The sequence below is a fragment of the Achroia grisella genome, unplaced genomic scaffold, assembly GCF_030625045.1.
Source record: "Achroia grisella isolate CSIRO2021 unplaced genomic scaffold, CSIRO_AGI_Agris_v1 utg976, whole genome shotgun sequence".
Taxonomy (NCBI): Eukaryota; Metazoa; Arthropoda; class Insecta; order Lepidoptera; family Pyralidae; genus Achroia; species Achroia grisella.
Genome location: NW_026713078.1, coordinates 19,718 through 308,075, shown reverse-complemented (window position 1 = coordinate 308,075; position 288,358 = coordinate 19,718). Strand labels below are relative to the sequence as shown.

Here is a 288,358-nt window from a genome sequence, read left to right as displayed (position 1 = left end):
ATGTATTCATAATACTTCTTTCTTAGGTATATTGTATACCTCAATATCGTGCTACATGTCATGTCATTACTCTCGCAAGTTATCGTACATACTAAATCTATTTAATATGTAGAAAGCAATTCATCCAAAAGTTCAATAAAACAAGTGAGATACTGCGTTTAATGGTATGCGTGTTATTAACGTAAATTCACTTACCACAACTTCTAGTCAGAATTACCTTACAGTCGAATTTGTAGGCGGGATTGGTACCGCTTCTGAACTTTTAAAATCACTAGTATCCTGACGACTTAGGCGTAATGCCGGTTAGTCAGAGAGAAACACCTCAATGCCTACAATATTCACAATTATCTATCTCTTATTTGTTTTTATAATAATATCAACACTTTCGCTCCAAAACTCCCGCTGCCTCCGTTCAATCGTCCGTCCTCCACTTGTCAATGTCACATAGATTACTTTGGCTCTGGCCTCTGACGTTCCGTTTCAGGTTACATGATTATTGACTTTACCATTTTTAATTAATGGTGCGTCACACGATAGTTAACATAAATGATGAAAACTTTTTCCGAATAAGTCACTGGTGTAATAATTTTATGTAAATGAAGGTCATTGACATTCTATATTTGAATTTCGCGCGTATTTTAAGTTGGTTCAAACGTTAGAAATAACGTACGTCATTTATTGAGGAAATTTCTAGGCGTAATATTTGTATCAAAAAAAAATACATTGGAAATTATTTTTAATTTGTATAATATGTTGGTCTTCTATTCAGATGAGTCTTTTAAATTTGATAGAGCATAGTAATAATTATAATGCCCCTAGACAATTCATACGAAACCATCTAATTCAAATTCGAATCCAAAATATCTTTATTAATGTAGATCTAGTACTTTTAGTCTTATGATATGTCAAATCTACCGTGAGTTCGAAATGATTTCGAGATGAGAAGAACTGACTAGAAACTCAGCTGGTATTCTTTCCATCTACTTCCAAGCTAAGCAAAGCTTGTGGTATGCGTACTACACAACAGATAAAATACATTAATATAGGGTTATATACATTTTTAATACCGGATAAAAAAAATTATGGAATAAAAAAAAACTGGGGTGGACCACCCTTTCCACTTAGGGTTATGAAAAATAAATATTAACCGATTCCTAGTCCTACTGAATACGAAATTAAATTTCATTAAAATCGGTCAAGCATGGTATTAAGTATAGTATCTACAATTGGGACACGAGAATTTTATATCATTGCATAGTATCAAACAAAGTCACTCTCACTGTCTGTCCGTCCCTATATATGCTTAAATCTTTAAAACTATGCAACAGATTTTGATGCGGTTTTTTAATAGATAGAGTGACTCAAGAGGAAGGTTTATATGTATAATGGGTGTACACGTGGTACACCCGGGCGAAGCCGGGGCGAGTAGCTAGTATTGGATAAACAATAAATTGACAATTATTATTAAGAACGAATTATATAATTATACATTGCAAAGGATTATGTAAATGAATTATGCAAAACATAATTAACACCCCCACAATACGGTGCCAAGTGACAGAGGAACGGCCTTTACTTAAAAAATTAACTGAACCAAGATTAAATCCCTAATTGTCTTAATCACTTTAGGGAAACGGCTGGCCCTTGTACCTATTGAATATGTAATTTGATTCTTAAGGCTTTTTCACACTCTCTCATACAATATACATATTTTATTGTTTATATCTCTCTCTTTGCGCGGCATGCTTTTTATATAATTTTTTGCGATTAAATTTATATAGATAAATATTATGTACTAACTTTAATTGTTCTTTGTAGGCGGTTCTCTATTCTATTATAGTATTGTATTACAATAGTAGTATATTGTAATACAGTCCCTATTTGTATTAGTCGCAATGCATCTTCTTGTGCATTATCCCAATGGGATGGGAGGTTGGGATACATATCTATTTATGATTTGACTCAGTCCTTACCTATGACCCTATGATACTATTTATGTTCACGTCATATTCCATTCATGACACTTTCGCAATATTTGTATTCGTGATCGTACCTCAAAATAATTACAAGTATATATTTGAAAATTATATATATAAGTGTCATCCCACTAGACAAGTCAACTTTAATTCTCAAAGTGCTAATATCATTGAGATTAAACATAAAGCACCCAAAAATAACGAGCAGCTATTTATCTTTAAGAGCATGTGTGAAGGTTCCTTAAATCTCTAAGCCGAGGTTGAAGGTTCGCCTAAATCTTGACCAAGTAGCCGCCAGCTCGAATGCTTGATCAATTAATAATTACACCAAAGGAGAGACGCGTTAATTAATCTTGGATAAGGCGGGACTAACTGACTGGCCGGCCGACCCTGCGTTTGTTGCAGAATATTAAATTTCTTTATAAAACCTAAAACTAAATACAAAACAAAATATACCCTTACGACGATCTCAGATGGTGGTTTGTATTGGTTTGTTAATTTGTCAATGCTGTGAATGCAACATTTGAATTGCCTATATTTCGCTTGTATATTTTGAAACCAGAGGCAGAGGGCTATTTTTTATTAAAGGGTTATAGCATTACTCGGTGCTAAATACCTGTAGCACTGCAACCAGCATCACGTGCACGCCCTTTTTTAAAGTTTGCTGCCTAGACCTGTAAATGACAAGAATTAAGGGATATTCTTAGGAGCGATGGTTTTTATCACCTCAGAATGAGTTTGTACTCACCCAACTTCGTTTTTGCATTAGTGGGCTACAACCACATAGGATGTGTCGTTGCGATGTCTCTTCTATTTGGCAAAATCTTCAAATCTTTGTTAAGCGCAGACCTATTATTATTAGTATTTATTTAATTTGCAGTCACTAGTGAGGGTCCTAGTTATATATAATAGCAGTAGTGTATATCATTTTGATTCTAATAGCCCGTAATTAAGTGAATTACTTTTTAAAATACTAATATTTTCTGCCAGTGATTTAGTTTGTAATCCACTGTTTTCCATCTTTATTACATAAAAAGTTACGATAAAATACGTGTAAGTCCAAGCATCCGAGATATCACTGGTATAAACCCAAGAATTTCATAGCTTACGCATTTGTTTGTCGGCGTGTCTACAATAAAGATACCGATGTGAATGTTTTGTTTAATAGTGTATATCTTGTATACATTCTACATTTTATTTAAATACATAAATTCGATACTTTTTTTTACGAATATAAAAGATAATAAAATTATTGATAATTAGTAGTTTATCCAAAATGTCCATTATTCCAAGTTGCTCTATACTGTTTTTTTTAATCTCATTATTCAGCCATTATAACTGTTAAAGCAATCGTACTAATATAGCAAAAATCAAAAATTTATATGGATATTTATTACTGTTTCACGAAGAAACTATGAGATATTTTCCAATGAAATTTGATACATACCAAGGTATCGTAGATTCATATATAAAATACTTTTTATCTAATTTCAAGCGCTGCAGGATACGTGTCCTAAATAAACTACCTGCTTCATTCACACAGACCATAAAGTTAATAAACATTATACACGTTCCATTTTATTACAGACTGGGCAATAATAGAATTTTCCGCAAAGGAAAGGGACAAAAAATGGGAACACTTCAAGTAATTAGACGATACGTTCGCCTCGAATGGTATTAAGCTCAGTGCGATTGTTTTTGTGTCGTGCGAGTAGCGTTTGAAAAACTTTGTCTCTGGTACACAATGCTCTTAAATTTATCTCATTGGTTGTCCTGTTTTATTTAGATATGTGTAATAAAGAAGCACTATGATTCCAATCTTTATCTGTATATAAATTAATAGCTGCAGGTATGAAAATATACTGGAAAAGGCTCAACAGATTTTTATAAATTGGTATTATATACTCGTATTACATCAATAATATATCTTCACAGCTGTTGTCCCAGATGGGACAGTCAGAGGCATTGGCAGATGTGGCCATCATAGTGAACGTAACATGACGTGCTCACATTTCGGTAGGTATAATTGAAGTACCATGTCAAGTTGACCTCCACGCGGTTCCCCCTGTAAACCATCGTCATAAACTCTTGGTGAATTTGTCACGATGGGCTAACTGAACTGACCTCATGTTCATCTTATCGTCCTCGACTGGTGCCCCGCCAGCGTAAACTGTTAGCACAGGCGGCTGCACCATTCCATTATCATCCATAAAAAAAAAATTGAATCTAACAAGGGAGAAGGAGATTGTTAGTAACGTGGACTACTGACCCCATTGCCAGCAATGGACCATGTTAGGTTGAACTCCACGCGGTTCACCCTGTGGAAACCATCGTCATAAAGTCCTGGTGAATTTACAACGATTGGGTTCACTGACCTTACCCTCATCCTATCATTCTGCCAGCCTAAACAGTTAGCACAGGTGAGTTAACCATATCATTATGATCAATAAAAAAAACGTGATGATTGCTAGCAATGTGATACTCCTAGCACGTGATTCCCGATTAATCAAACCATCGTGATAAATTCCTGGTAAAGTCACGATGGGCTAACTGACCTGACCTTATGCTCATCTTATCATCCTCCACTGTTGCCCCGCCAGCAAAAGCTGAGATGAGTCGATAGTATGTAGAGTAGAAATAACTAAGTTTGAATTCAAAACTTAGCTTTTCCTTTTTACTATGAAATATGTTATTGGCAGGATTATATGCATGGCAGGTTAAGCAAAGAGAATTGAAAAAGCTTTAACATAATTTTTGTTTGTACTGCTATATGCAGAATACAAAGCAATTTCATAGCATTATTTCGTTTGTTGTACGTTTAGATAATCTCCGTGATTTTGCGGTGTGGCACAATGCTTTATTTTCCAATGGTCACGACTTCTTCTACCTTCTTCTAAAACAAACAAACCGACTTAAACATTCATTTTCAAGAATATAAATGTTTGTATTGTGCAAGGAATCGAGCCCGCAAGCATCGAAGTAAGGTGGTATGCTAAACCACTAAACCACGGAGGTCGTTATTAATAAATCTATTTTATTCTTAACGGAAATGACGACCCAATGTTAATAATGTATCATATAAGATTTATCTAAAGATACCCCCTTAGAAAGGTAGTCTAATTGACATATTCATTCACTTTTATCCTTTAAGGAAGACCTGCCAGCATATATTCACTCACTATTTCATTATTAACCTCAAAAAATCTACATAAAGCAAAACGGTTATAAATTAATATAAATGTTACCTTACAAAATGCTTACGCATTTTTAACAATTAAAACGAGATTGTTATCATTTTATTGCTCGTTTTAAGGCACAATTTAAATTTAATTACAACGAGTGAAGGAAGAAATGGTATAAAAGTCATTTCAAAGTTATATACAGCATATAAAGCAATTATTATAATGCGTTATATCGCGTGCGTCAGCAACCAGACATTAGTATTAACTATCCAACATGCTTTCAACTTTGTAGGCATAAAAATAGAGAAGCAAAATTATTTTTCTTCTCTTCTTCAGTTGTACACGCTTGATAGAATAAACGTGGGTTTTATAATGGTATGAGTGGAATATCAATGTTGTTGAATTTGTAAAAATTGTTCACCGTGCGGAAGCCGGATCTAGCGTGTGGTATAGAAGGAACTGTTGTTGTTACTGGGGTGTAGGTTTAAAGGGAAACACGAGTGATGAAGGTAAGTATTGACGTAACGGGCCCTCTTGCTGACGTACATCAATACTCACCTTCACCGCTCGTCTTTCTCTCCCTGCCCTGCCCAGTTGAATCTAGTAGGACTCTGTTAATGCAGCCTTAGACACACGTTCTATTATAGAACTTACTGCAGTTCTAGACAGGCCGAGATCTTTTAGAATATTGAGTCTTAGAGAAATTTCGCAAGTATACAAGTTCGATCGCCCATTTCGATCATAAATTATTTAATAAATTAACCTCATAGCCAGCTCAACCAGTTTACAAGTTTAGTATTCAATTGAATGTATAGACCAAACTAGAAGGTAGGTATTCTTTTTATTACTAATTACTTGATTTACGTAAATATCTAATAATGTAAATCCTATATGGCAAATAAATTATTTCTGAATTTTGACTATTTTTTATTTTCTATAATGTAACGAATACGATGAAAAATAATATCAAAATACTTAGCAATGATTGTGCCGTAACAAACGTATAGGTATATAAAATTTATATTGTGTACAAACTCCCATCTTTTCCGTTCGGCTCGGTTAAACGTATTTTCCGGATGGAGAAGTAGAATGAAATTACTTATCTTTCTGCTTCAATTACAGTTGATAAATTATTAGACTAATGCTTGATTTAACTTAAAATCTAACAAAATCAACAAATTTAATTATGCACAAATGAAATAAATTCTATATCTAATCTAACCAAAGATTCCTGAGGACTATCTAATTCTTCATCTTTGGTTTGTCATGCCTCTTATCTTGTAATTCCACTGCTATGCATGGTCCATCGGCTTTAATTCAATTTTCGAGTCCAAAAACGAATTTATTTCAATAAGGTGTCATAAACTTAGTGCTGTTCGGTATCTTGATCAAAATTATTTATATATTCTTTATTGCACTTTTAAGTACAGTAGTATACTTAAATATATACAGAGTGTGTAAAGGTGGACTTATCTCTAAAAGAGATCTCTACTAGTCTACCCAACAGTAAGACATAACTATTAGTGAGTGGGTAAGACATGTGCCAATAATAATACTATGTTGAAATGTCCAAAACTTGAGAAAAAAAAAACATTAAAATTTCAACAATCTAAATAATGTTCTAATTAATTATATATTATAATTAATTAATATTATTGCTGCCAGTATCTTCGGAACTTTGCCTAAAGGGACCCCTTTTAATAATATATTTTAGTTATTGTATTATATTTTTCCAATGATTTTGTAATTTTAGTGTTCAGAAACAGGAAATTGTATAATTTCTGTTATTAATAATGTGTAATTAGTTTAGTATTGTTGTCTTTAAAATTAAATAATTACATATTAATAAATTATGTTATATTTAGTACATAATATGACACGATTAATTATTGTCGAGTTTTTGTTAGTTTATATACAAAATTGAAATTAATAAAAAAGTTTAAAGACAAATAAACCAGAGTAATAAGAATGAGACATTCTGTATATCGTCATCTTCATCTATTTCGATAACCAAATTTTATATAAAAATGTGTATATTCATAACTTGATGTTGTTTTTTTTTTGGAACGATAGATACATCATCATCATTACAGGGAAGACGTCCACATTTTGGACATTCCCCAAAATAACTCCACGACGATCGGTCCTGCGCTGCTCGCATCCAATGATGATGTAATGTCTGTGTTCAGAAACAGGAAATTCGTTTCTATTTCTGTTATTAATAAGCCCACCGTCAGAGAAAATAAAACCTCAAACCCTTGCAATTAAGTCTGTAATGAAAAATACACGTGTATTTAATTAATTTTAATTAACTCCGCGTAATGGTGTTCGCCCATGACACTGTATGTTATATTTAGTACAAGTTGTTTTATGACGGCCTAATTATTTCGTGTTATGTTTTTTTTTGGAGAAAAGATATATCGAGTTTTTTAACTACAAAATCGAGTTGATGAAACAATCCTCGAATAAAAACCCTTTTATTTCAGTATACGTAGTGATCGACAATTTTTTACATGTGTAATAATATAGAATGAGACATTCTGTGTTATATTATGTGTGATATTATTTCGATAACGGTTCTGAAATTTTATATAAAAATGTGTATATTCATAACTTAATGGTTGTATTCGTTTTTTTAAACGATACGTCATTTTAAAATGCAAGACGCATTACAAGGATGGCGTGTTTAAATAAACCCTAACTTGAATAATTTCATTAATATTTATATCTTACTAAAGGCTAACTTTGTACAAAGTCGTTACTAATTTTGCTCTTGTATATATTAGATATTTTTGTGAAAATATGAGGTACTAGCTGACCCGCGCAACATCGTCTGAATCACACTTACTTGACATTTGACTTTATATTTCGCCCATTTATATTTCGAAGTCTGTTCAATAGTATTTGTGGGAAAGAGTAACAAATATTCATTCAGCCATCCATATTTACAAACTTTCGCGTTTATGATATTAGTAAGATCATTATGTGGAGGAATATGTATTATAATTACAAATAAATTGACAAATTATTTGCCTACTTGATGTCTTTATTGATGAGGCCATAAAATAGATGAGATGAATGTTATATACATTCCTTTATACATCAATTAATTTTATAAAAAGAAACAAAACAATATCGCCCCTTGACGTTCCATTTACAAAATGATAAATTTTATATTTAAGAAATTTTTATTAGCTATTATCGTCCGTGGATAGGTACTACTACTATTAACCTTACTAATGAAATCACTAAGAATAATGCAACGACATGTATTTGCCATGTCAATTCTAAAATAATTACGAAGTTAAATTATTACACAGCTTAAGTCTTATTATAGAATCCCGTTGTACTAACTATTTACATTTGCCTACTCGATCCCGTCATTTCCAGTTGTTAGGATTCCATACAATGTATACGGGAACAGGAAATTCCCGTTGAAAATTGCACGAAGTCCTATCTCAATACATGCGTGCATAATAATGGAAACAATATCCAATGAAATAGTATTACGAATAATAATCACTATAGAGTAGTCATAGTCGGAGTGCAGATTTAGCTAAACTGAATGAGCAAGTAACTCGCTTTTGGACGGCTTTTTTATCGCATTTAGCTTTTGGCACCGCGTTCATAGATCACCACACAGTCATGTGACTAAGATATCATGCTATTATTTCACCCTGCAACCGAAATATAAATGACAAACCAAGATGCTTGGCGGCTAAAGTAGGTGGGACTGAGATATCCAAGCAAACGACTTTTTTACAGTCTATCTCTGATAAACAATTACAGTATTTGATTAATTTTGCAAATGTCATTATATTACTGCATGAGAGTATCGTATTTCAGATTTAATATTACAGGTAATTGAATGTACAGATAATCAACAATAATGGCATGATATGACAGGATAATTAAACTGATTTTAATACGATGGAAATTTTCCTGTAAGTACATTATAAAATCATGTTTACGCGTAGGTAATTAGTATTTATAGGCATAAAGTCTGTTTTTATTAATTATTTTTTTACATTATTAATAGCTCCGTTAATGTTTTTATTTTACATCAAAACCTGTACCGGAGAATTCTTTAGTCTCATAAACATTCCTATCTTTAATTATTTAAGCACAAAATGGAAATCTGATTCGTAACAGAATATTAATAAAAAGTTGATTTCAATTTTTTCATATAATTATTTTTTCATTTTATTACACTCAACTGAATTCCATGTCAACCCAAAAATATAATACAATTTTATTTGCATTATTCAATTATTGAAATAACTGAACATGGTCACTCGTTCATTTCGTTTCATGTGTGATACATTAAATGCATGTATATAATTCTATTTTCGTTATATATTTTTATACTATGCAATAATAATTATTACATATATGATAGTGATTTTTGTTGTTATTATGATAATTTAAAAAAAATTTGTATTCTTGCTCTTAATAAAAAAGGGTACATAATTTTGTTCATTACATTATTATTTTGTATTCGTTATTACATTCTATGGAATTAATATAACTATGTTGTTAATAATAATGGAATGGAAACTTCATTGTTAGTATCAGATACATCCGTGGCTGGAATATGCAAATGCTTTCGAGGAATACTCAAATCATCAAATGTATTTCAGTCAGAAAGCAACAATGTCTCATATGACCGTACACCAACCTGGAAGGTATGAGGTGCAGTTTAATTACTGTGTACAGTCACATCGCAATGGCGCTTGTATCTTGATAATTCTAGCGGAAAACCAAATGTGCATTGCAAGTTACAGCAATATTAAGATAAGCAACATTTATATTGAAATAATAAAATAATTTTTATATAAAATGAGTTATAGAAATTCGATAGTTGGAACTGTAATATTTGAGTAGGTACTGAGTTATATATCTAAATGTAAATACGTAAACCTAAATTACGAGAGTTATTGAAAAAGTAAATTGATTACAGTTTTATAGTGAATTTACTGGATATTTACCCTTTACTTAATGGATTTCCATTCAGCCATTTTTATAATATAACTAGTGGTCGGCCAATGGTCGAAATTCGAGTATAATTAATTTAACAGTAATATTACATACAAATAATATTACAGACAAACAATATTAATCTATTTCCAATTTGACCACAGACTTTAAAAATAAATAAATGATTGTATAGGTATATGCGTGTGTTTCAAATACTTGGCAGTATGCAATGTTTGTTTTTTATTGATTTAATGTATTATTTATGCATATTTTAACAAAAATATTAGCATTCTGTCCCCCTTTTCTCTGTGTAAACTATCGAAATGTTATATTCTTCCGTTCATGCAATTTTCATAAAAATCGAGTACCTACAAAGTTTTAGCTTCACCTAAATAATATAATGATAATAGGAAATGTTGTGTAAATACACAGTTGTTGAGGTTTGTAAATTTACAATATCGTCAAAAATGTTTCAATTAATGTTGTTTTAAAGCTTTGTGTCTATTTCTATTTTCGTCCACATATTGTATATTCCGATACAAATTAAACTAGCAACTTGGATTACCAGGGTAAATGGCCCAATTAGTGTTTCAGTGGGTCCTCGCAGCAGTTCGGAGTCAAGACAAACGAGATTGCCCGCTTCGGGCACCTGCTTCGCTGTTTACGAAATGGGATTTTGTACTCGCTCTTGATTGTGGCCGGTCTATTTAAGCGTATGGCTGACAATTGGAGGTTTTACCCCGTCAAATTAAGGTGTACGTTTGTTCAACATGTGATTTCCTTTTATTATTCCGTGGTAATTGCAGCGGTGTGTTCGAGAACGGAAATCGTTCGTTTTGTTATTTTTCGTTCACTATTGTTGTTTCTAAAATCAGAATTGCTTTACTTATTTCGAACTAGCTCTTATCCACGGTATCGTATGCTTTTTTTAGATAAAAGGGAACCTGTATCAGTCTCTGTGATATATTCTATCTTCATCATGGATTTAAATGCAATTTTGATTTGTGAAAAGATACATACATAGAAAAAGAGATATATTCTTTATTCACCAATTACAGATACATAGCATAGGTACATGAGGTAGAGAAAAATACATAAAGATAAGAAATAGATAGATAGCCAGATACACATCCGGATTTATAATATTATGTTAATCTTTAAAGTAGTATATATATTAATACCTGAAACATAAACTTTGTACCACTTTTTACGAAAATTTCGCATACTTGTAGTTTATATAGAGAAGGAGCAAAATTATATAAATTAAATAAACATTAAACACATTACCATGAATTTGATATACATGCATTGAAGTGTAGTCTTTAAGAATAGAAGCTTAATAATGTTTAAAATTATTATAGTAGAATTGTGACCACTGGGCTACCACTAGTATTTCCCTACATCATGATTTCTTAGTTTTTTTCTTTTCTCTTATTTGCATATTACCTGTTCGATATTTAAATCTGTTTCCCTAAGGTTGCCTTGTAAATATTGGTTTCAGAAATAAAGTCGCCCTGTTGCAATTATAAATGTTTTTTTTTACATATTATTATTATCTTTTCTTACAAAAGAATCTTCTGAATTTTACAAAAAAAAAGTATGTTCTATCTATCTATCTATTTCATCTATGTGGACTTATTTAATAATATTCTTATAAAATAATCTTCTGAATTTTACAAAAAAAGTATGTTCTATCTATCTATTTACTTCATCCACGTGGACTTATTTAATAATACTGACTGCATGTTGTATTGTTTAATTACACTTTCCGTTAAATAGTACATCACAATTAGCCTATGTTTAATATAATTAGCAATTTACGTTCATAATTAGGGATTATGTGGCAACGCGATATAATCCAATCCGCTTTATTAAAATAGCTTCGAATCGATTTCATATATTCCAAAAATGCTCGTAGCAATCCCAGCAACGTATCATTGGTGAAACGATTTGACTTAATTGGAATGCCTTAAGCCTGACATTGACGATGAATCTAAACTATCCCAAACGTAAACCGATGGAAAAGTTTTTACTGACTGATACGGATTTGCTGTTTCTTATTTAATACGATAGACGACCTCTGTGGTCCAGTAGTTTAGCACAGCGCTTTACTTCCGATGATCGCGGGTTCGATTCTGTGAAAACAAAAAAACATTCGTAGTCGTAAGTATGATTTTAATAGCGGTCTTTGTAGATATATCACTTGTTGAGTATCTATAAAACAAGCTCTAGTTCAAGCTCTGGCTTGGAACTAGATAGCGCAGTGTGAATTAACATCAGAATCTGTCGATAATGTCGGAAGATAGGCACTATTCTAATGTCCATATACGCCATTCAATTGCAGATACTTTTTAATTGATTTAAAAACCAAACTTACTTTCAATCAATTTTGACCATAATTATATAACAACAATAAGAAATGATGACTTTTAAATAAAAGTTGAATTTTCCAGAGTTATGAGTAAACAGTCATTAAAATAAAAACGTACTATACCATAGCATGGTGCGGGTAACAGTTTCATTAACGTTTCGTTTCACTCTTAAAAGTTGCCGCGATTTACAAATTATGACTTAGTATTTCAGCTGTACCACATTCGTAATAAATTAAACTAATACACTAATAACTGTATTAACTTAAATGTAACAATTGTTAAATGTAAAATTAGTAACTGACACCCGCAGTAAAAAAAGAGGATAGAGATCCTCTCTCTTTTTTTAATGCGGATCTCTATCCTAATTTTTTAATTAAAAATTTCAAAGTCCGTTAATATGAATCAAGTACATTTCGCTCAAATAACAGTGAATATCAGTCCACAAGCCAATCCACGAAAACTAATACATAGCTAACTAAATAGCCGACAAATGGCCAGTAGGGGTAGTTCAAGATAAGCCCAGTTGGCATGGTGCCACTCACTATTAAACCTCCATATACTGATATTGGGTACAGGTTTTGACCCGCATCACCATTCTCCATACATTTATAGCTAAAGTTGTATTAACTTATCATATTTACTTTGTGGTGTTGGCAATATTGATGTGCTCGGTGGTGTAGCGATTTAGCATACATGCGATGGTCAGGAGTTCGTTTTTCATTTAATATAAAAATTTGTTAATTCATGAGTAGGTATAAATTTTATATTAGTTTGTGTGTTAGTATTTATATGGTTAGTATTAATTAGTTAGTACATGTATATTATAGAGTTTCTAATATTTTGACAGTGTTAATAAATGTTATATAATTTAACATTCTCGTCACAATGTTAGTTACATTTGTACATACTACTCCGGAACGGCTTCACCGATTTTTATTAAATTTTATATAGTACACAGTATATATATAGTTTTATACAGTAGGTTTGAGAACATTATGTTGCATTAAAAATACATACAATCGCAAATTTTCACCCTTCCAGCCGCAATCGCCCAATTTTTTAATAGCGATTTTAATTTATATGGCATAACAACGTTTGCACTGTCAAAATAGTGGTCTCTTGATTTATTAAATAATGATTATGTAAAATTTTAAAATGTGATCTCATTAGCTTATATAGCATCATCACTTCAAGTCAGACTTTAAGCGATAATGCTGTCTAAGCTTAAGTTACACAGGCTCAAATAGTGCTCATTGACACTTGATTTGAATGACCGAATGTTGTAAGAGGCAGGAAGCACTGTAGTCTAAATATATCCTACTAATAGTCAAAACCCAGTGTTGTTAGAAATAGAAAGCATTGTAGTCTTGAAATATTTTGCTAATAATCTCGAAAATATGAGATTATAATGATTATTAACTTTTTCTAAACCAATTGCATACGCTAAGCTACTTTAGGGATTAACTGGGACCGACAGAATTATGCATTTGGACGGTCACAAGTCAAATGCAACGCCCGTTATGCGTTATTAATGTAGGGATTTGGCGATAATTGGCTGCACTCTAACCATCAAGGGGATAGTTTGGTTACCACTATTACCAATTTTAATGTGAATTGTTCGAACATTCCGCACTACAACATAGTATGTCTAAACCGTAAATTTTTAAATACTATTAAACAATTTTAAGTTCTATAGGAGTAAATATATAAGGTATATTTTACAACTGCTATCCCGGCTGAAATAGAGAATAGTGACGTCATAGTGGACGTGTGGTTTGATTGGGGTGTTGATGATAGAAGGAGAGATCACAGAGAGACTATGTAGATCGACGACATATCCTGCATTGGTATAATTGGAAAGCCCTAAACAAACTGCGTATCTAGGCGGGATGCTGCAGACATTGAAATAGGCTAACGCTGCTCGCAACTGCGGGGCTTCATCCCAAATCATGAGCCGTCTCCTGACATGCCTTTTATGACCAGAGTCTTGCACGAAGAAGACCTAAACAAGGCGACCGATTGTGCCATTGAAATTGCTAAGTTCTGGTCTAAATATTAGTAAGTCTTAATTGTTAGTGGTCTTAATATTATTTAGGTTTACCATTAATACGACTGAATTATATAGCGGTGATGTACATATATTAATAAAATAAAAATAACGAATTAAAATAAGGTGTTATAATTTTCAAAGTAATTTCAACCTTTCAATTTTAGTTATGTCAAATGTTTTTTGAAATAATAAAGAGATTGTTAGCCTACAACCACAATACTTAACATGTCCATATTTACGGTATATTTAATTCTAACTTTGCAGCTAACAAACCTTCCATCCTCTGGACTGATTTAGTTATGTAAGAAATGACTTTTCTTGCATAAAATGTGGTACATTGCATAAGATGTGGTATTTTTAATCATTCATTTTTGTTCAGCACATTTAATTATTTCTGAAATGCAACAGACAACTGACAATGAACAATTGCACTAATCAAAACACAATGTTTTTGGTGACTTTTGTCTAATTCGGAGTACTAAACTTGACCAAAATCTCTCTTAAATTGATGTTTACGAATGGATACTTAATAAGAAATATGAAACATATTATTTTTTTTATTTTAAAATTATTTTTGAGAGAAAAATATATTTATATAATGCTTTTCTAATAGGGGACAAAAGGGGTAGTGGCACATACCCATTATTGGGCTCCTGTAAGGGCTGAATTAGTAACCAAGCTTAAAATATTAATAATAGGACCCGCCATTAGTATATGTTCCCATCTACCAAAGCCTCAAAAGCGTAATCCAGCTCATTGAGGGTACATTTCCTTTATAAATTGTATGTTATCAAAACCATACATACCTACTTCTTAGTAACGGGTTACATAATACAAAATTATATTACAATTTATTTCAATTTCTTTAGTAAAATTTTTGATAATTTATTACAATTACGTTTATTTTTATAACCACCAAGAAAATCTTTCTTGCTTTCGCTGTTTATACGCTTAGATCTTTTAAACTACGCAACGGATTTTAATGGAGTTTTCATCAATAGATAGAGTGATTTAAGAGGAAGGTTTATATGTATAATACATATAAACCTCACACTACACACTACACTCACACTCATGCGAAGTCGGCGGGTGGTTACTATGTAATATAGAGTGAACTAACTATAACTATTTGGGTATATGAAAGTTTACACTAAACTGCTTTTATATAAACACAACACTCATTGAAAATCTCTATATACATAATGATGTAAGGTATTTATATAAAATAAATAAATAAATTTAAATAAACAAAGAAGAATAAGAATTGTAAACTTCTGAATGTTTTTAAACATCGACACGAACCCAATCGAAACCCATAAATATGTCATCGACCGACAGCGCATCGAATAACGTACGATATCCTATTTCCATTGCGTGATTTAGTTCTAAGAGTAACCACAGAACATTGAGAAATGTAAAGAAACCGTTTTGTTGCATTTTGAATTGATTGAAATATTAAAATAAAATTCATATTTGCATGTAATTTTTGTAGACGAGAGAGAAGTTTATTGGGAATTTGTAGGCGATTGTCTAGCTCTGTCTATGAAGACGTAGCACAAATTGGATATCGGGTGATTGAGACATTGATACTGTTAGTACACGAATGGTAAACAAGCTAACGATCTATTTGCAATTGAATTGCAATTCAAAATATCTTTATTCATGTAGGTCTATTACAGACTCTTATGATATGTCAAATCTACCGTCAGTTCGGAATGATTCCGAGATGAGACGAACTGACAAGAAACTCAGCTAGTATTCTTTTCAAATAAATGTTGTACATGTATACAATAATACATATTCATCTTTAAATTCAAATTTGGGAGAATAGAGTGTCCACCAGCATATGCTATTGCACAAGGAAATAGTCTAATCAGTGTTCGTAACCCAAACAGACCAGTCCCCACATGCAGCACCCATACCCCCAGAGCAAGCAGTTCACGAGTATGACTTCTGCTTGCTACTTGATGAAACCCAATCGACGTGACTTAAATATCTGGTATCTATAGTACTTGCATGCATCGCTAACGCTATATTACGTATTGATAGACAATAATAACTATGTCAAATCTAATTTTTCAAAAACTTAATTGTGCAATTACAACCTAAAATTAAAAAGCTTAAAATATATAATACAATAACTAAAATATATTATTAAAGGGACCCCTTTTAAGCAAAGTTCCGAAGATACTGGCAGCGTTCCCTCTTTGAATAGCTTGACTAATTCTTTGTTAAGTTATGTACATGATATAATTAGTTAATAATTAAATAAATAAAAGTAATACAAATATACCTAGCAAAATGTGGAAATGACATTCTTCAAAAACAAATAAGGTATTACAAAAGAAGGTATTCATGCAATTCTTGCTATCTGCTATCAAACCTAAGTATTTTGAGTAGCTAGATTTAACATAGAAACGATTATATCCTAAATCCGAGCAGCCAAGAATCGAACGACCTCATTAATAGAACCAACGTGAATTACCACTGCGCAGCGGTGCACTGTAGTTGCCAAACTCATTTTAATAAACGTTAAAACTGAGAGAAATAAACCGACATCTATATACATTACACCACAAGTCAGCGCGATGCCAAGAGGCGGCAATATAAAAACAATTGCGACGATGTATCATTAACTTGGACGTGTTAATTGTTCGCAGTGATCACCTGTTATATCCGGATATTACTGGCTCCGGTTAACTGTTATTGCCTTGAATGTTTTATGTTCCATTTTATTTTATGCTGATGCTTGTAATTGTTTGTACTTGGTGGAATTTGGAATTCATCTTTATGTAGGAACTATCTGTGCCCACCGTTTCGCCCTCGTTAATTTTTAATAGATAGATTTCAATAAAAAATATACCCAAAATGTATTTCTGATCCATAACCTATATTACTGTAAAGTTTCATCAAAATCCGTTCAGTAGTTTTTGCGTGAATGAGTAACAAAATTTTATTATTAAAATTAAGATATTTTGTTGTAACTTAGGCCAAAATTGTTCAGTTGGACTTTCTATTAATAACGACCATTACGTGATACATTAAAATGTATAAATAAAAATAAAATAAAACCATTAATCTAAATACCTATTCACAGTAAAAATAGCTTTTAAACCCATCAACTGAGTGAATGGCATAAAAACCGTATTCATAAATATAACTTGAGATCTGTGTGTACCTTGAGTTGGGAAAGGGAGAATGAGGAAATTGGCACAGTCACGATACAATTACGAGTACGTACTTACGAGGTGATGGAAAAAGGGTGTTTTTGACATTTCTAATAGCATTAATGCTCTATGGAAAACTCATTTCCCTGCGCCTTATAAAAAATTGCCTCTATTTGATAAAATGTCAATGCCTCAGAAAATTGAAAACGTTTGAACTTACCGCGTCAATTGCGCAGCGCTATATGATGAGTTCGATTCATTTCGAACACTATTTGTTGCACAACCTCTCAGAATACTTACATTTCGGCGTCCACACAATACAGAATGGAGCAGAAATGTAAATGTGATAGCTCGAGAATCGTTTGTAGTTGAGAATAATATTTTGCTCTAGCGATCAGTAGGTACATTTCGATGTTACAAAGAAGTGTTGTGAATAGAATGGCGAATGCTGAATTTATGGACGCGATGAACCGTGAACGCAGTGTAGACGGGGACGAGGCATGGGTGGCGACATGCATATTTGATTCCGTCATAAACTCAATTTACAGCTAATCTCATCTCAGATTGTCGAAGAAATAAAATTTCACACGCCGTTGGTTCACTCGTGAATGTAAATAGGGTAGGCGCGGAGGACGAGACGTGAGCCAGCCAGGGAAACGTCACGGGCCGAGGGGTGAGGGGAGGGTGCTAATAAAATATACGCGGCACCGTTCACGGCTCATTTGGCATCAGGCGCCCGCGCGGGCTAGAAGCTGCTCGACAATTTAATATTTTGCCTTTAATTCCGAGCACTAAATTAAGGCGCGCTACGTAATCTCGAGTTCGCCGTTAAATTTTTGTCCTCTCCGTGATCAGTATCGGGGAGTGATCGATTTAACGGGCCTACCGGTACCATTTCGTACGGTTGTAACTTTTTAGTGCTCCTTTTATTACGACAAACGATTTTAATCAAGCGAGTTTTTGTTCAGAGCGGACGCCATTAGCGCCCTGAGTTCGAATAAAATTTGAAGTTAAGTCTCATTCGAAACTCGAGAATTTGCTTTTAAGTTCATTTGATAGGTCGCTTCTGGCGCGTTTACTGACCTTTACGTTTGAACATAAAATAAATCTATATGAATTGCTATTTAAATTTTCAATAAAGTTTTCATGACCCTTCCCACAAAAGGCTGTTTTATTCAACTTACCTAATTCCCTTGTAGACATATCAGTTTAAATGTTTGAAAACATCTAGCTAGATTATATACTAACCTACTAGAATTATTAATTTAAAAGTAATTACTGTCATGAGGGAATATTAAATAATCTTTTTTAATTAATTACGAACTTACTTAAATAAACAACTTAACTTTAATTAACACATTTATACATTATGACCATCAGACCAAAACAGAACTAGGGACCCATTTCTATAGTGTTACCAAGAAACAATGGAGAAAATTTTCAGTGGAAAAAAGTAACTTATGATAGTTTCATAAACATTATCACTACGACTGATTTAATCTTATTGTATGTTTATATTTGACCCAAAAAAAATTATGCTGGTTGGTAGTTTGTATTCACACGTTTCGACTTGTAAATGTAAACTTACAAGGATTATTTAAAAGAGCAACACACATGTTTCTTGCTCGTTCTTCTTGTGATGAGACAGCTTTCCGAACGAGCGGTAGATAAAAAAATTGTTATGACTATATAAAGTGTTTAAATTAAGTTTATTAAAATAAATGATTTTCTATTCTATTCTATTCGACATACTAGGAACTCTACTAATTATTGGATCTCTGACTACGTCATTTCTTTGGCAAAGTAGAAAACTTTACTGTAACTTTGGCATATACGTTTTACAATATACAATTGTTCACTGATTTGTATTTAAAATCCTATTTTTTATTATATTGGAATGGCGCATCTGCCTGCGCTAACGGTTTACGCTGGCGGGTCACCTGTGGAGGATGATAAGATGAGCATGAGGTTAGGTCAGTTTGCCTCATAGGCAAACTGAAAAAGGAATTAACCATGATGGTTTCCAGGGAAACCGCGTGGAGGTTGATCTAACATGGTACATTGCTAGCATTGGGGACACTAGTCCCTATTACTAGTAATCCGCTTCCTCTCTTTGGTTCAATAAACATTAAAATTTAACAGAAATAGGTATAGAAATAATTCGGACCATTAATAAAGTTTTACTTGTAAAACGTTTACTTATTGTTATTAAATATAACAAAATGAAAATAGAATTGAGAATATTAATGATTTTCAAAGCGACATTAATATCTTTACAATTCTGTTCAGTTGTTTATTTATGTCTAGACATAAATAAACTAGAACTTAAATATGAGTAAAAGTAGCTAATTATGAATATTTTGGTGTTGTTAATTAGACGAAAATAATAAGCAATTATTTTGTACACATTATATAAAAGGTTGTTTAATGTGATAATATAATTTTAGAACTCCCTATATTTCGCCGCTGTAGCAAACGTACTCGAATGTATTGATCCGTGACAAGGACATGTTAAATATCTCATTAATATATTGTTTTATTTCATTCATATATTATCTAGAAGTGTAAAACAATGAATCAAGTTTTCAGCGGTTATTTTAGCAACAGCCATTATCTCTCTTTAAATACTTCTTAATATAGGCTTGTAACGAGTCATATATTCTACAGAAAGACGTTTAGAGCGATTACTTCAGTAATCGCTAGCATGTTCTCTTCTTAAAGCGGACACTGCACTAATAAAAACTAATAAACTAACTCTTTAAATCTACAGTCTAAATAAAATGTTTACATAAATAGTTTGATTATTACGAATTTATTATTCATACCAACTGCCAATGTTCTCTTATAAAACGGGCACGAAAAATCATTGTCATTATTCTTAGGTAAGAGAAATTATGAATGGCATCATATCTCTTATTATAGTACCATTGATATGATCCTATATCTTATGTACAACCCAATTCAAAAATCTCTGTTATCTATATTACAATGAAAGTACGTCTACGTTGTAAAATCACGAAAAATCATTATTATTATACTTAGGTAGGCGAAATTATTAATAGCATTGTATCTCTTACTACGTCTCTCTTACTCTTAGGAAAATTCTTCTCTCTTAGGAAAATACAATTGCGTAGTATCGCAATTCAAGAATTTTTGGTAGTAATTTTATTTTCCTATACAACCTACAAAATTTTATTTTATGAACCACTATTCAGATCTATAATTATATTAACCTAAATCCAAGATTTCTTTTCAATGACACTGCGATGTAAAACCACGTGAAACCGTTATCATTATTCTTGGGTAGGAGAAATTATTTATTATTTATATTAATCCGATGCTATTCATAATGTTCACAATGTTAACAACCCAATTCAACACTTTCTTTTAATAATTTTGTTTTCCTATACAACCTACAATATTATATTTCAAGAACCACTCTTCAGTTCTATAATTATATTAACCTAAACCCAAGATTCCTTTTCAATGAAAGCGCGGCTACAATGTTGCAGTCACTTAAATAAGTCCTTGTAATATCACGAGGCGTGCCATATTGCAAGTCAGGTACAAGTGGTGGACTTATACTGAGCACTTAAGCCTGGTATTCTAACAATCTGGCATCCAGTTCCACTAAGGATGTTGAAAGCTTAACAGCAATATCTTTTGACGATCGTATTTTAAATGTACTTTATCTTACAAACTAAAGGATGTTTGTGTCAAATTAATTTGCACTTTTATAGCTTACTTTATTTTATACTACAATGGTAGCAAACAAGTATATGACCCGTCTGATGGTAAACGGTTACCGTAGCCAATGGACGCCTGACATACCAGACGTGTCACGAAGTGTTAAGAAACCTTAATATACCCCTTTTGGAAATCCCATGCTGTAGTCTCTTAAGAGAATCTCGACAGGGAGTTCATTCCACAATCTAAGTGAACGCGGGAGGAAGCTTCTCCTTTTTCTCCTACTGTCCGAGACCACTTAGGTTCCAGCGTTTGGGGATGAATTACCTCTTGATGGTGAGCAGTACGTTGGTAAAATATAGTCGTAGGCTTATTACTACTTTATATTATCTTATCAATGATACTACGTTATTTTGTAGCAAAGCACAATATCGTCTTCATTCAAATAAAACAAAATCTATTCAGTTCAGTTTTTATGGAGATATTAATAATAACTCAATAAATATATATTACACAAATAAGGAATAAAGAACAAAAACAGCAATACGAATACTTTTGTTTCCGAGAACAATAAACATAATAACATGTAGGACTATTAACGTACGATTGATATTCATGATAATATAATTTACCAAACTATTTTAAGTTCTTTTTTCTTACTGCAATATAGGAATAAAAATAACTTTAATTCGAATAAACATACTACGTGAAAATACTTTGAAATTGTTACTTATTTTTCATTTGTCATCGTTTGAAGCGAAAAACTTACCTGTTGCTGTAAACTTACCTTGCTAAACAAAAGTTGTTGAAATTTACATTTTCAAGATTCAATGTGAATATAAATTAGATAGATATTTACTTTATTTATATCAACAGATATAAACATATATAGATATATATAAACATTTTACAACATGATATAATAAAAAAAAAGTAGAGGAGGAAGAAGCAAATACAATATTTATATATATAAATAAAATTGGAGTGTTTGTTTGTAATATTGAAATAATCGTTTTTTACTACATACGTATTTATATTCATATATATAAATACGGTACATACACCAAATTACATTTTTTATAATTTTGGACTGTCTGTCTGTCGGTCTGTTTGTTCCGGCTAATCTCTGAAATGGTTCGACCGATTTTGACGGGATTTTTTGGCAGGTAGCTGATGTAATAAGGAGTAACTTATGCTAATTTTATTTTAGAAAAATAATGTTCAATTCCATGGACGAAGTCGTGGGAACATATATATAGCTGTAAATATGACTAGCTGTCCCGGCATACGGTGTTTTGCCATATAAATTAATAACACTATGAAAAAATAGGGGTTGGCGATGGAACGGTGAAAATTTGGGGTTGTATGTATTTTTTAAAGACACATAATAAAAAATAAAAATAAAAAAATTGCCCAAAAAATAAAAATATAATTTTAGGGGTGTATAACCCGTATCACTATACCTATAAGGGTATGAAAAATAGATAGTAGCCGATTCTTAGACCTACTGAATAAGCTAACTACTATAATATGTATGGTAACTAACATTGTGACACGAGAATTTTATATATAAGATATATAAATTGAAATACTAAATTCAAATAATCAAATTAAAAAGAGTCTAAAGCACATTACTCTAAGAGACATTTCAATAAAGCAAACGACGTATATTACACGCTCTATACCGTCGTAGCAATGAAGTCTGGGTAGTCGCGATGTGATTGCAGTACGAAATCGGTGCCCTAACCCCCAGACGCACGATTTAACACCCCTGCGTGCGTTATACGCTCATTCCTGAACCCGATTGCCCATTACAAGTCGAGCTTATATGAAATTTCAATAAAACTCGATAGAGGGTGTACCGAGATACCATTGAGATAAAGCGACTGGATTTGGTATTGCAAGGTTTAACAGAAGGGGTGAAATATTTCGAAATTTAGTGATTGTATTGTCTTTGTCAACTAGTTTGGAGAATAAGATATGGCAGTGAAATCTGTCGGCAGCCTCGGTGGTTTAGCGATTTACCTTTACTACTGATAGTCTCCAGTTCGTTTCCTCGCTAACAATTGTATTCATGTGTACGATTGTCTGTATCGGTCTGGATATTTTCTGTGTATATTATGTATATATTTACGAAAAAAACACAAGCTTGGTTATAGATGGCGATGTATTGAATTGTCCTGGATTATTATTTAATTTTTTTGTATCTGGAGACTGTATTTCTCTAGAATGTTAATGCGTATGGAAACTTATTGCAACAACTTACGGGTTCCATATTGTATTATATAGGGTATTTATATACATTGTCCCTATTTTTATATTTTAAAGTAACAGCTTTTTACCAATCTAGTAGTACAAAAACGACATATACTTACGTAGTATATTTTACTGCTTTACATTAGAAACCTAAGAAAATGAAAAATGCTTAAGTGAACTTCATTACTGGGACTTCATTTCAATCTAATATTTATATCATCGATTCTATTTTAGGTATTATTTTGGTTTATATATAGATGAACGCAGTAATTGTAGTAATTGGAAAAAATATTACTCAGCAGACTATGTAAGAAAATATTAATACTATACACTTAGTTTTAACGTAGATAATGTCTACTTAGTCTGTACTCTATGTATTCTAAAAACTGTCCTCATAATTCAATAATAGCTTTAATTAATAATAATCATATGATAATACCATTACCCTTATTTCTCCATAATTCATATGGAGAAATAAGGGTATTCTCCATGATTCATATCCATTTTTTAATATGCATCTAGTACGAAATGTAATCAAGTCTTGCCTATTTAATGTTAAGGGTATAATCCCTTGCTCAATGTTAGTCAAAGGATCTCAAAGAGTATTAGTTAAAGGGTTTCAGGCATTTCTTTTAAATCTATACGTAGCAGATTCCTAATCTTCAGATTACGTTACTAACGCCCTCTGTGCCCTTAAGTTATTTTTAAGGAGGGTGACTTGGAGTTATTGCAAATAAGCCAGCGACTCTGTCCAATCAGGATTTAGTCTAGCGTTGAATTGAACGTACGATTTCATCTATTTCCCTCGGGAATTAACTTACCGAATCATATTTCTAAGCCGCAGTAAAGAAAAAGTTGTTTACGGTTCATCGATTTTATTTATTTATTTATAAAAAGCATGCCCTTTGAAACGGTGCAACTTATAAAAAATCAGTTACTAATCAACTAACATTAATAGAATGTAAAAAATAGTCAGAACTTATTAGGAATACTGTAATAATAAGTCACTTCTCTATAATGGCGTCAAGCAGTATTTCGATTAGAGGATGTTATATCGTATAACATAGCATCACGTTTTACCATTCTCAAGAACTACTTTCTTCAGAACGACAAAATATGATGACATGATGACAGTGATGCTGTTTTTGTATATGACCGCTACTTATCATCAGGTGGACCGTAACCTTGGACTATCCACACAGGGATATTCAACCTTAAGCTAAGTAGATCTTGTGTTATATATCTTCTTGTGATGATACTAGACGACTGATATACATACTGAAATATATTTTTTTTGTAAAAACATAGTTAATATACATAAAAAACAGCCAGAACAATACTAACAATCATACTCATGAATACAAACGTTTACACTGTGCAAGAAATCGAACCCACGATCATTAGAAAGCGGTATCCTAAACAACTAGATCACCAAGGCCATAAAATACGAAAATCGTAATAATCGACTGAAGCAACAAACAATAAATATACCAATGGAAACGTCGTGTACATACTTGAAACAAAAATAGATCTAGTGAATAACTTAATTACTAAGTAATACTTTCATTATACTGACAACATACATACCATTACGACAGTCATCCCAAATGGGGTATTCAGAGGCATTATCAACTGTCAATATTGTGGTAAGCATTATACTTGTCATGCCAAAATACGTTTAGTATATTTGAATTCACCGTGGTGAGAGGGAGCCTAACACCGTCTCTCGAATTATATTTTGGTTTGTTGATGGTGTTTCCTTTACCGGAGGGCACACAGACATAGGACAGAAATATAAATTAAGATGAAAAGTTTTTTTTTGTATCGACGCGATTTGCTTGCACGACCTCTTGGCCGTAATTCATGGCAGTAAAGTAATGGGTCCCAATGCTCCCTGACATAGAGTAGACAATTATACAATTTCCTTCCAGAAGATATTCGTCGGAAAATATATAAACACTACATCGAATCCATCAAAAGTGACAAAAAAGAGACGATTTGTTATTTCCGAACAAAATTTCATCTGAAGATACAAGCTCTAGTTAATTTCCCCACAGACGTATTACTAACAAGCCAGGACACAGAATAAATAATATACTCATGAGTTTTGGAAACATACAATTTCAGTTTGGAGGACTGACTTAACTGTTAGTAATTTATTTATTCTATCGCGACCGCTTTTTTAAGGTTATCTATGGAAGTACAAATAAATCCTGTTAAACGGAGGGTTTCGTGAATATAAATCATAGACATTGCGTCTTTCGATCGCAGGTCGCTACAATGAAATATGTACGGTTCAACGATTTATTTATAGCCCGCCGATCGCCAAAGAATATTGTCTTTTTGTAACAATAAAATGCACGATTATTATATTACTTAGTATTGTAGCCGTGACATCTTCTATTTGAAGTAAAATGCAAAATAGCTTTGGTAATATTTTTTTAATAGTAATAATAACAAAGTTTTAGTTCCAAACTAAACTAAGACTGTATTGTAGATACTAAACAAATAATAGAAATACTTAAATACTTTTTTCTTTAAATATATACGACATAAATAATATATATGTAGAAAATGCCCATGCTAATACCAACAGTCACACTCATGGATACAAATATTAGTATCGTGCGAAGAATAGAACCCGCGACCATCGGAAGTATAGTGCTTAACTGGGTGTAGATCCCAGTGGGGAAGGCCGTAACGTTTCCGATAGCGGTGATTAGGTTTCCGCTCTGAATGTTTGTGGTCACACACATGCTAATAGTAGCGGAATTAAACAAAATAAAACAGACAAAACGTTGGCAATTGTTGTTTTGCCATATAAAATAAAATCGCTATAAAAATAAGAGTTGATGGTAGATGGTTGAAATTTTAGGGTTGCATGAATTTTTAATGCACATTTAATATAAAAAAAATAAAAGAATAGTCCAGGAAATAAAAAAAATCTTAGGTTTGATTGTCCAAACCTAACATTTTTTTATCTTTACACTTATCACTAAGGGTTATGAAAAATAGATAGTAGATTCGATCCGATTCTCTGACCTACTGAATATGCATATAAAACTTCATAAAAATCGGTCAAGCCGTTTCGGAGGAGTATAGAAAATAACATTTTGACACGAGAATTTTATATATAAGATAAACACTTTTTGTACATGTACTTTATATTATTGCTACATAGTACATTGTATACCATCTATATTGTGAGCTGGCAATAAAATCGACTGAAAGTACTACGAGATATATTAGTTCCGCAAACGGCGACAAAAACTTCCCGTCATATAACATAGTCATCAATGACAAGAGACGAAGTTGTCAATAAATTCCTGCCCTCTCACATCGTTTGTTCTGAGTTGACTTGGATCAGCCAGGCGTTAATTTAGTCGATCATGACTTGCCAAATAGCTGACCGTAGATTGACAGTCTATTAAGTTTGAGAACAATTAATTCACTTAAAATGTATATATGTAAGATATACATAAAGTGAACATAGATGTACCTTCTTTATCGGCCTTAAAAATGAGATCTCAATTGACATTTTTTTTTATTTATATGTGATACTGTAATATGACGTTTTTCTAAACTTTTCTGATGTTCCTGCGTAGAAATTTGATTCACATGGGTTTATTAATTTTTGATAAAATAGGGCAAGCAGTATGACGGCACACAAGTGTATATCGTTGTTCCCAAATTACATGTAAATAATAAAAATTTATTATTTCATTTATATTTTTTTACAATTTTTATTAATTTACAGTACGCATATACATATAAATTTATGATATTTAGGTCAACAACAAACAATTATTAAATAAGACCTGGGATATACATACAAATGTATTACAATATTTAATGCTCATAATATAATAATATTATATACGAGTATATGCCTATAGTCACCCATGAGATGTAGTTTTAAAATCGGACAAAGCAAATTATATTCCAATATTCATATGTAAACCGTTGTTACCTGCCACTCTCCGACTCTACTAGGAATGGGAGTCTAAAATCGTTGCTTTATACGAGTCATAATAGGATTTGCTTTGAATAACCCGCCGAGCTTAATAGGCCTCTCTAGCTGAGAGCATAATATTAACTGACTAGTACGAATATCTCATTGGCAGATTATACAAAGCACATCCTATTACGATTCGTGTAAAGAGAGAATTTTAGATCCCCTAGTACGAAAATAAATAGGCGAATAGTGTTGTTATCTGAAATATACTTCATTATAATAAATCGCTCATTTGCCTAATCGATCGAAAAATACATGGCAAATCGTCACAGTCAAAACGAAATTACGCTCGAACCTCCCAATTTGTTGTGGTTATCTTCCTTCCAATTGACGTTAGGGTTGTGAAAAAGTATCGATTATTTATCAATAAGATATCGAATTTACAAATCAATTTTATGTTTTAAAAATAGATTTATACTGAATTGAAGATATTTCCTCCCAAACTACTACTAAAAAACACGCATGTTATCTAAGAATAAAAGACTAAGTAAAGGTCTAAAAAAATTACAAGAACACCCACAGCCTAGAAAGTCAAAATTATACTGTCTTTCTTTAAAAATTGAATATTAATTATGCCACGATAATAACCCACTAATTAATAATCAATTTTTTACACATAATGTCACATCCCTACTAGACGTGTCCCATAAACTAGTCGCTTTATATTTCCGACGGATCTCTAAAGACTTGGCATTGTTATGCAAATGTTCGACTTTTTTCATCGATGGCTGCCGTGATACTGCACAGTTTACCAGCTATTTTATTATGTACTATTGTTGGATTGTATGGCGTGACACGTGCATTCAAATGTAATGGACTTACCTAACTTTGCCTAGGAATACATAAGCTGTGCAGTCACGAATCGCAAGTCAACAACTTCTGTATTTTTTTATTTTCTTGACTATTATTTCGTTATGGAATGTTTAACTTCTGTTTCGACTTTGATAACAAACTTATTTTAGTTATCGATTCTCTATATGTATAAAATTCTTGTATCACAATGTCAGTTGCTATATATACTTCTTCGAAACTACTTATTGGAAATTTAAAAACACCTATTTTGATGAAAATTTATACATATAATCGGTAGGTTTGAGACTATTTTGTTATCTATTTTTATACCCCTAAGTAATAAGGGTGGCCTATCCTAACATTTTAAATTATTTATTTGTTTATGATAGGGCATGAATTTTCCTCTCCTTCCTCCTAAATTACCACCCTTTTACCACCCTATTTTATACTATCCCCTATTTTTTAATAACGATAACAATTTTCATGGCAAAAACGTTTGCCGGATCAGCTAGTATTATTAATTTCGTTCATCTCTTACAGCTAAGCAATAAGTATATACGTTATTATATACTTATTACTATATAAGTTATATACTATATGTCAAATATAACTTATATACTATATAAGTTATACTTGACATACTTAAGCATTTAGTATGTCAAGTTTCTGCAAAAATATTATTAGGTTTAATTTATATACTATATTTCTTTTGTACGTGTGTTTTTTAAGTACTCCTGTATATTTACATCAACCTTTTTTCTATCTTAGTGACTAATTAGGTATAATCGCTGTTGTTACCAATTAACGATAGTTAATTAGCACTCCAGTTGCTTGTCCGAGCTATTTAAAGGTTAAACCCATGTTTTCTAACGCGTCCTAAGAGACTAATTAGACGTTGAGTAGTCGCCCAAGGCTCTACTAGATATAGCTAGCTTTATTTACTTACTGATAATGTTTTTTTTTGATAGATCAAATATTTCTATCTATTTTTTCTGCAATTGGGATGGCAAATAAATTGTTAGTTTATGTGATAATGTGATAACCGATGCCTATATACATGGATGGTACTACTGAATCACGTTATAACGTGGCGCCCCTTGGCACCACACGATTGATATTCTATGAGTTGTCATTCTACTATTACTATTCTATAACAGATACTACGGAAACCTACGATGATCATGCAGTGTAGCACGTAATCTTATTTTCCGTTAGTCCTGAGTTCGATTCCAGTTCAATTTAAACACTTGTAACTACACAAAGTGGCAGTTTAGAATTTCAAGTTAATAGCATTTTACTAAATCCATATGACAGAATATATGGTACTTACGTCGTACAATTATCTTCTGTCTTTTTATTCTTATTTCTAATCTCTGATATGGCTGAACCGATTTTGACGGGACTTTCACTCGCAGATAGGTAATATTATTAGGAACAACTTAGGCTACTTATGGCTTAACCGATTTTGACGGGACTTTACACAACTATTATTACAGGCACTCGTTAACATAACATATAACATACAATGTTGTTTTTGTGAATTCAGATAGGTAATATTATTAGGAACAACTTAGGCTACTTATATAATTATTATTTGTTTCAATAAATAATAGTCAATATCCATGCAGACGAAGTCGCAGGTATCAGCTAGTTTATAAATATAAGTATGGAGTATAGAGGAAATATTTGTTTTTCTATGTTTTATGTTATATTTGTTTATTGTGGATAAAATTGACACGCATCCATGCGAAGTTGGATCGCGCGGTCGGGTCTCTAATATAATAATAATAATAATAATCTCAGGACAATTCACGCAGCACCATCTAGACCCAAATGAAGCTAGGTAAAGCTTGTGTTATGGGTACTAGATCACTGATACATATACAATTATACATAGATATTTTTTTTGTAAATAAATACATATTATACATAGAAAACACCCAGACCGATACAAACAATCACATAAATATAAATGTTTGTGCCGTGCGAGGAATCGAACCCGCGACCATCGGTCGTAAAGCGGTGTGCTAGACCGCTAGACCACAGAAGTCGTCAAAAGAATAATAATAATAAAATAATAGTATTAATAGAAAGAAGTTGAAGATTCTGTGTTTTAGATACACTGTAATCGACGCAGGCAGTTCTGCAGGTTACAGCAAATTAACATATATATTTGTATTGGTCTGGGTGCATTTACCACACAGCCTAACGTGAAAGTTAGATTTAGTGGAATTAATTCCTATATTATTTCATTTACTAACTTCGAAAACACTGCTTGAAACTAGTTCCGAATTCGGTAAATACACATAGATTTAAAGGAATAGTTTCCGAGTAAAACACCGAAATCTGTATTCAAATCGATCTGTGCTACCTGTGCACGTTCTGTAGAAAATGGGAAACCATATAATTTCCACAGAGTGTACTCGTATGTACACACTGGGAGCGAGGTGTACTTGTGAGAACTAATAAAACATTTTAACTGTTTATTAAATACTATGGTGGAGATCTTTGGGAGAGGCCTATGTCCAGCAGTGGACGTCTTCCGGGATGCGATGATGATGATGATGATGATGATTAAATACTAACTATGTCCGCGGTTTCGCCCGTATGATATTTATAATGTGTTATTCTGATGTATAAGCTATATTACTGTAAAGTATCATAAAAAAACATTCAGTTTTGCGTGAATGAATAACAAACATCCATTCACACGCACTAACTTTGGCGTTTTTAATATTAATAATAAGATATTAAAAAAGAAATTATAGTTACAATACTATAATCGTTAGACTGTAAAATTTTCACCCAAATATAGTATTATTAAAAAATATGTATAAACATATCATTTTTGTATAAAATGAAGTCACTTCCGCTGTCTTAAATAAATAAATAATAACCTTGGACAATTAATACTGCGCCATCTAGTCCCATAGTAAGCAGAGTTTGGGGCATGAGTACCTACTAGACAACTAAAATAATTTCTTAATTATTTTTATTGTAAATGCATACATAATATACATAGAAAATACCCAGACAGATACAAATAATACGATTATTTGAATACTCATGAATACAAATGTTTGCATCGTGTGAGAACTCGAACCCGCGACCATCGGAAGTAATATAACTGGCGTACAAAGTATTGTTTATGTGTCATCCTGATTTGAACTGACGACCGGCTGTAATTCAAGGTATCCACTAGGCCACAACGGTTTTAAATTTACCGTATTATTTTTACTAATAATTCTGTAAATATCGTCCACTCATTGTGAATACAACCGTAGGCATAAGTAGCTTATACATAAAACATGTCGGTATTGAAGTGCGGGTCGCGGGTTCGATAGCCATAGTGTTTGCATTAACATTTGCCGAGAGTTGGAAACTTGGGTTAGAGGTTACTTGTAAACTAAAAAGGTCGGCGAAAGTTGTGGCCTTCTTATTAATATGTTTGCATTTCGGCTCGCTTGTTCCTGTGAAACTTAGTAAATACGTGTATTTTATTAAAAACTAACTGCTACTTGTGGCGTTGTCTACTATTTGTAATATAATATATCATAGTCTAGTGACAAACACACAGACAGACACACTTGTATATTAATATTTTTTGGGTAGATAGAAATCTAGTAAAGTTTTTAGAATAGGCTACTATTTTTAGGCTTACTAGCTTTAGACAGGTAAGCATAATAAACGACACAGAAATTTAAACTAAAATTGTACATACATATATAATTAACAATCAAATAACTTCAAAATTGGTGAAAATATCGTGTAATACACACAAAAAAAGTACTATGAATGACCTACTTCCTTTCAAAGTCGGTTGAAAAATAACGAGACCTTTTGAATTTTCATTAACATTGAACCTTCAATTATGGCGGAGGAATGAAACTAAATTGGTGAACAAATAAAAGGCCTTAATTACAGAGTCAAGGGTGTACCCTACACAAAGATTACATGAAATCTTCCTTTAATTACAAATGTAATGTTGAACATTACATGAAAGTGGTAGATACCTTTATTCACCCAAAGTTATAAAGTGTAATATAGCTTGATATAGCTAAATGTATAATGTTTAAGTTTGTTATCTATTGCTGAAATAGAAATGAGTTTTGTATTTAAAAACGTAATATGTAGTATTCGATGGCCTCGGTGGTATAGCACACCGTTTGACTTCCGATGGTCGCGGGTTCAGTTCCTCATAAGGTACAAACATTTGTGAGTGTGATTGTTTATATCGATCTGGGTGTTTGCTGTGTATATTATGTGTGTCATTACAAAAACATTTGTATTCATGAGCATGATGATTTGTATTTGTATATGGGTGTTTTCTATGTATTTAACATAAGCTATGCTTGAATTAGAACTAGATGGCGCGGCATTGCCTAGAATTGCCCAGGGTTGCTATTTAGATTTTTTTTTAATATATGCGTAATCTACATAGAAAAACACCCAAATCTACCTGTATTTAACGAAAATTGAAATTAATTGAAACAATGAAGGTAGGTATAATATTTCACTCAACCTACTGAATAACAAGCAGTGGCCATTGTTTTGGAAATACTGAGAAACGGTTGTTTATTATATTCGAAGATATTTCAAGGGAAACGAAAACTTACGAGTAAGCATTATTCCGGTGATTTATTAAATAATTCACCAAATGTACTGATATAATTAATAGAATATAATTAATTTTAATATGAGATATGTACCGATACTAATTTATCCATACTAATAATAATGTACGTACTAATAGAAATAAACCAAAAAAAAAAAAAATACCCCAATCCAAAGCTCTATCTAGTAGAAAACTTCACGTAGTTTATAGCATGGCCTTTTTTTAAGACACATATATAATGTAGAGAGAATGAGAGAGGGAACAAAACAAACAGAGAATCATCCATGCAAATGTTTGTGTATAGCTATTATGAATGTAAAAAAAATATTTTTATGAAGTTTCACTGTAGCGTTTTATCTATTGTCAATATATTAAATTACAATTTATCATTGTTTAGAGTTGTTAATATTATCATTATGACAAAGTAATAGAATGTTTACATATTGTATATTACTAGAAATTACACGAAATTGTTAAAAATATCCTCTATGTAGCATCGTAGAACTATTTACGTAGAAGTAGATGATCTGCTACGACGTAGCTGGCATAGCTACGAAAGCGTAGTACAAATTCTACACAATTATTGTGACTGTTGACACTACATTGATTTTGTATACAAGCTACTCTAACGTAATACAAGTTCTTCTCAAAAATATAGAAGTTCTATAACATAGTACTTTGACGTAGTAAGAGCTACGCGTGCGTAGAGTATATGCTACGTTACCGTACGACACTGGTAAGTTATTTCAAGTTATTACTGCGACTTCATTCAGTAGATATATAAGAATCGATTGCCACTTTCTTTCAGATCATCCGTTGATTATTTGTTACTCCAGTTGTATAAAATAATCTTTATTCAATACTACATAGTATTCACTATCTATACATACACCTACTTATTTAAAAAGTCATTGAAATATAGATGTAATATGTATATAGATAAAGTTATAAATCAAGACGTATAAGCTTTGTATTTCAACTCTATATGAAATAGGCAATTAACGTATTCTCTCATGTCTCTATATGCTTAATATAGTTGGTATAGTATACAGTTATACAATGAACAGCAATTATCACGGATTTGATATAATTATTAGTAGATCCGATCTTGATACAAAGTCCTCACATAAACAAAGGAAATATGTTTCTCAGAATAATCTTTTCCTATCATGTTTCCAATAATATTATATTATGTTAACAATACCATACAGAGATATATAAAGGAATGTAAACATAACATCGCTCAGTAATAAACTGCATTAACTCAAAAATTACAAATATTGGGTAATCGACTTACAGTAATAAATTATAAGGTCGATTTAACAAAATTTGAGTTAATGGTATTCGCGATATATCGGAGAGAAAAAATACCAACACAAAAGGGAAATAAGTAGAAGTGGTAAAGGGCTGGGTACATAGCTGAAAGAATCTTCAACCAATAGGGAAAAAGGGTTACGAGTGGCGAACTTGAACAGCCAACCGAGTAATGAATATCCAAACATTTTTTCATATAACAGGTATATATGTTGATACAGTTTTGAGCAATAGATAGAGTGATTCCAGAGAAAGGTTTACATGTATGTATTATGCGTGTTATAGTATACTATAACACGCATAATACATAAATATAAGCATGCATATTCTTTCTATAGAAAGAGTGACAGGTCATAGATTATTATATAAAACACGATTTTTTGTTTAAATTATAATCTTACTATAGTAGGATTCAGCTTTCTGTCATGTGCTATATGTAAATAAATTATATACATCATATTATTTACATAATGTTCCCATTTATAAATAAACAAGACGTGATGATGTTATCAGTTATTTTTCTGCAAACTACTCATCTATAGGCAAGCTTACTCCATAAACTTTGCTTATAAACGCCAAACGTCAATAGCGATTAGAGCTATTCCCACATAAAAATAATCCGTGAAACCTTGTTAATAAAGTAGATAATCGCCCGTGAGACCGGAGAGAAACTTTCTACGGAGAGGTCCGATGAGTCAACTCCGTTGTTGTTAACTTATGAATATTAATGGCGGAATTTTTCCATTATCTCGGTGGCGCTATGAGGGACGGCTGCGGTGAATATATTATAAAAAAGTTTTCGCCATCCACTAAGTGATTTAGTACTTATTAGCATTCGAGTTGCCACAGTGTCAGGGGCATTCGTTCGTCTTCGTCTCACGGGAACTTTCCTGGTGATAGCAGTCGTTTGTTTCTTCTTTGTCACAATATTACAATAATTCAAAACAAAGTTGTACCATAATGAGATGAATATAACACTGTTTTGTACGTGTGAAAATCTTTTTATATATTTCTGCTAATTGTTTATGGTAATGACTAAGTACCCGTCACCACAAAAACATTCCCCAGAAATTACATTGTTGCTGGATGAAAATTGATGAAAATATGTTTAATATTTTTGAAATTATAGCGAATATGTAAATACAGAGACGGCGGTGTCTTTATTTCTATTATATATATAACAGAAGTCTAAGTAACTAATTATAGATAGAATGAAAATAAGTCATAAATTGAGGTATGTAGTATATTCATTTTCATCTGAAATACTTAGTATCGATTCAGTGGCTGTTTCTGATCAAAAAAGGATTGCGCTAATTCTATAACTGTTGTACATATAATGTATAACCAATATATATGATGAGATTAGGTAGTGAAATTACAACATAATAGACATGAACTTGTACTATTTCTCCGGAATGGTAAGTCTCATAATATCCTCATGAGTGGTATCATGTATGTTACATATAACGTGTTATTTCGTGCTGCTGTTCATGTATATAGGGGACGGTTACCACTTACCATCTTGCATAAAAAAGCTAGTAAAACAAAGTATTATTACCCATAAGTGACTTAAAAATGTCCTACATAAATATGTACTGTTATTAATTAATTTTAAATAAGAAGTTTATAGCGTTTGATAATCTCTGTCTACCCATAAAGTATCTAAAGTCAAGTCAGATAGATAGAATCCATTATTCTGGTTGCCTCGCCCGCGTTTGAGATTCACCTAAAACAAGAAAGAAAGCAACAATAGCACCTATTTTGCTCGTCTTTTTACTGCCTTTGAGTGGTAGAGATCGCTCTATTGGACAAGCCATTGTGCTAACTTTTACGCTTTATTCTGACTATATTCTTTGATGGCGTGAATGTACAATAAATATTTTTATACAAACAACTGTCAATTTTATTGCTATTTACTGTTGTTTCAATGTTGAGAAAATTAACTATTCATACCTAATAATGGCTTTATGCGTTTTCTTCTTTTAGGAGTAGACAGGGATCGAGTAGAACTTATTTTTTAACTTATTTCTCATGGTTTAATAGACTTAATATATTACAATTAATTACAAGGCACGCTAGATAGTTTACTATATACACGTGTCCTGCTTCAACTTTGCCTGACGTTAGTCAGTGATTTCTCCCGGGTGTTTATACCACTACCAAATCTGCTTGTATTATATATCATAATATCTATCATAATATAATATATAATAATCTAAAATATATATAATATATATCATATATAATATATAATAATCTTAGGACAATTCACACAGCTCTAGACCCAAGGTAGTAAAGCTTGTGTTATGGGTCCTATATATACATAGATAATTTTTTTTTTCGTAAATACATACATATTATACATAGAAAATACCCAGACCGATACAAACAATCATACTCATGAATACAAATGTTTGTGCCGTGCGAGGAATCGAACCCGCGACCACCCGTCGTAAAGCGGTAGACTAGACCGCTTCGTCAATGTATTGTCACAATATATACTTTGTGAGTTTTGTATATGTTAAGATACTTGTAAAAGGAAACAAACACACAAAATTTCGTATCCGTATAACATTTTTGTCTGCATAATGATTAGAATAACTCTAACCACGGTCATTTTAATAATGATTAAAATCTGCACTAAAACACTATCCGTTTCTGAAATTAACTCTCATCAACGTACAGACAGGCAGACATAAATTCTAAAAATAGTTGCTTTCAACGCTTATGTTTAGAAAGTTTCCCAAAAATTGTAACCCTTTTTTTTCTATCAATACTATTAATTGCAACTCTGATTATGAATATAAACATGTAAATTGCTTTTATAATATCTGTTCTGTACGTCAATCGAACTCATGAGCAAGTAATACAATTAACTACTGGACCACCAAGGTCATCCTGTCAATATATACTCTACTATCTTCACTAGGAAATATTTGCCTAACAACACACTAAACACTTATATTCAAAATGAGTAATATTCATCCATGAAATAAACATAGGAGAGAAGTCGCTGTCGTTATCTGCCCATTAATTAATCACAAATCAGGGATGCCACAAATTCGTCCATAATTCGACGAGTCGGAATCAAGTTAACGACATAACTTTACAAGAGATATTAGGGATGATCAAAGCGATCCCGTGAAGGGAATTGCTGTCTTTTCAGATTGCAAAGAATGGAATTTGAAAAAATTCTTTTCAACAAAATTATGTTAAATCGGCATTCGCAAAGTCGCAACGTCTTTAATCCGGGGCACTGATTTTATTCGATTACGACCGGAGACGTCTCGATGACATAAGCGTTTTGTCTCGTAGCTGTTCAGACAAATGGTTTGCAAATCAAATTTAAAGCTTTCTGTCTTAAACTTCATTATATTTTATCTGTGACTTCATCTGTAGAACAAACATAAGAATATATCCTATCTCAAATGAAGCGTGTATGTCAAAACAACTTCCTCTCTTAAACTCTACTAAAGGCTAGTCAAGTTGACATGAGTGACTATGTCACAATAAAGTGGAATGTTGCTGGCAGCTTGTCCACCATTCTTTTTATATTTATTTGTATTATTTTATTCCTCTATTTTTAAATGTTTTTTCTTTTTTACTTTTTTCAAATTTACATACACGTAGAATCATTATCGTTTTTTATTAAATAGTTGCAGTGATTCCATCTAATCCTATATTGCTTCCACCTGATGTCGTCGACTTTATCTGTATGATAATTATTGTCTTAGATAAAAGGTAGCTTCAGACTTCAGACGTCTTGAATGCTACTACCTACTAATCAAATTTCACTGTAATTAGTTAAGTCAAAACGTTATTTTTAATACTAGGCACTATCGTTATTTGATTAGGTACGAAAGGCCACGTCTCGATGACTCAGCGGTCTCTTGTTTTATGGCTTTTGTCTCGTAGTTATTAAGACAAATGGTTTATTTTAATTTAAAGCTTTATGTCTTAAACTCTACTAATGTTTTCAACTTCATTTGCATGATACTGATTGTTCGAAGTAAAAAGAATCCATCCCATGACCGACATTTGTAATACTACGTGTATGACAAATACCACGCTAATTGGCCAAGTATAAGTAATAAGATCAGCGCCCTAGATGGCGCTGATCTTATTCAATCACAACTTAGAGTCATATCGATAAAATAAGCAATTTGTCTCGTAGCTATTTAGATAAATTATTTCCAAATCTAAAGCTTTCAGTCTTAAATTCCATTATATTCTGTCAGAGACTTCTCTGATCTGAGTGTCAAAGATTTTCCGGAATAAAAAGTAACCCATCACATTCTTCATACAAACTATTACGTAGGTATATACCAAATTTCATAATTAGTATACCACAACAAACAAATTCACTTTAGCTTTTTAATATTTCTTTACAATAATAATAAATTACAGCTATAAATTGTTTTGTTCCAATTATGGGTGGCGTTATACATTTTTTTTTTACGTAATATAATATTCTTTTATAACTTTACCCGGGATTAACGTTTTTAAAATAACAAAAGTTTCATAAATTTAAATCCCCATAAACATGCATAAGGGGATTAAAAGTTATAGAAACTTTTAATAAGCATTTATTATATTTATAAACAATGCTGTAGCTGTTTTATAGCGTAGGTAGAATATTCTGCATTAACATTTAAAGACTTTTGCACCTTGTTATTTTACAATAAGACTGTTATTGTTATGTCTAAATTATAAAAAAATTGTATATTGAATCAATCACAAAAAAATTATATTCTTCCCTGATGAACCTGATACTACTATCAGTATCAGGTTCAATATAATATATTTGTATATAATGTCAAAAGTAATTGATGATGAACTAGACTATGGTTGAAAGAATATACTGTTTGACATACAAGCCTGTGATCGATCGCTAAAAACATAGTCTAATATTTGTAAACGTTTCTTTTCAAACAATGGATTATTATGTGACATGTTTTTAAAAATATGCATAATAATCCCCTGTTTCCCATTGTATTAAGGTACAAGTAATTTATAAGATTATTTATAAGATATATGAATTTACGATTTGTTTCTATCAGTTATTTAGACAAATACAAGGTCTTTCTAATCTACAAAGAGTTATTTAGTACTCGTAACTCTTTTGTTTAAGACAAGATGGCACTGTGTCACATATATGTGTATTTTTTATTAATAGTTATTATTATTTAATTATTATTGTTTTAAAAAATTCACCTTTCAGACGAACTTTGGAAAAATTCGTCTGCTTGGTATCTTCAATCTATTTCAGATACCAAGCAGCTCTCATTGTAAGTTTGTTTCGGTTGCAGTGTTAGATAAAGCAATACAATTACATAACAAATGCGAGCTGCTAGCTGCTTGATGCTAGCACCTCCACAAAGCAGCTTGTATGTTGTGTTTCAGTTGCAGTGTTAGATAAAGCAGTACAACTACCTGATGAGGTACATACCATCTTACATCATCATCATCATCATCATCGTACATCCTCCATAATGGCACCGAATGAGCGGTATCACGGGCATCACATGATAACGTGATAGTAGTTAGTGTTTAAGCGGTTTCACAGGCCTCATAACGTGATGGTAGTAGTGCTGTTTTTGTGTATAGCCGATGATATTCACTTACCATCAGGTGGACTGTTTGCTTGTTTGCTATTGCATTTACCTTTTTAATTATTATATTAATCATTACAAAAAAAAGACCATTAATATAAATCTTTTGAAAGAATTAATCTTCTAAATTATCATCATCATCATCATTGCCTTGCCTTTATCCCATTATTTGGGGTCGGCGCAGTATGTCATTCTCTTCCACTGCTCTCTATCGGTCGTCATATCTGAACATACTCTTATTTTATTCATATCATCTTTCACACAATCCATCCATCTTTTCTTAGGGCGTCCTCTCCCTTTACATCCATCCACATTCATATCTTAATAATTTTTTTATTAATAAATTCAGATTTATTCAAATTCTAAATTACATAAATCAGAATTTATTAATAAAAAAACGATCATTGAAATAAAATCTTTTGAAAGAAGATTCTAAAAATCTGATATCATCCCTTTACATAACAGTACGAGGTAATGAGTTTCCCGATTGCATCTGCAGAAAACTATCTTGTTACATGGAAATAAAATAGCAGTCATTTCAATAAGCCACGTGAATTATAGCTTCTGGCGTAAATACAAAGTTGGCTGAAAGCGACCTTATGTAATGGACTATTACAATTTAAAACGTATGTAACAAAGTGAAGACTATTAGAGGAAATAGATTCACTCCATTAGACCGACATCGATAAACGACCATTTCCCTCGCATGGGTGTGTGAATAGAGCTGATGTCAACATATTTATTTTCAACTAACTTGGAAAAAAACTACACTTTTTTATAAATACGCACAACATGCAATATTTTTGCTAATTCTTCTTTCTTTTCTTCTTTCTTTTACTGAAACTGCGTTTCTGATGAGTGGTAGAGTCAAAAATTAGGATTACTAAATAGCTGGTATGGACATGTTATGTCCAAAGATCATCTCTTCAAGAAATTGTATAATATGAACGTGGATTGGACGGAAAGAGAGAGGACGCCTTAAAAAAAGAAGGATGTATTGTATGAAAGATGATATGAACAAAAGTAGAGTATGCTCAGATATGACGGCCGGTAGAGATTAGTGGAAGAGGATGACATACTGTGCCGACCACAAATAATGGTATAAAGGCGAGCCAATGATGATTATGTCATATTAAAAGTTGCGTGTACCACAACTCTTTAAGTTTGTCTATGCTTCTAATTACCCCAAACTGATACTAATATCACAGATAACATAATATTACATACAGATACCCCATCCCATACAAGAAAATGGTTCCTTCCTAACTCGGGCTATTCTTCGGGCTATTTTATTTCGCCACCGTAGCCGCTAGATGTCGCTAGATCTGAAGCAGTTCGGATTACTAGTGGGTGCTTAGTAACAAAGCATGAAAATAGATGGCAGTCAATTCAGCTACATGACATCTGTTTTGCAAAGATATGTATATAATAGATATGTAGGTTACTGTATCGTGTACCTCATTAGGGACGATTCAAGATTCAATGTAAATGTGTAGGTATAATATCGTTAGCCGACACTCTGCAGATATGGCTTATGTGCCAATGTATATACCTATTATGTTATGGTTTATTTTACATTCCATGCCTATTTTTTTGATATGTTGTAACGCGTCTGCGCTATACGTATAGCCTGATTTTGATACGTTTATACTCGTACGTATCAAAATCGGGCTATACGTTTTTTTATTTCAATCGTTATATGTATGAGACTGATTTTAGCTACAATTAATTTACTGGTATATACCTCATGTATTCTACGATGTACCCCTCTTTTACCTAATGAGAATTCCGCTATATCTTATATTGTTGGATCGTCATAAAAATAAATAAAATAAGTTGTAAGACTATTGCGCTGCGTGCGGTATTCAACGACCAACTGCCGCCGGCCTCCCGTTGCCCAACCGCTACCGGGGTATCCGTTGCTTAGCAACGAGCCAACAGCGCGAGGCTATCGGCGGGTGCGCCGCTATATATATATCTACTTAGAGGTAGTGTATTACAATATATAAATTTTGTATCACAGTGTTAGTTGCCATATTTCTCCCATGATGAAAATTGATATGTATACTTGCCAGGTCTGAGGTAGGGTTGTTATCTATTTTTTATACCCCTAAGTCATAGGGGTGGCCTACCCCGAAAAAATATTTTTTTGTATTATGGACAATTTTTTTTTTATTTATAATGTTACATTGAAAATACATACACGCCTAAATTTTCAGCCGTCTTTCACCAACCCCTATTTTTAATAGCGATATTCTTAAAAATATTATAAATGCTAAAGTAACTCAGTCTGTCTATTTGTCTCGCTTTCACGCCAAACATTCTGAATTACTCGTATATCTTTCAATATCTTTAGCGGTATAAACCAGGTTATGTACTACTACTAGTATTGTTAGTGAGGGATAAAGTTGATGAACAAAAATAAAACAATATTCGTATTAAAAATATATTCATCTAATATTTTTGGCATTATTTTTAAGTTTCTTCCAAATACAAGGGGTCTGACATGGGGTGTTATGTACCTACATTAAAAGATACTTTTTGACATGTATGAAATGTATGAAAGAAATGTATGTACCTACATTAAAATATAATTTTTGAAATGTATGAAAGTAATGTATGTACCTACATTAAAAGACAATTTTTGACATGTATGAAATGTATGTACCTACATTAAAATATAATTTTTGAAATGTATGAAATGTATGAAAGAAATGTATGTATGTACCTACATTAGAAGATAATTTTTGACATTTATGAAATGTATGTACCTACATTAAAATATAATTTTTGAAATGTATGAGATGTATGAAAAAAATGTATGTACCTACATAAAAAGTTCATTTTTGAAATGTATGAAAGAAATGTATGTACCTACATTAAAAGATAATTTTTGACATGTATGAAATGTATGAAAGAAATGTATGTACCTACATTAAAATATAATTTTTGAAATGTATGAAAGTAATATATGTACCTACATTAAAATATAATTTTTGAAATGTATGCACCGTACAATAACAATACACGTTAAACATCATACCACAGAGTCATACGCAAGTTAAAAACAAACTGCTATGATATTAATGAGAAAGGAAAATCAACTTTACGGTATTCGAATTAGGATCGATTTCTCTCTTTTTTTAAATACTAATTTAATCTTACCAGTTGCCAGTATTCGAAGACAACTACGATTCGTACTCGATATTTTAAATTATTATGTAATCGATTTTTCAGTACAAATGCAAATAACCAACGACACTAATAATGTACTACTATATTCCGTTCTTTGAAACGGAACACTGCTATAATACAAAATAATGAAAATTTACTGTTCACAACGACTCATTAAAAGCATCATCGAATAATGCGTAATAAAATCCTGTTATCGATTATTGAAAAAAATCGATAATACATGTATTTATTTATAATATGACAACACTTCATACATAAGTATTATTGGAAATATTATTACTTGCTTGTTCGGCTATTTTTAATTTACTTAAAAAATTTTTATATGTTTAATTTACAATAATAATATATTAAGTGCTTATTATTGGAAAATATAAAAAAGACATTTAATTAGGCCGATACAAATGACGACAATGCCATCTATGAAAGCATTTTGAAAACATTGAGCCCCATATTAGCACTGATTAAAGTGTAATTAAGTACTGGAAAATAACAAAATGAGTAAATATATGAAAATTACTTTTCTAAACGCATTATTTCATTTTAACATGTATATATAACTTTTTAAAAATTGATTAAACATTTTTGAAAACACAGTTTTGTTTTTTAAAACGTTTGCAAAACTATGAAGAATTCCATCGATACCAATCACGCCATCTATATGCAACTTTTAGCAATAATAATGGCTACTTCCTCATTGAGTGCCACTGCTAATATATAGATATATTTTTTATATATTATATATAAAACATTCATAATATACATAGTAAAGACCAGACAATCATACTCATGGATACAGATATTTGCATTTAATAGATATCGAATCCGCGCCCATCGGATATAAAGTGGTAGTGTTTCACAGTTTAGCGAGAACAAACAGAGAGACAAACAATTTTCTTAAAATGTATATTCTGATGTGAGTACTAGTATACTAGTAGCACAGATAACATAATATTACATACAGATACCCCATCCCATACAAGAAAATGGTTCCTTCCTAACTCGGGCTATTCTTCGGGCTATTTTATTTCGCCACCGTAGCCGCTAGATGTCGCTAGATCTGAAGCAGTTCGGATTACTAGTGGGTGCTTAGTAACAAAGCATGAAAATAGATGGCAGTCAATTCAGCTACATGACATCTGTTTTGCAAAGATATGTATATAATAGATATGTAGGTTACTGTATCGTGTACCTCATTAGGGACGATTCAAGATTCAATGTAAATGTGTAGGTATAATATCGTTAGCCGACACTCTGCAGATATGGCTTATGTGCCAATGTATATACCTATTATGTTATGGTTTATTTTACATTCCATGCCTATTTTTTTGATATGTTGTAACGCGTCTGCGCTATACGTATAGCCTGATTTTGATACGTTTATACTCGTACGTATCAAAATCGGGCTATACGTTTTTTTATTTCAATCGTTATATGTATGAGACTGATTTTAGCTACAATTAATTTACTGGTATATACCTCATGTATTCTACGATGTACCCCTCTTTTACCTAATGAGAATTCCGCTATATCTTATATTGTTGGATCGTCATAAAAATAATTAAAATAAGTTGTAAGACTATTGCGCTGCGTGCGGTATTCAACGACCAACTGCCGCCGGCCTCCCGTTACCCAACCGCTACCGGGGTATCCGTTGCTTAGCAACGAGCCAACAGCGCGAGGCTACCGGCGGGTGCGCCGCTATATATATATATCTACTTAGAGGTAGTGTATTACAATATATAAATTTTGTATCACAGTGTTAGTTGCCATATTTCTCCCATGATGAAAATTGATATGTATACTTGCCAGGTCTGAGGTAGGGTTGTTATCTATTTTTTATACCCCTAAGTCATAGGGGTGGCCTACCCCGAAAAAATATTTTTTTGTATTATGGACAATTTTTTTTTTATTTATAATGTTACATTGAAAATACATACACGCCTAAATTTTCACCCGTCTTTCACCAACCCCTATTTTTAATAGCGATATTCTTAAAAATATTATAAATGCTAAAGTAACTCAGTCTGTCTATTTGTCTCGCTTTCACGCCAAACATTCTGAATTACTCGTATATCTTTCAATATCTTTAGCGGTATAAACCAGGTTATGTACTACTACTAGTATTGTTAGTGAGGATAAAGTTGATGAACAAAAATAAAACAATATTCGTATTAAAAATATGTTCATCTAATATTTTTTGGCATTATTTTTAAGTTTCTTCCAAATACAAGGGGTCTGACATGGGGTGTTATGTACCTACATTAAAAGATAATTTTTGACATGTATGAAATGTATGAAAGAAATGTATGTACCTACATTAAAATATAATTTTTGAAATGTATGAAAGTAATGTATGCACCTACATTAAAAGATAATTTTTGACATGTATGAAATGTATGTACCTACATTAAAATATAACTTTTGAAATGTATGAAATGTATGAAAGAAATGTATGTATGTACCTACATTAGAAGATAATTTTTGACATTTATGAAATGTATGTACCTACATTAAAATATAATTTTTGAAATGTATGAGATGTATGAAAAAAATGTAAGTACCTACATAAAAAGTTCATTTTTGAAATGTATGAAATGTATGAAAGAAATGTATGTACCTACATTAAAAGATAATTTTTGACATGTATGAAATGTATGAAAGAAATGTATGTACCTACATTAAAAGATAATTTTTGACATGTATGAAATGTATGAAAGAAATGTATGTACCTACATTAAAATATAATTTTTGAAATGTATGAAAGTAATGTATGTACCTACATTAAAATATAATTTTTGAAATATATGCACCGTACAATAACAATACACGTTAAACATCATACCACAGAGTCATACGCAAGTTAAAAACAAACTGCTATGATATTAATGAGAAAGGAAAATCAACTTTATGGTATTCGAATTAGGATCGATTTCTTTCTTTTTTTTAAATACTAATTTAATCTTACCAGTTGCCAGTATTCGAAGACAACTACGATTCGTACTCGATATTTTAAATTATTATGTAATCGATTTTTCAGTACAAATGCAAATAACCAACGACACTAATAATGTACTACTATATTCCGTTCTTTGAAACGGAACACTGCTATAATACAAAATAATGAAAATTTACTGTTCACAACGACTCATTAAAAGCATCATCGAATAATGCGTAATAAAATCCTGTTATCGATTATTAAAAAAAATCGATAATACATGTATTTATTTATAATATGACAACACTTCATACATAAGTATTATTGGAAATATTATTACTTGCTTGTTCGGCTATTTTTAATTTACTTAAAAAATTTTTATATGTTTAATTTACAATAATAATATATTAAGTGCTTATTATTGGAAAATATAAAAAAGACATTTAATTAGGCCGATACAAATGACGACAATGCCATCTATGAAAGCATTTTGAAAACATTGAGCCCCATATTAGCACTGATTAAAGTGTAATTAAGTACTGGAAAATAACAAAATGAGTAAATATATGAAAATTACTTTTCTAAACGCATTATTTCATTTTAACATGTATACTGGAAAATAACAAAATGAGTAAATATATGAAAATTACTTTTCTAAACGCATTATTTCATTTTAACATGTATATATAACTTTTTAAAAATTGATTAAACATTTTTGAAAACACAGTTTTGTTTTTTAAAACGTTTGCAAAACTATGAAGAATTCCATCGATACCAATCACGCCATCTATATGCAACTTTTAGCAATAATAATGGCTATTTCCTCATTGAGTGCCACTGCTAGTAGTATATACTTTATTATTTATAAACAGAGGCCTCAGTTTTATTTATTTGTATATGTACCTTTCCTTTTTTATTTACTTCCATCACGAGATATATAGTGAAATTACTGCATACGAAGACCTTACTCCTCAGAAATAGAGCGCACAGAGGATTACCAGACTATAATACAGATTTTAATGTCCATAATGTAGTCATTAGGCGTAAGAATTCTGGCCATTTTAAGATATAATAATAAAAAATAGAATTTTAAAATCTAAATTCAAAACAATATCGTAAATTGAAAATCGCATCTTTTTGAAGTCTGCTGTTAAATAAAACGTCTACTTCAACGGCCTTAACAGTGGGTTTGCGTGAGGCAAATAATACTGTTTCGACACGGCACGTTTATGCCAGTTGACATTTTATATTTGAAGTTTTAAGTGCAACTATATCGTGAACTTAAACGGCAAGTTTGTCTCTATTTTGTGCACACCGAACGATATAAAGCGGGTAAATGGAATTTACACTCAATTATATACCATGTAGAGTTTAGTATTATTTGTTGGTGTTCTGGCAGTGAGATAAAGTTTATGGTTTGAAATATATTCCATTTTCCAAGAGATAACAATGTTGTAATATAAAACGTTATATTTACGATTATTGCATAATATGTTACGGTAATAAAGTGTGCACTACTTAGTGATTTCATTATTATAACCAAGAGGATCTTGAACTATGTTAGACTGGAATTGTTACTTATTTTCTTCAAGTTACTCGTTACTATAATTTCTGCAAAATACTTAAAATATTTTTCTTCGTACTCGTATTTTTTTTTCCATCTAATGTAGCTCAACATTATTTAATGATTTTGAATATTATTATTAATATTTTAAATGCGAAAGTTTGTGCCTATGGATGGATGTTTGTTACTCTTTCACGCAAAAACTACTGAACGGATTTTGATGAAACTCTACAGTAATATACATGAGAATAACATATAAGCTATAAATTTCACGCGAGTCAAACCGCGGGCGCAGTTAGTATAGAATATAGGTTAGTTATGTATCTATTGTAAATACCATTGACGGTGGTTAATCAATTAACAGCCGCAATTTTTAAATTGCTGTTTAAGAGGTCATGATATATTTAAGAATCATTATCATCATTACATAGTATAAAACAAAGTCGCTATAGCTGTCTGTCCGTCCCTATATATGCTTAAAATCTCTAAATCTTTAAAACTACGCAACGCATTTTGAAGCGGTTTTTTTAATAGATAGTGTGATTCAAGAGGAAGGTTTATGTGTATAATACGTGTACATCCGGGCGAAGGTAGGGCGAGTAGCTAGTTTTAAATAAATCTAATTAAAATTTCTAGCTTTTATAGTTAAATCTTTATTGTTTAATAACAGTACAAGACGTTCATTAATATTACAGATGCTTTGTATATTTAATATGTTTTCACTGTAAACAATAGCTAATGTACTTATTTTGAAACTTTCGCTTTTAGTACACATTAATATAGTTAAACAGATATTAGTATAGTTTAACATGAATAATTTTAAGGCAAATAAAGATATTTACCTCTCTCGACGTTTCGACTCAACTTACAGTTACTCCAGTCAGCTCGTGACCATGGCTAGTATAACCTAGTCGAAACGTCGAGAGAGGTAAATACCTTTATTTGCCATGAAACTATTAGTATTTAAACACGTTTAACTATTAATAATATGTAATGTAGTGTTAAAGGTAATTAGAATAGTGGTATTATTACTTTATAATCAGCTTATTAATCACTTTTAATAAAAAGTAAATTGTTAACTCTCTGATCCATATCAGAAATGATTAAATGAGTGCAACAAGAAATAATGATTTAAAATACCACATCTAATGTACAATATTTTCTGCAATAAATTAAATTTAACTTAATTTCATATTGTCATGTATTATATTTAATAATAGCTATTTAATACTAGCCCCGGCTTTGCCCGGGTGTACATGTATTATACATATAAACCTTCCTCTTGAATCACTCTATCTATTAAAAAAAACCGCTTCAAAATCCGTTGTGGGTAGTTTTTAAGACTTAAACATACATAGTGACGGGCAGATAGCGACAGCGACGTTGTTTTATACTATGTAATGATTTACATAACTCCTATTTTTTATTATGTAATTATATAATTTATTAATATTTATTTATTGTAATAATTAATTATCGTGACTAATCTCTACTCTATACATTTTAACCTAAATGTTAACGGGTAGTACAGTATTACTCTACTATTAAGCATGCCTTTTAAAATTCAATATTTATTTATTTTTAATAAAGTTAAATAAATAAATGACTGTAAATTTGCTTTCTACTTTATTGATTACATCATATTAACTTCCACTTTACTCGCTTTTTAAGATTAACCCAAGGCTTTTAAACAATTATACCCTCGTCATAATAATTTTTCCCGTGGTCTAATGTGAAATGCGGTTAAACAGACAGATATTTAAAAATTGATTAAATTCGACTCGATGCTTGTTGTAGGTACATTAATTTAATGTTATATATATTGTAATGTACGTTTATTTTACAAAATAAAATTAATACTTTAAGTAATATAATTAGTTTATTGTATATATTAGCAATCGTGTATCAGATGCGCATTATCGTTGAGCACCGTCATTATTAAATAAATAGAAATAGAATTAATACTTATTCAAATTATCTCCATAACAGCACTTTTAAATAGTCATATACATTTTTTTAATTCGCATATTCGGATAACAACAAGTGTACTAAAAGACCGAGCAAATAACTTGCTTGTTGCTTTTTGAAATAAATATTGTTCACCTTACATTTTTAAGATTTTGTGTGAATACTAAATTTCAAATAGCATAATTTACATAAGTATACAATTAGTGCCGTAAATAACAAAATAAATGATTCAGATTCAAAGCAGACCAGTGCCTACAAGTAACACCCCATAAAAAGATACAAATTTTAACTGATTTATAGATCATACTATAATAAGTCAAAATTTGATATCAATAACTTATTAACTTACTAGCCTACTACCCCGGTCTCACCCGCGTGAATTTTTTGTGCCTATATGTTATTCTGATGTATGAGCTGTATTGGGAATGAAACTTACGTTCAGATGTTATAAATGTAATAAAAAAGTAATAAGTATATATAAAAAGGATAGTATCGGCTATGTTATTGTAAAATTTCATTAAAATTTGTTCAGTAGTTTTTGCGTGAAAAAGTAACAAACATCTATCCATACTCACAAACTTTCACGTTTATGAGAATAATCATCGAATAGTATGAATACATATTTAAAAATAAACATATAAATGATTATTCAAATAAACATATACATATATATATATATAAAAGTACAGCCAGCAACATTATTACCGGTTTATAATTACCGATTGATTTATGATAAATTGTGGAACACGCGCCTGTCGCCATTATTATCGGTTTGCGTGTCTGTCAACAATTTTCCTATAAATAATATTATTGGAATTTTAATTCTGTTTTGTGAAAGAACACAAAATATCATTAAATTAATTTCAAATTCATTCATTAACTCATCGAATTGTATTGTGGCATATTGACAATCGATTTATAAAGTTTCATTAATTTCGTATTACAATAGACTGATTAATCATCATCCAGATACTGTACAACCATCGTCTGTTTATAAATTTAATTAAATCATTAAATACCTACACTTTGCTCCCTTTGCTTTCTTGTATTGTACTTTTATGCTATAACTAGTAATACCATGGACAAAATATCCCTTACATAATTTATAGAATATATAATAAGTTTAGCAACTTCTCATAAACTATTTATGGTATAAAAAACATTTATACACTTTGAATATCGATTTATAACATCTAACTTAACTAATTTAATTTCGATTTGGTAAAAAATTGATATCACTAAAAAGTTGCAACAATAAATTGGGTAAATAATAGTCAAATTATAAAGACTGTCAGGCGTTACCAGTACATTCACTACTTCGGACTACCAAGTCCCACGCTGTGTTTTTATATAATTGATAGATACTGGCATCATCTATTACTATCTCTTTTTATATGATTAGAATTGCATGTAAACTGGTGATCCATCTGATGGCGATGCATCCACTACCGAAACACAGCTAAAATAGCAAGCTTATAGCTTCAGTAAGCAAACAAGATATTTGTGGTCATAACAAACGTCACAAAATATAAAATAACCAGTAGAATAATGTCCACATACAATAAAAGAGTATCCAGCAAACAAATCTGAACAAGCACAGATTTATGTTGCCAAATTATTATTCCTGAATAGAATCCCGTTGACACCGACCCATCAGTCAGGCTCAATGAAATAAACATTGCCAAGTGTTGGTGCGGTTTCCCTAATATTATGCTGCGGAATGCAATATAACCGTATCAAGGTTGGGTCGACGTGGATAGAACTGTTCATTAAACTGGTACCTTTATACAGTGCAACTCCTTTGTTCACGTAGAAATATTGGCTAGAAAATACTGAAGAGTTCTCACAGGCATTAAACGAAACCGAGTGTTTGCGGTCCGTAGTAGGTTTATATATATGTCTTTAAACAACAACTTATAATATGTAAGATACTTTCTAGACAGACAAGGATCTATTCTAATTTTGTGTTAATAAGTAAGAAACGCGATAGTTTGTGAAACTTTAAGTATTTATATTTCTGATTGAAGCAAAAACTACGGGGTGGTAATTAATGCAATTATTTAAACAAAGAGATTCAACGTCTTTTTAATGTTGTTATGTTATGAACTAGCTGGTACGGGCATTTTTTTTAGATAAATCATAGCCTATATCTTCGAGATACAATTTATCTTCACAATAAATTTCTTTAAGATCCGTTTAGTTCAGTAGTTTAAACATAAAAAAGCAAACATATAGCCAGACAAACACACTTTTACATTTATAATATGTATTAGTATGTAAGAACTATGGTTTTGGTTTTCACGCCTAAATATCTTAATCGATTGTCTTGGAAGTCATCCTTATTTAGTCAAGATTGAGCAGGACATTGGCTACTTTCTAAGGTACTTTCAATCATGAACTCGCAAACATTTAATACACACACTAATAAACCTCGTACAAATGATTCCTTTGCCGGCTTTGTACAAATAAAAAGTCACTGTTTACTCCAAAAACAACCCGAAAGGGCAATTGGTTCGCATTCACAAGTCGATTCCCAAACTCCGCTTGCTTAATGGAGGCGTTTTTGTCCGGTCGCCGATGTCCGGATAGTTTTTGCTACTGACATTCCGAATTCGTCATATGTTTCGGTTCAGATTCTTGTAGATATTTGAATTTGGAATACGTCGGGAATTTTCTAGAATGTTCCGATTCCCATATCGTTTTGCGAGTTGTGTTTTGTACGTAGATTATGTTTAGTAATAAGTTTTATGATATTCTGTAAGACGTCGACTGCGTGGAGATAGACAGTAAAAAGTCGTCTGCATGAGTATCTTTTTCTTCTTCTTATATCTCAGTCTCACCTATTTGAAGTACCAAGCAGACATTACAGAGCAGGTTGCTCTGTAATCTGTATTTCGGTTGTAAGGTGCGATTAGGCAGTGATATTATAAGAGACATAACATCTTAGTCCTCTAGACACATGAGTGGTATTACGAGTGCCATATGATATTGTGATGTCCAGTGCTGTTCATGTATATAAGCCATAGTTATCACTTACCATCAAATAGACCAATAGTTTGTTTATCATTCTATTCACATTAAAAAGTTTTAATACGTATTTCTTAATATTTCTTATATTATTAACGTGAAAGTTTTTAAGTATGGATGGATGGATTTTTGTTACTGTTTCACGCAAAAACTACTGAACCTATTTTGATGAAACTTGACAGTAATATACATATATATACGTATAGCTTATATATATAGTATACATATAGCTTATACATCAAAATTTCACGCGGGTGTAACCGCGAACACAGTTAGTTTTTTTTTATTAGTATTTTTTTTTTATAAATAATATAATGATTGACATAAATCATGAATGAATGATTGTCATGCAGCTGAAACCGCGGGTATAGCTAGTAAATACTATAACGATTGTCTGGATTATAACGATTAAGTTACCTGTGCCCTTTTCCAATCCAAATACTACGAATATTTGAAATTTTATGACGATTGGTTAAGCTACGGAGGCGTGAAATCGTAACAAAGCAACTCACTTTGCTTTTATAGTATAGGGTTAGGAAACCAATTTTACAGGATGTCTTTGTTCTTTAGAGAAATTCCTTCAATAAATAGTTATTATATTAATGAGTAATGTATTGTAATGTAGGCCGTATTTAAATAAATAAATTATTGTAGCTGGGACTAACTAAAAAAGGATTTTGATGAAACTACAGTAACGTAGCTATACATCAGAATAACACATTAAAATGATATTGTTTAAATTGGGTGATAAGTAATGATAAGTGTCATGCAGACGAAATCGCACTGGCCAGCTAGTATGATTCTAATTACAAAATTATATCTATCTATTTGCTTACCTTTTAACGATTAAAATATTATTATAAATATGGACATAGTATCATGAGGAGAAACTACAGTTTATAACGATAAAAGCAAACGAAGTCGCGGATAATAACTAATAGGATTATAGGTTTATTTATAACTAGCAGCCTCGGCCAACTCAGTCTGTGTCATATTTCCTCCGTTTTTGTTACATTTTTAATTATAGCTCCCACCCTATTGGTTATAGGACGATGTTATTTATTTTATAGCCTTTCTTGATAAATAGACTATATAACACTAAAAGAATTATCAGATTTGGTTTAGTAGATCTAAAGATGGGCTATATCACCAATGACATCACAAAGTCCAAACCTTTATCTCTACATTTTTAAATCTATTGCTATATTTTTCATTGTAGCTCCGCTCCTATTGATCATAGTATGATGTTAATAGCTTATAGCCTTTCTTGATAAAAGAGCTATCCAACTTTAAAAGAATTTTCAAAATCGGTTCAGTACATCCAGAGATAATACCCTACATCATCGCAAACTCAAACTTCATCTCTTCATAATATTAGTACAGATAAAACTTAATATAATATTGATAACTCGTTCGAAAATCTCCCTCACGAAAATGGAGCAGTGACGAAACAAATGCAAAGAAATAAAAAACGTTTCGGCGAAATCAAACGGCCGTACGTCGCACAAAGCTAGGAAAATATTGTACGCGAATCGTCGCTTTTGATCTCCGAGTGGATATGGGTAAAGTGGCATGGTAATATCAGGGGAATATGGAATATTCTTGTTCACAGTGGGTGCTATCGGTGAGCACGGGGCGAGTGGGTTATTTTATTAGTTACGTTATACGAATTCAATGATCGTCGAGTGAACGGGGGTTAGTTGGAAATGTTATTGTATATTTTTGTTCTGTTTTCACGCGACTGCCTTTACCAGATATTTCAATGCATTATTTTTTTATTTTAATACAATATATTGCTGAGTTTCTTTTAAGATCGCAACTTAATAGCTATTTCTTGTTCACAGTGGGTGCTATTGGTAAGTAGGGGGATTATGGATTTAGTATGTTCAGTTATTCAATTAATAATCATGCAGTAGGCAGTAATGAGTAAACGTCCATATTTTATTGACATATTAATAACCTTCGTAGTCGTGCTATTTCTGCCAAGACATTTTTCTATTTTAGTACTCACAGTATATAGTTAGTTTGGAACTAAATGGTATGTATTGTCTAGATTTGTTTATTAATTTGTCTTTGTGCTGCAAATTATTATTATATGGCATATTTTTGGGGAAATTGTCAATGACAAATAAAAATATTATATAGACTATATTCAAATTATACAGTGGATAAATAAAGAAACACAAGGCAATGGTAACCATATATACCTTTTTGTGAACAAAGAAACACAATATAGTGTTATTTCACTTTTGCTTCTAGTTACCGAAATAAAATCTAATAGGATTAACGTGGAACGGCGTATAACGCCAAAACATCTCTATAAGCGGCGTCCAAAGTACCCTATATTACCTTGTCGCTACCTTTTCAAGAGCCATTCGTGTTATTCTTCACTCGTAACCCTGGGAAATAGTTGAGGACTTACATCTATCAAGCCCCTACCATAAACATTCGGTTTTACTGTGAATAAACAGACCGTTGTTAAGGTATTTATAGCGATCGGGTGAACTCTTATCACATTAACTGCCAATGAACAGAGGTTCTTTATTTAAATGTTTTGATTCCGATGTGTTCTATTTTTTAAAACATTTCCTAAATACGTTTAAAAATAACTGTTCTGATTCTAAATTTGAATTTGAATAGTTCCAAAATTTAAATAAGGCTCGTGAAATTGGCGCGAAGTCATAAAAAGATAGGTTTAAATGTTAGCCCTGCTTATTATGTTAGTATTAAATATAACCTAGTATGATAATATGTGGCTGAATTTTTCATAATACTAAATAAATAACCTGTATTAGAAATGAAATATATATGAAAAGAATTTAACATATAAATATTTTATAATATTTTTTACAAATGTGATATTATAGCAAACACTAGTTTGAAATAGAAATTCCATTTCCGTTGCATTTTTATTCCGTAATATCTAAATTATGCATTTGTTGTTTTCCTGAGAAACTTCGCGCTATTTAGGTTATTGACCCTCATGTTGTGCTGTAGATATTGTATTACAAGCTCAGCCAGAAGAGAAGTTTATTCATTTGTTTATATAGAGAGTCATGTGCACTTCAATAGTATCAATCAACTAATTGGTCATTAAATTCGTCGATCAATATGCACTGTAAAATATTGCATTGACATCTAAAAATTTCATTTTAATGAAATGGAATATCTTTTTACAAAGGTAGACTTTGGAGAAAAACATCTGCGTAATACACCTTTCTCTCCTATTTAATTCGCCAAGCAAGTGCTTACACTTGCTTGGCGAATTAAATATAAGAGATTATATATAATCCAGTAAAATTATTGGAAATAATTATGATTTCTAGTGTATTATCACAGGCATCACATGATAACGTTATGTCTTGGTACGTATACACGAATACATGGGAAACTTAGGCCTATGCTTAACATAAATCTGCAGATTTTGCCAAGCTGAAGAGAAAATACCACTACACATCCTATGTGGTTGTAGTACTCATGCATAAACGAAAAGTCTCCTGTGAAAAGTATACATTTTATCCTGAGGGGATATAAATCATCGGTCTTAAGAATCTTCTTCAAGGGGCAAGCCCTGACGGGTCCAGGTAGGGTGCTCTGAAAAAGAGCGATCACAATAGATCTATGTAAGTCGCAGTGCTACAGGTCTAAGAACCTAGATATGGCCCAAACTCCTCAATGAAAAAAAAATCTATGGTACTGTTCATACACCTATATAGGTTATCAATTACCGTAAATAGGCTATCAGCTTGTTTACCTTTTCAGTTGCATAAAAAAATAAATATCATTCTGATACTTCGCAACACACGTCAAAATCTATAATACCCTCGCATATATTTTGCACCAGTTTGCCTGCGAAATTTCTCGACGTTTCCATAACGTTCTTTACTTGTGAAATCGCATCGTAAACAAATGGTAGCCGGCCTCCCCACCACATTGCCTCCGATGAGTTACGGCCCACTTACCAAGCGAATTCTGTAGAGAGCAAAGTTCCCTAAGTTACTCTATGGTAATATCATAGAGATTTATAATAATTTCGCCCCCTCGCGTTATGGCGGTCTCTTTTTTATGTACGCAACAATTTTGTCGGCTAATGTGCGTAAGATATGTATTCTCTTATGAATTTTCACTGATTTGTTGCTTATATTCACTTGTTTTTTTATATTTATGGCACTGTTTGTGTGTTAATTTTGTTGGAGCAACTGTGCTTCTATATTTTATTAATAGCTAATATTACCTCAATATTTCATACTAATTCAAATAATCTATTATCCTTAATTTTTTGTTCTATTAAAAAATCAATACATTCTATTTTTGAAAATGATCTTAGTCTTTTTTATATTTTTATTAATACTGGTATTAAGAATACTAGTATTTAAAAAGAATACTATTTCTTTCTAAAATATCCGGCCATTTAATTTGAAATTCGAATTTAGAACATGGGATTTTTAAAATGAATTCATAACGAATAGTTCTGTCTATTCCATTCATGTACATTGAATAAAAAAGGTTGGGCTTTGTATGTAGAGTATTTGAATTTAGACAAATAGTCTATCTAGATCAGACAGAGCATCGTATATGAAAAACGTCAGACTAAAAAGTCAACTAAAAATGTATGTCAATATCGCTAGCATATTTTTTTAACAGTTTTTAATAGTCGATATTCATTTTTTGATATGTATTTTAAAAAAAGGATGGAAGTAGGTAAAATGGCAACATAGTACGAACTATTTTCATCTTATAGTATGTTCATTTTATGTATGATCCTTCTATAGAATTCTAAATAATCTTATATTTCTGGTTATATGTGATGGATTACATGATTACCTATTGACAATAAAATATTATTATTTAAATATGTATAAAGTTGCAAGAATACATAACAACATTTTAAACTTTCTCTAGTCTAATTATAATTCAAATATAATAAAAACAGTAAAAAATGCTGTTATACATAGCTGATCTATTTTCAACCGACTTCGAAAGGAAGTTATCAATTCGACAGAACATTTTTTTGGTTTATGTGTGCAAACTACTGACCTTTTTTTGCTGAACCAATTATGATAATTCTTTTCTTATTTGAAAGCTGTTGAATTGCATAATGGTTTCATATTAATTTTATCAAGATTTTTGTATGTAGTTTTTGAGTTATCTTTAATAATGTGATTAAAGTATGCGTGTTCAGTTAAACTTGGTAAATTTATAGAAGAATCTTAAATAAATAAATACGCGTTTAAAGGTAAACTACATATATCTGTACTATAACATACATGTAATCAATATATGATTCCAGTAATAGTAATAATTTTACTTTACATAATATAGATAGTAACGAGAGGTGTTAGATATTACTGAGGGCTGTACATTTACTCTATTAGAGGTGTGCAAACATTTCATATGGTAACTTATTGACTTAGAAACAACGTCTGTTTAAATTAAACAAGTCATCATATGTCGTTGTCATAATTGTTAATTACTAACAGAAATATTGTTAAAATATAACAATCATCTATACAACGATTACATAGGGAGAGAGAGCGAATATTATTATATGGAAAAATATTATTTAATTCTGCAATAGAATATTCAGTGCGGAAACCTGACTATTGTTACTGGAAGCGTTACGCTTCTTCATTGGTGGTCATATTCAGACCGTTATTAAGTCTACACCCATTCTGAACGAGGCATCATCAGGAATTAATAGAGCTCGGATATAACTTGAAAGCCTACTGTTGACTGCTCGGACCACGACTTAGACAATGCCGTACAATCAACACTAGGCATCACAAGCTATATCACACCTAATATATACATATGTATATATAGAAAAAAAATACGAAACTATGGCACCGATTAAAGAAATTACTTCACTATTAAAATATAAATTATTCCAAAGGGGCATATGCTATATTATGTTAATATGTACATATGAGACTCACAAATACTCAGGTTAAGACGGAGCGTATCACTCGTGTTCTAATAATCTGGTAATAGTCAATAGCATCACGGCCTTCTCCAAATATACTGTGATAATCCAACGCGTTGTTATTCTGGAAAATTTAGATGTTTATGAAGTCTATTATTTCATCCTTTTATTCAGAAAACAGATTATAATATGACCTATACAAGACTAAAAAGGAACAACATCGGAGCAGTGGTGGAGCGCCCTGGATCACTGTCTAGATCGCCTCTTGCGTAAATCGGAGTCGATTTCTCATAGTATGTTGGTTAAGTCCCAGCATCAATGGACTGATATCCCCTCTGATTTTAGTGACGTGTATAGTCATATTTTAGTAATCGATGCGACGGAATAAAGTGAGATATAAATACTCGTTTAAATTATACGATTCTGTACAAATATACGCAAATATATATGTATATATACAAACCGTATTACATACTTATAAAATGTCCTTATCTGTACTGAATTTAGTACAATTTATTCTTACCCACTATGCATTTCAAAAGCGAGACAATCTCACCCGTAAATTAAGTGAACACCAAAAAGGCACTTAAATAAATGCGCCGCGCCAACAAAACCCTACATGGAACGGAGTTATCAAAAACCAAAAACACTGCATATCGCCTACCTGGCTATAATTAGCAATTCAAATTCTGAAGACCCGTATGTGTGGTCCAAAAGAAAATTTGAAAAGCTGAGCGTTTGTCTTACATAGCAACGAGTAGCGTATTAATAAATTATATTAGTGTTATTGTTGTATAACAATAATTGTGTGTGTCTTTTATTGTCACCCTCAATATAACTTTCTATAAGTATAAATATGTAGGATACTTAAATATAATCATTCTATGTAAGCCTCAATACAAGCATTCATATTAAAAAACATGATTCTAAAATATAAATGTGTTTTAATCCATAATAGTTATAATCATCATCTGCTTCTTCCTTATCCCATTAGTTTTATAGTGTTAGAATATACCCAAATATATCGAGCGAAATGTGGGCATATCAATTATGCAGCACCACCACAATAACATAGCTGACAATGCCTTTGACTACCTTTATCAGTGGTAACGGTAAGTTTTATGCTTTTTTGAACAAACTCAAATAACAAAGACAGTTTAAAGAGTAATCAAATTAAAATGATCATGACGTTTTTGTAGAGAAATTCTAACTTAAAATTCATAGTGCTGACAATATTATCTGATTGCACAAAGATTGAGTACGTAGCGGTTTCTATGTTGATTGTCGCATGCCTAATCTATATTAATGTGTATGTATGCTCGTAGAACAATATTTAATTAAAGCGCAAGTTTCTTGCTCGTTTTTTAATGAGCGGCAAAATAATAAAATGTGACTATTCAAAAGTGCTTATGTTATGTTTATTTGAATAAATATAATTTCTATTTTATTCTAAAATGCATACTTCGTTCTATCCAGTTAAATATCAAATAAGTTATATGTAATGTATGCATATGTGTAATGTCATAAGCTATTCTGGAACAAGTCGCTATTCAACGATAAGGCCGGCAATTGTTACCTCTAAATTGTAATTGTTATTTTTTTTTATATTTAGTGTACATATTAATTTCTTTCTGTGAGAGGAACAATAAAGAGTTTTTCATTCATTCATTAATTCAATTCTAAATAGTAATGTAATGTAAATGTAATGAAATAATTACATATGTACTTCATTCAATATTCATACTTTCCAGAATCCAATCAAAGGTTTTCAACAAGAAGTAATAATTAGTATCATAAGATAACTATCAAAACGACAACAGTAACGTAAAACACTGATTGATTTGTCTTATTTCAGTCAAATTTCAGGACTTTTCCTTCTTTTTTCTCATTCTAAAAAGTTTGTATGTAACCTTTTTTTTGTAATGATATGTTATTGAGCATTAGTGCAAAAGTAGGTAAAATCTCCATATATCCGACCTGTCGGTGAACTCATTGATTTCATAGCTCATAGTTGTAAACTATTATATTTCTAACGCCATTCTTGCTTTGTGATACCACTTCCCAGAAACATGTTATCCTTTATCTTTGTAACAGTGTTTGTACTAAACTTCCTTAGAAATCGAAACATAAGTTAGAAACTTATTAATGAATTTGAATGGCAAATGATTTACATATTTGAGATTAAGCGTTAGATTTAGTAAAAAGTTTCATCTATTTCAGCCGCCAAGTAGCTTATTATGTGCATAAGCTGTTTTTTTGGTTGAAGGGTAATTGGACAGTGAAATTAAAAGATAAGAGGGATAACGTCGTAGTCTTCCTGAATGGCAAACATGAATTGTATCACATGCCTTATATGATAATGTGATGTCCGTAGTGCTGTTCGTATATCCAAATAGGCGACGATGCCATTTGTCAGTTTGTTTGTCATTTCATTACTGATAACATATAGTAAGCTTATATATAAATGATGTTTTACTTAAAAATGAGTTAAACCTGTTTATGTATTAGTATAGACTGTAAATCGCTTTATTCATAGCAGTAAGACAAACGCCTATATCCATATTACATATTCAAATATCTGGGAGGATTCAAAAGATAGCAAGTTGTAGGTATTAATCAGTACGCTCAACGAATATGGTTTGGAACGCGTGGGTCTTATGGATATGTTTCAGGACATGTCATTTCAGATAAAATACGTTTTACAACCACTTTATAGAAAAGGTGTATAATTTAATGGGCTGATTTTCCATTTCGCAGTATAGACGTGTGTATAAAAGTGGATAACAGTACGCAGTCAAACCACTATCTAAAGATATATTCTATGAGACTATACGAATATTTATTATAGTTTAATTTTATACAATATATAAATCTCACCCGTCATACTCGTGAACGACCCGTTCACGAGTATGACGGGTGCTTATGCGGATTGGTCTGTTCGGGTTACGAACACTGATTACACTATTTGCTTTTGACAAAATTATAATAGCGTATGAAAATGAATCTGTATTATTGTAAACAATATTTGACAAGAATATGAGCTGAGTTTCTTGTCACTTCTTCACATCTCGAAAGCATTTCTCACTGACGATAGATTTGACATAAGAGTCTGGAGAGGTATTTTAATCTGAAATATATATATATATATGTTATTTTTCTGTTTGTTTACCCTAATATCTATTATTAAATTGCACCGCCTTGTTATCTCTGTTCAACTTGTTGCATTTGACTGGTAGAGAACGCCATCAGGCATTGATTCCGCCATGTTTTGTGTAATTTTGTGTAAATACAAATAAATAACCATTGCGGGCGATTTGTTTTTATTTCTCTCATCCCACATATTACGTGATATGACATGACACGTCATTATCAGATTTCAAAATTTAAATAGCTCATTATAGAAGGGAATATGATTTTGTATTTCATTTTGTGATGGTGAATGATTCCCCACATTTTGCGAACTCAATATTATTTTGTTATTGGAATATCTTGGCTCATATTAATATTGATAAAGAGGATATTGAAATGGTATCGATTTGTGTAACCACATAATAATAAAGGCAATTCTGATGTACAGTCATGCGTAAATATATGTAAATACTTGTCAGTGAATAATATCTCTGTGACAGTGTATCTACTGTAGCATTTATTTTGTTCCACGTAAGTGAACCGGTCCTTGGTTTTTTGTCCAAAAGGAGTTCTCTCGTAGAATTTTCATCGGATTGAACCTTTGTTTATAAGAATATCAACTGATCAAGTTTTTAAATTATATTCAAAAGTTGCGACTTTCATCCAGTTTTTATTTCAAACTATTTAAAAGGATTTTCATCTGGAGTTACTTTTATACGAGAAAGTCCCAATGATAAGCTCGCTTAAGCTCGTAAGCTAAAATCACTAATCAATTCTCCAATCCTGGAAAATATTGTTAACAAACCAAATTAATCCGAGTAAAGCGGTAGATAATAGTGTTATTTGCCTAACAAAATCCACTGTGTTTAAGTTTTTATTTGATAAAAAATAATACAGACCTATTCGTACAAAATAACATCTTATTTAATGTAATTCCGATCGGGGTCAAACGCTACAGGGTAATTCACATTGGGATAAACCGCCACGGATCCACGTAAACCCTTTCCAAGAAGTGATTCTAACAATTACAATATCAATAGTGTTATTTTAAGACAAGCATAACTTGTATTTTGTATCGTTTTACATATATTATAATAATTTTTTTCTTGTACTTTGGATATGTCGAACGTTGAACCTAGCTACCCAACTGTTATGTTGTTATATCTATTATAATACTTATCTATCAAGCACTCCATTTTTTATAATCAAAAGAATTGTATCCTTGAAGATAATTATGTGGCACTTTTTTAAGTAATTGATCTAGTTTCCAAAGATCGCAGGTTGAATTCCTCGCACGGTACAAACATTTGTATGTTTGTATGTATCAGTGAGGGTTTTTTCTATTATGTAAGTATTTACAAAATAAAATGTATGTAGACTCTGCTTATCTTGGCATTAGATGACTCTGTGTAAATTGTCAAGAGTAAAAAAAAATTACAGACAAGCTCACCTGATGGTAAATGGGAACCGTTGCCTATACATGTATACAAATTCAAATTCAAAATATCTTTATTTATGTAGATCTATTACAGACTCTTATGATATGACAAATCTACTGTCCTGACGCGTCAGTTCGGAATGATTTCGAGATGAGAAGAACTGACAAGAAACTCAGGTCGTATTTTTTTTTAATGTTGTACATATTTATAATAATACTATTTCATTTAAATTCAAATTTGGGAGAACAGAGTGACCACCAGCATATGCTATACAAAAAAAATAAAAAAGTCTAATCAGTGTTCGCAACCTGAACAGACCAGTCCCCACAAGCAGCACCCGTTCACGAGTATGAGGGATGAGCCAGCCATCATTGCAGTCAACCATATTAGAGGGAGCACATCGACTCGGCCCACCACGCCGCCACAAGTTTGAACTTTATAGCGAGCATGACTGTTTCAAGTTACTCCACTACGTCATTTACATTATTTACAGCATAAACTGTACCAATCACAGTTTTCACCCATTACAATATTTAATTTACATTATTTAAATTACAATATGTCATTACTAAATTTAGAATGAGTTTATTTAGTGTTTAAATAAAGAAGTGAATTTACAGAATAAGAGGAATGATATCTTAGTCTTCAAAATTGGCGACACGTAAGTGGTATTATAGCCGTCACATGACAATGCAATGTCCATGAATATAAGCGATGGTTACCACCTACCATCGAGTGGGCTGAGCATCGAGTGGCTTCGTAAGCTTGTTCGCCATACAAAATTAATAAAATAAAATTAATAGCATTTTCATATCTCGATTTCATATAAAATTAGGTGGAATTATGTCTAAAACCCAATAATGGGCTAATGAGCCCATTATTATAATTATTAATTAAGGATTATTATTATAGGTGCTCTTATACACCGGTAAAATCAGTCAATTTTGTTAAATTTATACGCCATATGAATACGCTGAGGTAGCAACAATGGTAAATGAAAGGGTGAAGATGATATCAGTTATCGGAACTAAGATTTCATCTTAGAGTATCGAATAGGAATTAACCACAATGGTTTCTAAAGGGAACTGCGTCGAAATTCGTCACGATTAATTCAGTGTTATTTTGCTTTCCCTTTTTATGACGATATGACAGCGTTCAAATTTAAATCACCTATCCAATGTACCTTTGCTACTGTTATCCTAGCGGAGGTAGTCAGAGACATTGTTGACTGTTTGTCATCGTGTTTTGTGGTGAAAAGCGCAACATTTGACATCTCTACTTACGCTTGGTATATTTGTATAAAATTTAATATAACATATCGTTACGACTGTTATCCTAGCAGAGGTAGTCAGGATCATTGTTGACTGTTTGCCGCCGTGTGTTGTGTGATGGTATAGAACGCAACATTTGACATCCCTACATTTTGCTTTAAAATTATGTGCATTAAAGTATAAATATATAAATATCTATCCATCTCGAGCATAAATTTAAAATCTAAAATGAATTATTAATAATAAGGAAATATTTCATAATACCAATATTGATGTTTCTTTATTATCCACATATACAAGGTCACGGTATGTTAATTAGTTTATTTATTGCTTTTATTTAACAGTATTCCGCATCTCGTGTTTTTGACACGTGATAAAAATAAAATTTGTGGTTCTTTCGGTTGATTAATATGGTTTTAATCAAATAGTATATATAATATACGTACATATTTGTAGAATTATATTATGTCAATTCTCAAAGTTGAGACCAAAAATACATATATATATAAAGGATAACCGGTACGGAGGTTGTTATAGTATACTTATAACAATCGTTATCCACATAAATTAGGGAATTGTCACCCATAAGCCTTTTGAATCAAAGCAGAGTTTCGCCTCCCGGCAGATGTCAATCAGTATCACAAAGAATCACCGACTTACCATCCGACAGCGATGTGTTGACGTACTGACAACCAGACGGATTACCCGCCACATTGACAAATGTTCGTCGCCATAATGCCATGCTGGCAAAAGTAAACTTTAGGCCAACACCCTAAAGCAGTCTTTCTAAACACAATTTGGACCAAGTTAATATTCCTGATACCTTTTTAATGTGACATGTGCTCGTCATTTTTGGGTGAACAGCTTTTTGGTAGTTGCCATGAATATAATGCGAGCGCAGTTGTATTTAGGTTTTTAGGTAAGAAACTTTACGCAACTCAGTAGTTACGAAAGTGGTTAGATAGATATATAGAACATATTTTATTTGCATTATACAGCGATTAATGATAGATAGGTTAAATATATACAACAAGGTATGGTACGAATTAAAAAGTATTAAGTAAAATATATTAGAACTGAGAATCACATTTTATGAACTGGATTTCCTGAATTTACTGGATAAGCAATCTTTACTAATAATATAAACATGTGTAAACATGAAAGTTTTTGTATGTCGGTAACAATTCTTTCACCAGGAGAATACTACATTAACCCTGAAAAAATAAGCTATATTATTAACAAAACAAATTAGTAAGACCTACTAAAACTTTAATAATACTATGTTGGGTAGAATGTATAGATAGTATCGTGGTTATATGTCGTATAGTGTCGTGTTATATGTGGTATACTACGTGTCGTGGATGAAAAGTAGAGGTTCCATTATTACACGTATATATTCTATACATTATAATTAAGCTATATTTTAAAATAGGTTATATTAAATTGATCTATACGATTTAATAAACTACTTCTAAATATAGAAATAATGCATTAAATGTATGGAAATTAACTGACTGATATATCAGTGTCCGAACCAGTGAATTTAGAGATTTGCCGTAGGTATCACCAATGACAATTTCGTGAAATCTCACGGGAATATAAAATAATAGCTTTCTGTTGGCGTCATCGAGAGAATTATATCTAAAATAAGCATTAAAACAGTTTACTACTGAATCCACTACGTGTGTATGTACATGTGGGTACAATGAGCAAGAGAAACTAGGCTTATTCTTCAAGCGTACATTCCGGACTGATACGATACATTATCAATATATTTTCAAAAGTACTTGCCAACTAATTTTATCTTATATAGTCTGTATTACGGCCATAGTGTCCGTATTATATGTCAATTACGAAAACAATTAATCCATTTTTAATATAGAGGATTAACTATATCTAAAAGAGGAAGTGAAAGATGAGATAGTAAGAAATGGACTTTATACAGAGATGACTGGGAACAAAGATAAAAAATAATACAAAAAATGTAAATTAATATATTTGACTGACTCTCTAATAATGGAAACACATATACCAATGAAATACATAGTCTGAGATATTCCAGTAGACTCGCCTCCTTTTATGTTAGATTCAAATATAACGAAGAAATCGTAAGCATGTTAAATTTTCCTTTCTCTACAACGTCGAAAGCAGACATATCTAACTACTCCTTCTGAGATAACAATCTTGAATGTACATTTGAGGATTAAACGACCTCGGTGGTTTAGTGATTTAGACACACACCTTATTTCTGATGGTCGCAGATTCGGTTGAAACATTTTTATTCATGAATATGGTCTATGTGTTATTAGGCATGTATTAATGAAAACAATATTTCTATGTCTTTATGTCAGTTGCATAATACCCATAACACATCTCCTTAGCTTGGGACTATATGACGCTGTGTGAATTGTCCTGAGATATTATATTTATTATTATTAGGTATATATTTAAAGGTATAGTTGACAAAATGTTTTTAAGATAATCAAATTTATCGCTATCTCTATATCCAGTAGTAAAGTATGAATAATTTAAAAACATCTTCTCACCATCGAGAAACGAAGTCAACTCGATAACAATGTAGCGCGTACTGAAAACGCTTACATCGTTGTATCCGAGCGAGGATTTATTTTATCACTGTATAAAAGCTGAACATAGAAAACTGGAAATTAAGGTGCAAGTAGAAAATTCATATCACGGCAAGTTGCAACGGGCCAATCGTCACGGATCGTCGGCGAAGGCGTAATAAAACTGCCGGTGATATCGATTATCGCGATCTCTCGAGCGAGTCGATCGGTGCAATCGCAGCGATAAATCATTCGGGTGAAATCGAATATGCGCTCGGATATCCGATGATGGAGCGCTCCAACGTCGCCTTTAAGTTGGATTAATTGAAACCACGCTTTCAATTAAGACTTGAATGCATATGATTATAGTGCCAAATACGATGCCTTTGAGGTATGGTGTTTGATTCCTGGTTAAGTCAATATTTGGATCGAACTTGTGAATAATATAGATTGTATTAGAGCAATGTTTAGTTATTGTCTAACGTCTTCTTTTTATTAAATTTGATTGTTTGTATATAATGATGAACCTCAATAAATACTTACCTAATTTTAAAAATGATTTCAGCTTTAGAAACTTACATAGTCAATTAATATTATGGAAATATAATTATTTATCCGTATTTCATTTAAAAAAAATCAAAATTTATATAATTATTGTAATCTGTAGATAAGCGACCAATTCTATAGCTACATAACTGCATATATATTATATATAAAATTCTCGTGTCACAGTTTTCGTTCCCATACTCCTCCGAAATGGCTTGACCGATTCACATGAAATTTTGTGAGCGTATTGAGTGGCTCTGAGAATCGGCCAACAGCTATTTTTCATCCCCCCAAATGTTAGGGGTAGTCCACCCCTAAATATTTTTTTTTATTTTAAGGCAAAACAACGTTTGCCGGAACAGCTAGTACATATATACATAGAAATAGGTATAATCTTAATTCAAATAAACTTAATATAAGCAAACACTTTTGAATAGCCATATTTTTTTATTCTACCACTGATTCGGAACGCAGACTCATTACAAGTAGAATTAGCAAAAAATAGTCATATTTATTGCCCAACTCTATGTAGTACCAGCGACCTAAATATGGTTTCGAATTCGTACGGATTCAATATTGAGTTTTTTTTTTAATTTAGTACACTTTGTTGTTGTTAATGTTTTTGTTATTTTATGGACGACCGGCGTTGAATTAATTTTATTATTGTTAGAGTATATCAAATTTATTTTGTGTATCATTATAGCAAATTGTCCACTCCAGAGGCACTGGACATCATTACACTGGTGCAGATCCAGTGCATCTGGACTTAGATATATATATATATATATATATATATATAAACACCTCTTTGGGCACTTTGTTGATCACGCCACAACCTAAACACTTGCCGATTCCACCTTTTGCACTGAATAACTTGACTCCTATCGCGTATATCTCAGGCGGTATGGCAACGTCGCATTCTATTTTGCGATGTGGCCATATATATTCGTCGATAGTACGATATACTCGACACATTTTTTACTAATAATTCGTGCATGACTGGCTCCGAACGGCTAAATTTTTGGTATACACAAAGACTTTTTGGCTCTGAATATATTTCAAAACTCAATTAATTATGTTGATCACTTTATATACTCGTCCTTACTGCGATACTTATTTTCATCCGAATATATATAGATACCGTAACGGTCTATCAATTATGAATTTATTAATTTACTAATGTAGATATTTTATATTCGCAATGCTCCATACATAGTAACTCCACCGTTGCAGGGGGGAGCACCGTACACCGCACCCCGCGCACACAAACAAATTAGATATTTTTTGAATACACAAAGACTTTTTGGCTCCGTATATATATTTCAAAATCAATTAATTGTATTGATCACTTTATATACTGGTCCTTACTGCGATACTTATTTTAATCCGAATATATATAGATACCGTAACGGTCTATCAATTATGAATTTATTAATTTACTAATCTAGATATTTTATATTCGCAATGCTCCATACATGCAAGCTCCAGCAACGGTGGAGGCAGGGAGCACCGTACACCGCACCCCGCGCACACAAACAAATTAGAATAAATTAAATTCATAAGATTATTTATGTATTTCGACTGCCTCGGTGGTCACACCGCTTTACATCCGATGGTCGCGGGTTCGATTTCTCGCACGGTGCAAACATATGTACTCATCGGTCATCGATTGATTTCATCGGTCTGGGTGTTTTATATGTATATTATATATGTATTTACAAGATAAAAATATCTATTTATATCAGTTCAGTATCAGTCTGTGTTAATTGTCTAGCGCTATTTATTATATTTTTATAAACGGTTATCTTTTTCCATCGCACCGCTCGCTATCGACAGTGAATTCATAGAAATGTCACTCTAAAAACAAAAATAGTTTTGTGTTTTGTATTTCAAATACTAAATGCAAAATAGGTATTTTCAAAATACTTTTTCAAAATAAAGTACCTTTTGAATTTTTGTCCAAACCTCAGATATTTTATTTATTTTACATAGGTATATCAATCATTACATAGTGTAGTATAAAACAAAGTCGATGTCGCATCTAACAGTACATAAATAAAGAAAGAAGACTTTTTGGCTCTGATACCGTAACGGTCTATCAATTATGAATTTATTATACCTAATCTAGATATTTTATATTCGCAATGCTACATACATTGTAATATCCGCCTCCATTCATTGTAACGGTGGAGGGACTAAATAGTTGAATAAAACTGAATAAGCAGTTGCTCCACTCTATAGGTATGCGTCGTCGTCGTATGCTGTTCATTTTTTCACTCGTTTTGGCGCCAAGAGAGGGTCACATAGTCGTGGTCAAGTTAAGAACTTATAATTTAATTTTGATGACAATGGATACAAGTAAAAAGTAGGTATTATATTAATGTACGTAAGTACTGTACTTAAAAATATTTATTCTTTATTGTACATTTGAAAAACTTAACACTTAAGGACTTGTACATATACACGTACATACTGCCATTTTCTCTTAAAGACATCCAGAGAAGCACTATTTATCAAATACGCGGGGTGCACCGACCTTTGACCTTATAACAGCTGATTCGCGCGTAACGAATTACATTGCTACTTACATTACTATTTTATAGTGGATATTTCACTATAAAATATTATTATTTCTTTAGATTATGACATAATAGCATAGTTTACATGATTTTAAGGGAAACATATGATAAAAAAAATTCCCGTAAAATGTAAAAGATAAAAAATGGTTATTGTTGGTTATCCTTGAGAGATAGACATATACCATCACGGACTTTTTTGTTGACCTTATTTTGATACATCTCAAAGCACTAGACAATACGCATTTTCATTAAACAGTATTGTATTTTTTTTATTTATTTAACTTTAATGCACAAAAAAATTTGTACATGTGGCGGACTTAATATCTTGCCGCGTTATTTACCAGGCAACCATGAGTGGTGCAGCGAAAGATTATTGGCGGTGCACTAATATAAATAAGAAATGTCAAAAAAAGATATATAAATACAAAGCAAAATATACATTCCTATAAAAAAAATAACAATATACATACATAAATATATAACCCATAAATGTATAAATAAATACATAATGACCCGATAATCAAATTATAAGTACAGTCTCAAATTGAAAGTAAGAAAAACAGAAAATATAGAGAGAACTATAGGGATATAACAGAAAGATGTTAAAAAAGGAGAAGGACAGTAAAAAAGTTACAAATTTAAATAATATTCCTGCAATTTCTGTTTAAATGAATTTATTACATTATTATATATATTAGGCATACGACTAGCCTTATGACTGTTACTTTTTTTTTAATCTATACATCTATACATGTAAATAAAATTGGAGTGTCTGTTTGTAATATTGAAATAACCGTTTTTTACTACTTGCATATGAATATAAATACGGTACATACACCAAAATAACATATTTTACAAGTTTTGTCTGTCTGTCTGTCTGTTTGTTCCGGCTAATCTCTGAAATAGCTGGACCGATTTTGACGGGACTTTTTTGGCAAGTAGCTGATGTAATAAGGAGTAACTTACGCTACTGTTATTTTAGAAAAATAAAATAAAATTTCACGCGGACGATGTCGCTGGGGCCAGATAGTCTATAGATATACCGAGATTTAATATTTAAGTTGCTATTATGTTGTTGACAAAATTTTACTGTAATGTTACTATTACGTTATCCTACACAATTTGTATTATTTTGGATGAATAAATAAATAAATAAATAATAATCTATACATCTATACATATAAATAAAATTGGAGTGTCTGTTTGTAATATTGAAATAACCGTTTTTTACTACATGCATATGAATATATATAAGGTACATATACCAAAATAACAATTTTTATAATTTTAGTCTGTCTGTCTGTCGGTCTGTTTGTTCCGGCTAATCTCTGAAATGGCTGGACCGATTTTGACGGTACTTCTTTTTGGCAGGTAGCTGATTTATAAGGAGTAACTTAGGTTACTTTTATTTTAGAAAAATAAAGTTTAATTCTGTCTGTTTGTTCCGGCTAATCTCTGAAATGGCTGGATATTTTGACGGACTTTTTTTGGCAGGTAGCTGATGTAATAAGGCTACTACCTAGTAACTTAGGCTACTTTTATTTTAGAAAAATAAAGTTAAAAACCACGTGGACGAAGTCGCGGGAACAGCTACTGTATAATATATTAGAGATACCTACGTGTTTTTTTATTGATGACTAGCTGTATACGGGATTTCGTCCGTGTGGAATTTAACTTTATTTTTCTAAAATATAAGAAGTTAAATTCCACGCGGACGAAGTCGCGTGTACAGCTAGTTGTCGGTAGTCTAGCGATTTAGCTAGCACACTGCTTTGATTCCTGCTTGGTGGTCGAGGGTTCGATTCCTCGCACGCTGCAAACATTTGTATTCGTGAGTAGGATTGTTTGTAACGGTCTGGGTGTTTTCTATGTATAGATAATATATATGTATTTACGAAAAAAATCTTTGTATTTATATCAGTTGTCTAGTACCCATAACATAATCTTCAGCTAGCTTAACTTGGGTCTAGATGAAGCTGTGTGAATTGTCCTGAGATTACTATTATTATTAATTGGTACACAGGTAAACTACTAACTAGGCCATATTGGTGTTGTTTGTTATGGTGAAAAAACTAGTATATATATAAGTTACACGTACAATTTCAAAGACTTATTTCTTCAAAACTACTGGCTATTCTGAAATAAAACTTTAGGGTTTGTATATGTAATGTTTGCATATAAAATATGATTAAAGGTTACCAGTGTATTTATACTTTTACTGAACAAACAGAGTTGTTTAATAGTGAAAATATTGTGTGGAAGACATCAATTACTTTCAGTACATGTATAGCTTTTCTCTTTTCCTAATTATTATTATTATTAAGTTTAAAGTGGTTGAATTTTACGTAAGGGGTATTTATACATTATTTCTAATTTACCATTTATTTTAAGTTTTTTAAACTCTATTCATCGAGACCTATCTAATGAGTCCAAACACGATATTTCTGCTGTACATAAGTTTTCGAAGAGTATTTTCATCATCTGATAATACTGGTGCCAGCATGAAGTCAAGGTTAACAGATAACTAATTACTTTTATTTCGTCAAAATCTTTAGATTACGTATAATAAATTCATAATATCGCTACCTATTCAAATCAAAACAAGTATTAGGTACTTCATGTACTAGTATATAAATTCATCAACACACAAGTAAATGATTTTTAAATATATTCAGAGCCAAAAAATCTTTGTGCATTTAAAAAAATTGCCGATACGGATTCACTATTGCAGGAAATTGTTGAAAAAATATATATCGCGTATAGGTATCTACTACTATCGACGAATACATTTGGCAACAACGCGCAACATATGCGATGTTGCCGTTCCGGCCGAGACCATGCCGGAACGGCAACATCGCATATTAGAATACAAAGATAGTGATAGAAAGAGAGAGACAGTGGAATCAGCAATATCTACGGATCGTGGCTGGATCAACTAAGTGTGCAAGTTTATATAAATGTATATATATATATATATACATTTGTCTTTAATTCAAAGGAAATATAAATAATGAACGCATCACATTTAAAACAGTATAAATAGTTAATAATTTAATAATAAGTTAATAGTTTAATAAGTACGTACGTAATATTATCACATGGTAACAGCACGTACTATGGCAAAAATAAACATCGGCTGATTTGAAAAGATTTATTATAGTAATAATAGTAATCTCAGGACAATTCACACAGCTTCATCTAGACCCAAGTTAAGCTAGCTGAAGATTATGTTATGGGTACTAGACAACTGATATAAATACAAAGATTTTTTTTCGTAAATACATATATATTATCTATACATAGAAAACACCCAGACCGTTACAAACAATCATACTCATGAATACAAATGTTTGCAGCGTGCGAGGAATCGAACCCTCGACCACCAAGCAGGAATCAAAGCAGTGTGCTAGCTAAATCGCTAGACTACCGACAACTAGCTGTACCGCGTGGAATTTAACTTCTTATATTTTAGAAAAATAAAGTTAAATTCCACACGGACGATATCCCGTGTACAGCTAGTCATCAATAAAAAAACACGTAGGTATCTCTAATATATTATACAGTAGCTGTTCCCGCGACTTCGTCCACGTGGTTTTTAACTTTATTTTTCTAAAATAAAAGTAGCCTAAGTTACTAGGTAGTAGCCTTATTACATCAGCTACCTGCCAAAAAAAGTCCCGTCAAAATCGGTCCAGCCATTTCAGAGATTAGCCGGAACAAACAGACAGACGGACAAAAATTGTAAAATATGTTATTTTGGTGTATGTACCGTATTTATATTCATATGCAAGTAGTAAAAAACGGTTATTTCAATATTACAAACAACAGGCTTCAACATTCTCAAGTACCACAAAAAAGATGTTTTTATTAAAAACAAGCTGTTCCCGCGACTTCGTCCGCGTGGAATTTAACTTTATTTTTCTAAAATAAAAGTAACCTAAGTTACTCCTTATAAATCAGCTACCTGCCAAAAAGAAGTACCGTCAAAATCGGTCCAGCCATTTCAGAGATTAGCCGGAACAAACAGACCGACAGACAGACAGACTAAAATTATAAAAATTGTTATTTTGGTATATGTACCTTATATATATTCATATGCATGTAGTAAAAAACGGTTATTTCAATATTACAAACAGACACTCCAATTTTATTTGTATGTATAGATGTATAGATTATTATTTATTTATTTATTTATTCATCCAAAATAATACAAATTGTGTAGGATAACGTAATAGTAACATTACAGTAAAATTTTGTCAACAACATAATAGCAACTTAAATATTAAATCTCGGTATATCTATAGACTAGCTGGCCCCAGCGACTTCGTCCGCGTGAAATTTTATTTTATTTTTCTAAAATAACAGTAGCGTAAGTTACTCCTTATTACATCAGCTACTTGCCAAAAAAAGTCCCGTCAAAATCGGTCCAGCTATTTCAGAGATTAGCCGGAACAAACAGACAGACAGACAGACAAAACTTGTAAAATATGTTATTTTGGTGTATGTACCGGATTTATATTCATATGCAAGTAGTAAAAACGGTTATTTCAATATTACAAACAGACACTCCAATTTTATTTACATGTATAGATGTATAGATTAAAAAAAAAGTAACAGTCATAAGGCTAGTCGTATGCCTAATATATATAATAATGTAATAAATTCATTTAAACAGAAATTGCGGCAACATTATTTAAATTTGTAACTTTTTTACTGTCCTTCTCCATTTTTCACATCTTTCTGTTATATCCCTATAGTTCTCTCTATATTTTCTGTTTTTCTTACTTTCAATTTGAGACTGTACTTATAATTTGATTATCAGATCATTATGTATTTATTAGATATTAACTATTATATTATGCATAAAAAATATTTGTAATAATAAAGAAAATACATTTAAAATGTTTTACTTGTTGTGTTAGTTATTTATAAGATCTTACTATAATTGTTAGCTGCTTTACAATTTAGAAAGTACAATAGGTAATGTAAATTAAAATTAATTGAATACTTAACAACGTTTTGTTCGATTAAATTCATTTAATTATTAAAATAGTTAATTTAAAATTAGAATAAAGACAAAAAAAAAAATAACAAAAAAAAATCGGTGGCGGGAATCGAACCTTGAGCGTCCGTTTGGTAAGTTGATTTGAAATTCAAAGGCTTATTTCTTCGAAATTACTGGTCATTTTGAAATAATACTTAGGGTTCGCATACCCTTATCGGATACTACTACTACACGGAGTTTCGTCAAAATAAAATATCTAGGTTAGGTATAATAAATTCATAATTAATAGACCGTTACGGTATCTGTATATATTCGGATCAAAACAAGTACTATGAAATAAGAACGAGTATATAAATTGATTAACACAAGTAATTGATTTTTGAAATATATTCAGAGCCAAAAAGTCTTGTTTCTTTATTTATGTACTTGTTAGATGCGACAGCGACTTTGTTTTATACTATACTATGTAATGATTGATATACCTAAAATAAATAAAATATCTGAGGTTTGGACAAAAACTCAAAGGGTAATTTATTTTGAAAAAGTATTTTGAAAATACCTATTTTGCTTTTAGTGTTATAGTACTTTAACTGTTATGTTTTAAGTAACAATGTTTAATTATAATTAATACTACTGCACCAACACTCCGATCGTGCAAAAAAATTTGCTGTTTCATTATTTTTTAGTTCAATTAGTGGTCTACCTAAGTCCTGGGCTAAGGGGGAGAGTCATGACGCCCCCATGACTCCCATGACCTCCATAACGCTCCCCCTGGATCCGCCGTTGCGTCTTCTCTTTATTCGCTCAGTAACTTTGTTACAAAAGAAAAGATTCCCGTCCAAAAAATAATAAGTATTGAGGTTTGATCTGGAGTCACGTTACTCCAGACTGATTTCTATAAATATTTAGATTAGATAGACTATTATTCTTGAAATACTAGCTAGACATTATTAAGTTACTGTAGCCATAATGTAGTAGCCCAAACGTGCCAATGAGGAAGCCCTTGGCAAATGCTGCACCCTGATTGGCCCGTTTGAATTGGATCAAGAACTGCTCGTATGCCAAAAAGGTGGATTTGTATAAAATCGTGTATAAATCGCTTAATTATTATTATTACTCGTCGTGACAGTTGTGGCTCAAAACGGATCAACATTTATATATGGTCAGCTGGCATTAGATCAACAAAAGGCCTCCGGATCAACAAGTGAAAAAGGATCAACAAAAAACTACCTATACGGCACGTCTGAGCCACAAAGTGCCCAAGGGGATATTTATATATATATATATATATATATATATATATGAACTGCGACACAAGGATGGACGTAATTTACTAACATAGTTTATAAGTAGTTTATTAACATAATATGGATGGTCATCCGAAATGAATGAATGAAAAAAAAAACAGGTCATTCCTCTTTATAATGTAAGGTCAAGCAGATATAAATTTATTTGATTGAAAATCTATAAAACACCTAATGAAAATGTTTTAATAACATTAATTTAGAAACCTACAACAGCCGTTCCATTTGTCATATAACAAAAACCCGCAGTTGTCAACAGCCGTTGTCGCCGCAATTTTTCAATAATCTTAATAAACCCGGCCGACCCTGGGCCCGGTACGGTTCTAACTTGCAAATTCAATTAATCCAGGGCCGGATTCAATAACGTCGCGCATTCGAACCATCAAACTCCGACCGTAAACCGTTCGACATTACATGGCCGGCTCTAGGGTTGTGACATTCTATGTAAAAAAAGGATTACTAATTAATCGATTACTTTGAAAGCATACAAATCTATTGCAAACATTCATGAGTATGATTGTTTGCATAGGTCCGGGTGTTTTCTATGTATATAATGTAAGTATTTATATCAATTGTCTAGTACCATAACACAAGGTCGGCTTACCGTGGGACTATACCCAAGTCTATTAGAATAAAATCGATTTTTAATTTAGTGGTTATCGATTATTTTCCTACAATTCCTTTTTTGCGCCCTTTAACATGCAGATCTACTTGTTTTTTTCTTTAATAATATAATAATTGCATATAGAAACAAAAACATAATTGTCACCAAGATTTGTTCCTGCTTTTATAGGCTACTTGTATGAATAAAATATTTATTATTAATCCTCGATTATTAATTAATCTAGTTTTTGGTATATAAAAATTAAAGAATGGATTTTTCATAGTATTATAATTGATTTTTTCGATAATCGATTATTTTTCACATCCCTAGCCGGTCCATTCAGGGGCGCACTTCGAAATGCGAAAGTTTCAACCACAAATGTGTTTTTCTTGTTACCTCTTAGTTTGATATTTCACCTATTTTACATTCAGCCGAGGTTCGGCTGTAAAACGCCGGATCGGAGCCAAGTAAGGCAATATTACAATATCACACGGACTTCGCGCGATGTTTTCGTTACGAAAATATTCAAACGTATATGTTATATCTCGCTAATAGGAAATTTATTTTTTTATTTTAAATTTGTATTTAAATTTATAGTTCTTTTACTTTTGAATTGTCCGTTTCGTTTTGAATTGAAGTATATATTTAAATTCTGTCTTGTCAATAGTTTTCCCAATGTATATCTCCGTATACCTTAAGTATTTTTCTATAGTTTTCCTTTTATACATATAATATAAAATTACAACAGTATTTATAGTAATCTAATAAGGACTCGACATTTTGTTTCATTATTATTTAATTAAATAATAAACAGTGTCGACGGTCTAGCGGTTTGACACACAGCTTTACTTTCGATGGTCGCGGGTTCGATTCATTGTACGGTACATGCAAGTATTCATGAGTATGATTGTTTGTATATCCATTATATCAGTCAAGTATTTTCTATGTATATTATGTCAATATCAAATCAAATCACGTAATTTGCATGCCTGTATGGTAAATATTGCTGATCAATGGATTTCATGTGGCATCGTATTAATTATAGTACTGTACCAATATTTCGCAAATAAATTATTTCATTTCATTTCAATATTTACAAAAAAACTATCTAAGTATTTATATCAGTTGTCTACTACCCATAACACAAATTCTGCTTAATTTAGGATTAGAAGGTGCTGTGGGAACTATCCTGAATATTATTATAAGTACCTATGTCTTTACTTGTTACTATTATCACACAACCAGACTCATTAAAATTTAGAAAAATCTATTAAATAAAAAAAATTAAAGGTATAAAAAATACAGTTTTAACTCTTATATCATCCGTCAAGCAGATTGCTTTGTAAGCTGTATTTCAGTTGTAGGATGCAGATGAAATTACTGGATGGCATGACGTCTTAGTTCTCTGGAAGGGCAACGCATTACTTCTTCACGGATATATAACGTGATGTGGGGAGTACTGTTCACGTGTAGTCAAGGGTTACTGATTTTTTAAAACTACGTTGTTGAATACTAGCTTCCTTTGATTGCCTTAATTTTTTTATACTACAATGGTGGCAAACAAGTATAAGGCCCGTCTGATGGTAAAAGGTTACCGTGATCTATGGGCACCTGAAGCACCATCAGATGGGACAATTACAAGAAATGCATTAGAAAATTATTACGGGCATTTCTATTATTAATTTTCATAGCGTTATACGAACAATCCAATACTCTTTGGGCTCCACCGCTTTACGTATTAAATGTAGATATATTTATACAAAAAGCACTTTGACTAAATATTTCCACATACGATCTCGAATCGCTTTTGATCTCTTAATATTCATACTGTGTTTTCGGAGTGATTCTCTGTAAATTTTTGACAATATATACGTATGCTTTAGCGAGATTAGATGGATTATATTTATGTATTACTAATGGTATTATATATAGTTATCTATTGATATTAATCCTTACTAATATTACAAATGCGAAAGTAACTGTCTGTCTGTCTGTCTCGCTTTCACGTCAAAACTACTGATCCGATATAAATGAAATTTGGTACACAAATAGTCTGGACCCTGAGAAAGGACATAGGCTACTTTTGTATGCGAAAAAAAGGTTGTAAGGGGTTGAAAGTGGGGATGAAAGATTGTATTGAAGAATCGTCATTTTTCAAGCTAAAAGCTTGAAACTTATTTTTGAGGCTGTTGATTAAATATGAATAAATATGACATTCAAAGTTTGTAAAAATTTTACCCTTATGGAGGTAAAATATTCTATATGCTATAATTTAAAAATATATTATATAAATTGGGGGATATAATGATAAGTGTGATGCAGACGAAGTCGCGCGGGGGAGCTAGTGTATATATAATTACGAATATTATTCTTCTAACTTATTTTCATTTCGTGACATTAAAATATTATTTTTAAATGACTGAAGCCTCTTAAATATGAAAACTGTGAAACACAAATATATAAAACACATGCACACTACAAGTAACTAATGGTCTGTTAAGTTTAAGTTAATACCTATTTTGATTCTCTTTTGTTATGTTTTCGGTCAATCGTAATTCCGATAATTGTAATTTGTAAATGGAGGGAACTGGTACTTAAAATATAGGTTTCTACTTAGTTTATACAATGTAAAATAGGAAAAATGTAAATATCGGAGGAAAAATTAAAATAATAATAATTATTATTACTTTTATTATATAATTATTTTTTTCTAAAATATAAGAATATTTCTAAAATAAGTGTAGCCTAAGTTACTCCTTATAACAACAGCTACCTGCCAATAAAAGTCCCGTTAAAATTGGCCCCGCCATTTCCGAGATTAGTTGGAACAACAACAACAGACAGACAGAGAAAAATTGAAAAAAAATGTTATTTTGGTGTATTTATATGCGCATGTAGTAAAAAAACGGTTATTTCAATATTATGAACAGACACTCCAATTCTATTTATCTGTATAGATAAATATTACCATTATTATTTATTAGTTTTTCGTACATCGTTTCAAAACAAATAAATGTGTACGACTAGACAACATCGATATGTAAATCATAGACAAAAATATAAAGGGATAGTAGATATTTGTACGTTATCTTTCCTGTCATAACTAAACAAAAAAGTCAGCACTGGCAGAATGTCTTTCAAACGAATTTAATAATCGTTTTAACAACACATAAGAAGCACAAGTCTAATGGCGAGAAAAAGACGTAAACAAAGTTTACGCGGTGAAAATTTCCTTTTTTCGACATGGAATATTAAGGTGCTATATTTTCCCCAATCTAATATTCCGCATTTAAATATCTCGGCATCGCCTTAACGTGCTCCCAGGGCCGGATTTGAATTACAAAGTCAACCCGCGCCTTTTCGTCTTGCCACGTGACGTCACACCGCTACTCTATTCAGTCGCGTGGAACGCGAAATATGAGGTTTACTACTAAAATGGTTGTTCCCTAATGCGCTTTATAAGTCCACCCCTGGATTTAATAACACACGCCTCTGTGATATTTAAATTTGGAAAAGAACTAAACTCGTTTTATTTTTCCAAATTTAAATTTCATACGTATTTTGTGGCGTAGATTTTACATTATTTTAACAGAATAATATAATATTATGATCTCATTTAGAATATTGTGATACGTGTATGTACAATAAAGTACACAAAAGAGACAAAGGCTGAGGGGTCAACGCACTTGTGCTTACCCGTGGGTATTTCTGGGTTATACACTTAACCTACTATACTATTGAAACGTGTACTTCGTTATAATCATTTACAGGTCAGGACTACGATTTACCTGTTTATCTAAGGGTCTTACTAGTATATTCTGCAGTTCGTAAAAAGGAATTTATGTTACAACTTCCATCTGATTGAATGTCTGTAGTATTTTTTAAATAAATTATTTCATTTATTTCATAAGTGATATTGTTATTCATGTTTTCATATCTATCTACCATCCTGATCATCTGGATGATTGGTGGTTCACCACCGTGTGTTTTTCCACGCACAAGCACATTGTGGAATTACCTTTCAGCTTTCAAATGGTATTTCTAAACGGATACGATATTGAGAACTTTAAAAAAAGTTACCCTGGTGTTGCAGGTGCTCTTGGGCGGCGGTAAACACTTACCATCATGTGAGCTGCAAGCTCGTTTGTGCTATCCTATTCTATATACATATATATACGTAGTTCACTGTTTGACTTGTGCAAACGTTAACTGAAACACTGTTTTGTTCGAAATTACTATTTGTATTTATAGATCATTTCGGAATATAACAATAAAAAATACCTAAGGAATGCTCTCAGAACGATGAGTAATTTTTATTTTTAGTATTAAATAATTTCTTCTTTTAGAATAAAGCGGATTTTCCGAGATTACGGTTCTTTAAATATTCCTATGAACATATTCCCATTTCATTTGCATTCATTATCCATATATCGGTTTCTCTTTGATTTATAAGCAATGCGAGATTATCCGAAGATGTTTAGGGTAAGGTTACATTATAATGGTGAACCCTATTAATACCGGCCCGACTTTCGTCCGTCCGGAATTGAACAAACTTACGAGCATATTTATTCGGAACGCACCCGTCAAATTACAGTTGCCCGGGACACGGGTTAAAGTGGGTACAGGGATGCCAACGGTACGAGAATTCGCGTGCAAATACGAGATTCTTGACCTCTAGTACGAGTACAGTTTCGTACAATTTTAAACAAGATTGACCGATGAAAATTGTTCACTGTACTATATGTGCGAGATCGGAGAGACAAATTGAGCTAATTTATGAGATTTATTTTTGACAACCCTAAGAGGTTTAGTGCAGCGCTCCGTAGACAGTTAGGTAACTTTATCAAACACGTATGTTGTGTTACTTGTAAGATAGAGACGGAATTATTGAGAAGGTTAGGAATTAATATAAACAAGTGCTATTTGTGATTAAAATGTTAAATATAATTTCTGAGTACATTAATGAAATAATAACAATAACCCATAACAAATAACAATTCTCACTAAACGCCATCTTGTGCCAAACTAAGCAGAGCTTGTGCTTTAGGTATTAGACAACTGATACCTATATTTTATTTTTAAATACATACATAGTATACGTAGAAAATATCCAGATCGATACAAACAACCATACTTATGAATATAAATATTTGCACCGTACGAGGAATCGAACCCGCGACCATCGAAAGTAAAGTGGTGTGCTAAATCTGTAGACCACTGAGGCCGTCAAAAAAGACATTTCTACAATATTTTTTAAGCTTTTGACATCTGTAAATAACGGTATCATAATTTTACCTCAATATGAACTATAGCGAAATGTGATTTCGATTTGAATTTTGTTCGATATCTTAGACAATTCTAGAGCTTTCTAGATTTTTATACAAATTAAAATGCTTTGAAAGTCAAGTAATAAATAATAGCCCACACAATTCATGTTGAAACATCTTACTTTTGCCCATAACTCTTATTTCCGAGACTACCAACTAAGATTCAAGAGAAAAGAACTATAATTCTAAATAAAGCGTCCGTTAATTCTCTGTCTAGCTATGAAAAATTACTGCTCACAGTTTTGCTAATAAAATGCGAACTTTTTCTCGTTTAAATGTGTTTTACTTGTTAACGTTAACTTAAGCGATAAAAGAAAGAAATTAGTAGAACCAAGAAAATTACGTAAAATATGACAGTTTCAACTAACTAGTTTCGTGTAATTAGGGCCAATAGTTATTAATTACCGAATATTAGGGAATAATTAAGAGCTAAAGAGTCGATAGTTTAAGAACTTACTGGAAAAAAATATATAATATCCTCAGGTTACTTAAAAACACATAGTTGTAACCTAAGTATTTTTTTTACATTATGACAAAAATTTTTACGAGTTATATAAAAACAATAGTATAACTTCTTAATTATTATTAACACATATCGCTGCCATATGCCCTGCGAATAATATTAAGATTTTTTACAAAATATATGATATATTATAATTATTTCTGTTTTTTTATATCTTATTCCGAGGAATCGCTTTTGATATATATATTTTAGAAGTAAATCGTATTTGTTTATATTACGTCTAATAATATTACGCTATACACATTATATAATTAATTATAGTAATATGGTAAAGTACTTCGCTCACCTCTTAGAATACACATGCTGAATATCAAAGCAAATAACTTAATGTACGTGGTCACTTCAACTGAACATTTTAATGTCGAGTAATTGAATCACTACATCTAATGTAAAATAAACTATTTTTGAAATATGTTCATGTTTGCTTACATTATCTCTAATTACATTATGTTATACATATAATTACTTATAATAATATGCTAAAGTACTTCACTCGTCACTTAGAATACACACGCTGAATATCAAAGCAAATAATTTTATGTACGTGGTCACTTCAACTGAATATTTTAATGTCGAGTAATTGAATCACTACCTCTAATGTAAAATAAACTATTTTTGAAATATGTTCATGTTTGCTTACATTATCTCTAATTACATTATGTTATACATATAATTACTTATAATAATATGCTAAAGTACTTCACTCGTCACTTAGAATACACACGCTGAATATCAAAGCAAATTACTTAATGTACGTGGTCACTTCAATTGAACATTTTAATGTCGAGTAATTGAATCACTACCTCTAATGTAAAATAAACTATTTTTGAAATATGCTCATGTTTGCTTACATTATCTCTAATTTTACTATGTTATACATATACTTAATTATAATAATATGCTAAAGCACTTCACTCACCACTTAGAATACACATGCTGAATGTCAAAGTAAATAACTTAACGTACATGGTCACTTCAACTGAACATTTTTATGTTGAGTCATTGGATTACTACATCTAATGCAAAGGAAACTCTTTTTGAAATATGTTCACATTCGCTTACATTATCTCTAATTTTACTACGTTATACATATTATAAGAATATGGTTATACAATTAATTATAAGAATATGGTAAGGTACTTCGCTCACCACTTAGAATACACATGCTGAATATCAAAGCAAATAGGGAACTTAATGTACGCGGTCACTTCAACCGAACATTTGAATTTCAAGCCAGTGATTTTGGCGCAATTCAACAGATAGTGACTGTTAACCCTCTTCACCTCGGCCTTTGTGTTATTGTGTGTTGAATTCTGACAATGCTGTAATTCATTTGGAAAACTGCTATAGTTATGCCATATTACTGCGAAAGCTATTGTTTTATACTGTTAGTTAACGAAACTATTCGGTCTCTAGAATATAAGCCAAAATTATTCCGTATATGTCGTATAACTCCTTAGTTGTCCCCGTTGCTATATTAGGAGAAAAGAAGAATGAAAGTATATAATAAACATAGTTGAAATCCCACGCAAAGCTAATACTAAATCATATTTTGATAAAATTTTGGATTAAGTAATAAAGAAAAAAAAATAATTAATAAAAACTAAACTTTTTTGCAATGATAAATAATTAAAGTATATTATGTTCTGCATATTTTTTTATAAATACTAAGTTCATATTTATTTCATGTATATATATATTCGTATTTAAATTTCGTATATATATATGTATTCATATTTATTATATGTAGGGATTTTAGCTATCCGTTTTTTAATAACAAACAGAATATATTTTATATAAATTAAACTACTTGAGGAAGAAATCAAAAGATTCAGAAAATGCAGAAGACGAGTTCAAAAATTATTTAAGCTATTACCTTTTTCGTATCTTAAATCCATCTTAAATTTAGCATGAAGATAGATAACTTCTTTTCTAAAGACAGGTAAATAACTTATAAAAATACCCAGTTAGAATATACTATAGTATAACAATACTAATATAAACACAAATTCTACTCGTATATTTACTAGCTGATCCGCGCTACTTCGTCTGTAACACACTTATCATTATACATCGCCTATTTTCATAATATCTTTTTAAATTATAGCCCATGTGTTATTCTGATTGCTATGTAAAAGTTACATCAAAATCCGTTGAGTAATTTTTGCGTGAAAGAGTAACAACATCCATCCACACTCACAAACTTTCGCATACATTATAGTATGATTTTATTCCTATAAAATGTATTAATTTCATTAACTCGTGTAAAACTCCAACGCTTGTAACTTGCACCGTATAAACTAGTAAGTACTTGTGTTCCACCAACAGCTAACCGGTTACAGATCTCCTACATAATACATTCACGGTAAGCCCCTCATCCTACTGAATTTGTTTCCGAAGGCCCGTCGCAGGAAAACCCCGAGGTTTTACATTCTTTGCTTAAGGTAGCCTCTAATACCCTCTTTATTTTGTATTGTTTCCTTTTACACGACTCTCCTTGTTGCTCGAATATGTCTGAGAAGGCTGCTTTGTGTCGACTTTAAAAGGGATAGAATTTAATTCTTTCTATATTTTTGTTAGTATAATTTATAACTTGTTTATTTAATGCTTCGTATTCTATTCTATATATACAGATATAAATAAAATTGAAATGTCTGATTTTAATTACAAATTACCAATTTCATATGAAAGTCTATACTGTATTTACGTATAAAAATTTAATTTAAAATATTTCAAATTAAATTTTTATTAATTTATTTCTGTCTGTCTGTTACTTCTAGCTAATTTCTGATATATCTGAAGTGATTTTGACGGGACTTTCACTGGCAAAATAGTTAATGGTAAAAAGAGTAACTTGTTCTTTTGTTATTTAAAAAATAAAGTTACATTCTACAATGAATTAATAGTAAACGTCGACGAAAAATTTGTTAGGATTTTTTAAAACATATTTAGACATTCGTCACTGAAATATAATTGAATATGTTATTTTAATATCCATATATAAGACATAATTTTATTTATAATCTACGTAGAGCTTGTATTATAGGTACCAGAAAACTGATATATATATATACTTCAATATTTTTTGTAAATACATTTAAGACACCTAAACCAATACAAGCAATCATATTCACGAATACAAAAGTTTGCACCGTGCGAGGAATCGAACCCGCAAACATCGGAAAAAAGGCGGGTGGCGCTAAACCGTTTTGTTTCTTAATTTCTCTTTCCATTTCCTACTGTTATTAGAATAAAAAAAGTAATTTAAATATTGGTTTTTTTAATTAATGGTTCTACTATGTCACCAAATAATTATAAGATCTCACTCTTATCTCACTCTTATTGATGAGTATCTTTAAAATTTACATATTAAACTCCAACGGGTCTAATGAAAAATACTCGGTTGGCCTAATCTATGGCTTCAGCATTATGGCGACGTGGCCCGTCCTTTCATAAGGTTACATTATTTATCGTGAGGTTTACAAAATTAACAATTTATTTTACAAGCAAGTTCGTAGCCTGTGCTTAAAAGATTACTTCGAATCCTAAATCCGTTATCCTCTAATAAATTTAACGTTATCTTCCCCGCTTAATGTTATGTAAAATGAATTTTACGTGTTATTTTTGGAATAAGTGGAAAATTACATAATTACAATCAACGAATTTTCTATTTCAATTGAAATCCCAGTTCTGAAGCAGTGAAGAAGTAAATATAATAAAAATACTTGAATAAAAACTATTTATTATATTTTTTTCTTATACCACAGCGGTGGTAATCAAGCATATTGTTCATTTAATAGTAAATAGTTACCTGATGGTAAGTGGTAACGATCGCCTATGTCCATAAACAGCACTACAAGCGTACAAGGTGTTAGTTCAGTCAGTAGTTTTGTCCACCATAGAGAGTTGAAATATATACCTCTCTCATACTATCTGTACATAGTGAAGTAAATAATAATAAGTAATAAAGTCGCTTCCGCTGTTTGTTCGCATAGATCTTTTAAATTACGCAACACATTATAATGCAGTTTTAGCAATAGATAGAGTGATTCAAGAGTAAGGTTTATATGTATAATATATGTACACCAGTGCGAAGCCTAATCTACATCTAATAAAATACTCGTAAATAGGATATACCTAAATATATGTTATAAATATTTAAACGTGATATATAGATACTAAAAAATATAATATATATATGTTGAAAGCAGCACTAATTTATAAATATTATATGACCTCACTTTAATATCACCCCTGACCTATAATAATACCTTCAGAATTGTTCACATATGGGTAAATATGTGAACAATTCTGAAGGTATTATTATTACATTTCTTCTCCGAAAGTAACGTGCCTACTAGCAATTTCACGATAAAAAATGCAGTACAACCGTATTAAAACCACTTATGAACGGCAAAATATGCTGCAGAAATGTCTTTACAAGCCCATACTCTACTGGGACCTACCCAGCGATATGATTGAATTGAACTTTGTGTGCGTACATAGCTGTTCACATTAATATGTCTTTATTATTAGAAACGAAATGTCTTTTTCTCTATCCTCAGGAGTATAGCTGAGTTGTGTAAAGCCTCGGTTTTATGTTGTCATTTATATATACAGAGTATAGATAGGATGTGAAGTTACTTTGTAGAATATGAATATACTACGTTTTACTATTAAATCTAAATATATATAAATCAAAGGTGACTGACGTAGTTATCTATCAACGCATAGCCCAAACCACTGGACGGATTTGGCATGCAGGTAGGCAGTTATGACGTAGGCATCCGCTAAGAAAGGATTTTGATTAATTCTACTCCCAAAGGGATAAAATAGGGGATGAAATTTATATGAAACTTTATCAATTTTAAACCGATCAGGCTGAGACTTTGCATGCATAAAGCTACAATGACGTAGGCATCCCTTAAGAAAGGATTTTGATAAATTCCACCCCTAAGGGAATAAATTAACGCGAGCAAAGCCGTGGGCAAAAGCTAGTTTATTTATAAAAATAAAAATTAATTATATAAAGTTGTCTTATATTTCAGTCTCACCTATGTTATCCGCTCAGCACCTTGCTTTGTAAGCTGCGTTTCCAATATTGTTATCAGCAGTAATGCGATATGCTAAAAGCCTAGAAAAAAGAGCTAAAACCACAGAAGCCGTTAATACACAAATATTACAAATAGTTGTGATACCAGCTACTTAGAATACCGATATTAGCCATACTTAAATACGCCGATATATATAAGGAATAAGGACCGGTATAAAATTCTAGTAAATTGATGTTACGGGGCGGTCCGATGCTATAGATTTGTGAAATCAAAGAGATACGGCGCAATGATGTAACTAATAGAATTTGGTACGGGCTGCGACCTTAATATTACGTTCAGTATATATAAATAACTAGCTATGCTCACGGTTTCACTCGCGTGAAACTTATAGGCTATGTGTTCTTCTGATTCTTCTTCTTCTTCTTCTTCTTCTTCTTCAGCTATATTATTGTAGTTTCATTAAAATACATTATGTAGTTTTTGCGTAACAGATTAACAAACATGTATCAATTTATCCACACTCTCAAACTACCGCGTTTATAATAGCATAGATATTAGTAAGATTAGTATATTTTTAGTTGATCGTTTTGGTGGTCTAGCGGATTAGCACACCGCTTTAGTTCGGAAGTTCGCGGGTTTGGTTTCTCGCATAGTAAAAACATTTATATTCATGAGTATTGTTTGTAACTGTGTTATTCTGATGATATAAAACTATAAAGTTTCATCAAATGCGTTCAATAGTTCTTGCATGAAAGAGTAAGAAACATCCACCCACCCATCTATTTCATCTATTTGTGGTGTAAGCATTTTAGAATCGTCGAAAAAGAAAATATTTTAGTCACTTGATTCTTTACAGCGCTGAATTTCCGACTGTAATTATACTAAAAATGTTACCAAATATGTAAACACAGGTTACGTCTGTATCGGCAGACGTTTTTCAATTTACGCTGCCTTCAGTTGAAATAATATTTGCCTTGAGACCCGCTCGGCTGACGGCTCGTTAAAGCTACCCAGTTGCTATTGACTTTACCAGTTCGTTGGAGACAAGATGGTGTCTTTTTAAGCCTTGTACATTTACTGTACTTTACTTTTATACCTATATACAAATAACTTGACGCAATCAAGGTATAAATGTATACAAAAACATGTCCTCACGACTGAACGCACAGCTTGTCTTTTGTCGAAATTGTTGATTACAATAATTGATATACCAAAATTTGATGTAGAATATATAAATGTGTAATTTTTTACGTAATTTCAACTACATATCTCTGTAAAATCGTTACTCACATCAAATAACAAAAAGCAATTCCTAATGAAAATATTATACAAAAACTCAGTTTGTCTTGCTCTTTTACCTTGACTTCCTCGGTGCTAAACTGCTAGAGTTTAACCCATCGCCTTACTTCCGGTGGTCGTGGGTTTGATTCCATGCACGGTACAAACATTTGAATTCATGATTTGTTTGACTATTTGTATCGGTTTTGGGTATTTTCTAGATATATTCTGTATGTATGTCCAAAAAAATGTATCTATTATGTATCAGTTATCTAGTATCCATAACACAAGCTCTGCTAGCTTGGATGGTGGTGTACGGTTTATTCTTAAATATATTATTATACTTACTGTGAATATCACGGTAGGAAGAAATGAGTATATTTGGAAGTGGTTGTTCAATTATTCTAACAAATAAATAATAAGTTAAAATAATAATGATGATATATCATCAAAGGAGCAGAGTATTAGTCTCTGAATGATTATCGATTTGTAATTAATTATACGTCCTTCCTTTTTAAATTTCAATTCAAGTTCGTAATACAGAAAAACAAATCTGAACTTTGATTGGAAAATTAAAACATTAGAATTGGTTTTAGGATTCGGTTTGCGGAAAACAAAGCAGTTGCCGCAGGCGAAAGAAATCGAATTTTAATTCGCTTCGGTGACATCAAAGGTAAAATCTTCTTTCCTACATACCTTCACGTTTTCCTCAACAATTCATCGGTACCCTGTACCTATGTTCAAATACGGTTAGGTACGTCATTTTACTTACCTTTGTTTTTCATAAACATCATACGATATTTTTTTCTCGTAGCGCCCTCCCGAGGCGCTGGATTGCCTCGTTATGTGCCATAAGCAATCACACACGGAGGGGACGTGACTCCAGTATGAGGTTTTATTTTGCACCTTTTCAAGATATTCACTCCTAGTAAACCATAATATTTAACTACAAATACGTGAAAATCAGTTGGAATCGAGTTCATTCGAATTCATTTCCAATGATAGTGTGATAACTTTTTCTACTTCCCTTAATAGTTTATATAGACATATCTTTATATTATATTTTTATTATCCAATGGATTCATACATAGGGTGCATCGTAGTTACGGAGAAAGGCAAAACAATCTAGTTAATTTTATTAACAAACTACCGATTTTCAGGTTAGTTATTCAAAATAATGATTTTATGTATTTTCATCAAATATATTCTTGCTTTTGCTTCATTTATTTTTAATCCAAAATACTAGTAAGTTTAATTACATATACATCACAGTAGTATTAATATAGAATTAAACAATAATTTAAAAGAAATTATTCGTCGATACAATAACATGAATTTAATACAAATTTTCAGCACAAAACATTAAATCGAGGAACTAACTCAGTATTCTTGCTTACCCCAATAAAGGTAAAGTTACAGTAAAATTAACAACTGAAACGCTTAGTAAGCAAGGGATTATTGTTAAACATATAAACTATTATACCTTTAAGTGAAGCATGTGTTAGTGAGATGATTGAGCAAAAGTTTGATGACGGACACGTTTTGGTAGAGCTGCTGAATTTCAACAACCATTTATGGTTTTAAGACGTTACATTCTGCTTATTGTAGATATTATAATCTCTATACCTGGCTTTAAAGAGGTGGACACAAATGTGGAGAGCATTAGAATTGTAGCTAACGCCACTGAATAATGCCTTCATAGTTGTTACATTAATCAACAAATACTCTAATCTAGGCTAAATATAATTATTAACAATTGCCATCGATCGGAGGAGGTAGAGCTATTTAGGATCATTGACCTGAAACATTGATGTTAATATGGATTTTCCAACTAATACTCCGGGATTTGATTATTATAATTATTTTTATCAATAAGTATAAATATGGAACTGTAGCGTACGAGAGACGTTGTATATTTTATATCAACAACATTGCCAAAGTTTTTGCTAAATAATAATAATATAATAATCTCAGGACAATTCGCACAGTGCCATTTAGAACCAAGTTAAGCTAGTTAAAGCTTGTGTTATGGATACATAACTGATACATATACATAGATATTTTTTTTGTAAATACATACATATTACACATAGAAAATACCCAGACCAATACAAACAATCATACTCATGAATACAAACGTTTGTGCCGTGCAAGGAATCGAACCCGCGACCATCGGTCATAAAGCGGTGCGCTAGACCGCTAGACCACCGAGGTCGTTGGCGAGATGGCGACGTTGTTGACACTCGTTGTGATATCACTGCATAATACCCTCTTGCTCACACATGCAGGTAGTGTGACGGGTGTTACTAGAGTGACGCACATGTTTTTGTCGCTTTCTGCAGCACTGCAATTCAATTGTCTCAATCTTGTCACAAGTATATTGTTTCAAGTGTTTTCACTCTCTGAAAAAATTATAAAAAGCTTTATATTATTAAAAAAAAAAACAACTTCAAAAAACAACTTTTATACGTAAAAAATAAATCCCGGATTTTGGGGAATATCCACATAATTCTATCATATGGCAAGTACATATAGCTCTACCTACTCCGATCACTGATTATTACTGAATAAAATACTATATTATGTATATCAGCTTTACCTTGGAATTTGAACCGCAGTCTAATTATACACAGAGTTATGATGTATACTGATAATTTAGGCAACATTTGAAATTTTAATATCTAATGAATTAATATTATTATGTATCATATTCTAAGTATTGTTTATTTATTTAATTAAACAAATTCAAAAGAGTGAACTGTATTTTGTTTAAATTCGTAATAAAATAAACGAATGAAACATTTCAAGTAACAGTGAAGTAATTATATTTTTAAAAATCTTGTTCAATATTAAAACTGTGTAGCGTTACGTTATCTGGGTGGATATATTAGAGCCTATATTATTTGCTTTCTAAAGGATTTATGTAATTGAAATATCGAAATTATGTAAATAAAACAACGAACAATTATCACATATCCTTTATCATATAATACTTTTTCTAGTTTCTCCAAATTCAAGTCAACCATTCAAGAACCCATATTGAAACAAAAGTCAAACCTGTTTCATTAACACAGACAGATAACATATAGACATATAAATAATAAAAGAAATATATTAATAAAAAAATATAAACATATATAAAGTAAAATAAAATAAAAAGATAAATATGTATACATATATAAACTTCTGTAAACATTTACGCATGCCGTGGCAACCAGTAATTAAGTTAACACTATATACCTGAACTTTTTGCAAGTGATAATAATTGTAACCTCATAGTGTATATCTTGTTGGTCGCTCAAATAAATAAATACTCTATATTATGAGTGTAAGTAGCATCATTTATAAAAAAATATTTCAGCATAATTTAACACATCGCTTTTTGAAGTCGGTTGGTAACTAATAGGAAAACTCACACGCAAGAAACAAAACCTGTCAGCGTCAGTGCAAAATATAGTTATATACATCATAGTATAAATATAATGGAAATAGATGCATTATTTAATATTACCTTTGCCCGTGATTTTGTCTACATCGATAGACGACGTGTGACGACTTTCCATACAAACTTTTATCCTCAAATTTTATTTTACACCCTAAGGGTAAAATTTGTACTTACTTTGAATGTCATATTTATTTATATTTAATCAACAGTCTAGAAAATAAGTTTCAAGCTTCTAGCTGGAAAAATAACGAGTCTTCCATATAATCTTTCCTCTCCCCTTTCAACCCCTTACAACCCTTTATTCGTAGTAAAATGTAGTGTATGTTCTTTCCGGGAATTTATACTATTTGTGTAATAAATTTGATTTAAATCGATATAGTAGTTTTGGCGTGAAAGTGTGACAGACAGTGAGACAGACAGAGTTACATTGGCGTTTATAATATTAGTACAGATAATATTAAATATGCGGTGTTGTTACCTAAATGGCAAAGGAATAAGCTCACCTGATGGTAAGTGATAACCTTCGCTATGTGTGCATATTCGTCTATTAAAAAAAATCTCTGCTCAAAATCCCCTTAACCCAGAAGACAATGGTTCACATTGCCTATCTTTTAAGAGATCTAGCGTGAATATTAATACATAGATAGATACATATTTCTAATTAAATAAGAAGGTCATAGACTTTGCAAATTTAATATCAAAGGTCAAGGTAGGATGACCAACTCTGATTATGAATTTTTCAGGATTTGAAGTATAAATTTGGTCCTGTTCATTTCGACCGTTTATTTAACACGCGTTGAGAGATATGTAGATATATGTTTTGATTTAATTAACAGGGTCATAGACTTTGCAAATTTAATATCAAAGGTCAAGGTAGGGTGACCAACTATGATTATGAATTTTTCGGGATTTATAGGACAAATTTTATTTTGCTCATTTCGGCTTATGTAACATGCATTAAAATATGATCATAGTTAGCAATAAATATGACGATAACGTAATTATGAACGTCGTATGTAATGTTGACAATCGAAATGATGGATTTCGAGACGATTTGGTTCGTCACGTGAGACAGAAGTCTACAATCGGGACTTCCTGATTACATTGGGAACTTTGGCTATCCTAATCGTAGGTCAAGGTCATTATCGGACCTTCCCAGGGGCCCGGCCGGTTTATTTGGCGAAATGACTACAAAGAGTTCACTTAGGAGTATTTGGGTAAGAACTTTGTGCAATGACTTCTTCAGAAGCATTAAACGTAATCTGCATTTTAACAACCCTAATATTAAGAATGAACACTTTGGCATTTTTCCTCAGATTTTGCGGGTAAAAATTAAAAAATTTCGACAAAATTTGTCTCTAAAAAGGGTTATATATACGTTGTCAAATTGTAATATCAAGTAAATTAATTCATCTATTTACTTGTTTTATTGTCGTTGTAGTTATGAAATAATGATAACATTTGCGAATACTTTGTACTGGCCATGAGTTTAGGTATTTAATTCAAAGTTGATTATTGTAATTTACTGTTTTCGCATTTTGTATTACCCGCGTGGGATTTAACTTTTATTAGAAAAAGTTTTCTAAAATAACTGTCAGTGAAAGTCTCGTCAAAATCGGAGCCGTTTCATAGATTAGCGAGAACAAACAGATAGACAAAATATTTAATTAACAAAATATTTAATTAACTATTTACTATTATATAGTGTTGACTTAATGCGTTATATACATGAATATGCTGTTAATTTCAAATTACCAACACACATTTACTATCATATAGTGTTGACTTAATTACGGTACAAGTTAAAAAATATATACATGCCGTAGTAATACGGCATGTATATATTTTTTAACTTGTGCCCCTGAATTTAAATTTCTAAAATCGGAAACACGTAATAGTAAATTCTCCCAATAAACACACCACCGGGATCGTCGCAATCAATGGTATTTCTTTCCGCTTCACGGTCTACAATTCCACTGTACCTACTCCGCCATTATCACCTTCCAAAGCTTCCCTTCCACTCACCTTAGATCCAAGATTAGTATTCCCAAAACGTGCTCGAGGTTTACACAACTGTGCCATGAAGGGAAATAACAGAATACTGACGGTACATTTGTTTTTATTGCTATCTACCATAGAGTGGGACGCCCGGAAATATTATTGATTTCCTTTGTTTCGTATTATTATTTTGAGTACGTACGTAATGATCTTGATTAGGTCAAGTGTGAACGTCGAAAGCATTTATTCGCTTGGAATAAATTCGTGTAGGTATCTTTTGTAAACATCACAAAATACCATTAGTATCTATGGTTTTTGTTCGGGCTCAGCTACTTCAAATTCAAATTAAAAAATCATTTATTTATGCTTTTGAATTAATATTTTTTCTCTACGAAATAAGTGTATTTCAATGAGCCTTCAGTCTCACATTCAATTGAGAAGTAAAACAAACTATCTAACTATTAAGAATATAAAATAAATCTTTTTTTAAAAGTATATTCTTAACATTATATACCTATATAGATGTCTAGTGAAAATCACGTGCGTAATCGCCTATTGCCATGCATGGTTTTTAGTTAAGTAAGTTGTTAGTGAATAAAATTTCAATATCATAATTTTTATGACTAGGTAATTAGAATTACATTGCTATAATATAATATATATATACAGTATAACTATATCAAGTGTTGTTATGCAGCAGCTTTGTGTTTTGCTAGACCTTGTTTTTTTACAAGACGGAAATCAATCATGGCGACCCGTTTGCCTCAGAGGCAAAACAAACGGGTACTACCTGACTCTTATAAAAACTACCATTGTGATGTTATACATTAATTCTGTCCGAGGAATTGACAAAACCAAATCCAAACACATCAAGCTATTCAAATATTTAAACATAAACTAATATGGATAAATGTCATTGTCCACAGAATTACCACCAGAGAAGCCTACGATAAAAGCTGAGAAGGGATGGTATGCATCAGGTGATTCCCTCAGAGCTATGTGCACATCACCGCCTGCGGATCCGCCTGCAAACCTCACATGGTTGCTCAACGGACGAGATGTAAGTACCTACTGTTTAATTGTACCTATTTATATTCATAGTAGTATTAACATCGCGCATACAGCTATGACGCGCTCGTCATCAGTGCAGTATTGTGCATCTGTGGGGCATTACGTTTGCGCGGGAAAACTAGAAAACTACAAAATGGCTTCTTCTGCAAACATACAGATTAATTATTGTGCTCCTAACTCTTAATTTTATTTAGAACAGTAGTGGTACATAACTTTATATGTCTGCAATTTAGTTTTATTGTAATAAAATATCTTTATACACAACAAACCTGAATATAAATACACCCCCTAGTAACATATCTAATAGTACCAAATGAAGAAAACCAAGAAAAGAGCCTATTCGTTCTTAAAAGGCCGGCAACGCTCTTGCAATTCCTCTAGTGTTGCGGATGCTCATGGGTGGCGGTAATCACTTACCATCAGGTCAGCCATAAGCTCGTTTACGCCCTATACTATAAAAAGTGCAGGCAAACCTTTTAATAGACGAATACTCGGTATCATAAAACTGAAATAGACTGTACTAAATGCCCTTAGTGGGTACCTCTGTCTCACCTATTTCATCTGATAATAGCTTGCTTTGTAAATAAGATAAGATAAGATAAGATAAGGCAGTGAAATTAAAGCATGGTAGCGTGATCATGCGTTGTGTGGTTATGGACAATGTGTGGTAGTGGTATTACCAGAGTTACATGAATACGTTATGTGTTGGTGATCCTGTAAATAGACGATTAGTGGTATCGTAGTAGTTTGCCTTTTAAGAACTTATAAACACAGTGGTGCGAACAAAAATATAATGTCATATATTTAAAAAAAATTACCAACAATATTCCAGATGTCCAGCATTATACTTTTACCATAATTGCTACATTCTTTTTCTTATTTCACAGTTGATAATTCTTTTGACTATCCCATTCAGAATAAGTTATGATAAATAATTATTATTAGTGACAGCTCAAGACAATTGAAATAGTGCCATCTAGTCCCAAGCTAAACAGAGCTTCTATTATTGATACTAGATAACTGATATAAATACATAGAAACATTTTTTATAAATACATGCATAGTATACATAGAAAACACCCAGACCAATAAAATCATCATACTTGTGAATACAAAATGTTTGTACCGTGCGAGGAATCTAACCCGTGACCATTAGAATAAAGACGGTGTGATAAACCAATAGACCACCGAGTTCGCAATATTAGGTATTTATTCATCTCAGATACATAAAAGAAATGACATCATTAGATATGACAAAGAGGTCATTGATTGATGACGTCACCTCGTCACTGCACAATGCAGTAGTAACGTATTAATCTCAGTATAAACTCCACGATTAACATGCCTGATACGATAATTAATGTCAAATTTCTAATTAAATCGTTGTCCAAGTAAATTGTTGGATTATCAAGCCTATATCCAAGTTATGAAAGACTGTTTTCGAACAGCTTTATAATAGATGTAATGAGAACAATTTGAATTTAATTATGAATATAATTTTTTGTAAACCTTCTTCTTTGACTAAATTATTGAATTATCATACCTATATCCAAGTTATGAAAGACTGTTTTCGAACAGCTTTATAATAAATGTAATAAGAACAATTTGAATTTAAATATGAATATATTTTTTTGTAAACCTTCTTCTTTGACTAAATTATTGAATTATCATACTTATATCTTCTTTGACTAAAAATTAATAAGAACAATTTGAATTTAAATATGAATATAATTTTTTGTAAACCTTCTTCTTTGACTAAATTATTGAATTATCATGCCTATATCCAAGTTATGAAAGACTGTTTTCGAACAGCTTTATAATAAATGTAAGAACAATTTGAATTTAAATATAATATAATTTTTTGTAACACTAAATTATTGAATTTCAATATCCAAGTTATGAAAGACTATTTTCGAACAGCTTTATAATAAATGAAATAAGAACAATTTGAATTTAAAAATGAATATGAATTTTTGTAAACATTCTTCTTTGACTAATTTATTGGATTATCATGCCCATATCCAAGTTATGAAATACTGTTTTGTAAAGCTTTCTAATAATTTGAATTTATAAATGAATAGGAATTTTTGTAAACATTCTTATTCTTCTTCAGTCATTCACTCTTGACAGAGTGGTTGTGGCTTTTATAATGATATCTCGTCGTTGTTCTCCTTGGCGATAGAGGCCTCGCAATTTGCCTCCATCTGGTACCGTTTTTGTGTTGTATAAATATGTAATAAAACTATTTATGGAAAGAATAATGGTAGATAGCTGTGTTATAATTTTTGTTTTATATTTTTGATTATAGAATAATAGAAAGAAAAACCTTTAAATATATTAATATCAAAAGAGTTTTCTCAACATATCCTCCCGTAATCAAAACATATATATATATATAACAAAATACAACGTAACAAAAGTAACAGTATCAAAATTACAAATCAGCAAGGTTATCCTATACCCATATTTGAGATACATCTTAGATGTTTAACGCTCCCTAAAGGTTTTGTCAAAACATCAGCTGGTAACAAGTCAGTGGGCATATACCTTAGTTCGATGGTGGTTTCCATGCTGTATAATCTTCACGACTCATCAATATTTTAATTCCATTAAAATTATTTCCAGCCATTATAAATGAGCTAAATCGTCTTTTAAATTGATTTATTCTCCGTGCTGATAACGAATGTTGTATAAATATGTACTAAAACTATTTATGACTGCAAAATTTATTTTAATGGTATGGTAGACAGAGAAGGTGACATGATATAATTTTTGTTTTATATTTTTGATTATAGAATAATAAATAGAATAATAAAAAGAAAAACCTTTAAATATATTAATATCAAAAGAGTTTTCTCAACATTTTGGCTTTAAAAAAAGAATATATTCAGATTTTCATTGGCAGTAGATTTGACATATCATAGGAATCTGTAATAGACCTACAAATAAAGATATATTGATTTTATTTGATTTATACATTCGAATATTCTATTAAAAAAAACTTATCTACCAAGTTCTTCGAGGGTGACTGTATAAAATCTTTAAGGACGTCTGTCCATTTTGCTTTTTGAAATGTAAGAGTTCTGTGTTGCCACTCCGGAGAACTAAAATGACATACTTACTCTTTAGTTCTACTGCATTATTTCTCTATTCAACTGTAATACACTTACTGAAGAAGTTACTTGGTGGTTGAAATAGGATAAGATTGAGATAGTAGTATCTATCACGATTTTTTATCTATCACTAATAAATACATAAGATACTTATTATATATATATATGTACATACATACATATATAGTATGGTTTAAATAGACATACATAACAATAACCAAACCCAAGCAATCACACTCATGTATAATATTTCTACTTTGTGGGAACCGATTCTAGTACCAACAAAGTAATGTTGGTTTTTAAATTAAGACACGATACTTTGTCTATTACTAATAAATAAATAAACTATTTACTTTATATACCTAATATTAATTAAAAAATAAGATGATATGAATAAAAGGAGAGTATGTTCAGATGTCATATCTGATAGGGATCAGTGGAAGAGGATGACATACTGCGCCGACCACAAACAATGATCACCTAATATTAACTTTAACAGAAATGCATACATAGCAACAACCAAACCAATACAACCAATCGTACTCATGTATACGAATTGCTGGATATATATATAACCTGCTACCATCGTAGTAAATTCCAAACCTGCTAGACCACCGACCATGTTTTTATTTCTTTCAAATTATCTTACAAGTGTTACGATACTATCAAATTAGTGGATCGCATCGCAGCCCGCCGGCCGACGTGGAGTGACGTCACGACGTCGCTTGATAAATGACCATCCACCACCTAATATTTTCCCAAGCGAATGTAATTATTTTCCCTTGCTTTCCGAAATGGCGGATGTAAGGAATGATATGATGAAATGTGATGTTTTCGTATAAAAATATTTCGACGAAGGCAATTATTATTTCAATTTGCTCTTTCTTGAAATTATTATGTGGGATGCTGTAGTCCATCAAATGGGATTCTACTTGTTTATTATATCTGTCTTGTAAGTCAAATCTCTCATATTGTAGGCAGAGAAAAACCAGTTCTCTTATTATCAAAGCAAAGCAATGCATTTAGTTGCAAAATATAATAATTACAGGTTTACAAAATTACGAAATTTACATAGAAGTGAATGTCTGTAATTTTAATGAAAATCAATTTTATTTTTTAACCGGCCTAAAAATTTTGCTACTCCGTTGGTTCTCAATTTTTTTTTCTGTCTATTATTATTTTTTATGATTCATTTTTTAATCGAAAACCTTTTGTATGCTTGTCCTGTTGTAACACTTAATACAGTGTAAGAATAAAGCTTAGATATAGTAAACACTAAATGTATATAGAATGTAAAGTTTTAGGTTAGAATGATGTTAGTTTTAGATTTTTCAGTTAGAACAGGTAAAATATCCAGATTATATAGAAAATCGGTCTGTTGTGTTATATTATATGTTTTATTTTCGTATATAATAACTTGGAATATTATAATTAAACGCCAAATGAATGTCACCAAATTTATTGTGTCGCCAAAAACAATAGCACAATGAAAACATTTCAGGAAACATTGGTTTTGAAATGGAAACAGCGGATTACGATGTCGTCTGCTTTTATAGGCGTTTTGCGTAATTGAAAAATAAAATTACGATTTGAGGGGATCGCGCAGCGAAAAAAAATAAAACGCGAATCAAGCAAACGTAAATAAACGAACGTCGTGTTTCAAACGACTTTGATTCCAGTTCATTTTGTTTATAAAATCCGTTTTTAATGCGACGACAGGGTAGAAATAGAAAAATAAATTGCCAGAAACAAATTTGAGCTGGAAACGATTTCTGTAGACGATATTGCTTCACTAATGTCGTGTGACGTAGCACTTTTTTCGAGTTTCCAAACTCAAAATCATTTAAACCTTTAATATTGTTCGGTTTCATTACTTAGCGAACTGGCCGCGAATTATTTTAAGTCGCCCCGAATGGGAGAGTGAGAGAGAGAGTACTAGGGATTACTCCGCCGTTACGACCCCAGTACTCTAGGAGATCCAGCTAGTCATTGCTATGGCGAAATACGCTCACAAAATTAAAAAAATTAACCGACTTTAAAAAATGGTGGGTGATTTATGAAATTGGAATGTCAAAAATACAGACGGCCTGCCTGATGGTAACTGTCTGTTATATACATGAAGAGTACTACAAACATGACTTTAATGACATCTGAAACCTGTAATGCCGCCCATTCCAGAGCACTAAGATATCATAACACTTAACCTGTAATATCATTTGACTTTAATTATATGTGTATTCATTTTAATTGATTTTGAGTTTTTTTTATGATTTGATAGCTACTGATTTTTTCATTGTCCCATATAAAGTTAAAGATCTAAATTATATTTTTAAATATCTGGTCTAGAGTTGACCTTAATAATCTGAATAAAGTCGGTTTTTCTGTGACCTATTCTATAAAATTAGTTAATATATAATCTTATATAATGGAAAATATAAAATTTATGAACACATTGTTATCTAGATAAATCATAACCTAAGCATTATATATGAGGACATCGATGCAGCGGTTTGACACACCGCTTTATTTCCGATGGTTGCGGTTTTATTATTAACTAGCTGTACTCGCGACTTCGTCTGCGTGGAATTTAACTTTATTTTTCTTAAATAAAAGTAGCTTAAGTTACTCCTTATTACATCAGCAACCTGCCAATAAAAGTCCCATCAAAATCGGCTCAGCCTTTTCAGAGATGAGCCGGAACAAACGGACAGACAGACAAAAATGGTAAAAAATGTTATTTCGGTGTATGTACCGTATTTATATTCTATACACTCCAATTCTATTTATATGTATATATAAAAATGCTTGTACTGTACTAGAAATAGTTCGGTACCAGAATTTTTATTAATAAGTATAATTGCTTGTATTATATATATATATTAACTGTAACTGTATATATATTAAATGTATTTACAAAACAATTATTAAGGGAACAGACAGCTGCGGTGACTTTGTTTTATACTATGAAATAAAATGAGTACATTTTGACGGATGTTGTCGCTAAGTGTCTCCATAAATCGACTATTAAATAAACCCAACCCTTCCTCGTCACGGGAATATAAAGGAAAACCCCACCCCTGCCCTTTTATGTGCATGTCGCTCTGTTTGACTCGCTGGAGAGCAATTCATTTATTAGGCACAAATTCCAGTCTAACGTGTTTTAAAAATTATGAAAATTTGTAAACAATTATAGTTTATATTTAGCTCAATATTAATTAGGCTTAGTTTAAATTAAGCTTAATTTTAATTAGGCTTAGTTTAAATTAAGCTTAATTTTATTTTATACTGTTTGGTACCCTCTAAATTGTATGCCTTTTCCATCTCCTTTCAGAAAGAATAATCTTTGACTTAAAAGATACACCCTCATGATACATGTCTTCATGTCTTTCATTAAGATCCATTTAGCAGTTCAGTCAGTAAAAAGGAGGATAAACATTCTGTTTGTTCTACACACATTATAGTAAGTTCATTAAAATACACTTAGCGTATCGTATATTCACTTGTAATTTACTACGATATTATTAAATTATATATAATTATAAAAGTAGACTTAACAATACAGAATAGGACGAATAGTTTGTGTTACAACCAGCAGTTGCGACAGGGTGGAAGGATTATTCGGCCGGAGCCGCGGTATAACACTGACGCGACCTCGCGACCGTACAACGTGTTTTGTACTGGGTAAGAGTTCCATCCCACACACAGCCACAACTCTCGGGACGATGGTATTTTGAAGATTTTTCCACACTATAAAAAAGGGGGATTATTGGTAATGCGACTACTAGTCCCATTATTAGCTAAGTATTATATCTGGTCGACATTCAAGTGAGCCCCTTGAAGACTATCGTAAATACTACTGTGTGAATTTATTCATTCATTCATAATTTAAAAGTCACGCTCGTGTCGGTGGAGCACTTGCCATTTTCCACGAGCGTCCATCAATCTATTTAGTTGTTGATACAACGCTACTCCAACTTTTTCCTTAATCTACTTGATATAGCTGAGACTTGGTCTTCCCCTCCCCTCTTTCCTTCTACTGTGTGCGACTTTATGCTCATCCTAATATTGTGGTACCAGGGGGTAAGGGGATTGTTAGTAATGTGGACTAATGATCCCTTTGCTAGCAATGTACCATGTCAGGTTGACCTCCACGCAGTTCCGGAAACCAACGTGATAAATTCTTGGTGAATTTGTTACGTTGCGCTAACTGATCTAACTTCAAGTTCATCCTACTGGTGCCTCGCCAGAGTAAACCGTTAGCGCAACGGGTACACCATTCCATTATCGTTCCCTTAAAAAATAAAAATAAAATTTGGTGGTACCACCAATACATACTGTTAGGTACCATTTCTTGTTCATAAAAAACATACTAATCTCCTTCCCCTCTTGTAAATGCAGGGTTAAATAACATAAGTCATGTTAAAAAATCCCCTGGTAGGCAATAAATGTGAGCAACATAATTAAATGTCACAATTCCCCGGATCAAAGATTTACCCTCTAAGCCCATTACGTTTGGGCAAAAAGTCCCATCTGTTTGCCATGTTCATTGGCAACATGATCCGAATATGTTGCCTGCAGCAGGATTACGTAACTTTGTTGCTAACAATTCTCATTCCAGTAAGACTAATATTCACCATCTTGTTTATAAAAATGTCAAACGTCTAATAATCCAGTTTTAACTATTGGATCGTATTCTTCCAGGCCGTTTTAAAAATTGAAAGAAAAAGACAAAACATATAATAAGGTAAATTGAGAAATTACATTTCATAATTTCTATTTTAGGTGTCGTATATTTTTAATTCTGCCAAAAAATATTTGCTAGGCTTGTGTAGTTCGCAAACAAACTTTTCTAGTTCAGAGGAGAGCTTCCAAAAACGACCTACAAGAACTAATTCGCAAATCTTTCGCTCTTTAGTTCATTAGACACCAAACTGAGCATAGCGTAGTGTAACTAAATTTAGCGTTCTATATCGCGAAATATTATGCGCAAGACTACTGCACATTTGTGTAATACCATTTAGTTTTCATCAATTAATTACTATTATTCACTACTGTTGTGATTATAAATTAAATAAAAACTACTGTAAGAACTTTATTAACGACCACTAGTTTTTAAATTCAAATAACTATTCTATAGAAGTGCCTTCTATATATCTATATGTATATAATAAATATTCTATAAAATAATTACTGCGAATTCTATAATTATTTAGCGCCATCTATCGCTAAATGTTCTAATTAATTCCGACAAGAACATTGTCAGTTTGAAGTACATGTTAGAATAAAAGTTTCTTATCAAACAAAAGCACCTTCAAAACAACTTTGTTTTACAAATAAAAGTTGTAAGTTTGAAACAACCTAAACTTTGTTCTGTTATTATATTCTATCAAAGAATTGGTATAAGGAGGCGTTATTTCCTTTCAGTGCCGTTCTCTGTCTATATTTATTTGTATTCACGTAATTTAGAAAAATATAGGCTGTGCTGACATAATCTATATATGGGTATAGCATAACTAACATAATATATATACATATACATGTGTATGGTATATCGATCGTATCGTAGTAACGATGTAATTGTTTGTTGTTTTTTTTTATACTACAATGGCAAACGTGCACACGGCTCATGTGTTGGGAAACAGATACCGTAGCTTATCAATGGAATATATACATTATACACATATATTTATAAGATTCATAAAAAAAACTATTATTCTGAGACTTTATCAACCAGACAAGACCATAAATAATTATTGTTAAATTTTTTGGCTGTTGTATTGCATTTGTGTGTTCTAATATCAGAAATGGCTTAATCTATGTAAATGCAATTATCACTTAAATATTGTAAGTCTCACTAAAAAAATATTTTTTGTTTTATTCCAATAGGTTTATAATACAAAATATAATATATTTGCATTGCATTCTTATATGTTACTAGCTGTTCTCGCGACTTCGTCAGCGTGGAACATAACTTTATTTTTTTTAAATAAAAGTAGTCTAAGTTACTTCTTATTACATCAGCAACCTGCCAAAAAAAGTCCCGTCAAAATCTGTGGGGCCATTTCAGAGATTAGCCGGAACAAACAGACAGACAGACAAAAATGGTAAAAAATGATATTTTGGTGTATGTACCGTATTTATATTCATATGCATATAGTAAAAAACGGTTATTTCAATATTACAAACAGACACTCCAATTTATATGTATAGATGAAGTGGACACACAATCACAGTACTGTTCAGAATATTTCTATATATGACCATAGATAAATTATTATAGACACGCGTGTCGTGCGAGTGTCGATATAATGTCATACCACCTTGTTTATACCCACGGTACAATAATTACACGAAAGGAAATTTACGCCACGTTCATACACTGTGAATACCAACGAAGAGCGTTCGATCTGAATAATAAATGTATTCATTCCCTTCTACATCTTGTTAGGGTTCTGCATCTCAAAATACAGTAGAGTCGATTTTCTAATTAAATTTTTTTATGATTTTTTTATGACGATACAACATATCGTCATAAAAAAAATCATCTTGTCTACATTCACAGCTACAAATAAATAAATACATATAATCTATACATAAATATGTAGACCGTAATTAAAATGTGTAATTATTTATTAAATATTATTTAACATATATGATTATGGACACGTTTAATATTCATTTATATTTAATCGGGTTCTTAGATTTTTTTAACATTTTTGTATTGTCCACAAAATCTCTGTTTACCCTATGGTTGACTAAGAGAAAGCCTTAAAATTCAAATTTTCTAATAAATAAATAATATTATAATAAAATATATTAGACAACCATATTTTTATACATTTTTGTTCTACGTATCTAGAAAACAGCAAAATTTGGTCATTATATAACTATACTAGAAACTCGCCCCGACTTCGCCCGGGTGTACATGCACTATACATATAAACCTTCCTCTTGAATCACTATATCTATGTATTAAAAGTTACCTCTTCAAAATCCGTTGCGTAGTTTTAAAGATTTAGGCATACATAGGGATGGACAGACAACGACAGCGACTTTGTTTTATACTATGTAATGATGATACGGAATCCTCTATACAAAAGATCGATACCCACTTGATTGATAAGTAATCAAACATGAGGATACAAATAAACAGAACCATATGAATACATACACATATGCTTACTAATATTATAAACATGAAAGCGTGTCTGTTTGTCATCTGTTTACGACTAAACCGCTGAACGGATCCTAATGAAATTCGACATGAAGGTACATGCTTCAGTACAAGATTAGAATTTCTCGATTGAAACTCTATGTTTTACTTGTTTAAATACTTAGTTTCAGCCTATAGTACAGAGCAACAAATCACTTATGAAAATGGCCGAGTTAGAAGAATTGACATTTTTTATTCTGCCACCCACAACAGTTCTACATTTTCGTAATCAATTAAGCGTGCGAACTATTACAAAAGAACGGACATTATCGATTATCTCAATAAGAAAACAGACGAAGTCGCAGGTAGAAGCTAGTGTAAATGAAGCGGAGATATCATGAAAGAGAGGTTTCTTAGGATTTTTTAAATATATATGATAAAAATAATTTAAATGTGAAATTTTACAATAGGAATGTTGAATGTAATTAACAGATATTTTGTTAAAAATATACAACTATAAAATTTTAACATTTTCTTGTGGAAACAAATACTACATATCTACTACATGTTTAATTTTATTGTAGCCTCAATTCAAAATAGTTGAAACGTACTATAAAATCTTATGAAAAACATTTGCATTGTTATTTACGCGTTGTCTATTTTCTTCTTATCAACTGAAAGAAAGAAAATAAACTATTTCAAATTCATGTTCTTTCAGTTCAGCGTTGCAGACGAACCGTATTATTCCTTTCTGGCTTTTCTGATTTTCTCAACAAAGCGAGATGAGCTCCTATAAATTCTTCAGCAATACAACAGGATGTACAAGATAAAAGAGGAGAATTACACGCCCCCATCTTTAGATTTAAGGACTACTTAAATGACAACTCGTATTTGATTTTATTGAATTGGTCATATACTTCAATATTTTGCCAGACGCGGTTAGATTTAAAACGTTTTTTTTTTGTTTAACTAAAATGAGAATAAAACCAACGCTCTACATGAGGCAAAGAGGCTATTATATAAATATTGTAAATACATTGTGAATAAATTGGCTTTAAAAAAAAAAGAAATTCAATTGAGTTTTTTGCTAGTTCTTCTCAATTGAATCTTTATACTGAACTGGACGGTAGGGAAAAAATTATAATATAAAAAATTTTACGTTCATAAGCGGCTACAATGTCCTGAAAATGAATAAATGATTTTTGAACTTGAATAATTATATATATCATACATGCATCATTATTTGCCATTCCGAATGACTAATGTATCATGTTTCCATACACTAAAATTTCATTGACATATCATGCCATTCATGCTAAAACACAGCTCACAAAAGAAAGCTACAGTTGAAACAGTCTAGTCTAATATAAAAAAATATATAATATCAAGAAGTTATGATGTACATATTTCTTATTGTGTATTTAATATATTGACTTTAATGGATTAGTGCTAGTTGATAGTTTATATTCCGCAATTTCAACTTAAACTGTAAACTTCATTCAAAAGAGCAACACGCAAGTATATTGCTCGTTCTTCTTGTGATGAGACAGCTTTTCAAATAAGCGGGAGATTAAAAAAAGTTAAAGTAAAATTTTTAGTTTATATGAATAAACAATTTATATTCTGTACTATATAATACTATTCTTGGACCTTCAAATTATTTGCCATTTCGATTACAAAAAAAAACAGTTTGACTATTGGAAATGTTTTATATTCATAGTCTGCGAAACATAAAGTTTCCTATTATGTCCAATGTGGAAGACGCCTGCGAGTAATTGAATTTCCCAGGGAGACTATTAATGTTAATTAACAATGTATCCACAAGGAAAAACGACAATTCCATTGTCACGAAACCTGTTATTTAACAGATTCTGTTACGCGACTCTAATTGTATATTTAATATTTTTCTTCATGTTTTATGTATAGGAATATTGTCACGAAATCTGGAATGTGTTAAAGATTGAACGTCTGTTTTGAAAAGTCGACTTTCTTGCCACCAGGGGAAAGGGGATTGTTATTAATTTGGTAAACAGATGAGTTTATTGCTAGCAATGTAGCATATCAGGTTGAATTACTGGAAACCATCGTGATAAATTCCTGGTAAATTTGCCATGTTGGGCTAACTGACCCTGCTGTTCATCTTATCATACTCCACTGGTGCCTCGCCAGCATATACCGTTAGCGCAGATGGATATACCATTCTATTATAATTCATTAAGAGAATGGAAGAGATGGGGGAATGGGATTGTTAGTAATGGGGAACAGTAGCCTCATTGCTAACAATTGACCATGTTAGGTCGACCTCCACACGGTCCTCTCTGGAACCATAGTGGTTAATTCCTAGTGAATTCATCACGATGGGTTAACGGACCTAATTTCATGCTGATCCTATCATCCTTCATTGATGCATTGACAGCGTAAACCGTTAGCGCAGGCGGGTGCAACATTTCATTATCATCCATAAAAAAAACATTAAGAGACTTACTAGCCACTCTTATCTATCTTTAATAGAAACTAAAAATAATCATTGATAATAAAGTATACTTAACTGGATTGCATAGTCTTCCTCGATTAATAATTCTATAGCTGTATAGGATGTATGTTTTATTACCTTTTTTTGTTTTGAAAATGTATTAGCTTTTTAAAAATAATGCCTGATTGGAAGGTATGTGACACGTGAGATGCAGTATAATTCTATACTAATTCAGGTGGCATAAGTATTCATATTATATGTTTGAACTAATTTTCACAATTATGTAGGTACCACTTAACTCTGTAACACAACTTAAGATTGCAATAAACATACATATATAACTTGGTGTGCCTGCGGTTTCACGCGGGTGAATTTTATAGCCTATGTATTATTCTAATGTATAGACTGTATTTTTGTAAGATTTTATTAAAATTCATTCATTTTTACGTGAAAGAGTAACAAACATCCATTAATTTCTCGATCCATACTGACAAACTTTTGCGTTTATAATATTAGTAAGACTACAAACTCTACTTATGTTCAGACTAAATAGCGCTGTATAGTCATAGCTATTTATTAAAAAACTTTGACGGTCACTTATGAAAGGACTCTACCCTGATATGATCACGAGTTCTACACAACTTGTCAGGTAAAACTTGTAAAACCAACGACATATTTGAAATAAAAAGACTTAAAATACGTACTTCTACAGTTGAATGAGTTTCATAAAAATACTCATAAGTATGTAGATAAGATATTATTCCTAATGAAATTCTGAATATCTTTGTGATGCTACTCTTTTATATCTTTAAAGGAAAGCGCTTGTTAAAAAATCGTAGCTATATTTTGAAGTTAATGATAGAGAAGAAAAGAATAAAATGGAATTAGCAACACAAAGGCGAGCTGGGGACGAGACTCGAATAAATTACCCATACATACACATGACTTTTGCTCGTACCTTTAGTTATTCCGCGGCGAAAATTTATTACGTGACCGCGTAATTCTAAAAGAATGCTATTCACTAACTGCAATAAAATAACATATATATCATTTTTATTGTTAACTTCAAATTAGACTGTTGTTAAATTGAAAAAAATTAGTTCAGGGCGCGTTGGAAATAGTTGATAGTATGTGTATCACAACGAACTGCTTGGATGTGATCGTTAAAACCATTAAAAAACCGCAAAATTGTAAATTAAATTATAATTATATATTCTCTTCTTATTATAATTACGATATAATCAGTGGTATAATGATATTGCGAGGAGAGAAACAAAAGAAAATCATAATATTTATGTTCTCAAGAACAATTGTCTTTTGTTTTTCTTTTTTTGAAATTTATGAAGAAAAGGTTTTAATAATTATTTTTGTTGGAGATTCCAGCAGGTAGTATTCGTGTACTTATTATTTAATTTGTATTTGATCCCGTTACTAAAAAACCTTGGCTCTTTAGAACGTTATTTAGTATTCTATAACTAGAAAATATGTTTATCTGGTAACATACATACCTACCTAAACATACATACATATTACAACAAACCGAAACAAGTAGTCATAATTTGGAGCTCTATGGTGATGTATAAAATAGGTCTATTATTAATAATCAGAAATGTTTTTTGTGTTGCGTCTCTACCAGCGCCATAATGAAACTTGCTTATAAAATATAATATAGAAGACGCAACGTCGATCGTGACCAGAAGCAATGTAGGTCATTGTATTTTGTAGATAGCAGAATTAATTGAAAAAAGGTTCTTTTTTTGTTTCTATAAATAGGATTTATTGTATTCACAGATTTCATAATCCGCTTAATCGAGCCGGAAATTGAACAGATATAAAATTATAAAATTAAATTTCATTTTTCTTCATCAATTGGACGGTGGAATGTAAAATATAAATTCTTTCAAAGAAACTTTATATTGTATGTATAAAGAGTTTTGTAAAATGATACATTTTGTACTTTCATATTATAGACGTAGATATTCTTCTTTAGTCGTACACTCTTGACAGAGTGGTCGTAGCTTTCAAGATGGTATCTATTTGTTATACTTATAAATGTATAAAAAAATATAATATATAAGGCCCGGCTTCACTTCGTTATACTCCTTATAATTGTAAAAAAAAATAGATATAAGGCCTGGCTTCATACAGTCGTTTTAAAGGATCTCTTCTTTATTATCATCATCATCGCAGCCCGGATCCAACATGTATAAAAAATATAATATATAACGGCCATCTGTCCTACGGCTTATGTCATACAGTTGTTTTAGAAGAATCTCTTCGTTATTATTGATGGGACCCATAGTTAGCGACCACGTCTCTGTTCCGTAAGTAATTGTAAAAATAATTAGATAAAAATTAGATATAAGGCCCGGCTTCATACAGTTGTTTTAAAGGATCTCTTCGTTATACTCCTTATAAATGTATAAAAAATTAGATATAAAGCCGGGCTTTATACAGTTTTTTATAGGATGAATATTGAGTGGTGCAACTGCTAATGTCAACTGTTATACGGTATACGCTGGCAGGGCACCAGTAGAAGATGCTTAGTAAAATGTGGATGAAGTCAGTCTAGATATCCCATTGTAATGAACTCAACAGGAATGTTTCCACTGGAGACCACGAGGATGTTGACCTGACATGATTTTTAAAGATGATAAAGCAATGGCATTCGCCTACGCTATCGGTATACGCTGGCGGGGCGCCAGTGGAGGATAATAAGGTAAGCATAAGGTCAGGTCAAGTAGCCCATTATAATAAAATCATCAGGAATTTACCATGATGGTTTCAATGGGGAACTGCATGGAGACGGACCTTTAACATTATTAACAATGGACATTACTAACAATCCCCTACATGGCATATTACTAGCAATGAGACCACTCGACTCAATTACCATCAATATTTTTTTTTCAAGTGGCTCCACTGAAAATCAGCGCTGTAGTGATACGCTGCGGCACCAGCTGAGTGGAAGCCTTTTCAGCATAGCGGAATATTAGTTTTTAAGTTTTCTTTTTTACTCTGTACTATGATGCTGAATAAATGATTATTATTATATCTTCTCGCGCCCATATAGTTGGTATTGTAGACTTCACACGAGTGAATTTCTTGCAGAGTTCATTATTAAAAAAAAAATTGCTGATGTTATCTGCTGACAATGTAATTATCTGAAGGAGCGGGCAATTCATAATTATATACATTTAAAATGTAGCTTATTAAATCTTTTATCGACGGCGATGGTCACGGGTTTGATATCTTGCACGGTGCAAACATGTATTCATGAGTATCATTTTTTATAACGGTCTGGGTGTTTTCTATGTATATTATATATGTATTTACAAAAATAACTAAGTATTTAGTTGTCTAGTACCCATAACACAAGCTCTGCTTACCTTGGGACTAGATGCTGTGTTAATTGTGCAGGGTTATTTATTATTTCATCTGATGACGCACTGAACCACCATTCCATTTTCAATCACCAAAATAGAAATTCTATTCGCTTGCCACAGTAGGCAGTGACGGTCTTAATCTATGTAGCATTCGAACCTACATTTGCAAACAGACACGTTATTTATAAACTTTTCCTGAGTAAGCTAAAAGGAATCCTATTACGTGTGAAGCCTGAGTGGCTGACATGACACTCGCGACGGCTCGACACGTCCGTACCCACCACTAGCGACATCTAGCGACATCTGTCATCAGAACGATGTAAGTACCCATCACGTGACGCGCGTACAAATTAAATGTTGCCATGTCAACACTTTTTTTTCATTGGCCCATTTTTTAACACACAGTGCAGTAACAGTTGAAGTTTGACACGAGAATGTGTTGCTTTATTGTAATTGTATCTACCCTTATTTACTATGTTTGATCCATCCTATTTTTATAAATTGCAAAGTGTCTGTCTGTCTTTTTATTTCATATCGTTTATGAACAAATGGCTGATTTTTTTTTTCTAAAAGGTGTGAATATGGATTGTATTACGAGCATATGATTAAAGAAACTTGCAAGATACAGCGTGACGATACATAAATACTTTCCAACTGATTTTTTTTTCTTAAAATGTAAGATACATTTTTTATTTAATTAAATCGCAGTGAAATTCTGTATCTCAATTATTTTTATACAATAGACAGACAGCCACAATAGGTCTATAAAAGTAGCTATTGAAAATTAATGGTATATTTATATTTATGAGTAAGTAAATAGGTTATTTAAAACATTCGGGTTTAATTATAGTATTAACTTTATCTTAAAACGAATAATTTTATGATAAATAAAGGCTAGTGACGAATCTAGAAACGCAAGTAGAACAAATTGGAACCTACCGACATTGACATTTGCTGTTCCAGTCACCTCGTAGCCACGGCTAGTTTAACCTAGTCGAAACATCTAGAGATGTATACCTTTATTTACCATAAAATTATTCGTGTTGAGACCCAATTAACAACATAAATTATGAGCATTTATTACTAAGACTAGACTCTCTGTTCCCCCCTAAAGGATATAGTTTATAAATATATACAATATTGTAGTAGTTATCAACATAATGGTGCCTTGATATCATTTGGTAATTATTATTGTCAGGAACAGAACAAACTTCGCCACAATTAACCTGCCTTCACAAGCGCCGACATTATAGCAAATGACTGACATTATGTGGTGTAATTAGCACAGAATTAAACTTGTAGAACTGAGAACATTTAGCTTGAGAATATCGCTCTTTACAAGTGCAACGGTGTTACCATAGTTGAAGTAATTAATATATAATAATAATATCCTAGGACAATTTGCGCAGCGCCATCTAGTCAAGCCAGCACCCAAATTAAGCAAAGCTTGTGTTATGGGTACTAGACAACTGATATAAATACATAGATAAATTTTTTTTGTAAATACATATACAATATCAACGGCCTCGATATTCTAGCAGTTTAGCACAACGTCTTACTTCCGATAATGATTCTTACTTCGAAAACGAGACAATATAAGAAAAAGTAAAGTAAAAAGCTACTCGAATAAGATGAAATTTTGCGTACACCAATTCCCGTATGACACAACTCTGAATTAGACACTAAATTTTAGAAATAGAACCAAGAACATATAAAGATATACTGGTTTGGACCCTCCTACTTTCTACTTATTTATATTATACTAACTACGCGCGTAGCTTCTTTTTCAGTTATTTTTTTGTACATAAGAAATAGTTTGTCCTGGTAACATAATCAATCTTTTCCTCAAATTTCTTTGCAACAAGAAAAGGTAATATAGGGACAGATTTTCGAATTTACAATATCGTGTATGCAATCAGCATGATACAAGCTTATTCCCGTAATGCAATGTCACATCACATATTCACTGACACGAGAATAATGGTTGTTTCTGTCATTGACAACATTACATACGAATGCACTCAGTGAATACATTATAATTAATGATCCATTTAATTTTTAAAACTACACGATAAATAGTGATGTATATTCAATCTGAAATACATAAATCATTTATCAATTTAGGACATTTTTTAACTGTTTTTGGTAATTAATTTTTTACCCCTATTTTCCAGTTAGTAGCTAGAGACTCAACTAAATTTCTTAAAGCCAGTTTGTTCACATTTTATGCTTCTATATCTAACATTAAATGAAAATCCCTGCATGAATAACTATTGCCATGTACTTTTGTTATTTAAGTATTCCTTTAGTGAGTAATAGGCTTTGCTCAATATATGTCATTTAACAGATGTTTTACATTTAATATAAAGTAATAATATTAACATTGTTTATAAAATTAAAACTATCGCCTTCCGGCGTCGTAAAATTATATTTTTATTATAGCTAAGTTTAAGATATATTGCTCTATAAAGATAGGATTCAACGCCTATAATTTACGAGGAATAGCACATAATAGGCATCCAGTGACGGTTCCGATCTTAATAAACCCGACAGTTCTCGCTTTATATTTAGAGATTGAATACGATGTATCGATAAATGGTTTATTACACATAAATTGATCATAAATAATCTTAAAAAAACATATATGACAATGTATATAGAAGAACGGGATGTACCTGATAAAGGCATAGGTATGTTTAGGTCATCACAACACTGTGTGATTGTAATTTAATTGTTATATAAAGAAATAAATTTTACTTTCATTTTCAAAACATTGTTTACAACTATATATATTTGTCAGAGTGTTAATATTTTTAATTTATGTCAATAGTTTTGTACATAGATTTTGATACAGTGTCGTGAGTTCAGCAGAGCTTGTGTTATGGATGCTAGACAACTGATATAAATACATAGATACATATTTGATCACATCACCGAGGCCGTCGAGATATAAAACTAATATGCTTATAATACATCAATATAATTTAATTACAAGTACTAATTATATCATTTTTGTATGAAGAAGTAACATTTACAATACATTACATAATATGAACAAATAAATCTATGTTATAACTTCATACCTACAAATAAACAAGCCTCTGAAATATATAACATCGACAATCGATAATATAAAACCGCATATTTCCCATCTCTGTAGTCCAGCTCTCTCGCTGCGGTGAGCGATGACAACACTCAATCATCGAGGCACATCCCTATCCCCGTACATCCACAAGACGAGAATTGAGTCCGGACAGTGTTTATCGTGAACCGATGACTGTCTGAACTCGAATGGGGTTATTAGAGAGGATATTTTATCGATATCAAGACCGTCATTTGGGATATTACTTTTATACTTGCCTAAAAGCCTTGAAACAGTTTCTCGGCTGTCAATGCGGAATTAATTATAAATGTAAGTAACTTTTCAATGGACTGGCATAACAGAATAACAGCTAGGTTCCTAATTATTAGATGTTATTTTGTTGTTTAAGTTATATTTTGACTAAAATCAATAGCAAAATCAAATCATTGTTTGTCATTTAAGTTAATAGTTGAGTGAGTAATAGGCTTTGTTCAATAAATATGATTTAACAGACGTTTTAAATTTATTTAATGGTAATTCCAGTATATGTACTTTGGTATCTTATTATAAATTTTTATACCCATTCCCTTAAAATAGTGATTGACTTTTTCTAATCGGTGGTTTGTATTCACACACTTAAACTTAAATTGTAAGTAAGAATATTATAAAAGAGCATGTTCCGAATTCAAAAGTGCTTCAATGTAAGTTTATTTGAATAAATGATTTTCTATTCTATTCTATTCTATTCTATTCTAAACAATACTTAAGTATATACAGTAAGGAAGGTTACTTTATTAAACTAATTGTCAGTTACTTTATACAAATACTACAAAGAGGAAAGATTTGTTTTTTGTCTATTTGCATTGAATAGGCTCTGGACCTAATAAAGTATAATACCGATTCGAATAAAAATTTAACCATTAGAATCTTACATTATACCTGATGAGCATAGGTGATAGAATAGTTTCAAAAACGTTAGGGATCCGTATGAAAAGTTCGATAACCTGTACAAAAAAAATCCAAAAAAATATATCTTTATATCGTGTGCGATATGGAAATTATTGAGTATAGAGTAAAGTGATGTATTACAATTTTACACAATAGAGCAAAGTATGTACTACAATTTTATAGAGGACATTAATATCAAAGAGTGCATGTGTTTGTGACGATGGCGAAATGAAGATGAAGTCACTCTGAATTCATCTCGCATTGACAACTATGGTCAACTTGACATGGCACATAATGAGCTATGTGTCTCCATTACCAGTCTCCACTCCGGATAATTCCCTACTCCACGCCAATACTTCTTAAATCATAATTTCACTAGATATCCATCTTAAATCGAACAAAAAATGTATAGTCCTATTTAATTATATATTTTTTAATTTTCTAAGGAAAGATAAAGATTAAACTGTAAAGAACAATGCTTGAAGAAAGAGAGGAATAATATAAAGCAGGTTCTATTCAAGTGCACACATTTCTTAATTGCATTAATCACGAGATTAAAGCAAGTATCCAATTAGTACTAGGGATGGACAGAAGTACTTAAATAATTAAAAGCAGTCAAGTGGAAATGTAGAGACGCACGCACCCTGTACGTAATTACTTTTTTTTACAAATACAAAATAGTAACTACTTACGGATCTTTGTTTTACTACCGAGTGGTAAAATAAATATATACATAATGACATTAAGCGGTATAGCATACTGCTTTTCTTCATTTTGTTGCCGATTCGATACCTCAAACCATGCAAACATTTGTTTATTTATGGATATGATTGTACAGGTCCGGGTGTTTTCTATCTGTATTAAAAAAGAAATTCTCTTCGTGGTCTAGTATACATAACACAAGCTCTGATTGCGACTAGATGGTGCTGTGTCAATTAAATTCTGAAAGTGAATTCCATATCCGACATTAGTTTTAGATGTTTGGTACTCTATCTATTTATATATACGGCTATACGCGTTTGAATGAAATTGAAGGTTATAAACAATAAAGTCATTTTAGATATAATGATTTTATATATATAATTATCATCATCTGATGGTACTTCATGGGACTTATTACTTTATACAATTTGATTTTTACTTTGAATTCATACTATTTTGTTTCATTCTGATACCATTAACACATGTGAGACCACAAATATTCAGTACTGACCACCTGACCACCCCTATAGGATCCATTACAACCTTCTCTATTAGTGATCAAATTCCGACCGATATTGAATCTACACTCATATTGCGACACGTGTTTCGACTCTAAACAATGTATCATCAGGCAATAAATAGAACTCGGATATAGCTTGGAAGCCGTACTGTTAACTGTTCGGCGATCAGACTACGACTACAGCGGTTTCATCTCCTACGTGCTAACGGAAATAAAAACAAAATAATATAAATTGATTTTGAGTAATGAAATGGACTTCCGTAAAATAACACCTAATTCAGTAAAATATACCGACGTTGCTGATGTATATATATTTTGCTCTTTTTGTTTCGTTTTTATTTTTATACCTTCATTGTCTTCTTTATTTTTTAAAAATCTTGCATTTAAATATTTTAGCATATTTAAATGTAATATTTTTTAAATTTTATTACACTAACTAACTAATATAAGTAACGTTATAGCATGTACCTATATGTTGGAATTATATATAGGTGGAGGTCGTTGATGTTCGCAACACACATTTACACTTCCTCTCTCATCGTTTCTTCAGTATTTTTTTATGTTTCTGTTTCAAATAAATAAATATTAAAAAAATATTTCGCTTGTGATACCGCTCATGTTGCCATTCCCGCAGACTGAGATATCACGCGCTTATGTGAAATTTGTGTATTTTTATTCAATTAATTTTTTTATCTTCGGAACTATATTAGCAACACTAGACAACAGAAATTTATGTGAGTTGGTACTGTGGCCGCCTCTCCTCACACAAGCAAATATTGTAAGCATTAAAGTAGTGCGCAAACCTTGTCCAATTATCTCTAAAACTTTAATAAACTTATTTGGAACTTTGCGTTAACTCTGCATTCATCCTTTGACTCACCCACAGCAATAAACATTCCACTCTCTCCACATAGAGCAATTTTCATAATTTAAAGGTATCCTAATAAATACTTATTTTATATTACATATTTCGTTACATGCACCACCTATTTTTTCTCTTATAGTTTAATATTCTACCAAAAGGTTGTCTCGAAGAGATTAATTGATGATATTATCACGTTTTATATGTTTTTTTTTTTAATTAATACTTTTCTTTACCTGGTAAAATGTATTTATAAATAAAAACTTTCATAGTCGAGGGGATTAGTTTACTTCCTTAAAATAAAAATTGCATTCGACACTGTATATTCCTCTAAATTTATAAGAACAGAGTTTTAATAACTACAATTTAATAATTACATTGTAAATTCTGAGGAATTTCGTTCCATGACTACTCAGATTTTGGGATCTAAATGAGTAGGTTTTCTGTATTAGAGGTGGAATTTTCAAAAAGTGCATATTAAGTTTCAGGGTTTCAGAGGTTATGGCAAACGTTTACTATCAAATGAGTTATGTGATTATTATTATTTTTATGTAATTGGAATAGCAAATATGTAAGCTGACGGTACATGTAATAGTAAGTGGCAACCGTCGCCTATATACATGAATAGTACACTACGGACATCATGACATTATAATGCTCGTGATAGAACCCGTGCGTTGCTATACTTAAGACTGAGCTATCATGTCTCATATCCTGTTATTTAATTGCTTAATCTGACCCTACAACTGAAAATTATTGAAGCTAACAAACAGTTAGGCGTCTGGAATAGGTGAGAATGAAGGACTCACGGAGATAACTTTTTACAGTACCTTTGGTAATTTCTGTCATTGTGGTATAAACAATTTTCAATGTCCTTTCACAGATACAAGGCAAGCCTATCATCCAACAACGGATCTTGCCAAGTCCTGCGGTGTCCATCGACGTGCCCCACAGTTTAGACCGCAGCACGCCGCCACCGGCAGACGAGAATAGCAACATCATATTCAGTCCGTGGAAGGCGTTTGGACCCTTTGTTGATACGATACAGGTAATATTTTTTCTAATTTTTTCATTTATCCTTAATAAAATCAAATCATCTTTATTCATGTAGATCTACAGACTCTTATGATATGACAAAAACTACCCTCAGTTCGAACTAAGAAGTACTGACAAGAAACCCATCTCTCATTATTCTCAAATATGCTTGTACATGTTTTAAAAAATACAGATTCATTTTTACAGTCAAAATTAAGGAGAAAAGAGCGAAAATATGATATTACAATTTTGTCAAAAGCAAATATTCTAATCAGTAGCCGTAACCAGATTAGACAGGCCGCATAAGCAGCACCATTTTACGAGTATGACGGATCATTGTTTTTATATACGAGCTGCTAGACCCGGCTTCACAGGAAGGGGGAAGATTTGGTTTGATTTTCTTTGAACGAGAGCTGGTAGCTAGTCATAACATACATACAGTAGTAGAAGATTTACAAAACCTAAAGCCAGGAATAATACTTATGAAACTAAAACACTTTCAATATGAAATTAAAATTGCGTCTTTGCAGTACAAATTCATCATGTAACCGCGCAGTTTCTTCGTACATTTTGAAACTTGTTTTCTGTTACACTTTGCTCTTTGATAAAGATGTTCAACTTATATCTAATTCTATACTCATACTTAAGATAAGAGAAAAAATATGTATACTAATACAATAAATATTATAAATATGCCTATCAGTAATCCTTTAACGATTAAACGACTGAATGGATTTTAATTATTTTTTACTTCAAATTAAACCTTCAACAAGTAGATCTAAAAAAATAGGTCTCAAAAGTTGTTAATCAAAGATTCAATAATTAAAAATAAATTTGCGTAATTATAAAGTATTCCTATAAATATTACTTCTGATTCTTGGCTATCAACGGATCCCTACCAATCAAGATTTCCTTAGAACAATGTTATTCTCTAATTGGTGCACGACGTTGATTAATGTTCCTCAGCTTACTGGAGAAGTTTCGTTCCCGAATCATTTCAGTGTCGTGAACATATTCATTATTTATTGGTTAGGTTTGTGGTTATGGCGCATTTTATAGCGTAGCGAAAGTTGTTATTGTCGTCCGCCATTCTACGCCATTCTTTTTATTGTTACACAACATGTTGCTGGATTTCTTTTGTTCGTACAATGCCTTGCTGATGCTGATACCATAGTTATGGTTTTTGAATCTTTATATAAATATACAAAAGTACAAATCATAGTTTTTGCCAAGTCTATTTCGCAATGCAATATATTTTGTCACTGATTTTTAAGATTTCTATAACTATATATAAAACATTATAAATAAATAACCCTCGAATGTTCACACAGCGCCATTAAATTCCAAACTAAGTAGAGCTTGCATCATGGATCGACACTAAACAACTGACAGAAATGCTATAAAACATTATTTAATATATGCTCACATCAATATATACTCGTGAACACAAATTATTATTGTATTATGTGAGGAGTAAACCCGCGGCCATCGAGGCTGTTAGAATAATGAGTAAAGAACATCTATAACCTACATATATAAAAAACATTGTTTATCTACAGGACGGTGAACTGTTACCAAGTCAGGACACCGTGTTACTGCCAACACCTAGAAATCTTGAGAGTTCCCTAGACGAAGACGCCACAGATCCTATTCCTACTGCGGAAACGTCTAATAAGGTAAATTATTTTTTATAAAGTACCGAAACAGCAACTAAAGCAATATGCCATCTGAAGGAATTGGTAACTCTGGCCTATAGATAGTAGATCTTAGGTATGGTGATAGAAAATTAACATGCATGAGCGGCCGAGAGTATCCTGTAAGATTAAATTATTATAGAATTTATTTAAACGAAGGGCATAACAGGGCCATCATAAAAAATATTGGGACTCCCGCAGTTACTAACACAAGTTGCTATTGATGAGGATTAAGCACTAATTCATATTAAAATAAATGTATTTCTTACAGGTGGCCTCAATAAGCCAGCTGTCATTCATGGTCAGGCCAGACAGTTTTGAGAGAGGTCAGCTGCGCCTGACCTGTATCTCCAGTGTGCACAGTGTATACAGCGAGCAAGCTGAGCTCGTCATCAACGAGGAGAGACCTCAGATAGCGTCGGTGCTTGGCACCAGAGACCGAGCTGGAGGTAAGATTATAAATGGGAATATTACTTAGAGTAGCACTTTGTTTAGAAGAACAGACGACTCACTCAGTATATAATCCACCTATTTTATTCCTACCACGCTATCACACACAAACACGACACCGTCCTCAGGGACCAAGACGATGACCACCATCATAGCATACAGCGCAATCAACCGTCCAATTCAAATGGGTATAGAAATTACGATGTCTTAAGCCTAGCTCTGAAACTGTAGCGGTACCCTCAGACTAAAGTTGTAATCGTCAGGCGTTGCTATCAGCCACTCTATAACACGTTCCGCGGGTTTAGAGAGCCATCTGCACTCGCCCCCGATCATCTGGTGAAATTGTAAAGGCTAGCTGCGGCTAAAAGTATTAGTGTGATCTGAAAAAAAACAATATATGATATAATAAACCACAGTATAGTATAAAACAAAAATATAAATTAAAAAAATTACCTAGTGACATTTAACCTCAAGCTAAGCAGTGGAGGATGATAGAAATTGGATGAAGTCAGATAAGTTAGCATATTTTGGAGAATTTCCACTTTAGTTTCTTAAGGGAACCTTATAGTGATCGAGTAGGCAGGCCATATTGCAAACTAATTGGTCTAATATTTACCATAACTGACCCTTCTAGATGGTTTTTATAACTTCCCATCTGGTCAGAGTTTTTACCGCTCCATGTAATATTAATACAAACACGACATACTGTATAATACTAATACAAAAACGTACTATAAACCCATTCTTTTAGTATATACAAACGATCCTACTCATGAATACAAATGTTTGTGAAGAAAACTCGAACCTGCTGTCGTAGTTAGTAGACGATGTGTACAAACATGTGTAAACATCTAGACCATCGAACCCGTCAAATATTAGTTGGAGTTAGAGAGTTCTAGCTGGTGTCTATGTTCTATTCTAGATTAACATCTAAGAGTTCTAATGTCTACGCTTAAAGGATCAACTCGTGTAACATGACGTATATCTTTAGTGCACTTCATACTTGTCAATAATATACACGTTTAGTTTCAGTCAGTACGTTAGATTAGTAAAGCGGATTTGGAACTGATGTTGCTAAGGGAAGGTTCCTATTTTACGTTAGCTACACGATATCTTCGACAAAGTACAGATTTTGTTACTACTTGTATAAAAAGTTGTTAGAAAATAGTTTCTATCTTCTATATATAAAAATGAATTGCTTTTCATTAGTCTCGCTAGAATTCGAGAACGGCTGAACCGATTTGGCTAGTCTTGAAATATTCGTAGAAGTCCAGGGAAAGTTTAAACGGTCATAAAATATGAAGAAATTGCATGTGAAATAGTGAAAACAACAATTTTATTTTCTCATACAAACTGATGATACCTGCCAAACAGGGTGCATTCAGAAAGTTATTGCGTAACTAAACTTCTACAATTTATGCGACTTGCGTATTTTAAAAATAAGCAAATTTGTATGTAAAAGTTCATGTTTAATCATTAATATATAACGACCTGCAATATGTTTAGAGTTTCCACTCCCATAAACCTTCTAGTAGGCCACCACATATTCCATAAACCATTAATCCGTTTTAACGATCGAGCCCACTTTGTGCATTAACGGCTTACTAGCAAGCCGGTTTGAATATTGTCTACGGCAGTTTTTGAATCAGTGCTGTGTTCTTGTTTTGCTTATAGTAATGGTACTTGGGACGGAAATTGACATCGTCTTAAGTTTCAAATAATATATCTTAATACTAATGTTATAAACGCGAAAGTTTGTGGTCATGGATGGATGTTTGTTTTTCACGCAAAAATTACTGAACGGATTTTGATGAAACTTCACAGTAATATAGCTTATACATCAGAATAACACATAGGATATATTTTTATAGAAGTTTATATATTGAAACCGCGGGCACAGCTAGTAATGTTATAAACGCGAAAGTTTGTGAGTATCGATGGATGTTTATTAATCTTTCACGCAAAAATTTTGATGAAGCTTTACAATAAATACTTATACATCAGAATAACATATAGGCTATAATTTAATAAGATATTATGTAAATCGCGCGAAATATAACGTTAAATGTAGTGTAATACACATGAAATTGCGCGGAGCAGCTAGTATATTAATAATTAGTTTAGTTTTATTAGTATTTTAATTTTCTACTATCGGCGGTCGATAACTGATTAATTTATATGACATTTTCCCGTCAAAGCACCTAGTATTAGTATAGATTATGTAAAAGGCGCATCTATTATTTCTATTGGACTTACTATATTAAAAGCACTTATTAGTATTTAAGTAATATCCAAACCGAACGGCTTGTGATGTTATTGTGTTTCTGTGCTATACCATCTGATAGTTTGAATATATCCATCGGATACGAAATAAATAATATAGAAATAGAAATAATCTCTATTGACATAAAATTAAGTTTTGAATAGTCATATTTTTTACTCTGCTACTCATAGGCAACTGCAAACGCTTGTTGCTACTTATCTATCTAACTGCTAACACAGCAATTTGGCGGCCTCGTTGGTCTGGCTATTTAGCACACCACTTTTATTCATGAGTATGATTGTTTGTATCGGTCTGGGTGTTATTTGTATTATTTATGTATATTATGTATGTATGTTTATAAAAAAAAGGATTTAAGAATATAGTTGCCTAGTATTATTAACAAAACTTCTGCTTAGCTTAGGGCTAAGTGACGCTGTGTGAAATGTACTGTTTTTTATATTATATCTTTTCTATCTGCCATCAGCCTTATGGGTAGAATCAGATTTATTATTATTTAATTAAATATTTTTGGGATATGTCATCTATCTGACGCTACTTAGTATTAAGTTGGTCTCTCTTTGCTTTAATGTGATTCCTTCACTTAACTTTCTGTCTAAATGCAACATGACTGTGGTTTGTTGTGGTAGTAAAGTTCAATACTTTATAATATTAGTTTAGATTATCTACGTTTTATCTAAAATGGTTGAAGAATATCTCAATTTGAACTTCATAACAAAGCAAGATTGTAATCCATCAAGCCTACATAAATAATGTAAGCTAGACACGGATACAAAAAATAACACGGCCAAAATTCACGGAGCAACACTGTATTCGAAATTCACTTACCTCGGAGGTGACTTCGCAAATGTCAGAGACGAGTCAGGGATGCCACCCGTACTTCTAGTTGGTACAAGATTTTTGGTACATCAGTACGAAGTAGGCATAGGTGTAGCCAGCCATGGACTCAGGGTGGGGAGCAGTCCAAAATGTTATGTAACTAGCAAACTACCCGCGGTCTTACCCCGACTAATTTCTTCGTACAAAATGGTTACATTCTATACCACTCTGTCAATCAGGAAATTCTGCCAAGAAGAGAAAACGCTACTACACATCCTATGTGGTTGTAGCTCACACATGCATAAGCGAAATCTTCTTTGGAAAGTATACACTATACCCTGAGGATATAAAAACCATCGCTTCTACAAATATTCTTAAATTTTTATCTCTGACGGACTTTGAAAAAAAGGGCGAGCACAATAAGATCTATGTAGTAGATAATAGACCAAAACCCTAAATAAAAAAAAAACCACTCTATCGAGTATATAATTATCTTACGAATATTAATATCGTAGTTAGTACTTAGTTAATTTATTTTTTTGAGGTTGGTTGGAGATCTGACTCTGTACTGTAAGGTTATCTACCTTACAGTACAGAGTTAGGTTGAGGCAAGCGTCCCACCCTGCCTCAACGTGGGTACGCCCATGGAAGTAAGATAATAACTCCATATTCGTACAATGTTATACAAGATTTTTGCGTAACGGAAATTTATTAAAAAAGGTATAATATTTGTTCAATTCTGTATTGTATTCTGTATTGCCAAATATTTTGGGAATATATTAAGGACATGTAAATTTTAATTATTTTATGTATGTATATACAACTGATAAATGGCACATCTTGTCTGTTATATGTCAGAAATGACTAACGTGTTAAACTAATATATGTTAATTATGTTAAACCATCACTGCAAAACCACATTTAAACAATAAATTTCATTTCATTTCAAAATTTAGGTTTTTCATGCTTTCACACTTCGCTATAAAAATGTAGAGCCGCATCTATCCTTACATGATTCTTAAATGACATTACATTATTTTGGAAAAGCAAATTGAGCATATATACGATATTTTCAACCGACTTTTAAAAGGAGCAGGTTCTCAATTTTATTTTAAGTATGCTACCTCGGAAATTTCTTATACGTGAACCGATTTTTCTATTATTTGAAAACTGATGTTACTCGTATAATCTCATATAAATTTGATCAAAGTCTGTAATGTAGTTTTTCAGTAATCCTTAATAATTCGATTGAAGTAGGTTTTTTCGAGGCCTAAAAACCTCCTTCGAACTAGAAAAAAGATCTTTGTTGGCAACCCTGTATATAAGTGTAGCTTACATAAATGTATGTCGGCAGCATAGTAGAATATACCTTTATACCTTCAAGTATCATAATCAATATATCACACGCGGAGATCGCATTACAGTATACTCCAAAGAGACGCGAGTAGCTATCTCCTCAAATTACCGTTACCGTTTTTAGACAAGGAAAGTATCATTTTTGGGGTCCCGAATAAAAAAAGGGAAAATGGAACCCTTGTGTTGCCACTTTATCCATTCGCCTGTCATATTACAGAAACTACTGGGGCTATCGATTTGAATCCATAACAATATAATGTAAAAGTATAACGCCATCTAGTCCTAAGCTAAGCCGAGCTTGTGTTATAAGTACTAGACAACTGATACAAATACATTTCTTTTTATAAATACATGTATAAATATGTATATTACATAAAAGTCCCAGACCAATACAAACAATCTTTACAACTAACTTTTTCTTTCAATGAAACAATTCTGTATTATATTCGGAAATAAGTTTTTTAAGCCGTAAAATATCTGCTAATATTTTGTGTTCAAAAATAAGTTTTAATACATTAAAACTTTTCAGTATTCTCGAATTGTGTTCTAAATTTGGTAACCAAACGAAAGTATTATAAAAAATTGGTAGATATTTTCTAAGAAATAATTGTAAGAAATGAGAAATTTAATTGGAATCGCCCCTGGCAAAAGTATTTTAGTATAAAAATGGATATCTTATGTTTCATTCAAGAACTGTTAAATGATTGCATTTTTAAATGTAATAATAATTAATTGTAATACTTTCATAAACAGATATTTATGTATTTATATAATTGAAATCGCAGATTCAGTGTATTTATGTTCAAAAACCTCGACAAGTAGCCGATTAAGTAGCTGTAATATATACATTTTAAAATTTCATACACATCGAAACATACATTGGTTTTTAAATATATTACTCCTACATAATAAAACAATTTATGTCATATCCTAAAAACTACCCAGCTAAGTAATGTGAACCCTAAAATATAGAGTTAATTTCTGTGAGCTATTTCTAAAGAACAAAATGGAATCCTTAACTCAGAGAGAACTATATCTCTTCCTCGGATTTCTTGAGGAAACTTTAGTTCTGTTCAATCAATACTATATCGGATTATTATACCTTTTCCATTACATCTTGTAGAACCAATTTATTTGTTTGTTTTTTATAACTATTCAAACCCAATCTCTTTGGGATCCTAAATAATTTTTATTCCGGAATGTAAACTATACTATATATAGGAAGCAAACCAATCCCACTCTACAATTCAAATATTTGATGCAACCAACTTGCACTGCAATTTGCCTCGAGTACTTACTTCCAGCATAAAATGCATCCGCTTCGCGGTAAGCAAATACTATTAGCAATAAAAAAAGTTTCCGTTTACCAACGCGGCTAATCTTAAAATGTTAATGTGATTAAGTTCTTCAATGAATCAATGAATATGGTAATAATCGATATTGAATCGTATCTGGTTTTGAGTTGCAGATATCGATATAAATTTTAATACTTATTAGCTGTGTTACTAGTAACTTCGTATGTTTTTTAGGAATGTTTGTGTGACTCCACAATATACCCAAATATCTCCAAAAGACATATCAAGTACATGCGAATGATAGTGGAATTAAACAAAATAATAACAAGAGATCGCTTTGAGCGATTAGGCCGCCTTTTGTTCGCATATTTTTCTTTTTTCATTTTTGTAATTATTTATTCTTTTTTATGCACAATAAAGAGTTATTATTATTATAAGTAATATAAATCGCTTATAGATATCGGCGGGAAGCATAAATAAAGAGCTTGTTTTGTTGTATAATGTCGTTTGGCGTATGTATCTCTAATAACTTTGACATTTCTATAACCATTTGAAGGGATATATCAGTTGATTTAAACAATAACAGTGATACTCCCTAGTCCTCAATAATATCAATGTTACTATTTATTATATATACACCTATTTTATATTGTAATATCAATAGTAGAATTCATGTTCGACGGACTCGATATCTAGTGGTTGAGCAATCCGCCTTACTTCCGATGGTCGTGGGTGATGTTGGGTATTTCTCGCATGGTACAAATATTTTCATTCGTAAATATTATTGTTTGTATAGATATATATATTTTCCATGTGTATTACGTATTAGAATAATGTAGAACTTAGAGAGTTTTAAAAAACTCAAAGACTGTACAAGTAGAAACTTACGCAATATAAATAAGCTGATTTTACCTAAACATAGAATGAATTACCTTACCATAGAATGAATTATTGATTTTGTGCCGTCTGCACAAAATCAATAATTCATTCTATGGTAGTTGCGTAAGATTTTATAATAAACTGCCAGAATCTGCATTAAATCTGAGAGAGAGGCAATTCAAATCTTATATTAAACAATTTTTATGTAAGAAAGCCTATTACAGGATAGACGAATTCATAGATGACAACATATCAAGTAAATAATTAGTTTATTAGCATACAACGTTATAATTTAATTTTCTCATTGCTTTCTTGATTTAATTGATTGATTTTAGAAATATGAAAGCGTAGCGGTTCTTGTATTGATTGCCGCATGCATTCTTATGTAAAATGTGAATACTATAACTATCAGATGGCAATTGTAAGTAGCTTTGACGTGGTCTAGTGTTTTGAGTAGTCATGCTCACTAAAATATCCAGACTTGTGGCGGCGAGGTGGGCCGGGTCATTGGGCTCCCTAAAATATGGTCGAGCCCAGTGATGGCTGGCTCATTCGTCATACTTGTCTGCTCTAATCACTATGACTGATTTCCTCTTATTAATTGTTTAACCAGTTGGTTATGTATTCAATATTTTTTCTTATTTGAGTATTTAATTGAATTAGTGCTAATTGGTGGTTTGTATTCACACACGTAAACTTAAAAATGTAAAGTAATAATAAAATTATTTAAAAGAGCAACACGCAAGTTTCTTGCTCGTTCTTCTTGTAATGAGATAGCTTTCCGAACGAGCGGTAGATTAAAAAAATGTAATGACTATTCAAAAGTGTAAGTTTATTTGAATAAACGATTTTCTATTCTATTCTATTTATTTTAAAAGAAAATTCCATATCGCATGCTAAGCAGAACTTGTAACGAGTAAGTAGTATCACAGGTGTATCACATCGTAACGTGATGTCCGGAGTGCTATTCATAGGTGGTTACCACTTACCATCAGAAGGACGGTCAGCTTTTCCTTCTTGCCAATGACATAAAAAATGCTGTAAAAACTGTAATTTCTAAGTTTTTAGGGTTGACACAAACTGTATCATTAATTTATTTTTAATCGAATTAGGTGTTACTACTTTGCGGAAATCCATTTCACTACTTAATGGACTTATATTATTATTATAATTTGATCGGCATTGGAGAAGGTCCTAACGGTAGTCAAGTAATTGTTGCGGAATTAAACAAAATAATATTTTATTTCAGTGTGCCATTAAGTAGTAAATCATTAATGTTGTTAATAATATTTTAATTAAACAATTAATCGGTACAATTCAGACATGCATAAATAGAAAGCAATTCAAATGTAGAAGTCCGCGTGAGCAGAACATAACTCACTCACTACATTTACGCTTAATATCGATACAGCGCAAACATCGATGCACCGAACATTACCTTTGGCTATTCGACCAGAATATTCGGAGTCAACAGTGGCCTGTAGCGGCAAATATTTGAGTGATTGCTTACACAGAAGGGTTGTACGAATGGCTAGTAGTGAGAAATCGATGTCAATATTTCGCGAACTGTCAATGTTATCACGGACGAATAAACACTAGCTGTAATGTTGACAACTGTTCTACTTTCTGAGATATTTTGTCCTATGCTTTGTGATTTCGAATACAATTTCAAAACAGCAGTTCGACTACCGTTTTTATAACATCTCAATAGTCTCCTACCTTATTTTTATTAAATTTAACAAGTTTTACCACTAACAAATTAAAAGTTTTTGTTATTTGTATCTGGATGTTTACTAGACTAAGGAGACGGAAAGAGAATTTAACTGCGCTTTTGGAAGACCAATCCTTTACTGTCTCTCAGCCGATCGCTTTATTTCTTCTTGTCGAGTAACATTTTAGGAACTTTTGGATTTGAAAATTTAGTTCAATTCGGATGGGTAAAGAATGCTAGTTAACACACGAATCCTATTGATTTGTGTGTTAACTTATCAAAAGAGATAGAAAGAGGTAGACTTTGTTCAAAGTCGTCTAATGTGGATATAAATAGATTAATAAAAAAGTAAAACTTTATTATATTACCTTTTCTTTATATTATACTAGCGACCCGTCCCGGCTTTACACGGATGTATTACAAATCTTTGAATTGCTTGGCTTCTTCTCTACTATAACACGCATCTATTATACAAATAAACCTTTCTCTGGAATTACTCTATCTACTGTTGAAAACTGCCTTAAAATCCCTTGCGTAGTAAAAGCTATAAGTGAACAGATAGCGGTGGCGACTTTGTTTATACTATGTAAAGATTTTACTGGGATCGATGAATATAAATGTTTTTACTTTAGAGTTTGTTTTCTTTCAAAGTCGTGATTTGATTATGAGCTGACTTTGTAAAAATACTTTCTTATAACAAACGAATGACAAGTTATAAGTACCTGATTCATTGTTATTCCTTGACAAGCTTATTCTTATTCAATACTTTCTATACTTAAATTCTGATTTATCAAACTTAGGTACTGTGTTTTAAAAAGAAAATCATTATGTTCCAAAAATAAATATACAATCTTATTATTAGGTGTATTAGTAAGGGCTGTATTTCCATTCAGGTTTGTTATATATAAAAAGTATTTTATAATAAAACTAAACATATAAAGGTATAATCAATAGAATAAAACAAATAAGAATTAGGAGCACAAGAAAATTAGTATGTCTACTAAAGAAGTATTTTATTTTCCCGCCCAAACGTAATGCGCCACAGATTCACAATATTGCACGGCGCGCAGCTGTAGTAAGTTGACCAGCGCATTATAGCTGTATGAGATATTAATACTATTATGAATATTAACCCTTATTTATATTTAAACAGAATAAATACTAAAGAATTATTAAAGTTAGACATACATGTAACAATGAAGAAAATATTGAGTTCTCCATTTAGTCAGTGTTACAACCGTCGTGATTACGGGTAAAGTGAAGAGCATTGGTAGGTGGCAAATTATGGGCAGACATATTTGATTACCAGCACACCTTTTCTTTTATTCTTAGTTGTTACTGTCGAAATTCATATAATAAATACAATATAATATAGTGAATTGTCTAGGGTTAATCCTAGACAATTCACACAGTGCCATCTAGTCCCAAGCTAAGCAGAACTTGTATTATAGGTACTAGACAACTGATATAAATACATGGATGCATTTTTTTTTTGTAAATAGTACATACAATTCATAAAAAACACCTAGACCGATACAAACAATCGTACTGATTAATACAAATGTTTGTACCGTGCGAGGAATCGAATCCACGACCATCGGATAGTAAAGCGGTGTGCTAAACAACTAGACCACCGAGGCTGTGAAATAAAAATACGGCGATTTGTTTTATACTATGCAATTATTAACTTATTATTACTACTTATATCAGTCTTTGGTGTCGATAAGTCGTCCAGTACTTAATCATTAAGCCATAATTAATACCCTTAAGTAATTATAGTCGGACTAAGAACATCGTATTAACTATAGTAAATACTGTAATACCAATTGTTTTATCACAAAATCTCGGCAACAAAATCTAACTTGAAATATTACAGTAGTCCGTTGTGTGATGTATTAAACGTCCAATAAGAATGGATTTTCCTACTTCAGCAAAACTTTAAGCCTTGCGGGTATACATGGAACAGGGTACAATTCTTTTTCACGATTAATCTCCTGTGAGTTCTATAATAATAGCTCAAATTATCTAATACAGGACTTTATAGCTGTATTATATTCTATTTTGAACTATGTAAACCATTTATTACGCATATTATTAACTTTCAGTACATATATACTATTATTCGACTATTATATATCATACATACTATGTAAAATTTAATTGAAGAAAATGTGTTCATAAAGAATCAGTAGACATACTGATAAAAATTATCATATATATATATATATATATATATAAGTGTGTGTGTGTGTGTGTGTGAAAAATATTATAAATATATATCTTTTCAGTTCAGCTAGGTACTTCAATTACCTTCGAAAACGGCAAGAAACCCAACTGCTACATTTTTTATGCTATTATATATATTTTTAATGAGTTTCCATTTGCAAAATAATACACCAACTTAATCTTCAGAAAGAACCTTTAAAGAAATTACAATAATATAATATATTATATTAGACGTTGAATTATCGTAATTTGTGTGAAAGTGTATTTGTCAGTTTGTGTGATACCTTTTAAAGAGTAACCCACTAAGCCGATTTTAAAAGAAAATCATGAAAATAGAACGTATCCTGAAGTCGGACATGGAATATCTTTTATCTCAAAAATACAGGCGAAGTTGTGAGTATTATTACATAAAGACAAACTCACTTTCCATAAGCTTGTTTAAATATACACCCCCAACGTGCGGGGACTAAAGATTTTATAAGTTTAAAGTAACAAGCTATTCACGGGGCAAGTTAACAAGTTTCAAATATGGAGTTTACCATCTAATTAAATTGTTTAACAATAGTTCAAGCTTACAATGTCGGCTCTCGCGTGGTTGGCTTGTTGATGCTTCATTTAAGTGAAATTATTGAACTTGTACTATAAGCCCGGACTAGTTAGATAGTCGTTTGTTTGTTTTTTAATTAAATCCAATATACCACACCAAATCCATACTCTAGTATGAATTTGGTGAATATTTATTTGCTAAACCCGCAAACTCCGTTCCGCATCAGAATGTAATAATATGTGGAAGGTTTTTTAAAATTTAGTTACGCAACAAATTTCTGAATGCACCCTGTTTGACAGGTACGAACAGTTTCTATGGAAAAATATAATTGTAGTTTTTACTATTTTCCATGCAAATTTTTCATATTTTCTCACCACTTAAACCTTCCTTGTATTTCTACAAATAAAACCAAAATTTAAATAAAGATTTAAAATAGAGACAAACCGGTCCAGCCGTTCTCGAGTTTTAGCGAGAGTAACAAACATTATTTAATTTTTATATATAAGAGATTATAGTAGTTACTTACTATAATGGAATGTGGATGGAAGACTTGCGATTAAAATGGGAGTTACAATTTGCAAGATTTAAATTGTAATTTTGTTTCGACTGATCTGAATGTGCTATGATAGTTCGACCTCCTTAAGTTCCTCCCTGGAAACCATCGTAGTTTATTTCTGGTAGATTTTTCACCACGTGTTAGCTGATCTAATCATCATCATCATCATCATCGCAGTCCGGAAGACGTCCACTGCTGGACATAGGCCTAATATCATACTCATTGTATTATTCTCCATTGTATCATTACAGGCATATTAAATTACTAATAAAAACACTACATGATTTATATTATTTCTAATGCATTATGATGGTTCATTCAGTGGCGAATCTGCTGTCGCAGTATGGGTGTAGCCTCAAAACGGTCGAAATTTGATCACCAATAGAAAACGTCGTAAGGATAATTTCCGCAGTGGGGAATTAAACAAAATACTATAAATCCATTAAGTAATGAAATGAACTTCCGTAAAATAACACCTAATTCGATAAAAAACAAATAAAAACACCGTTGACTATTAACGACCATTAATAACACAAGACTATTGTACAATGCCCTAACATAAACAAAATCCATAAAATCTACGTTGTTTCAAATAGAACATTAGAGAATGAGAAAACGCGTAATGAATTAAGTGAAATTTACGATAAAAAGTTACGAAAACAATAATTAGATATTCATTACGAGATATTATCGCGTTTTCTTTTTACCGACATGGAAAACTCTTGAAAGGCGGTAGTATATTTTTAATTGAGCTGAGCGACTATGTTATTAAATTATTATCGATATCGATTATAAAAGTATTTTTTACAACAAATTTTTCTATTTTACAAACGTGGTAAACTCTTGTTATAGTTAGATTTTGAAGAGTGTATAGGTTATAAAACCGAGATAAATGTTAACGCCTGCATGGGACCTCAGTCTCACCCATCAGCCTTCAAGCAGCTTACAGCTTCATTACAGGATACGAGGCTTGACTTCTTAGTCCTCTGAAATTGCAACGCATGTGTTAACATCGTGTACCATGATAATGTGATGACCGTTATTACCACCTACCATGAGGTGAGCCGTTAACTTGTCTGGAATTTTAATAACATAAAAAAAAGATACCAACTGTTTATAACAAAAAACATAAATAATAAGTAATTACAAAATAACTATCATTATCTTTGATAATTTTGTATTAAATTATATTAAATCTTAAAATTAATTAATATGAAGCGAAAAATATAATCCATATCAGTAATGAAAGAGAAGATATTGAAACGAGGAAAATAAACACCGGAGCTATTGAACTGATTTCATAAATTCATTCATTGTTTCCAAGCAAATTATTACTGAGAGATATAGAATACACGTTCCCCGAACATACGCACCGTAGGATACTGGCAAAAATAGTAAAAAAAATTGTTAATTGAGTTCTCAACTCTAGAAATAACTAAACTTTACAAATATACAACATTTCGCTTATTTTCTAAAAATAGAGCTACACGAATAGCCAAACTATTTTAGTGATATAGCCAAACAAGTTTAGTTGTCAGTATTTTAAACTTTATTTAGTATAATTATTATTATGACTAAATTAAAATACTAATTAACTATTAAAATACTAAGAATAATATTATCGACAATTTTTCAAAAGTGCTTGCATCCCATCACTAGAAGTACTAACCATTAACGCTATTACTCTAATGATTCAACAAAGCACAACGCCCTCCTAATTACAAAACAAAGCTTTTTAATAAAGATATTTCTTCTTTTAACCACTCCCCCAATTCTGCTTTCAGGAGCGCCATTCGGGCAGCGCTATTTTTTACCTTCATTTTCCTTTGAACCGCAACAGAGAATTGCTTCTCTTTAAATAACTTACAAAAATACACTATATCCTTTTGTATACTCTATATACAATAATAGTAGTAGTCATTTTTTTTTTAATAATAATAGCAATAATATAATATTTATCGAAAAAGTCATATTCACATTTATTATTTTATCTAACGTATAACGCACTCATGTTCATAATTAGGATAAGACACTGCTATAGTTATGATATAAATAATTTAATTATTCACTAATAATTTTTATTTTTGATGAATGAATTGAATTTTCATTCAATGATATATTTTTAGATTTTAATATAACAATATATATTAAACAAAGTAAATAAAATCATCTACAGAGTATTTTACTAATAATAGTCAATATTCTACTAAACACTTTAATAAACAAGCATGAATAGTTTGGAATTTATATTCGGATTTATCTTTGTTTTTTGGTGCGAGTACTTTAATTTTAAATGTATTTCAACTGACTTTTCGCTTGGTATGCCTTGTTATTCATGCCTAACCCTATATGATAAAAATAATTTCTGGCCCACAATCGAATACTGCGCTCCTCTACTGCGCTCCTCTACTCAGTAACTAAAGCACGATTCTTGAGGGAAGAAAAAATTAGACATCTCGGAATTTATTATTTTATATATCTCGCAATGTAAACGGTAGGCCTTTATTGCTGTTTTATATGAAAAACACGGTATAACGCATCCGGGCCTTTAGGTTATTGCTTCCGTTTTTGCGCGTCGGCATGCCCGCTGGCGTGGGAATAAAAATGTATAAAATTTTCGTCTGTATTGTTAATGTTGGTCGTATATTACTTGAAACTATTGTTCGGGATAAATTGGTCGGTCTACGCAATTGTTTTGTGAACGGTCCCGGTCGACCATTGTGTTGCAATTACATACAATATGTATATACGACAGTTTTTTCTTCGATCGATCCTCCGTCCAATTCAAACGAGGATCGAAATTACGACTGACTGAGCAGAGATTCGAACTCCTAGAGGTGCTCTCCGACTAAAGTCGTGTCCATCAGGCTGGAGTTGACCTTCAGCTGCTCTATAAGTCCTACAGCGGGTTTGGAGTGCCATCTGCACTCGCCCCTATCGTCTGGTAAAGCTGTAAAGACCGGCTGGGCCAACAGCATAGAGTAATCCGAAAAAAAGTATTTTTTAGATGTAGAAATGTGTAAATCGGAATTGCAGATATTGGCCGTATCTTCCATAGTCTTCAAGTTGTATATAAATTTTATATACAACTTACAACTATACGTACAGTCTAGTCAACCTACTCTATTAATTTGCTATTATGCCTGAAAATAATTTAAATTCCAATATCTTACACATTTTTCCAATTTTAATACTGACTCTGACTGTAAATACGAATTCACTCGAGATACATTCTCTTCTTGGTGAAAATCGAGTTTTTCACATGTAATTATAAGAGATACCAATTTAAAGAAAATCTGACCAGTGTGAAACGTTGATATTATTTGCCTTATCTTATGGGTAAAATTTCATCGAATTTCATTCGTTTTTTTTATATAGTACGATGATGACTAACAGGCATATGGTCCATCTTATGGTAAATTGTTACAGTAGCCAAGGGACGCCTAAGACACCAGGGGTGTCACATGCGTGTTGCCGACCCTTAAGAAATCTTAATATACCCTTCTTGAAAAACCCCATGCTGTAGTCTCGTGATAAAAACTCGACATGTACTTTATTCCGTAATCGAAGTGTACGCTCTAGTTGTACATGTAATAAACACGCATCCTTAAAACCTCGAAACAGTTTGCTTTATTTGTGTTGAAAGATGAGATATGCCAGTGAAAGAACAGGGTGCCGAAAAATTATATTCTATTTCTCTAGTGGGGTACAATAGGCGTCATATAATGAAGAGGAGATGCTGATTATTCTAATATATCTAGCGAAGTGTTTTCATGTCAAATACTATCTTCACCACGACGTTGATAGTTCATAATAGTCCTGAATACCTCATCTGTATCTGGAATGATAAGTATATATTTTGTATAATCCAACATTTAGCTAGCCAGCAATAATTACTTAACTTTGCATTGCGAAGTCAACAGGACTTAATTAAAACATTTCACCAGTCGTCCGCCGCCGTATTTTTATATTTTACTAACAAATTATTTCAAACTACAGCCAATGCACACACATGCTCGCTGCAGTACTTATACACTTTTTATAAGTATATTTTACAGTTCTGTCGTCTCCTGTTTTTGTACCATACTAAACACTTTTGTACTATATACTTTTTTCCAGTTATATGATTCCGGTTTAGTCATATTATATTATACTAGCTACCCGCCTTCGCACGGGTTATATATCTTCCTCTTAAATCACTCTATGTACTGCTGAAAATTGCATTAAAATCCTTTGTCTAGTTTAAAAGATCTAAGCGAACAGATAGCGCAAGCGACTTCATTTTATATTACGCAAAAATTAATAGCTGTTAAACACAACTTTAAAATAAATAAAATTTATAATATACTGTAGCCTAAGTTACTCCTTATAACATTCAAAAGTTTCGTCTAAATAGGTCCATCCATAGTAGTAAGAACAACATGTAGACATATAAAAAAATCTAATTAATTTATTGATGCAAGTACCATATAAGTACTATAACTGTACTTTCGTATGCATTTAGTGAAATGCTGTTAATTTGAAATTTTAAGCAGACACTTAAATTTTTATTAGCATTGCATATTACACAAGTCACATATGCTGCTTGTGGTTAATAATTGTAAATCAATACATATAAACCTTCTTCGTCATCTTGCCCAAACAAGTGATAGATATAAAATATTTTCATTAACATTACATTACATATTCAATTTCAAATAGGCGTCCTGAAAACTTAAAAATGACCGCCACTCTCGCTATGAAAATAAAATTCCCAAACAGTTGCCTTTCGACCGCTTAAATAACAATTTGTAACTTTATATTATCTGACAGATTTCTCAGATATCATAATATTATTTATAGGTCGATACATTTCTGCGACCTATAAACATTTTTCATCAAAGATCCACAGATAGATGCACGGAAATGCCAACCCCGGGGAGTGTAATTTATTTATGACATTTATTTCGTGTGACCACAAATTTGGGGATTGCATAAATTATACTAAAAATTACGAGCGCTGGTCAGGAAAATCACATTCGTAACACATTTACAGCACTATAATATATTATTATTTTTGTAAATCTATTTAACATATGAAAGAAAGAAAGAAAAATATTTTATTCAGTGCAATGTAAAAAATACAATATAAACAACAAACGAAAAAAAAAAGAGCAAATAAAATGTACATATAATTAAACTTAATTTACCATAATTAAAAATAAACATAAAATAATCATTTTTTACATCCAAAAATGCACTGAAATGGCTCCACTCAGCTTTAATGTATGTCCTAGGTGAACATACAGCTGGTTTTCAGTGGCACCAAAAATATATATATATAAAAGGGGGAGAGAGAGAGGGCACTATTTAAAATATTAATGATAATAATTAAAACAAAATTACAACTAATAAATACAAACCAATTACATATACTAGAAATAACAAAAAAGAATAAAATAACATTAATAAATATAAACATTAAACATATATATACAACTACTTTGCCGTAAGATTTATAGGTTAAATAGTACATAGATAATTCTTGTATAGTTTTTTAAAGGTGAATAATGATTTATACATATGTAGAACAGATTCAGGTAAATATTACAATCTCACGAATATCATAGATGTAGGGTATATAATTGATAGGGTATAAATTGATAAATGTATTCTATAGGTAAAGCCAATGAATTTCCTTATGTATGAATAATATTCAATAAAAGCAATAGGATAATTGTAACAATCGCCATTCTTTACATGTAGTATATATTTATCAAATGTGTAAATAATACATTTGTATTTAAAAAAAGGCAATAAAATACAGTTTTTTAAGCCTCGAATATACAAACTACAATCGCTTTATTAAGGACTAGTCCTTACCTAACGTGAGCAACTTCGTCTCTTTTTTTTCGAGCACATTTGACTGTTTTTACAACATTTATTATTTCATAAGATAAGGTAAGATTGAGGTACCCACGTATACGACTTTGTACAAGGTTTGATTTAAATTAATTATAATAAATATTATGTAAAATATATATATATCATATATTGCAGCACCTGGCAACGTCAGGTCTTCATGATTTCCACCTACACGCAGACTGCCTCTACGTCTGCGCGATAATCCATAAAATTGTAATTAAACTCTGTGTGATGAGCATTGATTTTCTGTTTTTAATTAGTCTGTGATGAAAAGAGATTATGTTAGAGAGCCGGCATCTTTTGTTTGTAAATTTAATTATAAGTATTTTGTGAAATTTAAATAAATTGGAAGTACTGAAATAGTATTTAGTTTTCCCTCGGTCAGAAGAACCCTATAATAATTACTTTACCGTTTCAATTCTAAACTCATTCCTTATGTACCTACAATTTGTATACTCGTGTAGTAATTATTGTTGTAAACTCTGAATGATTCATGAATGAATTGAGACCTATCTCCTCTACGAAAATGTTTGAAATAAATAAATAACCTTGGACAATTACCACAGCGCTATCTAATCCCACGGTAAGCAGAGCTTGTATTATGTAGGTACTAGACAACTCATATAAAAACTTAGACATATATTTTTTTAAATACCTATCGGTTTGGGTGTTTTCTATGTATACTATACTTAGAAAACAGCCAAACCGGTACAAACAATCATATTGATGAATACAAATGTTTGTGCCTTGCGAGGAATCGAACCGGCGACCATCGGAAGTAAAACGGTACGCTAAACCACTACACCACCGAGGCCGTGAAATGACATTATTAACTTTAAAGCGACCTCTGAACTAACTAGATACAGTGTAAAACAGCTCGTCTAACACCCGACGCGTTCCCTAGAGAATTAATTTCCGATGTTGACTTTAATGAACCGCCTTCCGGGTCATTTGCATCGATATTTCGATGCCGCTCAACGAAATGAGCGCTCTGTGCAAATTTGCCGAACGCATCCGTCCAACGTTGCAAACCGTCCGCCGGATATTACGTAGTGAGTGATGGTATTGAAACAGAAACCACCGCAGATTATATTAGTTGCTTATTTAATTATCCTTTTTTTAGAAAACGTCGCGATCTAGTGTATACTGGCCTTTATATTAATAGTTTAGGAAAACCCTGGACATCTAAGCAGACTTGCGGCTTAATAATAATAATATTGGTCAATTCATACAACGCCATATAGCTATAAAGAGCTTGTGTTATGGATACTAGACACTGATATAAATACTGAGTTACATTTTTTTTTTAAATACTAGATAATATACATAGAAAATACCCAGACCTAAACAAACAATCTAACTCATAAATACAATAGTGCATAGAAGGTAGACAAATTTTTAGTAAGGGTCCATACTCTAATAAGTTATATCAAGTCAACCAAGTAATTTCTCCTAGAAATCAGCTTGATTAATTACTAGTGAATTAGATAAGGGTTACTGTTAACTGCTGCTTTATTGACTTCGGCCTCATATTATCATCTTCCGCTGTAGTCCCGCCAGCATATAATGTTGGGGCAGCCGGGAGCATCATTCCATTTATTAAATAAATTATAGTTTTTTTTCGAAAATATAGATACCCCAATAACTGTATACTATGGATCATATACCTAATTCCTATTGTTTTAAATGTCATTAAAAACCTTTCGCTTTAAAGTAATTAATAAACATATATTGAAACATCTTTATAAACTTTCATATATCTTATATTATTTCATTTTACTAATAGTGTTTCCATCAGTGAATGAATTTTTATCTTGTAGACAGTTTTCAACTCTATGCCACTACGTATTAATCTGAAAATTCCATAGTAGAGATTAATACTTTCAAAAAAACTTCTGAAACCTACGTGACGTCTAAAGTATACAGTCAGCTAATATCCTCCCCTCCATGAAATAAATCTCATTGCTGTCATCGTAATACGTCATTTAGTATTACGAGCGAAACAATCGCTGAATCAGAAAAGGGTGAAATAAATCAACTTGTTTGTAAATCAAGGGGAGTGGACTAAGAATTAAAAACAATGTTAAATGAAGCTCTTTTTTTTTATTAGGTATTTTACGGCCCTGGAAATCTCCTTTCAGCCAAACAATTACATTCTACAAATACGCTCGCAAACAGTGTTGACATATTAGCCCTAATTTTTTCTCAAAATTTCCCTAAAATTTTGGATTCAAAGAAAAATATTAATGTTGTATTTTTGTAGGTGCAAATTTTGCATTCTCGTTTTTATTGTTTTCATGTGTTGTTACATTGTTACGTTCTTATTGTATCTTAGCTCGTAATCTTCTAAAAAATTACAATTATAGCTTCTTCAAAACTGACATATTCTTTTTACCACAAATCCCTCCAAATATTGTTTCTCTTATATTTTCCCCATCATGGTAAAATTCCCCAAATTTTGGGGTATACCACTCAATCTGGCATCACCGCTTGGAAACTCAAAACGTTAGTGAAAACATAAAAAAACACGGGGCCATTCGTCACTTGATCTTATCTGGTGACATCGGGGCCGTGGGTAGGGATGACAAATGCCATTAGCATAGACGACCGGTACGAGATACACGTTATTAATAATGGTTTTTGCAACTGAAATAGCACACAACTTGTATACCATTTCAGCTTGTATGATACAAGCTGATTGCTCACCTGATGGTAAGTGGTACCGTCTATACATACACATAAACAAGACACTTTATATAATGACATGTCTCTACGCACTGTTATTTTTCTTCTATCAACTAAAATACAGCTTACAAATTAAGTTGGTTACTAAAATGGGTGAGAAGACTTTGTAGAAGGTAAAGGTAGGACTTTGAACAATAAGATATTTAGTCTGAAAACTGAACATTTAGATAAATGTTTAAACCACTTGTCTACACTTACTCTTCATATAACTGGAGAAATGAAATTCCACACAATAGTTAAATAGTATCATGCCACCAATAATATTGTTTTCATTTGAATTAAACTTTTTTCATATTGTAGTACTGTTGTATAATGTACCACATTATTTATAGCAAATAAGCCATATAGCCATTGCACTAGCCGTGGTCACAAGCTGACTCACGAGCTAGTGCAAACTAGTTGAAACGTCGAGAGAGGTAAATACCTTTATTTGCCATAAAATTATTCGTATTAAGACCCGGCTAATAGTTTAAATAATGTATATTAAACACGAATGCTTAAAAGTAACTAATGCACCACACTCTATCAGATTATACCTCAGTCAACGTTCAGTTTTTATATAGTACACTTTGTAAGTAAGATTCATTATTATCTATAGAAATAAATGAAAATTATATTTCTCGTTACTAAATAAAAAAAGAGGATATTTTTATTTTAAGAGTAACATAGCTAAGATAAATTATATAAATACATTAAGATGGAGTAAAATAAATCAGTTAATTTATATTAAGAGAAAACAATACATTTCACTCATTGGAGATTAAAGGTTTAGCTCCAAAGTGTACCTTACAGGAAAAAATATCGTCGCTTTTTTTGGTTCCTAATGCGGAACGGGGACTGAATAAAAATCACTACATTTGTCACAGCATAAGAATTGGAATTAGACAAATTCGTCCGTTAAATTAAGCCCATTCCGAGTGGGGAGCGGAATTCGATTTTGGGCAAATCTCCCACCGGCTGGGGAAATGGTTTTGGGGATGCGGGGTAAATTCTACAGAGCCGCCCCGCGATCTAAGTCGCGCACGTGATTGGATAAAATACAAAGTGTATTTACTTCTAATTTGATTTTAAATTGGATGCAAATGGATGGACTTTTTTCAAGTTAATCCCTTAAACTGGGTGCTTGAAATAAATTATTCGGCTTAGTGAATCGAGTGAAAATTAAATCGATCCATTGGAAAATTTAAATGGCTTAAGTTGATCCGTGAAAAGCAACATGAGTTTTATATTAACTATGTTTTAAACAACTTCATCACAGACTATTATTCGTAAGCCTACTTTGGACATGAATGTGCATAGATTCACTTATTGAGGTTTTAAATATATTTTAATAATAGGTAATCTTTATTCACAAATATATATATACAATTTTATAAGCTAGGGCTAAATATATACATTTTCACTAATATATTTGTGAATATAGATGTGTATATGTATATATATATATTGATAATAATTCATCAATATATTTAAAACCCCAATAAATAGACGTATATCAATATATTTTAAAATAAAAATATATAAGAAGCCCCGCAGCTGAAGTCGAGTCAAACGTAGAATACATTGTGGCCCTGGTCCCCACAGTCTACAAATGCGGCGCTATATTAACACACAGACATATCAATGTATTTAAAATATATCTTATAATAATATATAAGTCGAGTTATTTATCAGTTTTCCATTGAAAGAATCAGGTCAACCTGAGATAACGGAAAAAATGTGCGTATTTTGTTGATTTTGTAAATTAATTAGCTAAAACTAATTTGTATGTTTTTTGTATTATACAAACAATCCTGTATATTCTTATTTTTTATGTAACTGGAATAGGGAGTGACCTGAACAGTGATGATGAGATGTGACCCACTAATTTGTGGCTATTCCGAAGGACTATATTATAGACAATATGTTACTTGATGACAGGTAAAACACAAGTATAGGCATAGCGAACTCGTTTTTATATTATTTTGAATATATTTTTTACATATTAATTTTGTAACATTCTATTATAACTATTCAATTTCTTAATACACCGGCAACACGAATCTCTGTTTGCCCAATGGTTGACTGGGAGAAAATGCCTCAAGGTGTTGAGTCCGCCATGTGTACCTTTATTTATGTATTTGTGCATTAAAGTTTTAATAAATAAATAAAAATAAATATATCGTTGTCACATTAGTCGTATTTTCTTATATCTCTGTATTTTTGATTATATTCCTTATACAACCCTCAATACATATCACTCATCAGACACATCAGATACCTCCGCTTAATTTTGGTCCTTAGATAAGAAAGTCAACATTAGCATAACCCACAGTAACTTCATCCCAATTGAAGTATGTTTTTTAAGTTACTCCAACGAACCTGTAAATAGCTTTAAAGTGCAAATTAACATTTTTCTTGACACTGCACTGTGTATACCTACTTCTCTCCACTCGTTTACTTAACTAATTAGTGCGAGCCCGACTCTATAATTTGCTTGTTTTGAGCACTCGATAAATTTATAATGAACTCTCAGGAAAGTTCGTCTCGCAGTTTCATACTATGGGGTAGACGTTTACCACTGACTAGCGCGGCATGACAGGGAATTTTAAACAAAACATGCTTAATTTATAGACTATGTTTCACAAAATAATCTACTTTTTTAAAAATATGGTGTATTATATATAATTGTATAATAATAATTTCACATCATTACCTCTTTTCATGATGACTGGACACGACGACGGACACGTTCCATAGTTCATTTATAAAATATTCTCATGTCATCCGTTACTCGCCTTATACTATACAGCTCTGTTCCATATGCATTTATCTAACAAACAATTTATATTTCTTTAATTTCAAATTTGATGACCATATTGTACATCGCCTTATTTCCGATGGTTGCAGGTTCGATTCCTCGCACGGCACTGACATTTGTATTCATGAGTATGATTGTTTGTATCGGTCTGGATATTTTCTATGTATACTTTGTATGTATTTACGAAAAATATATATATCTATGTTTTTTATCCGTTATCTAGTGACCATAACAAGCTTTAACTAGCTTAACTTGGAACTAGATGGCGCTGTGTCAATTGTCCTGAGACTTTTTTTTTCAATAAACTAATTATTTATTAAGAGTTATTTGCTACCGTCCCCATATTCGGATAAAATTTACTTAAAATAGTACAAACATAATTTTAATCAATTCTGCCGCCAAGCAGCTTTCTATTTGTAAATTGCATTTATATCTGAAAATTGAGATATGGAAGGTAAAGTCACTTCTAATGGAATAAATTATTTACCAATTCCAGATTCGTAAAAAATGCATAAACATCCAAAAATAACGGCAGTCACTTTATTTTGTTTGGGTAAATAGGATTATATACCCACTAACATACGTTTTATGTAACTCTTCTTTCTAAAGTTAGGCTATAACTTATTTCAGATATCTTTATTACATGTACCTATACAGTCGTAGTATTAAGTGTTGTATACAATAGTTTGCAAACTGCAAAATTCTTTATCTCAAACTATAGAATGTGAAATCTTGGACGTTTTCCAGCATCACAGCAAGCTCGGATACAGCTAGATGTCACGGGGATATGAATTAAATAGTTCATAAACAAGCCCCTTCTACCCCGGGGGATTCCCGCTGAAAAACTTTCATGACGCCGATGTTGCTCCGTTGTTCGTACTGAAAACTGGGGTAGTCTAGATAGTGTCAAAATGTTAATGTTTTTATTAAACAAGTCTTTGCAGACGATCTACATCGAAAAACAGTATTTAGCTTCATTTATATATTTAATGATGGATGTAATTTAATCTATACATGCGAGTATAAATATAATAGAATAGAATAGAAAATCATTTATTCAAATAAACTTTATTTAAGTACTTCTGAATAGTTATAACAGTTTGTTTTTTATCTACCACTTCAAACCTTTTACAATAATAAAATTGGAGTGTCTGTTTGTAATATTGAAGTAACCGTTTTTTACTACATGCATGTGAATATAAATACGGTACGTACACCAAAATAACATTTTTTACAAATTTTGTCTGTCTGTCTGTTTGTTCCCGCTAATCTCTGAAATGGCAGAGCCGATTTTGAGGGGACTTTTTTTGGCAGGTAGCTGATGCAATAAGGAGTAACTTAGGCTACTTTTATTTTAGAAAAATAAAGTTATATTCCACGCGGACGAAGTCGCGAGTACAGCTAGTAAATAAATAAATCTAGAGAACATATATGACCTGACGACGGACAAAGAGTTAATCACGTTTTTACTAAATATATTTAAGTACTAGCTGCTACTCGTGACTTCATCCGATTGGAAAACTAGGCTAAATTAGTTTTTGTAACATTAGAAAGATTTGTCTAAATCTGTGCAGCTGTTTCATAGATTAGCAAGAACAAACAGACAGACAGATATTTTTTTATCAATATGTTGTTGATATAAGTGCTATATAGTATATATATATATAATATTTAGTGAAAAGCTGTTAATTCGCAATTACAAATAACACAGCAATATTATTCATTTATTTTTAAAAAAATATTTATTAAAGTTATAGAAATCTATTTCTATAACTTTTATAGTACTATCTATGCTTATTTTAGGACTAGACAGCGCTGTGTGAATTTAACTCAATTATTATTATTATTATATAACTTGATGAATTTCAACTAATTATGTATGTTATTTTTATTTTATTTTTTAACCACACTAACCACCACCCTAAAAGTTCAGATAAAACAAACTAGAAAGAAATTTATGAATACGAGCTTCGCAAAGTTTTAATGTAAGTAAATAATGTTTTTGTGTATATATAAAATTATAGCCAATAGAATTAGATTCTAACGCCATGAGGTCGGCATCTCCAAAAATTTCTCGTGCACATTTTTTGCTCTGAGTATCGTCGCTTCCTAAAGGTATTGAAATTTTCGCTTCCATCTCACCAGGAAACATCGAAAAAGTAATATATCTCTTAAGCTATACATAAAACCTTAGCGAAATGAAATGGGTCCGCTATCTGACTGTGGCCCGTCAATCTTATTGTCATTCAATTTGAATTTCCGCTTAGGAACGGTTTTTGTGAGGCCTTAGTCTGAAGCCACGCGGGCAGCGATTTCGTTAGTGATTAAAATTAAATAATCTTTATTCAAATAAACTTAATTAATATTAATATTTGGACTACATTGAAATAGTGCTAGTTGGTAGTTGGTATTCACACATTTCAACTTAAAAATATTTTAACACGCAAGTTTCTCGCTCGTTCTTATTGTAATGAACGGTAGATTAAAAAATATAAGTTATGATTATTGTATAATATTATATAAAGTGCTTCTATGTTTTCTTTTATTCTTTAGTTTCTATTTATATTTGAATAAATGTTTTTCTATTCTATTCTTAATATAAATACTTTTAAAGAGTCAATTTTCCTATTTAATCACATGCGCATTGATCTTATAAATAAATGTTATTCAACATTACATCTTTGATATAATGTGACTGACGAACTCGTCATTCACACATTACACGACGCCACAATCCTTTAGTCAGTAATTACCAATTTTGTCTAATTTAATTTATTTAATGGACGTAGACTTTATATACATAACAGTTTGCATGGTTACCTCATTCTCACCTATTTCTGCTTCAAGCAGGTCAACTTTCAGTTAAAATACAGTAATATATATACATATTGTGCTATGGCAATCAACTTATAAGATACGGAGTCTTACTATCATTAAATCTCAATCAAATAAATAGATTTATCCATCTATATCATAATAAATTACATAGGGAGTCCTGTAACGACATGCTGTTCATGTATAAAGATGACAGTCACCACTCCGTACAATAAATTTTCCATTCCAGTAGCATAGAAGAGAACAGCTGTTAAGATGCATATTGAAAAGAAACCCGCTCTCAACAAATGTCCTGTATATTTAATAGCCCGCCTCTTTGTCACACTCTGAATCTGGGACGAGAAAAACCTAACATTTGTCACTGCATCGGAATCTGTTGAATTAGACGCCTCAAGGGCTCCGGCGACGGGAATTCAAGCTCGTTTTTTGTTTCAGTTTCCACCAGGGTTGCCAGCAGATCTAGTCTGGAATCTCTCATTATAAATTTTAATGTCATTAAGTATTAGTAATGTTTCTTCTGATGAATAAATATATATAAATATCAGTTAGTTCATTCATTGAACGCGAAATATGGACTTAATTGTTCCTGACACAGGCATGTTTATGCTTAAAAGAAAACTTCCATAACTATATAGATTTAAGTAAAAATTGTGTTACCCATATTTCTGTTCATAATCTGTTCTGCAGTTTGGCGAGTCAATGTATAAAAATAACTGTACTTATCTTTATTAAATAAATTTAAAAAATATATGTATAACGATTATTTTTAATGCGTTACTAGTTTATAATGTAAGAATAAAAAAATCTTACATGTCTATAACTAGTGTAGCTCTCAAAATTTCTTTATATCGGAATTGTATGTAAATATTCGAGTTCGATGGTTTTTAAATTTTTTGAAGTATAATTATTGATAATTCAAATTCAAATTCAAATTCAAATTCAAAAATCATTTATTCATGTAGGACATTTTAGCCGCTTATGAACGTCAAATTTTTACATTATAATTTTATTTTTTTCCCTACCGTCCAGTTCGGTATATAGATCCAATTGAGAAGAACTGGCAAGAAACTCAATTGAATTACTTTTTTTTTAAAGCCAGTTTATTTACAATGTATTTTCATATAGGTGTCTATGTCTAACATTAAATGAAAATTCAGTGCATGAACAGCTATTGCCATGCAATGTCATTCAAGTATTTAACAATGATTTAACAGATGTTTTGAAATAATGGTAATTAGATTCCTGATTAGAACATCTATTTAAAAAATATATTCATATTCTTCATTTGTCAACGAATTTAATTTTTAATATCTGAAAATATTCGAGTTAGAAAATAACTAAAATAGACTAATCTAGCAGTATCAGTATCAGTGTATAAATTGCTGGTGTCGATATATAAGGATTAAAACTTTTAGACAGAGAGAAATTAACCATTTGTTAGTTGTAAACCAGGCAGGAGACGCCGCAAAGCACTATTTACATCGTCATAATTATTAGTCATTCTATTAACTTTAAAAATCTAAAATCAATGAGATCTGGCTGTAAATTGTGGTAATTAAAGATGTATAGCAAAAGTTGGTCACACAAATAATACTGAATCATCTATAATCAGTATTTTTGGAATATAACCGAAAACAGTGACGAAATACCGAACGGCAACCCTCATGTCAACGTATCTCCCGTATATTTGGTTACACGTCACTCAGTTCTTGCAAGTAACTTTTTTACTAGTTCGTATCAAATAAATTGTAGGATTACGTGTAAGAAAGCAATCTTACATGTCTAGGAAGGGGACGTAACTATTGTAGTTTTTTTTCTCTCAAAATTTCTTTATATCGGAATTGAATGTAAATATTCGAACAGATTCGATGGTTTTTTTTTTATTAATTTTTATTTTCATTATTTCTACTGATGATGTATGTCTAGTCTGTTAGTAAAGTATAGAGCCTGTGGAATATGATAATGCTTGTTTAGTATCTTTTAAACTATTTTACATTTTGAAAATTAACCCTTTTCCAGTTTCCTACGACTCTTCATTTACGTTAAAGATTTATTTTATTTTACTCGTAGAGAGACTATAAACTATATTTACAGCTAATTTCATTAAAGTCTATTCGCAAACATTAGCAATTATTATATTAATATGTACCAGATAAATTAAAAATTATGAAAAGATAAAGTCTAGAATAGACGACTAGATAGAAGGAAATATACGGTCAAGGGCGAGTTGTATTTTAATAGAGCTACTTATAATAGCTTATGTACGTTGCAATCTCAACTTATTTAATACCACGATTAGTGTCCAAATTACATTAAAGCATCCAAACTACACCTCCATTTGCTATTGACTGTCAACTGTAAACTTTCCGAATAACGCAACGATGAAATAAGCGACTTTGTACTGGAATGGGGTTAATTAAAACCAAACTCTGGCAGCCGTGACTTTCACTCAGTTGGTTGAATTAATAAAGTGTAAAGGCAGTGTCTTCAAGTATATTCAAATTTCATTATTCGACATGACTCCTATATATATTTGTTTTGTTGGAACGCGATACGACGACTAGAAGACTTCTGTATTCTAGAATGAAAACGTATTTCTTATACCAAGGGAAAAATGAAGAATTCACGTGGCACCTTCTTACAAGAACTAGATAGTTTTATATAAGTAGTCACAGTATATAAAATACAATGTTCATTTATAATTATTATTATAATTATATTAATGGAGGAAATGCCACTATCCTACGTGGTTGTAGCCCACTTATGCATAAGTGAAATATCTCCTTTACTACGCTGGGGATATAAAAACCATCGCTCCTAAGAATATCCTTCAATTCTTGTCCCTCACGGGCCTAACTAGCGAACTTTGAAAAAAAGGAGGAGCACAGTACATCTAGGTCGCAGTGCTACATGTCGTAACATAGAGAATAGTCCAAAACTCTCAATAAAAAAATAATAGGCATGTACCATGTGCGTACATTTACCCAACTGTACAGTCCATTGCTTCACACGAGCTCCAGCACAATACTACCCCACTACGCGAGTAACACTCGTTGCCTAATAGACAACTTTATCCTTAATTAGCGTAAAAGTTGGCAACATTTTCTGCTGACTGAAACTCGTTTTATATTAGACACACAAAATAATTATTATATTTGCAAACTTCCAAGCCTTATTTGTGTAAGCGAGTAAACATTGTATTGGGGAAACTCTCGTACCGCTGTTTACTTTTAATATGCCGGTTGGCGCTTCTTACTTCATAAAACAGGTATGGTATATTGTTTAAATTAATATCAAGTATACTACCGTTGTGTGACAAAATAATTGTTAATAAATACGGTTTCAAACTTTTTTTACGGTTGTTTACAATTATAATTATAAAAGGGATATTCATTTATTTATTCATTACTCTTTACTTCTTCTTAACCTGGGAAAATGGTTAAAAGGTTGTCTTGTTTCTCATGCGATCTTTTCCAGACAACTTTTGGGTAGAGAAGAAATGATAGAAGGTGGAAGATGGCGCATGGAATGAAAGAAACGTAATAAATAACGTAATTTCCGTGATAATATGAGACGCCGTCATGTCCTACACCAAACCTAGATTAGTTAAAAAACCATTGTAATATATAAATATCTAAATGTTGATAGGAAAGCGGCTTGAACTTTTACAAGTGTCCGCGCAGTCGCAAATTTTGCATATTTAACCAGAGGAATAATATTATTATTCCTCCTATGACATACACATTTAAAATCTGTGGAGAAGAGAACATTTCTTAAAATCTACTTATATGTTTACTAACATGGACATTGTTAAATTCGTCTACGTGTGTATTTCTATCACTCCCATTGTAGCCACCAAACAGCTTTGTAAGTTTGTTTTATTGACCCACTTGACATCATGATGGTCGTGCTACTGTTCATGTATATAGGCGACGGTTACCACTCACTATTAGACGGGAAGTCAGGTTGTTACCAGTTTCACTTTACATTAAATAATATATTAAAAAAATCAAATATCACTTCCTCGTGATAAGGTCGGCACAAAGGAATTTTTAAATTTATTCAATTTGCAAGTATTATGTAAGTAGACATAATACTTGCAAATTGAAATCAAAGACATATCTACGAATAACATTTAAATATTTCTGTGTTTTTATTTATCAGTTGAGTGACCTTAGCAGGCACCCACGTGCGAAAACAACAAAGTAAGAATTGCATACGAAACAAGCTGCCGACAGAAACTATAGGATAGACGACTTTGTGTAGTCACTAATAAAGACTAGGTTTAAATGCTCCTAATTTAAACCAGCCGCTATATAGAGATTCAAATTTAGAATAGAATCGTTATTTACAGGCGTTCTATATTAGACTATCAAAACGGTTAGGTGATAATGTAGAAAACCGTCTAAACCATTTATCTAGGCCGGCAAATCTCCCCCAGGGGAAACTTTAGCGTTTGTTTATCCATTTATCTCTCCTAACATAATAATAACATTCTCTGCACTTGTGTACAGTCTCTCAATTAATAGTTAACCTATGCAAACAAGTTGAACGTACGGACGTAAACTAAGTCCAACACTATATTATTATAAATTAAGTTATTTTACGCACGGTTACGTTGATTTCTAGCCAACTTAAAAAATCGATGTTCATATTTCAGATTTTCAAGTTTTTTATTCAGTGATAAACCGTAGTTAGTATATATTAACAAGTTACTAAGTATTTTTTTCTTTTATACTACGATGGTGGCAAATAAGTATACGACACATCTGATGTCAAACGGTCACCGCACCCTATGGATGCTTGAAACACCAGTGGTATTTATCACGTGCGCATTACCGAACCTTAAAAAACCTTAATATACCCGTTATGCCTCGGTACCCTGTAATTCCACTGCTATATCCTTTAACCCAGTTACAGCTTTTGGTAGGGTCCGAATTAGGCGAGACAGAGATACTTATTGATTGCTTTTGTTCAAAATGTTCGTTTAACCATGTACTTATAACTAATTTTGTGAGTTTTAGATATATTAACATAATATATTTAAAACCTTATCTATATGAATTGTATACATTTTCAAAATCACGGCATGCATGTAATAGTATATGTAATAGTATAGCACAGATAATATAATATTACATAGTATTAGTAAATAACTGATAAATATGACTTATGGTAAAACAAAAGAACTCATAATGCCCATATTTTAGTAATTTAGATGTTATGTATAACATCTTTCGTCTTCTAATATTTATAATATTTTAGATATAAATATAATCTTTACATCTTTAATATACAAATGAATAATCTTATACTAATTTTATATAATAAAAAGGTTAATTTAAAATAGCAAATATGGTAAACTAATAATACTCAATAATACAATGTATATTTTCTATGTTCTTCCATTGTTATGAGAATAAAAATTGCTTATCTTAAAGTTCAGAATTTTATCCTATTTAATAATCGGGGTTACACCTTATATTTTAGGAATATACTACAATATACACATATTTGTACCATAAATAAATAAACAAACAAATCTTGATAAACATGATTATAGCCTATATCAATAAAGTACCATACAAACAGTGCAAGAATTTCTCAAATCGGTTGTTCTGGAGTTTACTTTTGTTGTAACTAAATCCACTCTATATATTTATTATACTAGTACCTACACATTATTAAGAAATACACAATTATTTCCTTAGGAAATTAAAATGTAAATTATATAACTTAGTTTGTTTAATTCAAATATGTACTATTAATTAAAAGTATCCCTTTTATAAAGTAAAATAATAAAATCAAATATAAGTAAGAATGTAAACTTTATACAACTCCAAAACAACAATTTACGCACTTCAAATGTACATTTTCAACAATTTGGAACTTAAACACAACAACGCAAACATGTAAGAAGTTATAAATATTATTAAACATCCCAGGCAATAATCGACTTTATTATAAACGTGTAAGGTTTCATTTTTAAACGTAATAATAAACTGTACTGACCCGTTTATTAATTTCGACACTGCAAGCGCCATTTATTGTAACGGTTTGTTTGGAAAATAAACAAAAACAACGAAAACAAACTTATCTGTCAATAACTCAGAGCAATCTATTAAACCGGGAACAACAACAAAACAATTTTCAGATGACTTCAACGAACTAGCTGGCGGTTTATCATACTGCCTTTTGGATGATCGCGGATTTGACCTCTGGAAATGAAAACATTTTTATATCTGAGTTACTGTTTATATGCGTATTATATATAACGTATTTAAGTACAATGAAAACGTGTCTTCACTGTTAACTTACTGATTTCGTATTTCGTGACAAAGCGTGTATGAAAACGTAATACTCAAACTGAATGAGACTTCCGAAAGTCGAAATAATTATCACAGAAGACAATCGGTTGCGCTCGGATATCTGCTATAGTGCTACGCTAACAATTATATTCAGCTGACTGGATATCTGATCTGACTATCGAATGGGACATCGGGTTGAACGCCATGCCTGTATACCCTATAATTGTTAGTGAGTTCAACATAGTGCTACTTTAACAATTATATTCAGCTGACTGAATATCTGATCTGACTATCGAATGGGACATCGGGTTGAACGCCATGCCTGTATACCCTATAATTGTTAGTGAGTTCAACATTCTTTGTCATTTCAAGTTGGTTATGCACTTCACCAACTTGCTTGTGAAACCCCTAAATCAGTTGGGGCCACTTCGGAACACCTGAACACCGCGTCCTAAATTATTAGAAAACTTTTTTCACTTAGATTATTAAAAGTTGCACGAAGTCCCCAAGTGGTAATAATCTGAAGATTTCTTTCTTTTCTTTGAATTAGTTTATTGTACATCTTCGGGTGATAATCTAAAATGACAATTGTGTTATTGATATTACAGTTTCGTTGTTTATATTAACTTGGTCTCTACTATTATGACTGATGGTGATGATGAACATGAGAGTATGAACCGTCATCATATGTGTGAGTGGTGTTCTCCCCTGCATAGACCTCAAAAGATCTAAGCTCATATCTAGCTAACACCTAGGAACTTTCCTGGAATTACCCATAACAAAGCACATTAATCTGAGAGATATTATATTTACTTTAGATTATATACTTTATGTTTACTTCTACACTTCTGTAGTATCACAGTTTCTTAGGAAGATAGTTTCTCAGGAGGATATATATATACATATGTATTATTATTAAGAACCTCTCAACAACACCATTGGTTGACTGGAAAAAAAGTTGCAAGATGTTATGTCTGCCATACCTTCTATACATTAAAGCTATTTAAACAAATAAATATTTTTATTATATATATCTATATATATATATTTATATTATAACATATACATATATATATTATAATATTTTTATCTAATAAAGTTTTTGCATGAAAGAGTATTAAACATTAACTTACAAACTTTCGCGTTTATAATATTATTAAAATAAAATATCCACACTTGCTTAATAATAAATAAATACTTACCTCAAGAAAGGAATGCATAAAACAAATTAAAGAACCGCTATACAAAACTCATATTTTGTATTCGTAATGGTCCACTGTGACAGGTGTAAAGCGATGACAGTAAATCTACAATAAATCGCTTTCGATCGTGGAATAAAAACGTGAGAGATCTATCAATAGTTATTTATGGTAACGCCAATCGCTGGCGTCGGGTTAACTTTACAGATTTCCAGCTTTTGTCTCATTTGTTTTGTTTTAACCAAGTGTGTTTACTAACTTGCGTGTTTAGCAAACATTATTACTACATGACATATAATTTGCTTAGTTAAATTCAAATTCAAATTCAAAAATTATATACTTATATAGGACATTTTAGCTGCTTATGCACGTCAATTTTTTTACATTATACTATAGTTTTAATTTTTCCCTACCGTCCAGTTCAGTATAAAGATCCCATTGAGAAGAACTGGCAAGAAACTCTATTGAATTACTTTTCAATTGAGTTATTTTATCTGTATTAAAGATATGTATTAATAAAGTTAATTATATATATTGATTAGATCTAGCTATCGGTCCAACCTGATTGAGATCGTGCTTCTCTCTTCTTCTCTCACCGGTTTCTGTACAACTTACATGATCAACTACGCACAACGTGTTCATAATATTATTATAGATAAAAATATAATCACCTGTAAATCATTGTAATGGAAGAAGTCTTAAACAAAATTGTAGTCAGATATTTCATTCATCTCCAACTCGGAACATGTATCTTCTGAAATAGAAATAATCTTTATTCAAATAAAGTTAATATAAGAACATTTGGAAATGGAAATCTAAATGGAAAAAAAAAATACTTTATAATTAATTTTTTTTAATTCTACCACTAATCGCACTACGCAGACACATCACAAGAATAATGCGCATGAAACTGACGACTTCACAACTGTTATTGCAGATGGGGTAGGTAATTAGAGGTATAAGCAAACGTAAGAAGTCATGGTACATACAATTTTTACTATGGCAAAATTACGTTGGGTATATTTGAATCTAAGGATATTGAATCACGGAACGAGCCTACTATTGTCTCTCGGATTAAATGAGTTTGTTATGTCTTTCTCTCACAAGAGAATTAATTAACAAAATGTATAATGTAATATATGTATGTATAATATATATAAAATGTCAATAGTATAAGTTTTTTACCATTGCGTTTAGATTTATAGTCAAGAGTTTCGGCGGAAGAGAAGAAATAACAATAATTATTTCATTATTAACTAGGTCGTGACATATTCTAGTATAGTATATATGTTCTATCCTAAAACTCATATCCAATTCTTTTAAATATATATTGATTTGACCAATCATTGCAAACAACTATAGAAATATATTTCTTTTTACCATTTTATTATTTTATATTTTAAAACATGTCAAGTTTTATTGGTTATGGTGTTTCGTCAGTTGGTAGCTGCAACTGCTTTTAAAATAATCTAATAAGCTACGCATGTCCATAATTTGAGAGCTAAATAATCCACTTATTCGTTGCAATGTTGCTTCACAAAATATTACGTTTATCTTGACAAGAATAGCAAGGGATTTACTGTTACTTCATAATAAATTAAAACAAAGTATTCAATTAAGCAAATAAATGGGGCACGGGCACAGCAACTTAAAAAAGTACAGTTTAGCGGATTGCGTTGTCACTTAGACAATTTTAAAACTCATTTAATACAAGAAACGTTCTCCAGTCCACACATTAACTAAGAATTACGGCGTGTCCCAAACAAAAAGTTTCCCCACAATTTGGCAACAAGCGTGGTGCGTAAAAAACAAAGGTTTCGACGGCTTGTACCGGAGTGGTAGCTGGCTCCCTTCCATTTCCATTAGTGAATGTTTAGCCAAAGTGTTTCCCGAAGTTGGGCCCATTAGGCCTCTGTGTTTCCTTTTTGTCTTTGCCCCTAACTAACTTTTTTTCATCGTTTAGGCGCTAAGTGTTCTTTTTCTGAATGCATGTCTATACGCGACTATCAAATGAACTCCTGGAATTGCAAACTATAGACAAGCTACGCAGGTAGATTAGGAGCGTACCAAAAAATAGCTGTATCTCTATTTTTAAAAATAGACAATAATTTTCTGAAACAATAAAATAGAAATACAAATAATTTTTCATCAATATTATATAATAATGACAACAATGAGTATTAAACAATCAAGGATGCTTGATGGTCAGTCGAACTATAGTGAAAACTGACAACATAAAAATGCAAACCTAAATAATAAATTATAATACAGTAAGCTTCAAAAATTCGTGTATGAATTTTATTTGTTACACTTAAGAAAATCCTCTGAAATAGCAATGCATGAGTAGTTTCACGGATGTCGTGATACTATCCATACTCACAAACTTCCAGAATTATGAATAGATGTTAGATATCTGTTATTCTTTCACGCAAAAATTACTGAACGAATTTAAATGAAACTTTACAGTAACACAGCTTACATCTCAAAGTATGTCAGCCGGACATATCAGGCAAGTCAGTGATGTTATATGGGGAAAAAAAGTTATGGAATGTTGGTCTCGTATGGGTCGACGGAGTGTCGGGCGCTCTCCTGCAAGATGGACCGCGACATCACCAATATGGCTGCGATTGAATAGATTCGGAAGGCGGAAGATCACACATGGTGGAAGTCATTGAGAAAATTCTATATCCTACAGTGGATAGACACAGACTGAAATGATGATGATCATCAAAATAATACACAGGCTATATATTTCATGAGGGTGAAACCGCGGGCACAGGTACCCATACATTTGATAATGTACTATCCCTAATATTTCACATTGCAAGACTACCTCGCAGAAGTCTTTCGCAAGCTTGATTAATGTACAATGACGTAACAGCGTGCGAGAGGGAACTGAAATCTTGCTAATACCAGTTTGGAGACGGCCGCGATGTAGTAAACGCGAATTAAGATTGCCAAACACGTGTCACTCGCGTGTGAGAACTTAAACGACAGTTAATCTCAGTTTAAATGCCCTTCACATACGGTAACATATTAATTATTTATTGTAAAGATTTTAAAAAGTCATCCATTTTTTAGAACTAGTGTTTTAGTTTTGTTTATATTCAATCTATTGTAAAGAAACCTGGCACCTATAAGGCACATTTGCACACCTGCAGCATCGGGCAGGCAACATCGGGTTTATTTATTTTAAACTAGCCATGCATGTGATATGCTTCATTGTTTTGTTTTTAGGTATAATAGTTAGATAATTTATTTAGAATAGAATAAAGTATATTTATTCACAAATGAAAATGTATGGGTGCCAGATATGGGCGTGAGGATCTCAGTGTTTGTGTGGTGTGAGCTAAAGTTTAAAATAAGTTTCCAAAATAATTGTTTTAAATACTAAACGCGAAAGTACCAAATTCGTACCATAAACACATTTTTTTCCTTATGGATGACAATGGATGGCGGGTGCATTGCCGCCTAGTCATCTCATGGCCTCATGGTTATCTTATCATCCACCACTGGTGCCCCAGTGGTGGATGATAAGATGAGGTCAGGTCAATTAGTTCATCGTGGTAAATTCACCATGAATCTATCACGATCATTTTCAGGGGGAACCACGTGGAGGTCAACCTAACATAGCACATTGCTAGTAATGGGCTTAGTAGTTCACATTACTAACATACCCCATCCCTCCTCATAAATGTGTTTGGGAGTATGGATGAATCCATGTTTTGCACACCCTAAAGTACTAAACTTATTCGACTGATATTTAGTAAATGAAGAGAAATATATGCCAGATCAGACATATGAGATATTTACAGCTAGTAAACAAATAAAAGAAAGTGTTATTATTTTTTAAATCGGTTTTCTAAAAGTTTCTGATTAAAAATATAAATTTCTCAATTAATGAATTAACTATATTAGGGGTTGCCCAGTATTCAAAATTCGACAATGATTAATTTAACATTCAGTAACACTGTAAACAAACAATGTTAATCTACTCTTTGTTTGTCAACAGACTTTTATAATAAACAAAAGAGTATGTATATATGTGTATCAAACATGATAGTTGTGTGTAATATTTTTTTTTTCATTTAATCTATTTTTAGTATATATAAAAAATATCTCTATCTCTCTACCTCTACATAAACTATAAGTATGCTTCTATTAGTAATGGTTACTTGACAATTTCCCATGCCTTTTTAATTTTCTTGTAAAACGCTATAACTTATAAAGTCAAGCCGTTGTAATAAGTCAAATGGCTCTTTGGCAAGAATTCAAGAAAATTAAAAAGTTCAGTAAATGGTGCAAGAACAATAAATAGCAAGACAATCCAAAATAATTTTGCTTAATCTAATCATTCTGCAAATTTAGTGTTATCTCGTTATCGCTAATATATATATTAAACCGTGAAGCGAAACTTTGTACCCCTTTTTACGAAACTCGCGCGAACGGAGTTGTATGAAATTCCGCACACTTATGTATTCATGCAGAGTGCATAATCTATAAGTGAATGACTGAATGAAGTGAATGTTAATATGGTTTTTAATTATGCATAAAAATACAAAAAATCATTACACACACGCATAGAAATAACCCCAACTACACCATTTATGTACAATATATATTTAAATATTATTAATAAATTTTATTATAATAAATATCTCATTACATAACAATATACCTACTTAAATAATATACAAAATTTACAAATACATACGTTAATTAAAATTTCATTTATCTTTACATACCTTTTCATACCTATTTATAAAATGGTCTTAATTTTGACGTTTTATTTTCTTTAGTTATCTTTACGTACGCTCTCTCGTGTGTGGTGGCCCCACTGAAAATCAGCGCTGTGGTATATGTATACTGCAGTATAAATGCTGAGTGGGAGTCAAATTCTGCGTTACTAGTATGTTTTAGCTTTTAGCTTTTAAGTTGTATAGTATATAAGATAGATAGCAACTAAGAATACTGTAATGCTGAATAAATGTCTTTATTATTATTAAATATAATCTTTGACAGAACCTTAATAATGTTCAAACTTATTTAAATTAATTATGGTCGAATTTGTTAAAAGGGGATTGTTACTAATGTAGACTGTTGAACCCATTGCTAGCAACGTACCAACGTGGTAAATTCCAGGTGAATTATCATATTATCATCATCCACTGGTGCCCACCGCCAGCGTAAACCGTTAGCGTAATCGGCACCAGTTCGTTATCATATATTATAATAAAATATGGGTTGATCGTAGAAGGGTGAAAATTTAGAGTTGTATATTGTAATGCCACATTATAAAAATAAAAAATTTGGTCGAAAATAGAAAAAGTAATATTTTTTTATGGTGACCCACCCTTAACACTTATACGTATAAAAATTAGTTATAACCCTCAGACCTACTGAATATACATTTAAAGTTTCATCAAAATCACTGTGACAGGAGAATTTTATATATTAGATAGTTATATAAAGTACTAGGCATCTAGTTTTACCTTTGACAAAAATACGCGACGCTCTGGCTTTACCATTGACAAAAATATCGCATAACCTTTTCGTGTGAGTAGAAAATAATTCTTACGTGAGAGCGATTTTCCATTTGCATAGGTATTCTCCTTAACCGCCACGTTTTAACGAGCATCACGCACGCCCTCCGAGTTTCATTATAATTATATGACATGTAATTGCCGTGCTCTCGCATAATGGCAACATACCGCCAGTTACTACTTCTGTTTATAAATTTTATTGCTTATCTATGCCACTAGTGTTTTTTCTAATAATTTTAGCAATAATGTTTTGAGGTTGAAACGTTGGGGCACTTCATACGAGACTATATACTTATGAATTATATTATCGAAGAAAAGATGGAAAGATGGAAAGATTAAGACACAATTATATCAAGCAGATCATGGAAAATTGTGGGAATTAGTAAGAACTCCTATCGGTATAACAACAGGGTTCTGAAATTTTGAATGAAATAATAATTGTAATATGAATGCAATTATATAACAGTATACGGAAGGACAAGTATGACATTTGTCACAGTAAAAGGTGACAGTAATAAAAAAAAGACGTACCTAAAAACGCTACCTTGCGTTTGATAAACATACGCACATACATATACATGTAACGTTAACATAGAATTAAAATTAATTTAATTTATACTTAAATATCGAATTTCGACCAATGAGGTGCCACTAATAATAATAGTCAGGGTAGATTTTACTTATAAGTACTGGCTTATGAATACCTATTATACAACTACATACTATTTGCAAATACAAATATATAATAATGTACTATTATGTACATATATATTATTTGTTTATATAATTTGTGTAAGTATATCTTTTATTTAGAAAGTATCTCATACTTTGCTCCCATAGTACAAAATGAATGTTGATAAAGAAAGACGAATGAAAATTTGATCCCTACCTACCTCAAAATGAAACAATAATAAGACCACAAGATAAAATTTATAGCTCAAGTCTCTTACGGAAAAACTTATTCAACACAGTTAATTTTATCAACTCCGCCGCTCGAATTATATAATAAATTAGAACCAAATTGTAACCTCCCATTACTCAGATCAAGGGGTGTCGCACTAAAATCGTAATTCCTAACTTCCATGATGTTTAATTGAATTAAAAGATTGTGATAAAAGCTGTAATTACCATAAAAATTGCGTGTAGTCGCGCCGAGATAAAGGGAACTTGGAGAGAGCCTTAATTATGTAGTCAGCTTTTATTCCAGATTATAATTATGTTTAAGGGAACAAATTGTAAGAAATGGAGCTATATTTGTCGGTTCCCTGTTCCCGTGTACTTTTGTTTAAGTTGTTATATCGCTGATTTTGGATAAACCGCCTGTGTTACACAAGGAAACTTTGTAATCCATTATAAGGACGACCAAAGAATTAAAAAAATGTAAATTTCCATGACGTTGACTGTATTACCTCTATGATATTTATTATTTTCTTACATACAAAAGAAATTATTGCTTTCATAACAAATACCGGAAGTACTATTGCTTTTAAAGAAAATGTTACAATCTTACAAACGAATATAAAAATACATAACACAGTTAACGGTATACATGGCGAAGGATAGGACGATGATGAAATCAGATCGGTTAACCCATCGTGGTGAATTCAACAAGAATTCCCATTTACTAACAAGCTCCTTCTTTCTCTACACTACGATAGAGATGGTATAGGTTCTACCAATGTTAAGTAATAGAGCATCCACAAATAATTTGTACAACTAAATAATTATATCAACTTATTATTAATCAACGTTGAAGAGTTCTTAATTATGTGAATAAAACAAAATAGAATTCCTATTTTTGAATGTGCGATTTTTTTTGTTAATTGTCAAGTTTTCATCTCGGAACTTGAACTTAATGTTCAAGGTATACGATAACCTCGTTAGTGTTTGAAACATGTTTTTTCAGCTGCTCTTTTATTATACATAGTGCACTATTTTGTCGTTTTTATTGATACTTTTTATTGACTGCATATCAAATTAATAGGTAAAAGAGAATAGAGTGAATGAAGTAACCAAATGACGCTTGGGATTACCAGATCGCCGTCTGAAGCTATTAAAACTGACGTCAAGGTTAATGACGTAATAAAGGAGATTTAAGATTTACCACGGACAAAACTCCTTACATAGTATACATTGTGCAACCTTCTTACGTTGACTATATATGTACCAATATTATGTTCTGATAGCTGTCTAAGAATTATTTTTTATTTAATTTAGCGAGACGTCCCAGCTTCGCACGTTGCATTACACGCATGTATTATATATATATTCCTTTTGAATGCAGACATTTTTCAGTTTACAAAGGATTTTAATACAGTTTTCAGCAATACAATCTATTGCTGAAAACTGTATTAAAATCCTTTTCATAATTTAAAAGATATAAGCGAACAGACAGCGACGCAAATTTGTATTATACTATGTGTCGCAATAAATTGTATTAATATTACTTTAAAAATAAATTTGTTTATGTCTTAGCTTATGGTGCCCTATCACACTAATTAACCAGTATTTTGACATCGAGATAGATGTTCTTCTGTAACTCAAACTTACTTTACGTTTGAGTTACAGATGAACATCTAGAAAAAATCAGACAAAATCGGAAGTAACGTATCAGTGTAACTTAGAAAGTGAGTTTCTTTATCATCTCGTGATAACAAATTAACTTAATAGCTCACCCAACTCTTATGCATTTCGATATATCCGTGGCATTTGAGTTGAAGAAGGACATAGACAACTTATACTGTCATAGGATGAAGTCACGTGCAGAAGGTAAGTCATCCAAAAAAAAACAATCTTACTCCGGTACACCGGCGGATATCCGTATCATGGCTGAACGCGGCGGTCGTATCACGGGAGAATTGTTTTTCTTTTCCTCCCTGTTCTAAGGGCCGTATCTTTAATTCCGGCCGTTATTCTTATTAAGGATTGTAGTTAAGTTAGCCGTTTCCGCAATCGTTTTACGTTGCTAAATTATTGTACGAACGAGTGTGAATAATCTTTGATGATTAGTTGACGATAGAAAACAAATGTTGTAGCTATGTAGAAATAGAAATAGAAATAATATTTATTCAAATAAACTAAATGGAAACATTTTTGAATAGTCATATTTTTTTATTCGTCCAGTTTTGACCCCACACTTACACACTCGCAGACTCATCACGGGAAGAATAAGCAAGAAACTTGCGTGTTGTGTCTTCTGTGTTGTACATTTTTAATATTTTGTGTGAATACAAACTGCCAAATAACAAAGATTATTTATATTAGTTGTTCATTCAGGTTGTTGACTTTTATTTTGTGCTATTTAGTCCCAAATTAAGCCAAGCATATTATAAAACAAACATACATACATAGACAATTGACAAATAAATTTGTATAAAATTTTAAATAAAAACATTATCTAAAATATAATTATTAAAATGAATTATATAACTGTTTTTTTAACATGTTTCAGTTAAACGAATTGTATTTTTTAATAGAGTTCGTTCCAGAACTTTCCCTTGTAATCACGACTTATAGTTAGTTGATTAATAAGTAACATATAGGAGTACATAGCCTGAAAGAAAAATGAGGACTCTCTGAAGAGTTATGGTCTGATGGCTGTATGGGTCCATCTATTATGCAATCGAAGGGATGACCTTCCATCAATAGCCCCATAAGATCGTAACTACTCCATAAAAGAAATGCGTCCGGTAATCTCCCATAGCTAAAGTGATTGTGCTTTGCTACTTTTCTCTGTTAACCATAACAGTAAACTTATAGTTATATATTTTATTATCCTGGATATCCCGTAAGATATTTCGTAAAAATAATAATAAACTTTTCATAATGAAATCTGTACTAATATTACAAAAAGAGAGCGGATTTTCTTATGAGACAAGAACAGGCGCAGTGCAGTTTGAACATTCTGTCACTATTTTTAATATGCATAAAGTAGGATAACATATTCTTTATTATGAGCATACTAATACTATCTTTCAAGTAAACTACGAAATTTACGACCTCGGTGATCTAGCGATTTAGCACAATGCATTACTTCCGATGGTCACGGGTTCGATTCCTCGTACAGAGCAATTTGTATTTATGCATATTATTGTCTAGCTATTTTCTATGTATTTATATCAGTTGTCTAGTACCCATAATATAAGCTCTGCATAGTTTGGGGATAGATGGCGCTGTGTGTATTGTCAGGGTTTTTATTATGATTATTACTAACTTACTAATTGGTTTTAGTATTTTAATTGTTTGTTCAATCAAATAGGTTGAAAGTAGCGTATATGTATACATACTTTCATCCCAATTAATTAATGATCAAATCAGACGGACGAATTCGTGTAAAAAACTATAATAATCATTATATTAGTTCGTGAAGGAAAAACTTTGTATCCCTTTTAATGAAAATATCGCTCACTTATCATTACATAGTATAAAATAAAGTTGCTGTCACTATCTCTCTGTCCCTATGTATACTTAAATCTTTAAAACTACTTTGAGGCGCTTTTTTTTATTATATAGATAGAGTGATTCAAGAGGAAGGTTTATATGTAGAATACATGTATACCCGTGCAGGGGTGGTGGGCAGCTATTAGTTCATATAAAGAAGGAGTGCTTAATGCTTATTTTTTAATTATGCATAAAAATTCACTGGGACTAGTACCATGTACATAACACATACCATATTAATATACACTCTTTTGTTTAATTGTTATTGCTTGTTCCAAGATTCTTTTTGGATTTTTTATTTGCTTGTGGAAATACACTGGGCTACCACTAATTTCTATAAATATATTTGTTTCAATAAATTCCCGACGCCCTAAGTAGCTTTGTCTGTTAGCAAATTCACCTCATTTCATTAGAAGCCCGTTGTCATTAAGCTTTCGTATAAACAGATTTATTTATTTATTCAAGTTATTAATTTGAATAACTTTCAGTCCACAAACCCATTACAAAGTAATTGCCTGTAAATATTGCTCGTTTCGCATAAAATACTCAATGTTGGGACATAAAAGAGAGTAATCAAGGGAAACCACCGTGCACAGGAAATTGCAAGATTAATTAGTAGGTTCCATTAAAAGTCGAGGTATGAAATTTTGAGACAGAGATAGATTATTTTCTACATTTTAATAATGATGAGAGAACATTGATTAAAATTAAGTATTTAGAGCCACGGTCGGAGGGTTGCCGGTGAAGGTAATGGAGATATAAGCCTCGGTTCCCTAAAAATAGAAATTTTAATACATGCTCAGTTAAGATAATATTGCATAGTTTAACTATATGTGTATTGTTTTTATTTTTGGGCTAGAGGTTTGTAGCACTCCGACCTACATAGATCTATTGTGCTCGCTCTTTTTTAGAGTTCGGTGCCAAGGCCCGTCAGGGACATGAACTGAGGATATTCTTAGGAACAATGATGACCGTTAAGCTAAGGTGTTTTAAAGGTGTGTGAAAGAACAATAGTGGATAGTGCACCCACCTGCACTAACGGTTTAAGCTGGCGGGAGATCCAGTGGAAAATGATAAAATGAGCATGAAGTCAGGTCAGTTCAGACAAAATCACCAAAAATTTAACATTTGAATTGGTGTACTGCTAGCAATCGTGTTATAAGTCCACATTACTAACTATCTCCTTCCCCCCTTAAGAGGCTAAGGCGCTGAAAGGTTTAGGAGGTACGAAAGTACTTTTTGTTTTTTGATAATTCCCGATACAGACTATGCACAAAATTATCCAGTACCTCTGTCTAACTTATTACAATAACCAAATAGCTTGCTATATTACTTAACGTGAGACAGAAGCACGCACGATGTCTTGCGGCTTGAAAAATGTGATTTGGCAGTAATATTACAGGGTACAAAGTCAGGACGCCTTGTGAATGATAATGCACAATTGTATTGTATTGAATTGTATTGCATTGCATTGCATTGCATTGTATTGTGTTGTGTTGTATTGTAATGTACTATATTATTATGAGCGAAGGACTGTATATGTTCGTATTATGAAGGACTGCATGTGTATGTATATTGACCTTGTAAATATAATGATGGAAAGTGTTTTTTTATAAAAAAATATTATAATTTTATGTACAAAAGTAAAGCAAATAACCGAAGAAACAATGAAATATATATTTTTTTATGTAAAATAATAGACAAAATACATAAATAATATAGAAAGAGTTGCGTCACGCACAATTATATGTAAATATCGTGGTGTATAAAGCAACAATAAAAACTTGTTTAATTTTGTCGAACAAAATTCTGAATGTTAAAACGGATATTTGGAATTGTATAATATTTGTATTCGAACTCTAACATCACGCAAACGAATATCTACAACAATACCAATAAAAATGCTACCGAATGCAGTTTAGACGGATCTTTTTCAAGCCGGATGAATATAAAATCAAATCGCTCTCCATTTCAAATAGTACAATGCAAACAGGGCCAATTCAACTCACATTTTTATTATGGTTTAAGTGTTCCACTTTGAACCCTCCATACAGAACACTAATAAATCAAGCGCGAAGCGAAAACTCCCATTTAGAATCATCGGCGCAATTATTCCAATTTTCGCGCTATTTACATTCCACTCCAAATGTTGGGAGACATAATATTCCTTTTTTAGAGTTCCGTACCTCTTAACACTTAGCACGTCGACTGCCACGGCAATTTTCAGAAATCTGGCTTAAATGAGAATTTGATTTAATCGCATTATATTATTAAAACTCTAATTCTACATGTATATGCACTAAAATATAACCTACCAGTGGACCGCAAGGCAAGGTGCCGGTTTCGAGGTTAAAAAAAAAATTGTAAATATAGATGTCGTTAATAAAATTGTATTATATATATCACTTTGTACCTCTGTATATATGTATATGTTACTTTGTTCACATATTGATAATATTTGTTTCTACGATCTGTATTAGTATGTTTTTTATCGCTTATACATATATTCATCACGGATAATATAGGATTGTAATGGTAAAAGAATGTTTCAAATCGGTTCAGTAGTTTTGGAGTCTATTCAATGCAAACAAACCAAAAATTAAATCTTTCCTTTTTATAATATTTGTATACATTAGTATAGCTTTACTGTAAGATCAGAAGTTAGCAAACAGAAAGACACTTTCACATTTATAATATATCTACCTGTATATATAATAGAATAATTTAACATCAAGAAACATCTTATGCTATATTATCGCCTTATCATCTACTATGAATCAAATAAAAATGTTTATCTTGTTTATTGTTAAACTAGCTGACCCAACCGACGTTGGTTGACGACGTTAACAATAAACATGATCCTGTATTAACTATGAATATTAACCCTGTCTAATAGAGTCTCTGCACATTGTATATAATAGGCAAATATTAAAGAAAACTTAACTTAATTTGTATTCACACAATTTAACTTAAAAAAAACTCAACTTTGTTGCTTCGTTCTTTTTGTGACTAGAACTTTAAGAACGTAACTTTCCTATAAATCCTATAAAAAAAATAAGTATGACTATTGAAAAATGCTTAAATTTTAGTTAATTTGAATAAGATTTTTCTATTCTATTCTATCCTATTGTTATGTTCTACGCAATCTTAATTTTTTCTTTAACACATCTTCTCCTGACAATAACAAACACAACAAAAAAAGAATTAGCGAAACCAAGACACCGTGACCAAGACAAGTAGGGATACATTTTTATACATATACATTTAGCCATTTTATTTAGTAAATATACGGAACGTCCGCTAACAAATCCGATTTGCACTTAACTGGATTTTTTATTTGAATATGAGAAAATAATTCTGTCCGAGCATGGTTTTAAACGATGCTATAAATTAAGCGAGCACAATACACGCTGGATAAATCGTTGTCACGTAAGAATGTCGTATTAGGCGGAGGGGGGGGGGGGGTGTTGTAGATACGGGTGGGAGGTGGGGGGGGGGGTCTGGGATGGTTTGTGGGGTAGTAATAACAGTGGCATGCCACAGTTAGCTTGCGGAGTTGTTATTGCGTTGTATTATTTATGTGCCCGCCTAGGTATTAGGTGACAGTTGGATTTGGCCAGCAGTATCGGTACACTATCTCAGCGTGATTCAACGAGACTTAGAGCGATTACATTTTTATCATATTCCAATAAATAAAATCCATTTTGTTATTCCATTATAAGCTATTAGTAGTTTTTAAGTTCAAAGTGTTCAAACTCAGCACTTTCAACTTAAAAAACTAAAAACTGTTTCGAACAGGATTCTTTAAGGAGTGTTGATTAAGGCTGTTGATGAAACGCCTATACTCTGCAAACAATCGGTTATATTTGACCATTTAACCCCCCAACTGCCAAGAATCCGCTCGGTTAGACTAGCCTGAACTCAGCAAATAAAAGAAAAAGAAAATTGGAAGTAAAACCTATACCAAGCAGTCTGAACAGCGTGGAAATATGTAGGTTTATCAGTTATCTCAGATTATATTTTAATGGCCAACAGCAGACAGACAGAGCAGACAGTCCGTCTGTGATAAATTACCATTGCCTAAGTACATACACTACGGATATCACGTTATCATGTGTCCAATATCTTTCCAGAGCATTAAGAAGTCAGTGTTTTGAATAATACTAGAATTGCACTGCCTAATCTCAACCTACAACTGAAACAAGCCAACTACTTGGCGGTTTTTTATGTGTGATAATGGAATGGGGCGCCCGCCTGTGATAACGTTTTACGCCGGCGGGGCACCAGTGGCGGGGACCATATACCATTATGACCCATTAAAAAAAACACCTACCGATCTCCTAAGAATATTCTTCACTTCTTGTCCAAGACTGTATGACCCATCGTAACAAATTTAGGAAGAATCTATCAATATGGATTATCCCTTGGAGATCAACCTGACATGGTACATTATTAGCAATCAGACAATAGGTCATCAGTCCACATTACTGACAGTCCTTCCCCCTCCTGCTTGGCGGTTAGAATAGATGAGACTAAGGTACCCATGCTCATGACCTTTTACACACTACCCCCCTAACTTTTGAAACAAAACTGAACATGAACAAAGTAAAAAATCCCTCAAATGTACTGAACTAATTTTCACCCCTCTATGGTATAGAGAGATTGATGAAGGTTCGTTCGTTAAGGTTTTGTGTAAATTGCTTAAAATACCCGTGCAAACCTGGGCCCGGGTCGCTAGTAATAAATAAACAGTTTATCTATGTATAAACAATATCAATAGACACCTACTTTTTTATAAATAAATAATAGAATTATTAAACAGAAACTGTTATCGAGCGATTAAAAATGATAACGTTATTGTTAACTAGCCTACCACCGTAACTTCGTCTGCATCACACTTACTTGATATTTATCATTATATTTCACTCAATCTACAGAATATCTTCTTAAATTATAGCCTATATATTATTCTGATGTATAAGCTATATTACTGTTGAGTTTCATCAAAATTTTTGCGTGAAAGAGTATATACATACTCACAAACTTTCGCCTTTATAATATGAGTAAGATATAGCGACCTCTAAATTTGCAATTGAAATTTTTGATTATCTTGAATTTATTATCATATCTGATAAAAAAATGTGATAAAACAAAACGGTTCGTCACGGTTGTCTAGCCCTTTTTGTACTTTGTGTTTTATGGATGACTAGCTATTACTTGCGACTTTGTTCGGGTGGAATTTAACTTTTTTAAATTAAAATGAATAAAATCACTAAATTAAAAGTAGCATAACTTATTCCTTATTATTAACTATTTGCGGGTGCAAGTCCCCTTAAAATTGGTGCAGCCCTTTCAGTGATTAGCAAGTATACAAACAGACTGACAGACTAAAATTTTTCAAATTATTTTAAATGTTACATACTTTCATATGGATTTAGTAAAAAGCTGTTCATTTGAAATTACAGGCACTTCAATTTTATTATAATGGAATGGTGCACCCGCCTAAACTAATGGTATAAACTGGCGGGGCACCAGCAGAAAGTGATAGGATGAACTTGAATTCAGACCAGTTAGCCTATCGTGGCAAAATCACCAGAATTCAACGATGATTTCCAAGCGAACGCGTGGAGGTTAGCTGACAGGACTGATTGCTAGCAATCCCCATTACTAACAATCCCTTTCCCCTACCTTTTCTGTACTATACCTACGTACATTCAATACTAGAATAACAAAGACGAAGATTATCTTAATCCTTATTTTTTAGTTTTAATTCATATAAAATTAGTTTATTATTTTGTCTTTGTATTCAGAATTAGCTTATAGGTATTAGCGATCGGATTTAGAGTAATATATTTCGAAACAAAATAAATATACATAGGTATCTTAATAAACTCAAGCTTGTTCTACATATCAAAGTCTTGTCATAGAATATTTAATCTATAGAAAAATATCCTCGTGAGGATATTTAAAGTAATATCAACTTTCGATATATCGCAATAAAGTTCAATATAGCTTAACGGATAACTTCGAGTTTTTTATTTTGCAAAAGTACCAATACTTTGATCTTTGTTTGTCTACCGTTTTATCGTTTCACTCAGTTTTAGGTCCTTCGCGATTGTAGTAGTTGCCTACTCTTGATAACCAAGGGACGGACGTAATAGAGTAACAGAGGAGTGTTAGTTTATAAAAGTACCAAACGTATAGCAATAACAAATGAGATAGAGCGAGACAACAACAACTGGCGTCTTGTGTCTTATGTGTCTGATATCGATAATTTCGTTATCGATCGATAAAATCTATCCGTTTACTTGATATCTAGAAGGGTTTGTATTGTCTAGTCTAATCGAAGTTATAAGAAAACATTTTGCAGTCTTGTCTAGTATAGCTCATAATATTTTCGAGACATTATCTTTGTGAACGAAGGGACTTATGCAGGTAAATTTAATTATGGAAAGACGGCTTTTAGAAAGATCAAAACAAAGAAAATGAAAGATGAATAATGACAGTACAATATTTTTCTACACAAAATAATACACTAAAAAAAACATAAGCAATATATAAAAAAATGCATCATGCACAGTCTTCTTCTTCTATTATGAGTCTATTGTCTATAAATATTATTATACTTAAATTTATATTATATATTATTATTATACATAATTATATATATATTAGTATATATATTATCAGGATAATATGATTAACTGCTCTAGTGACCCTGCAACGTCCATATTATATAACAGATAACACCTCTGACTTTATATAAAACTACAATCGTGAGAATATCCGTATCATCATATTAATCCTTGAGAATCCACTTGGCAGTTTTCATATTATTTATTTGCTAAACACCAATAATTACATGTACATAGAGCTTCGCCGGTGTGAATAGAGCCTTATGGTGCGGCGTAAGCTGGTTGCAATTCGCAACCACGACCGCCCGTTTGTTTATACAGCGTGTTTACTTTGAGGATAAGATAAAGATAAAACAGTATTTATTGCGTATTCCTTCCTCTTTTGTTTGCTTTTATCATAAAACAACATTGCTATTTGCTCGAGTTACTTTAGACGAGTTATTCTCTCCAAGTGATGTGATAATAATATAATTGTGCGATACATTCTTTATGTACAAGTATATCTACTACTTAATGGTATAAATCAAAGTGGCTATTTTTGTCTGTCTAGTTCTTCGCTTACAGTTTCTACAATACACAACAGATTTTACATATGATTATCACCTTTATTGTAGTATAATGCCTAATTTAGAGAATTTCTTCACAAAAAATTATATTACGTATAACATTTTTCTTGAAGAAATTCTCTAAAATATCACATCTAATACACGCATATTACGTCGTTCATCATATATGTATATTGTAGTTACAAGCATCCGAATTCGATGTCAATCGCTAGTTATAAAATATTTCAATAAATACAAGAAGAAAGAAAATAATAAACAAACAAATATGCAGTTAATATAATATGTATATATACATATATAAAAATAATAATAATAATATAAATACATAAGTATAAACGCATGACAGTGAGTAAATATCATATTACGATTTACAGTAACTTGTAGTATGGACTAAAGTATAACCAATTATAAACAAATAACGATCACGTGATACAAACAGACCAAATATTATACATCACATTTCCTTACAATATCACAGCACTATTTTCTGTGTAATTAGTAGAATCTTTTCTTCTTTCTCTCCTTTTTTCTTAATATAATTTTAAAATCAGTTCACAGTTTTATATTATGTTATCTGTGGTCTTATCGTTAAACAACGTAATAGATGTCTACGAATGATAATAATTAAGATCAAACTTATCTTTACTTAAATAAAGTTTATATAAAAAAAGGTTTTTATCTCAAAACTTAAAGTATTAAACAGGTATTAGCCATTTATAACATCGAAATGTAATACAGAAAAATAGAGGTGTTAATATCTACTGTATATTTGCATATACAATTACGTATATGATTCATTTAATATTTATTCATATATTATTTAATTTGATAAAAACGGCAAGTATCAGAAAATATTTATTTAAACTCATCCTATATAATATGCTAGCTATATACAAACATACTCTATGGTAATTTAAAATTTCCATAGATTAATAAACTTTGTATCCTTAAAAGAGAATATTTACAAAAAAAATTATATACGCCGTCATTATAAGACTTTGATGCATATTCAAGGTTTTATTATATTGTTTAACAATGTTACTAGTAATTGTCATTTGAAACTGATTAAAATCTATATTTTTATTATGTAACACTACATATTGAACTTACCATTGCTGATGACTTTTACAGCCTAGTTCTGGTAAATATTTTTGACTGTTATTGTTTTTGACTAAGATAACATTTCTGTGGAATCATTCTACAAATATAAACTATCATATGTATAAAAGAAAATTACTTAGATTCATATTGACGAATACGAAAAGTATATATATATGTATGTATATGTCTGTCTATTTGTACGATTCATTATTAAACGGATGGATGATGTGAAAACATACGAAAACAAACAGCTATCTTTTATTTTAGAAAGTATTCGGGCTGAAATAGAGTAAATAAAGTTTATATAGAGAAAATCACAGTTATCATGTACTGAAGTATCGAAAATAAAAATATAAATACTTAAAACTTAATCGAGTATAGGAGTTGGAGTTGATTAACAAAACCCTTCATAGGAGTTGATTAACAAAGAGACATTTTCCTACCGACAAAATTGTCGTGACGAGAAAAACCTGTCACAATTGTATATTGTGTTTTATATCTTCATTCGCTGTCTTTCCTCTGCTGTACAGTTGTAATATCCACCATGACTTTCAGTTCCGTACAGATTCCAGACTGGGACCTTTTAAAGATATACAAATAGACAATATCAAAGCCAAAAGTTAAATTTTTAACACTATCCTTATTGTTCAGTTTGATTAGCTATTTCAGATGTGAAGAAATGGCAACTAGCAAATAAATAATAAAATATAGAAAAATATATTTGTTTTTTTAACAGTTAATCAATAAAAATTAAAAAAGTAATGTGGGTATACAGCATCAGTCCTAAATCGAAATACAGTAACAGTAATACGTAAAGTAACTTGTTCATAAAACTGAACTAGAATATAAATAGAGCAAGAACCCACGACGGCCAGACTTACATCTTATTAGTAAGATGTATGTCTGGCCGTCGTGGTTTCTTGGGCTAAGAGTAGAACGTGAAAATAATGTTCAATTCTTCATACAATCTGCATGGTCACTTTATCAGTTTAGTACGAAAAATATATTATATTTTATTTATTTTCATGACTGTACTGCTGGCCTTTTGGTTTAGTATATGTGTAGCCTTCAAGACTTTTTCTATATAGTTATAATACAAATAATATATATATATATATATATATAATCACAGCAAATAATTTATATGGATAACAAAGAAATATTGTTATGTCCTTATTAAAAACTATAATAGATACATAGGTTTCATACTGTAGTTATATTTATTATTATTATAAACGAGGAAGTTTGTGAGTATAGATGTTTGTTACTCTTTCACGCAAAAACTGCTGAACGGATTTTAATGAAACTTTACTGTAATATAGCTTATGTATCAGAATAACATGTAGGTTATATTTTTTATTGAAATTTAATGCGGATGAAACCGCGGGCACAACTTGTATCAAATAATAGAGGCAGCCAAATTAAATAAATGTGGCCCTCCTTTTATTTAAAAAAGTTTCACATTACAGTTTCCCAAACTAATTAAACATACTTTTGTTAGTAAATTATGTTATAAATGTTACATTTTTTCTTGGTCTCACCAACCGGGGCGGGGCCGGTTGGTATTTTGCCCGCTTTGCCGCCTACTTATTAAGTTTTTTAAGTGAAAGTCTGCGTTAGAGAATTACTACTAACTTCTATATGTCTAGCGGTTTGGCACACCGCTTTACTTCCGATAGTCGCGGGTTCGATTTCTCGCACGGCGCAAACATTTGTTCATTCATGAGTGTGAATGTTTATATCGGTCTGGGTATTTTCTATCTATTTATATCAATTGGTTATATCAATAACACAGGGTTTGCTTACCCTGGAACTAGATGGTGCTGTTTATTATTATTATTACTAACTAACCCCACAAAGACCCGACATGACACGACAGTAAATATAATCTTTCACTTATGTCCAAAAATACAATCTGGAAAGGAAATAAATCCGCTATCTGGCTGATCAATAAAGATATTGTGTGGCGACAAAGGTCGCTAGATCTCAATATTTCACGTAGCGCGAGCACTCCTAATATTCTTCCGGTTGTATCTCCAAATGTATTGTTCATTTGATCAAGTTTATTAAATAAAGATCCGCCGGCAACATGTGGCCGACCCAAATCATAATATAACGCACTTATATATTTCTTTTACGCAGTTTCCCGATCGCCATTCGTTATTTATATCACTTGGACGATATTGATTCGTTTTCAAGGTAGGTGTAGTTGGATTGTGAATTTTCATCCGCCAAATCCATTTATTATTAATGAACTGTTTATGGAAACGCCTACACGAACTCGTTATATTATATTCCTTGAATCCTCGGCTACGAAACGATTTGAGAAAATGGTAAAACATTTGTTTGTAGTATATATCAATTATAGATTTACTAGCTTACCCGCGCGCCATCGTCATCACACTTATCATTATATCGAAATTTATATAATATATTTCTAGATTACAGCCTATGTGTTATTCTGATATGTAAGCTATTTTACTGTAAAGTTTCATCTAAATCCGTTTAGTAGTTTTTGCTTGAAAGAGTAACAAACATCCATACCCTACTCACAAACTTTTGCATTTATAATATTAGTACGATATCAGGACTAGCTAACTCGCGCAACTGTATCTGCGTCACATTTTTACCGTTTTTGAAAAAAAATTCATTGCTTCTATTAGTCGTACCGCGATGTTATATAACTGTACTGTATTTAAATATTTAAATAAATAAAATGCTAAATTGCGCTTCACTTTTAATTAGGCCGTTCCCGCCATTTTTACAATCAGGCTCTGTCAACTGCACAGAGTACGTTATGAACAATATTAATTATGCCAAAGCCTATATATACTACAATAACCTATGATACTCATAAGTATACTAAGATTAAATCTGCAACCATTGAAGACCTTACAAGAGAAGTATGGACGCAGAATATTTTGAGCAAAATATAGTTACGACCTCGGTGGCCTATAAATATTTGTATTCATGAGTATGATTGTTTGTATTCTCGTCTCTTCTTCATCCGTGAATGGGTGCTGCTTGTCTAGTCTGGTCTGTTCAGGTTACAAACACTGATTAGACTCTTTGCTTTTGCCATAGCATATACTGCTAATCACTATATTCTTCCAAATTTAAATTTTAAAATGATTTTGTATTATATATTGTAAACATGTACAACATTTATTTGAAAAGAATACGAGCTGAGTTTCTGCTCATCTCGAAATTATTCCTATCTGACAGTAGATTTGACATATCATAGAAGTCTGGAATAGACCTACATGAAAAAGATACTTTGAATACTGTGTATATTTCTGGTGTTAAATAATTTTTATTTTCTATTGTATTTGTATTATTTAACACCAGAAATAAATATATCTATGGATTTTTATATGTTGTCTAGTATCCATAACACAAGCTCTTCTCGGCTTGGGACTGGACTGTGTGAATTGCCCTTCTTTATTATTATAATGATATATATGTATCTGCTTCTCTCTCTCTCTCTTATCGGTATGTTTGGTAATAGTTTACTTCTTACGTTGAAACGTGCGCGTATGCACGTAGATGTACCCATGAACTTGATAATCAGGTTATTACACAGTTTGTCCAAATTTACACACATATTTAATAGTGACGCTAGTCGTAATGTATAAACGAATAAATCGAAAGTAACATTAAATATTTGTACGGGATAAACTGCGAAACTTGGAGATTGGTGGTTTGTATTCACACACTTAAACTTAAATTGTAAGTAAGAATAAATTATTTAAAAAAGCAACACACAAGTTTCTTGCTTGTTCTTCTTGTGATGAGACAGCATTCCGAATGAGCGGTAGATTAAAAAAAAAATGTCATGACTATTCAAAAGTGCGTCAATGTAAGTTTATTTGAATAAATGATTTTCTATTCTATTCTATTGGATATTTAATTTCCTGATAATACTACTTAGAATACTTTTCATTTCGAATAATAAGGATTGCGGAGTATTAAAAAAAACTGTTGCTACATAATGTTAGCTTCAATTTTATAAAATTTTACTCATTACTATTTTTAGAAATTTTGTTACATCTTAAAAGATTGTTTTTTTTTTAAGATGTCACAAAAGTGACCCCAAATACTTTTTATTTCGAATAAAAAGTATTGAGGACAATTATATAAAATATAAAACGTTTCCTACATAATATTAACTTCAATACATACATTTAGTATACTCAATTGACTAATTTATCTACATTTCAAATGTTTATTTAATATAAAGATAGAGGAGAGAAGAGACAGGAAAAAGAAAGTTGCGAGTATTGATATACATATTTTATGGGTCTGATTAATCAATTTAGAAGCCGCTGCTCTAAACCATTTACATATAATAATTACTGAAAATATAAAAAAAAATACTTAGAAATCTCCTTGTTAACAGGTCCGGTAGCTGCGTCGCTGCTGCTGACGTTATTCTGCTGCAGTATTACCATATGTGACGTCATTTTAAGGTGCGTTTCATATCTTCATATATTAAATTCAATTCAACTATTGCATTCTATTAATATTAATCTGACTCGGTGGTCTAGCGGTCTAGCACACTGCTTTACTTTTGATGGTCGCGGGTTCGATTCCTCGCACGGTGTAAACATTTGCATTCATAAGTATGATCGTTTGTATCGGTCTGGGTGTTTTCTTTGTATATTATGTATGAATTTACAAATAATATATCTAATTATTTGTTCAGTTGTTTAGTACCCATAACAAAAGCTCTGCCTACCGTGGGACTAGATAGTGTTAATTGTCCAGAGTTATTTATATTATTATTATAAGAATACTTACATACTAATATCTTATATATAAAATTCTTGTGTCACAGTTTTCGTTCCCATACTCCTCCGAAACGGCTCCCCCTAACATTTAGGCCCAAGCAATCGTGACCGATTGCTTGGCCCTAAAATTAGGCTGAATATTTTTTTTTATTTTTTTTTTTGTTATCCAAACATACATACTACTAAATAACATAATAGGATTACTATACTTATAAATGAACCCTGTATATTAACTGGTTTACATCTCTATACCTGACCATTTCTACAGACTACGCGACCAAATTAAAAACGTCTCTTTTATTTGTATTAAAATAAAACTTTTCTCGTTCCAGACAAATCCTGCGATGATGTCAGGCCGCGGGCGATGCAACTGTCAGACGAAATCCTCGCAGCATCTGTAAATAAGATTTTAAGTCATAAATTGTAAGGGAAATATAGGAAAACATTGTACGATGCCAAACGTTGCGACTCACAATATTTGGATGTATGGCTTTGTACCTTTGCCTTTCCCGTTGTCGAAAACGATAGTACTTCTGTACGTGTCAACCTAAAAGCAGTAACTAAAGGACTATGCAATTCAAGACATATAAAATAAAATAAGATAATTAAAAATATGGAACAACATGCAGACATGGCTGTATGGGCGCAATTCCCTTTGCCTTTCTTTTAAAGGATAAACTGAACAAAAAACAACTAAGGGACTGTGTTCACTTCTATTGATTAAATATTACATTCCTATTAGAAAATTATCCTATTTAAGACCTTTCAATTTGCCGTCCTGTCAAAAGTTTATCTCTGTCCTTCTAGCAACTACAATTTTACTTATTTATTTTCTTTATACTATTACTACATAATAAAGGAGTCCTATGATTTAGTTATTGCTCTTAGGTATCCACGCCTTTACAGAACTGACGTTTCGTTTGACATTTTGTTTGACATTTCGTTGTCAAACTTTTATACGTATGAAGACACCCTATCAGATTACGGTAGGCACTTACTACATATTCTCTTAGAGTCTTATGTACTTACTATTATATGTTTATATGTAGTTATTGATTTTACATTCTTAATATGTTGTATAGCGGTATGCGATTACAAATAAAAATTAAATTACATATATAAAGGTATACAAAGAGATCTGATTCAGTTATTTCAAATAACAATCTGTTTATTTTGTAAATTATTATTTTATTCCTATAAATCGAATAGTACTACAACATCATTTTAATTAACTAGAATTGGATAGTACAATAATAATCGAATAAAAATAATCTTACCAACACTACAGTATACAAAGAGATCTGATTCCGCTATCTCAGACATCAAGCTGCTTTTGTGTACATTTAAATAAACTGCATTTCATACCTAAGACTTGATTATTCGATTGCAATAATCGAGTTTGTACTAAATCGATTATTTCTAGTAATAGTAATCTACCGCTGATGTGAGTTAACAATGTCTGTTTGTTTTATATTTAGCACATAGGTAATACGATAGTCTGAGTAAAACTCACCTCTGTTTTAATTACAATTTGTATATAGCTGTGGTTTTGATTTACTCCTAATGAAAATATCTCAGACCAAGAAAAAGTCAAGATGGAACACGCTGTCTAATAAAAATGACAGCGTAAATTGCCGCTTAGCTTAAAGAAATAAATACTATCGTTTATGCTAGCATATTTAAAGTTGGTATTTTTTTACGGTAATAAGTTGACAGAAAATTTGTTAAAATTACTTCAAAACACACTGACAGATTACAAATTAAATATATTATTATTATTATTATTGTATCAAACCATTTTAAATATTTAGTCATTAGTAAATTCTATCTTATTATTAATATTAATAGTTTTCCATATGTCTCTGTAATAATTTACCCTATAATTATATTAATAAAGTATGTAAATAAATGCAGTAATTTTGAAACTCACAGGTTTATAGAAATATAGTTTCAGTTTTATTATATTAGTCCCTTATTATCGAATTACAAAATTATTGCATTAATTTATATATTTTATTATTGTAATTATATTGAGATTTTTCTTGCTCTGAGAACATGTACTAAACAATAAAAATTAATATTTCATTTATAGCAAGAATTGTTATAATTTACATTAATAGAATTTTCACTTATATTTATTGCTCGTTATAATGAAAATACGGTTATTTTTTTCTAAATAAGTTGTATTCATTTTTGACCGTAGTTAAAGTCTGAATACATATTACTTTATATTATAACAGAATTAATAATCTAACTCCTAAACATAATTTTAATAATATAATGTACACGGTGAATTTTGAAACGTAATACAAAGGTACTAGGTACTACATTTATAACAATATTATATGCAAAACTATGGATAATTATATCATTGAATTGCTTTCAACAGAAACATAATCTATACTATTCTAATAAAACTACTTTATTTGTTCCTCTAAATGCTGTATACAGTAATCTTCTGATGTATCTATTACTGTAAATGATTCAAAACTAGACTTCTTATGGAAGCGTAGGCTCATATCCTACCGGCTCTGTCATATTTGTGATTTGCGAGGGAAGTGACTGCGGCACTGAAACACAAGCTATCTGACTAACTCTATTATATATATATTTCTTCCTTGCAATGGTATACTCGACATAGACGGTGCTGTGTGAATTGTCTACTGATATTATTATTACTATAATATGTATGTCGTGGTTTAATATAAAGTAGTTTTCATCATAACTCTGGAGAACAAAGCCGCAGTTTGTAACTAGTAATATGTGAACAGTTTTCCTGCTAGATAAGTTGTTTTTCACTGATAACATTAGATATTTATTTAATTTACCTATCTGTCAGTCACATGTTATTATAATTCGTATACTTTACAAAGTAGGTACTTAATTATTCGAAACTACAAGCGTACATCTGATTTTTAATACGCACTACTGAATAGAGCTTCTCTGACAAGAACGCAGCTCTTAAATTCTGAACGAAAAACCTTATTCAACGGCCTCGATTATCTAGCAGTTTAGCATACCGCTTAACATATAATGGTCGCGGCTTCGATTCTTGTCTAGCAGCTTAGCATACTACTTTACTTCCGACAATCGAATTCGATTTTATGCACGGTACAAACTTTTTTATTCAACGTTATGATTGTTTTTATCGGTCTGTATTATGTATGTATGTATAAAAAATATGAGTTATCTAATATCCATAATACTTAGGACTTGATAGAGTCACGAGAGCTGTTATTATTATTATTAATTTTTCATAACTAAAAGGGGATAACTTAATTGAATCAATTTAAATTTGAACAAATAGATGCAGTAGTTTCGAAGTTTCGAAGAAAATACATTCTTGACCATTATGATAATAGTATATATCTAAATAGTAATAACAGTAATTGGAAGTATATACTTGCGGATATACTTGTACAATCTGAAAAAAATGGCAAAAAAATAACCATAATGAAGTGTTACATTTTTTAATTTTGTATTAGATTTATTTCTAGAAGCATAATTATATAGTAAAGAGATAACGGACGTTACTGCAAAAAGTTATAATATTATATATACTAGAACGTGCGAATATGATATGTCTCATAAGGTTTAAAATTTTGAAAAATCATTAATGAAAGAATAATTTCATTTATGATTTTATGAAATAAACTTTATATAAGCAGTTTTGAATAGTCATATTTTTATGACTCTACCACTCATTCGGAATGCAGACTCGTCACAAAAATAACAATACATTACCATAAAATATAAAAATAGACTGATTCAAATATAGATTTATTTTATCTTTTAATTTTAAAATTCACAAAGTAAGTATAATTAATGTTTCTAATTACGACTAGTAGGTACTTTAAAATAAATTTAAATTCACTTTACAGGAATGCAAATTGAATCCTCAATACACGTTATAATACAGGCTTTAGACATGATCTGAAAGTAAGTTATTTGAACAATTCCTTTGATAATTACAAAGCAGAGATTAATTCATCAGTTATAAAAGATACGTGAGTGACGTACTAAATTGGGAAGGCTGACAATTGTATTCTATTTAAGTATTACAATTTACAAGATAATACTTGTACCATAATGGAAAATTTGCTTTCAAAGAAACTGATGCATACGTATTACATTAAAAATTAAATTATACGATTTTGAATAAGTATTCTTACATTTCATAATTCTATTGCATGAAGTTTGGGACTACTTCAATCACCCCCCTCCCCTTCTCCTTCATATGACGTCTTTATAGATGTCCCCTTATGCAGCACAGAAGTTGTTTGACTAATTCTAAGGACTAATTGAAATTAAAGTTATTTAGTTAACCACCTACGCCGATACATAATCTACTTGCATCATCTAATCTCTCCACATCTGTGATCTAAAACTTGCAAGCTAAAGCAGATTGCCATTTAGGGTTGCCAATCTGTCGTTTAGGGGTACTGTAACAATACTTTTGGTCTACAATTAAATCAATTTCATACTAACTAAGCATCGGGATCTAAGGGATCTAAGCATATTTCACTATAGTCGTAATCTTGATGTGTTCAGTTAAGACTGAAAGTTTTACGATTGGCAACCCTGCTGCCATGCCGTCTGTTCAACGTCGCTTTAACGGCATTAGCAGCCGTCGACGGATGCAGTTTGATTACCATTTATGCGTCAACGGTAGGTAGCTACTACAGATATTGTATGTATGATAACAACAATACATACAATGGTATTTTTTTCAAATGCTTCAGGTACCATCTATCATAATTTATAATTTATTTATTGCCTCTCTGTTAATATATCTGTACATATATGTAGAGCTTAGTAAGCCAAGAACAAATACCTATATTTTGGTGTACAATTGTATATGTTTAAATTACAAAGTATATTAATAATATTGATTAAAATTTATTGATTATTTCAAATTTCAATTATTCAAATTTAATATGTTTTTATATTTTACTTGAGGAATCAAGAATTCATTTATAATATAAGAGCCATGTTCTTATCGGTAGAACTCTTGTCACTTCCCACGATCTTCCATCATTGCTTGATATTATTTATAAATTGTACTTAAATTTATATCAACTTTTTATCTGATTGTCACTCCAAAGTTACTCGTCGCAATGATAATTTTGTTTGAAAATCATTTTCTTTCATATATTTATCTTATTTCAAACTTTTCCTTAGAGGCAATGATCGACTGCCATTAATTTCATCTATATATGACGTTACAAGTTTTCCATCAATTACTTTAATAAATAAGCATATATTTGCGATAAATGATATTTAGTCATTGATAAGGATTTAGCTTTTCTAAATCATTACGGATCTTAATTAAATTATACATTACGATACAATGATATCACAAGGCCACATAGATCCTATGTTTTATCTCAAATAACGTGGACATAACCGTGCCTAACAGCCATCGTATAATTGTTTCAAAAGACAGAGTAATATTTCAAATACCACAGGTATATTATTGTGCCTACGCATAAACCTTTTCAAGTCCCATTTGTCCCAAAATCCTTATATGTAATAACAACAACTGGCCGTCACGTCCGTAGCTTTGTCAGACATAACAAACAGCATGTCCCGACCTGTCCCGACCTATAATATACGTCAACAAATGTCAGCGTAATTTACACAAAGACGACGGTGGCGATATGAGGCGATATGACTGTTTCAGTCTATTTTACTTCTATAATACATTATATAAATAACTACATTTATTCAAATAAACTATTTCTTGTTGTTATGGCAACAATTTCTCACAAGCGTGTATATATAATTTAAACCAAGTCTAAAACTTCAAGTGTAACTTTTATGTGTAGAAGTTACGCGATATCGTCTCAAGTGATTCTTATATATTGAAATAGATTTTGTTTAAAAATGCTTGCATTATACGTCAGTCTCCCCGTTTCAGCCGTCCATCATCTTGCTTTGTAATAGGTATGTGTTACGTTAGAAGTATGAGATAAAATAGTGAAATTACAGAATAAACGATATAATCTTATGGTCGGGAATTCAACACACTATTATTACAGGTATCACAATGATAACGTGATGTCCTTAATCCATGTACTCATTTGATGAATACAAACAAATGTTTGTAATTCCAATTATAAAGAAAACATATTTTAAATATTTAGTGGGTATCTATTTCAACATATTATTATGCTAGACGCTTATTTCTTCTCTTAGACAACTTTCTACTAAGTATATATACCTCGGTAAAAGAAAAATATCTTTGTTCATACAGACTCAATAATATAATACAGAGTAACGTAAGAGTACATAATATAACTTAAGTAGTAACCCTTGGATATCTATATTAGTGTTGCTATTTTTAATTCATATTTATGTTTTTAAATAATAACAAATAAATGTCAAATCTACAATTAAGAAATTCGGCACTTATTCTTTTTAAATGAACATCAATTGTACTTGATTAAAATAATACGGATACATTTATTTAATTAAATAGTTGTTCAAGCTCTGCTCGTAATGAAACTCTACCAATAGCCAGATCTTACCTACTTAAATATACTATCTCAGACCTCTGTATAACAAACAATATAGCGTGAGTTTATATACTTTGAAATAAATATTATCCGGCGTATATTACGAACCAAGTAGAGAACATATATAGGTAAGCCTTTCTTATACTTGAAATATTTTTTTTAATTTACAGTAGATTATGAAACTTCACTAACATTCATAACCTGTATTTACTCATAATTCAAATTCCATGAGTTCAAAAGTTTTACACAGCCATAAATATTTTTTTCATATTTATGCCATCGTCAAGACAATATATAATATAGTATCATCTTCAACAGAAACAGATTGCAAAGCAAGTTTTTGGGCGGCTGTAAACTTGTTGGTGACACTATACCCTACTTGGGTATAGTATCACACGCAGACGACTTTTTACGGTAAAAGTGAAAATACAATATACTTTAATTAAATGAAAATCAACTTTACTCTAACTGAATAAAATATACAATTAAATTAATGATTTAATTGAACAAAGTAATTTAAAAGTGTCATTTTAGAATGCGATAATAAGACTCAGTGCGTATTCAATTATCGTTAAAGAACGTAGTACCTTGTGATTTCTAGAAAATTCTACATAAAGCGACGCTTTCAATTTTCACGAATGTGTACAAATTTCCTTTGTAAAATTACAGTGTATAAGATAGCATGTAAATATTCGTAATATGTACTTAAACATTTTATTTCAATTCTGTGAACAACGAACGGTAATTTAATTGCAAAACGTTAGCATTTTGTAATTATAAATGTAATTTCCTCACAGATTAATGCCTAAACAATTGTATATAAATTTATGTAAAAATATAGATAAAATACACTCTATTTGTATGTCACTGTAATGAATTGTGTGATCTGTAGACGGTTAATTGGTAGCAAATTAGCCAAATATGAAAATAAGTATTAATATAAATATTAATTAGATTATTATTAATTTGTCCACATTTAGACGTATATAATATTTGGACATCATGCAGTATTAAATTACCTGTATAATTTTGTATTTTAAATTGTAAACAAAGCATACTAAATTGTAAACATAACACATTTTAACTTGAAATAATATTAAATGTATAAATCGTATTAATTAAATGTAATATAATTAATGTAACTATATATACTTCTGTTGAAAATTATACCTTGATGTGTTATTAAATAAAATTTACTTTAATATTATTCCTTTTAGGAAAAATTAATTTTTATTTACATTATGTAGAAAGAGTTCTGTTTTTAAAATTGAATTTATACAATATTAAATATAAACTAAATATTCAATAACATAAACAATTTGATAGGTCATATAAATAATTTAAATGTAAATTTATTTTAAATGTTCTTTTGTAATACAAATTGTTACGTATGAATGAAAAGTGATTGCGAATTGTTAAGACTTCAAAATAGTATAATATAATATAATTACTAATAATATAAGTAATATAACAATAAAAAACTGTTGTTATATAAATTTAATTTCCTGACTTTATATACTTGTGATTAAGGATCTTTCAGACGAGTCCGGAAAATATACTAGTTTCAACGATATCGCCAAGCGATACTTTCAAATTGTTATGACTTTGACATATACCATATATGTATGCTACAGTAATTGATCAAAATGACAACGGCCTAGGTTCGAACCTGTAGCGGAGCCCTCAGACTAATGTGGTATCCGTCAGGCGGGAGTTGGCCTTCAACCGCTCGATAAGTCCTTTCGCGAGTTTCGAGTGCCATCTGCACTTGCCCCCTATCGTCCGGTGAAGCTGTAATGGCTAGCTGCGGCCAACAGCTTTACGTAGTAGTCCGAAAAAAATAACCTTAACTAACGCTGTATACCTGCCTCCTATATTGTTGTCATTTTATTTTTTAATTCCTATTCATTAGAAGATTAAATCTGATAAAAAATTAATATTAACGTAAAAAAATATACTGCTGACTATTTTTATACTGTTGGCCACAGTATAAAAATAGTCCGAAAAAAACAGTAATTGGTTTCAAGATCGTGTGTCAGTTTATGTATATTTTTACTAAACAATAAATTACCAAATGCCATCCTGTAAATGACAGGTTGTCATTATTTTAATATGGCTTATGATATTTTAAATATTCTGTGAATGCCGGAAATTAATATATTACCTGAATTGGAACAGGAAAATATACCATGGGGATAATTGTTTGTTATAAACATTTTGTTTATAATATATACAGTTATTTCTCTATGACCTCGATGATCTAATGGTTTGGCACACCGCGTTACTTCCGATGGTCGCGGGTACGATTACGTACCGTAGCCTACAGACGACTGAAACCCCAGGGGAGTCACGTGCGTGTTGCCTTTTAAGAAACCTGAATATACCCTTCTTGAAAAAGCCCATGCATTGTCTCTTTTATAATCTGTACAGTTGGGCAGCAAATGTACATGAACAGTGTAACGATGTGGCTCTTATTAGCGGGGGTATACTACTGTTTGCGACGCCACGTGTGTGTTCACGGTATCATATAATGAATATAGCCGCAAGTCAATATAAAGAAACATACTATTTAAACAAGCTTCATGCCCAACTTAAAGGATTATAATATTGTACGCTATTATTTTAATATATTATTTTATTTTATTTATAGGCTTACAAAACATGACACGAAATTGTGATTTCTAACTTGTTATTATTAATTACTACGGGTAACTTGAACAAAGTAATAAATTATATAAGTGGCACAATATACGTTTTTGTATTTTAAACTGTTAAAATCGCAATATACCTACTAAATTTCTGCCCAAAATTGCTTTAAAGTTAAAGTAAACCTGCTCGGATATTATTTTCCATAAATATTTAATATATATTACATGTTTATTTTCACAAAAAACTTGTTATTTAAAGGACTGAATTTGCCAGGACTCTTGTCAAGATGTCTGAATTGTTTCAATGATTGATATTTGATAGCAAAGTGAATAATTTACGTAGTGTTGCTACATTTAAAAATATAATATACACTCACTAAACAGATGAAGTGTATCTTTACAATATGGATATGTACAATTATTTCAAAAATCCCTGACGTTAAAATTTTATGAAATTCCTTCGACAATATAGAGTTAAAAACCCTGCAATAGATCATAAATATCTCAATATCGTTTCAAACAAAAGAACTCTTATCATAATTATCCCTTACGTTTCCGTATTATGATACCTCACATATAATAAAAAATTTGTAATACCTCTTTTTTCGTCGGGGGTTAAAAATGTATACATTATTAATATACTTAAACCGGTTACGAATAATTTGATGACAAAAAAAGATATTTACCTCTCTAGACGTATCGGCTAGGTTGCACTAGCACTAGCACCGGCAGTTTGTTCAACTACCATCATTAGATTGTCCGACGAAAAGAGAAAAATTTAAATTTAAAAATAAAAAGATGTATAATCGACATATACAATTTATAAGTCATAAATTACCGTCGTAATATATAAAATATCAAGCAGTCTTGTATAATAAAAACACTAAGATAAAATAATATAATGTATGTATTGAAAATGTAGACAATATTAAATTCGTTTAAGGAAATTTCGAAATGTACATGAATAAACAAGTTCTCTGTTAGAAATGTGTCTCTAATATACGATTATTCGTTTCTGAAACGATTCTGTTCAATAACGATTATTATTAGAGTTAGTGATTACGTTACTCGATAAAAATGAGATTTTATACGATGATGTTTCATATTTCTGTATCGATATGTTCTACGGTATTGTAATTTCTTTTCACTGGACCTGTTAATAAATTATTATAATGAAATTTTCCTGTTTCATTTTACAAATTAATGGAATACCTATTCGAGTTTATAAAAGAGTACCTTTAAATAGAACGTAAAATAATTACGACTGTATTCCATTCCCAGTACAGTCAAGTAGCAAAATGTTTTTACGTTTAATCTTTTACTTTATTAAGTGTCTGAAATTGATGTTTTATTTAATGCTAGCTTTTACTACTGCTTTCATCCAAATACCTAATAAATATATTGATCGAATGAGATAAAAAGTACTTAAATACATTGCTATCCCAAAAGATACGTATGAGCCAAATTTCATGGTGAATGGTTTAGCCGTAAAGACATAAAAGAGTAGCGTAAAAAAAACACTCCCATTTGCAGTTGAATTAATTGTCTCCAGGCAAATCCATAGCACAATAAGGTTACATTTAAAAAGGAACAGTTACTTAATTCGAATCAGGAGAAATTTTTAGTCGTCTTTATAAGGATTAACTTATTTAAGCAAATCCTTATGGAAGGAAATTGTTAGTAACGTGGATTAATAACCCCATTGCTAGCTATGTTCCATTTCAGATTGATTTCCACGTTAAATATCTCCTTTGGAAAGTATACACTATATCCTTAGGAGATAAAAACTAAGGAGATAATAACTAACTAATAACGGTCCTAAGAATAGTATTCAATTCTTGTCCCTGGCGGGTCTAGGTAGCAAATTTTGAAAAAGGGCGCGCACAATAGATTTATGCAGATCACAGTGCTACAGATCTTAGCACATGACAAAATTGAAACATTGCCTTCACGTGGTTAGCTCTTAAAAGCACAATGTTAAATTACAGGTGAATTTGTCACGATGGGCTAACTGACCTGACCTCATACTCATCTTATCATCCATTGGTGCCCCGCCAGCATATACCTTTAGCACAGGCGAGTGAACCATTCCATTATCATATTTTTTTATAATGGATTATAAAAAAAATATGAAACATATATCGATCGCTTTGTTACTACTATTTGAAAACAATACAGTCAAAGATGTCTTTAGCACGGGTACCTACTAAAACTTATAGCTTAGTATATAACTCCTTAAATGCACTCAAAGCTATTCCGACATCCGTTTACAAATATTACGCAACAGAATTATAGGTATTACGGCGTAATCACAGGTATTATGGGGAATTACGGTGGCGGATATTCCGGACAGTAGAGGTTACGGCGCTGACAGGTACGCTACGGATTAGGGTCGCCAACTTTTGTTTTCAGACAAAAGGACAAGTGATCGGGAACCATAAGAAACTCAGGTTCTCTATTTTTCACCCGGCACGAACAAATTTAACTGCTTTATTGTTGTATTCAATTTTTACCATAGATTGACTGTCTATTACCCTATCTGCCATTGAATGATTATAATAATAATATTTATTCATTTTTATACAATATAATTAATTTGTAGGCCGTAACATCTGTGCTAGGGAATCCCTGATGTTACAGATGTTATTTCCTTCCACAATGGTTGGTTCAATTAAACAATTTTTACTTTCATCATTGTTTATTAGTTTATAATGATAGAATATTTATGTATTATATGATGTGTATGTTTATTAATATATATTTGTATAGCTATTTATGTTTATCTATATTCGTATATATGTATATTACTTTTGTATTAGATTATACAATTTGTTATTTATATTTAATTTAGTAGTTTTTGTCATTTTTTGCACCATATTACTCTTCCAATACCACCTATGCTACAGTTTTGGGTTGACTGGAAGAGATCTCTTCTAGGAATAATGGCGCTGTGTGAATTATCCTGGGTTATTATTATATAGGCGACAGTTACGACTTGTAATCTAGTCAAGAGCTTGTACTCATTACAGTTACATAAATAACTTAGAAAACTATAGCACTTCCAAAACTTTATAGTACTTCTTCCAATATTGTTATCATCGTTACACCTCTACTAGATGCAAGTCTAATCACTTCTCTCCATCCTAAGGTTGGCTGGAGGAAATCGCTTTTAGCGATAAGGACGCCTGTTGTTACCTCTTTGTCTTGTTTATTAGTGTTTTTCATCATTTTATACATATTTCGGTATGTAACTATATTTTCTGTGAGAGGAACAATATAAGGTATTTATAATATAGACCTAGAAGCCTGAAATTAAAATTTTAAAAAAAGTATCATTCATTTATTCCTTCTTTCACAGTGGTGTCCGGTTGGTTTTTATAAATGCGGGACATTTAAATTTTGTATAAGAATTATATGTAGAACGTCCCGTGAAATACGAAATGATTGGTAACTCTACCAGGTATATACCTATTACAAATGTAAGTAATAACATGTTTATATTATAACGTTCCATTACATACCTTCATGATGACACCTCATTCAGATTTTTATGTATAACCCTATAATAATAAAACATACTAGTTATCAAGAGAGTCGTGCCAATGAGTTATAACTGATTAAATAAACTGATAAACCCGTCATGAGTTCGAATCTGGCTGAAATTAATAATATTGAATGTCAATTAATACCTTTTGTATGAATCTCGTCCTCGATCGAGCCTCAGTATGCTCTTTACTTCTGATGGTCGCGGGATCGATTCCTCGCACGCACACATTCGTAGTCATAAGTATGACATTTATACCGGTCTGGGGGTTTTCTACATATATTATGTGTGTATTTACAAAAAAATATATCTAAATAATCAAATTCAAAAATCATTTATTCATGTAGGACATTTTAGGCGATTATGAACGTCAAATATTTTATATTATAGTGATGTATTATAATATAAAATATTTGACGTTTATAATCGGCTGAAATGTCCTTAAAGAAACTTAATACGCAGACTGACTGGCAATAGTTCATCATGATACATCGTATGATTCTGATAGACTTATGATAATTTCTAAAGTCTACAATAATAATTAGTAAATTAAATTATTGTGCAATTATCTTCTGTACATATCCAATGCATTACTCGAAAATAAAATAAGTTTGTTTTCCAAAAATATCACTGACAACTTTCGATGGTAACAAAAATAATGGTTAAACTATTAATGTACGTATTGAATTTGTATCTTCAAAAGTAATATTGACCCTTCTTAACGATACGATGTCTACAGCAATGCTATAAGTTACCTGCGTTGAAAATATTTAAAAGCTTCAGATATGTTATAAGATTTAGTGGAAATTCAAGGCAGGCCTTATAAAGCGAAAAGCGTATTCTTGCGCTCAGATCTTGTCAAACGTAATAAGCTCCTGTAGATGACTTCAGTCACGTAACAAATGAGCGAATATACACGAAATATTTTCTTTCACGAATGACGTGCTTCTGAAAGTCGCAGTTCTCATTTAGGACAACTGCTTCGATACTTTGGAATTATTATTAAATAGAACTAATTCTGTTTTGCTGTATTACATTATTAAATTACGTCACTGGAATGGCAAACAAGTGGATGGTTCACCTGAGGGTAAGTGGCAAGATTCGCCTTTATATATATTTGAACAGTACCGCACACATATCACGTCATTGTGCTCACGCCGCTCACGGTAATTCGTTGCCATTCCAAATCCGCAATCTGAAATTTTATATTACAAACTATGTTTTACATTTTTTCCGCGTGTATTAAAATAAATAAAGTAGCTTAAGTTACTCCTTATAATATTAGCAATGTAAAAGTCCCGTCAAAATCGCTCCGTTCTCGTTTCACCGATTAGCATGAATGAATGTACAGAACCAGACATTTTTTTTAATTAATTTTTTGATGTAAGCGTCGTATATACATTTTAATTTTATTTGTATAGATACAATAACGTCATCTATAAATTAGAGATATGAACGATGAACGGAAAACGTTTAAGACAGAAACGTCCGCTGATTTCCTGTACACTTATGACAATCGTTGGAGGATATAATTGCCTTAGTTTAAGTCTGATTAATGTACAGGTGTCAACTACGAAGGCTGGAATAATTATGACAAGTAAATTTCTGTAATTATAATCTTGCTATTCATCTTACTCATTAAGAGATTCGATATAATAAAACTGACATAACAAATGTAAAGCATAATAGTATTATGGTCTCGGCGGTGGTGTAGCGATTTGTCACCGCATCTAACATGCGCTGGTAGCGGCTTCGATTCCTCGCACAATACAAACATTTGAAGTCATAAACATTACTACTTTAATAAGTCTGTGTTTTCAAATAGCATTACGTATTAATTTAAAAAGAAAGTATTCATATTACTTACAGAACATAGTCTGCTTAGTTTGGTCCCAAATGGGACTATGAATTGTTATAAGTTTTTGCAGTAGTTCAATTTTATATAAATAATGCAATATTTCCTTAGATTCTTCTAAAAATTATTGACTACGTATTAAAAATGGTGATTGATGATTAGGTTAAAAGTGACGAGTAACTATTAATTTTTAATATAAGCACCATAATCAACTGCAGTAATCAGAATACTTGGCATCACAGAGTTGGCGGGCCGGCACGCGGCATGCTTTGACTTACCCGTAGTAAACACGTTTGGAGGTAGCGAGGGTGTCTCTCTAGACATAAACGTATCTTTTCAAGGCAGTCCAAGTGATGAGAGCAAAGCGTTTTGTAAAATCAGTTGTTTGAGAAAACAGAGTAATATTAAATGTTTGTTTGACAGAGATTTTACCAACAGTTGCCACGCAGTATTTAAAATAAATAAATTTAATAATAATGATAATAACCCTGTACAATTAACACAACGCCGGTAAGCAGAGCTTGTTTTATGGGTATAGGATAGACAACTGGTGTAAATACATATTTAGAAAACACTCAGACCGATACAAATAATGATACTCATTATTTACTCAGAGGAATCGAACCCGCGACCATCGGAAGTGAAGCGATGTGCTAGATGTTATAAAATAACTAGCTACTCCTACTACTAACTAGTTACCCCGGCTTCGCCCGGATGTACATAAACCTTACTTTTGAATCACTTTATCTATTAAAAAACCGCTTCGAAATCTGTTTTAGAGATTTAAGCATACATAGGGACGGACAGACAGCGACAGCGACTTTATTTTGTACTATGTGTAATGAAACCAATTAAGCACGAGGGAGCAAAAGCACAAAATACTTATATTATTATAACTTTTTACTAGTCAATGTTATTCATATTTATTTAACGTCACATAAATTAATATTATAAACTATATATTATTAATTAATAAGTATATCCTATTAATTAATATAACAAACGCGATATTTTGTGAGTATGGATGGATGTTTGTTACTCTTACACGAAAAAGCTACTGAACGAATTTTGATGAAACTTTAGAGTAATATAGCTTATACATTAGAACAACATATAAGCTATAAATTTCATGCGGGTGAAACTGCGGGCACAGCTAGTATATTATATACAGGCAAAGAATTATTGTTCTTTAGATCACTATAAATTAAAAGTATACAAATCGTTAATTTTTAATTTATTAATATTATTATTCATATCACATCATTATAAATTTATAATTAATCTTTAATATAAAGTTTATGATTTATAACCGTTTACCATCATAACAAATAATTATCATCACTCTACACATTATCATAATTTTATACAACTTATCACACTAGACAAATATTGCGGTGTATAAACCATAAAGTAACACGCCTATAACTTTAAACAAAGCTTAAAAATTCTTTTGTACGTAAAATTGGTACTGCACAAGTCACGTGATAATAAAGTGATGTTCAACACGAGTTATTTCTCTGTATATTTTTAGCAACGGAACTTTATACAAAGTCGTCTACGTTGACGGCTATCTCACATATTTCAGCCGCCAACAGCTTGCTTTGTAAGCTGTACTCCGGTTTGAGAGATGGCATATGTAGTGAAATTAGAGGGCATACAGGCATGACACACTCGGAGTAACCACGCGTGAGGAGTATCACGGGAATAGAACATTGGCATGTCTTTTTACCCACATATAATCTGTTTTGTAAACACTGTTTTATGTGAAATAATATAGTCAATTAATATTGCTTTCAAAAGAGATTAAAATTTTTACAAACATTTATAAACACTGTTTCATGTGAAATAATATAATCAATTAATATTGCTTTGAAAAGAGATTAAAGTTTTTACAAACATTTATAAACACTGTTTCATGTGAAATAATATACTCAATTAATATTGCTTTCAAAAGTGATTAAAGTTTTTACAAACATTTATATACACTGTTTCATGTGAAATAATATACTCAATTAATATTGCTTTCAAAAGAGATTAAATTTTTTACAAACATTTATAAACTCAATTAATACTGTTTCATGTGAAATAATATACTCAATTAATATTGCTTTCAAAAGAGATTAAATTTTTTACAAACATTTATAAACACTGTTTCATGTGAAATAATATACTCAATTAATATTGCTTTCAAAAGAGATTAAAGTTTTTACAAACATTTATATACACTGTTTCATGTGAAATAATATACTCAATTAATATTGCTTTCAAAAGAGATTAAATTTTTTACAAACATTTATATACACTATTTCATGTGAAATAATATACTCAATTGCTTTGAAAAGAGCTTAAATTTATTACAAATGATTGTTCTGACTGCACATTATTGTTAGAACATCAGGTTGAGATAATTCATCTGAAAGAAACATCATTTTACGCTTTTATTTCAGAAACTTGATATGTATTGTTTTTTAGTAAATCTGATATATCTAAAAACGTTCTCAAGAAATGATCTACATTATTCTGACGTTTGAATGGACTGCTATCGTGCGCTAAATTAAAATAAATATCTATGTCTAAAATGTCAATGACCTTTATTTATATATATAAGGGGGGAAGGATCCCCCCTCATATATATAAAACATACACAACAAGGATATATATTTCAATATTATTCAGTACTGACATATAACAGATAAACTATAATAATATTAATATTATTAATATTATTGTGAAAATTTAGAAAGATGATCAGACATTTCTTGATGCCACGAATGAAAACAAAAAAAAATCTGTTTTATTTGCAATCTGACAAAGCATATGTGCGATTTCATTGTAGAAGTTATTTTTATATTTGTTTACATACATTGTGTAAATAAAATATATAGCTAACTATATTCTTTTAACACAATGAATTCCCCATTTTAAATCCTGAATAGTATTGAAAAGAAAAGGAATTCCTATCTGTTGAAATATTATGGAATGAGGCGTCACGAAAACCCAGTGCAATTTCTCATTCCAATGCTGAACGGTGAAATATGTGCGCACTAAATTTGTATTAGGAAACAAAGGTGCACCACAGCAGCGCCCGCCATACGTGCGTTTTTCTAGATTTTCTGTATATTCCAAACAAAAAAAAACAATGAAAATCTCCACTGAAACTTTTGATGTAATGTTAAATTACATTATGATAATGTTTTTGTTTCATGTAAAAATCTGTTACAATATAATTAGGTACTTAACGAATGAAATGAAGGATATATAGTATATAGAGGTATCACCTCAATTTTCAGGAATTGCAACACTTAATAGATCACGACTGATGAAATGTATTTCTCCATTCCTTTTATATTTAGAGATATCACACCTAATATAAGCGATAGGTAACAGTTCCTATCAATTTGTTCGCCATTTCTGTTCCATACAAGAATTAAATAGGCATAACTATGAATTGTCAACTCGCAACATATTTTATTGCTAACATATCCTAGATTTTGTAACATAAGTCCCAAAATTTACATTATTTACTTATGTGCTGTTCGTTATTTAAAAATTAACTGCAGCACAAATGTATAAAACGTTTTTAATTTTACGAAGGGTTTTTTTCATATCTTAAATTTAAATTTAAAGTAATATAGTAAGAGTAAGATAGTAATAGTAAGAGATTTTAATTACATATTTACAACTGAACATTTTATATCTAATATTGGCAGAGTCTAAATGCATTATATTCTTGTGCTGCAGATAAAGTCTATAATTATTTGCATCTTACAACTATTATTATATAATATTTAAACAATTTGCAATCATATCTAATCAAATTAAAATATATTTATTCTTAGTACAGATGATAAGTCAAATTTAACGTCGGTTCGGAAAGTAGTTCGAGACAAGAAGAACTTTTAAAATTTGATTGCGTACCATTGTAATATTATATTATATATTGAGGTTTATATTTCGGATGAATAAAAACTATAACTGAAAGAAATAAATCTGCTCATGCTCATGAAAGTATTTCTAAAATCACTGAAGTAGATGTAGATGGTAAACACATATTATAGTGTACTTGTGAGTGCAATAATCAATACATTTTTCCAAATGGAACATTACATCACATATATATACACACACATCCACTTAGTCCATGTGAATAGATAAGCATTACCGTAGCAAGTTATGTGGAGAAGATAGCTTTGTGATAGGATACTTACTATTTACTTACTTCAGAGATTATAAAGATACGATGGCTTCTACTAATATATAAATCAAGTGTAAAACGTCTGAAATGTCTAAAAGTAATAAGAAAGAATATAAATAAATCGGCATGTAGCAATTAGCGTAACTGTACAATCAATATTCGCCTAGGAAGGTGGTAATGAATGAAAGTAATATTTTCATTTATTACGCGAAATATAAAGACATAATTGTATGCAATAAGTAAATACATGTAAATTTGATCACGTCATGCTACTGTTACTTAGTATATTTTCATTTGCGCTAGCTTATGTAAAATTATTATCATCATATCTATTTGTCTCGGAATCTACCCAAACTGATAATGTACCTACCATAAATAACTAACTTAATGGATGCATATGTAGTATAACTATATGCTAATATTTAATTAATAAATCCTATTCTGACAAGAAATACCCTTCGTTGAGACATGTGATTGCGTTCAGTCTGACTACTGTAGTCACAATGGGCACTGCTGAAGAAGTGCCCCTAAAAGAGATAAAGAATGATAAGAATAAAGAGAAGAAGAAAACGTTTAAAGAAAAAATACAACACATTAAAGAAAATGTAACTTTAGAACCTGTATTAGCTTGTTATGTGATCCCCGGAGTTCTAGCCAGATTGGCAACACAAAATCTGAACTTAGACAAAGCGTGCAGAGTAAATTTGCAGTACGGAGACAAAATCTGTGATGCTCTAATAGCAAGAGAAGGTGATTACAAAAATGAAGAATTGGCCGTCCAAGAAATCATAGCAGCAATGGAGAGCTGGAAAAATGTTTTGTTGACAGCTGTGCCCAGTTTCTTAATACTTTTCCTTGGAGCGTGGAGTGATAGAACAGGAAAGCGTAAGATATGTGTACTTCTTCCAATTGTTGGAGAACTACTAATGTGTTTAAGTAACATTTTGAATGCATACTACTTTTACGAACTACGAGTTGAAGTTACTATGTTTTTTGAAGCTCTCTTTCCAGCTATTACTGGTGGATGGATAGCTACTTATATGGGAGCTTTCAGTTATATCAGTGATATATCAAGTGAAGAATCTAGGACATTTAGAGTGGGCATTGCAAACCTTTGCCTAACCGCTGGCACTCCAATAGGTTCGGCTTTAAGTGGCATTCTGCTAAAGAAAATTGGATATTATGGAGTTTTCTCATTGAGTTCTATTTTGTATATATTCAGTATCTGTTACGGATGGTTTTATATAAAAGATCCAGAGAGACCAATTACGGAGAAAGTTGATCAGGTAAATGTTATTTTTTTAATCACATTTATAATTATCTTTCTTCCATTGCTTATAACTAATTTATATTTTGCTTGTATTTTATTAAATTTGTTGCAATGGTATTATAGTATGATGTAACCAACTTAATGGATTTGAGAAACCGACTTACGTCTTCTACAATTTATTCAAAAGGGCTAGGCAAAGCATAAATGTATTAAGTGCTACGTTCACTGAACATTGAGTAATGCTCGCAATTACATCTAGTATTGCAGTTCGGGTACTTACACAAAATTTCTTACATTTTAATAGAAATTACTGTATAATTGATGTCTTTATTATCGTTATTAGATGCAAGCATAATTATTGTTTAAGCTACACTATCAGTGTAATTTAGTGTAATTTAGGCAAACAAATGATTAAACTATTATTACCTAAGTCTAATCTATAGGTACGAATAACATGAACAATGATTTGACTTTTTTACTTTTTTGATATAGATAAATTCTAAAAAGAATTAAGATTTTATAAATTCTAGATTTTTTTTCAAATGTAATAGCAATATAGCTGAGGCTAACTTGATAATAAGTGATAACAATCGCCTATATACATAAATAGTACTACGTTACGTTGTCATATGACACCCGTGATACCGCTGATGCGTTGTCATAGAATAGAATAGAATAGAATAGAATAGAAATTCAAATAAACTTACATTGAAGCATTGCAAGCATTTTCATTGCGGAGGACTAAGATGTCATGCCTCTTATAATTGCACTGCGTTATCTCACCCTTCAACCGAAATACATCAGCTACAGTACTAACTAATAACATATGCTTTACTCGAACAAAGTCGCTGGATACAGCTAGTCCGTACCTAATATTATGAATGCCTTCTAACAATTGTTTGTTCGTTACGCTTTCATGCTATAGTGGGGTAATCAATCGTTATGAAATTTAGCATGTACATCATTAGACAGATACAATTTCAAGTATATACTATTAAATATGTAGTGTATGGATATAGTGTATGGATCACATATCTAATTTCTTTTTATTTCTTATTTTCAGACAGAAAAAGGTGGAGTATGGAATTTTTTGAAATTATTTTTCAATTTAAAACATCCTAAAGACACGTTTCACGCTGCATTCAGAAAAGGACCTAATCATCGAAGGACTAAAGCTATTTTAATCATGGTGTCCATAGCTTTCATATATGGACCAGCGTATGGTATGACTGTTTCCAATTTTAATTTAAACTCTTTTGATGATAAATAGAAAGAAAGATGTGAGAAGAGATGGATGGAGAGTATGTTGATTGTAAGAGAGTGAATACTATGATAGCTGTTAATAGAGATGAATAGAAGAAAATATCATATTATATTAATACGATAATTTCAATTATAAGGAAAGAAATTAATAATATATGATAATATTTTCTTCACATCTTCTTATGAGAACCGAATAAATCAGTCAATCATATCTACAATTTCCGTAAGTAATAAATAAAATATAAATGAATATCTCATTTATATTTTATATATAAACAGTAATACAGATAACATTTTTGATCAAAATTTTTCGATAAACGTTTAAAATTTTTTAGCAGATTTAATTTTTTGGACGGCCTCAGTGAGTCAGCTAAATATTTTCTTTGTACTTACAAACAGAAATATATCTAAGTATTTATATCATTTTTCTAGTACCCATAATATAAGCTCTACTTAACTTGGTACTAGATGGCACCGTGTGAATTGTCTTAGGTTGTTTTTATTGTATATAGTATAATGTATGCTTTATATATAAAATACAGTTATATAAATTGTAAGTTAAAACACATACAAAAACTAATATTAGTATATAAAATATATTGTTGTACCAATATCTTTTTATATATAGATTTTTTCTGTGTAATTCTATTGCTGACAGTCTAATATAAAAATATTGGTTATATTACATTGATTACATTTGCATCACAATATATGTGGGTACATAAATGTTATGCCATGTCATGTCCTTCAATCTACGATCTCAGTAACCTGTAATTTCATGTCATATCTCAACGTTCAACTGAAACACATCTTCCAAACTAAGCTGCTGGTGAAAAACACTTTTTCATTCCTATATATATATATATGAATATCCTATTCATATATCCCAAATTAAATCAAGTTCCTTTATTATTTATTTATTTACTTCATATTATTTCGCACATTTCTTATTATTTTTTTTAAAGTACATCCACCCTCAAAGACATCGTTGAAAATCAGTGTTTTGCTCCTTGAGTGATTCCCCACACTGTATGTACCATTTTGTATTGCTGTAGCATACACATGCAAGTTTACCCTTATTGTATTACATTGGTTTATATTATATGTCTAAATTACACTATTTGTAATTAAGTCTATATGTGTGTACTAAAATAGAAATAAATATTCTTATCTATCTATCTAAAACACCAGGTACAATGTTATCTACGCAGATATTTTACAAACTCTATATTGCTAAAATGAAATTATCTAATACCCTCTAATACTCACTTATGTAATATGTATTGAAAGATCACAGAAATCAACAAAACATTATCAAAGTACAAATGTTCATCGAAATAGTCGTTTGCAAGATAATGTGTACAAGAATAGCTCATTTTATAGTACTAGATTAGACAATAATTATGAAAGAAGTATAACCTTCGCAGAAGATTGTACGGTAGGTAATTACAGTATAATAAATACAGTGAGATTGCATTTTCTGTAATATATAAAGGTTATATTATTACACAAATTAATATTTAAACATATTTTATATTTAATATTTAAATACTTAAATTCAATTATGTTTGTAGGAAATAAGTAGGTACTTTGTAATCCACTTAGGTTAAACATGTCCTACCTAACATCTCTTTATGTGACGCATGTCTTAGACTCTTGAATCTACAATTCGAATACTAATTAAGCATTTACATCTTTCTACTTAGATTTATTTAGATATATTTTTTTATGATGTATTTGGAATGGCTAAAGAACTTACCCTTAAGTGGTAACCATCACCTATAGATATGAATATCACCACGGTTATCAACTTATCATATGATGCTCATCTATGCCCTTGTGGGAGACTAAGATGTTATGTAAGCGACATGAACATAAGCGCATCGCATTTCAATCGAAACACATTTACAAAGCAAGCTGCTTGGAGGCTGAAGTAAATGAGATCAATACAGTATTGACTTAGAGTATGTTTTCTACATACTCTATCTCAATACTGTAACTGTAATGTAACTGTGTGATGTCTGCGTAAGTACTTAAGCAAATATTATGTATGTGTATTATCAGATTTTTTTTAATCTTAGATTTATTTAGAGACTTTTATAAGAATATGATAATTCTAGTCCCATCGTATATTATTACTTACCTTACCTTCTACTATACAATGAAAATAAAAAAGTTGCTGGCGATGATTCGGATTAGATAAAGGGAAAATTCTGTTAATATATTTCTTACCATAAATTCGTAAGAGTTGTTCATTTGCGATATATTAAAGAAATTTTAGGTACATAAATTTAAAAATAAATATTTCAACAAAGACTGTTCTCGGGGTCCAGTCAAAATTATATGAAAAGTTTTGTCTTTCACACTATAATATAATTTAAAAAGAATAATTAATAATAATAATAGAATAAATAAGAAGAATTAATTTAATAATATAATTTACGTGATATACAAAATAACTTATCTTGGTGGGTAAATCGTGGCAAGGTATACACATAAAAATTACAGGATTTACTAGAAACTTAACTTAACTAAACTTAACCAGGTTTTATATTATGTATAGATCGGTATTTCTGATTAGTAGTAGTAATAATAATAATATTAAATTATAAACAAATGCTTACCTTTGTTTATAATTTAATATTTTATTTAACAAGGATGCCCAATAAAGGACGGTCTATTTGACGGCAAGTAGTAATTACATACATCATTTGACGATGCAATGTGAATCAGCTTCTTTTATGGAAAGCCATTTCTATGATTAATATTATTTTGTTTAATTCCACTGTCATTACCTTCTATGAGACCCCAAATATTCAGTGCGGAAACCTGACCATCGCTACTGGAAGCGTTACAGCGTTCTTTATTAGTTATCAAATTCCTACCGCTACTGCATTTACACTCATATTTAAAATAGACTTAGGTGTTATTTCGTATAACACATTTAATTTCTTAATGAATTTATATTAATTTATTTAATTCCGCTATTGTTGTCACTTGTGCGACCACAAATATTCAGGGCGAAAATAGCTCAGATATAACTTGGAAGACTAGTGTTGAATATTTGGCGATCAGTCATAGTTATTAGTAGTCTAATTGCCCATAATTATAATGTACACTTTAATTTAATTTTTTTTTTACTTTTCAAAACAGGCTCAGACTACTTTGTATAAAGTCTTGCTCTACTATAATATTAAATAAGCTATTTCATTCCAGGGGAGTATACGATCCGTTACCTCTTCACAAGATATCGTTTTAACTGGGATGCTTTCAAATACAGCTTGTACAATACGTTTTATATATGCATTCATGGACTTGGTATGTATCTCAATTTATAACCGTTTATTATAACAACAGAAGAAAAAAAATTTGAAATTGTGTCGCGGATTTGATTCCTCGTACGGCACACACATTTGTATTCGTGAATATGCTCGGTCGGTCGGTATGTATTTCCATAAAAAATTCTGAAAGTCGTATTTATTTTCCAGGGATATTATTATTATCAAATTAATTATTATTTACCTATATTTGGTATGCATTCTGTGTACTATTTAAATAGGAGGGTTTTTATAATATGTACGTTTATTTGTTTTACTATTTATGTGTCTGTCAGCAACTGATAAGTTGAAATAACTTGAGCAATTTTAAAGAATCTTTCACCTGTGAATAACTGTATTATCAACGAGAAGCATATATTGATCTCTACGGTATATAACCAGTTAAGAATATTCTCTTATACATAAACCATATTATTACCTACTCTTTTAAATATGTTTTGTTATGTTTTAGGTGCTCTCCTCTCTATCAGTATACTGAGCAGACGATGGAAGTGGCAAGACGCGAGTCTCGGTCTACTGTCACTCATCAGCAAAGTCTGTGGTGCAGTTGGAATTGCAATGGCTAAAGACAGTAAGGGAATGTACACAGGTATGTTGATATTTTAATAATTCCATATTGAAGAAAACACGTAAAATAGACTATATTAAAAAAACAAAGGAACAACGACTCAAATGGGTATAAAACAAAGTTGTCAAATGACCGGATTGAGATATTAATTAAATATGAAAGTAATAAACAACAAACCTGATTTTAGCGCCGAAGTTGTTATATCTTCTAATGAATAACATAAAATAACATTGAAAAATGTAGCAGTTGAGTTTTTTTCCAGTTGTTCTTAACTGAAATAACTGTACAGTTGAATGACGTAGATATCCAAACTGGACAGTAGAAATAGTGATAGAAATAGAATAGAAATAATCTTTATTCCAATTAAACTTCATATGAGCAGTTTTGAATAATCATCTTTTATTGTTCTACCACTCTCTCGGAACGCAGACTGATCACTAGAAGAATGAGCACGAAATTTGCGTGTTGCTCTTTTCTATAAATATTATTCCCTTTTAAATAAAGATTGACCGGCGGAAAGTATTCTACATGAATAAATAATTTTGACTTTATCTGTACTATAAATAAAACAAACTGCAGAATTAGTTGAGATAGAGGTACACGTTGTCGACTTTATACAAAGTTTATCTTAATAAAAATGCACTGAAATTTCTCTTCCTTCCTCTTGTCCATCTTACGATTTTACTCTGTTAATAACTAACCTTTAACATTTGTTTCAGCCGTCGCAATAGAGATGTTCAACGCGTCATCGTTCACAGCTCTACGATCCATCTCATCTAAATTAGTAACAAGTGATGAATTAGGTAAATTTAACTACGTTTCGGTAGTCTTGTAGTTATAGCGGTGTGCTACGCCTTAGTTCCTATTTCCACAACGACATCTAGTCTCAGCTATGGACAGTTTGTATTATGGTTGCTAAACAACTGTTAGAAATACATTTTATTGTAAATACATATATAAAATAGTCATAATAAATAATCCCTCCATTCTCCCAGATTTAAATTTAAAAATAAATTTGTATTATTTTAAATACGTATAATGAAACGAATACGAGCTGAGTTTCTTGTCACTTCTTCTCATCTATATATATATATATATTAGATTTGACATATCATAAGAGTCTGTAATAGACCTACATGAATTCCGATGGCCACTGGTTTGATTCCTCGCACGGCACAAGCATTTGTATTCATAAGTATATTTGTTTGTATCTGTCTGGGTGTTTTCTACGTATAACATGTATTTATTTACGAAAAAAAAATTCTATGCATTTGTATCGTTTATCTAGTAACATAAGCTTTAGCTAGGTTAACTTGAGTCTAGATGGCACTGTGGGAATTGTCCTGAGATTATTAATATTATTATATTTTTACATAAAAAAGCCACCTACTGGAACATGCAAATCACAAGCAACAAAATCTTGGGTAATACATATTTTTTTGTCTTTGTAGGCAAAATGACGTCACTTTTCAACCTGATGGAAGTACTAACGTCCATGGTGTTCGGACCCCTATACTCATGGATGTATATGATGACCCTGAAGATAGACACGAGTTTTGTGTTCTACATCAGCATGGTCCTTACTATACCGCCCATTATTATATTTGGGTTAGTAAACATATAAATATATTACTATCATATCACTGTCAGTACCGCAATACATCAAGCGTCAGAACGCAACCGAATGCGACAGCTGGGCGACAAGATAGTGTATATAGAGTCGCGATCCTCAGCAGTGTGGGAACGATTAAGGAGAAGACACATATAAAAAGTAGTAGCTAATAACATCCTTCTAGGTTACTAGTAACTTAAGAGCTAGTAGCTGCTTTGGCCATAAAATAAGCATGCCGATTCCGAGAAGAAAGGCTGCCAATATTTGGGAATACTGCCTTGTTGTAGCATGGATAGTTGGATAAAATCCTTATTCGTATCAACTGAGAGACAAATTACGTGCATGGCAGTCGGAGGGTTAAAAAAGCCTACTATACACGTTAAATAATAATGATTATTAGTCATAATATTAACATTTAATTATATGATACAATTAATAAAAAGTAACACGTAGTTTCGTCTTCATTTTTCGAGATAAACGATAGCCTATGTCCATTCTAGTGATATAATTTATCATAAATCCACATTAATATTCGTTCAGTAAAATACTTGTGTAATTTAACAAATAGATTTAACTTACATTTAACTTTTATATATTTTTGTAATAATTATAGCATAATAAATAATATTTTTTTTTGTCAGAATATGGTATGTACAATCATGATAAATATATGATATATGTTACATCATATTCTGCTGTTTCCAGCTTACAAAGATTCATTCAGCAATCCGAGCATTAAAGAAAACACAACAAAAACACATAACTTATTACTTTAAAAACATTTTGGAATATAAAAGAAAACATATCAGATTTAGCTTAGATAGCTCGTATTCATCTGCAATGCTCTTTTAAAAGCTTAAAAGATTTTTGTACGTATTGTAATGCAGCGGGCATCATTCCAACTACAAATCCAATTTCCAATTATAAAAAAAAGTTTAGAAAACATTTAAAAAGTGTTACACCAGAGTTATTTCTCAGTTCTTGATTCAATTTACACCGAGATGAGGGGAGACTTGACTTATCATAGATTATTATCATCATTATTATTACAAGTGCCAGTGATTGGACGACATGAATGAAGATGTTTTTTTTATTCACAGATGGTTTTTCGTGGAGAATAAAAGAAGTATGAGTCAAAGCAACAAAGAAAATACTGAATCAGCAGAAAAGTCTGACACTGCAAACACCGCATGCTCAGCGGATGACAGTTGACATTTTAACATATTGTAAAAGAACTTTAATTAGTGTTTTTTTCAGTTTAAAAAGAAGATTTTTTATTTCTAATTAGTAATGAATATAATCAAAATTTATACAATATAATAAATTAGATGTCACCCGAGACTAAGTACGCTTTTCTTAAAATAAAAGATATTCCAAACTATCTTCATGTGCAAAGTCATTATGAATCGTTCATTTGTTTAGCCGTGTTATAGTAACAAATAGACAGACAAATATCCATTCCCATTTACAATATTGATTATCGATTGTAATACTAAAAAGTCTCGCATTTCTTGATAGCCGACACAGCTCTTTGTACTGTACATTGGTATAAAATTCTATATTTATTACAAATCTAATTTTAAAGTCAATCTGATAATCATAATTGACACTTTATCGCAACATAATTAATGTTGTTGAGAACAGTGAGCGTCGTAAATTACCTACGTTTGAGTGATTTGTACCTACGCCTGTCACCCGCACCATATTATAACGCGCTAATTATAATGCTGCAATAATCGAAAATTGTTAAATTATTGATTAAGTTAATAAATATATTTTTATGGACAAGTTTTATACTCGACTTTCATTTGAATATCTAGTAGCTGTGTCTGCGGTTTCACCTGCTTGTAATTTGTAGCTTTGTGTGAAAAAGTGAGAAACATCCATGCATCTATCCAACCATACTCACAAACTTTTGCGTTTATAATATTAGTAAGCTGTACAGTATATAATACTGTTTTACAAAGAAGAAAAGCAAATTCACTACATCTAAATCAATATATTTCATCAAGAAAAATAATAATTACTGAATTCTTAGAAAAAAAAACATTGAAATTATCTTTAAAAAAATCGTGAGTCTGAGAGTAGCGTATTATATAACGCTAAGTAAGAAATCCTAACTCACCCAAATGTCAGATTTGTCTTTTCTCGATAATTATAATTTCTACAATACACTATTTAAAAAAATATCATTTATGTATTATAATTTATAAAATTAGGTGTTATTTTGTAGAAGTCCATTTTATTACCTATATATTTTAGTACTATTTATCAATATACTCTTAGTCATTTTTTTTATATTGTCAACCGGGTCTCAACAGGAATAAAAATTAGTTATTTTTAAACTTTCTTGTTTACAAATTACTCCTAATAAATTAATAAAATCCTTTAATAATATAACAATAATCTCAGAACAATTCACACATCGACCTCTATATCCAAGTTAACCTAGCTAAAGTTGGGTTATGGACACTAGTTAACTGATACTGATACATAGATTTTTTTCCTAAATACATACATATTATACATAGAAAATACCCAAACCGATACACACAATCATACTCATGAATGTTTATGCCGTCCGTGCGAACTCGAACCCGCGAACTTTGGAAGTAAGACCAATAAGTAAGTGTGGCACCACTAGACAACCGAGGCCGTCAAAGTATTGCTCATAATAATATACAGACATCGATTAGTACTATTTTTATTATATGTATAGATAACATATTTGATAATAGTCTCATTATCGTATATGTAGCTTATTATTATGTATATATAAATAATAATAATAAAACTTTACTACATAAAGTGGAAAGTGAATGTAGCACAATTTGTAGTAATACGTATTTATCTAAGAAAAAGACGGTTATATCACTAAAAACAATCTTTTACAAATAACCTTAATATTACTAGATATTAAAATAGAACATAGAAAAATATTACAATTTCACATAAATAAAATAAATATTTGTTATACCGTTCGTCGTGGCCCAGTGGTTTACTACACCGACTTATACCCAAGAGGTCGTATATTCAAAACTAGTGAATAATCAAAAAAGTATGCGTTTTAATATATAATAGTATAAATTGAAACTTTTCATTATAAATTGAACCATCACCATTGTTGGTGTCATCAACAGAAATTCAGTCAATAATGAAGAAAAACACCAATAGCAACACAAATTTATCCGACTACCAGTCTCAACCCCTGCTATTTAAGATTCAAAATATGTTATGTGTAGGTATCTATTATGGTATTGTAATATTGAAATAAATAAATAAAAATATATATAACATAGAACATAGAACTCTCGAATTTTTAATGTCATTCTTAACTGATTCAATTGAGGAAAAATGCAAATCCTTTACAATAGCACAAAATATTCGTTTTATTTACATTAGAACAAAAGAATAGTACACACAAAGTTGACTATGATATAAATAGAGTTTGTTGTACCTAATAATACTGGTATAAAACATACTAATCCCCATTGTTATCAATCTTCTCCTGATAAGGCCATGATGAAGTTACCACATAGCTACTCAATTTTAAAGTGTATATAAACAGATTGCTATTGTAAATAGAACTATCTGTATAGTTACTGTGGTCGTAAATGAACATAAATACAAAACACAATGTGTTATAATTAAATAATGATAAGAGTATATCTTCTTACATTATACAGGTTGTTACAGAAATAGACTTTTGTTGAATAGATTTAACCTTCATTCAAATAAATCTATACTTCTGTGATAATTTTATAGAACATAGAGTTTTTTGTTTACTTGATTAAACGCGTTAATAATATGAAGTACAGATTCGCGGCTATCGTATTGGATAGCCTATTTATCGAGGAAAACTATACATGTTGTATAATATTAAACTATGACCAATATGAGCGAAGCATCGATAAAAAATGTTGGAAAGACGAGAAATATCACGGATGAAGTTGCGCGGTCATATAGTTAAAAATAAACAATTTTGAATAGTGTTTTATTTATTCTACCGTCAGTCGGAATATTTATTTGGTTGTCAAGAAATATAGCATGAAAAAAAGTTACAAGTTCATGCTTGAGGGCTACCATTGGAGCATAAAAATGATATATATTTCAATTTACCTTGTATTACCAAACATTCCATTAAACAAGCGTTAGATCTCACGATTGATCACAAAATTTCATTGATTAATGGTCCATCTTTTATAGAGAAGAATACACTACATTTGCAAGGGACATTTGGTTTCTTGAACTATGTAGGCCAGATCAATATACAATATATTAAAAATAAAAATCATTGACATATTGGAAACAGGCTGTATTTGGATAGGTTAAAAGCACTGCATTAACATGTTTAACAAGAAGTATACAATCATTTTAAAACGTATAGTGAAATAATAAATTAAATTAATCATTGCATATGTCAGATAAAATATTCCTAGTTAAATACAAGCATTATTTTCACCAGTAGTTGTTATTCTATCAAATATGGCAGACAAGAAAACAAAAATAGAAGAAGTGCCTTTGAAAGATAAGGGAAAAGAAGAAAAATGTGATAAAAGGAAGACTTTCGTTGAAAAAATATGGCATGTATTGTCGAATATAACTGTAGAGCCGATTTTCTTCGGTTTAGTAATACCTTCTATGCTAGCAAGGTTAGCTGAACAGAATTTGAATTTGGACAAAGCTTGTCGTGTTAAATTACAATATGGTGACGCTGTCTGCGATGCCTTAATAGAAAAGAAAGGCAACCACAGTTTCGAAGAAGTAGAAGTGCAGAAAGTGATTTCAGCTATTGAATCATGGAAAAGTGTAATACAAACAGCACTACCAAGTATACTTGTGATAGTTATGGGAGCGTGGAGTGATAGGACTGGTAATAGGAAACTCTGTATTCTATTGCCACTTTTTGGTGCGCTGTTCGTTTGCTTAAGCAATTTGATCAGTACAATATTCTTCCACACGATTTCCGTTGAAGTGACTATGTTTTTGGAAGCCATTTTCCCGGCTATCACGGGAGGTTGGGTCATGATCTTCCTGGGTATTTTTAGTTACATTACTGATATAACCACGGAAGAGTGCAGAACGTTCAGAGTCGGTGTTGCTAATTTGTGTTTAACAGCCGGTATACCTATTGGATCAGCGTTGAGTGGAATACTGCTAAAATGGTTGGGTTACTATGGAATTTTTATAATATCCACTCTCATTTATATAATAACTATATTGTATGGAATAGTTTATTTGGAGAGCAATACAAAACCCAAGAATAATTCCGATGAAAAAGTAAGTAACTTCAACTTCAACTTGTAATCTATTAAGAAAATCGTAATCTAGATTTTATTACATAAACTATGTATGTTCTAATCTCCTCATACGGCGAATCCTGGATATTTTGTAGAAAACTGACTCGATCTAGCAGAAACCTGTTAGTCAAGGTATTTCGAAATTTCATTACTATTACTATTACAATTAAGGGCCTCGATAATCTAGCGGTTTAGCTCACCGCTTTACTTCATGGTCTCGGGTTGGATTCCATGCGCGGTACAAACATTTAAATTCATGAATATGATTATTAGTGTCGTTCTGGGTGATAGGTGAAAAAAATGGGAGTGTGTGTTTGTATCAATTGTCGAGTGCTCATAACACAAGCTCTGCTTAGCTTGGGGCTAGAGAACGAAAGTGTGTTGTGTGAATTGTCAAAAAAAATGTCTATATATTCATTCATTATAATCTTTGATTGAACTAAAAAGAAATAAGTTTTTCCATACATTATGTCAAAGAGGAGAGAATAATGGAAGCGTGCTCCCACCTACGTTAATATGCGCTGGTTGATTACCACTGGCTGGGAATAGTATGAAGTTTATATTTATATATATTATATATAGTATACAGTAAGGTCATTTAGGCCATTGTGTATAATTCACCAGGAATTAAGCACAATAGTTTCTACATAAAAGTCAACCAAACAAGGTACATTGCTTCCAATTAAGCCTCTAGCCCCCATTACTTTAACCCCCTACCCGCCTACGAAACTATATGCGCTTCCTAGTAACAAACTACCATGTACAAGGTCATAGGCGTGGGTACCTCTATCCTACCTATTTCAGCCAGTAAAAATAATGCTTCGTTAGTTTTATTTTGATTGGAGAATTTGGCAATAAAAGCAGGTGTTGTGAAAGGGAATTGTTAGTAATGAGGACTGATGACCTTATTGCTAGCAATGTACCATGTCAGGACGTCCACGTGGTTCCCCCTGGAAACTATCGGATAAACTCTTGGTGAATTTGTCACGATGGGCTAACTGACCTGACCTCATGCTCATCTTATCTCCACTGGTGTCCCGCTGGCGTAAACCGTTAGCGCAAGCGAATGCAGCATTTTATTATCTATTACTCTATATATCCAAAATAACAATACATACCCTATGGGGCCCTACAATGTTATAAGAATACAGTTGTAATAATTTTCATATATGCTGGCGACATTGGTTATCTACCAGTTTAGCTGGCACCCTTACTTCCTGTCACGGCTTCCATTCTTGCACGGTACAAATATTTGTATACCTGAGTATGATTGCTTATATTGGTATGAGTGATTTCTTTGTATATTATGTATGTATTTACATTAATTGTCTAGAACTCATATCGGAAGCTCTGCTTAGTTTGGGATGAGATGCGATTGTCTTGGTATTCTGGAGTCATATAAGCAATAGTTGGTAGCTACCATTACGTGAACTATTAGCCTTTTTGCTCTTCCCGTCACATAAAAATCACTTAAAAAAACTACATTTATGTTACAGATTAAGTCACTGACGTGTACAGATTTGAAAACTTTAGTTAAAGAAACTGCAATGGTGGCTCTCAAGAAAAGAGACGGTAATAATAGACTGAAGATTATACTTACTCTGATTGTGGTAGCTATCATCTATGGACCAGATCAGGGTAAGTTGATTGAAATTGGAATGAATATATAAGTAATCATTTACTAATTATAATATATAATTATATTAAAAGTCTTGTTATTAATTAAAATAGTGACAATTTGATCATATTTAAACGTACAGAATTTAAATAGTACATATATAAATAAAGTAATTTATGACCTATTTGTGATTGCAAATAGCTTTAAAATATTTCTTAAAAATAAAACGCAGCATTTTAAAAATAGAACATATAACGTTCCATTTTAAAAATTATGTATTTCAGAGCGGCGCTATTGTTTTGTTATTTTTATAATTTTATACACATTTTTCTCGTACATTCCACCGGGTCACCGATAAAGACATCCAGTGTACAAAACTGTTTAACTACTTTTTTTTATTCTTATAACTATAAACTGCAATATCCTCTACTAAACACGTACTTTATTTTGTGTATACTGTATATTACTTCATTTTCTTATAATTCTTGAATATATATTCCAAATTTAAATTGCGCTGAATTACTAAATTATACTTCAAGTTTTTAACATTGATTTTGTTGTTTATTAACATAATAAAAGTACATTGTGATTTAACGGTAGGTGTTATTTTCTAGGTGAAAGAATTATATCATACATGTACGTAAGACATCGGCTGAAGTGGGATGCTCTCAAATACAGCTTCTACTCAACTTATAGTATTATTATACACACTCTTAGTAAGTATATATTATATTTACTTTAAGTTAATAAGTACATGATATCTAATTTATAATAATAAACAAGGGGACAAGACCATTGGGGTAGACTTTAAAAAATCGGTGAAACTGAGGTACCCCAGTTTCACCGATTACAGCTGCCAAGCAGCTTGCTTTCTAAGCTACATATGTTTCGGTTGTACGGTACAGATTAGGTAATGAAATTAAAAGATAAGAGGCATCTTGTCCTTTGAAATAGTAACACGTGAGAGGTATCGCAAGGGTCATGTCTCTAGTAGTGCTCTTGAATAAAGGCGATGTTGCCGCTTACCATCAGGTAGTTCGTCATATTGCTTACCATTCCAATTACTGAAGAAAACATCACTTAGAGTTGTTTTTTAAAGGCAGTGAAATTACATCTCTCCGATCGATACCCCGTCTAATTTAAACGGGGATTAAAATTACCGCGGCCTGAGCCGAGCTTCGAACCCCTAGCTGTGTCCTCAGACTGAAGTCTGGCGAGAGTTGGCCTTCAGCCGCTCCATAAGTCCTTCCGCAGGTTTGGAGTGCTACGCGCACCTCGGTACTCTTAGACTAAAGTCGTATCTGTCAGGCGAGTGTTGGCCTTCTGCCGATCCATAAGTCCATTTTCGGGCTTGGAGTGCCATCTGTACTGAACTGTAAAGGCTAGCTGCGGCCAACATTATTATAGTAGTCCGCAAAAAAAGTGAAATTGCAAAGTGTGTGGATTTTTTAATATTCTCAGTAATATTCATATTTGTGGATGATTTAACCGCGGTAGACGTTGTTTTATACAACGAGTATTGCACTAAGACCTTCCCTCTTAATGATCGAATTCCAATCTTTATTGGATCAACACCCATATTGTGACACGTGTTGCCTCTAAACGTGGCATCATCGGGCAATGAAAGTTCGGATACGGTTTGGAAGCCTAGTGTTGATTTGTCATCGTCTGGACAACAATTCAGTACGTTAGATCAAACTGTGCCATGAAAAATTTGAAATGATTTCAGGTGCTTTGTTTTCGATCAGCGTCTTCAGCAAGCGGTTAGGCTTCCATGACTCTATGCTGTGTCTCATATCAGTCACCAGCAAACTTATTGGCACCATCTACGTGGCTTTTGTATACACTGATATTCAAATGTTCCTAGGTGAGTATATCTCTTATGGACGTACAATGGGACACAATTAAAACTAGAGAATTAATTAATTAACACAATCATGTCATAAGAATGTGAAGCATATCACATGCTTCAATGAAATTCATATAGCAATGAAATTACAGAATAAAAGGTATGACGCTTTAGTGCTCAAAAATGGCAACGCACAGGTGGTATCACTGACGTCACATCGTATCTTAATATACGTGGTGCTGTTCATGTATATGGGCGACGGTCACCACTTACCATCAGACCGGAAAGTTTATTTGCCACTAAAAAAAAAAAAATTAATTGATTAATATTTATTATTAGTTTTACCAAATTTAAAATTAGATAAATATAGGGACCTAGATGAAGAAAGCTTTTCTTGTCTCTTTAAAAGAACTGTAGATATACAGGTGTTGAGATTTTTTTAAATGAAATTATTTGTTTTTATATTCTGTAATCAAAACTATAAAACAAAATTATATATATGTGATCTCATTATCTTTACCACTACTATTAAAATATTTATCCCATTATAAATTGTTTTACAACATATTTCTACAACAAAGACTACAGTGGACAAACCCTCCTAGTGAGTTTAAAATCGCAAGCAGCTTCTGGTAACGATTAATATTATAACAGTATTTTTTAATTAAATTACTTTGTTTTTCAGTACCAATAGCGGAAATATTGAACGCAACCACCTTCACATCATTGAGATCAATGATTTCTAAACTGGTGCCTAACGAGGAGGCAGGTACTATGTTACTTGTAATTAAATTAGAATTAATATTTCTGTTTAGACATTTTTCTTTATGTACAATTAAATTAACAACATGAGTCGGTTGCGCCTTATAGGGATTATCAATCCCAAACTAAACAATTTTTGTATTATCTAGCACAGATAATACAAAAATTGTTTAGTTTGGGACTCGATGGCGCTTAGTGAGGAGAAAGTTAAATTAGTTTAAACTTGTCCAATAACAATAGAATTCACATTTTAGGTATAAAAGAAACACGTTAGTTATTTGAAAAATACCTGTTCTAATACTAAAAAGAACTAAATTCTACATCATGACCACCTTAAATAAAGCCACTATCTCTCAGTTACCTATATGTATTTTTTCTTTAAAATTGGTTAAGTATTTTATACATTTTATAAGTATTATTAACAAAGATATATAATAAATCATTTTTTTCTTATACTATACATTAATACAGATTTTAATGTATTATATATGCAATATTACGTTGAATATAAAATACTAAGCATAAATTATATAAATTTGTATTAATAAACACAGAATAATTCATCATAATCTTTCTTTGCGTCGAATCTAAGCAACATTTTGTAGCTGCAAACGAGCAATTCATTCAGAATTTAGCGCAATAAGTGTATTACTACTTGAAATGGCAATCAATGGCAGAAGACGCAAGGGAATCCTTACGTTGCTCAAGCAATCCACATCACGAACAATTGGATGTTTATTGTCACTATACAATACTATACATACGACTATATACACACTTCAATTCTTGTCTTGTAAACACAAGTGCTGTGACTAGGCTGGCCAATTCGGATAATTAATTTTTCAGGATTTTATTAATACAAAATTGTTATATAGATACTTAACATTGGGTGGTTTAGCGGTTAGCATATGGTGTATTGTATATAATTGTATAATAATCGTTTCACATAATTACCTCTTTTCATGATGACAAGCCGCTTACAGACGAGACAGACACGTTCCATAGTTCATCTATAAAATATTCTCATGCCATCCGTCGCTCATACAGCTCTGTTCCATATACATTTTTCTTTTCTAATCATATATTGCTGTTATTACACTATTTGTTGTGGGTCTACTTTATTTGTATTTTACATTTATTAGTACCAACCCCACAAACACATTGCCTTACTTCCTTAGAAAGCTATAGGGTTCAATTCATAAAAAATGTACACACATTTGTATTCATAAGTGTAATTATTTGTCTGGGTGTTTTTATATATTATTATGTACGTATTTACAAAAAAAAACGATTGAGTGTCATTTGTTTAGTACCCATAACATAATTTAGGGTTAAATTGGCACTAGATACCGCTATGTTAATAGTCTAGAACTACTTATTATTATTATATATTTTCCACTGAATCACAATGTCTAGAAATAAAAGCAAGTGAGACATATATATATAGCTATTCAAGCACAACGTCATCAGGCCTAAAGTTTTCACTGAAAATAATAGGTATATTGAAAATCGGACTATTCTCTTTGTTGAGACACGGGGCATAGGGAGATAGGGGCTGGCTATTCGGGACATCCCGATAAAATAAGAATATTTACCAACCCTATCTTTAGCTGTCTCCGTGAATCAATATTTCAATGAATATGTACATAATTGATTTATTGAGTTTATTTAAATTTATTTTCGGGACTTAACGCTACGCGATAAACTCTGTAAAGCCTAAACAAAGTAGCAATTTCTAAAGATTTAGAATATTTTAAGCATTAAAACGATTCAGTAAACTTATATTCTATATAGTAATATTAGTAATTATTATTAAAAATAAAACAAGTCATCATCGTACGACTCTTTAACTTATTTCCACTAGCTGTTGCCCGGGACTTTGTATATACAAACTTTAATCCTATATTTAACTCTCTTCCAGATTTTTTACTGATATAAAAGGTAACCTATTTTCGTCCTTATGAGACAATCTATCTGCATCCACTATACTATACTACAATCTTATTTCATGAAGCTCCGTTCAGCCGTTTAGTCATGAAAATCTGACGGACAGAAAAAACACTTTTGCATTTATAATAGTACTGGCTGTACCCGCGCATTCGTCTGTGTGTTATAGTGACCCTGACGAAATGAAGAAAAAATATTGAATAATCTAACCAAAAAACCCAAAGAAAAAATTTCATTAATCTAGTTTCAAAAATGACGGTTGTCTATGGTATTGGCTGATTATTACCACTTTTCCCTCAGGTAGGACGTCAACCTGTCTGTCACAATACATTATCTGAATATTATGTTAATTGCTAACCTTATTTTTGTTTCAGGTAAAATGAACTCATTATTCAGTTTGGTGGAAACCCTGGCGGCTCTTGTATTTAACCCTATTTACTCCATCTTGTATATGAAGACTATCAACGTGTTCAGTGGCACTGTTTTCCTATTTAGTAGCATATTTACGATATTCGCCATATTTATTTTAATGTAAGTTTTTTTGTTTTAAAAGTATACTAATCTTAATTTCTATACTACAAATTGATTTTGAGTTAATGTTCAATTGGAGATTATGATGGATGGATTGAACCAATTTAATGATTCATAACAGTATGATGCTGCCGCCTGCACTAACGTTATGTGTATGCGGGCACCAGTAGAGGATGATAAGAAAAATATGAGGTTAGGAAAGTTATCTCATCATAGCAAATTTACTAGAAATACAACATGATGGTTTCCAGGGAAAACGCGTGGGTATCTACCTGACATGGTACATTGCTAGAAATATATATTAATTCATTATTATACATTCCGAAGTATTACTAATTCATATTATTATCAATCCCTCTTCCCCCAAGAATAAATTATATGTACTTAAGCGTATATTGAAACTATATGGGAAAATGTTTTTTTTATTCTCGCACTTTTTTATGCTATTTGGCACAACAGGCTGTTATAGCTTCACCGGGAATGAAAACACGCGGAAGGCCATCTTCTGCCTAATGGATATGACTTTAGTTTAGTCTAATGGCCCGCTGAACAATAAAAATTCACTACCATACCTCATAATTTAAAACGAAATATATCTCATAAAGCATGCAGCTTGGTGACAGAAATACAGAGGTACCTAAGCATATAGAAGAGTAAGTGCAGCAGAGATAGGTGCCCACACGTGGACTTCATGAAGAAATGTCTCGGTTCTTATTTTTTTGCTTATATTGTTCTTATTTCTTTTGCTTTTTATTTGCAGTTGGATTTTCAAGTGTCACAGACAAGAAACGAGACAAAAACGATTAGAAGACGCCGAAATGAGGACATTGGATGAAAAGGATAAAGAATCTACTCTACCTCGACTGACTGACTGACAAATTGATTGATATACTATTCTGGATGGTTCAACTAACGTGGAAATTATAAGAAATTTTAAGTTCTTTTAATATTTCATGATGATCTCTAATTTCTGAATTCACTGAAATCAATTATGAACTAAATATCGAAGTCTTCTGCCAAAGCAAAAGCTTTAATTCCCTATTGGGTTTTTAGAATACACATTTCAAGGTTGACAATGTATGCATACAGCAACCATAATCTCATTATAAGTCAAGGTTTTCGAACACATCCAATTGGAAGAGAAAGCAGTTTTCTAAAGAAATAATCCTTGGCGAGTTACACAGTACTATCTAGTCCCAATACAATCTGAGCTATGACTACTGATATATATTCTATTTGAAAATACTTAATATACCTATATAATATAACTAACAGAAAGTTGTGTTTACATTTCTGACTGCCTCTGGTAAAGAAAACACCGATATCAAACCAAAAATTAATCCGAGAGACAGCGATAGGCTCGCCTCTTGTTATGATATATATGGACCATTACAATGGACAGTTGACAATACCTTTAACTATCCCATCTGGTATGACAGTTGTTAGGTTATATTGGGTTTGTTTTGTTTAATATATACTTGGAAAATCATACATAACCTAGATTATATCACGAGTATGGTAACCATATCTATACATATAAATAAAATTGGTGTCTGTTTGTAATATTGAAATAACCGTTTTTTACTACATGCATATAAATATAAATACGGTACATACACCACAAAACCACTTATTAAAATTTTTGTCTATCTGACTGTTTGTTCCGGCTAATCTCTGAAATGGCTGGACCGATTTTGACGGCACGTAGTAACTTAGTCTACTTTTATTTTAGAAAAATTCGTATATTTGAAGAACGCGGACGAAGTCGCGGTTGCAGCTAGTTTAATATAAAAAAGCATGCATTGCGGGTATGCCTATAGTAGGTAATTCCCTATATTGTGTAAGAAAAGGTTAAGCTTGGTCGGAAAGGGATGATATTCAAGGAAATGAAAGTGTCTATGGTAACAACTTTTGTTCTACAACTTTCTGAGTGAGTTTTTTCCAGAAACCATACTTTTTTTTTTTTAGAAAAGAGTTGTAACATAAAATACAATAACAACTAAGGATACAACCCTAACATTAGCTATCATTAGCCCTATCATAATAGGAAAATATGTAATGACATTGATAGTTTTTTCATTAAAAAAACTATCAAGTTTTTTTAATGAAAAACGGAGGCATACTGTAACACCCCGACGTACCATTCCACTAATTAAGAACGTTGGCTGTTTTTGATTGAATTCCAAAAAATAGGGTTGCCGATTCTCTGTTTATTATTTATGTAATATGTTTTTTATTTTTGTATAAAAAAATAATAGCTTTGAGAATTAATATTAATAATAATTTAACGCGGGATAAATTAGTTATTAGTAATATGTTACAGTCCTACCGGCTTTTCAAATCAAATCAAGAGTCATTAATTCGTGTAGGACATTTTAGCCACCTATGAACGTCAAGTTTTGTATTAACATTTTTTCCGTTCAATATACAGATCACAATTAAGAAGAACTAGCAAGAAACTCAACTAATTTTTTAAAGACAATTTATTTTCTTTATGCACTTATATAGTAGTCTATGTCTAACATAAAATGAATATCCCGTGCATGAACTACTATTGCCATACACGTCTGTCCTTTAAGGAATCGTTTAGTGAGTAATGGCTTTGCTCAATAAATATGTTTTGAAAAGTAATTAATAAATTTATTTAAACGTAATTCTGGAATATCTGTTGATGTAGTAAATTTTATACCTATACCCATAAAAGAACAATTGATTTTTTTAGAACGATACTTAGGAAGAGCAAGTTTGTCTTTAAATCTAGCTTGAATATTATGATTATGGTTTAGCCTTTCCAACTAAGCCTGTATGTTCTATTATTACATAATATGTTTGTGTTTGTGTTTATTGTATGGACACGCTTGCGTGCGCGCACAGACATGTCACTGTGCGAGTATGTCCTACTATGATTAACAAAATTGTACGCCGTGGGCTGTGATTTGCCACTTGTATGCAGATCTTAATAAAGACCAAACACGACGCATGTTTAGTATAAACTAGCTGTCACCACTTAAAATATTTATAAAAATGTATATGTACCTTTTAAATATGTACATGGTTTTATTTATTTACAAATACAAAAGGCGGTCTTATCGCTTAAGGGATATCTTCCAGGCAACCTTTGGGTAGAGGAGAAAGACAGAAAGTGGTAGAGGGCGCAAAATGGAACGAATAAACATAAATAATAATAGAAATATATCATATATATATACATACTTAAGATACATGTACAATAAATATACAATATCAGATACTATTCCCACAGTTTATGTGGGAAAATATAGTCCCTTTATTTTTAATATTACTGTAGGTATACCTAAGTATTTAGAACAATTTTTCTGTTTAGTTTTAATATACTTTACTAATACTTAAAAAGAAATATATATTTAAATATTTAGATACTATGTTTTATTGTTAATGACAAAATAGCTGTAATAGTTTAATAAAAACAATATACATGATGTAGTTTTTTATTATATATTCATGGCTACATACATATATCTGGGGAGACTATAACAGTACAACTAAGTACAAAGTCATATGGATAGTTGACGACCTTGGTGGTGGTAGCGGCACACCGTTTTACTTCTAATATTTGTAGGTTCGATTCCTTGCACGATACAAAAAATTATATTCATGAAAAATCATTTTTTTTATTATTCGTTTATTATTATTGTGATAAACACCGGGCTAATAGGAAAGGAAAAAATGGAAAAAGGGAATTATGATAAGAATATACCTTGTAAAAAAAGATATACAGCTAGGCCCAGGAAGGTAATCCTAATGGGAGAAAAGTAGAAGGAAATGTCAATAAAAAGAGCTATGATGATAAAAATAAAAAAAGCTATAAGTAGTCTGTATGATGATGTCCTCTTATCACGTCGAACTTGATTTTGTCCACCCTGAAAATGGACTATTCTTCAGCGCGCCGGGTTACCTTGATTAATTTTGATTAATTTTAACATTTCCTTTGATTAATTGCAGAAGACCATATTTTCTATTCTGTGCCTACTAATTCAATTACTTTGTTTAATAAATTAATAGTATACCTATACTGGTGGTCATTATACTTACCCTAAAATTAAGAACACATGAGTAGTATTATTAATCTTGTACAGTTTCTAACAAATCCTAAACGTAGTTTCTTGTTAGTTCTTTCCACCATAAACTATATAAAACCACAGATAACATAATATAAAACTGATCATCGATTTCAATTGTAAACGCCTGTCATCAACATCAATAAAGATATTTTCATTTGATATTTTTGACATCAAAAAACAAGTAACTTAATATTCAGAGATTATCCTAAATAACTAGTACAAATAGTTTTTTTTTTGTAAATGTATAATATACATACAAAACACCCAGACCTATACAAACGATAATCCTCAAGACTACAAATGTTCATGTCATGGAGAATCAAACCCGCTACCATAGAAAATGAAATGGTATACTAAACGGCTAGACTACCTAGCCCATCATATTACATGCTCTGTATAATTTTAAAACATTTTCCTTTTCCTTTTTTTCCCTAACCCAGCTGTGTTACAGTTTTACAGCTTTACAGTACTATTGTCCCGTATAATCTTTTATGGACTTCCTCTTAACTCTCTAACAATGCTTAAATAGGTAATTGGAATAGCGCTGAATACGAACATAACAGCGTCAGTATAACAAGTGTGGTCAGTCGTATCGTTACTACAGACGTAAAAATATTAGGTACACCCGTTATTAGAAAATACATATTATTTTCATCTGTGGTAATAATATTATTGTGATAATTTGATATGTGATTTGTGTTCATTATTTGTTTATGAAGCGATATTTAAATAGTAAGAAATGATATCAGAAATAAACATTGTATAGATTAGATGCAACTGTTAATGATAACACTGCAAGATAAGTATTATGTCAATATAGACTTCAACACAGACAAATACAAATTAATAGAATTACCAGCGATAGAATATATAAATTATAAATATAATATTTTAGGTTCTTTATATTGTAAATCGTATCTAGCTAGTAGCTAGTTTTCATATACGAAATATACTGTAGCCTTCGCAAGTTCTAAACATATTACTTGTCGGTTCCTATTTTAATATTAGTAGTAACTAGCAATCGAAAGTAATAATTGGTATATGAGAACTGGCCAAGTTAGACCTTAGGCTACAGTATATTATCCTAAGTTATAAGAAGAAATGATATTTTATATTGTTATAAATACATTTCAGGATAGACCATTGAACTTGGCACCCATTTAGATCTCATCTCTTTTGTCGTAGAAGTCAACAATCAAGGCATATATAATAATATTAAACTCGGCTATCATTTCACATTTATGTTTTTGATGGGATATACATATTCTTCCAATATATATATTTGTATGGATGAATATAAATAATGAAAACGCTTGCGCTAACGGTATGCGCTAGCGGGACACCAGTGGAAGACAAAACCCACCCGCCAAACTCATATATTTTTTATACAACAATAATGGTAAACAAGTATACGCCAATTTGATGGTTACCTAGTTACCTATATAAAGGTATATACCTTTATATTTATTTATTTATTTCAGGCAACTAGGCCCATATTATAAATACCTTATAGACTAACATACATATAATATAATATTTATAAATAATACAATAATATTGTCTGTGTGATCACGGCACTGAAGACGGCAATCTGCCACGGTAGCGCCGATACACCACACCTTTCGGCCAGTAGTCCTCTTTCATGAAGGTGGGCAGCAAGTCGGTGGGGACCAGGGCCACAAACGCTTTGAAACTCGCGTTGTGACTCGACTTCAGCTGCGTCACCCTCAATGTCAGGTTACTCTTGGTACGAATATAATCGACAATGTCCTGCTCCTTATTGCCTACGTAGTACACTTGAAACATATGGATATCACGTGCGTGTTACCGACCCTTAAGAAATTCCTATATCCTTGAATATCTTTATTCATATACGTTTATTACAGACTCTTGTCAATTTAGAATACTTTCGAATTAAAAAGAACTGACAAAAAACTCAGCTCTTATTCTTTTCAAATGCGCTAGTACAGGATTAAAAAATACCGGCTACACACAACTCTAAAATTATGTGCAATATTTGAGTAGTTGTAATAGAAGCGAAGTAGTAAACGATCCAGGGCCTTATCTACCAGGGCGTTCTCCACCAGGTAGTTTTAGGGTCGGCAACGCGCACGTGACACCCTTGATGTATCACGCATCCATGGGCTATGGTAACCATTTACCATCATATAGGCCCGGTCCGTTAGGTCTTATTAATTGATGGCCTCGGTGGTCTAGCGGTTTAGCACACCGCTTTGCATTCGATGATCGCGGGTTCGATTCCTCGCACGGTACAATCATTTGTATTCATGAGTATAATTATCTGTATTGGTCTGGGTTCTTTCTATGTGCATTATGTATGTATTTACAAAGTAAATAGAAGTATTTGTATCAGAAGTCTAGTGCCCATATACAAGTTCTGTTTACATTGGGACTAGATGGCGTTGTGTGAATTCACACCAGGGATATTTATTACGTACGTACTTTATCGTATATAAGCCGTTTAATGAACCCTAAACTATTGTGAACCAGTTCTTCTTGAAGATGTCACGTGTAGGAAAATAATGTAATATATACCCAACACTATTGTCTTACTCATGCTTATAGAAATGGTTATCGACAGACTTATTTACTCTAATTCTATATTTGTTGTTTTTAATTCATTGTATTACTCATTGAACCAAAGATTTACAAAGTAGACAATTAGACATGTATACGGAATAATAATATTTTATATGTTTTAGTACATTTTGCCATAATATCAATGTTATAGAAAGGTTACTAGAAATAAAAGAAAGAACATAATTGTCTAATAACTAATATCTAAAAATATACATTTACAAAATTACTATAATACTAGACAAAATTACACTTTTAACTTTTAATTATTATTTTTATTCATTTATTCACTCTTTATTGCATCAGAAGTACAAAGAATGTAAACAGAAGTAATAAGGTCAAAAGGCGGTCTTATCGGATAAGGTATATCTTCCAGGCAACCTTTAGGTAGAGGAGAGAAGACAGTGTTATATAGTTTGCAGGATGGCCCATACTCAGCATATGCTGTAACAGATTACTGACAGCGCTGATATAACTAAAATACAGCATTGAAATCTGTTAAGTCATTTTCTAATTTTATTATGCATATACACCCTAATATAATACTCGTATAATCATTAATAATATAATAATAATACATGAGAAAATTTTAGACACGACGTGTGTGCACATTAAAAACTTTTGTTTGATACTAGACTGTAGATTTTTCTCATATATTAATATTAATGATAACATTCCACACAAACTGCAACCATCTTGTTACTCTGATCAACTAATATCGAACAAAATATGCTTGCAACGACTATAGTTACCAATATCGATTTCTAAATGAATATCCGCACATCCTGATTTATACCTTATTGTACTTTAAATACGATTTTTTATCAACTACCTAGCTACTTATAAATTCGCAGATTCGTTTTAAAGTGGATACGCGGTAAAATCAAAATCATCACGTTTAATATCGATAATAAAGACATACGCGAGTGCAAAACAAATTTTCCAGTTCACAGCAGCGTGACTGTATCGTGTACGTAATTATCAGAACATGTCTGTCACAAATGAACGGGTAATAGTGGTTTAACTGGCCATAACAGCTAGGAGTTAGGAAAAGTACTAACTAGCCGTAATGTGACAATTTAAAGTACATATACAAAAATCATACTATTATCTTATTAATATTATAAATGCGAAAGTTTGTAAGTTTGTATGGATGTTTATTACTCTTTCACGCAAAAATTACTGAACGGATTTTGATGAAACTTTACAGTAATATAGCTTATATATCAGAATTACAAATAAGCTATAAATTTCGTGCATGGGTGAAACCGCGTGCACAGCTAATATAATAATAATATCATTGGACAATACACATAACACCATCTAGTCCCAAGCTAAGCAGAACTTGTGTGATAGTACTAGACAACGGATAGAATACTTAGATACATTGTTTTTGTAAATACATATATAATATAGGTACATAGGAAGCACCCAGACCGATACAAACAGAAGAGGAACGAGGAATCGAACCCGCGACCATCGGAATTAAAGCGATGTGCTAACTATTCTCCTTTATAATATAATAAGTGAAAATATAACATATTGATGTTATAAATAATAACTATATATTTTTTTAAGAAATCAATTTAATAATATTATAAATTTTATATTTACTTAGTTTTATTTTTAATATTTTAAAATAAAAATAATATTATAAATTTTATATTTATGAGTTATTAATATTTATCATATTAATTAAAATAAATAATATCCCCACTAATGTAATACTAGAACACAACAACAAAGTTATATCGATATTTGCACATTTAAAAAGGTACTCTGCGATTTTATAAAGGATTTCTATAAAGGTTTATTCAATTTTTGGTAGATTTAATTTCATTATTATCTAAACATTTAAATAAAATTAGAGTATCTGTAATATTGAAATAAAAGATTTTTACTACATGCATGTGAATAAATATACGGTACGTACCAAAATAACATTTATTTACAATTTTGTCTGTCTGCCTGTCTGTCTGTCTGTCTGTTTGTTTCAGCTAATCTTCGGTTCGGCAGGTAGCTGATGCAATAAGGAGTAACTTAGGCTACTTTTATTTTAGAAAAATTCGTATATTTTAGCAAATGAAAATTAAATTCCACACGAACGCAACGAAGTCGCGGAGAAAAGCTAATCTCTATAATCAATGCATCATTATTCTCCACTAACGTTATAATTACTTATATACCCTACCACTTGAAAATATTTATTTATTTTAGAGCACACAATGAAATTGTACATACGACTATATTATGCTGTACAGAGAACGTATAAAAGGGTATATTATCATATCAATATTCAATAAATCATATGTGATATATTTGTAATAAAATTATTTTATGATAGTAGTAAACATCGTGTTTAACATAACAGAATGACAGAATAACATGATAGTTAATTACAAATCATATAACATATAACATGTAGATTTAATTTTATGAATAGAAAAATAATTGAGCAGAGCGCGAGTTATGTAGCGATCAGTGGGACGATCGAAACGATATTCTCCATTTTCGGACACGATTTCGGAATGAACGTTTTTCATGGTGCGAATCACACGAAATATCGATCCGAAATTTCGGAATTGCACTTCGTGGTAGACCTACAGATTTGCACTCTTTGTAACGATACTCCACCAAACGACTTGACTTATCGAGACCAAAATTTCAACGAAGGTGGACCTGAGGTCTCCGTTGTCTACCAAACAAATCCTGATCGGGCAAGATCGAGTTTTTAGACGGCTATCCGCTTGACATGTGACATGGTGTGTAAACAACACACCGATAACAAACCTAGTTATTGTAAATCACTAAATCACTTACTTTTAACCATATGAATTGTTACGTATTAATAACTTTAAGTACGTATAAACTATAAGTAAGAATTATATATTGTACGTATCTAGTAGTGGTTTTATATTTACAATTATATATAGTACCTAAATCAAATTTTAATAATAAATTTTTATTACTATCGAAACGCGTGATTGCTAGATAACACGTTCGCGACTTAAAGTCATCGAAAATGAATAATCATCATTAATTAATATATATACATATTATATACATACTAATCTAATAATTTTATACGTTTGTATATACTTTTTTTTATAATTATTTCCTACTATTATTTTATTTTCTTAGATAAGACCTAGACGATCAAATAGCGGATTAAAACTTCACACGTGATTCGATCGTAGTATAAAAATTATATGTCTCAATATATTATTACTGCGTAATTTTCCGACTATACCTGACCCAGCAGACATTATCAATATAATAATTATATTTTATCATTATCTGCGCTTAATTGATATCAAACAAACGTATCGGACGAGCAAATATCAAAGACAATTGCTCCTTCATGTGCGTTGGTAGTCATTATGTAAATTTAAACATTTTAACAATAGACGTTCATTGTGTAGTGTAATAATCGAAAATGATATTATAGAATTCAATCACCAGTGGTTATAAACAAACACAATGGCTGAGAAGAAAAGTAAAGCAATGGAGGCGTCCGATGAAAAACCATTGAAGGATGACGTTAAAGTAAAATTGGAGACACCAAAAACATTCACGGAGAAATTGTCGCACGTTAAAAGAAACATAACAGTGGAACCCTTGCTTGCTGGTTTAATTATACCGAGTATAATATCCAAATTTGCGATGGCGAATTTCAATATAGAGAAAGCATGTAGAGTGAATCTGGCGTTTGATGATGAAATTTGTGATGCGTTAATAAACAAAACTAACAATAATTATTCGATGTACGAGATGGAAGTGCAAAAACTAATAGCATCTATAGACATTTGGAAGGGGGTGATACATACGGCTTTGCCGTGTATAATAATTATGTTCCTTGGAGGTTGGAGTGATAAAACTGGAAAGAGGAAGATTTGTATTCTGTTACCAATATTTGGTGAAGTACTCACGTCCATTAACAATTTAATTAACGTTTACTTCTTTTACGAGATACCCGTTCAGGTGACTGTGTTTCTAGAGACATTCTTCCCAGCGATCACAGGTGGTTGGGTTACAATGTTCCTCGGTGTCTTCAGTTATATTAGTGATATAACTTCTGAAGAGACCAGAACCTTCAGAGTTGGACTGGTTAACCTTTGCATGACTGCTGGCTTACCGATCGGTATTAGTCTCAGTGGAATCCTTTTACAAAGAATGGGATATTATGGAATATTTACAATGACAACGGCGATGTTCTTAGTAGTGCTGGCGTACGGTGTTTTCCGCCTAAAGGAGCCTGATGATTTTCTACGAGAGAATGGACTTCCACCAGTAAGTATATTTGCCAATTTTTACATATATGTCCTTAAGTCTAAGATTATTATTTCTATATTAACATTACTTATATAATCTAATTGTACAACTAAGAACATAAATTTAAAATGCTTAAAAAAATATAATATGATGACTAAAATATATTATTAAAAGGGGTCCCTTTAGGCAATGTTCCGAAGATACTGGCAGCGTTCCCTCTTTGAATAGAGTAATTCTTTCTCCAAGGTAGCTGCCAGCTCTTCGGTCTTCTGTGATGTCGGCTAACCTTTTCGTTATTTCTTTGAAAAGTCATATATAAAAGTCTTAGTCTAAGATATATTTTACAAGCAAAGACATAATAATTTATAAATAACTTTGCTTGTTTTCCAATGTAGACTTTGTACAGAGACAGAGTCGTTGCGTTAGTACATCTGTCCTACCTATTCAGTGGGATTGATGTGTATAGCTACGAAGCAGCTTACAGTGTATGATGTATGTCGATTAAATGAGGATAATGCAGTAAATAGTAATACCATGGGCGTCACAAGATAACGCAATTTTTGTTTATGTAAGCCAAAGCTACCGTATACCACAATTGTTTGCCAGTACATTTATATAAAAAAATTGTATGTATGTATACAGAACAGAATAATTAGTTCATAAATGAAGCATAACCTGAGTTAACATAAAATACTTTTTATTCTAATTGATATGAACAATATTCTAAGTTTAAGGTTAGTGGAGTAATAATGAACTTTCCATAATTCCAGTATTCAATCTAGATAACATATTTAATAATGTCAAACAATAATAACCAAAATTAAAATGGATAGCAGCCCGCAACTCCCGCTTTAGTTAATTTATTCGAGAGTTAATTAGCTGAGTTAGTTAGCAATTTCAATTCACTAATTGCGATGCAGTTGTCTAGCATCGTAAAGACTTATACATTTTACATGGTTTTATATTAGTTTTCTACAAAATTTTCATATTGACACTTCGTAATCTTATTAAAAAATATGCTTTAACTCAAAATTTACACATATTGTAAAATTAACTTTAGACTAAAAATATAAAATCCATTTTACAAATTTCTGATTTATTGTTATTGTTATATTTTATATATATTTACAGTCATTGTTACTAATATTGGCAACTTCACTATAATATGGAAAAAACAGTGACTTCGTAAACACAGGTTTATATTTTCTATACCTACCTCGGAACAATTCAACTCAGTAAGAATAAATAATAAAACTAAAACACAAATTAGGGATGCTGGTTGGTCTATGCTGGACCGTAGCTATAGTTGTGTATGTATCTGCCGACCGGCCACCGTTAGGTATGTTTCAATTAGTCGCCAAAATACAACCGAGAAGATACAACGTCGTTTTATTTAAATTTGAAAACAAAATTCCACTTCTCCCAAAGTAAACTGAAAGCAGCTTTAACACAATCAACAGATGCGTAATGCGTATTTATTTCACATATTTAAAAAAAAATCATTTATGAAGTCCTTCTGAGTTGAGTTATTCCTGTCTTAATTAAAATTTCTCCATATTTTAAATTAGGATTTATCAATAACTTACCTATGGAGTAAGCATAGAGGCATATCATATGACACGATGGCCGTGGTGTTGTTCATATCTATATGCAAAGCCCTACGGCCATTTTCAATGCAATTCAACTTGTTTAGAGTTGTAGATACATAATAACAACTGATACGTAATTGCTTCATGTTTTCAAAGTTTATAAATGTCTTTCTACCCTTACCAATAGAATGTTTAGGTCTAGTATAATAAATGATTCTCTTACATTCAACTCTATTTACAGTCAAAGATGACTGACTCTTTCCCTTTCTAGCCAACTCAGTAGTAATAAATGATAAATTTAAATTAAAAAATCAGTTATTCATGTAGGACTTTTAAGCCGCTTGAACGTATTTTTTTCGTATTATAACTTTTTCCCTACCGTCAGTTCAGTATACAATTAAGCAACTCATACGAGTTTCTTATTTTTTAAAGTCGGTTTATTTAAAGGAAGAGATATGCTTTTTAAACTTTTAACACAACAGAGCGCAATAAAAATGTTGTATATAAAACAAATGTGTATAAAAAACGCTTCAGTTTTAAATATAGATGTAGGAACATATCAACTGCCAGTGATTCTTATTGTAGGTCTAACAAAATCCTCTTTCAAATGTATGTATTACCTTATACAGAGCCTATTACATTATTCACATTTATTCTAATTGACGGCGTTGGTGGGTTAGTAGCTTTGGACACCACCTTACTTTCAATCACAAGTTCGATCCTCGAACTTGTTTCTATGTATATTATGTAAATTTTTAACAAAAGAAAAAGATTTTAATATATATCAGATCAGTTATTTAGTATCCATAACAGCTCTGCTTAGCATGGATCTAGATGGCGCTGTGTTAATTGTCATGGATTGTTATTATTATAAATTTCTTTAACACATTTACCTATTTATGTTGTACCTAAATAATATGTATATTTACGATAATAATGTTAATATTCCTTATCTACAAATTGAAATACTTAACATTGGATTAATCGTTTTATAATTCCATAGATAATCTACACTCCCATAATCAAAAATATGATATAGGTTACTCAGGTATTTATACCTAATTAATACTAAAATGTATGGCCAAGTTCACTTGTCACGTTGGTGTTTGTAAAATATACTAATCTATACAAAAAAATAAAATTGAAGTGTCAGTTTGTAAAAGACAATTACAGCTTTTTATTGAATGCATATGAAAGTGTAGAGTAAGCCTCTATCAACACGACATTTTATATGAAAGTTTGTTTCAAATCTCTGAAACGACTATTCTTATTTTGACGGGACTTTCACTCGCAGATGTTAAAAAGAGTAACCTATGCTATCTTTTACATTTTATGAAAAAAAAATTCACATGGACAAAATAAATAAATAAATAACGCTGGACAATTAACACAGTGCCATCTAATACCACAGGAAGCAGAGCTTGTGTTATAAATACTTAAGTTTAATTTTTTTTGTAAATACATACACATATACATACCCAGACCGTTACAAACAATCGTACTCATGAATACAAATGTTTGCACCATGCCAGGAACCGAACCCGCGACCATACTAACCGCGGAAGTAAAACAATGTGGCTAATCACTAGACCACCAAAGCCGTCGTAGCGGGTAACAGCTACATAAGGCTATTACTCTAGAAGGGATAGTCAGCGATAATAGTTACAGCTGTCACTTGACACTGGTATATTTGAATCCAAATAGAGCAACTGTACCGCCGCCTCCCTGATTATTTCGGTGTGTTATTGGTGTTTCAATCACTGGAGAGTCCTTAAGAAAAAGACTGGAAAAAATTTTTTTGGGTATCATAATAATTCAAACTAAGGATTTTGGGATCTAAATCGGGGTAGTTCACAATGCCACAACGCATTCTTAATATCTACCAGAATAGTTTATCTTAATAATATTATAAACACGAAAGTTTGTAAGTATGGATAATTGTTACTCTTTCACGCAAAAACCACTGAACGGATTCTGACGAAACTTTACAGTAATCTTATGCATCAGAATAACACATAGGCCATATTTTACATTGAAATTTAACGCGGATGAAACCGCGGGCGCAGCTAGTATATTACAAAATAAATTTGTGAACGCTGTATTCCAGTATGACAAAATTTTATTAAAACATATATAGCACCCAAGTGAAACCGGGGTGTATCTCTATCACCTCAATTAATTAATTTGGCGGCCTCGGTGGTCTAACGCTTAAACCGCCTTATTTCCGATGGTCGCAGGTTCAATTCCCCACACGATACTGATATTTATATTCATGAGTATGGTCTTTTGTATCGGTCTGGGTATTTTCTATGTATATATAAACAAAACAAAATGTATCAAAGTATTTATATCAATTTTTGTAATACCCATAACACAAGTTTTTCTTGTCTTGGCTCTAGATGGCGCTGTGTGAACTGTGTGATATTATTATAATTCGATATTAACTTTCAAATTCGCTCAAGGTCAACATATAGTTATCGGTCACAAAATTATTATAAAAGTAATCTTTTAGATAAATGTTAATTATGTCAATGATAATGTATATAACATACAACACAAGTACATAGCTATCGATTTAGGGTACACACTACTCATAACGATAACTGTGTTAATTATTTTCTTTTACTCGTAGATAAAAAATATGATTAATTTAAAATAGGCATGTCTAGTAACGAACAGACGTGGCTCGATGTTTATATATGATCTCAGGTACTATTGATCCAATTTTGAAAATTCTTTTATTATTGGATACCTTTTTTACCGGAGTGTTATAAGAAGTATATATATACTAGCTGTGCCCGCGGTTTCACCTGCGCGTAATTTATAGCCTATATGTTATTCTGATGTATAACAGTTCAGTAGTTTTTCGTGAAAAAGTAACAAACATTCATCCATACTCACAAACTTTCGCGTTTATAATATTACTAATATACTATTTTTGTTAGTTCTGTAGAAAATGCTAGAGCAATACGAAACATCCGCTAATAAAATGACTACTTTCTCGATCTTAGGCGCTTTTATTTTTAGTATAGTTAATGTCACAAATGTATACAACAAACATACAAGAGTCATTACTGGCACTAACCAACAATTCACAAACTTTGTCCACAGATAGAACGGGAGAGCACTTCGGAAGTGTCGTTTTTCGATGTAACTCACGTCGGCGAGACGATTGCAGTGGCGTACAGGCCTCGTCCCTCGAACAGAAGGGTCAAAGTTATCTTGACACTTTTCACCGTCTTCATACTCTTCGGGCCCAGCATGTGTGAGTTGACGAGTTTATTATGAGGGATACGTGAGGCGGGTGGTAATGTAGGCTGGGGGCTATTAAATGAAGCGAAACGTTCAATTCTCACAAAGATATAATCGTTAGATAGATACAATATTCTATATGGAACTCATACATCTATTATTGTTATGGCTAGTATTTTGCTTTTTTTCTATGTCCATCTTGCAATCATATCGTTTAGAAAAAGTCTTTCATGGGAATGGATATAAAATTTTACAATAAGGTACCAAAAAATATACCTTTAAATAAATTTAAACTCACTAACCGATTACTTAAATAACAAACAATGCATGGAAAAACCTGTGCATGCGCGGGATTTTCATGTAATGTTAAACATAGACACCTACATAAATATACAACGTAAATTGGCTTTAAAAAATAAAATAAATACTGTTGAGTTTCTTGCTAGTTCTTCTCAATGAGTCTGTATACTAGACGGTAAGGAAAAATATTAATTTAAAAAACATCACGTTCAAAAACATCTAAAATACATGAATAAATGATTTTTGATTTGATTTCAATCAGTCTAAGACTATGAGCAGATGTGGTACATTTATTCGTACGTAGAGTGTGATTCATAGTAGAGTGATCGCCTCTTCAGATTATTATTGCTTAATGTCATTATTTTATATTAAAAACAATCCATTTCAGCAGCTTACTTTGTAAAATTTGTTTCTATTTAAAACTGAGATATGACAGTGAAATTACAGGATATGCCTACGCATTACATCTTAGTCCTCGGGAATTTCAATACATGGGCGGTATTAGTGATATCACGTGGTGATGTAATGACTATAGTACTATTTATATAAGCAACAGTTGCCACTGGGAGAAAGGGGATTGGCAGTAATATGGACTGATAACCCTATTGCTAGCAATGTACCAAGTCCATATCAATGTACCATTGATATTCACGTGGTTTGTAATCCATCTTGATAAATTTCTTGTATTTTTGACACGGTGGGCTGACTCAACCTAAGAACATGTCTTCTTATTATCCTCTACTTGTGCCCCGCTAGCATTACCGCAGATGAGCATACGGACGCTCCATTCCTTTATCATACATAAAAAACAGTTGCAACAGGTGGGCTCATCTGTTATTCCAGGTTCGATTCCTCGCACAGTGCAAACATTTGTATTCATCAGTGTGATTATTTGAACGGTCTGGGTGTTGTCTATGTATATTATTTATATATTTACAAAAAAAATGTTAGTAAATATAAAATGTAAGTATTTATATCAGTTGTCTAGTACCCATAACACAAGCTCTGCATATCGTGGGACTAGATGGCTTTATGTTAATTATCCAGTGTTACTAGTCATTAATCATCAGCTAGACTTTCATCCCTATTTACCATTTTATTTACATAAATTAAATATATTTCTTTTACAATTTCAGCGGAGCATCACATATTCTATCTGTTTGTTAGAAATCAACTCAATTGGGATATGGTCAAATTTGGCCTCTATACCAGTTACTCTATTCTTTTACACTCAATAGGTAAGTCATATATATATTTATTTTCCTTTAATCTATCCATAGATAACATAATAGTAACAGAGAGAACGATATTACTAGCAATGGTGACTAGTTTTTCTTTTATTACCACCTACAGATAACAATACTGACAAAGATAAGGGGATTATTAGTAATGGGGACTAGGGTCTCTCCGCGGTCCCTAGAAAATAAAAATGGTTTATTCCTTCAATTCACTACTATCGACTAACTAGGCTGTCTTCATTCTGACATCTACTGGCATTGTGATGATAATATGAGATACATATAATACCTAAACAGATACACACACATATATATTTTACAACATAGTATAATTTTAAAAAGCAGTATATAAAAGAATACAATAGAATAGAAAATCCTTTAAATCCTTTATTCAAATAAACTTAATTCAAGCGCTATTGAATATTTCAAAGAAAAGAAGAAACAAATACTACTTATAAAAAATTTATTACATGACCTTCCATTCCTCTTTCTTAATGCCATCCTCCACTGGTATCCCTCTGACGTATATTGTTAGCGCAGACGGATCCACCAATCGTCTATCAGCCACTAAAAAAACATAATCGTTATCTATAAACCAATCAAGTCTAATAATAATAGTACAATGCACTATCAATAGACTATACTAATTAGTAACTTTCGATAAAGTGATAATAAGAAATAATTAATAATACTTTGTATATGTAAATAATAATAATGTAAAGGGTAAGATGATAACAGAATATTTTAGTCACTTATAATTCATCAATTTTACAATGTATTTTTAATCTTGATATATAAAAAATACGTGTCACGTTGTTTGTCCATGATGGACCTAACCTACTGAACCGATTGCAAATTTGATTTGCACATTGTGTGTAATTTGATCCAATTTGAAAGATAGGATAGCTTACATCTCAATTTATAGTCGCAATATTATTTTATTCAAGAACTTTAGCGGGTTTATGTAACCCGTGGCCGGGTCTGCTAGTTTACTATATATTTCATATTATTCTAGATTTAAAATGTAAATAGGGCAGCTATCTGAAAAATCGTAATATTTACAATTTTATACGCGGAAGACGTCATAAATCGTTCTGTTGAATATTCTCAAAAGTTACTTTTAAAAATTTAATAAAAATATTTTTTTTAAATTATGCTTATTTATTACTATCTACCTAAAAACAGACTCTCTTGAGGTTGTTTCCCCTATACACTATATATAGTTAACATATCGTGTTCTGGGAACCCGGTCTACAAAATTCTGACTCCCCCATGGGTCAGATGCTGGCTATGCCAATGTATCATAATAATATTTGCCCTATCAATATCTTATTATATGAATATCAGCAAGATAACCTAAGACATTACATTCCAGACAGAATAACGTTTACAAAAAAGCCGTTATCTTATTTAAAGATATATCTGAACTAACAAGTATATAGGAGAGATGTACTAATACTATTAATTATAATCCTATCTTAATTATAAGACTGTATCTGCGACTTCATATATGTATAGGCATATTTGTATACGGTATCTATTCATGATCAAACAAAATTATACAAAACACCTGCACAACACAATGTACTATTCGATTAATAAATAAATTAATAAATCTAGCTAACCTTCATCTGCATCACACTTACTTGACATTTATCATTATATATCACCCAATTTATATAATATCTTTTTAAATTATTGCCTATTTATGTTATTCCGATTATAAGCTATATTACTCTAAAGTTTATCAAAATCCGTTCAGTAGTTTTTGTATAAAAGAATAAGAAACATCCATCCACTCCAGACCCACAAACTTTCTCGTTTATAAGATTAATACGATTTACAAACACTAAACAAACGGTTAACAAAAACTAATTATTTATATGAGTTGTCTAGTACCCATAATACAAATTCTGATTTGCTTGGAACTAGATGGCGCTGTGTGAATTATTCAAAAATATTATTATTAATTGTTGCTTAGATATTCCTTCTTAACAGAGATAACGCTGTTGAGTGATTTTATCTTTGGCCTAATAATTTATCATACAATGACTTGTTTAAATATATATAAGGACCTAATTGAGAAATATATATTTGTCTTTATCATCGACATTGAATACAGATAGTACTTCTAATTTTTTTCTCTTTTACATCCACACTAGCGAACCACCCCGGCTTCGTATGCATGCAATTTTTGAAGGACTCTATATTGAGAACTCTATTATTTTAATATATTAAAATTCTAGCTATGCCTACCATTTTCCCGCGTGTAGTTTATAGTCTACATATTATTCTGCTATATTACTGTAAAGTTTCCATTCATAAGTTAATCCATCCATCTATACATCCATACTGACAAATTTTCGCGTATATAGTATTAGTAATTAAAATATAGCTCGTAATGCCAATTAATATAATCAATCTACGGAAAGACTTACGGCGGAATTTTTAAAATGGCCTAATTATCTTTGCTATTATTTATTTTATTTTCTAATAATATAGCTTTCAATAAGTATTATTTTAGTTTGTCCATAAAAAACATAAAAGTATTCATGTTTCATTTCTATCTATAGTACCCATAACTAACCTCCACTTATTTTGGGACTAGATGAATACTTTTTAAAAGTTAAATCTCTCCTTTTTATTATATAAGATTAGATTTTCTTCAGTTTGTTTTGTGTTATACATATTAGTTATATATATTATATATTATCATTATTTATGTACCGTAATATTAATTTTTATGAGGTTTCAGGAGCTATGTTTTCTATCACGGTGTTGAGTAGACGACTACAAGTGGATGACTCCTTGCTCTGTCTCATATCTATTACAAGCAAGTTCGTTGGATCGATATGGACTGCCTTCGTGAGATCTGATATAGAAATGTATTTAAGTATGTATTTTGCTTATTAATATCAAAAATATATCTTCACGACTCTTAACCCTATGTGATACTTTGTGGCTTTGTCAACTAGAGGTCGTGGTGAACGTAACACTTAATATGACCACAAAATTTTGTCCAAAAAATAAAAACTTAATATTAAAGTACGCCCACCCTTATTTAGGGACATAAAAAATAGTTTACGACCTATTCTCAGACCTACTGAATATATACAAAAATAAATATTAAGATTACGAACACTAAATGTTATATAACCTATGATACTCATAAGTATACTAAGATCAAATCCGCAACCATTGAAAGACCTTGGAAGAGAGGTATCGACGCAGAACATTTTGCGCAAAATATACGACCTCGGTGGCATGCGAGTCCGCGCACTGTACAAATATTTGTAATCATGAATATGATTGTTTGTATTCTCGTCTCTTCTTCATCGTGAATGGGTGCTGCTTGTGGGGACTGGTCTGTTCGGGTTACGAACACTGATTATACTATTTGCGTTTGCCATAGCATATACTGCTAATCACTCTATTCTCCCAAAATTGAATTTAAAAATGAGTCTGTATTATTGTAAACATGTACAACATTTATTTGAAAAGAATACAAGCTGAGTTTTTTCACCAGAAATCATTCCAAACTCACTCTAATCTATAATAAACCTATGTTCATGAACTTTTGAAAATCGTTGCTTGTAATGAGTTTATTTGAATAAAGATTATTTCTATTCTATCTATTTCTGTTGAAGCTGTTCATCAAATGTGACTAATCATGTCATCAAAATCATGCAATCAGAGAAGTTTTATTTCAAGCACTGTGACACAAATATTAGATAAAATCATTGTTATGTATAACCATAAATTTTTCATTCAAGATAATATTATTATGCATTTTATTATCAATAAACAAATAGTAGATAGAGATGCCTATAAATATGGTTAATTTTGCACTTCTACATTTACCTATCGTTAAATTAGAATTATTATTTAATTTGCAGTTCCCGTCGCTGAATTTCTTAATGGTACAACATTCACATCTCTACGCTCTATCATATCGAAACTAGTTGATAAACAGGAAACAGGTAAGATATCTAAAACTGACCATCGACCCACCTTCTCTTCCACCTTCAGCTCTGCATGGGTGTACAATGTAACATATGTGACAGAAGTCGTATAATGTTTTTATTATAATAATCTCAGGACAATTCTATATCAATATCTTTTCCATCAGATAACGTAAGACCAAATTTAAACTCGTTTATAATAAAAGAATCTTATTTTATATACCTGTAATGGCAAACCGACTAATGCATGAAAAACTAATAACACGTCATCATGTGACACCCGTGGTATCCTTCATGCTTAGTAATTCCGTAGAAATAAGTTGTCATGCTTCCGTATCCTACTACCCCTTCTACCGACACTCAGCTTTAATAAAAAAAGCTGCTGATTTAGGTGAGTTAGTGGTGCCTACGCAGACTTTGGATAAAACTCAGCTCAATAAAAACGCACTTAAATTGTGACCATAAAGAATAATTGTTGTTAATATAATAAATTATTTTTCAGCTAAGGTGAATTCACTGTTTTCTTTAACGGAGACATTAGCATCTCTGCTGTTTAATCCACTGTACTCCTGGCTGTACATGAGGACCCTCCACGTCCTGCCAGGGACAGTGTTCCTCGTCAGCGCTGCCTTGATCATACCAGCAGCTATTGTACTTATGTAAGTATCATATAAATATATTTTATGGAACACCTGTTCTTTGTTGCCCTTTTATTCATAAAAAATGTTAAGTAAACGTCTCAGTCTAATCTAATTAGAGATAATTGATAAATTAAGTAACATGTTAAGAAGTAATGAGGAGACGACAAAGAATGACATTATGAGACAAGGGAGAGAGGAACAAGAAAAGGGACAAGAAGTCAAAAATTTTCTGACGTCATATCTTAAAATATAGGTATTAAAACACACAATTTAAAATATTCAATAGTATCTCATTAAGCTATAGAAAGCGAAATAAGAAACATGGCGAACATGAACAAAGCTACTTAACTCGCAGTGCTACAGGTCTAAGAACGTAGCGAAAGCCTTTGCTATAAACTAAATCTCAATCACTAATATTCCTACCATTTCTGCTTTTTTCAGTTCCTTCTATCTACAACATAAAAAGGAAGTTAGAAATGAAAGAAAAGAAGCACTAGAAGCGGAAGAAAAGAAAGAAGCTGAAGCTAATACAGCTGGTACTATCAATTTCTATGATAATGATACTAAAGATCTTAACACTAAGAAAATGGATATTATGAATATTTCTCCTCTGTCGAATAAGAAGTCTATTTCTAATTCACTTAAAATAAGTACCGTTGGTAGCAGTAAAAAGGAAACATAATTTAAATTTATTTTTTCTACCTGTTGCTTTAATTATGTAACGCAGTTGTTAACAATTCTCATTTCAAACAGATTTATAATCCAAAACGATAAATCTATTTTGTTAGTACATATTATCATTCCACAATTAAGCTTGTAAATGCAACTCTAAATTTTTTGATAAATAAAATCGCAAATCTATATTTTAATGGGCTACAATAGCAGCAGCAGCCTTTCATAATAATACCCACAACATTAAATCATTTTGAAGATATAAGAACTATGATAATGTGTATTTATACATAAAAGTGCTATTGCAATAAATCATGTACATTCATTCTTTGATATCAGATTACCGACAATTTTCATGAGAATGGGATTGATTGAAATTGACAATTTAGCGATTATTTATGAAAATTTTGACAGTGACATTTCTGACAACACTTCGGTCTATATCTGCAGCTGTCAAATACGCGTAGTTCATTCGAAAATCAGAAAACTGACAAATTGTGTTTGTTGTCAAATGAGTTTTAGAATTAGCAACTGATTTATATAATTAAACCACAGATTCTCTCTGTTTTATAGAGCGGAATATGAAATTGTTAAAATCAGAATAATATACCTATAATGTATGTTTCAAAATTTAACAAATATACATTAATTCAATAGACCTTTGACTCCTTGTTATTATCTAATCTCAAAAACTTTTATCAGTGTCCACAAAATTGGCCAAGGTTGAACTTTCATAGAATTAATACTTCACATTTATTATCTTCGTCATTAACTCCTTTATTTATTGAAAACTAAAACCAACAATTTCATTTTACGTATTACAAAGGACAAAACAGTTTAATATCTATAAATAGGATATTATTTGGCATTTTTATTATTTACAATAGATAATAAACATAAAATATTATAAGCGGATATAATTTATAACAAATACAAAGAAATTGATCATAAACAGAACGGTCGTAGTTATATAAAATGTAAAGGTATAACAAATATTAAAGTACGTCAAATTTTATCATTTAAAAAGTCCGATATATGATATAAATTTAATGTTCAATATTCAGTGTATAGTTAAGAAACTGTCTATGTACCCATTGCAAGGCCACAGACTATATTAATATTGTTTATGTTTAAATCGATAAGGATTGTATGTATATATATTATGGCATAATCATATGACAAAACTAATCACAATCATATCGAAAGCTAACATTTTGTGAAATATCTCTTATATATATAAAATTCTTGTTATAAAAATAAATGTAAATGTTAGTACCAAACTCCTCCGAAACGGATTTACCGATTTTTATGAAATTTTATACACATATTCAGTAGGTCTGAGAGTCGGCTACTATCTATTTTTCATACCCCTAAGTGATAGGTTGTCCACCCCTATAATTTTTTTTATTTATTGGACAAGAGTTTTGGTATTAAAAACATAGATACAACCCTAAATTTTCACCCCACTATCACCAACCCCTATTTTTTTTATTTATATGGCAAAACAACGTTTGCGGGGACAGTTAGTAATTTTGTAATTTTGTCAACTATTGTAATAATTCACTATCTGTTCATATCATAGAATTAATGTACCCATACAAATTTAAAATCCCATTTTCATTGTACTAATTAGGTATCCTCAATTACGGCTTTATTTTTTCTATTAAGGCCAGAGAAGTGACGCTGTTTTGCTGTCAATTAACGTCAACATATAGATAAACAACAGTATTAACAGTGGTGCCAATGATCTAATAATGAGCTTATTTTACGATATGACCTTACAATAATTGACCACATTATATCTATATTAAATAAACTATAATTTATAAGGTCACATGATCTTTATTCATTGAATTGGCCATACCACATACTCGTAATATATGTATTTAAACAACAATAATAAATATCCGTAAAGTATCGCAAAAAGGTAATCTGCGATATAACGAATTTTGCAATTTGGTCACGATATATACTTATGAACATATATAATTTCATATGCTCATACTTATACCCTTTTGAGGTCCTTAAGAGAGAATTCCACAAGGTCTCCAAATGTTTATTTACCTTAAACGATATAAAAACATTAAGAAAAGAGTTTATTCCTTATTAAAGGCTGGTAACGCACTTGCAATTTATCTGGTGTTGTAGGTGTTCATGGACGGCGATAGGCACTTATCATCAGGTGAACCGCAAGTTCGTTTATCTCCTATGCTATAAAAAAAATAAACATTCCTATTTTTCAGAGTTCGTATAATTAATGTAATGCCAGTAATATAACTTCATTTTAATTGACTTGCAGTTTTGCGTACATATATCTATCAACTTTTATCCATAGAAATAATATAAAGCTACAGGGCTGAATTAAAAAAACTGTAATTTAGTTTTAAATAGTTCATTTATCGGGGAAGGCTATATATTATGTGAAATTACGCTAGCTACCAGTCCAATATGAGCGGAATATCAATGAAAAATGTTGCAAAAACGGGCAAAAATTTCTTCCTTAAGAGAGCAGAAGTTGCGCCAGTTCAGTTATAAAAAACGAAACTTGCAAACATCTAAGTTTTTAGTATTGACGAAGAAAAATCGTCCTTATTTTAATTACACATAAAATACAGAATCTATCTACAGTACACGGTCAAGTAAGAGAGAGGCATGTCACTTTATGTTCTTGAGAAGCGAACTGTAGAATATTTTTGATCTCTATATATGCATAGCATAAGGGTTATTTTACTGTGACAGGAATAATATTTGTAAAACCTGGCCTTAACTATTGAGACTGGACTATGTATTTTACTTTAATTTGTAATCTGTGATTGTTAATTACACTAAACTAACTTTTAATCTAGCCTCACATTATTAGTTCAATTGGGCGTCTGACCTATTAGACCGTGTTCTGATTGGTGCGTTTCCATAAAGGGCGGGGCGTAGTGCCATATGCGCGAATCAGAGCTATACTCTGTACAATTGTCTAACTGAAACTAATTGTGTAACCAGATTTAGTCTAAGCTCTAATTACGTTTAATTATAATATTAAGTCTATAGTACATAACAATATATTACCTGTTACGAATAAATTCTAAGGTTCTTCTAGGAAAGTCGTTTTTTTTTTAATTATATTAATATTTGTTATTTTCTAAGATTTCTATTGGTATTAATATTTTTAAAAAAGGTTTACGAAACAGATTGTAAAATATCTCAAAGGTGAAATGCACTGGAATAAAAAGCAATAAAAGTTATAAATTAAAAAAAAAATTGTGTGCTTTATTTAGTGTATCTGTCAGTCTGTGAGTACCTATATAAACATATATAATTTGTAGTGAATACAATAAGTATAAATAAAAAAACCCAATTTTTTTAGTATTTAGACGACTACGAATTTCTTAGATCATAAATTACAATGTGAAATATTTATGTACCTATATTGTTTAGGTTCCCTAACATACAGATTATCTAATATTAAGTATAGATAGCTTTACAAGACAAATAAAATCGTACAAATATTATTAATTCAAAAGTATCTGTCAGTCCGTCTCTCTCTCAGTTTGTAAATTTTTAATAGCTTAACAAATATTAAGGCAATTTGACGTAAAGATAGACTATGTGACAAAGACCGAAATAGGCTATATTTTATTTTAGAAAAGCAGACATTGGCCCGAAATATAATCAGTATTACCAAAGCTTTCTCGAGAAACTATAGCATAGGGTTTTTTCAAGAATGGTATTTTATGGTTTTCTAGAATGGTAGCCTATGGGGCCTTGGTTTGGCGGACAAGGTAGAAACTCACAACCACAGTCAATAAACTGGCTTGCCTGCTCTTCAGTTACTGGATGTAAGAAAACAACCCTAACTACAGCAATAGAAATAGCCCTCAACATCCCTTGACTTATACATACAGCAGGAGGCAGCTATAGATGCCACAAGATTATACCATCTTGGTCTATGGAGCAAAAAGCATAACAGTTCTCATACTATCCTGAACCAAGTAATCGAATATGAACCTTTGATTGCCGCTCCGTGTGACAGACTTAAACATATCACTCATTCAACAGGAAATACCAAATACAAATTAAACAGGAGGAAAGGGATCTGCAGTAAATGAACTACGCATATACACAGATGGCTCCAAAATACAGAACGGTTCAGGAGCTGGAGCACACTCCCTCGACCTCAACATGAACATATATATATACCGCTCGGTAAACACAGTTCGATTTTCCAATGTGAATGTTATTAATAATCGAGTGCCACAATGCCATGGACAAAATAGCAATGCACAACAGTGTAATTATCCAGTGGATAAAGGGGCACAGTGGATCAAATGGTAATGATGCCGCGGAGGAACAGGCGAGAAGAGGATCTAGTATTGCGGTAGCAGATTCACTCCCGCTTTTACCAATACCCTTCTCACAATTTCGAACGTGGATTCGTCAGAGATCCACCGAGGCAATCAAAATTGGCAATTCCAAAAACAAACCATCGATTGACAAAACGCCTACTGAATCTAGATAGGCATAACCTCAATTGTCCCTTAAACAAACACCTGTACGGCTGCTCACGTAATCCTGGAATGCGTAGCAGTGGACACACAACGAACACAAATCCTACTGCCTGTGGAGCCACCAGGTGACTTCTGCGCTTTTGGGAGCAGCTTGGCTGGCTACTTTAGTAGTCTGGCTCTACACGCACATCGGCCCAAATGAGAGGCTAATTGCGGAGACTGCCGGAGTCTAATTTACATAACATGGTTTCTTATGGATCGGCAGCGCGCACGTGACATACTTAGTGGTTCAAGCGTCCATAGACTACGGTTACCGTTTACCATCAGACGGGCCGTATGCTTGTTTGCCGACGTGGTAATGGTTGTTATTGACAGCTGATATGACATGATTACAACTCATATCTAAACAAATAAATAAAATTGTAATGTCTGTTTGTGATATATAAATTAACAACTATTCACTAAATACATGTGTATATATATACGTTACTTAGATAAAAAATTATTATAAAAACATATTGTCTGTCTGTGTGCATATTTGTTCTTGACAAACTCGGACCTGGCTGGACCAATTTTGACAGGACTTTCAATCGCAGGTGAATAATGTTATAAGAAATAACTTACGCTACGTTTATTTTAGAAAAATCTGGACAGCCGAGGTAAACAACACGTTATATTTATTAAAGAAACTAGCTAATCAGCGTAACGTATGCCTTATTTTCCTCATTTTTACAACTCTTTTTGTTAGTCATAGCGTAATGTTATATAGCTTCTAGCATTTTTTTATAAATGAGCTATCCGATACTAAAAGAATTGTCAAATTCGAATCTTAATCATTTTTTTATTACTTTTAAACCAAATTTCTGTAATCTTTTAAAACCTTCATTTAATGTATTTAAATGCTCATAGTCATATTTCCCGGTTAAAATTAGATCATTCAGGAATGTCGCAACGTTTGACATGTCAGAAAACAATTGTTCTATTTTCCTATTTGACTAGATGAGACACCGTACACTAATCTATTATACATATAAACACCTCTATGCGTGTTAATCGTTGTGAACTTTTTTGAAGCTTCATCCAATTCAAACTGCGCGTACGCTTGGCTAAGGTCAATTTTTGTGAATTTTTCCCCTCCATTTAATTTAACTAACGATTCATCTATTCTCGGAACGGGATACCTATCGATTTCTAAACATTTATTTAACGTAAGTATAAAATCACCGCATAATCCGATTTCATGACTAGTACAATGGGTGTGGCCCAATTCGAAGTTTCAACTAGTACAATAATGCCGTCCCTTACCAGCTGATCGAGTGCGCGCTCGACCGGTTGCCGCATCGCGAACGCTAGAGGTCATGCCCGCATGAACACAGACCTCGCGCCGCGAAGCCGGCCCGGACGTGCAGACTCACCGGCTCTCCAGTGTACCACCCCAGTCCCTCTTCAAATACATCACTGTATCTGAAGATTTTAAAATAAAAAATACTGTCCCCCCCGATTACATACTCTACAAACATACATTTTAAATTTTCAATCCGTGGCACTGTGTTGACCTCCACACACATGACACATTAAATATGTCTGCGTAGTATTCTGTTATCTACACTGCTGGCCACCATTACTACCGCTCCTGAGTTTCCAGAGCTGAGCTCGATCTCCTTCTCCTCTCGTGGTGTCTTCTGCAAATAGACGCAGTCTAGTATTTTCACACCGTAGTCCACACTAGGGTTCACGATTTCTCGAGCTTTTCAATTTCTCGGGTCTCAAGAATTCTCGAGGTTATTTTTTTTAATTTTTCGACAACCCGAGAATAGGGTCTTCTCGGGTTGTCAAGAAATTTACCAAATAATATGAGAAGTATTCTCATATTATTTGGTTCCAATAACGTCAAAAAATTCAGTAGATTTCCTCTCCAATAAAAGTATCAAATTTATTATAAAACTTTTATTGAGTATATTTAAAAACATTATACATATTATGAATAAGTTAAATACGAAATATATTAGGTCCTTACGCATGAAATTAGCGTTTTGTCGTACTAGCCACTTTGATCTCAAATATCTCCTCTTTGGTTAGGAATTCTAATTTCAAATTTATACGGCTATTCACTCATGCATTTGTTTTTCGAAAATCGTAATCCATATCGATTTTCCATCTTTGGTTTTTTCTTTATGTCACTCAGCTTACAAAATGGAAAACTTAAAATATCAAGTCATTTAAGAGTACGAGTTCCGCCGTGGCACCAGTGCTGCAGAAACGGTTCGAAGGATTAATGATGTGTATGGCGGTGGTGTCGCAAAAGAAAAAACAATTCATTTTTGGTTCCGACGTTTTCGTTCTGGAAATTTCGACCTGCAAAACAATCCCCGTGGGCGGCCGGAGTCCAAGGTTGGTAATGAAGAATTTAAGGCTATTATGGAAGCGAATCCATCGCAAACCACGCCCGAGTTAGTTGCAGGTTGTAGCAAATTGGGAAGCTGAAAAAGCTTGAATGCATTATGCATTCAGCACGAATTGCTGTAGCTGAAAAGCTGATTTGATTTTAATTACGTAAACAATTCAACAAAACTTGTATAGAATTTGATCGTCGCTGCCGCTTTTTCGATAGTATTGGGGCACAAGTTGGCACCTAGGAACGGTGAATCGAACAAAAAAGGCATTTTACCAGCAGTCCCCGATTAGAACGGACGAGTTGCGAACAGGTTTCTAATATGATATCCATTAAGGACATGCCCTATTTTATGTTGGTATTCCAAAATTGTACAATAAACTAAGGTCTGAACAAGTAGCTATCATTATAATTGTATAAATATGTATTACACTGCGGAAAATTCAGTGTTAACCACACGTCTGCAAGTTTATTTGATACATATAGGTTGAAATACGAAGATTTATAGAGATTTACTATAAAGCATATTGGTATGGCACTGCAATTATTAGGTTCTTCCGTATGAAATTGGTGTTTTGTCGTACTGGCCACTCTGATCTGAAATATCTTCTCTTTGGTGAGGACCGCTATTTACTCATGCATTTGTTTTTCGAAAACAGTAATCCATATATTTTTTCCATTTTTGGTTTTTTCTTTGCGTCACTCAGTTTAAAATGGAAAACTAAAAATATCGCGTTATTTAAGAGTACGAGTATCGCCGTGGCACTAGTGTTGCAGAAACGGCTCGAATGTTTAATGATTTATATGGCAGTGGTGTAGTAAAAGAAAACATAGTGCGTTTTTGGTTACAACGTTTTCATTCTGAAAATTTCGACCTGCAAAACGTGAGCGGCCTTAGTCCAAGGTTGATAATGAAGAATTGAAGGCTATTGTGGAAGCGGATCCATCACAAATAACGTCTGAGTTAGCTGCAGGCTGTGATATTAGTGACAAAACTGTTTTAATCCACTTGAAGCAAATTGGGAAGGTGAAAAAGCTTGAAAAGTGAGTCCCTCATGAATTGAGTGGAGCAAATCGACAAACACGCGTAGACTGCTGCGTTACATTAGTCAACCGGCATAATAATGAAGGGATTTTAAATCGAATCATTACCTGTGATGAAAAGTGTATCTTGTACGATAATCGGAAATGCTCATCGTAATGGCAGAACCAGCCAAATCCTACCCCAAGCGAAAATTGACTCAAAAAATTTACTTGTGAGGATTTAGTGGACTAATGCCGGTGTAGCTAAGTAAGAAAGCTGAAGCGAACCACTTCAGCTTTCTTAAATCTGGTCAGACGATTACGGCAGAGGTTTTTTTTTTGTCAGCAATTGCAAACGATGATGGAAAAGCTAGCTGCTAAACAACCGCGGCTGGTCAATCTCCGTAGGCCACTGCTGTTTCAGGACAACGCTGGACGACACACTACACAACAGACAAACTAAATTGGACAAGCTCCAATAGATTACCATGTTTTTTCGAAATTTGGATAACTTCTTGCAGGGAAAAAAAATCAACTCGGATGCGGCATTCCAAAGCGCCTTCAAAGATTTTATTGATTTCCGTATGAATTTAGGTTTAGGTTTGATGAACTACCTATGAGATGGCAAAAGTGCATAAATAGCAAAGGTACAGACTTTGATTAAATAAATACATTATATTTTGTAGAAATCAACTTTAGGTTACTCCCTTATAAAACGCCAATTTCATATGTTAGGCCCTAATTTGAGGTGCCATACCAAAATTAAAACGAATATGTATTGCACTAAAATGATTTGATTATAAAATGCAGTAAATCATTGCTTAAAACTTAGAGAATACAGGTAAATTGCAAAAATATTACCCAATCATGTGGTATTTTTTAAACTTTCTTTTTTTATTTTCTCTGTTTAACACATTTTTTCAGGTAATATCACCATATCAAAATCAGATGTAGAAAAAGTATCATGTATTTGTTTGTAATCATTTATTTATTTGCAGAATACAGTATTACAATCAGCTTACAGGGATCCAATCCATTAATATACATTATTAGGATACGTTTAATAATTGAATTAAAATTTAGAAATATTTCTAACAGTTAAATTAAATTGTTTGTTTTAAAATATGTCAACAAATAAAGTTATAATGTTAAAAGAATCCTTAACAGTTAAGATAACTTTATTACGTTGCCAATTCGTTCGATCGAAGTAGCAGCGTCTCCATTGTTCAAATTACCTACATAGGTAGGTATATTTGTGGTACTTAATAAACTTGCCAACTCATATAATTAATATAAATAAATAAAAAATATAATAAGATAATTTGAGTTTGTATATTTTAGCTAGTTAAAAGAATCCTTATTACTATAAAAACACTTTTTCTAATAACCAATTATAAAATCTACTTTTACTGAACACACTGACAATTAACCTCCAAAAAAATTAAACTAAACATTGATTAATGTTGATGACCATTCTACATATTGCGGCAATTCTCACAGTCAAGTACCGGAGTTACATGAGCAAATTATTCTGACAAGGTCCGATGGCGAATATGAGTTCCAGTCTAAAATCTCTAAGTTGCAAAAACAATTCAAAGATGCGTCCGTCATGATAACATTATTATTTTCCATCGAAATCGACGAAAATATAAGGAGAAAAACCTAATAATATGCAAGTTTATTGCACATAAATTGGACAAATGCGAAAGCATTGAATGATTGATATGATGAATTGATGCAAAAAATATAGTTTTTAAAACGTTTACAGTTATTAACCCTACTATTAGATTAAAAAATGCCATTAAATGAAAATAATGGTAAAACAATTACAGGTAATTTGGTAGCAATTAGTAAATACTTAGTATTTACTTATTATATTCTTAGATACTAGAGTATATTATGTGTGATAATTTAAATAAATATACTCGTATTACAAAAGGCTATCGCGTTCATTGTTCGTAATTTCAAATTCATTATCACTCATATCAGTGCCGTCTTGGTCTGATAATTCAGCAACTGACACATTGGATAAGCTTAAATTGGACCGAATGATCATTAATTTCACTGTTGAATTACATAGCCACTTTCTGTTTTCAGTGTCCGTTGAAAAACGGCTCCAATTACGTTCTGAAGTAGATGATGGGGGCACACTCAGAATTTTGATGGCTATTTTAGCAATGTCTAGGTTAGACGCAAAAGTTTTCCACCATACTCTGGGTTCTAACTTATTAACTGGAGTCCAAATGGCTTTGCGTTCATCAAAAAACTTCTCTTTTACTTTAAATTCTGCCATGTTTTTAAGTACATTAGAAACTTCAAAGTCTAACGTTATAGAAACTTTTTGTAAATATTCTGCAGCCATACTTATTTCTGCGTCACTTAGATAAACGCCGCAATATCTTGGATCCAGTTGGTGTGCCGCGTAGTGAATGGGCTTCAAGCAAAATTCTTTTGTTTTTTGGATAGTTAATATTATCTCTTTTTTGTCCGATTCGCTCAAGCATTGTGCTTTTTCCAATTCGGTGGTTAACTCTTGGTACAATGAATTGAAAATAAAAGGCACCTCTGAAAGTGTAGCAGTATTATTTTCAGATATCGAAATAGCCTTGGCCATTGGTTCGAGAACTTTTACCACCTCATCAACTTTTTTCCATAACGTGTTGTCAAAAATTATAGTTTTTATATTTTGTACGACGTTGATTTACAGGACACGTAGCAAACAAATTGAGCGTGTCTTTGTTTTCTTTATAGGATTTAATCATAAGATATTTCTCGCTGCACCTCGTTTCTGAAAATAATTTAATACTAGTTCTGGTTTGGCCGTATTTTTCAATTTGAAGCTTTTCAAATGATGCTTGTATAACGTGCGTACTTTTTATGTAATCGATTACTGTTTTGACATTACGTTGGACCTCCGTAAAAAGAGTTATTTCAAAAACATCTTCATATATCAAATTTAAAGCATGACTTACGCATCCTACATAAGCAATATGAGGGTATTTAGCTGTTACAATCGCCCAAGCTGCCTTCATATCAGCGGTATTCTCAGATATTCCGGCCACGAATTTCGTGGGGCCAACTTCATCAATAATTTCAATAATTTTCTCACTCAAAAATTTACCTGTTTCTCTTTGACTTTCAGGGTATATATTAGGCAGGGCATTATAAAAAATTTGTTTCGGCGATGTAATTATAAAATTGAGCACCCCTTTACCAACAACATTTATCGATCCATCACAAATTAGACTAAGAGTCGTAGATTTCGTAAGGATATCACCGATATCCTTTTTAATTCGCATGTACTCAGCTTCTAAAAGTGATTTACTTAAATCATCTCTGGACGGCACTGTATAAGATGGGTTTAAAGCTTTGAAAACGTTTTTCCAATATTCACTTTCTAGCAGCGACAACGAAACTCCACTAGCATAAATGGCTCTCGCTACAGCAGTGTCTACATAGCTAGCAGAAAAACCTTCGCGCGTGGATGACTCTAAATCAGATAATGTCGATATATTTTCTACGGCGCATGTGGTGGTCTTGATGGCACTTGATGTGTTCGCTGAGTCTATCGTTAGCGAATGTGACAATTTTGATGCATTTGGTAAAGCCGAAACTGACGGATTATTGGCGTAATCACTACTTTTTTCAGTACGAAACATTTTTTTTATTTCATTTGGACATTGTTTGCACTTTAATAGATGTTCTTTAAGTCTAGGTCGCTGAACAGATTTATATTGAGTGTTACAGTATTTACAAATAGCATATTTTTTGCTATCACTTTCATGTTTCGTTATAAAATGTTCCCAAACACCATCACTACGCGGCATCTTTAGTTCGCAAATGAAAGCTTCGCACTACAACAAACAAACGTACTCTACTGTTCACTGTAACCGCGAAACTAGCCTAACTCCCTGAAAGGAACGCACCTTTCGTGTCATTTGTGCGCAAAGGAGATGACGATATATACTTTCAGTACATTAGAATATGTACTCCGCTCGCGTTCGTTCGCCACGCATGACGCATGATCTGCTACTAATACTAATCGAAGCGGCAACGTCTCCATTGTTCAATTTTATTATCTACATAGATAGGTATGTTTTTTGGTACTTAATAAATATACCTACCCATGTAGGTATTTTGAGTTTGTATATTTTAGTTACGTTATATTTACAAAAAAGTACTCGTGTTTGAAACTCGATTATGTAAATTAAATATTTGTGAATAACAATTTTTCTTTTTCCCTAGTAGTTGACTATAAAATAAAAAGCCAGATTATTTACTCTTTTTCTTTGTCAGTCGGATTTCTAACCATAAATTTGGTTAAATAACGGTAGCTAACCGGTTTTATACAACTATAGTCAAACTATAATACAATACAATATTGACATAGTTTTAATAAATAAATACTCATATATGAATAGCCATTATAAATATTACTAGATAAAATTAAACTGTTTTAGTAATATCTTAGCTTAATCATAGTACTGACGAATATAATATTATCGAATAATTATCTATAAAAGATTATGGATCAATGCCATTGATTACCGTATGGCCATAAATATTTTTTCCAGAACTAACAGTTTACTACATAATGCGTCTCTGATTCCATCACTATTAACAATGGAAGTTACAAATCGTAATACTAACGCGGAAAATGAAAACTATACTGAAGAAACTGCTGAAGAAGAACCTTTTAGACCAAGTGAAGTTATAACTGAAAAGTCAAAAGCAACTTGCTGTGAATCTCTCTCGCTTGCAATCAAAAATGTGACTGTGGAACCTTCTGTTATTTTGTTTGTAATTCCTTACATAATTATGGCATTAACGGCACAAAACTTAGGTTTAGAGAAAGCGTGTCGAGTGAATTTAAATTATAGTGATGAAATTTGCACGGCTCTCAAGAAACAAGACATAGAAAGCCAAAACTCATACGAAAAAGAAGTACAAAAATTAGTGACATCAGCTTTTGCTACGAAGACTTATATAACTGCTACAATTCCATGTTTGTTGGGCATCTTTGTTGGATCTTTTTCTGATAAAACAGGACATAGAAAATGTTTCTTAATAATGCCAATAATCGGACAATTTGTGGCTTGTCTTAGTAGTATACTAAATGTGTATTTTCTTGAAGAAACTAATTTACATACTTTTGTTCTTACTGAAGCAGTCATTGATTCTGTTAGTGGGGGAATGGCTATATTTCTTATAACTATATTTGCCTATATAAGTGCTATAACGACAGATGAAACTAGAACTTTTCGAATGGGTATGGTTAATTTTGCATTAACAGTGGGTGCTCCAATTGGAATGGCTTTAAATGGTGTTATTTTAAAATATCTAGGCTACTATGGAGCCTACGGGTTAGTTGGTGTTCTTCATTTACTAAATCTTCTGTATAATATATTCATCTTAAAGGATCCAATAAGAAGTGCTGATCAAAAAAAGGTAATTGTTATATATTTACCAATAAGATATATTATATAGATACAATAAATATGCTATTTGAACTTATTAGGTTCCTATGTGGCATTCTAGATTCCATCTTCCAGTATACAATAAAACAATAACCGAAGTATCTACAAAAAGTGTAAATATGTATTTTCCAGCTTTCAGAATATATTTCAGCATACTTTGTAACAATGTATGACAAATATGTTTTAATATCATCAAACAACCCTAATCCGTTCTCTAAGATACTCGTATATCCAATATCAACCGCCAATTAAGATGAATTTAACGACATCTCATTTATTAAAATCCATCAAGCCATTTAACAATGTTAACTGATATTGTTGCTTAAATATTTTGGTTAATTTTCTAGAAAATTATGAAAACTTTTAGATCCAAATTCATATAAACATAATTTCTCTGATATATAAGTGTAAAAAACAATCGACATTGTGGTAAACGCAACCTTAAAAACATATATGTATGTATATACCAAACAAAAACCCATCTTCTATATATACAATAATATATTTACATTAATAAGGAACTTTATTAACGTAGTAGAACCCAGAACATCTGTAGAATCTAGATATACTTGCTAGTTTACGTGTTTCTTGGTCTTGACTAATATCTTGTGGTAGGCTTCACTTAAAATTTGTGTATGTTTTATTCCAATCAGTATACAAACATACATATACAGCTAATTACATATACATACAAGTGAACTTGTTGCTGACGTACTGGCCATATAGTTTTATACTTCATATTCATAATGTATTTTCTATTAAGAATTTTATTATATACTATATTTTTGTATAACTAATACAGTCTTATAAAGAATTTTGACAGACGACTCAAGTAATAAAGTGCCTATTATTGCTTTGTAATAACATATAACTAAACAATGTTTTGCATTAATCTTAACAGTAGGGGCTTATATTGTAAGCCTATTATTTTGATATTTCTTAATGAAGTTCACCAGTCATCTGCTAAAATAAAATAGAATAAATAAATATGATATAGCTGTAAAATATTACCATTTATATTAATTACAGATATCTTCCATAGTTTGTGGCTGCACGTGATATTTCATTGACATGTATTTATGTATAGTTTATATATGTGTATATGTATATAGCTATTTATTCATATATATTTGTATGTGTATTGTTCATTGTATCATTTATTTATATTTGCATCGCCAATAATTATTCTCTGCACCACAAATGGTTGACTGGACTACATGGTGTTAAGTCCGCCATATTTACTTTGAAATTTGAATTATGTGCATTAAAGTTGTTGAAATAAATAAATACATAAATATCAGAGCACAGTTTTCTGTGCAACAAGTAGAAGTTCCTTATGATTATTTTTAAATTGCAAGTGTAGTGTGAGATATATCGAGGGGAACGCTACGATGTTAATCAACATAATTAAAAAAATATCATCTACGTCAGTCAACTGGGCAATATTTGAAAAATCTTTGCCAGGTAAAAGTTGTGTTATTTATGAAGCTATACGTAAATATTTCGATAAAACAAAAGGGATAATATTCTGAATTTTTCTAAATAACCAACAACTGCAAGACAACTGCGTAGCAAAAGCGCAATAACCTCTTTTTCTAATTGTTTTTAAAATGAAATTCAGCCCATGTTACTCGCTGATAATGAACATAAATAGTTTTCTATACGTAAATATGTTAAAAATTTGCTCAATTTCAATTTTAAACTATATTTTGAGATTGCCAAACATTACAGAAGACAAATCATTTATTTTCTCGTGCCATTGCTTGCTATGCTTTCTAAATATGTATTTACATAGAAAAATCGTATGTATCGATAAAAGCGCCAATCCAGAATTGCTATGTGTGTACAAATTAAATTATTATCCAAATCTAATCAATATTAGGTCATTGAAACCTTAATTACCTATATAACAATATAATTTTACATCTATATATATAATAGTAGAAATTAAAGTCGCTGTTTTCATTTGTCTGTCTTACTTACTCCTTATTATATTCTGCCATGTCATAACGAAACTTAATGTTATAAATTTTTTTCCCAATCAAAATTTCTTTGGTAATTCTATATGTACAAAAGAAAGTACACATGCGTAGTTATACATATACCCTCTACTCTATCACAAACACTGTACTCTTCAAGTCTATGTAGTCACTATTAGCAGAATCATCAGATGAATGTATATTAGATATAGACAGAAACTTCCTAGACTATACAAGGATTGTTACAAATTGTATCCATTATTATATTACTTTGTAGTTTACACGAGAATAAAGATGATACATTAAAGGACAATTGTTATATATCTCCTTATCTATATCACGTTAGACATAGAAATTGTACACAAATATATCCATTTACGATTACATCGATAAAATATCATTAGCAAATTGGGTTTGATGATATGCACAAGATAGTAACAAACTTTCCGGGCTTGGATCAGTTGTAAATAGACGGTTGAGTGAAACAGTTTAGAAAATCCGGGATCCATATAAATTAAAATAAAGAAATAATGAAAGAACAAAATAGACGCAATAGTATAGAAAATCCAAATGCAAATGAAAATAGTGTTGTTAATATTAAAAAAAGAGAAAAAGGAATAATAAAGGATTATGAAGAAAATGAACCTCTTACCAAAACTGAGACAAATAGTGTTGAACATAAGAAAAGTTTCATAAGTTCAATTGGAAACGTATTTAGATTTATTACAGTAGAACCGTCTATGGTACTGTTTATTCTAGCTTGCATGTTCTCAATGCAGACTACTCAGAATATTAATCTAGACAAAGCATGCAGAGTGAATCTGAACTTCACAGATGAGATCTGTTCTGGATTGAGAAACCAAAACATGCACGCTCAAAATATTTACGAGAAAGAAACTCAAAAATTAGTATCTTCATATGTGGCAATGAAGACGTATTTAACAGCGACAATTCCCTCCCTATTAGCCCTTTTTGTGGGTTCATGGTCAGATATGACAGGATATCGAAAAATTTTTATAATAATACCAATTTTAGGACAATTGTTGGCTTGTGTGAACAGTACAATATATGTTATTTTCTTCAACGAGTATTCATTAGAAGTTTTTATGTTGATAGAAGCAATTATTGAAAGTATCACTGGTAATTGGTGCATTGTATTTCTAACTATCTTCTGTTATATAAGCGCTATCACGACGGTTGAAAATCGGACCTTTAGAATGGGATTAGTGAATTTTTGTGTGACTGTGAGTTTTCCGATCGGAACTGGTTTAAGTGGTATACTACTAAAAACCATAGGGTATTATGGATGTTATAGTATTAGTGGAGGTTTACATTTGTTAAACTTATTGTACAATATATTTTTATTGAAAGATCCAGAAAGGACTGCCGAACATATGAAGGTATTTCCAATTTTTTTTCTGTATACCCGCAATCAGTAAAATAAAGATGTTGACTTTGACAAGTGTCCAAGTGTCCACATACAAAAGTATTCTAAAGATGTAACTAGTCATACATAAATATTAGGACGTTAGAAGCTTTAAAAGAGAATAAAACAAAAAGTATAGAGTAGTGAGTAGTATTGATATAATTTCACATACATCCGTTTTGTCATTATATCTGTCAACCACACATGCTCTTTCTGATTCCATACATCTTAAAAGCCAAATCTTCCAGATACTTCAATTTTTTAACTGATATATAGGTCTTAATTACTACAAGTGTGCAGTGCTCATCTATTGCACCGTTTGAAAATTTGAGGAGAATACAGTAAGATTTGAATTTATTGCTGTTGTCAGTGGCACTTTTGATATTTCCTTAAAGCGCTAATAATTCTATTTCCGGCGTTCAATATTCTTGAAAATCTGCGATGACTTTCTAAGCTAAGCTTTCTATAGGTACAAGGTTTTAAAAAAACTGGTCAGGTATTTTGTGAATCTATATATATATCATCATCTGCTTCTTTCTTATCCCATTTATTTCAAGTCGGCGTAATAAGTTTTTCTATTTCATTCATCCCAGTGAATACATTATTATCTAAAACAAATATATCCGGTTTATAACAATAATTTGAAATCTATTTTCAATCCTAATTTTGACTCCTAATTCTGATTTTGAATTTCGGCTTAAAGGAAAATTGCAGTGTATGAAGGCATGATATCTTAGTTTTCAGCAATTACCAAGCTGAAGCAATACCATTGTTGTCCCGCGACAATTTGTGTGGTGCTGTAGTGTCTATACTCTCCATCATATGGACTATCGGATAATGAATATCATTCTAGGAACATACATTTTCTTTATACAGTAATAATACTATTCTATTCTTACTCACAGCATGATCGTCGCGGCTTCCGCTACTTCTTGCGAACGTTCTTCGATTTATCCAGCATTAAGGAAACCATGAGAGTGGTGTTCCAAAATGGACCGAACAAAAGGAGGATTCGTGTGTGTGCTCTGCTGATTGTCGTCAGTATTCTATTTGGACCCATGTTTGGTAAGATCTTCCATTCTCTTGTGCACGTTATATTTTTTAACCCTACTGTCCACCGTACATTATCCCTAAATCTAATTCTAATTCAAAAATATTCTGAATTTTTAGAATGTTTGAATTGGTGTAATCATATCTTTATATATAAACTGTATTAAATTGTAACACCAATTTGGATAGTATGTTATAATGCCGTAACAATGAAATAAATAAAATCAAAAATAAATCGATTGATAAAGAAAACGGTACTGAGATCAAAAATAAAAAAAAATGCATACAAAAAAGTCGAATCGAGTAACGTCTATTATCTCTGCAAATAAACATAGAGATCAACAATACAATTATTTTTTATCTCCCGATCCAGAACGGAAAAAACCTCAAGAGGGGACACTACGCATAACAAAAGAGAAACTATTGTTATGTATGTTTCTTTATATACATATTTTGTGAAGTGGAATAAAGAAATATTCATAATATACACACTGTGTACCAAAACAGAAGAAAATATTCAAATTTATCAATATATTTATGGATTCCGAATTTTTTTTATACTTAAATTAAATGTGATGAATATTAAAATATTTTAGTCTTTTGTTAATTCATTCAAAATAGTCGTTTTAAAAAACATTAGTTTTTGGTACTTATATAATAAAGCAAAATAAATAAGTAAGAAGTTATAGTTTTAGGTGTGTATGAATTATCTTTTGTGACTTCACATTTTATTAAAGAAATGTTCATTCTATGCGAGTTTATGCCCTAATAAACTCGGATTTTTATCTGAAATAAATTAGTATAGTAAAATGTCTTCATCGGACTGTCTTCGAAGTTATAATTATATTTAAATTTTAAAATTGTCTAACAAAAACTTTAGTAAACAACATTAAAATTTAAATAATAGACTACAAGCCCATGAAAGAATTTATCTTGTGAAATGAACCATGTATAAGATAAACTCTTTCATAAATGAATTCGATTTTGACGATTATGACTTTACAATAATAATGACTTACATACAAAAATGCATCGAATTGCTAATTTCTTCAATCGATACATGGTTAACAATAGAAATTCGAAATTAAAAAATTAGTTATTTCTAATTTGTAATAATAACAATAGTACCAACATTTCGATATTCAAAATACATTTAAAAACAAATACTTTGTAAATTTTGTAACTAATATTAATAACTAATTAGCAGTAATCAAACGAAACATTTATTCGATAACGACAATGCTGCAGTTATAGCGATTACATTCAATTATTTTCTGATTGATTACATATACACTTTATAAATAACATATTATTAAACAATTTTTATGTAAGAAAGCCTATTACAGGATAGACGAATTCATAGATGACAACATATCAAGTAAATAATTAGTTTATTAGCATACAACGCTATAATTTTATTTTCTCATTGCTTTCTTGATTTAATTGATTGATTTTAGAAATATGAAAGCGTAGCGGTTTTTGTATTAATTGCCGCATGCATTCGTATGTAAAATGTGAATACTATAACTATCAGATGGCAATTGTAAGTAGCTTTGACGTGGTCTAGTGTTTTGAGTAGTCATGCTCACTAAAATGTCCAGACTTGTGGCGGCGTGGTGGGCCGGGTCATTGGGCTCCCTAAAATATGGTCGAGCGCAGTGATGGCTGGCTCATCCGTCATACTCGTGAACGGGTGCTGCTTGTAGGGACTGGTCTGCTCTAATCACTATGACTGATTTCCTCTTATTAATTGTTTAACCAGTTGGTTATGTATTCAATATTTTTTCTTTTTGATTATTTAATTGAATTAGTGCTAATTGGTGGTTTGTATTCACACACTTAAACTTGAAAATGTAAAGTAATAATAAAATTATTTAAAAGAGCAACACGCAAGTTTCTTGCTCGTTCTTCTTGTGATGAGACAGCTTTCCGAACGAGCGGTAGATTAAAAAAAATGTAATGACTATTCAAAAGTGCTTCAGTGTAAGTTTATTTGAATAAATGATTTTCTATTCTATTCTATTCTATTCATATTTATACATTTAACTAGCTGTGCCCGCGACTTCGTCTGCGTAGAATAATGAATGTGACCTTTGGTAGCATTTTAATTATTTAAGCTAATTATTATACGAAAATGATATTCATGACGTCGTTGTAGTTTTTAAAAATGACGAATTTCCATAAAAAACTTTCATCCTCTATTTTATATATTTTCCCTTAAATAAAATTGATTACAAGATTTTGTCATATTTATTTATATTTAATCAAGAGCCTATAAAAATAAGTTTCAAGCTTATAGCTGTAATAAAAAGAGCAATACACAAGTTTCTTTCTCATACTTCTTGTGATGAATCTGCATTGAATGAGTGGTAAAATGAAAATATGACTATTAAAAAGTACTTGTAATGAGTACTTGTTATTTGAATAAAGATTATTTCTATTTCTAGCTTTAAAAATGACGACACTTCGATACGATCTTTCATAGCTCATTTCAACCCCTCACAACTCGTATTATAAAGTAGCCTCCTTTTTCACAATCTAGATCTGTGACCAAATTTATTTAAAATCTGTTTCCACGTGAAAACCCGACAGAAAGACAGAGTTACTTTCGCATTTATCCTTTTAGTTGTTATAATTTTAGTGTTTAACTATAGTATTAACTATATATAAATTTTATAGATTATAATTTGCTTTTTAATCAGAATGTGGCATGGAATCTGACCGTTGATTGTTGTTTTCAGGTGAAATATCAATAATGTACATGTCAACGAGATATCGGTTCAGCTGGGACGAAGTAAAATTTAGTATTTTTCAAACGTACAACTTTGTTACACACACAATTGGTATGTATAGTTATACGATCTCGGTGGTCTAGCTGTTTAACACACCGCCATGGTTGAGGGTTCAATTCCTTGCATAGTACAAACTATGATATTCATTCAAGGCTATGATTATTTGTATCTACAAAAAAAATCTTCGTTTTTCTATCAATTGTCTGGTATAAGCACAGCTTAGCTTGGGACTAGATGGTGCTGTGAGAATTATCCAGGGCATATTTTTACTATCATTATTATTATATGATATTTATGTTATGATATAAATCATTACAGTTAGTAATGTGGACTGATGACCCTACTGCTAGTCATCCACCATGTAAGACTGACCTTACGCGATTCACCATTACACCATTACATATCATGGTTAAAAAACCATCGTATAAGATTGTTAGTAATATGGCCTCTGACCCCATTGATAGTAAGGTATAATATCAGGCTGACGTTTACGCGGTTCCATTGGAAACCATCATTATTTCTACTAAAAAACCTGATTAAGTGTCACGATGGCCTAACTGACCTACCCTCATTTTCATCTTATCATCCTGCCCTGATGTAAATCATTAGCACAGACGGGTACACTAATCCATTATCATCCATTAAAAAAACCCAATTATCATCATGTAACATATTATTCCTTATATCATTCAAAATTGTTATTACATTCATGGCATTAGGAAACTTGTTATACTAGTTAACTATATTACTGATAACTCTAGTACATTAGAGACTATATATTATCATAAATGAAGCTTATATGATTAGCTTATCATTAGTATTATATATTATAAAACTCACTGGTAATTTATTTATGTCATAGCGTCTAGTGATCACACCATTGTAATCTAACATAACATTTTGTTGTTACGTGCACGCTGCCGGGTACCGGTAAAGGATGAAAGGATGAAGATAACTTATCCGATAGAGTAACAAAATGTATTTCAAGAAATACAGCGTGAAATCTTAACATGTATTCACTATTGAATCACAACTCTAGTTATTTCCCCTTGCAGATCGATCAATGACTATTTATATAGTCTAGCTCTCACAATTCCGATAGTTGGCAGTTTCTATACTTGCACATTATCTTAATGAGTATATTTCATGACCACCTCGGTGGATGTATCCGTAACCATCGGAGGTTACTGGTTCGATACCTCGTACGATGCAAACATTCATGAGTATGATTGGTTTTATCGGTCTGAATAATGTCTATGAATATTCTATGTCTTATTATTTATTTTATTTATTTAACTTTAATGTATAAAAATAAAGTGTACATGTCCATATGGCGGATTTAACACCTTGTGGCCTTATCTACCAGTGAACCATGAGTGGTGCAGAGAAAGATTGTTGGCGGTGCATAAATGATATATATTTACAAAAAATGTGTTCAAGTATTACTGTCAGTTGTCTTTATCCAAGTTAAAAAAAAGATTTATTATTATTATGAGTATGATCAAGGGTAAACTAGAAATAGATGGCGCCGTATGTTATACAAAGAGTTATTATTAAATTACTGCTTTACCCTTAGTTGCAATTGTAGCATCAATCCCACAACACAAATACATAAAGTCATATACTCAATAAAGTTATAGACATATAAAAAACAATCCTCTGATATAGTGATATAGTACACCTTACCTAAATTGTGTAATGTTTTCAGGTACACTATTCTCAATAACTGTGTTCAGTAAACAGCTCAAATGGCACGACTCTATACTGGGCATCATATCAACTGTCAGCAAAATCGCTGGGTCCTTCGTTTATTGTTTCGCTCCTAATGAGAAAATCTTTTATATAGGTAAGTCACAATTAGGTGGTGAATACCACATGGGTCGGATTCCAAATTTAAGTTTTCGTATTTTTTTATAAAAAATAAAGAAGTTATGGCCAGCAATAATATGAGCAAGTAATCACTACGTTATAAACTTATTTTACCCAGCTCGACAAAAAGTATAAAGAAATCGAAAACTTTAAAATGGTGTTCTAAATTTGAATATTTTCTTTTTTATTAATTAGTATTAGCTATTGTAAGCTAGCTTTAATCGATGTTTGACGCAAAAACATGAACATCTCAAAATTTTCAGATAAACGTAAAGCTAACCAACAATAATATTCTTTAATAAGTCTTATTTTGGACATATTGGCATAAATAACTCGAAAAATATCAGACAGTTATTACTCTAGATTCGAAATTGAAATGTTTGTAAATTACTAACTGTTCTTGCGGTTTCAGCCGCAGAAAATTTGTAGTCTATATATTATTCTGATGATCTGTATTACTGTAATGTTTCATCAAAATCCGTTTAATAGTTTTTGCGTGAAGAAGTAACAAATATCCATCTAACCATCCATACTGACAAATTTTCTCGTTTATAACATTAGTAAGATTATAAAAAAAACTTATAACAATCTTTTTACAATGCTATAAAAGTGCAAATACTAAAAATCGAGGAACATTTCTGAAACTAAAGATAAATTATTAATTTCCTAAACAGACTAAGAAAAATAAGCCGCTCTAATCTACAACGAACAATATAATCTATATGTATATTATATTAATAATTGATAATATAATACATTGTATACCTACTCTATCAGCACTTTATTGGGTCAACATTATTTCTTGTAACATACTGCATATCATTGTTAGCTTGCAAATAAATTTAACGCCAACAAACAAACAGTTCAATAATAATTTAGTAGCCTATTTATTGGCCATATATTTATATTATTATTAAAGCTAAGAATTGTATAATTAATTATATAAAAAATAAATATCGATGGATATCATTCGTTTGCAGAAATGTAAGGAAACTAAGTGCTATATTAAGTTTGCGTATATATATCTAATATATATTGAGAAGTTATTCTCTCTCAGAAAGAACATTCTACTCATTAAGAATTACAAATAATGACACTTAACATGAAAACTAAACATATATATAAAAGAAGGTATGTATATATAATGCAGACGGTGAAGTAGCAAAATTTAAGCAGCAAATATCCGCGTAAATGGTAATATTGATTGATTTGCTTACTGACCGAGCATTAACGGCCTCAGTGGGTTCATTTATACACAGTGAGTTTATTTATACACAGTGAATTTATTTATACGCAGTGAGTTTATTTATATGCAGCGAGTTTATTTATACACATCGAGAATATTTATCACAGATGTACCATGCTAGGTATATCTGTGATGAATAAACCCGCTATCGCTTGATATGGCATATTAATTAGAAATAATTATACTCCATATTAGATCATTAAATTTAAAATAACTACTAATCAGACCCGAAATCATTCGAATAATCATAAGATTGTGACGATTATGTTAAAATATTATGTCACACTTGATAAATTATGCTATTTCATACATTAAAGAATGACTTAAATGAATGCAGTATTTTCGGAGTCTACTCTCTTGGTAACAAAATCCCTTTGTCTCTCATTATAATATACATAGATGTGAGAACATAGTGATTATGAATTTATCATACTAATTTCATTTAATTACAATGATTCTTTTAAAAAGAAAATTAATATAAAAGTGAAAAACATCATCAGTAATAAAATAAAGAAAAAAAAGTTACGATAATGATATGTAGATAATAAGATGATATATCAGTGACATAGTTAAACTGACGTGTTTAAAAACTATTTCCATTAATTTTGTTTATTTTAAGTTTATTTCGGTTCATAGTTCACGGAATATATCGAGTTATATGGAACCGGAATTTTTATTCTTTCAATTAATTATTCTGTCATATAAAACAAAAAATAATTATTTAATATCATGTATATTTACATTACAAGAACCTGTAATGAATGTACAAATATTTATTACCATAAAGACTGGGTAATAATTGAATAAACAAATTACCTTTCAGCACCTCTTGTGGAAATACTCAATGGAACATCATTATTGGCTTTGAGATCAATCATTTCGAAGACTGTAGCCCCCAATGAATTAGGTATTTGTTTTCTTTTTATTTTCTTATTGTAATATATGGTAGGTATTACTATTTTGGTATATGAATTTTTTTTTGTTTCAATTTCTTGCTCTTTTATGTAATTAATTGTTTTAATGCATCATGTTATTTCTATTTATATGACTTAATGATTTATAATAATAATAATATACAGTATGTCTTCCCGAAAAAAAAACATTGAATTTTTTAAAATTATTTTCCAGGAAAAGTGAATTCTGTATTTGGTTTGACGGAAAATATAATGCCTCTAGTTTATGTTCCTTTATACACAAAAGTCTATACTGCCACCATGGAGGTTCTACCAGGAGCAGTGTTCCTCATGAGTGCCGCCTTAACATTGCCAGCTGTTTGCGTCTTCTCGTAAGTTTTTATTTTTAAACCTTAAAATAAACTTGCCCATAATAGTTCTCAATTGGTATCACTCGATATACATAGTTCGCAGCCCTCTTGGCTTAGTTTGTTCGCTCACTCAAATTATATATAAAAAGGCAGTAACTTCTAAGTATAATTTCCCGCAATAGTGTGTTCAGAATTTTTAATCAAGATCTTTTGCATTTTACCAAAACAAACTAAAGAATAAAAGAGCGAAAGATCTGCGTAATGGTTCACGTAGTTCATCTTTGGGAGGGCTCCGCCAACCAACTAGTTCGTTTTATTAACTATTGTGTATCTCACTTACATTAAAAAGTAGTTATTTTCATTATAGAAATAGCTATGTCACGTGCTATTCCCGAATGGATAAAAATATATTTATTTAAATAGTGCACTATTATTATATATTAGCCGGATGACTATTTCATCATCATCCATCCTAATATAAACACGTATGTGTCTGACTATCTGTTTGTCAGCTATGCACGACTAAAGGAGTATATGAATCACATATGAAAAGAAGCTATCTTTTGTCACAAAAACCAAGAAAAGTCGCAGGTAATAGTTAGTCATGAATGAAATACCTCTCTGGCTTGATCTACACTTTAATAATAATAACAATAATAATCTCAGTACAATTCACACAGCGCCATCTATACCCAAGTTAAGCTAGCTAAAGCTTGTGTTATGGGTACAAGATAACTGATACAAATACAAAGATATATTTTTTTCGTAAATATATAATTTACATAGAAAACACCCAGACCGGTACAATCATACTCAGAAATACAAATGTTTGTGCCATGCGAGAAATCGAACCCGCGACCATTGGAAGTAAGGCGGTGTGCTAAAGCGCTAGACCAACGAGGCCGTCAGATCAATCAGTTCTTACCTTAGAATGATAATATTACGATAATATCATTGTAAGGTCAAGATAAGTATCTTCATATGTGTATATACATATGTATGTGTACTTATCTTTATATATACTTATTAATATACGCATTTAAGTAAGCTTATAATTTAATGACTGCCAGTTATTTTTATTCCATCTCGTAAGAATAAGAGAGACTATGTGCAAATATTAGTTAATATAATAAAAAACCTAAACAATGTGTTCCTAATCTATACATAATACCCAATATAAAACTACGTCTCAGATTGTCTTTTATATAAAAAAGAAATATTCTGTACCAAGAATTACACAATAATTGAATATTTCTTATCTGTGCTTTTTTAATTAACATAAACAGGAAAAAATCTTTGTTTTTATTTTGTCTGTCTTTCTAACTAGCTAACTAATTCTAATCTTATTGACATTATAAATGCAAAAGTTTGTGAGTATGAATGGATATTTGTTACTCTTTCACCCAAAAACTACTGAACGGTTCTTGATGAAACTTTATAGTAATATAGCTTATAATCGGAGCATCAGAATAATATATAGGCTATAAATTCCATGCGAGTGAAACCGCGGACATAGCTAGTATATTATGTATTAATCTTTGAATTATTTGTTTGTATTCGTTTCTAACATCTTAGTTAACACAAAAATACCATATGGTTTGGCAATTTTAATGTAGTAGAAACCCGCCCGGAAATGCTCGGTTTATCATGACTTCGTGAATTTTGTATATATTAATACTAGTTGTTACCCCCGACATCATCCGCGTGGAATTTAATTTTATTATTAAAATAAATAACATTTCTAAAATAAAAGTAGTAGGTATGTTACTCCTCCAAAAATTAGCTATCTGCGAATGAAAGTCCCGTCAAAATCGGTCCAGCAGTTTCGAAGATTAACAAGAACAAAAAGACAAGAGATAGATAGATAGACAAATAAATATAATATTTTTTCATTTGTATATTATATTTTTTTATTTTATATATTTATATATAGGTATATTTGGAAGTGTGTCTATTTGTTTGTTATTGGATGTTCGAGGATAGGATTTTAATACATCATGACGACAAATAAACTATCTCTTATTACTAAAAAAATACAAAGTCGCGGTGCACGACTAGTTTTATATAACGGAAATTGTCCCGTACTATGTGTTATACGAGGTCACCACACGTTATATTTTTTTCCTATCAAGTGTTTAATAGACCTACGAATACTAATATCACGACAAACTTAGTAACTTAGTAGTTATAGCCTGCCTCACCTTACTGTGGTTGAGTTCTATCCTCGGACTATATTAAATAATAATAATAATCTCAAGACAATTCACACAGCGCCATCTAGACCCAAGTTAAGCTAGCTAAAGCTTGTGTTATGGGTACTAGACAACTGATACAAATACATAGATTTTTTTTTTCGTAAATACATACATATCATACATAGAAAACACCCAGACCGATACAAACAATCATACTCATGAATACAAATGTTTGTGCCGTGCGAGGAATCGAACCCGCGACCATCGGACGTAAAGCGGTGTGCTAGACCGCTAGACCACCGAGGTCGTCAATATTAATATTTAAATATTTTTATTAATGAGTATAATTCTATTGATCTAGGTTTTTCTATACTCATCTTATTAATATTATAAACGCGAAAGTTTGTGAGTATGGATGGATGTTTGTTACTCTTTCACGCAAAAACTACTCAACGGATTTGGATGAAACTTTACAGTATTGTTATACATCAGGCTATATGTAAATTTCACGCGGATGAAATCGCGGGCACAGCTAGTATTATATATTTGCAATAAAATTATTTAAATCAATGGTTTGATTTAGTCCCTGTAGCTTAAACTATGCTTCGTTAGCGATTAGATGGCGTTCTTTATTATATATAATTGTAAAATATTTACGTAAATTATAAAAAAATATATAATCGATTCTTAGGAAAAATCACGTGATCTTCAACCTAACGTTGAATTTATTTTTATTGTGTTCCCTATATTTCGGCAGTGTTTCAGCCGCCATGATCACGGGTAAACTGTAGAGCAGCGGGTACATGCTAAATAAAATCTTTTATAGGCAGACATATTCGTCTACCTTTACACATATTCGTTGGTTGCGACTATTGAAACTCGATATTAATATCGGCAAACTATACTCACAGTATCTTCAAAATTCATTCATTAAGAAATATCGGGGAATTCGAAAATAAATAAAATGTGATAAGATCTCGTTATTTTCCCTAATTATACGTATATATAATGACCTCGTCAAATTTAATGTATACAATAGATAGATATATGTATATGTAGTACACACATATAGCTTAAGCAAAGCAAAGCTTACACACACAAAGATTGCTTTCAGCAATAAGGCCGCCGTATTGTAACAATACTTGTTGTCCTTTAATAAATTGTTTATGCCTTTTTCTTTACTGTGTGTCTATCTATCTATATTAATTACAAGTGGTATACAATACGGAATATTTAAACCAATGCAATAGAATATACATAAACCCGCATGTGTGGGCCACAGTAATACAAAATAGCTCATAACTCAATGTAGAGGATCAATCTAGCAGCGAAATACTATTTAAACTGTGTTCACAAGGATGATGTTGTTTAAAAAATCCAAAGGAAACAATATAAAATAATACCTTCTTAAAATTGCTCTTACCAATTTCAACAAGTAACATTTTTTATTATGAATATACTCATACATGATAATAAAATTTATCACCTTATTGTACACATATACATGTTCTTTAATATATTGTTTGTTTTTTATTTGCTATATATCACAAATAGAGTATATATATATATATCTAAAATTTTAAGATCTTATTAAAACTTTCAATTTAATTCCAGATGGCTCCTCTACGAGCATAGGAAAGGTGTTAGAAAATCAAAAAAAGAAACAGAATATACCCCAGTATCCGTACTTCAAAAACTATAGAAAATTAAAACTAGTCAGAAATCACAACTATATGTTATTATATAATTTCTGAGAGCTAATTAAGGAATGCAGTTGCAATGGTCTATTATTTTGAACATAGTGAAAACTGTAATTAAATTAGATAGTTTAATTAGATTTAGTACAACAAATTAAGTTAAAACAAGAAAAAATAAAATATATATGTACAAACTGTCTCCAAATCTTTGAGAAAGAATGTTTTTTCTATGGACGTATATATGTAATTGGTCTGCAGTAATGGAAAGTAAAATTTATCAGAACTGAGGATGTACTAAAAATAAATGATACGTAAATAATATGTATATAAAGGTACATGTGAATAAACACAATACTATAAATAAATACTAAAGAATATGACTCGCTGAAAGCAGTTTAAGGAAGTTTTATTGTGAATAAAGTGTATTATTATTTAGTGATATTTCGCCTGAATTTATTTTATATTAAAATTTTATTACATATCTTTATTTTTTTTATTGATACACCTTTACTATTTTTAATGATAATCAAATAATAATTTACCTTCATGACTGTTGTATTAAATGGTGTAGTTTGGGATGTCGTCGTTGTCATAGTAGAAATTTTTACATGCCTATATTTATCAGGCAATATATTTGAACGCAATAATAGATATTGAATTATATATTTAAATTTCTATCTATCTATAATATAAAATTATTTAAAGGCAATTATTTTGGTTTATTAACAGTGTTTCTACAGAAACATTATTTTGTCTGGCATATTTGAACTCTAAGAGGTTTCGAAAGACCTTTCATTGGAGTAGTAAGGACTACATCTAGGTAGCATACTCTACTTATTTTTGATATCAGTAATTACTTTTCACATTTCTGCTCCTAATTTTAGTTCACGTCATAATATTATGTACATTTATCAGCAGCGTTATAATAAAACAATGTAAATATTTAGAATAGATTGAGTGCCACACAATAAACTTTATCATATTATAAAACAAATAAGTGTCATTAATTACTGTAATATAATTATACATCTGAATTAAAACACAACACTCGATTTGTTGGCAGTTGAAAATTGAAGGAATAACGTGAACTTGTATTTTTCCTCCTGAAGTGAATTTCGTGAACATGGAATCAAATGATAATCACGCGGATCCAGTGAATGAAAAACAAAAAGATGAAATTGATGAGCAGACTCCATTGAAATTAGAGGAAAGTAAAGAAAAAACGGAACATGAAGCTGAGAAACCTAAAGTATCAATTATGGACAGACTGAGAATAATAAAAGCAAATATTACAGTTGAACCTATTATGGCATGTTATGTAATGCCAAGCGTGCTTGCATCCCTCGCAACTCAAAACTTGAACTTAGAAAAGGCTTGCCGTGTCAATCTGAACTTTAGTGCAGAAGTTTGCGACGCCCTGACTATGCGAGAGACGGAAAACTATACTCAAGAAGAGATAGCAGTTCAAACGTTAACAGCCAGCATTCAAGCTTGGAAAAATGTTATACAAACAGCTATACCAGTAATGTTGATATTGTTTGTCGGCGCGTGGAGTGACAAGACTGGGAAACGGAAATCTTGTATCATGTTACCAATTGTAGGGGAGTTTCTGACGTGTATTGGTTTTATCGTTAATACATATTTTTTCTACGAGTTGCCAGTCGAAGTTGCCGCATTCACAGAAGCTATATTTCCAGCTATAACTGGGGGATGGTTTACTAATTTTATTGGTGTATTCAGCTACATAACTGATATAACGACAGTTGAAGAAAGAACATATAGAGTAGGCATAGTGAATTTATGTATGACGTTGGGATACCCTATAGGTAGTGCTCTGAGTGGAATTCTTTTAACGTGGATAGGTTATTACGGTGTGTTTTCATTATCGGCAGTACTTTATTTCTTCAGCTTAATATATGGATATTATTGTTTAGAGGAACCAAAAACTGCAAAATTAGAAAATTACGTAAGTATAAAATAGTCTTTTGAATTATGAAGTAGAACAACTTTTAGTGCATTTTTATGAAATTATTCAATATAATTTTCAGAAAAAAGAAGGAAAGAAAAACCGTAGTTTTATAAAGGAATTCTTTGATATTTCTCTGGTATTAGATACGTTTAAAGTTGCCTTCAAAAAAGGACCTGGAAATAGAAGATTGAGAGTTGCTTTACTTTTAATAGCAGTATGCGTTATATTTGGACCTATGCATGGTATGTACATTTAGTTTTACTTTAAACTCTTACGACATAATAACAAGGTTCTAAGTTACACTTTGTACAAATTCATCTTCAACTGAAACATAGCTCAGAAAGTATATTTTAGTTGAAAGATGAGATATATCAGTGACATAGGATTCTGTGGGATAACTTACATATACCTAATACGCATTGCAACGCATAAGAATTACTGGTATTACATGATGATGTAATGGCCATGGTTCTGCTTATATTCTTGTATGTAAATGACAATTACCACTCATAGTCGGGAAGTTTCCAATTACGATCAGTACGCAGCTACACGACAAATCCAGAGGGTCAAGTTTAATGAAACAGTAAACTTTTAAAATCTTAAGATTGATTTTACAAACTACTAACAAAATAGAGACGCTCATGTTTAACGAAGTTCTGAACTATTACAAATATAATACTCGCTGAACAAAATCATCACAGCATTAATTACAAAGTGTTCATTACACTTACATTTAGGATTTAATATATACAGTAACAATTGAAATTTTATTTGACAACATGCAATTTACAATTGCTAATCGTCCATAGTAAATCCCAAAACTGAAGATTTAATTTACAAACGGAAATTGTTATGAACTACGTCACATAATTTCATAATGCTTTAGTACAATATTACCTTATTCATCATAAATTGCTAAATAAGGTTTGTCATGTTCATATATTAAAACGATTATTCGAGAATATAGTAGAGCGACAGTTTCCATGAAAATTAGGAACTTTAGTGAGTAAATCGTGTTAAATTTGTCACTGTTTTCAGGCGAATTCAGCGTTCAGTACTTGTTTGCGAGGTACCGATTCAACTGGGACGAGGTACAATACAGTATATGGTCCACATATGCTATAGTAACAAATTTATTAGGTAAGTTAACTATTTTACTGTTATTGTTTCTGCAGGAAGGGTCTTTATATGTTTTAAATTTATTTATATATTTATATTTACAAAGCGCTTGTGACGTTGTAGATCCTAAATCACAGGACAACTCACACAGCGTCATCTAGTCCCAAGCTAAGTAAAACTAGTGTCATGGGTATTAAAAAGCTGATATAATTACATACATACATTTTTTATGTAATATAGAAAACATCCAGACCAATACAAACAATCATACTCTACATGAATACAAATATTTGTACCCTACGAGGAAGTGAACCCGCGACCATCGGAAATAAGGCGGCGTGTTAAAACGCTAGATCACCAACGCCATTAAATAAATAATTTAATGAACTTTGTTAGTCATGGTGATCTAACTGACCTAACCTCATTCTCATTTTGTCATCCTCCACTAAAGCACCGTCAACGTATACTGATAGCACAGGCGGGTGGAACATATCAATATCACCAACAAAGTAATACAAAAATACCTTTTTCTTATTGATAGTTAGAAATTACATGCATAACATTGTTTTCAGGTACATTATTCTCAATAGCACTATTCAGCAAATATTTGGACTTAGACGACACTCTGCTTGGAATTATATCATGTACAAGTAAAATTGTAGCGGCATTTGGGTATGCGTTCGCGAAAACTGATTTGGAAATATATTTGGGTGAGTACTAACATTATTACTAGCAGAGAGTTAGAGGGCAAGCCCTACCCCTAAGACAAACTAGGCAAAAGCGTAGAGGCCCGTGCTTATGAAGAACTGTTTATAAAAAATAAAGTAAAAACAAACATTATCAAACGTAGAGTACCTTTGAGAATGTACCCATATCGCACCATCCATGACGCATCGCTGCTACGTGAAGCGATGACATACGTAGGGTTGCAGGTAAAGATTGGACGAGAAGAGCTGATAATCGTGCTAGTGACGTGCCTTGAGAGAGGCCTCTGTCCAGTAGGGGACTGCAGTGTGTTGATGATGATGAAATTAAAACCAAGGCAGACTTTATACGAAGTCGTCTGCATGTCTCTGCCTCACTTAGTCCAGCTGCCAAGCAGCTTATTTCGTAACCTGTGACTCAAGTTAAGATAATTCAGTGCAATTTAAGCACATAGACGCATGATATCTTAATGCTCTTTAATGGCAACGAGTGAGGTATAGCGTGACTCAAGTTAAGCCAACTAAAGCTTGTGTTATGGGTACTAGATAACTGCTACAAGTACATCGATATTTTTTTCGTACATACCTACATATTGTATATAGAAAACTCCCAGACCGGTCCAAACAATTATACTTATGACTACAAATGTTATTACCGTGCGTGTAATCGAACCCGCGACCATCGGAAATAAGACGATATGCTAAACCGCTAGACCACCGAAGCCGTCATATCTTGGGAGTGGTATTATGACGGGATATCTATAGTGCTGTTCATATATATAGGCGATGGTTGCCACTACGTTTAAGTAGGCCGTTGGCTTTTTTTCTGCTTCAGTTACCTAAAAATTGCAACTCACATGTAAACACATACCACAGTCATCAATATATCCTACAAGGAGATTCCTGATGCGGTTTTCTTCCTAGGGAACTCACTACTTTTTTCCTCAAATAAAAAAAAGGGAATTCTCTAGTTTAAATCTGCCTATAACAAGACAGCTTTCTCTTCATTATACGAGTATACAATAGTAAATCTATATAAATTCTTATTCAATATTTTGTTAAATATAAAATACTTTTTTTATTAGGTCACGTAAAGGACAAAAGAAACAGCACTTGTACAGTTCTTGAATCTTATTATAAGCTTTCCAGTTTTCAATTATTTCCTTTATAATTTCTTTTGTTGTGTAATTATACAAAGGGTATTAATAATAATTATCTTCCCATTTAAATTATATAACAAATTTACTCTATAATTTTATGTACCAACTTTAACGCTAAGTTTTCACATATTATTCTCTGTTTCTTAAATATAATTTAAATCATGAATTAGTTCTTTCTTAATGCTAATGAATTACCTCTTATTTTCTTTTTAATATTATAAATTTTAAATAAATTTTTTTGTTTCTTACCTTACAACGGAACTAATCTTAATGAAAGGCATTTAAAAAAACACTATGTATATACCAGCGGCTCCATATATATACTTTGACGACTTCGGTGGTCTAGCGGTATAGCATACCGCTTTAGGTCCGATGGTCGCGGGTTCGATTCCTTGCACGGCACAAACATTTGTATTCATGAGTATGATTGTTTGTATCGGTCTGGGTGTTTTCTATTTATAATATGTATGTATTTACAAATATATATGTATATATATATATGTATTTGTGTCAGTTGTCTAGTACACATAACACAAGCTTTAGCTAGCTTAACTTGGGTCTAGATAGCGATGTGTCAATTGTCTTGAAATTATTGAGACTAGACTACTATTTATTCTACAAATGTCGTACCCGCAACCATTAAATCGTGCTGTGCTAAATCACTAGACCACCGAGGTCGCCTGAACATTTCCGCAGCATCTCACAGCTGATGTCACGGTTAAAAGCTAGTATACAATAATAAGCCTGGACAATTCACACAGCGCCATCTAGTCCCAATATAAGTAGAGCTTGTGTTCTGAGTTCTAACTATATATGATATAACTGATATAAATACTTCAATATTTTTTTGCAAATATACAATAAACATAGAAAACACCCGGTCCTATACAAACATTGTCACTTATGAATACAAATGTTTGCACCGTCGTAGGAATCGTACCCGCAACCATTAGAAGTAACGTGCTGTGCTAAATCACTAGACCACCGAGGTCGCCTGAACATTTCCGCAGCATGCCAACATAACACTAGCTTCCATAAACTCACAACAAGCATCACTTATTAATATTCCCCACGTATATATTACTTAGTTAAGAACGAAAACGTTAAGTGTTTTCCCACCACCACCATACACATCATTAATCCTTCGGGTCTCTACCCAGTCCGAATCTATTTTAGTGTTTTTCATTTTGTAACTTTATAATACAGTGTGTTCCGAGTTATGCTCTCGCGCTGTTTGCATTCAGTTTAATGAATTTAACTCTCTCCGAAATAACGCCATGGGTGTATATATGATAATCTGAACATGAGTTCCGTAGCAATAAACTGCAACATCCTATGTTTACTGCACGCAGAAAATTAGAATTTAACAATTTAATTTGCGTTTTGTTGTATTAGCTTTCCAAGCAAATTAGCACGATTTATTTTGTATATCACAGTTAAATACAAGTAATAAATCCTATGCATTTATTTGGATGAGTGTACTAAATGTCAGTCGAATCCACCTAGTAAATTTTGTAATACATGAGTAGCATACAATCATCTTCACAAACTTCGATTTATAGTTACCTAGCTGTTACCCGTTAGTAGTAAATCCTATGTATTTATTTGAATGAGTATACTAAATTTAAATAAATATACAAAATTCAAAAAAATTCAAAATATATATACTTAATTTAAATAAATATACACTGGGGAAGGGATATTTTTTAATTCTTTATTATTTTAATCGTTACCTTTTCCTACAAATATTACAAATTACAATAATATAGCTTTAACATGATGTGTTATCATGATGTTTAATGCTTTAAATATTATAGGCTATAAATGGCACGCGGATGAAACCGCGGGGTCACGTAGTTACTTATAATGTTCAATTTGATTGTGTTGAATTTATAAATTAACAATAATAATATTCAGTGTATAATCTCTTTATTGTCTACTACCGAGAATATTATCTTCCATTTATAATTGACACTTGATGCTATCTTCATTACCTTCTCAAACAAACGAGTGTCATTGTAGATTCCATTATCTATTAATGAACTTTAATATTGTTTAAATGCTTATATGATAAGGGTATATTACTCTCATTTATAGAAACAATGCTGCGTTTGTTATTTCCTTTAACTACTTTCTCCTTATCGCTATGACTATAAGACACAATATCGCACACCTTATAATCAATTGCATCCCAAGTTTTTTTTGTGAAAAGAAATTTATCATTGTAAATCTAAAACAAAATTAGTTTTATCTGATGCAGTTTATCGTTATTCAATAACTATCGTATCACTAATGTAACTTTATTTAGCAAACCATAAATCGTTACTAAACGCGAAAGTAACTCTGTCTGCTGTCTGCCTCGCTTTCACATCAATACTACTGAACCGATTTAAATGAAATTTGGTACACAGATGGTCTAGACCCTGAGAAACGACATAGGCTACTTTTTAATGAGAAAATAGGGTTGTAAGTGGTTGGAAGGGTAGATGAAATTTTGAATAGATGTATCGTAATTTTTAAAGCTAGCAGCTTGAAAATAATTATTAAAGCTGTTGATTAAATATAAATAAATATGACATTCAAAGTATGTAATTTATTATTTTTACCTATTTTATTTTATCCCATTAAGAAAAATTCTTAATGGGATACGATGAAAATTATGTAGAACGAAAATTCGTCATTTTTGAAGCTAGAACGATGAAACTTTATTCTTTAGCACTTTATTTTTTAATGAGCCTATATAATTAAAAATACCATGAAAGGTACTGTACCATGCGTACGAAGTCGCGGGCACAGCTAGTATTAAATACATATACTACAAAAGTAAATATTTTTCTAAAGAGTTAATTATCGATTTACCTATTTATTTGTAATATTATTAAAAATGTGTTCTAATTTTTGTTCACAGTTCCGCTTCTCGAGTTCCTGAACGGCACATCATTCATTGCGATGCGCTCTATAGCCACGAAGCTTGTCGACGGCGATGATGTCGGTAAGTATTCATTTATTTATCTTCAATAGTATAAAGAGTATATTACCCGCGTTGCCAGACATCCCATATTAATAAAATCTAACTTCTTCGTATTTTTGTGATGACCTATTTAAAGCTTTGCCCCTTAGAAAAATATAAAAAATAAATAATAAATATAATTTTGTTTTATATTTGTCTGGCAACTCTGATAAAGAATATCACGGGCATATGTTGCCATAATGTCTCTGGTACTGCTAATGTAATAAAAATAGTCCTGGACAATTCATACAGCGCCATCAAGCTAAACTCGTTATGAATACCCAGATATCTGTATCGGACAAACAATCATATATATCATACTAATATATAAAATATTTGCATCGTGCGCGAAATCGAACCTGCGGCCGTTGGAAGTAAGTTGGTGTCAAGCTGTAACATAGAAAAACAAAAATATTTCTAACACTAGGTAACTTTGGTAACATAGTAATTTAATGCAACGTATATACATATATGTATATCTCAATATCAGTGAACGTAAAACGTAAATAAAAACGTAGTCCCACGTTAAGCAAGGCTTGTGTTATAGGTACTAGACAACTGATATAAATACTTAGATATATTTTTTTGTAAACACATACATAATATACATAGGTTACACCCAGACCGATATCATCCTCATGAATACAAATGTTTGCACCTTGCGAAAAATCGAACCTGCGACCGTCTGAAGTAAAGTGGTGTGCTAAACCGCTACACCACCAAGGCCGACAAATGTACATTGAACTCATTATATAGTATAACCCATTATATAAGTATAACCTTAAACAACAAATTAGCACTTTTCATATAATTTACAGCTTACTTGATACTAGTATTTCGTTAACATTCGATCCCGGGGGGAAGGGGATTGTTAGTAATGTGGATTGATAACCCCATTGCTAGCAATGTACCATGTCAGGACGACCTCCACGCGGATCCCCTTGGAAACCATCGTGTTAAATTCCTGGTGAATTTCTCACGATGGGCCAACTGACCTGACTTCATGCTCATCTTTTCATCCTCCACTGGTGCCCCGCTAGCGTAAACCGTTAGCGCAGGCGAGTGCACCACTCCATTATCATCCACAAAAAAAAACATTCGATCCCGTACATTTCAGTCTACACGTGGAGTTGAGTAAACAAGAATAGATCCTTTACTTTGAATAGCTGTGTATATGGATCTGTAACAATCCCTTTAGCATTGGTCGAGTGATTACTACATTACGCTTGAATAAGAATGGTGTATTCGATTAAAATTTGTATAATAAACAGTAGGTATTTTATTAAATACTAGCTGTCCCGCGCAACTTCGCCTGCCTCAGACTTACGTAACATTTATTACTATATTTCGCCCAATATACATAATATCTTATTAAATCATATCCTATATGTTATTCTGGTGTATAAGCTATATTACTGTAAAGTTTCATCAAAATCCGTTCAGTAGTTTTTGCATGAACTAACTAAAAAACGAATATACATCCATACTCACAAACTTTCGAGTTTATAATATTATTAAGTTAAGATAAGATTATACTATATGTCCTGATATGTTTGAAGTATTTTGTTAAATATGTGATTTGGTTGTTAATTAAATATATGATGTTTTTCATATTTATATTATAAACACAAAAGTGTCTGTCAACTCTATATAATAAAAAAAATATGCTGTGATTAAATCGTAGAATTGGTTGCTTTATTCAATAGTCGAAGTTTGATGAAATAAATAGAACTCAAATTTCATGTTATGTGAAAGATAATAATTAAACGATATTTTTTAAATATTTAGTAACGTTTTTGTAGTTCTCATGATTAACAAAATTATAAATGTTAATATGAATATGACTCGATATGACTCTATTATTTCTCTGCATAATATTTTATACATTATCCCCTATACGGGGATAATGTATTTTGAAAAAGTTGTAGATCTAATAAAAAAATTACTTTTAAAGATATTTGGCGGTTTTTATAACGTTTGTGGGATTTCTATGAATAACTACAAGTTATATTATGTCAAACTAGCAACTTTCTGGGCTTCGCACGTGTGTACATGTATTATACATGTAGACCTTCCTCTTGAATCACTCAATCTACTGCTAAGAATAGCATTGAAATCCGTTGCATAGTTTAAAAAATGTAAGCGAACAGCCAGAGGTAGCTACTTCATTTTATACTATGTTGTGTCTATATATTTGCTGCGCTAACACATAAAAAGTAAATACAAATTGATTCATTTCTTTCATTTCCCTATATTATTGTATTTTTATTTATTCGGTTGTTTGGGCTATTGTCAGGTGTTTGGACCTACAACACTGGGATATATTTTTGTATTTAAAATTTTTCTTTTAAGTTTGATTTAGACATTGTTCTTTCCAGGTAAAGTAAATTCCTTGTTTGGACTAGCAGAAGCAACAATGCCCTTAGTCTACGGACCATTGTACTCCAGAGTTTATATGGAAACACTTAAGATTCTGCCAGGGGCAGTGTTCCTGATGGGCGCGTTACTTACTTTACCCGCTATTGCCATATTTGGGTAAGAAAACTAAATAAGTTATCAGATTCCATACCAGGTCTCACTATCATTCCCAGATTCTGTTCTCAGGAAATAGTAAACACTATTATTAATATAATAACAATAATCTCAGAACAACTCACACAGCATCATTTAGTCCCAAGCTAAGCAGAATGATACTAGACAACTGATCAGTACATAGATATTTTATACACGAAAAAAACACCCAGACCAATACCAACAATATCATATTAATGAACACAAATGTTTGTATCGTGCGAGGAATCGAATCCGGGACCATTGGGAGTAAGGCAGTGTGCTAAACCGCTAGGCCACTAGGCCGTCAAATTGACTATTGACTTCATATTCATTATATCTATATGTGACGGTTCACACTTTCAAAAATAGAATGCGTGTTTTTTTATTGATTCTTTTCGGACTATTCTACCGATGTTTATCGCAACTAGCCTTTACAGCTTCAACGAAAGTTGAAGTTAAAAGCTGTTATAGTAACCCGCGGTTACCTAAGAACGAGACGCTATTATGTCGATCGTTCTGTTCATGTATAGACAAAGGTTGCCACTTTCCATCGAATGGATTATCAGCATGCCACCCATTCCAGTTTATATTATCGGTAAATTTTCAAAAACAAGATATCAACATTTGTGAATTGGTATTTATAATATGGCCATGTAGCCTGAATTAAATAAATAAATATGATATTATACACAACAATGGAGTTTTATCTTGCAATGTGATTATTATTAAAAAGTAAAAACTTTATGGAAAATATCTATCGAAAAATAAAGTAGGTTTTTTGTAGTAATAATAACTATAAATTGATTTATGAATTTAATATTTATACATATATTGTCGTCGTTATATTATGCTTAATAATATAATTATTAATATTCTATGATTACAATTTTAAATCAATAACACAATAACTTATTGTAAATAATTATTCGGACATATTGACAACTGTTTGTTTTTGAAAAAGGACAGATAATGTGAATGTTATAAAATTGCGGTTGTTAAACGCTCTTAAAACAATTTTATTACATTTCTTCAGTATAATGCATGAGTTATTAACATCAGAACTTTACGATACAATTTCAATGTATCGAAGTATGTCCTTCAACCATAACATTTTAACAACATTTTTGTATCCACATGAAACGGCATCGTAACTGAGATGACACCTAAAACTTATTTTTCAGGTGGCTATATTTTGAACATAAAAAAGACATTTTAAGAAATGCAGCTACAAAGTCAACAGATGCCGAGAAGTGTTAGCACGGAACAGTAAAAAATTGCTAGTAAAAAAATTCATATTTTTGTAAAAAAAAACCGAATAAGTGCCAAGTGAGCTGTAAAACAGAGTGGCGACACTCAATTCGTAGACTGAGAACAATCTGTAATAACTTAAATTGCACTCTTTTCTTTTGTCCTCTACATTTTATGATCTACTGTGAACTTACTATATCTGAGAAGCATGAAATATTTTTTGTTACAATATATTGCCTTATTGACTTTCAATTTGCTTTTTGATACTATTATCATAAATTATTGATTTGGAAATTCAATGTTCTGTAAGAATACATTGTAATTATCAAATAAACGTAGCTGAAAATATTACCTTAAGTAGAGTATTCTAGGGTACGTAAGAGTTATACAGGTAGTATAAAATCAGTATCTCAGTGGAAAGTTTCTTTCTCTAAAACCAGCGTTATAAAATAAAGTACTTGATCATTATTGTTGTTATCATAATAAGAGGTAATAAAATAATATTTTTAATTATATTAGTTTTATTTTTCAAAAAATATATTGAATACGAGAAGAACATGATGCCTACTGATTTTATCTGCTCGGTCCTCATCATGCAGACGAAGTCATGGAAAGTATGAATAAAAAAAAAATGGTTATCCCAATGTCCTAATCCCTGGAACCTTTCCTATTGAATAAAACGTAAAAAAAGAAGCAACAGCATCGGTAGCCAAATTCGAAGTTATGTCCTTTGGAGTCTAAATGCGACCTAGTTGTATCACTAGTGATATCCTAGTGATATAATAATATAATTATAAAACTATATTAATATAATCTCTCTGAAAATATAATATATCTCAAATCTACTACAAAACGGTACATATGTATGTATGTATGTATGTGTATGGGAACACATTTTTGAGACACTAAGTGCACTGACAAGCCCGCATTACTCAACGATCATTAATTATTTCCAAAACAGCCTTTAAAATTTCAAAACCTCATTAAGATATGGCTGAACCGGCTCACATAAAGGGTTTTGGAATAATACAAAAGGTAATTTTCGCTTATTCATTATACGTAATTAAAAGAGGCTGCGATAATGATGAAGCTCCGAGAATTAATAACATGTAAAATAATGGGCGAGTTAGTGGTATATAGGTTCATACTCAGCATGAGGGCTTGATATGGCTCGTTAGCGAGTGAGTAGACTGTTTTATGGAATCTGTTATTAAGATTGGCGGCGTTTTATTTGACGCTGAGAAACAAGTTTAAAGATTTCACTTTAGAACAAGATTTTCTTACAAAGAGGATATAGAAAGTACCTATATAATATGAAACGCTGTCATGGCTCCTTAAATTTGATATTGCCTTTATAAGAAGTACTTACTCCTTAATATAGAATTTCAGTTCAAATTTTCAAAGTTGTCTACATAATTTTTTTGTACAAGCTGTTGGAATACCTGATGGTAAGGGGTAACCATTGATGTTTTTAAAGCAGATTATTATTGTTTATGGTAAGTCACCGCCGGCATGTACTTGAAGAAGGAAATCACGGAAACATGTGATACCTGAAACTCTGCATTATCTTCTGCAATCGAAAAACATCTTACAAAGCAAGCCGCATGGTCTATGAAATCAGATGAATCAAACGTTCACGGTGATCTGGCGGTTTAGCACACCGCCTTATTTCCGGTGGTCACGAGTTTGATTCTTCGCACAATTATTTATATTGATGAGTATGATTATCTGTATCTGGGTGTTTTCTATGTAATATACATAGATGTGATGTAAATCTTTACAAAAAAATGTATACATATTAGATAGAGAGATAAAAAAATTATTATGAAATATAAAATAGTATGCAATACAGATTATATACATCACTGCGATACAATATGGGTATTATATATATTAGTTGTCAAGGACCTAGCATACATATATAACACAAGTTCAGCTTAGCTTGGGACTAGATGACGCTATGCGAATTGTCTTGATTGAAATTATTATTATTAGGTGCGAGTGAAGAGCCACGGAAGTGTATGTAGTCTTGTGTAGCGGAAGAATTTGCTGGTAGAAACTGGTGAATATATAAATAAAAACTTGTCTGAGTGTCGCAGACTGGTTAATGAGGAGGCACCATTCAGGTGTGGAGTTAACGCTTGCGGCACTCATGAATAAGGGCTGTCGCCGCAGATTACTGCTATTTCAAATGATTTCCTTATTGGGCGGAAAAAATTATGTACGTAGGTGTGCGATTCATATTAAAATGTTTAGAACTCTTTTTAGTAACAAAAGAGTTTTATTTACCCGAAGTTTATTTCGTTATCTATTATAATAAATATGGCAAATAAAATAAAAGTAAAATAGAAAAATTCTTAGAAATAGATTTTATCAAAAAAAATACTATTTTTACACCAATATCTTTTGACATTATACTCATAAGACCACTGAATACAACACAACCTCTTTTTATTGTATTTTCATAAGAAATTGGAATAATAATCTTTGTAATTGTTATTTGTATGTATAACGTATAACATATGAAGAAGATGATGATGATGATGATGATGATGATGATGTAATCCCGGCCGATTTGGTCACGGCGACTGTCTTCAACTCCGGTTTTGCCGTTGATGTGCTCGCATCTGAATAACTCACATGTAGCCAATTTTGTTTGTAAAAATAATTTATAACGTATAACATTCCTCGAACGGCAAAAAACCTCATCCATATAGGGTTATCATAACCAACACCTTTTTTACCGTCGTAGATATATTTTCAGTAACAATAAATAACTATAATCATCCAGTGTAGGTTGAAAAATAGAGTCCCTAATAATGTAACCAATTATACAATATGTCCGCGGTAGAGGTTTAATACACACAGCTCACAATATGTCAAAAAACATTTACGAAAAATAGAAGATACCAAATATACACTAGCTTTCTAAATATGAACATATAGAATATATGCAATGTCTCTAGCTGGCCAGATATAAATTTAATAACAAAAATTCCAATAACAGCCCTACGGGAGGCTCAAATGAACGTCTAGTCTACGTTACTCAAGTGACTATACAAAACTCGATAAGTACATCAACAAAATTGTAACCGTTGCGTTGCGCGATTTGCTTGTTAGTTTTTAACGCCTGACGATAATTTTTAATCATATGTAAACTAATATCGGTTAAGGGTAATAAAATGTAATATTAATATATTTTTGTGACTAATTATACAATGTGACAGCCTTTCGAGAGGCTTAAATAAACGTCTATTCTGCGTCACTCAAGTGACTATACAAAACTCGGTCGGTACATCAACAAAATTGTAACTGGCGTTCATTGCGTGATTTGCTTGTTAGTTATTAAAAACTGATGGAGATTTTAATCAAGTGGAGTAAAAATGTGATATTAATTTAAGAATATAATTTGTAACTAATTATACGATATGACAGCCCTACGGCAGGCTGAACGTCTAGTCTGCGTTACTGAAGTGACTATACAAAACTCGGTCGGTACATCAACAAAATTGTAACTGGCGTTCATTGCGTGATTTGCTTGTTAGTTATTAAAAACTGACGGAGATTTTTATCAAGTAGAGTAAAAATGTGATATTAATTTAAGAATATAATTTGTAACTAATTATACGATATGACAGCCCTACGGCAGGCTGAACGTCTAGTCTGCGTTACTGAAGTGACTATACAAAACTCGGTCGGTACATCAACAAAATTGTAACCGGAGTGCGATGCGCGTTTTGCTTGTTAGTTATTAACGCCTGTTAGCAGTCAAATAGAATTTGTATTGAGACGTACCTCGCTTTAAAACATTTAAAACTGGTTTCGTATACTTTTAATTGTAATACAAATTTCAATTAAAATTATTCACTAACGAATTTCGTATTTATCTGTTAAATTTCAAAAACATGCACAAATTTAATAATGGATTCTTTCATATAAACACATATATTGCACTAACTGTTAACCGTGACTTTGTCCGAGTTTATGAGATAAAAGGTAGCCTATGTATGGAAATACGCCTAAGCAAGACGCCTTTTACTGGTATTTTTGGAATTATAGTAATTAAACACTCTTGAACTTGTTACTTGATCGGCCATTCATCTAAGAAGGAACATGTCAAGACAGAACCGTAATTTATTGAGTTTTACCATAGATAACAATATTCCACATACATATGTGTGATACAATATATCAACGCGTTTATTTTTTTATCTGTTCAACCACATTTAGACACAAGGAGTAACAAACATCCATCCATCCACACTCAAAAACTGCCGCGTTTATAATATTAGTAAGATAATATAAAAGCTAGTTCGTAACAAAAGCTCGTGTTCTCAAATAATAAATAACGCTTACAATATTCCTTAATACGTACAATTTAAAGTTAATACCATTATTAACTTTTAACATGTCATACAAGCGTAACAGGAAACTTCAGACAATTTCCTGTATACTTCTTGTATACTTTATATGAAATATAAAAGACCTTCTTGTACATCCCATATTTTTCTTTTGAAAGTACTTAGCGACGAAGTTTTACCTTCAAAATTATTTGACTACAATAAAGCTATATTCTGAAGATGGCAAAGAAGAGTCTTCTTTCATTACAGAATTTGCCGAGACATTAAAAAAAATAAAGTTTATTCGAATGGTGATGGTGATGAACGGTGCTCTAGTGGATTCGAGTGGTTTTATATATATAGAATATTATGTATGTATTTACAAAATATAATATTTAAGTATTTCTTTCAGTCGTATACTATAAACTACGCTTAATTTGGGGCTAGATGGTGTTGTGTGAGTTATCCTGACGGCTTGATGGTCTAACGATTTAGCACACCGTCTTATATCCGAAGGTCGTAGGTTCGATTCCTCGCATAGTAATAACATTTGTAATCTTGAATATAATTATTTTTATCGGTCTATTCTATGAATATTACATATGTATATAACAAATATATTTATATCAATAGTCGATTACCCGTAACACAAACTATACTTAGTGGAAGACTAGATGTGTGGATTGTCGTGATATTACTATTATGTATTATTATTAATTCTAGGTTATTATCAATATTAGGCACACTAAATTCATCCTTTCTGAAATCGTTGTTAATTATCAAGAAATTGTGAACACAGACATATGTATATTAAACAAAATATGTTCCTCGCATCCATTTGTCTAACGCCAAGTCCCAAAATCCATTAAAATCTTGTTAAGCGCGCGACAAGAGCGTGCCGGCGCGAAATCTGTGAATTAACCAAAGCAGTGATGCACTGACGCAGCTAACTATATTCTACGACTTCGACTTCCCCAATTGTAATGCGTAGCTGCTGTGGAATGGCGAATATTTTGAGGACCGATACGAACATGATTCAAGATGCGTCCGAAAGTCCAAATAACCAAAAAACCATATGAAATTTCAACAAGAATAGTTCATTAACATGTGCCTATATGCATTTGTAATATTTCTGTCAACAGTCGGCACCCTTCCATTTGTTTACGACTCCTCATAATTTTGATTTAAGTTCAGTTTTAAGTCAGTCCACATTTCGACTCCGTGTTGAGTGCACGCTAATGCTTATTAGTAACGCGTACACTCAACAGATATAAAAAACTACACTAGTAAAATTTGATCATGTAGCATTACATGATCAAATTTTACTAGTGTAGTTTTTTTATTATACCTCTATATTCATTATCTAGATAGTACACGAAGTAAAATAAAAAATAACGATATCTCATTCACATACATAACGCGCATAACAGTGGTGACGCTTCAAATTATTTTCACTTTACTTTTTCGCAAAAAATATCCAGTTTCATGAATTTTATCGCTGGTTTTCAACTTCGTATACCATTTACGACTACTCCTGTGAATATTGCAATGGAGTACTGACGCAGTCGACTTTATGCTAAGTCTACCTCTGGTAAAAGATGTCTGACGATGACTACTGTTTAATATTCTTATCCATAAGCAACCTGATGTGAAATAACGTAGATATTAGTATTTAATCTTTTAATGAATCATAGTAAAGGTGAATATAGAGGCACGTTAGAGCTTAGAAATGGCAGCGTATTCAAGTTACTACTAGTGTTACTCTCTATTACATACCATACCTGGCACTATTCTGATTTATATGCAACAGTAAGGGTAGGAAAAATTATAATACAAAAAAATTACGTACATAAGCGGCTTGAATGGCCTACATGAATAAATTATTTATGATATTGATTGAACGGTTTGATCTCTTTTTTAAGTACGCAGAGTTGTTTGACAAATAATTAATAACAGTTTAAAATCGTTCTAACAGGATACTCCCGAATAGCAATATTTCATTGTTATATCGCTTCGCATAATAAGCCTATCGTATGTAGAGCGAGAGTTTGGAACTAGAAGTTGTCTGTATTAATTTCAGGCACGCAAAACAACCGACCGAATTTATAATTGTACATTACGCGGAACATTATTTAGATTTAAGCAAATCAGTCCTCGCAAAACATTGCTTTTCACTTACACTCGTGTCGTTTGTCTTTAAGTTTGTGGTGACTTCCAAGTTACAAATAGCAAGGGGTTAGGATGCACTTCCATCGTATTTAAAGGGTTTTTATTGGGGTAGACTATGTATGAAGTCATCTGGATGAGAATTCGTGTTCCGACTATTACTTTCGCTAAGCAACTTGCTTATTAAGTCTTTCGATCTGATACTAGAGTAACGATAGTAAAATTACAGTTTGTAGGGGAATGATACCTTCGTCCTCAGGACTTGTGGCTCAAACTTGCGGTTCACCTGTTAGGAAGTCTGCACCGAATGTTAGAGGTTATTATTACGCCGCAATATTTTTCTATTTAAAATAATAGACAATATATAAAAAAAAAGGTGCGTCATGCACACTAGTTATAAATTACAAAAAAGGCAAGTGCAAAATATTCTAAATAATTCGTGAACACAAAAAAATATTCAACCTAATAGTCACAGGCTGTACCAGTATATTATGAAATAAATTTTATTTTTATCTGCCGTTTCGTATAATATTGATGGACGTTTCTGCAAATAAAGCATAGGTAGTATACAATACTGTTTTATATGGCCTCGCCCACGTACAATGCACAGAAACATCTATTCCCTCTTCATTTGCGAGAGCATAGACAAAGTACTGTCAGCATAAATCTGCCCAAAGCTAAAACGGACCACATTGAAACACATTCGCTTGTACACAACACAGGTACGAGTGTGTACAGTTGGATAGTAAAATATGCAGGTAAATGTTTGTTTCCACAACTATCACGAAGACTGTACCGCGTTCTGTACGAGTAATTAATTAATTAGATTGTCTTATAGCTCAATGGTTTACATGTAGTGAGTTCGAGTTTGACAGACTCCAAATTTAAAATACTCTCCCAGGAAAGCAATTTCTTTTGATGACGAGATTGAAGGCGAGGCTTTCAAAACTTGTGTGGAAATCCGCTTTGTTTCGAGCAGTAAGTATATTATTAGTGCTTTATAACATTTGTAATATAAAAATACAAATATTTTAATCCGTACTTAAAACAATTAGTCAATACTATTATGCATTTATATACGTTTTTTTTTTCATGTCATCATTTTGGCGCCAGAGTTATTTTACTTTTTTAATACGAACTTTATAGGCAAGGGAAAGAAATTATAAAGCTATATTGACGGAACTAAATATTTTACACAGACTTACAAATTAGGATTATTATAGATTAAAAATAATTTAATTAGTTATTATTCGTCGTCATTTCATTCAACTGTACATTACAGATACGAACCAAAGTAGAGGCGTCCGCCACTTAAAATTTGATTTACGAGCCGGGTCTACCTGTATCCTTTATGCATTTAGCTTTGAATTAAAGCTCGCATTGCCAACAATGGTTCGCCATGTACTATACTTTATGTACACTCAGATTAATGAGCGCTATGACATGCCATCTAGTAGTCTAATTATTTGTTCTATTGCCTTCTACATTCTTCAACACCTCAGGTCTCTCTGTTTGTTAATCTTTCTATCTATAATTAATATATTTCCTTTGCGTAGTATTTTTTTGTACGTGGAAAAACAAAGTGACGACATACCTGATTGTAAACGGTAACTGTCGTCTATATACTGCATAATAGCATTACGGACATCACGTTATCATGTAACACCTGTCATGCCACTCATTTTTGCCATTCCAGAGGAGTAAGATGTAATTCTTGTGATCCTTGAATTTCACTGCCTAATCTGACCCTACAAACGAAACAAAGGTGACAAAGTAAGCTGCTTGGCAGAAATAGAAATAGGTTGTAGAAAGTCGAGTCTTTTGACAGTCTCATCTCTACTGAAATACATATTATTTAGGGTTGGCAACGCACATCTGACAGCCCTGGTATTTCAGGTGTCCATAGGCTATGGTAACCATTTACCATCAGATGCACTCTATACTTTTTCCACTTGTGTAGTATAAAAAAAAACCATATAGCACTATAGATAGCTTAAAACTATGGTGAAATACACCAAAT

General features: G+C 31.5%; 7 protein-coding genes across 8 annotated transcripts; all 7 read left to right on the top strand.

The window, feature by feature from the left end:
* Positions 1-95,603: 95,603 nt before the first annotated feature.
* LOC131854348 (uncharacterized) lies at positions 95,604-178,324 on the top strand. Its single transcript, XM_059205457.1, has 6 exons — positions 95,604-95,753; positions 118,887-119,051; positions 120,598-120,714; positions 121,004-121,181; positions 177,328-177,397; positions 178,051-178,324. Exons 1-6 carry the CDS (start codon positions 95,604-95,606, stop codon positions 178,064-178,066), a joined length of 696 nt encoding a protein of 231 aa, XP_059061440.1. The 3' UTR covers positions 178,067-178,324.
* An 18,264-nt stretch (positions 178,325-196,588) lies between these two features.
* LOC131854338 (proton-coupled folate transporter-like) lies at positions 196,589-206,287 on the top strand. Its single transcript, XM_059205447.1, has 7 exons — positions 196,589-197,764; positions 198,812-198,971; positions 202,228-202,329; positions 202,801-202,938; positions 203,637-203,720; positions 204,369-204,525; positions 205,630-206,287. The coding sequence occupies exons 1-7, from the start codon at positions 196,982-196,984 to the stop codon at positions 205,739-205,741; spliced, it is 1,536 nt and encodes a 511-aa protein (XP_059061430.1). The 5' UTR covers positions 196,589-196,981; the 3' UTR covers positions 205,742-206,287.
* A 2,597-nt stretch (positions 206,288-208,884) lies between these two features.
* On the top strand, positions 208,885-217,564 carry LOC131854357 (proton-coupled folate transporter-like). The gene is made up of 7 exons (XM_059205463.1): positions 208,885-209,809; positions 211,326-211,467; positions 212,062-212,163; positions 213,177-213,314; positions 213,982-214,065; positions 216,380-216,536; positions 217,297-217,564. The coding sequence occupies exons 1-7, from the start codon at positions 209,015-209,017 to the stop codon at positions 217,409-217,411; spliced, it is 1,533 nt and encodes a 510-aa protein (XP_059061446.1). The 5' UTR covers positions 208,885-209,014; the 3' UTR covers positions 217,412-217,564.
* Positions 217,565-226,518: 8,954 nt separating this feature from the next.
* Positions 226,519-240,035, top strand: LOC131854330 (proton-coupled folate transporter-like). Of its 2 annotated transcripts, XM_059205437.1 has the most exons (7): positions 226,521-227,524; positions 232,207-232,360; positions 233,784-233,885; positions 236,641-236,778; positions 237,782-237,865; positions 238,350-238,506; positions 238,930-240,035. In XM_059205437.1, the coding sequence occupies exons 1-7, from the start codon at positions 226,715-226,717 to the stop codon at positions 239,168-239,170; spliced, it is 1,686 nt and encodes a 561-aa protein (XP_059061420.1). In that variant the 5' UTR covers positions 226,521-226,714; the 3' UTR covers positions 239,171-240,035. The 2 variants fall into 2 exon arrangements, with proteins under 2 accessions (XP_059061421.1, XP_059061420.1); XM_059205438.1 differs by lacking the exon at positions 236,641-236,778 and having other exon boundaries at positions 226,519-227,524.
* Positions 240,036-251,697: 11,662 nt separating this feature from the next.
* Positions 251,698-253,610, top strand: LOC131854347 (proton-coupled folate transporter-like). The gene is made up of 2 exons (XM_059205455.1): positions 251,698-252,522; positions 253,581-253,610. The coding sequence occupies exons 1-2, from the start codon at positions 251,698-251,700 to the stop codon at positions 253,608-253,610; spliced, it is 855 nt and encodes a 284-aa protein (XP_059061438.1).
* A 1,350-nt stretch (positions 253,611-254,960) lies between these two features.
* On the top strand, positions 254,961-268,513 carry LOC131854341 (lysosomal proton-coupled steroid conjugate and bile acid symporter SLC46A3-like). The gene is made up of 7 exons (XM_059205450.1): positions 254,961-255,930; positions 256,862-257,021; positions 259,748-259,849; positions 261,507-261,644; positions 263,737-263,820; positions 264,042-264,198; positions 267,987-268,513. The coding sequence occupies exons 1-7, from the start codon at positions 255,061-255,063 to the stop codon at positions 268,072-268,074; spliced, it is 1,599 nt and encodes a 532-aa protein (XP_059061433.1). The 5' UTR covers positions 254,961-255,060; the 3' UTR covers positions 268,075-268,513.
* A 589-nt stretch (positions 268,514-269,102) lies between these two features.
* LOC131854324 (proton-coupled folate transporter-like) lies at positions 269,103-280,318 on the top strand. Its single transcript, XM_059205425.1, has 7 exons — positions 269,103-270,035; positions 270,118-270,280; positions 271,077-271,178; positions 271,730-271,867; positions 275,930-276,013; positions 278,410-278,566; positions 279,766-280,318. The coding sequence occupies exons 1-7, from the start codon at positions 269,193-269,195 to the stop codon at positions 279,839-279,841; spliced, it is 1,563 nt and encodes a 520-aa protein (XP_059061408.1). The 5' UTR covers positions 269,103-269,192; the 3' UTR covers positions 279,842-280,318.
* Positions 280,319-288,358: the final 8,040 nt, after the last annotated feature.

Coding starts and splice junctions, on each gene's coding strand:
- LOC131854348 (XM_059205457.1), top strand. CDS start 95,604: ATGTCATTGTCCACAGAATTACCACCAGAGAAGCCTACGATAAAAGCT. Junction 95,754..118,886: donor GGTTGCTCAACGGACGAGAT/GTAAGTACCTAC, acceptor GTCCTTTCACAG/ATACAAGGCAAGCCTATCAT. Junction 120,715..121,003: donor CTGCGGAAACGTCTAATAAG/GTAAATTATTTT, acceptor TATTTCTTACAG/GTGGCCTCAATAAGCCAGCT.
- LOC131854338 (XM_059205447.1), top strand. CDS start 196,982: ATGGGCACTGCTGAAGAAGTGCCCCTAAAAGAGATAAAGAATGATAAG. Junction 202,330..202,800: donor TATATGCATTCATGGACTTG/GTATGTATCTCA, acceptor GTTATGTTTTAG/GTGCTCTCCTCTCTATCAGT. Junction 203,721..204,368: donor AGTAACAAGTGATGAATTAG/GTAAATTTAACT, acceptor TTGTCTTTGTAG/GCAAAATGACGTCACTTTTC.
- LOC131854357 (XM_059205463.1), top strand. CDS start 209,015: ATGGCAGACAAGAAAACAAAAATAGAAGAAGTGCCTTTGAAAGATAAG. Junction 209,810..211,325: donor AGAATAATTCCGATGAAAAA/GTAAGTAACTTC, acceptor TTTATGTTACAG/ATTAAGTCACTGACGTGTAC. Junction 212,164..213,176: donor TATTATTATACACACTCTTA/GTAAGTATATAT, acceptor AAATGATTTCAG/GTGCTTTGTTTTCGATCAGC.
- LOC131854330 (XM_059205437.1), top strand. CDS start 226,715: ATGGCTGAGAAGAAAAGTAAAGCAATGGAGGCGTCCGATGAAAAACCA. Junction 227,525..232,206: donor GAGAGAATGGACTTCCACCA/GTAAGTATATTT, acceptor CTTTGTCCACAG/ATAGAACGGGAGAGCACTTC. Junction 238,507..238,929: donor CCAGCAGCTATTGTACTTAT/GTAAGTATCATA, acceptor TGCTTTTTTCAG/TTCCTTCTATCTACAACATA.
- LOC131854347 (XM_059205455.1), top strand. CDS start 251,698: ATGGAAGTTACAAATCGTAATACTAACGCGGAAAATGAAAACTATACT. Junction 252,523..253,580: donor GAAGTGCTGATCAAAAAAAG/GTAATTGTTATA, acceptor TATTAATTACAG/ATATCTTCCATAGTTTGTGG.
- LOC131854341 (XM_059205450.1), top strand. CDS start 255,061: ATGAAAGAACAAAATAGACGCAATAGTATAGAAAATCCAAATGCAAAT. Junction 257,022..259,747: donor TCTATTTGGACCCATGTTTG/GTAAGATCTTCC, acceptor TGTTGTTTTCAG/GTGAAATATCAATAATGTAC. Junction 261,645..263,736: donor TGAGAAAATCTTTTATATAG/GTAAGTCACAAT, acceptor ATTACCTTTCAG/CACCTCTTGTGGAAATACTC.
- LOC131854324 (XM_059205425.1), top strand. CDS start 269,193: ATGGAATCAAATGATAATCACGCGGATCCAGTGAATGAAAAACAAAAA. Junction 270,036..270,117: donor CTGCAAAATTAGAAAATTAC/GTAAGTATAAAA, acceptor TATAATTTTCAG/AAAAAAGAAGGAAAGAAAAA. Junction 271,868..275,929: donor TGATTTGGAAATATATTTGG/GTGAGTACTAAC, acceptor TTTTGTTCACAG/TTCCGCTTCTCGAGTTCCTG.